At 37.2% G+C, this 260,421-nt stretch overlaps 4 protein-coding genes and 2 long non-coding RNA genes across 14 annotated transcripts; 4 read left to right on the forward strand and 2 right to left on the reverse strand.

Annotated features, from left to right (window-relative positions):
• The first annotated feature begins 12,080 nt into the window (after nucleotides 1-12,080).
• Nucleotides 12,081-108,431, forward strand: SLC39A10 (solute carrier family 39 member 10). Of its 9 annotated transcripts, none has more exons than XM_052793206.1 (12): nucleotides 63,888-64,107; nucleotides 79,726-79,894; nucleotides 82,596-83,666; nucleotides 85,155-85,356; nucleotides 90,901-91,070; nucleotides 92,102-92,320; nucleotides 93,727-93,847; nucleotides 95,749-96,117; nucleotides 97,967-98,047; nucleotides 99,655-99,845; nucleotides 105,203-105,371; nucleotides 105,538-108,431. In XM_052793206.1, the coding sequence occupies exons 3-11, from the start codon at nucleotides 82,605-82,607 to the stop codon at nucleotides 105,359-105,361; spliced, it is 2,574 nt and encodes an 857-aa protein (XP_052649166.1). In that variant the 5' UTR covers nucleotides 63,888-64,107; nucleotides 79,726-79,894; nucleotides 82,596-82,604; the 3' UTR covers nucleotides 105,362-105,371; nucleotides 105,538-108,431. The 9 variants fall into 9 exon arrangements, with proteins under 9 accessions (XP_052649161.1, XP_052649165.1, XP_052649162.1 ...); XM_052793208.1 differs by having other exon boundaries at nucleotides 106,282-108,431; XM_052793199.1 differs by having other exon boundaries at nucleotides 105,203-108,431.
• Nucleotides 108,432-108,447: 16 nt separating this feature from the next.
• Nucleotides 108,448-225,850, reverse strand: DNAH7 (dynein axonemal heavy chain 7). Its single transcript, XM_052793210.1, has 64 exons — nucleotides 225,777-225,850; nucleotides 221,172-221,237; nucleotides 220,595-220,703; nucleotides 220,343-220,496; nucleotides 219,320-219,413; nucleotides 217,887-218,067; nucleotides 216,884-216,959; nucleotides 214,732-214,857; nucleotides 213,105-213,224; nucleotides 211,423-211,606; nucleotides 209,951-210,130; nucleotides 208,669-208,944; nucleotides 206,994-207,121; nucleotides 206,737-206,815; nucleotides 201,720-201,944; nucleotides 200,187-200,333; nucleotides 198,920-199,605; nucleotides 196,375-196,561; nucleotides 190,903-191,096; nucleotides 189,572-189,770; nucleotides 187,938-188,078; nucleotides 185,169-185,381; nucleotides 184,147-184,256; nucleotides 183,507-183,675; nucleotides 181,529-181,631; nucleotides 181,300-181,427; nucleotides 179,918-180,130; nucleotides 178,737-178,835; nucleotides 175,058-175,306; nucleotides 171,908-172,057; nucleotides 170,643-170,825; nucleotides 169,636-169,812; nucleotides 169,209-169,340; nucleotides 168,332-168,556; nucleotides 166,721-166,918; nucleotides 162,575-162,730; nucleotides 160,711-160,879; nucleotides 158,017-158,143; nucleotides 156,923-157,142; nucleotides 154,815-155,687; nucleotides 153,725-153,954; nucleotides 152,307-152,637; nucleotides 150,549-150,895; nucleotides 149,084-149,264; nucleotides 147,604-147,789; nucleotides 145,159-145,322; nucleotides 138,798-138,952; nucleotides 137,682-137,872; nucleotides 134,259-134,392; nucleotides 133,217-133,552; nucleotides 130,594-130,720; nucleotides 129,209-129,403; nucleotides 126,081-126,173; nucleotides 120,580-120,756; nucleotides 119,397-119,558; nucleotides 118,430-118,630; nucleotides 117,428-117,589; nucleotides 115,802-115,987; nucleotides 114,958-115,095; nucleotides 113,979-114,209; nucleotides 112,792-112,944; nucleotides 110,785-110,962; nucleotides 109,238-109,341; nucleotides 108,448-108,836 (listed from the first exon to the last, which is right to left on the reverse strand). The coding sequence occupies exons 1-64, from the start codon at nucleotides 225,789-225,791 to the stop codon at nucleotides 108,630-108,632; spliced, it is 12,030 nt and encodes a 4,009-aa protein (XP_052649170.1). The 5' UTR covers nucleotides 225,792-225,850; the 3' UTR covers nucleotides 108,448-108,629.
• On the forward strand, nucleotides 111,555-116,345 carry LOC128144409 (uncharacterized). Its single transcript, XR_008236073.1, has 2 exons — nucleotides 111,555-112,290; nucleotides 114,435-116,345. It is a non-coding gene; the product is annotated as an uncharacterized LOC128144409 (long non-coding RNA).
• LOC128144405 (baculoviral IAP repeat-containing protein 5.1-like) lies at nucleotides 120,775-125,306 on the forward strand. The gene is made up of 4 exons (XM_052793209.1): nucleotides 120,775-121,955; nucleotides 123,042-123,151; nucleotides 123,482-123,596; nucleotides 125,055-125,306. The coding sequence occupies exons 1-4, from the start codon at nucleotides 121,818-121,820 to the stop codon at nucleotides 125,238-125,240; spliced, it is 549 nt and encodes a 182-aa protein (XP_052649169.1). The 5' UTR covers nucleotides 120,775-121,817; the 3' UTR covers nucleotides 125,241-125,306.
• On the forward strand, nucleotides 133,663-155,172 carry LOC128144407 (uncharacterized). The gene is made up of 4 exons (XR_008236071.1): nucleotides 133,663-134,470; nucleotides 146,142-146,261; nucleotides 147,162-147,272; nucleotides 154,783-155,172. It is a non-coding gene; the product is annotated as an uncharacterized LOC128144407 (long non-coding RNA).
• Nucleotides 225,851-233,197: 7,347 nt separating the features above from the next.
• On the reverse strand, nucleotides 233,198-252,856 carry STK17B (serine/threonine kinase 17b). The gene is made up of 8 exons (XM_052792686.1): nucleotides 252,709-252,856; nucleotides 249,780-249,935; nucleotides 245,792-246,004; nucleotides 241,195-241,339; nucleotides 240,822-240,948; nucleotides 239,861-239,909; nucleotides 238,283-238,462; nucleotides 233,198-236,224 (listed from the first exon to the last, which is right to left on the reverse strand). The coding sequence occupies exons 2-8, from the start codon at nucleotides 249,899-249,901 to the stop codon at nucleotides 235,942-235,944; spliced, it is 1,119 nt and encodes a 372-aa protein (XP_052648646.1). The 5' UTR covers nucleotides 249,902-249,935; nucleotides 252,709-252,856; the 3' UTR covers nucleotides 233,198-235,941.
• Nucleotides 252,857-260,421: the final 7,565 nt, after the last annotated feature.

Below are 260,421 nucleotides of genomic sequence, written 5' to 3' on the forward strand. Positions count from 1 at the left end.
AAAATGCAGGTATCCTGAGATGCTTCAGTGCTTTTAATGAATGAAATTGTACTGTGAATGAAATGCTTTCAAAGAGAGAAAGAAAACATTTTTTAAATGTTTGCAAGTTCAATTTAGTAATTAATACTTTGCATGGATATTAATAGGGGAACAACTAAGGCTGGATGAGACTGAAAATACCTGTTCTGAACTTGAATTTTTGCAGTCAATGAGAAGGATAATTTAAAAGGATAATGTGCAAATAATGAGGGAAGATAACAGCTTGAAAATTCATTAAAGTGGAGCCTCAGAATCTTTTGATTTGCAGAACCCCTTCAGTAACCCCTTTAATAACTTTTGCAGCATTCCTAGGGTTTGTAGTTGGAAATATTTAGACTCTGGGAAAGATCAGAAGTTTGTGCCTGTTTAACAGTATCACCTATGAGTCTGAATATAAGGAAGAAATATGTAAAGCTGGGAGAGGGAATTACTGCTGGGACATATGTATGCATTTTTCTGCCACTGTAGGAATGTACAGATTATCAGTCTGGGTCACTTTGTCTCTGGAAGAAATTCAAGAATTCATCCATAGGCCTTGTTTTTCCAGCTGCTTTTCTTCAAAGGTTTCTAAGTGAGCTCTGTCAGCATAAATCTTCCATGAAAGAGCAGCATCTGCATCCTGCCCCACGATACACACACCCTTTTTCAGGCTGCTTCATGGGAGATTAAGTGTCATGTCTGATGAGGGGAAGGAGCCATGGCAATTGTCTGTTGTATGGCTCCTCTAAAAAATTGTATCTGGGATGAGATATTTCACAAAGACCAAAATAACTTCTTGCTGTTGTGAGAAGTGTCTTTATGTTTCTCTGTTAGCTTAACTAGAATGTGATAGCACTAGCTGCTACGGATAAAGCCAGATCTATCACATGAAAAACTATAAAGTATTATTCCAAGTGTATACTTACATCTCTTTTGACACAGAGCAATTCCTAGGATTTAGTAGAGTAAATAAAAAGTTGAAATATACTTTTTTTTAAAACAGAGTCAAAATAAAAAAGGCATTCAGTTTCTCAAATGACCTATTTCAAGCTTGAGAGCATTTTCAGAATTGCATTTCAGACACAGAAAACCCAAATCTCAACTTTTCACACTACTTCATATCCAAAGGGGATGTAGAAACTTTGAAATGTTTCACAGGATGGAAATCCTTTTCCCCCACTAGTTATACTTTGTTATGTTGCTCCTCCCCCTGCCCCCCCCCCCAAAAAAAACCCCAACAATTAAAGTAATTCATAATATTGGCCATTGAGGTATTCATATAAAAATTAAAAAGGAACCTTAGGCTTTTATAATATAATTATGTATGCATTCCCTTTAAAGTCTGATCCAATATCCACTGACAATCTAAGAATAGACCTCTTTTGGATGAGACTAGTCACTGATGAAATTGGATGATATTAGTTACTGAAATGAAGATGCTGTGTTACCAGACTCTCTGCCCATATTATGAATCTTAGGTGATGACCCCATTATTGGTTTGTGCTTATATCAAGCTTTACAAATTACCACAGTATTATTCAGTTACAGTGGTATATTTTGTCTTTAATGTTCAGATTTCTTCAAAATTCTCTCTCTGTTATTAAAAGCTATATGTAGTAATACTGTTAGTTCATAATCAGGCTGCAAAATTTATACGTAAAAAAAGCATTTATCTTTTGAGGAAGCTTACAGTAAATTGGAAAAAACAACAAAAATCTGTTTACCCATAAAATTAACACATCAAACTTTATGGTTCAAAAGAAAATGTCGTAAATACAGAAACTTAAGACTTTTGCATAACTCAGACAAGAAATTTCATGTAACCTATTGCCAGTTTTATCAGTGTTAACTTAAATGATCCTTTCCTGCATTTGCTTCATTGAGCCCTAATAACATTTGTCTTTCTTCCTGAATTGAAATCATGTTAGCATGGCAAACACTAGAAGAGAAATCTGCTGGGAATGATTTATGAGGAACTTCATAGAGCAGCTTTTAACAATACCTAATCCTGGAACCTTAGCCATGACCTTCGTTAATGAGAGAAATATTGCCAGTTATTCAAAAAGATGAACTTCAAGTGCCAAATTTTACTAAAAAGCACTAAAACAAAACAAAACAAAAAACCCAAAGAAAAGCAGGTTTGGGAAAAGGAAAAAGGAAATCTGCTTATGGGGAAGAAAAAAAAACAAACAAATTTCCAAACCAGAGTTGAGTAATTATGGAAGGCCAAATTCTGGATGCCAAAAACAAGACAAAAACCCCAGATGTGACATGATAGGCAGTTGCCCAGAGGTCATGTCACCAACAGTGCCACTGTGCCTTGTCAGTTGGAAAGCCTTCCTCACTGAGCACTGAAGTCAGAAGGCATCAAGTGGATCAGAAGCATTCTGTCCTGCTGGGTTGCTCCAGCACCCTGTGGAGCACAGACTCAGATCTCACAGATAATATAGTCCTATTCTTTTATACCAGAGCTGTGAAAGAAGGGGGGTTGAGATAGCACCCATTCGGGAACATTTTTGAGAGCCACATCAACAAACTGGAGAATCCATGGGCAGCTAGAACTGTTCTTTTATATGGTGGGTAGGTATATTGATACAATATGACATTAAGCACAGCTGTGGTCTGCAAAGTCTTTGCAGTAAAGGATATTTCTCCTCCTGGAGAAAGGTATTGCTTGGATAGCAAGCGTGGTGACAATACTGGTTATAGTAGTTATAAGGTCTCCCTCTTACTGCAGGACAAAAACACTCCTTACCGTGCTCTGTGCTGACAGCCTGTTCTTCCTCGAGGACTTTGAACAGTAAGTATGTACATGGCTGCAAATCCAAGGCAGGCCCTCCCCCTCTGCTTTTGGAGGAGGCACAGAACAGATGAGACTATGGCTGCTTAGTCCTTCGCTGTGACAGATTTGCACACTATCATATACTTGCTGTGTTTGGTCGTTTTCCTGCTATCAAAAGAAAGATGTTTCAAAACTGTTGGGAGTAGAGTACAAATGAATCCATATCCCATATGTTGCTATTTATATTTATATACCCTTAGGACACCCAGCAGACCTGGTTATGGAGCAGGTCCTTGTGTTCAGTTACTATTCTGCTCATAAACACTTGAGTGCAAACAACCAGATATTGCCCTGCCGGCACTTAAATTGCTCATTGTAATTTCACATCAGCTTCTATTCCATATTCATTTTCTATGCAACATATTATGGTATCTGCTCATGTATTTTGTGCAGACTGTGCAGCAAGAAGCTTAATCTAAAACATCTGCAGCAAGACAAGATGATCACATAAAGGCTATTTCTTGCAGAAGTTCTGTCTATAAACTACACTGAAGTATGTTTCCACTGCATCAGCACAATCCTACCTTTGCATTTACCTTTTATCATCAAAATGGAGAAAAAAGGAAAATAAAATACGAGGGGAAAAGTCAAATTCCCAGGCACATAATTAGTGTGTTCAGACAGAAACTGACAAATCTCTGAAAATTGTGTCCGTAATCTGTAAACCTGTTCAATAAACTGCATTAAATATCACTGCTGAGTATCTGTTTAAGTGCCTAAATTCCCAGTAAGCCATATGGAATATTACTTTCTAATGTGGAATCGCCAGAGCTTTTTGATAGCGAAAACTCCACACACATGCTAAACTGTTCCAGAGTAATTCATGTAGTCAGGCATTTGCAATTTTCAGAGCCTAATGGATACAGTAGACACTTAAGGGATATCTCAGCTTCAGCAGCAGCATTGTGCTCCATTGCATTACCCTGCAATAGAAGCAATGGCACACAACAGAGTCTTGTAAAAGACGGTATAAATTATCCTTGTAGTTCAGATTTAACCTTAAAGGTTGGTATCCATACCCAAGGAATTTTTCTTCAATCATGCCCTTTAGGCATTTTCCAAAGGATAGGAAAGTTGCTTGGTATCAGACATGTTTCAACTCTAAAGGTACTTATATGCAGTCTCATCTACGTATAAAATATAATAAGGATGCAGCTTGCCATCAACACACAAATAGCTTTTGTCAGCAAACATGCTAATTACAAAAATACGTGTTCCAAGACTTTCCGTGTTAGTTCCTTAATGGGCTAAGCACATTAGCTGTTTTCTCATTACATCATTTTGGATATGAGAATGAATGCAAGTCCCAACACAGGTTTCAGGCACTGGAGAGTGCAGATTATAAAGATTCACCTAATAGTTGAAAAATTTCACAAACAAAAGAGTCATTTTTACACAGGAAAATGCTCTGAATGGAATATCTGTTAAATGCTTAATGCATGCCCCTTGGAAGTCAGTGGAGCACTTGGATCCCCTCTTACCTTGTAAGATTTTGTTAATAAAAATCTAGTTAGTTTGCAAGGCTTGTAGTCTCCTATTTGCTCTTTCTAGTTTAGAATGTTCTTCAGCATCCTTAGTGGAACATAAGCAGAAGAGTTATATTTTTGTACTTGTAGATGCCTACAAGGATTTTTCCCTTTTATTATGATCCACCAAACTGGAATAGGATTCAATTAATAAAACATACTCTTAACTCCAACTGGCCTATAATATGTTAAGTCAGAATATCAGAGCCACTGGTGTAAATGCAAATATGTCAAAACTTGAATATCTGGTGACAAGTAATTCATTGGCTTGTATAATTTTAACCAAAATAAATTAGTTTTGTAGGGGAAATTTCATAAGATTTTTCCAAGCAGACTATTAAAAAAAACCAACTACCCTGGCTTCTGCTGCTGAAGTAGCAAAAGGAGTAAAACCAACATTTACCAGACAGGAAGCAAACTCAAGGGAAGAAGGTTCATTTTCAAACCTTGAAACTTGGCTCTATGTACCAAAGTAAACTGAGGACACAGTACTGTTAGCCACTGGTGAATTCTCTTCTTTGGACTTTAAGAAGTCTGGGGATTAAAGAACGATAAAATCCATGGATGAAGGGACAGCCTTTGTTTCAGATGGTTATGCAGGAGAAGAAACACAGCCTTATGGTACTGAGTTCAATTTCAACTCACACTGTCATCAACACTCCTGTACTCAGTGCCCAGGCAGAGCCTCACTGAGAAGGAGAGGTTCCTACATGCACAGGCACCAACATGTCAGCAGATCACAGGTATAATCACTGCGTCTTCAGCAGGGGGAGGAAAGAACTGTGAGAAAAAAACTTGAGGCCAAAAACTGCCTAGAGCCTAAACACTGGCAATGACTTCACTTTTCTATTTAGGACAGAAAGGAAGGTAGGAAGTCCTATTATGTGCAGGGAAGGAAAAAAGTCCTTGAGGCTCATTGGTACAGCCTATGAATTGAAAAGTACTAATTTAACACATGGGTAGTAAATGGAATGATGGCATCTCTTCAAATGAATTCATAAATTAAAAGGTGTTTCACATTCTTAAAGGAACATTTGTGTTGGTTATAAAGAAATTAAGAAAACTGAAAACCTCTGAGTAATACATTGTAATTGGATTCACAGGCTATCACTGAGCAGTTGTGTTAAATGAGGAAAATAACATCTACAAAGGTTTTGAGCTTAAAGTGAAAACTGTAGCAAGTAATTCTCAAAGACAGTTTAGTTCTTGGCATCTCTTCTAAGAACACATTGACTGATCTCTGCCTACATAAAAGAAGAGCCTATACTTAGTGTCTTCAATAAATTAAAGGTTTAGATATTCCAAGAGGAAAATGTAGATTATTAAAATAGATTTTTAAAAAATGTCAGGTATTTCCTTCTGTATGGTTACTGTGCCCAGTACAGTGGAAGCTGGGTGAAATGCACTGCATATGGAATAGAAGTCAGACTAGGTGAGCCCTTCTGACCTTAAAATGGAGATATAACTTAACTGAGTTTTATGGGACTCACTAACATAGGCATCTGGCCAAAACAAGTTTTGTGAATGTATTCTTTTGCATTATAGTTGTGTATTTAATGAGACTTCATACTTTTACTGTAAATTAGGATCTGTATCAAATTACTTTCTTTACCACGTTGTTTTCCATCTGCTTCTTGTTCTCTTATGCTTCATATTTCTCTTCCTTCATATCCTTTTCTCCAACTGCTTGTCCTTTTCCACTTTACTGTCCCCATCTACTTACTTTCTTTCTGTTTTTGCTTGCATATCACAATTTATTTCTCTTCCTATTTCTTTCCATCATCAACATCAGAAAATAGATACTGATAATGTGGCATTTTGCTGCTTTGCCTGCATTACTAAACATATTTTACAGCTGGGAGATTGACACAGGTAATAATAATTTGCTGGTTTGCTAGTGCACCTTTAAAGTATGTATCACTGCTAAAAACAGAACAGAGATCTGCGTTACTGGACAAAGCCCTAACTTAACATTTTTCTTCTTTTTTACAAAACTGAAAGAACCTTTATTACAATTATAAATATAGCATACTCTTTCAGAGATATATGTACCATTTCAACAGTGAGAAATCTGACAAAGTTTTGGAAGGCCGCCTTCTCATTCCCTATCTCTGCTTTCAAGAGGCAGCCATGTTAGATACTCTGCCAGCATTCAAGTTAGTAAGCACATTGGCATTGCTGTCATTAAATGGAAGTTCTTTTACAAAACTACAACATTCTAAATCCACTCCCACCTTTTTCATACATCAGTCAAGTTTCATTTCTGTGGTTTTGTCCTCTGCATTAACTTGTCATGCCGTGCCCCAAATTATACATCGAACTGACTTCCAGTATATTCTCTACTGAGGATGCAGAAGACACAGAAGTGTCTCACAGAACTCACTGATCACACTGTGATTTATTATGAAATAATGAAGAAACTGATTGGCATTAGTTTCGAAGCTTTGAATCAGGCCCTTTGAGAATGGATGAAATTGGATTGTATGATATTATAAGCTAGCAGATTTAAAGAAGAATTCTTTAATTTTGGGTTGTATTACAAAAAAAACCCTGAAGATATATAGTTTTAAAAAAAATCAGCCATTCCCCTATTTGGGAAGGCAAGAAGATCAAGGCAACCATTTTACAAAGCTGAATTATTATGCTTCTAGCCAGCTTCCTCATCTGTTTTGTAGTTAATTAAATAATTGTTTATACATGTGACATTCTCACTACAGGATTAAATTCATAATTATTCATTGTACAGCAATTCAAAGTAGAAACACTCATTGAAAATATGAAGGCTCTAATCAAAACTATTTATAAATAATTGGTAGCAAAGTAATTTTTCTGTATCAAGAAATTACCAGTGGGAAAAAGGAAACTCTAAATTATTTATAACAACACAATTAACTAGTTAATCAAAAAATAATTAATTTTCTTCTTCTGTAACTTTTATTGCTGAGAATTAAAGTGCATGGATATTAAGCAGGGTCTTGTTTCATGGCAGTCACAGATTTTATAGTGCATGAGAAACTGTCTTGTCTTTAATTTAAACTTTCATGGCATTCAACTTTTGCCTGCACAGGATCAGCACTTTTTTTTTTCGTATGCCTCTATGAAATTGCAAAAAGAAAGCCATTTTATTTTGTAAATGATCATTTATTTGTCTTAAAGCAAATGATTGAGGGTACACCTTGCTCATTAGCACAATTACTGACCTAGCTAGAATTAAGTGAACTCTGCATTTAAACTAATATGCTCTAAACAGCAATGAGTAAGGGCACCTAAACAGCAATTTAAATGCATCCATTTTGGTGGAATGAGTATTATAAAAGAGAGACTTAGTTCATATTAGAAATAATTTCCTGCCCAACTCAGCATCTTTATACTATCTCCTGTGCTTATTTACTTTTCATATCATTACCACTGTTGCTTTGCCAGATCTTTTTTTTAATGATAACATCAGTTTCTCTCAGCCAAGAACCTTATTTTCCATAATTGCTTCTCATATTAGAACTTTTTGGAAATGAATGGCAATTTAGCACTAGTTGTCGAAGTGACGCTGAGGACTTCCTAGATATCCAGAACTAAAAATACACTTCCAGCAGAGATAGTGGGAAGTAGTCCCACTACCAAATGTAGGTTCCTAATTCAGCTGGTAACACTGACCAACACTAAGTCAGCAAGTCCATTCTGGGCACTTCTGAATTCAGTGGAGACAGAAAGGTTCTGTTCACTATTGTCTTCTGTGTGTAATCTAGGCATTCTTTCTCTCTGGTGAGACACTCGTGTGCTGCTCATTAGGGTTGATTCTCAATTTTTTCTTTTTATATCCATATGTTGACTCTTTAACAAATTAGATTTCTTGTAAAAAGTAAAGGACACTGTTGTTAGAATTATATAATGCAGAGAGTAAATCAGGATTTCCCAGAATGGCATTCATAAAGTTTTTGCACTAAGAACTGACTTTTCAGAAAAGAGTTCAGTTTAAGGCCAAATGAGTTAAGAAACAGTGATTTTACATTTTTGTACTCAATACTGCCTTTTTTCATACTCTGAACAGTCAGAATTCAGTGATGAATGCAATCACTTCTTTTAGAAGTTTAACTTAACCTGCCATTTACTTTGTGTAAGATGGAAAAATGATCTCTTCATAGCTGAGATGGGACAGATGAGAGTTATACAACTGCCACAAGAGTAATAGCAGATTTGGAAAGCTGAGGATGAAAAGACGTTGTAGATGTGGAAAGTAATCCTACCATCTTCTCAGAGCTGTGCAAGGCTCAGAGTAGCCCTGAAGGTGGACTGGAACACTATACTCATTGTACCTATTTAGCCATCTTCTCTCCTGGCTCTCCCCAGATCTCCTCCACCTAGAAATATCCATGAAGGCTATAGTAGGTTTCTGTGCTGGTTTTGGCTGGGATAGAGTTAATTTTCTTCATAGTAGCTAGTATGGGGCTGGTTTTTGGATTTGTGCTGAAAACAGTGTTGGTAACACAGGGGTGTTTTTGTTATTGCTGAGCAGTGCTCACACAGAGCCAAGGTCTTTTCTGCTTCTCACCCCACCCCACCAGAGAGGAGGCTGGGGGTGCACAAGAAGTTGGGAGGGGACACAGCTGGGACAGCTGACCCCAACTGACCAGAGGGATATTCCAGACCATATGGTGTCATGCTCAGCATATAAAGCTGGGAGAAGAGGAGGGAAGGGGGGACATTTGGAGTGATGGCATTTGTCTTCCCAAGTAATCTTTATGCGTGATGGAGCCCTGCTTTCCTGGAGATGGCTGAACACCTGCCTGCCCATGGGAAGTGGTGAATGTATTCCTTGTTTTGATTCACTTGCGTGCACAGCTTTTGCTTCATCTATTAAACTGTCTTTATCTCAACCCACGAGTTTTCTCACTTTTACTCTTCTGATTCTCTCCCCCATCCCACTGCGGGGGAGTGAGCTAGCAGCTGTGTGGGGCTTAGTTGCTGGCTGGGGTTAAACCATGACAGTATGTTATCTGTTCTCCTCTGAATGAGGTGCCAATGGGCAAGTTGAAGCAATTGAACTAATATGACCAAATATCATTTAATTTTGCATGGCAATGCCTTGAACTCAGTTCTGTCCTCAGTTGCATCTGTATAAACCCAGAAAAGTTCCACTTACAAGAATCTGACTGAATGCAGCATGTGATTGATTATTTTTTGTATCAAGTTAGGAGGAAATGGCACAAATGTGAAGTTTGAAATCGGTGTCTCCCAAAAATCCTTTTACCACAGTGTTTTCTTACAAGCTTACAAAATCAATATTTATATCCTATTGGGTATAAACTGGAGGCTGGGAACACTGAAGGCTTCTGAAATAAAAGATGGTGAAGAAGGTTCAGCAAATATTTAGAAGCCCTCAGAAACAACACCTACTGAATCAAAATATTATTATGTTAAAGTACTGACATGTATGGGACACCAACTGAGATATGCACCAGTTGATCCTCAGACCCAAACCTCCCTTGAACCCACATTGTGACTGTATACTCATGGTCAAATTCAGCCTGTAGGCAAGCTTGAATACCTGCTGCTAAAAATCCACCTATTGCAGCATAGTTTGATGGGTATGCTGCTCATCATATATTCCATATATTCTCTCTTACAACATCCACGGGCCAGTATCAGGAAGAGAACATACTCCCTGCTGGAGAAGAATTTAGCATCATGTGCTGCATGGCAGAGGAGAGTTCTGGACGGCTTCATTTCAGGCTGCTGTTATAGCAATGTGGAGTTGAGGTCCTGAAAAACAGCTGCTGTACATCTAGTATCAAGGATATGCAGACTCGTGTTTGGTCCCTGTAATCAATGAAAACCTAGTCAGGGTAGTTCTGAAAACAGTCAAGTATGAGTGGGAATACCAAGACATTAAAACCAACCTTCTTAAGTTAATCTGAAAATTAACTTATATTAGCATAAGATCAATCAGATCAAAATCTAACCCAGAGATTGTCTCTGGGAAGACTTTCCCTATGGTTGCACTTCATGTTTAGGTCTGCTGATCTATGCTACAGAAATTGCATAACCGTATTTTGGGACTTTATCAGGTGATCCAAATTTTCTCACAGCTCACATGTTGATTCTATAAAGTTATTCACATACTTTAGACATCTTGATGAGAAGCCCAAATGCAAAGGCTAAAGTTCTCAGGCTGTCTATAAACACTGGTGGAGGGTGGGGGCTGTTATAGGACATGGTTCAGAATAACATCTAAATTAGGTTCAAATGGAGGAGCATGAATATTCCGTCTTCCTTTGTGCCTCCCAAAATTGTCATTTAGATGGCACAGTCCAATACTTAGGGAGGACAAAGGCTGCCCTATGTTATCCCTCAACTTTCAGGAATGCTCTAGGTACTAAAATGGCACCCCAAATACAGTAGCATAGGCCTAGAGCCATTTATACCAACCTTACGCTGCTTTTGCACAGGTGGAATCCTGCCCTGGCCCCTTCAGTCCTGAAATCTTTCTGAAGTTTATGTTCCAGAGTTAGTGATCTGAAGAGTCCTGAAACAGCGCAACAGCTTCAGAGTGGTTCAAGGCAGGAACCTCCAGGAGCACAGTCTCACTGCAGAGAACCTGGTAGGGAACTTCCACAAGTTATAAATGATCCTTACTCCTGTGACAAACAGAAGTTAAGGTCCAACCAGTTCAGCCACAGAACAGCTCTGCTGTTCCTAATTCAGGGAACAGGAAAATGCTCTACTGACAGCATTTTATAACCTTTGACAAGACAGATCTCTATAGTCTCAGTCCTGCTAGTTGCTTCATGTGGTAGACTCCCTGCTAGACTGCACTGGAAGTTTGGTGCTTGGAAAGACAGGGCACTTGCCCTGAAGAACCCTTTGGAGTATGTCAGTGACAATGCTTTTGTAAGCCTGTCTCATTTTATCCAGTATTAAGAAAGGGTCTAATATATTTCATGGCACTGTGTGGCTTAATTGTTTGTGTGGTTTTTTTCCTCTGACTCTTTCAAAATGAAGAATGTTATTTCCATCCATCCTCACAAACTATACGCCCTTAATGATCATCCAGGCCACAGCTGTATATTTATTTCTGTGCATGATTTCACACTGTCTCTCTGAAGTCTTTACTTTTAAAGTCATTCAGTCTTTTCTTGAAAATGTGAATAAGAGGCCAGCTGATTTGTTCCCAAAGATAATCAAATTCTGCAACAAGTGTCTGTGCTGGTTTTTATACACTACACTTGCCTCTAAGGACAGAAGTACTTTTTAAATCTAAGTGTCAAAGCAAGTCAAAGGCAGGAAAGTGAATCAACTAGGCACTCACATTAGGATGAGATAACTCAATGCTTTCATACTGCGGGATTGCTATTTCATGATCTTTTGCTTGCAAAGGGAAACAGCAGTTCTGATTAAACACTGTTTTATCTGTGCTCTTTGTAAGCATAACTCAGTGAAGATGGTGGTATGATATGGCTGAGTTTTGAAGGCTTGTGCTTAAAAGATATATCTTTAAGGCTAGTACCTTACATGGATTCTCTCCTAATTAAGAACACCTGTAGAGGCCTGACCAGACCCTGTGGTTCAGCAGCAAAACTGCCGAAGGGCTCTGAAAAGGCAGAAACTTTGTGTTGTCTTTTAACCTAAATTATAACAGGGTTCAAGCCTGTGCCAAGCAGAGTAAAGCTATATAATTTATGAGCTATGAGGGCAGCTCTGGGCCCCTCTGAGATGATTTTTATCAGTGCAGTAGCATAAACAGTTCTTCTTTACTTGAACATTGGGAACAGGGAGCACTGGAAAGCCAGCTGTATAAAGGCAATCCAGCCTGTGCTAGTATCTATGTAGCCCACGGATATTCAGGTAAGTGTGTTTGCATTCCTCTTTTGAGCAATGGCTGAGGAAGAGGTTATGCTGAGCTCTTCTGCAGTGTGCTAGAGACTGAGCATGGGCTGTGTGCTGCATGACTATATGAGGTGCAGTTCAAAGACAACGATTTGTTTTTTGCTGTTAAAAGTTTTAAGCCTGTTAGAGAGGATCTTTTCTACTTTGATTCATTGTCTGCCTTTGTTCTGGAAGGCTGTTGCGCCAAACCTCACCAGTGGTGTAATAGGACTACCCACGGTAATAGAAACTGTACTCAGCTGTAATGATGGGTTTGGGCCCTTGCTTTGTCTGCGTTTTGAAGAAGTCTTATTCCTATGCACAAGCAGGTGTTATTTAAGGATTGGTCCTTGAGTCAAGTGGAAAGTTATTAGATCTAAGCAGAACATATAAAGAATTATTTTATTTGCTTGCTATATATTATTAATGTAGTTATATATAAACCATGAAAGATGGTTTGTAATAAACTCAAAATGACTGTATAGAACAGAACTCAACATATTAAATTTTTTTCTGTCAGGGTTTGAGGGACTTTGGGAGACTTAATAAGCTGTTACTGCAGCTGCATATTCTTTTCAGCAAATATGAGGCAAGACATGAGAAGAGCCTAAAAATATCAGCTAACTGGAAACAGAACTAAGGCAATGCCCAGTTGAGCCACCTGCAGAAACAACAGATAGGGTCCGGGGCAGCTGGCTTCTGTTTGCCTCAGAAGGTTGACTTCTTTGTGGTGCGGGGGTTGAGGGCTTTTTGTTTGTTTCTTTAAACTGTAATTTTGACCCTAATCATTATAGGAAAAGGGACACCTTGAAAATCTTAGTGCTTGTTGTTGCATTTTTTTCTAGTAGCTTTTGCTCCTTTGCATCTCCTGCAAATGAAGTTTACAGTACAGTGAAAACTTTGAAGTCTTGTGTTGCTCAAAAGTGCATCCTTAAGTACGTATAGTTAAAAGGCATGTACTTTTATCTGAACAACGGGGTAATCTTGAGAAATCTTTCTTGATACTAGCTGTTACTGGGATATTGATTTTTCTTGGGCATCCTGTTCTGAAAATTTACTCCTGGCCTACCTTCTTTATGTAGTCACATAAAATGTGTGGCACATCCACCACTATGAGGTATGAGTTCAATTTGTTTTTCCCCAGTGCTTGCTTTAGGAGAAGGGAAAATCTGTTCTGAAGTAACAGATCCTGGGCTTTACTCAGTGCTTTCCTTGTTTGAGGTATCTAATGAAGCAAAACAATGGAACCAGTTCTCAGACAGCGTAAGCACAGTGTCACAGCGTATCAATGGGCTGCTAAACCGCGTAGATGTACAGCCACACTTATAGGCTGTGTTTCTTGAAAAGAGGCTAACTTGATGTGTAATTCCTCCCTCTGTAATGAGTCTCTTTCTGTTTCTCTGTCCATTTCCCACATCACTTCCATCCTCTCCCTCTTGACACTAGAAAGTCAAGAACTTACTTTGCTCTCTCTTTGCAGATGGGTAAGAACAGTACTGCTGACAGATCAGTCTAGACCTGTAAGTGGGATTACATGCTTTACTTGAGTCCTCATACAAGATGTGAATTCTAAAATGTATGTTGAACTCCAGACTTCCTCAAGGTGTACTTATAGTCCATAACATCTTTATCTCGCAAATGTCAGAATGATCTGTTCTGTTGTTTGTAAGAGCAATACACGCAGATGTACTGGAGTCCCAGGAAAGTCAGATGAAACCCACCTTATTGAAGAAGGAAGTGGTTTCTTATTTTTGCTACAACCAATAAAGGGTGCATGTTAATTTTGGCAGAGCTTGGTTTAGGTGATTTTATAAAAGGCCACTTTGCCAGCGGCTGCTGTTCTGCATTGTGGTAGCCAACTAGTAGCAGCAGTCAGAGCTTTCCAGTCATGTCAATACTGCCCCGGAAAAGTCTGACTACGCACCTCGGTTAGGTGTAGAATTCAGGCAAATTACCAGACATTAAGTCAGCCTTGAAGATCTCCTAACAATTTTCGGATAAATCTATGGGAGGCCTGTTTAATCAGGGTATAGATCAAATATTCTTTAAGACAACACTTTGGGACATCAGCATTGCTAATGTGTATAGATGTGAAAACCTACTGAAACTTCTGAAAGTTCCACAAAAAAAATTATTTCAGTGTAGGACACCAGTTTTCAAGCAATGTAAATAAGCACAATTCCACTGATTGCAGCCTAGTGCTGGGGATCTACATTCTAGCTTCAGCGGTGCACAAGCAAGGTCAGCTAGAACAGGTTGCCCAGGACCATGTCTGGATGGCTTTTGAGTTATCTCCAAAGGTGGAAACTCCATAACCTTTCTGGGCAACCTGTTCCACTGTTTGACCACACTCATATTAAAAGGGAGAAAAAAGGAGAGAAAAAAAAAAAAAAAAAGTGTTCTCTTGTGTTCAGATTTAATTTCCTATTTTTTTATTTGTGCCCATTATCCTGTCACTGGGCACCACTGGAAAGAACCTTGTTCTGTCCTCTTTACAGCTTGTTAACAGTAACTTCACCAAGATAGACAGTTGTAAACGAGATGATTAAGGCAAGCTAGTTGTGTGCTGTTCTGTTTTGTCTGGCAATTTCCCCAAGGTCCAAAGCAGCATCTGCTTCAGTAAAGAAGACCCACTGAGTCCCTCTGCTGTAGCTCCCACCAAAGACAGAGGTTTGAAATACCTACATCTTGAAGATGCTCTCTATACTTCAGTAATTTAAAAGCTGTAAAACTTTGTTTCATGAACTGACTTAGAGTCACTGCATTCCAAGCGTGAGCTGTCTTTCAGTTTCATGTTGATTGTCTTGGTGGTTGTCAGTTTAAAACCTTAGAAAGTTTGCAGTTCTGCCTGAATTCATTAGATAAGGGAAATGGGTCATCTAAATCTCCACAAACTTTGGCTGCCACAGAGATTCCCTATTGCATACCTCCAGCAAGAATAAAATGTAAAATCACCTTAAAGCCCTTTGTTGGTATTGGTTCCTGATGGTTACTGTTAAAACAGCTTCAATAGTTGGTGTCTTAATTTAAATTTAAAAAAAAAAAAAAAAGAAACCTCTTTGAAGTTACTCCACTTTTTATTTTCTCTGTGATGTTACATGCTGAATGCTGCAGAGGGAGGGGTGGGGAGATACATTTCAGGCTCAGCTTGCCAGTTGCAGCAGAAGGGGACTTGTTAATTTAAAAGCTTTTTCTTGATGAAAAACTGGAGCCCAGCCCTCATTAAGTACTGTCAGTTGGCGTGACTCTCTTGTGCTGCCCAGTTATGCCCCATAAGTCTGGGATAAGAAGCACTTCTTGCTAAATGATTAAGAGGGAGACTCTTAGAAACGTTTTACAACATTATGTAAGAACTGAGTCAGGCTGTAGGTTTTCCTTGGACTTGAAACAACCAGGGCCACAGTTCCAGCCCAAACATGAGCTCGGTGCTCTCCTCTTGGAGTTCTTCAAAATTTTAAGCCATTATGGTCTATGACTAACTCTGCAGCTTAGATTGGCACAGTCTCAAAGGTAGATATTTCCCTGCATCCGGAAAAAAGTGGACACAGTCAATGGCCTTTTAAAGCATACTGCAAGAAAACTACACAACAGCTAGAGGCATCATGTGTAGGTCGTTTAATTTCTTCAGCCTCATTATCCTTTTAATAGGTGTGTGCAAGTACCATAATTCTCCTTTCAGAAATCCAGTAGAAAACTAAATGATTTACTAGTTCAGGCCAATGACTTTATGGGATCTGTACTTTTCTTTGTTGTATATTTAATGCAATGGGTTTGTTCTGTAAACAGAAGATCAAGGTCAGATTTCTCTTGTAGGATCTGAGCATCAAGAAAAGTTAAAGTAGCTTTTGATTAAAAGTTTTTAATACATGAAGTATCTTATCTAATGCTGATAGGGTTGTTCATAGTGTGATTGAATAATAGCATAACTTTATACAAACAACACCCTCAAAATATATGAGTGTATAAAAAACATATGAGACTAGTTTCACTGGGTGATTATGCAGGTTGTAACATCCACTATGGCTCACACTTCATTTTTATTGTACATTTCTGCTCACTGTGAGTCTGTTTATCTTTGATCCAGAACACAAAATGAGCATTTGAAATAACAAACAGAAAAGAAAAAATATTATCAAAGGCAGTTTGGAAGCTTTCCTCTCCCCTGTTCCCCAAGACTAGATCTGAGATGGATATTCTCCTTTGTTTGAAAGGAGAAACAGAAAGTTGTACCTTAGAGCAATTTTATGCTCTATCAGACATGCTTTGTCCCTAAAATAAGGTGTGCAAGTTATAATAGTGGAGGTGGTCACCTTGTTTATCACTGTTGATGACTGTGAACAAGCACAGAATGCTGGCCAGATGAACTAGGCAGCATTCTCCTTAGATATTTGAAGGTATGTTTTTAGCTGTGGTAGATTTTTTTGTAATACCTCACAGGATGTCTCCCAGAAACAGGAGAATGTGGAATCTGATTCTTCTATTTTTTCCCTACATTGTCCGTGTTTTGCGACCTGACAGATAACAGCAGTTTGTATATAGGTTTTCTGTTGCTTTGTATAGCTCTTCATTAACCAGGCAAATCTGCTGGTCAGATTCCAGGGTATGTATGGGTCAGGAATATTTCATACTCACCAGGTTGTCTAATGTCTGTCTAGCTATCGTCTGTTTCAGGATTATTATTTTTTTTATTCGTATCACTGCTCACCTGACAATTGTGGTGGTCCTAGTACCTGACCAAGAAGCACATAGATCTCACTTCTCAGCTTATTTTTTGTAATATTTGCATTTAAGACTCAGTGCTGCTAAGAGAGAATTGAGCTGGAGTTGATTGTAACTAAGATCACTATTTACTGATCTCTACCAAAATGTTCTGAGGATTTTACACTTCAACAAAGCCTCTTTAAAAAGCTATTTGTGCTTAAAGTCAGGTTACTGCGTGAAACAGTTCTTGTCATAGGACTGGACAGTGGAAGTCTGCCAAAATCCTTCACTTCCTTCAAAAGCTTCTGTTGGAGATCCTCAGTCTTGACTTGGTGCTGCAGGCACTGTGTGTACTTTGTTGGTCATTGTAATCCTGTGACTCTTCTCCAGATCAGACAGAATAAGTAGCTCACCAAACTGAGCAAGCAAGCTCAGAAACTCTATAGGAGACCTCACACCAGGACATGTACTATAGGGAATATGCATTCTGTAATGTGAATGGCCAGCACTTAAATGAGGAGGTAATATCTGTCTAAGATAAGTGCAGTGTGTTGGTGAGTACAGAGGTAAGCCCACCCTGGAACAAAGCAGTGCATGGTGGGGTACCTGCTGAAAGATTGCTGATAGCAGACATCGGGAACGTATCTTCACACAAACAAAATCCCTGCAAGTGAAAGTAGTGCCATGACCTAAAAGACCAAGAAGTCATGCTGAAAAAAATATGAATCTGGAAATCATCAACTTGAATCAGTCTACACTTTAAGACAGGAAGGGCAGCAGGCTTAGGAGATCTGAGCGTTGCATACTTTGCACTTCTTGTGCTGTAAGGCCTTCAGGGGAGGGAATAGCTTTCTGTGATGGTGGAAGATGATCTGGATGCTTCCTGTAATGAGGTTGTTCTTGGCTAGTCAAGCAGCTGGCTACAATCACAGCAATACTGCATTGGCAGGAGTCTTGAAGATCAGAAAGTAGCAGCACAGTTACCAGACAGGCACAGTGTATCTTCCATTGAGGTTCTGTGCTCTGTTTAGTCCTTAAGAAAATGAGATGAAATATAGCAGTGCTTTTTAACTAAGAGAATTTCTTAGATGTCTGAAGGAAAAAATCCTGCTGCTAAAACAGGTCTCCCAGTAGTGAGGCATCATCAGGAAGGTGCACAAAATCAGGACAGGCTGCCAGAACAGAGCAATGCCTGGTGTTGATGGTGCTGCTGACTGGGCAGCTGCCTTTGTAAGGCAAAGGGAAATCTGTAAGAAATTAGCGCATGACTGGGATTATACATGTTCCTAACATCAACACCTGAGGAAAGAGGGCAGGAAATATTTGGGGATATGGAGAAAGGCAAACCCATTTTGCATGGAAACAGCAGGTTTGAATAGCAAGCCTAAAATGGGTGTTGTCAGGCATGGACTACACAACCATGGACTACACAAGCATGGACTAAACAGCATGAAGAGGCATGGTTTCATATAGCGCTGTATAGTTTTGGGTTTTCTTCAAAAGAAAATGATAGACAGCTGTCTCCTGTGTAACTCTGACGGAGAGAGGAAAATGGTGCCACGAGGACTAAAAAGAAGCAAATCCAAAGTGTGGATTCTGGCTGTGCACATTAAACTTACGGTAAGCCAGAAATAAAATACAGCTTAGGTTGGCAACCTCATTTAGGGCACAGGGATTACTGTATTGTCATAATTGACTTCAAACGCAGCTTGATTGATTGTCATGAAAGGACTAGGAAAACTGGGAAAAACTAATTGTATTCTCTGTAAGACATCTGTCGTACTCAAGACAAATATTTCAATTTTGATTACAATCTATGGATTCCTTCCCTCCTTTACTTAGGCCCTTCTTATATAAAGCTGCTACAACCCTTTCTCTTTATCGGTGTAAAAGTCTAGCCCTGCAAACTTGCTAGAGAATTGCTTTACCCACTTTCCCTTTCAGCTAAACCATAAAATTCCATGTGCATGAAGTAGCTTGAGTGTTTTACAGGATCAGAGTCGCACCATGCTAGTAACTTTAATCTTGCAAACTTCAGTACTGCCGTGGTCTGTCTTCCTTGGACATTTCTATTGATGAGCATTGCTTATTCACAGTAAGCTTCAGCACAGTTCAGCTGGAGCTGCTCTAGTTTTGATCCATTATGCAAACAGAAATGTCAGTGTACTTCCCTAAATGTTAGCTTTGATTTATGATTTCTTTTTAATCTGTGCTAATTTTGGGGCTACTTGGCAGCAATACATAGCTTGAAAAAGAGCATCAGTGACTCAAATGCTGTTGCCAGGTTTCTGTGGTTTACTTTTGCCCATACCAAGCATTATGCAATTAATCTCAAGGTCTTAGGCATGGCAAAACAAAACAACCTCTCAGATGTGGCTTACTCTCAGTATGAGAAAAGTTTCACTGGCAATGAGGAATTTGAAAGAAGAACAGAATATTTATAAACAATAACTATAGCACAAAATGCTTCTGTAAGCAGAGACTAAACTTAGCATTTGCAAGATTTTTACCTGTTTTCCGAGTATTCTAAAGCACAGGTAAACCATTTGATAGGTCAAACTAAAGATCTTGTATGAGTTGTCTACAGTTCTTACACATAGGTTTTTATAAGATCTTCCTGAAAACTACATGATTTTTTTCCTTTAACATATTTTTCTCCATTTGAGAAGGTTTGATAGACATGCCTCGGGTAAAAAGTTGTCTTTGAAATTGGTGCCAGGTAATGTACAGATGAATTAAACTGCGTACAGCAAAAGTTGAATGAACAGTGGGTATACAGCATATGGCTATCCACACATAATCAAAATGACTTTTTGTTTAGTGGGTATAGATAGCCACACAGCACCTACAATGCTGGGAACATTTGATGAGCCATATCATGGCGCATGGCTAAAGCACTGTATTGACTGGGGTTTTGTCATGATACAAAATGGGAGAAACTCACTGGAAAACAATAGAGAAAGACCACAAGAATTTCTTGTTTTTTCTTGCTCTGCACCATCTTAATATGTTGCATATTTTTAATTACGTAAGTCAGAATAAACCGGCTACAGAACCATGTTCAAAGTGTCGGGTGACATAGAACAGTAACTACTTGCATATCTGGGCCACACGTGAACTTTCTAGCACTGCTGCATGACTTGCCTAACTTGTTTAAAACCAGGCTAAACTGTGGGACTCAATAGTTCACAGGTCCACTAACAAACTGTGCGCCATGCTGAGCTCTGATACTGAGGACACAAGTCTGCATGCATGCTGAGGAATGAGTGAAAACCTTTTTAAAATACTCCTTCTGACGAGCCTCTGAACTGCTCACTGCTGGCTAGAGTGAGCAGTTGGACTGGAGCCTGGCTGCACATGAATGCCTAGCACATGGAACACAGCACCTCTCACCTGAGACACATAAACCAAAGGCTGAGGATCACTCATGTGCAGTTAGGTTCCAGCTATGAATTGCTGCCCCCGGGGCTGCAGTGTGTGCCAGCTGCCTGTGCCCTGGTCTGGCAGCACAGCAATCAAAACAGCTCAGCTGTGACCACAGGTGAACTGGATTGGAGCACATCAAACTGTCTCCATGGCAAGCAGCAGATGCTGCAGCCTCTGCCTTTCAGCTGAAAGTTGTGCTTCTTCAGCAGTGGTTAAAGACAAGGGCAGCCACTCAGGAAACAACCTCATCTCTTCCATATTTGCTGCTGAAATACATCTTTTCAGCCTTCATTTTGGGTGCACTTAGGCTTCCTCCCCTTTGGTGAAATCCCAGAACTCTGCCTGAGACCATGCTGAAGCATGAAGTGTGAACGCTGCAAATCTTCATGAGCCAAATCACATCAGCCTCAAGTGGGTTTTTCTAATGGGTCAAGATGACCGAGAGCATGTAGAAGCCCACAGACAGACTAGCTAATGACCAGTGCAAAATGCCAAGGCTGGGTGGCCAGACAGCAGCTCTGGAAAAGCATTTCTTTCTGCTTGATATCATTCTTTGCTGAGACCCAGGATGAACTCTGTCTGTATAGGTGACAACATATAAAACAAAGGGTATTTAAACCACCAAATTACTTGAAGCAAACAAAGATTTTAATGATACAGTTTTCTTTAAAAATATAACTGTGCCTTCAACATAAGTATGAACCAGCCCTAACATTCTTCCTTCCCGTCTGTCTAGGCATATATTCTGACTTCATGAGGTATTGGAAGGGCTACTTGGGTTTTGGGGTTGGGTTTTTCTTCTGAGAAATGAGTGGGAGTTAAGGAAAAATGTTTGAACTATACACTGTTCTTACTGGAAAGTTTCTTAATAATGATAGTTCAGAGAAAGCTTAGCAGAGTGTTAGCAGAAGTGTAAAAGGAAGCCAGGTAAAAATGGCTTTTGCAGAGAAGGTAGCAAATGTTTTTGGATTTCCTGTCATGCTTTCAAGTTCTTGTATGGGGAAATCAAAGAGACAGAGGAAACTTAACCATTTGCCAAATAATTTCAGTATTTCTAACAGGTGTGCAGAATTAACATAATCTCTGCTATAGCTTTTGCACCCTGCATTAGAATGCAAAGTTAAGGATCTAAAATAACCAAGGTTTGTAGGATTATACTTTCTCATTTTCCCCTGATGGCTTTGGAGATGTTGGCCACTTTCAACCAAATTTGGCAGGACAGTTTTTACTGGCAGTGAAGTTCACCAAAGTTTTATGACAGCTGTTGTATGGGCAGGGAAGAGAGTTCCTATAGCTAGTGCTAGAGAAGTTGCACATGGATATGTTAGGTGTTACCCATGCTGATCCTGGTAAGATTTGAGAAAAGCTGCAGGGTCTTCTCCCAGTAAGCATGGTGTGGCACAAGAAACATGAGAAGTAGAGTAGGAGAAGCTAAGGGTGTGGGTCTGAGGGTAAGAGTATGTCTTCTGTTTTTTTAACAGAATTGTCCTGTGCTGCTAACAAAGTAATTTTAAACCAGCTTTTTGTAACAGCTCACTAATGTACCCTGCCAATGCTCTAAATGCCCCAATTAACATTTTGGAAGTTGTAGGGATTCGGGACTGTCACTTAAGGGGAATTTCTAGCTAGAGACGAGCCTTCTCTCCAAAAAGCAAGGAACATACTTGCTCTGCTGGGAAAAGAGGTGTTCTCTCCTCTTAACTGTTCTGCTACTATTTAACAAAGCAGAAATCCCACTTTTCTTCTCCTGTTTGCAGCAATGGACCCTGCTTTCTTACAGTCTGTCTGCACCACCACTTTCCTACTTAATATATGTAACCCACCAAAGTTCTGCTATGTTGTCCTCCAAAACCCCTTCCCCTGTCTTCATGTTACTTATTATCATCATCCCATTCATTTTAAATAGTTGGTCTCTATAGTTACATTTTATTTTTATCCCCTTAGGGATCCTATCTATCCTACACTTGTAGGCCCATTTCCTGTTCTCATGAGCCCTTGGAGTCCTTTACGCCTTTCCACGTACCTGTTTACAAGCTACTTTTGAGGGCCCAGCTGTCTCTATAAAACTAAAGACTGAATCCAAAATTAACTAAATACAGCTGTTCCACAGGGAAGCACCCTTACTGATAAGGCCATCAAATTACAGGAAAAAATAGAGATGTAGAACATAAGTCCTGTACAGCCAAGAGCAATTAATAGTATTCAAACAATGGCTAAACCAGCTGGGTAACAAAACAAGGTTCAATATAGCCAGGAAAAAAAAAAAATGCGGCAAACTACTTTAAGTAGTGCTGTTCAGGCAGCCTTGTCTTCCCTCCTACCTAGGTAACGGATATAGTCTGGACTTTTGCCTGCTGCACAAAAGGCATGATTATCATGGGGGGGAGGTCCCTCAAGGAAGACCAGCACAGTGGATGTTGTATTGGCAAACCTATGATGATGGTGGGTATCTGCTACAGGTGGGACAGGAAGGATAGCTGCTTCAGGAGTGGGCAGAAACTCGGACATTTTCCAAAAGATTAGGCTGTTCCTCTCTCTCAACTCTGACTCCGTATACCCTGATGACAAGACACCACAGAGTCATGGGCTAGAAGGAGGTGTTGAGGTAGTCAACAAATGGTAGTTTCCATATGAGGAATCTGGCTGTATAGGTAACAAGTGTATCAACACTTGAGAGCAGTACAGTCACAGTAATGTAGATTGGCAGGAACCTCTGGAGATTGTCTTGTCGTCAACACTGGGTCCAGTGAGCCATGGCTTTGTCTACACAAGTCCTTAAAATCTCCCCAGCTGTGGAGATTCTGTAGTCTCTTTGGATAACTTGTTCTCATGCTGCACAACTACCCTTCTTGTGAAGCTTTTCCTAATACCCAGTTTTAATCTCCCAATCTGCAATTTGTGACCATTGCCCTTTGTCATATCACCTGCCACTATTGAGAGTAGGTTTTTCAAGAGGGGAAAAAAAAGCTATTATTTTCCACGTGGAAGGCAAAAAATGAACTTGTATGTGTACACTGTGGATCACTATGAAGTAAGAGCTAAACTGAATAACCTGCCACATCAAATTCACCACTAGTTGTGCCCATAATGTGCATATACCTAGGAATCCCACCACTCTCCTCCACCTGAATTCTTGATTTAGAACTGGGATCCTGTGATGAAGTAAACTCCACAGATTGACCCCGTTTAATGGGGTTTGCCTGGGGGCAGGAGGAGGACAGTAAATGAAGAGCCAGCTTTATTTCTACAGCTGCCATTTTAAAGCAATATGGAAATGATAGCTGAAGTGACAGCCCTACAATGAGTTTGGTGAGTTGTAGTGGAGAAGCTGTGGAAGGCAAATCATCAGAAAATAGACTGTAATAGAGATGCTAGGTATGGACAATAAGCTGCAAGATGCTATGACATCCATGGTTAAAATACTGGCCTGGGATAAGATGGATTGAATTAGATAACCTGTGTTTAATTTTAAATGGAGGTGCTCATTTGCATATTTCTGAGGTTAGGATAAGATTTAGAAAATAAAAATCTGTACAACCCATTGTGCTGTTTTCTCTTTGTTAGCCTGCAGAGCTGGAAGGAGGGCTGGGGTTGGAAGTTATATACAGTTTGCATTCATCTTGCTGAATGTAGAGGTCACTCATATATTTTTAAGTCATTAACATCAAGGAAATGAGATTTTCTACACACACACCCCCACACCCACACACATCCAAAAAAAAAAGGAGCAGAGGAGCTTGCAGACTCATTTCCTACACAATTTTGCATGGGATCTAGCTAGTACAAGGGCTAGCTTTTTCACAATTGAATAGCTTATCTATTCTTGCAGACCCTTCCTTGACTTTCATTTCATTTGATTCCTCTTCAAAATACTTTCTGGCCTTCTGCCTTAAAACCGAAAATCTTTTTCTTCCTTTTCCTGAATGTCCATAGAAAATCTTTGAGAGTTTAGGAAAAACTGACAGGCTGCTCCTGCTTTCGATGCCTGCCCTGGTCCAATGTTAGCTTCACCAGGAATGTCCATCTTTGCCTCTTAAGTTAGGGATACACTTTCTAGTCTGAAGAACTCTAAATAGACCCAATCAGTGGTAGGAACTATAAGGAACCTGGGCATAATCAGCAAGTGTAAACCTATACCACTGTCAGATACTAAGATGCTGGAGCAGGGGGGTCCAAGTGGCATTTATGAGCTTCTATCAAAAGCTTATAGCTTGGCCAAACTTGGATGCATTTTGTTGTGGGTTTTTTTCCCTTGGAAGACCACAGGATTGCTTCCTGACATGTGTTCCTCTCGTTCTCTCATTCCCTTTTCATATGTGTAATCTGCTTCATGAGGCACAGAAAAAAATACCATAATTCTTGGTAAATTGCAAGAATTGAGAGAGCTTCCCACATGCTCATCTGAAAAAAAAAAAAAAAAAAAAAAAACAAACCACCACACCAAACTCAAACGCCACCCACCCACCCACCCACCCAAAAAAAAACCACCAAAAAAACAACCACCCAAACTCATCCATGCACTTGGTAGAATATTTAAGCCCAAATTGCTGAAATTTTGCAAAATTATAAGCAATTGTAAATACATCTTGTGAGAAAGAAGTGATGAGCAAGCATATTAATATGTAATAGTGTTGCAAGCATAATCTGAACTGGTGAATGGCAAAGCTTTATCTGTTGTGTTCACTAACCTGTTAAAAGACTGGTTAAGTGAGGAAGACAAATGAGATTTGAATCTTGGAGGGTTTAAATCTTAACATCTGAAATGCAGGATGCTTTTGAAGAGTGATTGGTACATATTGGAAATCTTATAAAACACTGTATCTGTTTCTCTGCAAGTTCACATCACATGTTATTAATCTCATAAAATAGTAATAATAAGGTTTTCTTTTAAGTGTTAAGCTTGAAGTCAGTCTCAGAGTTGAAAGCCAAGATAGGTTCCTTCATTCTGGTTCATCAATAATAAAATGTATGTAGGTCAAACTAGATTGCATAAACCTATAGAGTTGCTGCTGTCTGAAAATAAGCAGTTATCCTCCCAGCCTCCATATTTTTGGTGTTTTTTTAATGAAGAACAAGGAAAAAGCAAGTCTTCAGCATGTTCTTGGCTGGACCTGGAGAGCTGACAAGATAAAAATAGCAAACCCCTTGCATTAGTAAAGGAAGCTATTAATCTACCAGGATACAGAATTCATCAAAAGCATGAGCTGAACGTAAAGGTGAAAGAAAGTAAGAGGGAGTACCAAATACTCTGAAATGTGGTATTGCTATTGATTGCTGTTGTTAGAAATGCCTACACCAAATGGTGCAAAGGTAGTGGAGATGGTGAACAACTAGGCATTAGTAAGGTATAATCTCTTCATGTTTTAGAAGTGATAGCATAGAGGCAAAGACCAGGAACTCAACTGGAAGTAACACACCGGCTATATTTTTCTCTGTAGGTAAATCAATAAACAGCAGGATTTTCCCTAATAAACTCTCCAGAGGCAATCCTATTGGTCTGCATAATTACACTGAGCATAGTAACAGTTAAGACTCAAGAGGGTCAATGTGCCTTGTGGAGATTTTAAGCCTCCAGTTATGATTTGTGTTGTTCAAAGAACATGGCTTCTTATATAGCCTGTCTAATCAAGAGATTACAAAAACTCTAACCATTATTGTTGAGGAAGTAAACTGTCATCTGCAGAAATGCAAACAGGATGTAAACTAGCACACATTCTGCAGCACAAAATGTGTTTACAGTAAAGATCCCCTGTAGGACTGTACACAGCTTTGGACTAGAGGGAAACTTGATAGATGGAGCAGTTGGTTTCCCTTTCTCTTGCCAGTTTCTCTGCAGGGGGGAAAAGCTTTGAATGGTTATATACCATATTGGATGCAGTGGGGAGGAAAGGAGATGTGGAAGAGATGTTTATTGTAAGAACTGAGTGTAGCTACATTTGTTAATCTCTAGCAGTACACTATCTCTATGTACTGTATTCAAATATTTACTAACATTACAACTGAGCCACAGATATTTGGTTTAAAATTGGTATAAGGAAATTAGAGGCTGGAGTCAAAAAGCTTCCAATTCACAAGTTTTAGGAAAATGAATAAGAGATAGCGGAGAATGAAGACAAAATTAGGCCAGTACAAAAGAGAGTACAGAAATCTCAGCACACAAGCAACACTCCAGGAATCTCATGCAGAGCAGGAAATTACCTTAAAGCTCTTAGGGCTCTCTCTGCTCCAGTGAAGTAATGGAAATGGACATGGGAGAAGTATTGGACCTCCTTGACCTGCAGGTGGTTTGAGCCTTGCTACTACTTGAGCTAGTGGTGATCTAGTGACATGAAGCTTGCAGAAGATGTGGTAACATATTTATGGTTCAGAGTGAAAACAGACTTCTCTAACTGAAAGGTAATTAAGTTCTTAAGGGGCGGCAGTTGATCGTCAAATAAAGGCCAGAGAGCAAAACACGACAGGTAAAGGAGAGAGTACGCTTATAAATGTCCTGATGAAAGGAAGGGCAGCGCTCTAGATTGATATTAGAGAATCTAAATGAGTAAACACACCAGTGAAAGAAATCTTATCAGTGCCCCACTGAAGAAGCAAAAGCTTTAATCAGAGACTGAAACAACTACAAGAAATGGAGCAGTCAGAAGGGAAGGGTTGGCATATGTGAAAACTTGAGTCATTCCCTCATTTTCCACCCTCCTCAGTCAGATTGTGTGTCTTCTGTTTTCGCTTGCCCTCTCTCCCCTTCCCAGTGAAATTCCTTTGTGGTCACAAATGATTACTCAAGTTTCCTTAGTATCAGTTCTCTCATGATCTGATCTTTGTTTAATCTCACAGCTGAGAAATATTAATATGGTGGGGTCTCAAACATGTTTAAAACCAAAACAAACAACAATGCACATCCAGACTATCTTATCTCACATTAGCTCTGCTTGGTCCAAACCAAAATATTCAGTACTAGATAGTGTCTTGATCTGAATACTGGTGCATTCAATTTGCTTTTGATTCAGTCTTAATGTAACTGACAGTAGAACCAGCTCCCTCCTTTCCGTTGATGCATTTTTATATCATTACCAGCTAGACAAGCTAGCTGAGATCAGACCCCTGTTTTTCTAAATACTATGCCCTACACAAAGCAAGACTGTAAAACCTTTGCAATACTAAGATTAAGGATAATCAACCCTTAAATAATAGTCTGTTGGGGAATAGGCTGCTAGTTGAAAATCTGAAATAAGTGAAAGCAAGTCTTTGTTCACAGACTGGCTGAACTGTGGTTTCAGCACACAATAAAATTACAATATTTTACAAATAGCTGCCTACCAAATGAATCACAGTAATAGTCTGTGTGGACACTCTTTATCTGTCCCCGTAGTGAGGTAATGCAGCTTATACAGAGGCTGCTTGACAAAACATACTGTGTCTTTGGAAGCAATCAGTTTCAGTGTAGAAATACTGATAGTATTAAGGAAGCTGAACAGACAACAAATAATTTTGTTGCCTCTTCAATATAAAACTCAAAAGAGAGCAGAGAGTCTTAGAGCATCAGGGAAATAAATTCTGGTGGTCTTTGACTAAAACAAAAGACAAATATTGTGGCAGCACCCCCAAGAGTGAGTTCTGAAGCTTCTGGAGATACAGTATGAATTTTAGGATCAGAAGATATGTACAGTGAAAACTGAAAGTTTTCTTTTAAGATGAAAACTCTTAGCTAGGTGAAGCTCATTTCACTGGTTCTCTCTCTAGTGAACAAGGAACATGCCATTTTATACTCCATGTGACAAATTTGGGGCCTTTAAAGGAATAAAGTGTGCAAGGGACTAGGTGGTAAAAAACCAACATGCTTAGTTGGGGAACAGATGCATAAATACTTGAGTCCATAGGCTTTGATGACTTCCATGTATGCTTATTTTATGCACACAAGTCATCTTTTTTATTTCACTTGAGTACCTCACATGTAAAGCTAAGTAAGTCTGCGTGTGCAAGTAAAATGCCTTCTGCTGATCCTGCAGGGACTGACTGCCTCTGTTGTAAAGCCGAACTTCTTGCAAGCCTGTATTACTGTGTTTAATCCTCTGTGTGTATGTGCATCGTTATGTGACAGTGTTGTGTCCCTGTAAGCATTCCAAAGCATTAACCCACTTCTGGGTTATTACAGACCTAATAGTAAGCACACAGAAATGTAGAGAAATGAGCTGCTGATCTACAAGTTAAAAAGATTTAACAAACAGGAATTTTCACAGTCAAGTTGCAATAAATATTGTGGGTCTTCAGTAACAGCAGATTAATCTTACTCTGGTGTGAAGCCTAACTGTAGTGTATTTTATCAGTATCATGAGCTATTACCAGCAGTAGCTCTTGCTGGAGTTGCACTGAAAAAGGTGAATAAACTTTAGTAATTGGGCCTTTACTTGAAATATAAACATGATATAAGAGATTGCTGGAACAGATCGCTGGAACAGATCATATATTAAAATGAGACTGAATTGTGTTACTTCTTTAGAACATTAACTGAGGTTAACAAATGCTGTATGAAGAAAAAGAAATTCCACAGAACTCCACTGTCAGCAGTTTAAAATGCATTCGTCACTAACCATATGTGACAAGCGTACAAACAACTAACCCCAATTGGAACAGATCGAGAAGATGGGTTCTTGATTGTGATGGGAGTTATCTGACATTGTTTTTAAACTGATTTCTGAGCCCATCTCCCTGCTGTTGCCATGCTATTATAAAAGTAGGGGCAATTATTTTATCAAACTTACAGAGCATATGTCATCCTCTAGATGTTAAAGAATTTCAGCAAGTGATGTGTTAGTTTATGACTTCAGGATAAACAAGGTATGAACTTGGAAAAAAAAAAATTTAAAAGTACCTCCTAGCTTTTTGATTCCAAAGGACTTAAAGCAAGGAAACAACAGCAGCAACAACAACAACAAAAGATATCACATCCTATTCTGTCATTTAGTTGTGTCTAGTGCCGATAGCCATTACCATTCCTTCAGCCTTTCTGTCCATATTCCCAGCTGTGCTAATCATTAATTAAGCCAAAAACACTGGCTGTATTTAGAACCTCTGTAGGAACAAGACAACCCTTAATAGAGATACTTAATCATACCTTCATTCCTGAAACCAGTCTGACGGCTAGAAATGGCATAGGTAACCAGACCTTGCTTTTCCTTTTTGTTATTTTCTCTTTCTTTATCTATTATACATAAATAGTTCTGGTTTGGTTTTTGAGTAGTGATACTTTATGGATATGGGTTGAAAAGTAAAAATAATTTTAAATGTCAGGCAGAAAAATTTAAGTTTGCAAATTCGGTTCCTTGAATTAAATAGTGCTGGATTGGAGGGCTTGTTTGGGGTTTGTGTGCTTTTTTTGGTTGTTGCTGTTGTAAGTACTAAAATGCCCTGTAATGTTTGGTTTGTTTTTCTATTTCACGGGTAATGTTTTACTGAGAACTTAAAAGAGATCCAATAGCTTACAAAAGTATAATGCCCAACTGCATTTAGAATTGCTTGTATCTGTACAACAAAGTAGGAAACTCAAAGGGGCTAGTTTTTACATTAACTACCTGAGCCATGTGATCTAACAAAGCTTCCAAAGAATGAAAAGTATGTTTAATCTGGTAATGACTTGTTTGATCTCTTACTACCAAAGCAACATAGTTGGTGTTGATTCCTCAAGAGTTTCGCTTTCAAATCCACTTAGCTTTACTCTCAATAACTGGAAAAATTCTCCCTTACACTTCTGAAACAAAAATTTAAGAGCAAGATTTTTCAGAGTCCAGTGAATCCCAGGTGCCCAGTGCCTGCTGAATTCTAGTGGAAACAAAATGGACTTTCATAAAACTCTCAGCCCAATGTGGGTTTTTTCCAGCTGTTTCATTTGAAGACGTATTTGACTTTACTGTGGCTGTAACTGTCATGACAGAAAGCTCTGATGTTTAAAATAGATCTCAACAATCTAGTTATTCTCAGTGTTGTATCTTCCTGCCACCTTGGTGTTCCTCTTCTCCCCCGCCCCCCATCTGGTGCAACCTCTGGAAAAGAGCCAGAAGGACATATGCAAAGGACTAGCACCTCCAGCCTATGGCCCATCTCCATGCAAGTGAGCATAATTCAGCTCTTCTCAAGCTATAGTGAACTTAGCAGGGAGCAATTGTACAGGCACACATTTTTTGTGCTTTCTCATGCTATACCATACTTCTGCTTAGGCCTGCTGAGGTTTGGGGTTTTTTGGTTTGGGGTGGGGTTTTTTGCCATATAAGAAACTTGCAGCCAGTGCTCAGCTTGGCAGTCAGGGGATGAGTTATTATTGGTACTGCAGTGTGTCCTGCAAAGAATGGATAACCATGGCTAGTCAGTGTTTGAACACCTCATTCATGTCATTAATTCACTAAAGATTTGGGGAGCAGGGGGAAGTTTCTTTTGTACTCTTTATCCAGCCTCTGTTTCGGAGGTTACTGTGTATTGTAACTGGTAGTGGCTGTGGTGTTGATGCCTTCTACATCATAACTTATTCTGCCAGTGAGGGGATCTCATTCTTAGTTATTCTGTGGTGGAGTTTTGGGGGTTTGGTTTTGGGGTTTTTTTTTTTTTCCTTAGTGCTCCTGGCTTGCTCTCAGTTTCATTTATGACCTGTAATTAACTGTGTATTTTCAGTAGCTTTATATGGACCTACAGTTAGCTTGGACTCTTTAGCATCATAATTCAAAGTATTCCATCCTTTGCTCTCCTACTAGTTTCTCCCAAATTAGTTATATATAAGTCATTTGATAATTATATATAATATATTGTATTGGCTTTGTGTGGCAAGGTTTTGGTAGCGGGGGGGTTTACAGGGGTGGCTTCTGTAAGAAGCTGCTGGAAGCTTCCCCTGTGTTCAAGAGAGCCCATACCAGCCGGCTCTAAGACGGACCCGCCGCCGGCCAAGGCCGAGCCAATCAGCAATAGTGGTAAAGCCTCTGTGATAACATTTTTAAGAAGGAAAAAAAGTTGGGACAGATGGAAAACGGCAGCCGGAGAGAGGAGTGAGAACATGTAAGAGAAACAACCCTGCGGACACCAAGGTCAGTGAAGAAGGAGGGGGAGGAGATGATCCAGGCGCCAGAGCAGAGATTCCCCTGCAGCCCGTGGTGAAGACCATGGTGAGGCAGGCTGTCCCCCTGCAGTCCATGGAGGTCCACAGTGGAGCAGATATCCACCTGCAGCCCGTGGAGGACCCCATGCTGGAGCAGGTGGGTTCCCGAAGGAGGCTGTGACCCCGTGGGAACCCCATGCTGGAGCAGGCTCCTGGCAGGACCTGCGGATCTGTGGAGAGAGGAGCCCACGGAGCAGGTTTTCTGGCAGGACTTGTGACCCTGTGGGGGACCCACGCTGGAGCAGTCTGTGCCTGAAGGACTGCACACCGTGGAAAGGACCCATGCTGGAGCAGTTCGTGAAGAACTGCAGCCCGTGGGAAGGACCCACATTGGAGAAGTTCGTGGAGGACTGTCTCCCGTGGGAGGGACCCCACGCTGGAGCAGGGGAAGGGTGTGATGAGTCCTCCCCCTTAGGAGGATGAAGCGGCAGAAAATAACGTGTGATGCACTGACCGTAAACCCCATCCCCATCCCCCTGTGCCGCTGGGGGGGGTTGGTAGAGAATCCGGGAGTGAAGTTGTGCCCGGGAAGAAGGGAGGGGTGGAGGGAAGGTGTTCTGAGATTTGGTTTTATTTCTCGTTACCCTACTCCAGTTGATTTGTAATAAGTTGAGTTAATTTTCCCCAAGCTGAGTCTGTTTTGCCCGTGATGGTAATTGGTGAGTGATCTCTCCTGTCCTTATCTCAACCCACAAGCTCTTTGTTATATTTTCTCTCCCCTGTCCAGCTGAGAAGGAGGGGGAGTGATAGAACGGCTTTGGTGGGCACCTGGCGTCCAGCCAGGGTTAACCCATCACATATATATTTCGTAAAGATGGCAATATAGCCACTCACAGTTTCTTCTAGATTCTTCACTGAAAATAGATTTATTTTTGTTTTTGTGTTGTGGTTTAGAGGTTTTGAGTTGGTTTTTTGTTTGATTTGTTTTAATGATCCTGCTAATCTGTTGTTGTTAAATCCAGATGATGCTGGCACATGTGAGAACCTTTGAACATTTGTGAAGCTGTTTCTGCATTCTTATTTTACTTCCTTTCAGTTCAACACTAAAAGCCTGTTTTCCCACTTACGATCAAAAGAATGTAAAAACTTTTAAACTCTTTCCTGCTATAGATCTTGCTCAGGTGTGAAATATGATGTGCTGCCATCATAATAGTAGGGGTTGGGTTTTTTTATTTGGGGAAATGAAACGGCACTATTCCATACCACTTCAACCCTCTCCCACACACACACGCTCTTAGTTTCCATTTCATATGCCGGTAAAGGCCAATGTGAATCTAAAACATGACTTGTTGTCAAGTAATAATAAAAAAGACTCTAAGTTCCTATTCTTTCCCATCTACACTAGCATACAGCCCCATTTTAGTTCTTTGTACATGCTCCTTACATGCAGCTGTTAAAACATTTGTCATGAAGATCTTACTGTCTTCATTCTGGAGAAGCAGTGCTTAAACTCCAGCTCTCTGTAGAAATATTGGTAATGCCACAGGTTTGTCTTCACAAAAATAATATAGCAAGAGATCCCTTAGAACAGCACATTCCTGGTGGAAATAAGGTGATAGAGCAATCATTTTTTTCACATAGCTCTTTGTGAATAGTAATAACAACTCCAGCTAGGCTGCAGCAACCAACATTACGATGTGGCCCTAGACAGAGTTGGCTTCTCTTCTACAACAGATCCTTCAGTGGCTCAGAAAATGTAGCAAGGAGTGGTGGGAGCAATCATTTTCCTACCTCTTTGACTGCATGAGATAAACTTGCATTTCACTCCTTTCCTGCACAGAGTAACCTCATCTGCAAAATGATGCAGAGGAAGAAGGAGAGGATGAGAATTGTCTTTGTTATCCACATGTCCTTCATCAGTACTCTCTTAGCATGCTGTAACCTCTGTCCTCCCTCGCATCTGTTCTCAATTGACAGGTTCGTTACCATTTGTAATAAAGTTCAATAATTAATGCAGACAGTGAATATAATACCTCTGTATTATCTGTACAAGATCTGTAGCTTGATCCGCCTCACAGGTGACTTCCCACATGGTAAATGGTGTCCAGTTCTGTGTAGAGCACTTGTCTTCAACCTGTCATTTGGGGCAACTCTTTGGAATGGTAAAGCTTCCTGTATCAAAAGAAATCAAATGAATGTGTGTGCATGTTTGTGTGTGGCTATCACTTGCTTGTTTGCTGACTTGCAAAGACATATGTATGCTATATTACATCAGGTTTTATGTTTAAACATATTACATAAAATTCTCAGTTAACAATGGTCATGAGCTGCAGAGCTCCGATCCATAGCTAAGATTAACACACCACATAGCTGACGAGTTGCTTAGATTTTATTTGGGCCCATCTCAAATAAGTCCATGCTAATAGCAATTTTCTGCCTCTTTTTCTGCTGCCACTCCCCCAAAGCATTTACAATACTTGCTTACCCTGGGGCTTGGGAGGGAAGCAGTATTTCCAGCCAAACTGCTGTGTTAGCCTTTAATCAGTTGCTGGGAGGAGCCAAAGTTAAAACTCTTACTTTTTTCCTAGATCAATGACTCCCTGGCTTTCCTTTTTTCTTTGTTTCTTGCTTATAATCCCAAACCTGTGCTTTTGGATCCACTGAGCACCAAAGGTACATGGGGCTTTGGAGGTCCATGCAGCAAAGACTGCTTATCTTGCCAACTTAGGAGCTAAAGAGAAAGCAAAGGCTAATCAGGAGCCCAGCTGTTGGACTAGACTGCTTTTATCAAACTGTTTCTAGTCTATTTGTAGTGGAGAAAGTCTAAAACATAAATTGATCAATAGATTTAAAAGCCTGATGGATTCTCTTTCTTTGAAGCTTTTTCTAAAACTGTCTTTCCCAAAAGCACAGGATAAATTTGGGAACTGCAGACATGCTTCCTTCAAGCTTTCTAGAGCTCCATCTGGTCTGCAACAGAGCTAGTACTTGTGCTGTTTCTATCTCTTTTCTATTCTGGACAAGCTAGAAGGAGATAGAGAGCCTAAAGAACTGCCATCATGGTAGGACGGTCAGCAAATATTCCTGCACTCTGACAAGGCTCTTCCACTACCTCTGAAACTGCCTCTCTGTAAGCATGACAGCATTTTAGCTCCAGCTGTCTCTTAGTAGCATGATAGGCATGACCTTCCACTGACAGGCACTCAGGCTTAATATAAGAAAGGACATATTCCATAAAATAAAGATGGCAGTCATAAACTTGGGGAAACAGCTGGGGCTAAAAAAAAAAAAAAAGGTTTCTAACTGAAGGGAAGAAAATGTCTTCTCCACTGGAAGATATTTTCAATTTTACCAGGAATCACCTCTCTTTTCCTAATTATTAACCAGAGTGTTCACAACTAAAATCCATTGCCTACACCATCCTCTCTGTCCCCTACATACATTCACAACCAAAAGCAATGAGTAGCAGCTACTAATTCCAGTCTTACAGAGCCACGTTTGCCCAGCTACACTGCCTTCCATTCTGGTACTGGCCTCAGGATCTTTGCATTACATTCTGGTATATAATGTAGACAAGTCCTCAAATCCTTACATTGCCTCATCTTAAACAGGAGGCTTTTCCTGATTTAGGATCATTGATTGCTTTGTCCTGAATCTGTCTTTCATAGACTGGTCCCTTTTTTCCTAACTCAAAAGTTGGAAATGTTGTCAAGAGTACATTCCTGCAGAGAAGGACAAGATAAGGTAACATACAATGCCACTAAATCTAGTGGCCTCCGTAAACTTCTTATGAACATATGCAGTTTGCAGTGACTGCTTTTTAATTCAGCTGATTAAAGAGCCTGCAAACAAGTATGTAACACTTAAACTGTGTATATATATGGGTCTCGATTTTAAGCATGGAAGAGAGCCTAGAAAAGTCTCAAACTATACAAGCTTTTTAACTAGGCTTCACAAACTACTTTCCCTTTGGCCTCAGGTGCAGTGTAAACATATTATGATCTCTTGGCATGAAACTGTGTCTCTGATGGTTTAATTCTTCTGTGAATGACTAAGGCTTCACCAGAAACTTTATTTAAGCACAGAAGAATAGGCGACCTTTAAACAAATCGTTTTCCAATACCCAAGAACCTGGCTGGGAACTGTACCGGAAGTGTGTGGAGCTGGGCATTGTACCACGAGCACCATCGCTTCCTTTTATTTTGCACCTCATGTCGTCCTTAGGCCCTCTCTGATATATGTCACTGCAGCAAAGTATCTCTAGCTTATTCTTTGTGAGAACAAAGGGCTTCACAACCTGCTTGCAAACCAGATTACTTCTTGCAGCCTTTCAAAGTGGTTTGCCAGGTGGTAGTTTTCTTGCCAAAAGGGAGGCTAAGCTCAGCTCTTGGGTTCCTGTTGACTTCCAGACTCACCAGGAACTGGATGATGCTGAATGCCCTTTAAGGTCTGAGTAAAGCAGAAAGATGCATCCTTGGTTACCAAATGTTTATTATCTACCATTACCCTTTAGCTGTTCACTGGTAAAATAGGTAAATGACTGTAATGCTTGGGGGGAATACTGACCAGGAAAACAAACATTTCCACATTCATGTGAGCTGTTTCCTTGCTTACAGAAGCCTAAGTTCCAAATATGCTGTTAGCATGATCTTTTGATGCTAATGTTGCTGCTCTCCACATAGGAGTGAACTAGGCTTTGCATTACTGTGGGGAAATATGTGTCTGGTCTGGAAAGGGAGACAAAAGATATCAGCAGTAACACCTACACAATTCAGAAACCCCATTTCCTCCAAACCACCAATAACCTTACATGCTAGCAGCTTTCTCTGTCAAAATACTAACTTTTACAGTGACAGCTACTGACTGTCAATCAGCTCAAACCAGAGCACTGCTGGATGAGAGGAGGTGGATATGGCATCATCCTCTCCCTGAGAATCTGCTGAAGCCCCAGATTTCAGTGTGGTGCTCTTGCTGTTGCTGGGCATCACAGCTCGGCTTTGACTCCACTATATGCAATGAATTACTCTGTTCCCTTCCTTCGATGTTCGTTAGCCAAACTGAGTGAAGCAGCTCCAAGTATAGGCTCTGTGGAGATGACTTTGCTCTCATTCTTTGTGATCATACTGTGTAGGTGAGTTAAGGCCACTGTTTTCCTAATTTAGGTGATTTATATGGACCACTGCTAGTCACCTTGGTGGGAGACAGTTCTAAGAGCTTGGGATCTTACTAAACCTCAGTACTTCTGTTGGTGGATGTCCCTGTGAAAAAACAGGGAACACTTACAATTTTGGGATCCTTCAACACTGGGCTTCCTGGTTGTGAAATGCAGAGCTATTGCAAAAGATGCACTTGATAATAAGTAAGTAACTTGATAATAACTATCAAATGCATACCCTGCAGCATGATGTTCTTTCCAATAAAACAGGTGGTAACAAAACCAGATTGCACTGGATAGGGAGTGTTCAACAGCCCAAACTGGATTTTGGCAGGAAGAACACCACAAAGAGTAACACTCCCCCTCTTGCAAAAAAAAAAAAAAAAAAAAAGTCAGAAAAAGGCACTAAATTGTTACTGACCATATGTAATCAGAACTTTGATCTTGATTCCAAGAAAAGGCACCTCAAGCTGTCAGTTGATATCTCAAAAGCAGGCACAGGCATTGGTTTAATAATGGCACAGACTAAGCTTAACGATGCTGTCTGCTGCTGGTTCTCCCATTTTGCTTAGCCTATGTCTACCTACTTAATCTACAAAATCTAAGAGGCTTTTGGGGTTTTATCAATAACCAAAGACCCTTAGGGTTTTTAAATGCATTCTACAAAACAGTTGATAACTCTCTGTTCTTCAAGAAAGGATGTTCCATGGTAGTAAGAGGCAGTATGGTTAAATTAGAGTGAATACTTGTTCTCAGCCCAGTTTGATACTGTCTTTATTAAATAATGCCTGACAAACTTGAGTCCCAGAATTCCTATTGTGAGTATAAAATCAGCAAGTGATAAACAGGAGACCATTGTTTTTAGTGAGTATTTAACATTCTATAAATAAGCTTGGAAGTACTTGCGTGTACCTCGCAGAAGTCCTATCTAAAAACTGAGACCATATGTAAGAAGCTGCAGAATATGAAACCAAATAAATCTAAATACTTACTGGTATGAACATACAACTGCTGCCTGTCACCAGGGGTGAGGAGGGGGCAGGTGGCAACAAGGGTCCCTTGAAAAAATTTCCTCCAACTCCAGGGAAAAAAAAAAAAAAACCAAAAAAACCACCCAAACAACTTGTGCACAAGATAGCATTTCACTGAGGAGAACAATTCTGGTGAAGAACATAGAATGGCAGAGCAGAGGGATGGAGGGAAGGGGCAGAGAGGTCCATGGCCTTCTGAACAACGGAGATCATGATCCAGAAGAGAGCATGGGCAGACAATGCCTCCCATGTGAGCTACTAATAATAAAAGAGCTGACACAGTGGTTTTGTGTGTATGCACAGCATTTGTAATACCCCGGTCCTTTTAACTCTACTGCCTTTGAGCAGTGACCTACTGGATGCCCAGCAGTGCAGACCACTGGATCCCCATGTATCCAGAGGAAGACGAGTTTAGTGCTAGAGCAACTTTATACTGACCAGTGCAGTAAGACAGATCAGTTGTGCAGCAATGTGCTATAAATGTGCTCTGCAGCATATGTGTAGTAAATCCAGTACATGGTCTAACAGATTTCCAGCAGGTGGATGACTTGCATGTGCACAGTACACCCATCAGGCTTACTGCAACCTCAGTCATGAGGCTCAGTCATGGAGGCTCATGAGAGGTTCAGTCATGGAGGACACAGTTCAGCCAGACTGAATCAAGTACACAACCTAGTTCAGGTACCTCTAGGCAGAAGTGTTGGTGAAGGCCAAAAAGGGAGTGAATGTAAAGTGACACTCGCTTCTTTTCAAAGAAAGCTCAGAAGAGGGAAGAATGGCGGAAGTAGAAGGAACACTTTGGTTTTATAAATATGGATAGCTGTCACCAGTTAAGCCATCCCTGTACCAAGCATAGCACTCATGGGAATTGGTGGGAAAAAAAGGCAGGTATTACCATATTCAAAGATCATAATCCTGTTCAAGTTAATGAAAGCTGAATGGCTCAAACTGCATCTGAAGAGTGAAAGTTTAAATGCCATTATAGCTATATTTAAGATCTTGTCCCAGATCATATAATCACATGATTAACCAACTACTCTGGTAATCCAAAAAAGTAACTTGCATAGAAACGCCATTCAACATCTTTTATTTATTCCACACATACCAAATACATTCAATTTTCTACAGTCAAATATGCTGTGGGGTTTTGGGTGGGTTTTTTGTATGTCTATTTTCGTGTTTAGGGTTTGGGGGACTTTTAAGTCTTTCCTAATGTATTGGCTTTGTGTGGCAAGGTTTTGGTAGCGGGGGGGTTTACAGGGGTGGCTTCTGTAAGAAGCTGATGGAAGCTTCCCCTGTGTTCGAGAGAGCCCATACCAGCCGGCTCTAAGACGGACCCGCCGCCGGCCAAGGCCGAGCCAATCAGCGATAGTGGTAAAGCCTCTGTGATAACATTTTTAAGAAGGAAAAAAGTTGGGACAGATGGAAAACGGCAGCCGGAGAGAGGAGTGAGAACATGTAAGAGAAACAACCCTGCGGACACCAAGGTCAGTGAAGAAGGAGGGGGAGGAGATGCTCCAGGCGCCAGAGCAGAGATTCCCCTGCAGCCCGTGGTGAAGACCATGGTGAGGCAGGCTGTCCCCCTGCAGTCCATGGAGGTCCACAGTGGAGCAGATATCCACCTGCAGCCCGTGGAGGACCCCATGCTGGAGCAGGTGGGTTCCCGAAGGAGGCTGTGACCCCGTGGGAACCCCATGCTGGAGCAGGCTCCTGGCAGGACCTGCGGATCTGTGGAGAGAGGAGCCCACGGAGCAGGTTTTCTGGCAGGACTTGTGACCCTGTGGGGGACCCACGCTGGAGCAGTCTGTGCCTGAAGGACTGCACACCGTGGAAAGGACCCATGCTGGAGCAGTTCGTGAAGAACTGCAGCCCGTGGGAAGGACCCACATTGGAGAAGTTCGTGGAGGACTGTCTCCCGTGGGAGGGACCCCACGCTGGAGCAGGGGAAGGGTGTGATGAGTCCTCCCCCTTAGGAGGATGAAGCGGCAGAAAATAACGTGTGATGCACTGACCGTAAACCCCATCCCCATCCCCCTGTGCCACTGGGGGGGGTTGGTAGAGAATCCGGGAGTGAAGTTGTGCCCGGGAAGAAGGGAGGGGTGGAGGGAAGGTGTTCTGAGATTTGGTTTTATTTCTCGTTACCCTACTCCAGTTGATTTGTAATAAGTTGAGTTAATTTTCCCCAAGCTGAGTCTGTTTTGCCCGTGATGGTAATTGGTGAGTGATCTCTCCTGTCCTTATCTCAACCCACAAGCTCTTTGTTATATTTTCTCTCCCCTGTCCAGCTGAGAAGGAGGGGGAGTGATAGAACGGCTTTGGTGGGCACCTGGCGTCCAGCCAGGGTTAACCCATCACACCTAAGAAAAAAGTATGATCAAGCTCTTAGGTGCTCCAACCTCCTTTCACCATTCTAAAACTAAGGCAAATTGCTGGTGCTTTTATGAGTTATTTTTCTTCATCGTTCTTTGTTTTCGTCATAGGCCCTGTCCTACTGATTTTTACAAGATACATGCTGTGTTCCTGCTGATTTGTTCCCTTTGGAAAAAAAAGTAGCATGTTTCCTCCTGCTCCTTACCTATGGGATGCATCTTGAGTGATTATTTGCAGGTCTCTTTCAGCCATCACTCCCCTTGCTTCCTAAGCAAATCTGAAATTATCATACCAAAGTTTGCTTTCAAATAAGGAAGTTAATGGATAGCTCTTGTGGTGTGGGGTTTTATTCTTTTGGTGACTTGTTACATGTCAAATTCTAAGTGTTCCAAATCTGACCTTCATGAAAACAAATTAATTTTCTTATTTTGTATTGGGGGGGGGGGAAAAATAGTGAAATTGGAAATTCTCTGGCCATCCTTTGGACAGCTAAAAAATGGCTTACGTGGCTGTACTTTTACGATATATGGTTTCTTTCTTAAACAACTTCTACAGGACTGTCAGCTGGCAAATGTAAGGTGAATTATTAGGGCAACTGAATGACAAGGAAGGAAAGATTCAACAGAAGAAAACTGAGGCATTGAAATGTCTGGGATTACAGTAAAAGTCAAGTACTATGTGTCTTCAGAATTCAGGCCTTAAGTAACAGTTTTCATTTTGCTGTAAAGTGTTCCTTGCACAGCCGCTGTTTTTCTTCCTAAGCATTTTGAAATATATTTACATCTTAAGTCTGTTTTGTGGTGTTATATTTCCAAAAAAGGGCTGTATTCAAGGGAGATCTAAAAAAGTATAAGATCAGGCCACTGCTGCTGTTCATTATGTAAGAGGCAACTCAGGAGTTTCTTTGCTATAATCCACCCTAATTACATAGTGACGTTCTCCCTAATCGCTTTGGCCATTTTAGGTGTATTGAGAAAGGAAGATGTGTCTATTTTTATTTCCCCTACACTCACATCTATTTGTTTCTTTCTTATCAGTATATATCTATTCATCTATTCATTCATATCTATATACTTATCAGTATATATCTATTCCTAAAGGAGGTCCTATCTCCTCCTTTTACATTTATTTGCATTAAAATGTGTGTCACTCATTACCTCAGGGTTTGTACATAAATCAAAGTCTCCTGCATCTAGCAGTTTTATTCTTTCTGGTTATTGTGTCACCTAGAAATAAAATTATTTTTTCTTTATAGCAGATACTTTAATTTCTATAGTTTAACTATTTCTTAGTTCAATCAGTCAATTTTTGCAATTAGATTGTGTTGAAGTCCTGTGAGTTTGACAGAATAATTGTAAACAGAACATTCTTCTCTTTCCAAACTTGAGAGACCTAGAAATTGGAAAACCTGCTCTTTTTTTTTTTTGTGCAAGAAAGAAAAAGTTTCTGACACTTTTCTAAAAAGAGATTTGAGAGTTATTTAGATAGAAAACTCACATATTTACAAGCCTGAGCTGTATCAGCCTTACCCTCTAGTAAAATTCCAGCACCTAGAAGGCAGTTCATATTTAAATGTGAATTTATAGTGAGCTACTTGTTATTGTTTTCTGTCCTAGCAGTCTACTTGAGAGAAAATCTTTGAGGAGTCCTGCTAACTGCTCTGTAATCATAGTGATTTTTTTACTTCTCAGAGTACTAAAATATTCTGTATGTAGGTATGTTTGCATTAATTTTTCACATAATTTAAAAATCTTACCATACGTAATATAATTTCTTGTAATAACATAAGATGTTCACAGCAAAACATTAAATTATACAGAGAATTCATTTAGTGCAAAAATGAAAGTTAAATTTGATTATCTAAATCAGGTCTTGATAATTAATGCTGATCTGTAATCTTTGCCTAGCAGATATCTAATAAGCCTTCCCAAAACAATTGCATCAGATTTCTAGCATTTTATTCAACTAGGGGAACCAAATGCTACTATTATTTGACTCTATAATCATATGATCATACAACTCCAAAGCCCACTGATGCTCCTAGAAGGACTTGGATAGGCAAGTCTCTCACACATAGTTCTGAGACTTTCCTGGACAGAGGAACATCCTTTCCTACGTGCCTCTCTTCTGACTAACAGAACCTGTCCCCTTTTGCCAACCGCAGCTACTGTCCATCCAGACTGACACACCACCCAGTGGGTGCATCACTTTCCACCAGCTGCAGCCACTTTGACAGGTGGAGAGATGGGGGGGATTGTTTATTCGTGGTGTGAAGAAAGTGCTGCTTGGTGCTTGACTGATAACAGCTTCTGAGGATAACGGAAATTTAATGGTGAAAACAACTTAAAAGCTAGATTACGGGCATCTGAAAACAGACTTTAAGATGTGGCACAGAATAGCCTGGCTTTAGTTTCCAACCATGTCACTTTTCAAGTAAGTGTATAACTGTATCCCAGTTGACCAATTAAATGTTTAGCACTCAAACATGGTTTTGTAATGGGGAGAGTTTAATTTGTTTCAGTTACCTGTGCAAATAATTCTAATCTACAGATCAGTTGCCCTAGTTTGAATAATGTGCATGTTTAACACAGCAAAACGCATGTGTCTAAACTTAGCTTGCAATGTTGAAGCAACTTATTAAGCCAGACAGATATTTGACATATATTTGGTACCTTAGATGTGTACAGCTGATAACTAAAGCTTATCATACTAATTCTATTTAGTTAAATGTGCAGGTTTTCCAGCAGAAACACAAAGAATATTAGTATCATGTCTGAACAAACTACCTGTAATTACTTCCTGTCAAAACTGACGTAAAAACAACGGGAAATAAGTTAACTCTCTTAATTCTTTGATATTTGATGTTCTATTGTCTGATGCAAGAAAAAAAAAAGGACATGATTTACTACTACCATAATCTTATTTTTGTAGCGCAGAAATTACTTCACAATTACATAACCTTGTCCTTTGCACACTTTGGTGTCTTTTGTTTGTAAATCATCTCAAGGGAATCCACTAAGCTGCTACTGGCAGTCAGAGAGGCAGGAATTTTACGTAGTTTTCATGACAAGCTCTTTCCCAAAAGTGCTCTGTTTCATGGTCAGTTCCTGGTAGCAATCTCATTTGATAAACATCCTCCATGTGTTTTGGACCTCCTTGTCCATAAAATGTTACTCCAGTAGTCTTCTGTGGCCTTGCTGTGGATTAGAGGCTTAGGGAATGCTTTACATATATTAGAGTAAAATCTCTAGTCTCTTTTCTCCCCCTGTGAAGACAGAGTCCAGTCATCTCCAGGATAGCCAGTAAGTATAATAGGATATTTCATTTCTTTCTGTTATCCTAGCTGAGCAGACAGTATGTTACCAGACAATGAAATGGTGAAATATAATAAAATTCTACAGAATTGTTAAGAAAGTTGCAGATCCAGAGCAAGAATTTGAGTCTGCTCCAACCTCCCTAACTCTAAGTCTGTAGGTGTAAACCTGAGGGCAGAATTTGGTTACTTTATTAAACCAGGAGTTACAGGAAGTCAATTAGCTTTTCCTGTCCCACAGACTGTTTATGAAACATCAGGGGGAGCAAAGAGAGAAAAGTATTCCTTCAGCTTGTGAACAGAAGCAATAAACCTGGAAATTTAGGTTTACATTTTTAGATTAAAATTTGTTGTGGGCATAAAATACTCTCCCAGGAAGTTGGTTCACAAGTGAGAACCATGATATCAAATGTAATAATGACATATTGGACCATCTCTTGTATTAATTCAGAAGAGTTGCAAGTTTTACAACTTCTTCACATAGGACAGTTGGGTGTTAAAGCTCTAAACATGGTGGAGGCGGTATGAAAGCCTGTTGTGCACTAAATGCACTCAGCAGCTTGATAAATAGTGTGTATCTGGGCTAGCAGTATGTATAATTTACTTTGTAAAATAGGCAGTTTGATCAGTAAAGACCTGCTGGATGATCAGAAAAAAGAGTAGACATGCGTCGAATAAGTGAAGAATATAGTTGAATCGGATGTGTTAAGTGGTAATGAATGAGAGCTACATGCTGTTGGTGTGTTCATCACCACTCTTTAATGACACATCATCACTATTTTCCCACCATTCGCATGTAGAGTGTTAATGGCATACATTCAGAAGCAGCTCAAAAAGAAACAATTAAATTACATCATTTCCTCTTGTACTGTTCTTTAGAGTTGTTTTATACATTAATCAGGCAAATAGTAATGTGAAAGTGGTAAAGCAGAAGATAAGTTAGCTGTCCAAATGGATTCACCAAACACCTGTATTTAAAAAGGGTTATGGTAAATTTGTTACACTCACATCAGGCAATGAATGTTATATAGTGTGCTTAAAAGTGGTTTTTTAGATTAAGAAATGTGTTATATAATTGAAAATGTAATTCACCAGTGATGGATCATCAACAGCTAAAGCCAAGCAAGGGTTAGGGCTGCCACCTCAAGTTAGATATCAAATCTAGGGGTGGCAAGATCATGGTGTCCCCCAAAAACAACTTTTGGAGGGAGAGGGTTTGGGGAGCAGAAGGGCTAGTCTTCCCAAACCCATTTTTACAAAATGCTGCAGTGTTTGATTTCAGATAAGGTCTGATCTTGGATAAACTGCAAGTAAACTGAGTTATGCAATTATATGAAATCAGACTGACAGGTTACATATGCACATAAAATATCAGGTTGCATGATAAGCTGTGTGAAAAGAGCATCAGCCTGGGTCTTGAATTGCTTGAAAAGAAAGGGTGTTTTACATCACAGCAGGTTAAAACTTTAGGGTTCTGGAGCACCATTAGCATAATCTGTTTACTGTCTAGCCAGGTGATGGTTGCTCCTGGATAGGCCTAAGGGAAGTGAATATTTTGAAAGCATAAAGGGGCACTCAGTGGCAAGAAGGGAGGAAACCTGAAGTTACTTGGGACCAATGTTAAGAAATCCTTCTCAGCAGGGTGGAGTGAGGAGGTAGCCTTGAATCTTAATAACTCCCCAAGAAGGGTGTCAGTAGTACAAAAAGAAGGATTCCCGAAGCTAGGCTCCCTGTATCCCTTGGGATACAAGCTGTGCAAAAGGATTGAACCTCTGAACTTCTGTGTTAAGAATCTAACAGCATATTGGCTGGATAGAGGGGAAGTAGAAGAAACTTCTGGTCTTGCAATAAGTAGATTTTGTATGGTTCCCTCTCATTTCTGTCCTCTGTCTGTAAAAGCTTTGTATTTAATTCAGTTATCTGTTTTGGATTTTGTATAAACAACCTTGCTACTTGTTCTTAAATAACCTGGATTATAATGACTTCAAGACACCTAACTAATATCAAGGTATTCTACCCTTTACAGGCATGGTAAACTTTAAACTGGAGTGCTGGACTATTTTCATAATGTGCCATCCCCACTTCCCTCCAGTATCCCTCTAAGGTATCCAAAGGATAACCAAGTGTACCTCCATTAAGGTGCATGGGCTACTGTAGAGATAACAATTCAGAGCTGTGGGTCAAAGAAACATCTTTGGATTGGCAGCATTAGCCAAGAAGCTCCTTGGTATACATTAAGATAGTGGGGCCTCTGCAACCAGTAATACTTAACGTTTCCTATCACTGAATTTTGGCAGCTTTCTGCTCAGTGTGTCAGCTGCTATGAATGGTATTCCATAACATATAGGAATATGGGTTGTATTTTAGGGAAAGGATACATTGACTTATATCTGCCATCCACCTTTGCAAAAGGGGAGGTGGGAGCAGAAAGCTTTTTGACACTGCCAATTCCTTCAGGCACCTGATTCAAGTGACACTTGATTAGTTTCCATTTTGCCTCTCTTCAGGCCAAACCTTTTATTTTCTTCTATTAAAGCAATGAACATGTAATCATGTGCATTTTCCACCTCTTAAATTTTGTCTGACACTGATTCCGACCCTTTGGCTTTAATTACCCTGAGACAATCTTGAACTACATTTAAAAACACTCTGTGAAGCAAGCCCATGCTGTACATCTTAACTGTACTTTTCAAACTGAGGATTCCTGCTGTCCAGTCTTCAGATATACTTGAACTGCATCCTGAAATAGAGGTCTGTAGTTAACACCCACCCCCTCATCCTCCTCCAAAGTCTTTTTATAGAGCAGTATCTCTAGTTAATAAGAACACAATTCCAGTTCAGATGTGGAGTAGCTAGTAGACCGTTATTGCTTTAATCCTCTCAGGAAAGAAGTGAGGGCAAGGCAGTGCATCTGGTTAAGGGCATTAGTTGTTCACTTTGTGCCTTTCTTCTATTATGATTTTCAAACATGTACGCATCAGTATAACCAAATTGGGCTCACAAGCAATTAGATTAGCAGAATTTCAAAACTCGTGGCTTTTGATGACTGAATCTGTCTTGTCTCGGCCAAGAAGAATCAGTGTTATAATTCCATTTGGATAAAGGATGCTTACCACCTCCTCAACAATTTGTTCGCTGTTATCTCTATTGGTATGCATTTCCATACCCTTCTCCAATTTCTCCTCACTGGTTGCTAGCTGTGGAGGAAAACAGCAAGAGGCAGGACTAATGGGAGAGTTAAATTAACCCACTTTCACACTCCACCTTTAGTAAATCTGCACCTGAATAAAAGTCTTCAGTAGCCAGAAGGAAGAATAAAAGATAAAAATTGTAGCTCAAGAGAGGCAAACCTGTGACTGACTCCTCAGATAAAGGACATTGCAGGTGTCCCCTGCAATGATGCTCTAAGTCCATTTCCTCCCTTACTGTAGGGGAATGTCAGACCTAAAGCTGCTCTGCTCGATCCATATCTCTTTGGCGTAATTATTGGCTTAACCTTAGACCTTCCTCTCTCATACAAAAGAAGAAAGCACCCTGGCTTTGCAGAGATGGGGTGGAAATCCTCTACAGTGAAGCACTACTCCTGTTTCTGCAAGAAGAAACCTCATGCAGATAGTGGAATTAAGCTAGTCTAAAAATACAACATCCAGCATCTTTTCTTTAACAGAGAAAGACAGATCACTGCTGGAATTAAAACCCCATCTTTACTGCCTGAAGTTTTTTTTTCTTTTTCCTGTATTTCATTCTGTGTCCAAAAATTCACCTGAAAAACTCAGACCTTTAACAGCCTGCTGTGATGACCATAATAAAAGCAAATTTGGGGCTTTTTCTATGCTAAATGAATAAAATTAATATTTCTTCTCTTTATTCTTGAAGTGTTAGGTAAGTTATTGTTAACCCAACTCACTGTGTTTGAAAACATTAAATCATTGTCCCCCATAAGTAAATGGAAACCATCCCAAAGAATTCACAGGACACTGCAACAGGAGAAAAAAAAGCAATAATTATTGTTATAGTGTACATTTGTATATTCTGGGGAATGCTATAGGCAGTGTTCTTGTGTTTCCTAAAGTAATTATAAATACTTAAAGGGTATGTTGGAGGGGTTTGGTTTTTTTAATGTTGCAGTTTTAAATTTGCAAAATCTCTTTGGCGTGTGGCTTAGAGTTGAATGTACGAATAAATGTTCCAAGTAAGGAAATAGAAGAAAATGCCATCATTAATTTTAGTTAATGTGCAACTATTGAGAGGAATCCTGAAACAAACCAGTTACTCCTGCAACAGATACACCACTCTGGAAAAAGCATGGTAATTTATGCTTGACAATACAAAGTTAAATGTGGGTATTTTTCAGATTTATACCAGATAAATTGAGAGGCTATCATTTATTTTCAGGTTATTGACCAGTAATCTATCTGGTAAAACCCCAACCTTCTAATAAAAAAACTGATCATATGAGAAGTGTCAATCAATGGAGACAGAGTCTATTAACAAGCTGAATACTGTGTACCTAATTAGGTTTGGCTGAGCTAACTGCTTTCTGAACATGTCTTCCTGTGCTTCAGCTAGAAAGCCATCCTCAGGGCACAGCTAGTTTTCTATTCCTGCTGTGCTGCCTTAATCTAGTAAACTTCTACCTCTAAACTCATTAAAATATTTTATTTCCTTAATTACAAGATGCTTGCTCCATTCTTCTGCAAGATCATTTACCCTGATTCCATCTCCGCTTTCACAGTTTTTAGATTTGGGCATATTCTAAGCATTAGTGAAACAGAATCAGAATCCATTTTGACTGTAAGTGAAGAGATCTGATCTCTGGAAAAGGAGCTGTGCTAGTTTGAGCTAAAGCCAGTAAGATATTCTTGTAAGCCTTCAGACATTGCTGGAGTAGAGACGACTTAGATATGGAAAAGGTGTTTGTCCAGATTAATAGTTTTTCCTATCAGAAACTGCCTTGAAGACGTTAAGCATAGAATTACAATAGTTAGACCCAGTTCTATTTTCACCTAAATTCAAGGAAGCATCAGGTTTTGGATTTAGCTAACATGATAACATCATGCAGTCTAGCTAGGAAAATGGCACAGGGCTTTGATTCTTGGTGTCACCAGAGTCTTTGAGTATTATAATCTAGGTGTTTTGGTCTTCTGTAAATGGTCATGACTTTACTTTCTATGCTGCATAACTTGATTTAAAATACATTTTAAAGATTCCCATAAAAACTTGCAAAGGTCAAACTAAAACAGCATAGTCAGTCAAATGTGAGGCAGCTTCAAATAGTCTGCAGTCCAACTTTAAGTCTACTGTCATGGCTCAGAAGTTCTATGAAACCAGTATCAATGGTTTCTGTTTAGTGTGGTGCACTGCTAGTTCAAGCGAGAAAACTGAGTAGCTGAAAACTAAATAGTTATCTAATATTTTTAATCTTAAAAATTAGGAGGGAAAGATGACCAAAAGAACTGGCTAAACAATGTTGTATTTAGTCTTGCAAAGATGAATGAACAGAGTGCTGCTATTACTTTCCGTACATTCTCATGAAATCTCAAAGAACACATTGCTGGTTCAGGCTTTGTGTGTCTTGGGAAAAACAAAGAAAAAAGGTATTACATTTGAGTTTCTAAGTAGTGTTTTGTTTCTAAAACAAAGTGCCTTTTCTGGTAATAGGCACTACTCTAATTCCAGCACTGGAGCTGAAATTACATGTGTTACAAATACAATTTGGCATAAATTTATATGGTGCCAGTCCGCAGCTTTAAATGTAGGGTTTGCTTCCTATAAATCTAGAACAAAGATTTTGGTGGATTTGAAATTTAGCAAAATGTTTACATAAACAGAATAATGATAAGAAAATTATGTAAACCTCTGCAAAAATATAAATACCCATGCTTTTGGATATATCACAATCTCCCTCTGTATCTAGTTCATATTATTTATTCTCTTATATGTATCCTTTTACTTAGAGTGGTATCTTTTTTTGTTTATTTTACTTTGAACTTTTAGGGGAAGGGGTCTGTGCTTAATTTATTCATAGAGAATAGGCTAGTACATGCGGCTCAATGTGTTTGGAGCCTCAACCACTGCTGCCTTGACAATATGTGTGGTAGCAGCTTCATTGTCCTGCTACCCTTGCCGATTCCAGTTAGACTTTTCCTACAGCTGATCTACAGGAGTGGTCCCCAAAACAGCGATGAAAAGATTCTACAAAGTGGCAAAACAAGAACAACTGGCTTCTAAATTTTAATGTTTTAACTAAATACCCTCAGCACAGAAATAAAAAGGTTTTTCTTCACAAAGAATTGTCATTATGAGTAAACTGGACTTAATTATTATAGGCTAATAATATCAACATGAGCAAATGAAGGCAAAGCAAAGAGGCAATGTATTAAGGCAGACAGCACATAATTTCTGGAATATCTATGCTGCATACTTTTCTGCAACAGCTTCTGGCAGTTGAAAGCAATTAAACACCTTGCTGCTTACAATGAAATATACTTGGAAATTTTCTATGATGGCTTAAAGAAACTAAAAGTTAAAACAATTTTCTTGAAGGGGTGAGAGGGAAGGGAGCCTTTCTTCTTGTGCAAAGATCTCTATGGGAAAGAAAGCAAGCCATGCCATTTAATGATAGCTGTGCATTACTGTTTAATTATAGATGTTGGCTTTATCTTTTATATTTTTCTCTTCCATTGTCATTAAAAAAATCTCTATTGAAACTGAAACTTGAGAAACAAGACTAACTTTGAAGTTTAATCCAGAGTTTATTGAAGTGAGCATATTAGTTTTAGTAGATTTTGCATCAGCCATTTGGTATACTGCATTTCTCATAGAGCCACAAAATATTTGGGAGCAGTATACATATACTTCTCCACGTACTAGAGAGGCCTAAATGTTACTATCAAATAGAGAAAGAAACAATGTCATCTTGGTTCATACTGAAATCAGTGTGTATGAAGCATTTAATAAAAAAGCAGATTTGTTATGTTGTTATGGTGGTTGTGATGGTGTCACATACCTGGCAGAAATCAAGATTTTTTTTTTTTTTTGGTAATGTGTTTGCAATGTACCTAAAAAAGAAATAACAGGGCTTTCAAAATGCCTGGCTTCTAGCATCTAGGACTTTTCCACAAACAGCAGAATCTGGAAAAGATCTAAATGCTTGGTAGCTTCCACAGCAGGAAATATTCTCCCCTACCCCCCCCCCCCCCCCAAACCCCCGCCATTCACACGCACACCAACTTCATGTCTTGCCATGCTCTATAACAAATGCTCTTGTCCTAATTTGGTGTATGGTCACGACCACATTTTTCAGTAATGATTGTGACATGCAAAGGACATGATTCAGCAAGACCCTAAAGCATGTGCCTCACTCGTAGCACATTTACATTCCCATTGATTTGAAAGGAGCTACTAAGCAACTGAATTGAGGTAAATACTTGCCTGTGTAAATCCAGCAATATGTTTTAAACTCTTGAATTGGAGCCTGATAAAGGGTAAGTACCGTGTTCCTTTGTAAACTTGTTTTATCATAATTTTCAGGGAAAAAATTAAACCAAACAAGACTTCCTTTAAGTTCACTAGGTGACTACTGGAAATGATTGCTTCAGGGTAATAGAAACCAAATAATCTTTTTTCAACATTGTCTTGGAACTCCACCAGCCACAAGCACAATAGGGGGTGGAGGGAGGAAAGCCTTACATCCTATTGTCTCCACAGGACTCACTGTTCCCTACTGAACATCAGTGTCAATTTTTCCAACGGCTTACAGATTTGTCAGATGGAAAGCGTCTTTCTGCCAAAGATAATGTATGTCTTTTGAGTGTATGGGTAAAGAAGAAAATTGTGTCACTCACATATGGCTTGCTTGTTTTTTAAACACTTCAGTAATCATTCCTACCTTGCAGTTTGTGGATGCTTTGCAGTGCTTAAGACTAAATTGTATTAAATCCTAGCTTCAAACAACTCAACAAAGTAATATTGCTATAGGTATCTTAAAAAGATGCACAACATTTTTTGCATCTTTTTTTAAAAACCAGCGTTAAAATAAATTCTCTAAAAAAGCTCTAGAGGTCAGCTTTTTTTGTGGGAGGTTTCTGGTGTCTGGTTTTGCTCCTCCTAGAACGTGACAAAGTGAAACTAAAGGAAAACATTTTTTGCCTCCTGTCTGAACTTATATTAACAACATGCTTTTTTCCAAAAACAGAAGAGAGTTTCAAGACCATATAAATATTATTGCTAAATTTTAAACCCCTGAAAATAAAGTCAGGCTAAAGCAAAAAAAGTCCATTGAGGAGAAGCTGTTTTTATTAGGGCATTAACTTCAGCGGCACTGTGAAAGGCCGTTCCAGTCTGTTTGTTATGCAAGAATCAAATAGGAAAGCGTTCTCAAGCTGCCTCTTCCTGTATGATATTGAAGGAAAACTGTTTAAAAACTTAATTCTGGGAAGATTATTCCTCATCGGTATCTCAGGAACAGAATGCAGATATATTCTATGTCCTCTCCATCACCAGGGCATGGCTGTCTGAGAGAGATGCTATGTAAAATAACAGTCAGTGGTTACAGACTTCAAAGGCCTGCAGTGAGAAGAGTGACCGTGCGGCGAAGAGAGGTAGATAGCTTAAGTTTTACATTTGAGCCCTTATCAGCAACAGATTTGTTTTTCTTATTGATTCCTCTGTACTTGTCACTATTCAGTTACAATTCCAGCTTGGCAAGTGCTGCCACAGAGGAACCATCAGCATTAGTTTAAGTACTATGTTTCCTGACCTTCAAAAAAAACCTTCAAATGACAATTTGGTAACATCCTAATGCCAACATGACTTTTCTGGAGCTGCATTGGTGATAGCAGTAGGAGGAATTGGAGGAGAGAAGAAAGAGACATAGAAGGAAGACCACTTCAGAGGAGGAAATCTATTTTAGACCATCTCATCTATTTTAGAGCATCTCCCAGATTGAATATGTTTGGATTTGTAGAATTTCAAGGCAATGGTCTATTGCGAACATCACTGTCCCTATCTTGCACACACATCACCACCAGCACAGACAACAAATGCATATTTCTTCCAGCACCGTTAAAGAGAGAGACTGTTTGGGGGAAAAACAAAACAAAATGCACACGCAACCAGGAGCCTGCTGTCAATCATTTCTCCTACTCTTCTATTACACTAAGATATTTTGGTGTCATAGACCATACAAAAAAAAAAAAAAAAAATCCACCCGTAAGCCCCACCCCAGCACAACTTATTGAATACAGAAATAGTATGCTGCTCTTCTCTGCTCTACCTAAAGAGTGGACGAGTTGTTTACATTGGCAAATCTTTTCCAGCTGCCTCAACAGCTGGAAACTCAACAGATTAGGCTCTGTTGAAGTACACACTGTCAGAAAAGGACATGGCAGTGCTGTCCCCAGAAGGAACAGAATTGCTGGCCTGGTTTCCTACAAATGGAAACAAGAATGTCTGTCTCTCTGGGGCCTCTGCACAGATAAGACCATAAAATTAAGTCATGTTGGGGAAAAAGAAGGTGGGCTCCTTTTGCTAAGATTCTTGAAAATACAAACTACTGCTTTAAGAAGACTGAATCATCTCTGAAAAGGTTTCTGTGGCCAAGTAATTTTCACTACATCTGTCAGACTTTAGGAAAGCAGATTTTCTGAGGACGAGAGAGCAGAGTTGTGTGTTGTCTTTATTTAGATGTCATTATAACCCAAAATGGCTGGGTGACCTTGCTGGTGGTTCCAGCCAAAGGGCTGAACATGAGCCATAGCAAGACAGAAAGCTGTGGGATACCTGAGGAAGATAGAACAGCTCTGGGTGCAATGAATAGACAGAGATGTTTTGCGGCAATTCCATCTGCTTCTGCCAAATTCTCGAAGTCTTGTTATTTCCTCCTCACTCAGCTTTCTGAACGATCGCTGATCAGGTTATATTAGCATGAAGACTGACTCTCTGTCTTTTGCCCTCAGGAGATCATTGACTTTTGAAATGAATGCTGTTTGCAATGCAACACAAGTGGCATAAAAAAAAAAGGAAGAAGTTGCAGTAATTTTAATGCACCACATCTTCCCCTGCAAAAATCACTTTTCTGTGCGTTAGTTTTAATTGTAATACAAAACTTATCAGCAATAGCCTCTGAAAAATAGCCTACTGCTGCTTCGCTATTCGCACTAACTGGGGCTTGTACACTGCACACATCTCAGTGCTCAACAGTTAAAAGTTTTGTGCAGCAATTTGAAGTGTCTTCCTGTGACAATAGCAGCTCTGGTTTTAGAACTACTACAGCAGTACCATAATATGGTTTTACTAGCTCAAGGTTCAATTTCAATATGATAATAAATAAAACCCCCTGTTCAAACAGCCTCTTAAAAATACAGTAGTTTAAAAAAGAAACTGCATAGATAGCAATTATTCTTGCTGAGGGAAGTGACTATAGGCCATGGAGTCTCTCCCTCCTGTAAATGAGGAAGAGAAGAGAGAAATTACAAGAATCAGAAACTGATGTCCTGAATGATGAAGTTGGCACTCAACATTGTGTAAGTGGACTGATCTGTTCTGTAACGTGTGTGTGCTGCTCTTAAGGGAGTGCGTGCCGCAGTTTCAGTCGCGTCATGGTTGGCGGTTCATTTTCTGATTCACTGCCGTTTAGAAGCTGCATAACCAAGTCTATTTTTGTCTAATTAGTGACAGCTGTGATACTGACAGTATCTTCTGCGATAATGGGGCCAAAATTGGTATACTTCTCTTAGGGTAAGAAGTACAGATTACATTAAAACTGAAGCCCCCTAGAAAAAACAGCAATGAATTCTTGTCATTCTTATGCTACGAATTTGACACATCCTGTAATACAAATAATGTTATCCCAGAATTACACTGTCCAAACTAGGTACTTTTCGGTCATTTGAGATAAACTTAAGTAAAACTCTGTGAGCTGATTTGGGGGTGAGAATTTCCCATAATCTGGCCTCTGTTTCACATGGGAATTGGGCAATAAGCCAGCCCAGCCCAGGTACATGTGAGCCAGAGAGCCGCAAGCAGTCTCTTTTCAAGTAACTGGCTTGTCTAAAATATTCTTATTCCAAGCTTCCTTGCAAATTATTAGTAAGTATTGACTTTAGTTGTAGCTTCTCTTTGGTTTTAAGAAACAATGTCTTGAAGTTCCTGTTTACAATTTCCTTCTTTTCATTATATATATTGATTTGCTAAAGTATATTACGTTGTGCTTCAGAAACTTATTCTCAGAATTTTAGTGAACTGGAAATTTGATAGATTACAGGCTTTCAAACTTCAGATTTCACTTGCAATTAATCGAGTGGATTTCTCTCCCATATATTTAACATTTAATTAATAGAAAAGTAATCTTGAAAATGTGAATGAAATTACAGTGTTTACCCAGCTACAAAGACTTATACTAAACTACCTGCAAAGAATAGAGAAAGATGATTCTCTGAAGTAAATGCCATTCAAAGTAAGGCTATGATTCAAACAACTGTGTTAAGGTACTAGGTTTAGGTAACTACGTAAGTGGTCTGATAGCCAAAAGCTACTGTGAGACTGTTTTGAGTGAGAACCACTAGCCACTCACTTTAATATATGAACAGGGTGAAGCACATTCATGGGTCATTTTTTTTCTTCTAAGAAATAGCTAAGAAACCTCAGCAGTAACTTATACTGAAAAACTATTCAGAAGTTACACAGATACACTCTTCACATGTTTAGAGAAAGCCACCTGTTGGAAGCAGTTTCACAAGCAGACATTTATTGAGAGGTGGCACCATGATTAAATGAAAAAATAAATCAGTTCGCTCCCAAGACCTTGAATTTTGCCCCTACCTGTCCAAAAGGAAGTAGTATTTGTTTTCTTTTTCAATTAATTTTCAGCCTTGAATTACATCACTGCATGCTTGTGGAGCATTTTGGTATACATTCAATAATGTAAACCTGTTATAAAGAAGAGCTTTTGCTGTTCAACATTTTATTTTAAATATTCTTGGAATGCTCTGCTTTACCAACAAAAGGCATGAATTCAAACTCATATGTTTTTCTTGGAGAAGTCCACAATAATTTTATTAGAGCTACCATAGAGGCTCATCTGAGTTTATACCCTTCAAATATATGGGAATGAATTTTCAGTTATATTTAGAAAGTGAGAGGTAAGTGATAAAAGAAGATAAGGTTATCTGAGAGGGGTGGAAAGACATAAATAGTGTGAGTGAAATCAAGCATTTTCAAACATAACTTTTTTCTTTTTTTTCTTTTTTTGCCTTCCCAATTTCAGTGATGACAAAACTGGCAAACATCAAGTCTCAGACTGGTTTGCTTCCCCTGACTTTGACAGTCTGTTAGTTATCTCAGCAACGTTAGTCCAACCCAATCATTGCAGAAATGGCTGTATTTTCTCTCTGCTTGTTTACTGGCATTCCCACCCTTCAGTCTTCTCAGAGCTCTCAGTGCTCTAGTACATGCCAAATACATCACCTGACACTTCAGCAAAGATACATGACCACATGCCCTCTTCACAAGCAGTCTCACTAGTCCTGTGCTTGCTTAAGGATATGCTTCAAAACTTCTCTTCCTTTTCTAAAGTATAATGGGATTTATTCATCACTGCATTACTCTATTCTTCTGCTGCTATAGTTTGCTCTCAGTAGAGTTACTACTGGTTTACAGCAACAGGCATCAATGAGGTTGCTAAGTCATGCAGCTGAAAAATAGCAATGAAACAGGCCTCCCTGTTTCTCTGCCTCTCTTCCTGGCTTCTAGCTGTGCAACATGCACATGGCCTGTCTCTCCATGTAATTTCACTGGTATTCATCTCTGATTTTCACATTTCTTGTCATTTAGATCATATTCTATGTGTCCCTATGCTTAATCTTTTTGTATATCAGCTGAAGTTTACTCTCTTCTTTGTAGCTGTTTATGCTTAAATTCGCAATCCTACTTGTGTCATTAAAACTATAATTACCATCCAACTGTGCAAAGCATTTTGGGGCAGCAACATGGAAAATAAAGCTGCAGCACCTAGTAGTACTGTCAAATGGTTGTAGTTAAAGATTTGCAAATCGGTGTGTTTCCTAAAGTCATTCATACTCCTCCTGGTGCCTCCTTATTTATTTTCTGTAGAAATGGGTGATTTTAACATGCCTTTACATTGTGGAATACAGGTGGCACAAATACAAAAATGTAAATTATGGGGTAAAAACACAACAACTTCAGGGCATGCCAGCCTTTCAAAGCCAAGGTCATGTACTTTTAACATTTATGGCACCCTGAAGGCCACCATCCTACTGCTCCCTCCAATTCCCATTTATGTAATTATTAGGCATGGAAGGATAGACACAGCTAAGTTTAAGTTAACTCTTTCCCTAAACTGTGGGCCAGTCATCAATAATTCTGATTTTGAGAGCCTTTTTGTTGATTTTAGATTTTGCTGCTGGTACAGGTGATTTAAAGAAAAGCAAACAAAACACCCATTTCATAATTTGCTTTATTTCTGCAAACAATATCTTTGTTTTCCCTGCCAGTGCATCTTCTTGTTTCCTGTCTTCTCTGTAGGTGTCCCTTTGAGGCTTTGGATCCGTGATAAAGAAGGGATGAGGCTGTATGACATCCCTGCCCATTCATTCAAGCTTAAGTTACTGAAGCATGTCCACAGTAACTCATATTGGCTCCCCTTTCCACTGGTGAAATTTCATAGATGATTAGTCCCTCCTGAGGTGTTCAAAACAGGTAGCCAGTAACTTAAGGATGTCTTGGCTTCCTGATTCTGCCTGCTGACAATGAAGGAATTTAAGTTTAAAACTTGTCATTTCCACTTCCATGTGCAACAGAGGTGAAAGAAATGGGGAACTTCACCCCAGCTGCCTACTAAAATCCAGCTTTAGAAGAGCTAAGCTTGTATTACTCAGCTAAGTCTAGGTCATTTATAGGCTGCCAATCACCAAACTAGTGGTTAAAATTTGGCAGGGACTGACATAAAAGATACTGACCTTCATTTTTTTACTTTAATCTGCTCATTGATTCTTTCAAATAATGTTGGGGACAGTATCATTAAATTTTTCCATTCTGTTTGAGAAGAGGGCATAAAACAAATTCCTCAGCATCTAAAGGGATTACATTAAAGTCAATATTTCCTCTTTGGTCAGGTGGGTCAGTTTTGGAATCGATCCAGTTTGCTTTCATAAGTGTAAGCCTTTAGAGGAATTTTCAGTTTACCCCAGCCAGCTAGCACAGCTTTGTTTAATGTTTTGAACCCTGCTTGGCTCTAGCAGAGAATGTCCTGTATTTATTGATACAGCGCTTTTCTATGGATATGACCATAAGTTCTTTGTGCTCAGCAATGTCACCCCAGTCATGTGCTGAAGGAAGGAACGGACTGGCCTTTCCCTCCCATCATATCCTTTGGTATGAAGATGAGATCTTTTTGCAATCAGTGTGTACAGAAAAGATGTCTAATGCAAACAGGTGTTTTCAACAGGCAGGAAGGAAGGGAGAAAGATACGTAAACCTGGGTCTGCAAGAGAGGAAGAAGGCTGTGACACACTGTCCTTACTTTCTAATATCTTCCATTACGAATCTTATCCCAGCCCTGCTACCAGCAGATCCCACGTGGCTTGGATCCAATGAAAGGGCTTTTGGCTGCTTTAGACAGTAGGACTGGCAAGTTATGTTTAAAACAAATAATAACAACACAAAGGGAGAGTCATTTAATAAAGTTTGCCCAGCAAGAGCTTTCCTGTGGATAAGCTATACTAGCATTTGCTAGCTTTGCAAAATTAACCAAAGGTCTACGAGTCATATTGGCTTTTTTCCATATTGCAGAAAAAAGCTTTGTGTGGATTAAATACTTCACTTGTTGCTGCAGCATTGTGCCCTTTTTCTTATGTCCTTTGATATTTGTGTAACCTGAAGTCTAGAGCCAATGAAAAAGGTTTTAATTTTTTTCACTAGAAATGTCACCTTGTGTTTAAAAACAAAACCAAAAAGCCTAGCCCTGTCCCACAAAGAAACCAACTCAAAAGCTTCTGAAACAAAGACCTTTAAAATCTGTATCTTGTTCTGGCATGTTAAAAAAAAAAAAAAAAAAAAAAATTATGGGCTTCTGTTTAAACTAATTTCCTGCCGGTATTTACACTAGTACCACATTTAAAATTATTCAGACTGTGTCACTGACATCAATACTTTTGCTTCAAAACCTACACATAAGTACATGTTTATATACTGTCCAAACAGAGGGATATGTACATGTTGTTGTAAGAGAATAAGGGTAAGAATTGTTTTTAAAAACAAAACAAAACAAAAAAGCTCAGATGGATTTCCCTTTTTGTCCTACCTTATGAGTAAAGAAACTTCCAAATTATACATTCTAGTTGGTGCAAAACTGGTCAGATCTACTTTGAATTATCATTGGAATTTTTCCAGCTGAAACTAATTAGAACTAACTGAACAAATCTGCCAAGCAAAGGCTTAAACAAGATCACCCAGTTTAGCAGGAACGTGAAAAAAATATATATAGTCTCTACTAAAAGTACCATTTTTATACACAGCCTTGGAGTTAAATAAACTTGGGCTTTAAATTCATTGCAAAGAAGCCAGGTAGTCCTGAGGCAGTGAAATCCCCCAGAGGACATCACTGCCTATTTCCAAGCATGACCTTTAAACACAGAATAGCTTCTTGCTTGCAGTGATACTTAAGCTCACCCTGATGCTTAAATACCTTCACTTATGTCCTTGCCATAAGCAAAGTTTCTGCTGTTTCAGTGCCCAATTTCTGTGCCTTCATATAGCCTGGGAATGAGTATGTATCAAACTACTGAATAGTGGAAGTACAAGTAAATCTGTACAATACAACTAATGACATTCGGTTATATAGTAAGTACATCAGTAAATTCAAAGCAGAAGAGACAACTGTCAACAGGTTGTATTTTGAGATCCAGATTAGGAATGAATGTAATGAAAGAAAATCTATTCTATATGATTCCTTGATATTTCACTTCAGCAGCTCTTGTTAGTGCACTTCTGAGCAAAGCCCCCTGTAGTAAAGCTCTTTCACTCCTAAGGAATTTGGTAAAATCTGTCTGCTTGGCAAGTTGGCATTGACAATAGCTGTGCCCTGTTAGCCATTCTCTACCTCCTCAAGGTTAATTCTGCCACTTGCTATCTCCATGAATCTCTTTAGCAAGCTGAATAATACTTGTTGGCCATTGTCAACTAAGAAATGGCATTTCTGAGTTTTATTCAGGCTCTCAGAATGAGTAAAAGGCAAGGACAGAAGCTCGAAAAATGTTTTAAAGAACGGGAAAGAAAATATATGTGTAACATATACACCACAAACCCAGCTATGCTGGCATTCAAACTACCCTAAATGCTGATTAAATCTTTGGACAAGATGATTCAAATAAAGGAGGAAGTTGATGTTTCAAGCCATTATCTTGGCTTTTTTTGAGACAGCAATATTTCAAAAGTAAGAAAATTAAGTTCAGTTCTTCAATCAAAAAAGTTGAATTTGCCAGAGGGGTACAAAACTTAATTTTGGCAACAAATAGTGACATTTTTCTCCCATTTAAACAGCAGAAGATGTGTGCACACCTTCAACTACTAGTTTTCTAAATTAATTTCTCCCAGTTAAAATATTTTTCAGTATTATTTTTCCTAATCTCCAAAGAATACTCACAAGACTCTTGCTTCTGCTTACAGTCAGAGGTAGTATCAGGATACGACAACTAAACCCATGTGCAAAATTACTAACTGGGTGTAAGAACACAAGTGGAGCAAAACCTAAATTCTCCTTTTTTTCTTTTTTTTCTTTTTTTTTTTTTAATTAATAGCGAGGAAAAAGTTGCTTCTAAACAAACTACTTTTGTGTATGCATGTCAACCTTCTATCCCTCACGTGCAATTGGGTTGTTACAAGAGAGGACAGGAAAAGAACTCAGCGTACGAGATCTATCAATCTCTGTCCAATCTCACACATCTACTCTTTAGGCCTGCATCTCACAACTGAAGCACGACACTATATCCTGTCTCTTCTGTTACCGTTTTCTGTGCCAACACAGCTAGTTGACCTGAACTAGGGCCTGCTGACCAAATGCATCAGGTCCACAGGGTACTGGAAAGAGGTCAGAGCACTGTACTGGAGCTGGAGATGTGCCTCTAGACAGGACCCCACCTTGAGACGAGGCCTGCTGGAAGCTACAGTCTGCTTTTGCACCATTATACTCCAAGCCCTTTTATATTGGTAGGATATATTCCCTTCCCGCAGCCCAATGTATGAGCATGTACTGTGCAGTGTTACTCAGCAAGTAAGTGCCCTGTGAAAGGAGGCGGGGGGGAAAGACAGTTCTGCTCTAAAAGTATAGTAACATAGCGTTCTGTTTGAAGCTTGAAAAGTCAGTCTGGATTTGTTGCATGCATTTGTGTTATCTCAAGCTATCAGCACTCTTGCGGTGCTGGCTACCCTGCTCTGTTGTACCAGCTTCCCTGCAGCATGGAAAGTTGTTCCACATGCTTTACAGGGAAGCATACTTCCCAGCTGCATGCTTTTCATAGTAATGCCTGATTTAATAGTTTTTGTTCTGGGTTTCTGAAGCTGAGGTATAGAAACTCGTACTTTCTTTAAGTAATGATGTGTAGGCAGTTCTTGTACTAAAATACATGGTTAAAACTACGGAGAAGTAACCTAACTGCAAGATACAATGTACAACTATAGGGAAAATATTCTAGATACAAACAAGCTTTTCAATGTATCAAGAGAAAGCCATCAGCAGACTAACTGGGAAGGTTATAGCCTAACTCAAAGTACAAATGAGGCTCTCATTTACTAACAGGAAAGGATGCTCTATCTCATAGTGCTGGCAAGCCTATTAATGGTCCCTTCTGGCTTTAAAATACACAGATATGTGTAAGAGTGTGTAACAGCTGGAGAGGAGGAGGAGTTCTCCTGCACAGAGAAGTCATAATACAGAGATTTTTTTTTAATCAGTAGACCTTGTTTGGGTGAATCTCTGGAAAGTAGCTATGTAGCATGAGTACCTCCACAATAAGGCAAAGTTGCCTTCAGAAAAGCTTCCTTACCCACCTACTTGAATTTTCTAAGTATTCTAAATACAGTAAAAATAGTACAAAATCAATCAAGCCTGAAATTTTAAAGGACCTTTCTGTATTAAACATCTTAATTTCAATTCATCCATTGTTGTCCTCTTACTGGAGTTCTTGATTTTGTTTTTTTATGAGATTTTTACATTATTTGAATTTTACTCAGAAAAGCTAACAAACCCCATATGCTCTATTTTATTACTGTGTACAATTCACTCAGAATAAACTGAAGGAAGAAGATACAAAACTGTACTTTTTTTTACATTCTTTGCACTCAGTGGTTTCTTTCTAGATCGAACAGCAAAACAAATAAGTCACACCTAGTGATCAATGGTGGGTATTGTGGTAGGTATCCAATGACCAATGTCAAAATCAGATCTGTATTTTATTTGCTGTACAAAAATTTGGAAAGATGAAGGACCTGCTTTGAGTCAGAAATCATTCAAATTAACATACAAATGATCTGGTGCGACAGTTTGGTATAGAACCTCATAACCACTTTAATAGTCCCTAAAACTTGAGCTGAGCAAAGGTTGTCAAATTTTTGGACTAGTGTTGTTTGTATTCTAGATTCGGTAAGATATTTGGGGAAAAAAAATGAGTGAGGGAATGTAGGTGTTATTTTTTCCCCTCAAAATACATACTAAAGAGAGAAAAAGATGTTGGAGGAGATTGGAAATTAGAAAGTCTGTCACTGGGACATGAAAATGATGGGGAGGGGGGAGGGAGTAATTGGAAAAGTTTAGTAAAGATTCAGCATCACATACCCAAAGATCGGTGTAGCATAATGCACAAAGCTGATGCAGTCTTAGCTCTAGAACTGTTCGATAGGGCTACATGTCTTTATCAGTTTGTTACATTACCTGCATTATAATGAATATTCATCTTACCTGGAACAGTTTACTCTGGTTTTCTTTTGTACTGGGACTTCAATTTTATGTTTACATGGGTTTTGGAGTCTAACAGATAACAACTTTCTTTTGGTTTCTAAACAAACACTATTGATCCTTTAAATTTTTAGTATTTTAAACTGGTTTTGTTTTCTAGGGATATGTCACCAAGCAAAAATTCACATAATGACTTTGGGAGGCTATTGGGGTGGATAACCATGGGGTAAGGCTTGGATTGAGATAGGACGATGGATAGGATTGGATTCTGCCTCTGCCAGGCCAGACTTAGGGTAGTGCTGGTATGAATCATCTGGTTTGACAAAGGAACAAGTTTAGAAAGGATTAGGTGAATTAGTTCAGTAATATAGGAGTCTGAAAGAAAAAATGCATGCCTCCTTAACAAATAGGGGAGAGGTTGGTTTGCTTGTAGATCGAAGCCTGCTATGGAAACATCAGTTATTTTTGGAGGAAAATGTGGTGAAAGTTGTATGCAAATTTCTCAGAAAGAAAAATGAAATGGCCTAAAACTTATTTGAAATGCTCCTACAACTGCTCTTCAGCCTTTGAACATACTTTCTATAAATAATCATTACAAAATAAGCTGGTTTATTTTAAAATAGTAGTTGATGTGAAGTACTCCTATATACGGTAGCTCTTATGTTATAAACCAAGATGTCTACAGATCCTCAGTGTTGTTCCATTAAGGGTTTTAATTTACGTAAGGTATTACTTTTTTTTGGTTGTTTTTTTTTTTTTTTAGTTCTATAGCTGTTGTCTAGGAATCAAATCTGTTGTGATGAAGGGCTCCACCTCGAAGAGGGGGGATGTTTATTAATAGTCTAGATGATAAACAGATTTTATTTTATTTCATGGGGAAGCCTGACAGCATTTTCTGGAGTTAAATAAACGGGGGGTAATACGCCTCTCGTTCTCGGAAGGGCATCTCCGTACGAAAGCCAAGCTCTACCCACGAAATCCTCCTTTACGCCGAAAGACCTTCTTCCCCAGGCCAGCGGGAGCCCAGGCAGCTCCGCGGCTGCCGACGCGGCAGCGAAGGCCCGGCCCCGACTCCAGCGGCAGGCCCGGCTCTCCGCCGAGCGGCCGGCTGTGCGCCGCCGCCGGCGCAGCGGCCCAGGCCGCCCTTCGCCCGAGCGGCCAACGGCGCCGCCGCCCGCCCTCCCGCCGGGGCACGGGCGGCGGCTCCGCTTCCCGCCGCCCGCCCGCTCGCTCCCCCGGGGAGCCGGCAAGGCTCTTGGCCGGGGGCTGGCCCGGGCCCCGCGGCCGTTGTGCGGCAGGCGACGTCGCGGCAGCGCCTGGCGCGAGCTCTCGCCGGAGCAGATGGCGCGGGCGGCACGGCTACCGCCGGCGCTGCCGCAGCCCGGGGTCCGCCGCCCTCCTGCCCCGGGGCTGCGTCCCGCGTCCCGCCGCGGCCGCGCGGCCGGCTCCCATCGCTTGAGTGATGAGCGCAAGCCGCCGCAGGGAGGGGAGGGGGCGTGCGGGGGGGAGAGGGGGCAGACACCCGCTACGCCACTTTCGTAGTCCGTGGTGGAGCGGGGGAGGGGGCAGTGAGGCGGCGGGGGGGGGGGGGAGGGGAGGAAATGGCTCCGCATTGGGTAAAGCGGGCTGCGGGGACGCGTGTGTAGTCCGATCTGTGTGGTGCGTAGGGGTGAGTGCGGAGAGCGCGCTAGAGCTTGGCGTAGCCGTGGTTGGTGAATAGCGTATCGGTGGCGGCGGCAGGAGCTGCAGGAGGAGGAGGAGGAGGCGCCGCGGCGGTTTGGTACCGAGCGGAGAGGGAGATGCACACGGCACTCGAGTGAGGTAGCTATAAAACCCCATTTGTTTACATTCCCTCCCCCACAACCGGCCGGCGCTGCGGTGAGGGTGGCGGCTGGCCCCGGGCTGGCGGCGGGGGGTGGGGGGTGGGGGGGCGGACGGACGGACGGACGGACGAGGAAGAGGAGCCGGTGACGGTCGGCAGTAACGGACACCACCTTCCCCGGGATGCGGAGCGGCCGCTTCATCACGTGGCGGCGGCGAGACCCGTCGCCGGGCGTGGGGCTTCGCGGGTGGGCGAGGTTGGCCGGCGGGGGTCCGGGGGCGGCGGCTGGCGGGGGCGGGGGGGGGCGCCATGCCCGGCTCCCCCCCCCCCCCCCCCCCGCTCCCCGGCAGCGGAGCACGAGGCGCCGCCGCGGCCCCGGCGCATCCCCCCACCCCCTTTCTTCTTCCTCCTCCTGCTCGTGAGTCGACCATGCGGCAGGTAAATCCTCCCCGCCCCCCTCACCCTTCTTAACGAGGGGACTGGGACGTGGCGGCGGCTACGGGGCTGTAACTGCCCTCGCCGTTTTGGGCGGAGAGAGAAAAGGAGGGGGCGGCAGGATGCGGCGGTTGGTTGGGGGGCGGGGGGCGCCGCGGGCTCCCGCTGCGACCTGCGAGCGCGCGTGGCCGGCGCGGCGGGCGGCGCGGTGTGGCCCGGCCCGGCCCGGCCCGGCGCGGCGCAGGCTAGCCTCGGCTCGGCTCTGTCCGGGAGGCTGCTCTCCGCCTCGCGGGTCCGGTCTGCACGTAACGCTCCTTGGCGTCTGCTCTCCCATTTCCCTCTCGCACCCTTCCTGTTGGGAGTGCCCCGTCCCCGCGGAGGCGTCTCTGCGCGGCCACGTGGAGGCCCCGAGTGTCGGTGGAAGGTGCTGTCCCTTCCCGTTCCGCGCAGGGTGCTGCAAAGAAAGGCTCGCGTAGCGGGGGTGTGCGGGAGGGGGTGAACGAGCTTCGGTGCTGTGTCAGTGAGGGGCTCTTGTAGTATTTTGCCATATTTGTTCGGGGGGCGATACGGTGGTGGCGGATGATGAACAAGCCACGCGATTAAATCTTGCTTGGCTTGGCTTGAGGTTCCGAGGTAGCGTTAACAACTGCAGAAATTGCACTCAGGCTGTAACCTGCACGTAACCTTAAACAAAGGTAAGAGAGGGTCAGGAGATTTTGTCGCTGGCTGTAGGATACTGTACACAGAAATCATGAGCGAAAGGAATTGATTTTACTGTTCTCAACTATTTCTGCTGCATATGATGCATCCTTTGGAAACATATACTTAACGTTGAAACTTTGCAATAAAATTACTCTTTAAAATCTTTAGTTATCTTTGTCTTTTTTGGGGGGCTTCTGTAGGAGTGTTCATACCTGCCAGCTCTTCAACTCTTGCCTCTGAGCAAGAGTTGCCCGAGTTGGAAACATTTCTGGTTTCTAGCACTCTAAACACTGTATGTCTTCAAGTAACAATCGTCTTTTTTTTTTTAATTAAGATTGGATATGGTACGGTAATACTGAGGGAACCAGTGATCCCTGAAGCCTGATACGGTATTGAGAAATGCACGCTGGAAGGCCTGGTTAGTTTTCAGAAGTGTGGAAGCAATTGCTGTCTAGTTAACAAAAGGAATTCCTGGGGTGTTCCAGCTGGTATGTTCTAGTGTCCCTTTGGGTAGTAGTAACTGATACAATGACGTAAAAATAGAAAACTTATTTCTGTACAAAACAGGCTTCCTATTAGGTTTCAAAAATTCTGCTTTAACAGAGAATGCACTTGGATTTTCCTTCACTTGAGAATGTGCTTTCCCTTAGATATGTAGGGGAATAGGTATTCTGTGTGGACTGGTGAGGCATACTACTCAACTCCAAAGCAAGAATTGGACTTAGTAATGGTTACTTTTTAGGCTAGTACTCTGGTTTGATAATGTAAGAAAACAATGTGAAAAAGTTGTCTGGTTCCCAAAAACATTGAGACCAGCATGACTATTGACTTCCCTAACTAGATTTTTATTAAAATAACTGTTAAAATAGAATTGGTGGTATTGTCCTGCAGCGCTTCTTTTTAAGCTGCTTTCAACACTTATATACTTCTGAGGAAAAAAGGATGCAGCCATGCAATCTATTTCTAAAAGACAATAGGGCCTACATATAGACTGAATGAATTGTGTATGTTTTTTGAGATTAATGGTGGCAGTTCCATAGGGGGATGTGCCTTAGTGTCCACAGAAGGTGGATGTAGAAGGATCAAACACAACTGCCTATCTGGAATAAGCAACATGAAAGGAGATTCTAACTACATTAAAAAAAATAATCTCCAAAGTAATGAGGTTTGTTTTAATTAATATTCCTTGCTTTCATGTAGGTCTTTGTGCTTTCCAGGTTGACTTAAGTAAAAACCACGTGCTAAGTTTGGAGTAGGTAGCCAGTCATAAAACGTGTAATTACAGAAAAGTTGTTTAAAATGGCACAAATATGCTCACAGGTTTAGTGGTCTTAACGTTTGTTTATCCCATTACAAGAAAAAAAAATAATCTAGTGAAATTGGATCATCAGGGTAATTCAGGTATGTTCCAGAAAGTTTACTTTACGTGAAAAAGCACAGATCCTGGTGCTGACCTTCGTCTACTACAGTGCTTGGAAATACTCCTTTTTAATTAGTGATCTCAGAGTAAGATTGATGTGACATTGTAACGATATCCATCTTGTAGAGTTGTATTATGAAAAGTCAGTGGGAGGTGATGAGTGCATGTGGTACTTAGGCCTTATATGTTAATAAACCATTCCTTTTGAATATTCAGTAGAAAACCTTCGTAAGATACATACTTGCTGCGTAGTTTGACTTACACAAGTAAGATAAATGTATACACATGGAAAAACGAATATATCCAACCTGGCATAGATTTCCTTTGTGGTCTTCACCAAGTAAGTCAAGCAACTGTAATTTAGATACTTCGTGATACGTTTTCTGCAAAGCAATGGCTGAGTCAAGTAGGAAGAAACTTTTAAGTAGTGCCCAGATCACATGGACTTCAAGCTTAGGTGTATATAGTCCCAAAGGTATGTTTGGACTTGTTTGCTTTGGCTGTCCAGTTTTAACGTCATTTGATCATGATTGTGTCTTGTAATGACTGTTATTCCTGTCTGTGTCACAGTTTTTACAGAAATGGACGTTTATTTTGAACGTATGATGGGCACTTGGTGAATCAGTGATAAGATAAATCAGTCTGGATTTGGAAAACAGTTACATGTTTTTATCAGATGGAATTACTGAATTAAAATTACATAAGCTGCCTGAAAGCTAAGCTTCATGGAAGTTTTCCTGTAAGTTAGGATTTGGTCCTTAACTGTGGTGAAACTTAGTGGAAAGATTGTGGCATCTTTACAAACTATTCTACGGAATCAGGGATGGACAGGCGTAACTGTATGTGTCAACAATGAAAACGAATAGCAGAACAAGAAAAAATTATTCCATTTTCTTCACAGTTTGACTATCAACTGTCAGAACATTTGATATTTTATAGCATGTTTTCAGAACTGTCAAATGAATGTGCCCTGACTTTTTTCTTGACACATTTAAAAATGTTGGTAGAAGTTTCAGAGAATGAAAGCTTAATCACAGTTCTTCTGTTCCTTGTGTAGGTATGCTTTTCACAGAATTGAGCTTTAGGTGCAGGGAGAGTTTTGTGAACACCAAGAATTTATGCCTTTCAGGAAGCAATTTCTGTTGTCCTAATGTGAAGAAAATCAGTATAACTTCCTGGTTTTCTGTGGGAGTCCCAACTTAATTTAGAGAGCATTTAAAACAATTATCATATGAAGAGTATTCATCTTTGGGGGTGGGCTACTGACGTTATCTTAAATGAGAACTAGTAATTTTAGCTTGCTGATAAAGGCCTGAAGTAACACCTGATGCAGAAAGAATTTAGATTGGTTTTAGGTCATTTTGAAATGGCAACTGAGATATTATTTGAAATACACCTAATAAAGTCTGGTAAGGAAATATGTACCAATTAGGCAAAGCTAAAAAAAACCAAACTTTCTTTAAGTTTCAAAAACTGACTGAAATGTTGGAAACCATGTCCTGCCTACGTTGTAATCTAAAGGAAAGAAAGGTATGCGCTGCGTCAGTCCACCTGTTCATAATATTTTATGTGCTATTGCATCAGTCCCATTTCTCCAGGTTTTTTAAAGTGATAGGAATCTGAGGAGTAAAGAAGTTAAAAAAATAGTTGTTTGAAGTCACTTGTGCTTTGTTACCTCTCGTGATAATCCAAATCCTTTACAGGTTTTAATACCCAAAAAGCTGGAAGCCAGCATGAAAGACTGGGAAGACGATGGTTTCCTGATGTCGGTCTCAAAAGCTTATGAGAAGAAGGGATGTTGAAATTCTATGTAGGGTGTTGTAACCATGCTGGGGGACACAGTTCATTACACTGGAAATGTTCTCATCTTCTGGGTATCACATTGTGCTGCCTCATCTTCTCTCTTTCCATTTTCTGACTTTGTTAGTTGCTGCAGAGGAGGAATGACTCAGCTGTTGTCTTTTCTCTCTCAGCTTTTGATGACCTAGGAGCTTCTTTCTCATCTGACTATCACCTTTTCTATAGCTTGCTGCTTTCCAAAGCAGTAGGATGAGAGTGAAGAAAATCTGCTGGTTTTACTAATGCAGAATTAGACTGCTACTAAAACAGATGGAGCTATTACAGAATTTATACTGCATTGTCTGTTGGAGGGCCTGAATGTATGTATATTTGTCCATTACTGCTGTTCTGAACAACATGAACAGAGTAAGAAATACTCCTGAACAGATCTTGAACATCAGCAAAATGAACCTAGCAAGCTGTGGATCAGTTTGCTTGTGTTTATTAGAAATTTTTGGCAGTGAAAATTAATAAAATCAATCTCCAGGTTTGGTTTTGGGGGGTTTTCTTTGGGCTTGGTTTTGGTTTTTTTATTTGGGTGGGTTTGGGGGTTGGTTTTTTTGAAGAGCAGTCCTAAGAGAAATCTTGTTTTCACTTGTGAGGAGTACATCTGCAGTCTTATGATGAAGCTTGCTATAGAAACTTACCCCTCTTTTTCTTCTGTGTTGACAGTCACATCATCTCAGTATTAAAGTATCAAGTATGCATAAGATGTGGAACATTAACTAGAGAGGAATTAGAGCTCTATAGCTTCTGAACTGTTAATAGGTACAGAAGATTGTATTCTGTAAGCATTCAAGTTTAGTGCTTAAGTGACAAAGAGACTTACTTTTGAAGTCACTGATATTAGGTAGCTAAACCAATCTAGAATTGAGATAAAGTCTGCATAATACTGAAAGTTAATGAATAGCTATGATCATGTCTGAAACTCATTAATCAAATGAGGTCCTGTGTTTAGTCTTTTTTGTAAGATAAAATGCATATGTGAGATAGAAAGCCTTTCAGATTAAGAATGTACGAAGGAAGTTTTATGCAGGATTGCAGGATTTGCATAAAATTGTAAATATACGCAACAGAGGCTTTGTGCAGTGTTTCTGCATGTAGGTTATAAACGCTTTAGAAATAGTTTCCAATCACAGCTCCTAGTAAAGACCACTGTAATAAAATGTGAATTCCAAATAGATGCTGTCATACAGTTTATATGTAAAGATAGATATCTCAAGATTACCTACCTGACTTGTACCACATTCATAAATTGATCTTTGTGCATTTTTATTACAGCTGCATTTTTATTACTGCAGTGTGATGGTTATTAATGGACAAAAACAATACCTTGAATTCTGAAGGATAACTGTAAATGATAATTGATTTACAGCTGGTGATTGGATATCTATAAATAGTTCCTCTTCTAACCAAGCTGATTGCTGATGATAGTGTGCAGCCATACTTAGGTTGGAGTATCAAAGCAAAACAAAGGAAAAAATACATGTAATCTCCAAGGTAGTCTCCTTGAATGGGCGTTACTCAATGTGATTCTTGATGTGGATATCTGAGTAATATTTTTATCTTTGTTATATCGATTTGCATTTTAAGTAGGACTGAGTAGCACTGTATCCCAGGATGACTGGTTCTACGGTTGTTCATGGTAGTAACCATATGTCATTTGTACAGCTGTAAGTTGAGTTTAACTTGCCTTGCAAAATAACTAATAATACCACAACTGATGTTTCCTGTAAGGGGGAATAGTGAGTAGGTATGCATCTAAGTCTGACTAAGTCTGATTTTGCCACTGTAGGCACTACTTCATTCATATCATATACAGAGCAGTCCAGAAGAGATTCTTTACCATCAAGTGGAATATCATACTCTTATGTTTTAACTGATGATTATATTACTTCTCAGGGCTCTATGCAATTTCTGTAATCCATTCCTGTAAAGAAAGAGCTCTTTTCATCAGGGCTGCACTACCTTGACAAGTACTCTCACTCCATGAAATGCAAGCCATATCATTTAGGCTACATTTATTGGCTAGTTCTATCTGCAGAACATAGAAGCATTTTATTTATTGCTGACCTGAATGTCTGTCTGTAGAAGACAATATCTCAGCCTAAAATTACAATTCTAAATTGTACTAGCTTACATTAAATCTTAAGAAATATGCTACTTGGCTGCAGTCCAAATAATGTGGTAGTCTTGCATCGCTACATTTTTATACTAAAAATAAAATATTCCCATTTATTTGATGTCTCATATGATATGTAAACAGGATGGACTTTCCGTCATTCCTGTTCTGAACTGCATTTGAGGCAATTGTCTAGCAGAGACATTGTATTATATTAACAGTGCTTGAATTGTCCAGTTGCTCTCAAGACTTGTACCATATATTCAGTAAATATACAGTAGTTGCAGCAGGATGTATATACAAAATTTAGCTTTTTATTGTAATATGCCCATAGCTAATTTCTTAATGCTTGTAATATATTCTAGACTTTTATTTTGTTAGCATGTTATCAAACAGCCTAAATTTCCTCCCATGCTAAAACTTATTTTTTTACACAGTTACTGTCTCTGTACTACAGGTAAGAGATCAAGTTTTGTAAAGTGTGTAGTCTAAATTTATGCATCTGCATCCTGCAGAGTACGATACAGAGTCCCAGCAGAAGTTCATTTTTAGTGGCTCTGGGCAAAAATTCTCATGCTGGCTTTTGCTAGCTATGTATGTTTAATAGTAGCGAGAGGAATGTGAGGGGTTTATGCCGACTCTTAAAAGAATGGATTAAGATGAGATGCTTTAGTAAGAATGCAGCAATTATAGTAAATTATTATTACTTCTGTTTTCTTTGTATCAAACCTTCTGATTCAAATTAATTGCAGTAAACAGTTATGCTAGGCGATGTAAAAATAGTTTCACTGTCTTTGAAGACCATACTTTGTCTTGTATTCCCCATAGAAACTGCTGTTTTGTCAGTGCTAAGTGGCTGCATTTGTCTAATGGAAGAGTGTATTATTATGGTACTTTTTAGCCTTTGATGCATAGGAACACCTCTCATAGTTTAATTGTGGTATAGTTTAAGCCAAGAACCCCTGAAAAATATATGGATTTAATATTTTAATGGGTTTTTTGTTAATGGACTATGGACAAAATCAAAATGGTGTTTTGGAATAAGAAAACATGCTGTTGTTGAGTTCTTAAAATAGTAATAAAATTAAAAAAGGCAAATTGTCACTTCTTTAGGGAAAATTCCGAGAGTTTCTATGAATAAATTATCTTAATTGTTAACAATAAATTGAGAATGTGGACATGAAAGGCGAAGGATTAATTACATTTTATAAAAAAATATTCTCAAAGTGAAACATTGAGAGGAGTACCTTGTTCTTCAAATAAAAGGTATGTATTTTAACTATGAAAAAAATACATTTTTTGCTGAATTTTCGTCCATATCTTATCAAATATGTCGTGCAGTAGTTCCAAGCAGTGACTGAACAATGGTGAAATACTGAACCGATACCTCATGTGCTCTGATGTTTTCTATTCTGCACATGCAGTTATGGTTTACTTTCGTTTTCCTTATCTTGACAAGCAAAGCGAGATCCTTAACTTTTCTACCTCACAGTCCTATTACCATTAATATACTTTTTAAAAATTACATTTACATTATCAGAGTTAAAGCTGAATACTAGAAAGTACATGTAGTTTAATCAGAAATTTATAAATAGTGAACTTAGCTTATCAGACAGGAAAATATTTTTTAGTATTTTTGCTTCACTGTTATGCTTTGTTTTGAGGATACAGTTATGTTGGCCAAAGGTAAGATACATTGTTAGCCATGCCAAATTTTTAAAAAAAGGGTATTTCAACCTTTATTATTCAGGCATCAGGTTATAGGTTTTCCCCCTGTATTGAAAACTCTGATCAGGTACTGTGGTATAGCATTAGCTGGATATGGATGCCAAATATAGGTTTGAGTGCCAAAGAGCCAACCTATTTATTGTAGTATTTCAACTTAACCTGGCAATGAGGTGGCCTGCTAGGAGACAGCATGTTATCTAGTGACTAGATATCATAAAAACTTAAATGACTATGAAGAGGATCAGAGGACTCACAAGAAACTGTGCATCTAGGAGTAAGAAAAGTAAAGCCTCAGACTCTTTTAACAGCACACAAATGTTTGGGTTTCTTCACCTGTGGTTAACTGGAATCAAAAGTTTGTCTGTTCTCAGGATTAAACTCTCATGCTGTTTATGTTTAATGATATTTTAAACTGAGCTATTTTAGATGTTAAAAATAAGTTTGGAGGTGTAGATGGACTGTAACTGCCTTGATTATTAACTGGTTCTTCCAGTAGATTTTAATTTTGCTGATGTGTATCAGTTTGATAGATTTCTGTCAGTTTACCCTGGCGGTTTAAGCTATCTTGTACCACAAGTCCGTTTTGTAGTCTGTTAATTAGTTAAACTCATAATTTGAAATACAGTAGTTTTAATTGGCTTGATTTTGTACAAGAGATGTGCAACCCTGATCACATAATGCATTTACTTTGTATAGCTTTAATTTGATCACAGTCATGTATTTTGTAATATGACTATGATGTGCTCAGCAGACTCTGGAAGGGGGTGATGTACTGTCAATTACAGTAGCAAAAAGAGAGGGAAGGAGGGAGGATATTTTTAACAGAAAATGTTGACTCCACTATCCATGGAATAATAAAGTATTTGTTATAGAACCTGATGTTTACATTCTGTGAATCTTAAATATTTTTGAAGTTAAACCTGTGAAATAACGGTCACAACCGACTATTGACCCTCTGATTTTAGAGGTAGAGTCCAGTTCTCATTTGGTTTCAGCTGTTGGTGGCAAAAAGCATAAAACATCTTTCTCAGAGAAATTTGATAACCCATAATTTCAGTGGTAGGCTGCCAAACCATTTCTGTTCATTAAAAAGAGAAAAACTACAAATATTTCACATCGCCCTTTGCAGAACGTGCCTCTTGATTAGTCAGAATGGTCTTGTTCTTCACTGGATTTGTTTCGAGATATACTTACTGATCATTTGTGCTAACGGTTAGAGACAGCAACTAGCTCCTTTTTTTTTTTCTTTATTTTTTAAACTGTTTCTTGTACCATAGTATAACAGTAGAAACAATTTTAAAATTTAATACTGGAAAAATCACAAGAAGCTGGTTCACTTGCTTATTAACTAAAATTGACAGGTTTATCAAAGTAGTGGGTTCCTGATAAAAAGTGTTCTTTCTTTACAGAAATGGGTTATAGAAATTAGATAGAGGCTTGAGAAGTATAGAATCATGTAAAATGAAGAAAGCCATAGTAGCAAAGGGAGACAATAATCAATGAAGATGAAAGATGTCAATGATCCAAGGAGTGACATAGGAAACATTAATGTCCTAGTGATCCCCCTGAGAAGGATGGTGACCACAATAGTATTGAACCAAATCAGCAGTTAGTCCAGAAAATCCTTATAATTAAAATTACAATGAAAGGAAGAAGACATGGTGACGCTCAAGGAAAATGACAGGGGAGCATCCATATTTCAGGAGAGGTACTAGAAGAAGAATGTACTGAATTATAGTTACTGTAAAAGCCAGGAACTGTTATTAGATCAAATTATAATGCTACACAATGTAGTCTAGGTTAGATATATCTAATTGTAATGTAGTTTTAGAAAAACTGGTAATGCAGTCTCACTTTCCATAGTATGTGTCCTTGCTTGTCTGTGTTGCTATTGGAATGTACTGCACTTGTGAGGTGATGGACACAGGGAAGTGCATATACATAAAGGTATTTTTGAGATTTCAGTTTTAGCCCATCAGTATTTTTCATTTGATTGGCTAAGAAGACATCTCTGCTTGCATTTTAGATTAAGGCTCTAAGGATTGTGCTTCCTTTCCCCTTTTCTGTCTCTAATCTTGCAATAAGAGTAATATTGGGTATTAAATACTACATTTTTATTCATTTGCCTCAAAGTTGTGTCCCTTCAAAGTTGCTTTAATAGCTTGTTAAGAAAGGTTAGTAGTTCATGGTGAGTGATTTTTGAAGCCAGTCAGTATTTGTATCAGTTCAACTGATTGCCTTGATCATCACACAGACCTGTAATGGGTAGCCATGTAGATCTTTAACAATAATCTTGGCTAAAATAAATGAGAGCTAGGCAATATCATGAGTTCTGTTGAGGTCCTACTTGGAATGTGATGGAAGTTACATGTTTTGGTTCAGCTGGGCATTTTCTTGGTGGATCTGCCTGTTGAAATATGTACGACTATTTTATGTCCCATCAGACTGGTTAAGTGTTACCTCTGCATCTGCCGAGATGTCTTTATGAACACTTTTGTCTCCCACAATTATTGAACAAAGACAGCTTTGAGAGCCCACTAACTCAAGATGTGAGTGGTTCCAGTAGCTGCCTGTTGTCACCCAAATTTCCTTTAAACCCATGGGAAAAGAAGGCTGTATTGTGCCTAAGAAGAGTAATAGTTCTCTTGGTTTGTACTCTGACAGAATGAATTTGCTACGAAGAATTTGACTGGCATGTTGACAGAGGGCCTTATAAAAGTCTGCAATGGTTGTTCATTAATTAAATCTACTTAAAAATACAGATTTGAATCAATGGTATATGTAGTGAAGTAAAAAATTTGCAACCTAAATTCTAGAAATGGACTTTAATAATAATCATCCATCAGGCACTAATTTGGCATAGCGCATGTAAAAGAAACATCCCTTAGTCCCATTTTTCAATGGACTTTTATACTTGATAACTTTTGTAAATTATTACTTATTTTTTTAAAAAAGTGAGGGAAGTCATCAGCTTAATAGTAGACATACATACTTTTTGGATTGTAGCTGTGATGGAGGGTTTTTTATTGTAATAGTGTGGGAATTAAATACATATCAAAGATATGCCTTTAATGCCTTTTAACATATGGCAAGTATTTTAACATAGCATAAGAATGAAGTAGTGGTTTAAGTTAAAGGAAGAATAAAAATACTGCAACTTGTTTCAACACTTTATTGCAAACATTATTATATTCTGTGTTGAAGGGGAAGTTGGAGAAATTAGTCTCAAAAGGCTTTCAACAGGAAATTTGTCCACTGCTGTTTTTTCAATGTTACTTGAGTGTATTTTGAGGTGGCCAGTTGTTTTATTTGTGCTATAGCCAAAATACTCTTTTAGGCTGCACATCAACCAAATCTGTAAGCTGGTGGTGTCACCAAAAGCAAGGTTGCTCTCTTTGTGTGGACTGTGGTGTTTGTGCAGCTGCACAGTGAACCAGATAGGAAAAGTAATCTGTCTTGAAAATAATCTTTTTTTCTTTTTTGAGGCTATTTTTCAGCAGCATCTAGTTGTACAGCTGCACAGTGAACAGATCAGCAAACAAATGTGCTGGTATTCAAAAATGGGTTTGTGGGAATAAGAATGAATGAATGAAGCAGTGGGGGAGTGCAGGACTGCTGCTTTAAGTGCAACACCATCTTAAAATATTGTTGAACTTCAGCCTTAGTTCTAAAAAAAACATTTACTTTCAGTAGAAAAACAAAATATTAAAATGCAGGTGTAACTGGTTCATCTTTTCAAGTACTTCATTCTTACAAGCACTGGTATCTTAATAGGACCTAACTGGACAGTAGAATATTGGCACAAAATCAAACCAGCTCAGTTATAAATTTTGTGCATTAATAGTGTTTTATAGACTGCATACAGTTTATATATGAAAGACAAAATTAATTCTTGGTAAGCAGAACTACCAACTGCTTTGATACTTTTGTGTTCTTTTGAGCGCTGAGAAGGATCCTGTACTCAGCAATTTCTTACTAATAACTGTCCTTTCGAAGAAGGCTGTCCAGTCTTTTTCTGTTCAAAATAAAATAAATGCCCCTTTCTGGATAACTGAGCCAGTAGATTGCTACTGTATTAGTTTAGGATCATTTTCTAGTATGCTTGGGATTTGGCATTTCAAATACTTCACACTTCAGATTTTAAAAGTTTTCATGGTGTGTTCAGTTATGCATAAATGCTTTCTGTACTATTTAAGTCTTATCTGGTATTAACTTAGCAAATATGGCTTGGATCAATTAGTTAATGGTCTGTTCTTACAAAGTGCCCCTCCTACTGGGCTGTAGATTTTCAAATGAATGAGTTTTACTTAAATCCACAAACCCGTTTCACTGAAATTGAAGAGGGAAGAAAATACAGGAGATGGGTGAGAACTAAAGTTAGAAAATTGTAACTTTTTAGATCTGTAGCATATGTTCTTATTTGTATACCCAGAAGTTAATATCAGCTTAAGACTGATAAAACAAAAAGAGATTATTATTTAATTCAATGCTTTTATGGCTTTCTTAAAGTGTCTTTCAGTAACAGCAATATATTAATTTCGCATGAGTAATTTTTTTAAAATAATTTATCTTAAAAATGTGTGCTAGATTAATAGGACTTTATATTCTGGCATTTGTTAAAAACTTGAAATTTAGGAAATAAAGAGTAGGTTCACTTGGATTTTCAGATTCCAGCCTTTTTTTGAACTGAATATTGGTATGAAATACTGCACAGTTGCTGCAGTGGAAGTGGTGGGGGGCTGCAGGCATCTCTCCTGCATGTACATTGGAGTAAATACCTGTAATATAAGAAAGAATTTAAATTTTCAGGAACTGTAAGAAAAACTGTCTTTATGTAGCCAGTAGCTTTATTTCAAGAAATATTTCTCTTTTAAAAAAATTGCCATTTCTGGTAGAGCTGTTACTCTGAGCAGTTCTTAACAGAAATGAGTAATGTAAGTGCTTAACTTTTCAGTGCTGAACAGAGAATATTAGTTTGGTAAGAATATTGCTTTGTCTTTATTCTTAACACCTTTTGTCTTTGTCAGTTCTCTCATCTTAGCTGAAGCATGTGTTTGGTATTTTTGTTTGGTGTGAAACTTCAGGTTGCCCATGAAGTCTTGCTAAGGCATTTTACTCATTGTGACATTCAAGCTGACTAACTGCTTAGAGGAGTCAAAGGTATTTTTCAAAGATCTCTTCTGCAGATAGAAAAAAAAAAAAGGCAGAACATTCTTCAGAGAAAGCAAGGAAAGAAAGTTGAACAAAAAGGGAGAGAAACTAAAATAACTTGGGAAGGAGCATGGGAAGGTGAGAAATCCAGTGCAATTGTGTTACAAATATTTCAGGTTATTAAAATTGTTGGGAGCAGACAGGAAAAAGGGTGGGGGGGAGAAACTTGGGCAATTAAAATATTCTAATCAGCGTTGTACACTAACAAAAAATGCTGTAGTATGTGGGTTGCAAACACTAAAATGATAGATGTGACTTCCAACTAAGTTTGAATTTTGTATGACCACTTTATTTGAATCAAAGTTTGTTGGTTTTAAGTAAAGCCTAACTATCGAACTGGTTTTCTAGTTTCAACGAAGCAGTTGGTGATAAATAAACAAAAATGTCCCCCAAAATCATGTTCATATTCCAGGCTTTAAATGAAGTCTTCTCAAAAATAAAGTGCTGTAAAAGACAAACAGTTGAAATAGTAGGCGCTGTGGAGAAGTATCAGGAATCCAAGGGAAATTGAATGAAAAAGGCTGTGGGGAAAAAAAAAAAAGCCAACTCTCTTCAGAGGTGCATTTAGTTTAATAGATGAAACACCATAGGCAGGCAATGGTGTAGAATAGAGATATTGTGAGTTTTCCATATAGAAAAAGCAACTCTTTGCTAATGTACTGCTCAGGTACTTTGACCTCAAGCCTCTGATTTAAAAACGTTGTATACGGATATGCAATCAGTACTGCGTTTAGTGTGAGTGATTTGCTTGCATTGATGAATGAGGAGGGGAGGGGATGCATTTGGCAGCACTGTGTGCGATTTCTGAAACGTTGGTGTGGCAGAACTATTTATCTTAACCACTGTAAATTTACACGTTTGCTCTAACTTGGCAGCTTGACTTGGGGTGGGGTTGTCCCACTGCCTGAGTGGGTCCTGAATGACTTGTGTCGTTCTTGTTTGCAGTTCAAGGAAATGGTAGTAGGTGCTGTTATTTCCAGCTCTGGCCTACGGGTGCTGTAGTTTCTTGCCCAACACACAGCTAGGTATTTTCCCTCCTGTCTCCCCCTGTTGGGTGCCTGACCATCACCAACATATGGAGGGAAGGCAGCAGGGAATCAAGTAAGTGAATAAAATAAGGCAAAGGCTGACAGCAATAATAGGCAGAATCTTTTTCAACTTTGCTGTAGCCTTGTCCTCAGGCTGTCCTTCCATATTCTTTTTGAAGGGATTCGAGAGTCTTAATGTTCTTGTCTTGAGATCAGCTATATACAATTCTGTGCCACTGAAATGTATAGAATTTGGACCTCAGCTTTCCGGTATTTTACACATACGAATACTGCCTGACAGGTTAAAGATGACAGCTATTTATAATTGCCTGGAGAATAATGAAGCTTGTTTAAAAAGAAGCAAATAAATAATCAACTCTTAATCGTTGTTCTGTTTGAGACTTTTTATGATGGGTACGTTTGTTTTGTAAGCATCTTTGTTCTGTAACAAGAATTGCGATAGAAGATACAGAAGGTTACATAATAGAAGATTAAAAATATTGTGCTAGGGTTATTACTGTTTTAACTGAAAATAGTGAGACATCTAATTGATTTTGAAATTGGTCTGATAATGCTGAGCTCTTGTATTTCAGCAATGAATTATGATCATAGGTTACAAGCGATTTTAACTATTAGGGCATGGAGAAAAGGTACCATTCAAAGCTAAACACCACAATTAGGGATGCATGACTAAAGTTTCAAAGTAATGCATTAGTAGTATTGTATGAGACAGTCACATGAAAAAGATCATGAGGTTGTGAAAAGGATTATGATCATGCTTTAGTCATGAATTTCCTGGTAGAGATATTTTAGTCTGGATCGTGCTTGTTTAAATGAGAATAATTTGACTTTGCTTGTTCTGGTTATATTACCATTATGTGGCAAAGGGGGAGAAAAGGTGTCTTACCTACAAAAGTAGTATCCTTTGAGTAACTGAATTTTACTTAAACTTGAGATGTTTTTTTCAGTACTGAGAAACTGACATTAAAGAAATACTGAACAATTTGCTAGAGCATTCCAGTACGCTGCATGTACTTACCTGCTGCTGCCGTCTTCTGTGCAAGCATATATAAGTTCATCTTTCTCCCAGGGCTTTCATTTGTCTTGCACGTACCTTAACTGCTTATTCCAGATCCTGAACCTGCTCTTCACATTAAGTAACATTCAACATTGTAAATCCTCAGTTGATGAAAATCAGCATATTCCTATAGAAATGTGGAGCTCTGTTGATCTGTCACCAGCCATACTGCTGATCCAGTCCCTTTACTTACTGCCAGAATGTTTCTGCTTCCTGGGATGATGTAAGTCACAGAGCCCAGGTTCTCAGCCTGTGTGAGAAAGAGCATATGTTCTTTATTTAAAGGTTATGGAATAAGTTTCCAATCATACAATCTGAGGGTTGACTCAGTCCAGTGACTCTTGGATAAAGATTTGCAACCTGTTTCTTTCTATTCCACCAGTAACAACACTGTACTTACCTGTTTCCTCAGAGGAGAAGGGAAAAAGCTTCTGGAAGGTGCTTTGAGATGCTTTTAATGTTTCCGTACTAATCCCAGTGATGTATTTATAAGAACATTAAGGATGCCTTAAATAGAGTCCATGAGTGAAAAAGACTATATGAAAATAGTATCTCAGTAAATTTTGGGGATGAACCCATCATACTAAATTACTTGAAAAGGTTTGTCACAGCCCTTAAATCAGTAACTGGAATGTAGGTGATTGAACTGGAGATAATCTGCGGTCATTCCAGACTGACAATTGAACAGCTGTTTATAAAAATAAAACTGTAGTATACAATGATTACCCATTGACCTATCCAATGTTCCTGGAATCAATTTTGATGCAGATGCCTCCATTTGACAGATACTCTTCTGATCTTCTGATCTTACCCATTTGTAACTGGGTCAGTATTGCAAAAGAGATATCTGCTTTTTTTTTAATCTTGCAAGCATTTGAAGCTCCAGTGAAAAGTGAATTTTCGTGTTTTGTATTTGTAGAGGTTAACAGGAAAAACTTTTTCCCCAGTCTTCTCTGTTAACTCATTTATTTGCTATAGAAAGTCATTAAAAGGTAGCCCTTTCCTTTTTTTCCTCTGATTCTTTTTCTCTGTCAACCTGTTGCAAGTATAGGAGCTTCCAAGAGATTTTTTTTTTTTTTTTTGGGTGCAATAATGTGGTTGCAAGTGCTTAAACACAAAACATCAAGCTAATATTTTAGGAAATTAAAATGAACTTTAAATGTTTGTGGTTTGCTGCAAAGCACTTTCCTGACCGATTTCACGAAGCACAGTTTAGTTAGCAGCTGGGATGGGCTTGAGAAGGGCAACTAAATTTTCCTTTTCTTGTCTGAAAGTCAGTAGCATTTTAGGATGCATTGACTAGGTCACTTGCATCTTTGTGAATGTAGGGTCAGTTGCAGCTCAAGTTAAGGTGCGCATGAGGAACTAAAACTGCTTTCAGTGTAAAAAGAGATGAAATCATACTTGGCCTGTTTTCCTGTTACTTTACATCCTTGCATTTGCTGCAGTATTTTGGTAGCATCTGAGTATACAGAAAGCAGGGTGGATGGAGCTCTGTCCTTATCCTTGCTCCCAGCTCTCATTTCCTTCTCAGTCATATTCTAAATTTAACTATTTATGTGTAAAAAGCCCTACTTCTGTACTTGTTTCCTTTGTCTATTTTAGTCAACTCGGTTAAACTGTTCAAAATAGTCATTCAACCATTCAGATTGATTGGGAAGCTCCATGCTGCTTTCTTTTTGTTGTCTGCTCCTTTGCTGATATGAGGGCTTGATTATCTACTACATGTATCTAGCAGAACTGTTGTATATGTTACACGTTTTATTGGGCTTGGTACAAATTATTTGGCAGAACAAATTAAGTGTTGCTAGATAACCCTGGCAGTGTTTAAATGATTATTTATTTAGAGGTTATTCTCTACCCAAAATAAGTATCTAGAAAATAGAAGTCATAAAGTACAGTTCTTGGCTTATCTTTAGCTTTCTAATTTGATAATGTTTTTACATAAACTTGGATTTTTTTTCTTAAAAGTTTCTTTTATAGTAATTATTCCAGTTTTGTATATGTTTTTGCTAGCAGATGTAAACAAAATAAAGCTGTCATATTTTGTAAAATAGCGAATTGTTTTCAAGTCTGAAAACAAGGTAGACTTCTGCAGTGTCCTCTTATCTGATGTTGAATAGTAAGTTTCTTACATGTAATACTAAATTGAAAACCACATTGATGATAGTTTCTAAAAATCAGTACTAACTACTTTGAGCTAGACTATGTCAGCATTAACAGTATTTTTTGAGTTGCATAAACAGATGTTTACTGTATAACCTTTTTAAATTGACATCTATGTGGGTCTTTGAAATCAGTAAACTCATGTAAGTAAAAAGTACTAAAAATACAAACATTTAAGCAATGCACTGGAGTTGGTTAATGACAACTTACTTTTAAATCACTAATTATGAATCAAAATAGGGAATTGTGCAGTGTGTGTGTTTAGTGGAGGTGCAGCACATAAGAGAACAAATGATGTGTGGGTTTTCAACTATTATCTGCCTGTCATCCCCAGAAATAAAAAAATACAGTATTGTTGCTTTTAAATAACTTTTATTCTTTTATAACTTGTGTTTTAACAAGATTTTCAATATTATAGGTTATCATAAGCATAGATGCCTCTGAAAACATACAGAAAAAATGTTCTGTTTTGATTGACTGTAAATGCTGATCGTTTTCTTGTAACTGCCTCCTGTAAGTATGATGCATAAGACTGCATCTCTAAAATACACAGAGCCTATCTTACTGTTGGATAAGAAAAGTACATTAATACAATTTCTGCAGTAAAAATACTGCAATTGTTATTCTGTTAATGCCAATATCTGAAAAGATTTGTGAGTCATTCAGTTGGTACACATAAGTACCAGACTGATAACTCATGTAGCACAAATGTTGAGATTGCTTTTACACCTACATGCTTCCCCTTGTGTTTCTTGTAGGAAACAGAGATGAAGGTACACATGCACACAAAATTTTGCATCATTTGTTTGCTGACATTTATCTTTCATCAGTGCAATCATTGCCATGAAGATGGACATGACCATGGTCCTAAAAAGGAACATGTACACTACCATAATGACTATCAGATCTCAAATGCACCATACTTCCAGAATGGAGGAACAGAATCTATGCCGAGTAAATTTTCAACGTTGGAAGCTGAAAATGAACAAAAATACTACATTGAAAAGATTTTTGATCGTTACGGTGAAAATGGAAGATTATCTTTTTTTGGCCTGGAAAAACTGTTAATAAGCCTTGGTTTAGGAGAGGTAAAAGTAGTGATGATAAATCATGATGATATTGGCCATGATCATGTTTCTCACTTATATGCTTTAGAAGTACAGGAAGGAAAGCATTCTCACTCTCATAACCATCCTCATAGCCACTCAGATTCGGAAAACCAAACCATGACTGGTATGGCTGCAAAGAGAAATCATAAATGCGACCCTGAGAGAGACGCAGTAGTGCCATCAGTAAAAGATGATGGCAAACAAATTCATGACCAGAGTCGCCATCACCATCATCACCGCCCTCGTCTACATCATCATGACCATAATGGTACACATCATCCTCGTAATGATTCACTTAGTCATAGTGAACATGGAGAACAGAAACATGAACCTTCAACAGAGACAAACACAACTCAGGATCAGCCAGAAAGAAAACAACGGAAACAGAAGAAGAAGCAAAAGAAGGTCAGTGAGACTTCAGGAGATGCTACACGGGAGTATGCCCCAGATCATGATCCAGGTGATCAGTATGAGCACAATCGTGTTCATAAACGTGATCATGTACATGATGCAACTCACTTGCACGTACACCATCATGAACACAGTAGTGGCCGTTCTACTAGTCATGGACATCAAGATTCCAGTTTAGGTAATGAAGATGGACACCACCATACCAGCAAGCGAGAGGCACCTCATAAGCAGATTAGTGTAAGAAAACATGCCCTTTTTTCAACGCGTAGTCATAAGGATCGTAATGAAGATGAACGTGATCGTGAAGAGGTGAGTATGAAATGGAGAACCGGTAAGTTGACTTTCGCTGTTCTTACATAACAACTGAAGGTGCATACCTAAAAATAATGCAGAAGCACATTTGCGACCTTTGCATAATACAGGTAGCAGAGCGAAAATGCTAGAGGTCGCTGCCACAGTCTTGAGTTTACTTTATGGGTTTTCATTTCTGTCTGCCCATCACCCATCTTTTCTCAGAGATCTATCTTCTTGCCTATTTATCTGTGTACAGGAGATCCTTAAAGCTTTCTGAGATACCGTGCTTACAGGTGTGGGGGGGTTCCCTTCCTAATTGCTGTGGTTTAAGCCCAGCCAGCAGCAAAGCACCATGCGGCTGCTCGCTCACTCCTTCCCCCCACCCCACAGTGGGATGGGGAGGACAATTGGAAGAAAAAAAAAAAGGTAGAACCTCCTGGGTTGAGGTAAGGACAGTTTACTGGGACAACACAAGGAGAGAAGAAACATAATAATACTAATAAAAGAACATATGAAGCGAGTGATGCACTATGCAATTGCTCACCACCTGGAATCCAACGCTCAGCTTGTTCCCAAGCTTCAATTCCTCCTCCCCCCAGCCAGCTCCCCAGTTATATACTGAGCATGACGTCATATGGTATCGAACATCCCCTTGGTTAGTTTCAGTCAGCTGTCCTAGCTCTGCCCCCTCCCAGCTTCTTGTGAAAATTAACTCTTATCCTGGCTGAACCCAGGACACCAATATTCATGAATACTTGCCCCACACACACCTTTTCGGGACTTCTTTCTGAATCTAAGATCATTAACATTTTTTGAAACTGCACAGACACTCTTTCCTAAGTGACACACCTGTATCTTTTCAACAAGCTTCTAATTTCTTTGTCCTAAGAGATTGTGAAGCATTGTTGATGTAGCTTCTGTAGCACTGTGCTTGGTGTAAGTTCTTCCATTTGTCCCTTCAGCATTTGTTATTTCTGCCAGAACCATAAATATACTTTCCCTTCCCCCTTACAGTTAACTACAGAAGCAGGACATTTTGATATCATGGTTTTAAACTGGAAGTCAGAGTAGGAAAGGATGGAGTGAGTGCTGAGTTTGAGTTTTTAAACTGAAGTAAAAAGTGAAACTCCAAACACAGAAGGTTGGTAGGTAAAGAGAAGTGTTAGAAAACCTATTTTGGATTTATGTTCTTCCACTCCTTTCCTGTTGCTCTTTCTTCATTACTTGTACTGTGTAATGGTAAAGAATATGGAAATTCATTTTCATTGACATTTATCAAAAATTATATAGGTATTTGGAGACTGAGTTTGTAGTGCAGTGTTTCTTTCCCCTCATAAACCACTTAGATCAGCTTAAACATGTTTTAGCACTGGTGGAATGTTGTGGGCCAGAGTTTCTACTTTCTGTTTGTGTTCTCAAATCATATGCTAAATTTTAAATAACTGTAGTTTTTAATGAAATAGTTGCTTTCATATTTAATTTGTTTGTACAATTTGCTTGCAGTGCTTAAATGTTACCCAGCTGCTACGGTACTATGGTCTGGAAACCAGCTCTCCAATATCTCCTGAATTGTTTATATACATATGTCCTGCTTTACTATACCAGATTGAGAGAAGGCTTTGTATTGTACATTATGATGAGCTTGAAGATTTTATTAAAAGTAAAAATGCATCAATTGAGAATAAAGATAAAACAGGTGCATCAGGTAGGTGTGTAACAGCTAAAGCCTTCAAAATTATTTTGCATTGTAAATACTAACTTCAAAGTTTGAAATGTCATATGGTTAGGATTGACTGTAGAGTAAAGGAATGGTTGAGATTTAACATATTTATTAGAAGAAATTTGAGACAGCATGCTCCTTTAAGTCAGGAGACGTAGCATCCTGTTTGGTGGTATAATAGCCTCTCCTAAGTAGCCATGGCTCAGGGAGGCATACCTTTCTTTCTTGTACCTTTTTATCCTTTTTCATTATTTTCACTTTTTATGTTTGCTTATTTTTATTTCTTTTTTGTTTTTGTCTTCTATCATTGAGGCCTAATGTGCTATCATTGGGCCTATGGCCCAGGCATTTTGGCCTGGATTCTTCCCACATATCTTCAGACGTTGGACTCCTTTGTAGTAGGAACATAGGCAAGGTACAGAGTCTCTGGAGAGAGAAGGACCTCTAGGGATGAGCAAGGCCACCCACAGTTTGGATTGTTTCCATCATTTAAAATATGTCTTTTTCTTGTAGTGTGGCTGAGGTGGTCCATACGTTTATCTCAAAGTTGGAAAGTTGCAGTGTTCCTTTGGCACAAATTTTCTTAAGAAATTTGACCTGGATCTGTTCATTCAGGAATAGGGAACAGGACCTTCATCACAGTTCATTCACTGGAAGATATGATTTCAGATGTTACCGTTTTTATATGCTAGCAGTGATGCAAATTTGTAGAATTGACATCCAGAAGTTTTTGTGAACTTAAGAAATATACTCAAGCATGATACAAGTGCATTTAAATTGCCATTTCTGACAACGCTTCCCTTTTCTGACTTCCAGTGTCAATTATTCTATACTACTCCTCTCTTAAGTATTCAATCAAAATCCTCTGTTGGCAGTTTTAATTTTTTGTGTGTGTGCCTTGAGTAAAAAATCAGTAGACTTTTTTTTTTCTTCTTACCATAGTTTGAAGCTAAAAATATTTTTACTATTGTTAAAGCAGTTACTTTAAGGGCAGCATCCATTGTTGTGATTTCATAACTGAGTATACTCTTAAAATAACGTTTACTACTGCTATCTTTCATAAATTATAATGGAACTGTTGACAGATGTGTAGCTGCAGTGAAATCTAAAAAATCTTGGGTACAATGACTATGGTTTGAAAATAAAAATATTGTTAATTGTGAATATTGATTAGTACATAGGTGCTTATTAGCGTCATTAGAAATAAAGCTTGAAGTAACTACATTCTCATAGATGTTAACTGTTGGAAAGAATGCATTGCTGGTAATCTTTCTTAACAATGCTGGAGTCATTAAAATAATTAACTTGTTATACATAAATCTCCTATAGTGACACAGCTACTGTCTTGTTAACTGTTCAAAGATTGCTGTAAACCAAATATACTGTGTGTTTTATATGGCAGAAGATTGTTTTGTGGGGTAGTCTCATTGTAGTAAGAGCTGATCCCTGCCTTATTACCCAGAGGATTTCTAGAGTAGCTCTAAGCATTTTCTGCCAATTAAAATGTTGAAACCATGTACCAAACTGTCATGTTGCACAGGCTTTGAACCAGTTTAAATAGAGAGTTTCTACAGATGAGTGCTTCTTTTTAAAAGAATGCATTTTCTTTCTCTGTAATGAGTAAGGGAGTTGATGAATAACTGAGCTTGAAGACCTTAAACATTTTAAGAGACTTAATTTGCAAAATTAGTGAAGCTTATTATGAACATTTAACGTGTTTTATGGCATCTGATATCTGGAGTATAAATAACACATTTGCCAGTTAATTGTAAAAAATTGGTTTTTAACTTATTGATTTGGCTCTGAAAACAAGCAGTAACTTCTAAAATAGGTCAACTTGATTAGATAATGGTAAATCATTCTTCATAACAATTTCCTGTATACTGTTGTATTAACTACAGTGAGACTTCAGTTGATGTAATAATCATTTTCCCTTCTTAAGTAAGGACGTGAATCGCAAAGTACCAAATCTTAACCGGTATATGGGGATTGTGGGAGGTGTAGGACAAATGTCAGTCATAGAGTAGCTTAACCTGCAGGTTGTAGGATTCTACTAAAATGAAAATGTGTGCTTGCCTGAGCTAATGTAAACATTTTTAGATAGAAATATTTGCCAAAGTTAGGAGGATGCAAACATTTTTAAAAACTGGCTCTCTGTGGTTTTCTTTAGTTTTAATTAAAACTTTCAAAAAAACTTAATAGACCAGTGCTGTTTCTATTCATTGATACTAACCTGTAAGGTTTCCATTAGTTCTGATAGTGCAGTTTTCTAAAGCAAAGTGATTTAATTAACTGATGGCCAATAACTTACGAAAGCCATGTTGGGTTTTGTACCTGTAACTTACGGATAGTTCTGTAACATCTTCTAACAGAGGATTTTCAAGGGCTTATACGTACAACTGAGCTTTCGCAGCGTACCTGTTGGAAGAGGTGGCATTGTTATCATTGAGGGCTCCTAAACAACTTAAAAGGAAAGGTACACCCTACTATGAATCAAGCCAATAGAAGTGATACAAGTAAACAGTAAGCAATTTTTTTAAAGGTGGAGATCAGTTAGAGCTGTTGATTAAAAGTATTTCAGATCAGATATATCTTGTAAATCTGCCTGTGCAGATGCCAGTGTTCCCTGGAGCTTACCATTCCCTGAACCCAGGAAGGCTTTGCTTCAGTGGAGCCTTTCTGTTAGCTTGCTTTCTTGTTAAAGCTTGCAGATAGCTAACCATTCTCAGCCTTCCAAGGAGTCTACCTTACTACCCTTTTAGTCTGTTTTAATTTACAGACAGCTGTCCAAATCTGGGTCTTTTGTTTGCTACCCACTGTTTGAACAGAGGTCCCTTACTGAAGAAATTCTTCAGTCACCTCCCTCCTGTTTCTTTCCACAGAAGTATTTTACAAGCCAGTGCATAGTAACTTCACCTCATTGACCAAGCTTTATACAGTATTCCTAGGAGTGTGATACACCAAGATCTTTTATAACTTAAGAGCTCTTGCAGTGTTCATAATATTGCATGTTAGTTCCACTTCCATAATATTTTAGTGTTTTGAACATTACAGTTGAATGAAATCGTTCAATAAAATTTTGTGTCAGAATTTTGTTGTAAGTCTTCTTTAGTAGTCCTTTTTATATGAGGAGTGTTTGTACATATATGTAACTGTGGGGTCATGCACAGCTTTTGTATATATTTTTTATCTTTGACTTGACAGCAACCTTTTGCTGACAATTTTGGTTCCATAACATTTTTTAAGAGTTTAAACAGAGGCAGAAGCTGACGACCAAGATCTGAGAGGTGCACAGATTCCGTATTCTAATTCTCATGTGCCTCGTCTTAATCATGGTGCCATGTTTAGATACTGTATCATTCATAAGACTATGTAAGCCCTTCAGAGATGCATTTGCCAAATCTATGCTATGATATGTGAAACTTAAGCCAGTTTGCATTTTTCTCCATGTAAGGCTGTTGGTCATCTAACATGGCACTTAACATCATAATGTCTGCATCCAGATTGGAGATCCAATGTCCTGCCAAATGGCTGTGTAATTTTTATTAGGGCTGCTTGTGCATGCATGCATGATTCAGCATTGAATTGCAAGTCCATGTATGCTGTTTCTTTCAACAGAGCCTGTTAATCCAGAGTACGTGATTGAAGTGCTCTGGGGATGAATCAAGGCTGTGTAGTGGCAGTATTTTGGTCAGCAGGATACTGCTTCCACTCTAGACCTACTTTTGTATTCCCATTTTCCAACCTCTGTTTTTCAGTTCCTCATCTGATGGCAGTCTTTGCCTTTTCACCAACTCTCTGTTTTCCTCTTGGTGTCAATATGCGTTTCAGTGTACGCTGCATACTTCCTAAAGCTTTTTCCAATCAGTTTTTCCTGGTGGATGTGCTCTTGTACCCTTTGCATTTGAATTGGATTGTTTCCTTTTCTGCACTGTTGTGGAATGACAGCTACAGACTTCATAAGAATGAATATCCCAAAATAAAATTTAAAGCAGCAAACATTGTAAGTTTTGGTGTTGAACCAGACCAGACCTGCAGCAGCCACCGTTCTAGTGGCAAAGTCTTGTCAAATCTGATCTGTAGCATTTTTGGTACAGATAGAATTCTTGGGACATTTGACTGCTAAATTATAAAATTCATCAAGCAGCTACAACTTTAATTCCTCCTCTCTTCTCCTCTCCCTCCAACCCCCCCATTTCCCAGGATGTTTTCCCGAGCTTGATCAAAAATGAGTGGACCTTCATAGATCTAAGGAAAGCCAGATAATGCGCCAAAGTATGGAAATGCGAAAGATTCTATATCAGTTGTGAGTCTTCATTAAAGTTGGCACACTGTGTAGACATTTTTGATTAAGAATGAAGCTAGGAAAAAAACTGGAAAAAACTGAAGCATTTAGGCTAAAACTTAAAATAAAGAAAGAAAAAAAAAAGTTCAGATTGACGAAATCCTGTTCATGGAAGATCTCAGCCCAAACATTTTATGTATGTAAAATAGGAGCAGCAACTATTCCTGTCTTTGGGACTGTGAACCTTTTGAACTGTATTGTTGGAATTAAAACAGTTTTTACTTCCTGTTCTTTGAAGTTTCTGTGATGGGAAGAAACAAGACAAGTGATAGAGAAGCAGAGAGAGAGGGGAAAAAAAACCCGACAGTTTTTCATTCTTAGCCTTACTGTTGACTTGAAAAAGTAGAAGAAAAAATATTTTATTAGGGTGAGATGCTGACTGCAAGAGCCATATTCCTTTGCTTATAGGATCTGTTTCTTGTGTGATTCTTCCTTTTCCATGTCATATATAAATTTGCACATCTTCCCTAATTAACAGGATTATGTCGAGTGTACCATGTCCCATTATCACTTTTTCTTCTAATGACAACAATAGAGGTTCTCAGAAAAAATGTATACTGCTTTTTGTTGGTAGCAAGTTGGTTTTGGCTCTTCAAGCTCTTTAATATTATAGTATTTGATTTTAAAGTTCCTCTATCAAAGGTTGAGTCTTACTTACCTCTCATAAATAAAAATGTATGTTTCAAAGCACCAGGTGAAATGAATGGTGCCTAACTGAACATGTTACTCTTAACAAAGGAGGTATATTGATTCCAGTTAAATTTTGCATCAGAATCGTGTTAAAAACAAATGTTAAATATGAATTGGTGCTTGTAGAGCCCTAGTAAGTTAAGTAGTAGAGATGTTTTTGTTCCAACACGAAAGCTTTTGCTTTTTGTGTTTCATTAAGGGCTACACAGCTAAGCCTGGAACTTACAGTCAGGAAAAATTGCTGGACTCTTTTTAGCTGATTGTCTTCTGATGTCTTTCACTGTATTGTACTGTACTGTGAATAAGCCTGTGTATTTTTTGCTGTGGACTTCAGTACTGCCTTCCTATTTTTCAACACCTTTTGAATGAACATTCACACAACTTGGGTTAAAGGAAGGTCACCTTCTTAAGAGATAGTTGAAAGTCATTAATCAGTCTTAAAAGTTTTACAAGTATTGTTCTGATAACCTTTCTGTATTCATTTCTTCCCACAGCCTGGTTTTGTGGTATCATCTCTATCACCGTCATTAGCCTGCTTTCCTTGCTAGGTGTGATCTTGATTCCCATCATTAACCAATGGTGCTTCAAATTTCTTCTAACTTTCTTGGTAGCTCTGGCTGTAGGAACAATGAGTGGAGATGCACTACTCCATCTGTTGCCACATGCAAGTATTGTTTCCTTACCTTTTATTCTTAATTGTAACTGAACATAGAATTTTCAAAGAATTGTTTGACAAGCTATCAACAAACAAATGTTCACTGATGCAGATGTAGATTGGCTTGACTGTGAGGGACATCTTGAAACAGTGTTTGAGACTCTCTTAACAAAAAGAAAGGAAATGTGTGTTTCTTAAAAAAATAATTAGAAAAAAATTTTTAAAAAGTAGTTGTGTACTCATGTTTAACTTCTGTCACAGTATTTTAAAACACCTAATGAGACCAACAAGAGTATTTTAAATTTAGCAGTATTACTGTCTCTTGTCTACTGATAGTTGTGTATCAGTACCACTTAAAAATATGTCAGGGGGATTAACCTTCCTGGTTACTAGCTTTTGGGGAGAAAGTAACCTCTAACTTACTGAATCAAGAAATTGTCCAAGTTCCTGGGAAGGTAAGCAGTTTTTAATTTGTGATGGTATACTGTAATTCTTCAAAGGGGAAATGTTTTCTAGAATTTTGTTACCTTAATTCTTTTAGCAATAAGACTAATGTTTATGTGTTTTCTTTGTGTAAATTTTCATTCAAATTTTTGGTCATGTTTTTTTTTTGAAAGTTTATATTTCAGATCAGAATTAAGGCTGTAATTGACTGTAATAGTTAAAAAAAACCCATGAGGTTTGGTTGCTAATGGGAGTACAGGAATGGTAATTCCTTGTGACATTTCTGAGTGTTAGTCTCATTATCTTCAGCATTGTGACAGAAAAAGCTGAAGTTAGATTATCTCCCACTCCCCCCCTAAAAATTTCCCAGAGGAATATTTTTTTCATTATGGTAATGAATAGTCTAATGAAAAATTTCTATGGTAAAATGTGGTTTTATAAAAAAAAAAAACAAAACACCAAAACGCAGCCCAACTTCTTGAAGTCTTTTTGTTACTTTTTTGGCAATGTTACATATTTTGTCATCTGAGCTCAGAGCCATTTCAGTCTCCTGATTGCACCAGGTCATGCTGTGTTTTTATTTTCTCTCCTAATAGTCACATGGAGGCCACAACCACAGTCACCACCATGGCCAAGGTCATGTTCATGAACACAAGCGTTCTCATCGACATACCCATGGACATGGAGTACGGACTGAAGGCTTTCTAGAAGAAAATGATCCAGTGCTGAAAGGTCTTGTGGCACTTGGAGGCATTTATGTTTTGTTCATCATTGAACATTGTATAAGAATGTACAAGCATTACAATAAACAAAAGGTACACACTAAAATTGCATGCTATTTTAAAATATAGTACCTGAAGTTATCTTCTGAGTGTTGAGGAATTGGCTGTGTGATGATTCATTATTCTGTGAACATGAACAAGTGCTGCTAATCTGCATTCTGTTTGATTTTTATGTGAGGAAACCCTTTTTTCTAAAAGAGGTTGCTTTTCTTAACAAGGTAATTTGGGAAGACAGAGTAGAAATCTGATGGGGCAGGTTGCAGCTTTTTGGCCAGATATATTTGGAGGTAGATCTAAGTAAAAGAGATTACAGCTCTTTCTCTAAAGTGCTGCGATTTTTTTGCAAAAATATGAAAGGCAGTATGTAAGAAAGAACTGGTAATAGAGTCAGACAATTGTCAGACAATTTACAAGAAATTTAACTGAATACTATTAGCTAACAATGCCAGTGTAACAGAGTTACTCAGTTTTTCCACATGGGAAAATGCTAAAATTTGCAGACCTCCTGCTTTCTATAAATTGCCAGTCAAATTTTAACTTGTTTCCCTGAAAATGATTGGATTTTTAGGGCTGGGAGCATGCTGTATTCATGACGGTGGTATAAAAGGAGAGCGAGTACCTCAGGGGCAGTGTGACAGGGTGTAGAAATTCAAGCCACCAAAGAGCCATATTCTTTCAACAGTCAATATAAATACACTTTTGCCTCCATCATTCAACTTTGAGGAGAAAATTATTTTGGTGAAACTGTAACCGCTTCTTTCAAAATGAGTGTGGAAAATTTTAAAGTTCTCTGTTTTCATGTCAGACTTGCTGCCTCAGCTGGACAGGCAGCAAAAGATTTTCTGTGTTGGAGGAGGCATTTCTTAGATCTTCTGATAAAGAGATAAAAGCTGTCACATTGGGCATAAATCTTCTCTGAGATTAATTAAATAATTAAATTCCGTAGGCTGCTTTGGCAAATCTATGACCTCTGTTCTATGGGCTGCAGATAGGAAAGTAGCAAGCTTTTCTCTAAAGGGAAATACAAGGAAATTATATGAGTATAAAAAAATTAAAGTTGAACAAAAGAGAGGAGCTGTTCTTGCTGCATGCTTGCTTTCTTGAACAAAATAAGCAAATATAATAACTCTGCATACATGTGTTTCTGGGCTGTTAGAGCAATCCTTGTCATAATGTAGTCTATTACTGAAGTGAAATATTGTCTGTGTGTGTGAGTGAGTGAGTGAGTTTCTGTGGTAGGTAGCTAAGAATTTCCACTGGGATACATATCGTTGCTGAGCCTTAAAAAGATGAATATTCTGTAGTCACATACTTCCGTGAGACATATTAAGAGAGAGTAACTTAGTCTATGTTGAAGAGATTTTTGGACAACATTTCAGTTTCTTTTATTTCCATCGATGTCTTTTTACAAACCAGATGTTATCTGTTTCCTGTTGCAGAGTAAGCAGAAATGGTGCAAGAAAAAGCAGACTGAAGAATCACCAATTGGAAGGAAGCTTTCTGATCACAAATTAAATAATAGACCAGATGCTGACTGGCTTCAGCTCAAACCCCTTGCAGGTAGGCATTTATTTTCAGAATTTTCTCTGATTATGAGATTCAAAGTAATGGCATGTAACCTATGGCATGTAGCAAGTAACCTCTTGTACAGTTATGCTGCTATTATGCAAATCATTGTTAATAAGATTTAATAGGCTTTCCCTATTAAATCTTTTTTTATGTTGTTTTCCTTAGATCTGAGAGCACTCTGAACACTTCCTAATATGCCATACGAATGGTTCTCAGACTTCTGAAGCAGTCAGGTTCTGGGTGGCTGTGGTCCTTTGTTTGGTTTTGGGGTGTTTTTTGGTTAAGCTGTGCCTGACTAGCCCAGCCCTAGCAAAAATTAGATCAAAAATGAACACACGCAACCTGAAAGGGGATATCTGTTTCACTTTGAAGATTCCAGCCTCTGACCAATTATAGTTTGGCTGAGAAGGCTAAACAAAATTAAATTCTTTTCATAAATACAGCCAAGTATTCTGAATATTCCTTAGGTATCCAAAACAACTTTCACATACTGTTCCTTCATGACAGTCTGAATGCTCATGCAGTGTGTACCCAGAAGGAATGCCATATCACCCTTCTTGATCGGGTGAGGGAAGGGGAAGGGCTTTGCTTCATCACCTTCCCTTTCTGTTGTCTGCATGGCTGCTGAATTGATTTGTTGATGGAGAATACCTAGGCTATATTTATACAAATGCAATTCTGTTAATTTGAATGGTTTGTAGAAGGGAGAGTTAGGACTGTAGCCTTCTCAACTCAAACAATTTGAAATGGGATTTGGGACATTGACATAGAACATAGGAAGACTTTCAACTGTGAGGATGGTGGTACATGCATTTGAAATGTCTTCATTTTCTTTTAACGGGCAATGAGAGGAATTTTGCTTCTAATAATGTGGAGTATGTACTGGTTTTATAACACTGTTCCTCTGAAAGTGCACTGTGCTGATCAGTAAATCATTCGTGCTACAGGCACTGGAAGCCCGTGCTGAATTTGAATTTTGAACTGCAGTGCCACCTGAATGGCCATTCCATTTCTTTTTAAACAGCTTCCAAATGATGTTTAAGAGCCTGTTTATCTAGAACTCTTTGCTGTTTAAGTACTCTGTGCCTGGTTTTTTAATTCCACTTACTGTTTACTTATTTTTGACTTGGAAATATTTTTGTTGAATTATTGCTAATAACTTCATTGTCCAGAACTGCTTTTTTTCCACAATTGGTTTTGTTTCCTGGAGCATAGATTGCCAGTTTCATTTATTTATTAATACTTTAGAAATATTAGTAGACTTAAAATTCCTGCATGTATGCCTTCTGCATTGTTTTCGCTTTGTATTTCTTTGTAAAAATGGCTTTGATTGCTAGCAGGGTAATGAGCTACATTGAAGGAGCTCACTGTATGACACAAGCATCTGATGCAAAGATGCATGCAATAAACTATTTAAAGATCTGTTGTATCAGTGGCAGATCTGGGTATGCTTCAGTGAAGGCTAAGTTGTGACCTGTATGGGCATGCATAGAGAGTAGCCAGTTAAGGTTTCCTGAGCCATTCAGATTCCATCTACAGCATACAAGACATTATTATCGTTCTGGCAACTGTCCTTTTCCAATGTTGAACCATAAACTTCGTCAGTAGCAAAATTACAGATACAAGCCTAGGTCGGGCTAAAACTGACTTTGTGTGCTACGGATACAGTGCTGTTGCCTTGTAGTGGAGACTTCTACCTGTGAAAAAATGGGGCGGTGAGAGATTTATTCTTTTGGCTGAACGTTGACAACAAAGTTACTAGATTGGGATGTATTAAAATATTTTTTTGTTTTCGCAAAGAAGTTAAATTCTTAACTCAATGATGCAGTAGTTCCTGGTGATATTTTAAATGAGAATTAATGCAGTATCTCTCCCAACTGGCTTCAATCTAGGAGCAGATGACTCAGTTCTATCTGAAGATCGACTCAATGAGACTGAACTAACTGATTTAGATGGCCAGCTGGAGTCCCCTCCCAAAAACTTCTTGTCTGTAGAAGAGGACAACAATATGCACCATTCTCACAATGATGTCTCGCATGCTGCTCAAGAGCATGATCTTCATGATTCAGAGTATGACAGCCATGGCGAAGATAAAATGATAGCTAGAAAACACAGTCATCACTGGCATCACAAACATTCCCATCATTCCCATGGCCACTGTCATTCTGGAAAAGACCTGAAAGATACTGGGATAGCTAATATTGCTTGGATGGTAATTATGGGAGATGGCATTCACAACTTTAGTGATGGCTTAGCAATCGGTAAGCAAAAGCACTGAATATTTCTCAACAGTTTCTTCTTACCTTTAGTAACTTTGGTAATATTTTCCTTATCAGTGATCACAGGTAAGGCTTCCAGTTAGCTCCTATGGTTACTGGCATTGTTTAATCTCCTTCAGAGCAGAAATTAAAAGGCCATTAATTGTAATAGTCTTCCCATTGTTAATATTCTGTGGCTGTTTCCACCAAGATTACTGTATTGATAGTAGTGACAGTGCAATCTCTGCCAAATAAAAGTAGGTGCAGACAAACCTTCTTATGAGTTATGGAGCACGTGTAATGCACACTTGTTGTTTGGGTCTTTGTAATTGCCTTTGAATAATAAATAAGTGCCTTTCAGTCTTACTTACAATATTTATTTGTAACAATAGTACTATTTCAATTATTATTAATATATAGAATTATACAGTACTTGTAAATAATAAATGTACTATGAGTCAGGTTACTGAAATAATTTTTTTTAAAAGTGCTACTTAGTGTAATTTAATTTTTGTTTGAGCAAAGTGTTGTTTTGGCTTATGCTCAGTATAGATTAATTTCTAGCTAAATGTAGAAGAAATTGAAGTACCAAACAGATCTTAATAGATTTATTAAATCAACTTTGATTCACATAAGCCTCTAAGTGTGATTTGAACTGTAAAACACAGTAGTTTTTTAATAGATGTCATACAATTCAAAATGATGGTGAGAATACTGAAGTGCATACTTTTAATTTTTACTAAGGTAGCTACTAAGAGTACACAGGGTTCTGAACTACTAGCAGAAGGAACATACCCATTTTGAAGGGCGGGGGATAAGCTACTTATTAGGTTCTGGACTTAACAATGGAATCTACTACAGTTTCTCCAAACAATTTCTAAAGAAACTAAACTCCATAAAAATTAACTTTTTGCTTCATTTTCACATTAAACAGGTAAGACATTTAGACAGTGGCTTCTAAGGCCAAAAAGGATCACTACGCCATCTGTTGAGATCTTCACTGTATTGCAACTCCATTTCTAAATATTCCTGTGTCAAGCCCAAACAGCTGATTCTTTGGTAAAATGTAGATTTTAGAAAAGCATGTTCATCTTGTTAATATGTCAAGTTATGAGGAATCCAGAGGAAAGTTAAATTTTCTCTCTGTCTTCAGATTGTGTTTTCTCTTTCTACTTTATTTTGCCTGTTTTGACTGCTCACTACCAGCTCTTGTGCGTTTCTCTGCTACAGTACAGAAATTTAATACCAGTTTTCTTATCTCAGAATTATTTAAGGTATGAACTTAAAGTTGATTGAATTAAATTGGCTTACACAAAAGTTACTGAAAGAAGTTTATGCCGATGTTTTTCTCGTTGTTATTTTCCAGGTCTGGCTTATTAATGTTGCTGATATGTGCTCTACAAATAAGCATAAAGGAAATAAGAGAGGTTATGGGTTAAATATTAGTTTGGATTTCCAACCTGGAAAGAAGAGAGCTAGACTGTTGCTCATGTGCATTCTTAACTGTCATGATCTACTTGAGAGTTCCTAAAAATGTAAAAGTGGTGCTATTTATTAGCTTGTTGCCTTTTAGCTTGTTGCCTTTATGTCTCTGTTTTGCTCGGTCGTGTTCTCCTCTCCCAGGATTTGTCTTTCAGATAAACTGAGTAATAAAGTATGCGGTGGTAATGCACATCCAGGATACTTCCAATATTTTCAGTTTATATACAGACAGGACACAGACATAATGAAAAAATATTAGAGCGTGCATTCTAACAGAAGGGTGTCATCTCTTGAAAGTCTGTTGATTAAAGTTTCTGACTTGAAAATAGTAAATTATCATTTGGATTTTTTTTTTTTTCCCCCCCCCTAGGAGCAGCTTTTAGTGCTGGACTGACAGGAGGAATTAGTACATCTATAGCAGTATTTTGTCATGAGCTTCCCCATGAATTAGGTAACAATTCTATTCTTCATCTGTACAAAATATTTATCTAAAAGCTGTTGCAATACTCATCCTGATAAGCATAATGGAATGCAGATGCTGCAAGGGTGACCAGAACTTCGGAGTAATGGAAAAATATTGCTTCAAAGTACATAATGAGAACATTAATACAGGATTATATTTGTAGGTATCTAGTTACAGCAGTTTTGTGAAGCTTTTTGAACATGTTTTAAAAATGTTCTTAGGAGCATACAATTTACATTTAGGTGTTATACCTCTGCATTTTATAGAGAGTGTTTCACACTACTCTGTGTGGCATTGTCTTACACAATGTTAAGTTACATAAGTAAACACAAGTTTATGTAAGTAAAATTCTTCAGAAGATGCTTTGTACCAATTGTTGCTGAGTCCAGCAAGTGCTGATGACTATTTATGCTAAAGCCTGTAGGCATTGTTGCCAGTACCATTGATTCTTCCCCCCCTAACTGAAGCATTTCTTCTTGGTGTTAGCTAACCACGATGAAACCTGTTGTTTTCCTGTGAGCCATAAGACACATTGCATGAAATTTTAGTGCACATTTTATATAGGCAGATACTAAGTATAAGGTAGGTAATGGGCACAGATGGGAAATAACAGAGCAGATGTTCATGGTTTGACAACGGTGCTGTACAATTATTAGTTAAGTGAAGCTGCTGCAGCATATAAAGGATTGCAATATATATTGGTGTGCTTATAACTTGCTAGGTTAACATGATTAAATTAACCTTGTATGAGAAGTGAGTAGTTCACTGTACATATTTTTTATTTTGATTCTAGGTTTTGATTCTAGATTAAACAATTTCTAGCATATCTGACATGAGAATATTATATTAATTACCCTCATGACTGCATATCATCTTCCACTCCTCATATTCACAGAAGTTCAGTTTGAAGGGAGTAAAACTATCAAAGCTGATTACAAGATGAAAATTTAGATCTTTCTAGAACGTCTACCTCTATCAGCAATTGTAGCAGACCTGTCCTGAATTCAAAATAAAACGGGTTAACCTGGCATGTCTTAAACCAGAAAACTGATTCAGCATGGATGTGAAGTCATTCTTTCTGAATGTGCTAGTTTCCTAGTGCTATTTTTCTCAAATTCATTGTCACCTTTCTGTGGGGACTCAGGTCTTGTTACCCTCCTCTTGAATTTGCAGAATGAGGTGTATATAGCTAAGAGGAATTTTCACAGGTATTGATCAAAACTAAGCCTCTGCTTTATGTGCCATGAAGAACTTCTATGAAGACAAGTCTGTATGCACAGGTGTATTCTCTGTGGGAGGACCAGATCTAGACTCCTCCATTTACCTTTAACGGTTAATCACCATTACCTTTCTGACAATCAGCACGATGAATAGGCACATTTAAATCATATTTTAATCAAGGGATTGCTGTACATAAATACAGTTCTTATAAGAGTTGTCATATCCTGTTGCCTAGTCTTCCTCTGAGCCTCTGTAGCAGCATTTTTACTTTGGCAATGCCTTGGATTGGTGAGATAGTAAGTGTAGGCTAATTTGTCTACTTACTCTCCTGAGAAGCATTGACACTAAACCCCTGTGTTCTGTCTCCATTTTAGGTGACTTTGCTGTGCTTCTTAAAGCAGGTATGACAGTAAAGCAAGCTATTGTGTACAACCTCCTGTCTGCCATGATGGCTTACATAGGGATGCTGATAGGCACAGCAGTGGGACAGTATGCTAATAACATCACCCTGTGGATCTTTGCAATCACTGCAGGCATGTTCCTCTATGTGGCATTGGTTGACATGGTAAGGTTGTTATGATTCTGTGTCATTTTTGCATTCCATGCATAAAACCTAGGACTTGAAGTGGCATCTATGACAGAACTTTTTTTGTTATATGCATAAAATATCTGTAGACAGTAAATGGCTGTTTCTGTTCTACGACTTTTTAAAATGTTGCAGATACTTTGAGAGATGTGAAGTTTTATAGTTGCTTGCCTGTTTGGGTTTCTGCTACCGAAGTCTGCCACTGACTCCTGTTAAAATACAAAAACTACAGGGGGGCTGGGAAAGCCACTTACACTTCCCACTAATGAACTAGTAAAAATAATAACTTCCCACTAATAAAAATAGGATGACTGGTTTTGCGGATGGGGCATTAGATGCTGGAGTTCAATCCAGTATTTAGAATAGTTCTTCACTAAAATTTAATCTTCATATATTTCATTAGGGAAAGCTTAGTCTGAACTCTTAGCATGAGCGGCTGGTAATACATAGCTCTTGTGGTGATTAGCATTTTAAAAAATTATCTGGTGGAAAAATGCTGCTGCATCAAGAACATATAGGTACATTATATTTAGTGTGTGTACACCGTAGATCCAGATCCTTCAGGCAGTAATGCACTTGTGCATACAGTATCAGTCCATATTCAGTCCTGATTTCTCTCCTAAGCAGCTTCAGAGCTGCATTTAAATAAGCCAATTTTCTCACTTCTTGTCTTTCCCAAACCCAGCAATGATGAAATCCGTTTTCATTTTTGGTGTATTTTGTAATGCCCCTTTCTGCCTTAATGTACAGAGAAAAAGATGCATCACTTCCCTGGATTTTAAGGACAGATCTTGTATTGTGTTAAATTATTAACCAATTAGACTAGGAACTCCAACCTAGTTAAAGCTTTAATTCATAAGGGTTCAGACAGCTTTTTGTGGAGTGGCTTCCTAGATTTCAGTTGCTTCATTCACAAACTACTCTTGTTATTTTTCTCCTTAGCTAGACTAAGTAGCCTATTATCTACCTATTATCAGTAGATTGCCACTTGGATCACCTGGTGTGGCTACATACTGCTTATAGAAAAATACTTAAATGTAACTGGGGTTCTGGCTTTGGGTGGTGTTCCAGCAGAGATTTTGTTCAACCTCATGGCATCTCTGTAGAGGGTTGGGTTTACTGGAATGAGGACCAGCCTGTTTTAGTTTTCAGCTGTGGGTAAAATGGAATATTTTACTGTCCTGAAGTATTTTAAACCATGCATTTTCTTCAACTTTCCAAATTTTCTTCAGAGATTTTGTTGCTGTACCTGGTAGCTCTGTTTGTTAGCCTACACTGCTAGTTCTGCTCTCATGCATACATTTGTGCTGACTATCCTGTTTTCAAACCATGTTTTTTAGCAGCTTCCTTAAAAGTTAACTGGTATAGGAGTGAAACGTATGATGTTTGACTCTCACTGGCTGACTTGTCAAAGCAGGCAGGCATCTGTCAGTTACTTCAAGCCACTGACACAGACTTAGGTTTTCAGCAATTCTCACTGAAACAGCATGACATCTTTGTCAGATCACTGTCTATGAGGCTGTCAGATGTCTGCTCTGCTGTGGGCTGATTGTATTATTTCCCTGGTGCTAACTAAAGCAGCTGACGTTATGAAGATCCCTCTGCCCTTTGCTGCTGTGGCCAATAGTTGCCAGTTCCTAGCCATGGCTGCTCAGTCTGGTTTCTCAGCCTCAGTGGTATCATTGAAGCACCAGTGAAGACCGCTGAAAGCGAGGGTTCAGTTTCCACTGAATTTCCTGGTATCAGCAGAAGCCATCTTGGCCGTTCTGCCCTTTAGCAAATTTACCTCTGTGGTTAGTTCTGTGTTCAGCACTACTGCCACGTTGGTGCTTAAGAAACTTAGTGTCAGTGGGGCTTCCAGCTTGCTTCTAGGTGGCATCTTCCACATCTGAGCACTTTCTCTTAAACTCAGTTTTGGTTTTGAAGAGCCCATGTTAGTCCCATTAGTAGTCATCAAATGGGGCCTTGAGCACAGGTCAAAGCAGGACACAGTGGCGGAGGCTGCTCCTGTGATCTTCATCTCATTCAGTCCTGCTTGCCATTAGGTCCTTTATGACTAGGACTCATGGAAGCCAAGCATTGGCCATCACACCATGGCATATTTCACTTCATTATTGAGACTTTAATTTGTAAATACACTCTAGTGATGAAGTTGCTCTAATCTATTACAAGTAAGTCCTTTTCAGGGCTTGCTAAATAGTGTCTGCGTAGCTGAGAGTGATCCTTCATGCAACTTTAGATGTTCTGCAGTAGCCTATAATTACTGAAATACCACTTGCTTATAAGTCCTGTGGCTGATACTTATTGCCTGTACTTATTTTGACTGAAGACATCATGTATAAAGGAAAGCAGTATTTTCATTCTTTTATCCCTTGTCCTTTTCCTCAGTCATCATAGTAGCAACCAAATAGTCAAGCCCCAATGGTCTGACTAAACAAGAGCAGGAAAGGTTCTGCAAGACACGCTTGAAACTGCACCAGATTTCTGTCTTGATGTTTCCATAATCTCCCTCCCTCTCAAAGACCTTGTTATCTGACACTTAATAAGAACAGATTTTGATCCCTCCCTAGCTTGACAGAGGTTCACATAGGTGCAGTTCTCCATCCATTCCTTAGACCAGCCCATTCAGAATGGACTTTTTGGTATTTTTGCATCCAACTGTCCTGAAGTTTGTCTAATTACGTGTTTTCTAATGGTAAGCATGCTCTTCTCCAGTAGAACCAAAACTCAGGCCTTTCTTTCTAAATCCTTCAGTCTTTCCATGATCTCTTGTGACGTTTCATTTGGTGATAACTATCAGAAGAATAATCATAATATCCTCCTTCCTGACACTGCTGTTTTGGTTTGAATGAGTACATTGACTTTTCCTATATTCCTTCCCAGTCCAACCTGAATCATTTCATCTTACTGGAAAATAAATTTATCTATCATCTGCTATATTTTTCATTCCTTACATCTCTAGGGCTGAAACTAAGCTTTCACCTTCAAGAGGGTGTTATTTTTTTTTCTGCTGACAGGACCAGACTCTTTATATGGTCCCTGAAATTGGTCACATCAATAGCTAATAAAGCAAAAAGTTTAGTAATCTTTAGATGTGCTGTCAAAGTAGATAACCAGCAGTGTTAAAGCCCATTATACTAATACTAAGGTGAAGCCTTTTTTTCATCCAGGCCATGTTCCACCAGATCTCAAAAAACATCTGTGGCTTCTCTGAATAATTTCTTCTTCATGCCTACCAAGCTGCTATCTGAAGTTCTGTTTATACCTCCTTTAGCTACTGCAGCATTCCAGAGACATCAGAGTTGAAGCAGTACTGTGTAGAGCGTTGGGCAGTACCTATATTCAAATGAGGCACTTCAAGGAGATTTGCCTCCGGGTAAATGTGAATATGCAAGAGGTTCCTACAGTGCTCGTGTCTGTGTGGGCTGTATCTCAAAGATGGAGGGAGGGCTTTTGCCAGTAACAAGTTCTTGCAGTGCACAGCCTCCTTCCTCCTTCCCTCTCAAAGTCTTTCCAGGACCCTTTCTACACTGGGATTCTGCAGCTGAGGGAGAGCAAAGTGACACTGGTCTGCTCTGCCTGCCTACTCAGGCTCTGAGTACAAGAAGGAGGAGCTTGAGCGCGTCCCTTCAGATATGGCGACAGTAAAAATAAATATTTTTAAGACAGTGATGGAGAGTGCACCCATAGCACTGGTTACTGTTAAACAACCTTTTTTTCTATTTTAAAGGGGTCTTTTACTTGCTGTTCAGTTCCCCAGTTTTGGGAATATATGACAGCTGTCACTATCCGTAGCTAAGACTTCCACTTCTACTCATCATACTCTCCCTTTTCATGGCCATGACTGGAAACTTTGGAAGTTTTAGAGACGGAGCACTGTGCTCTTCCTAGGCTTTGAAACAGATGCCAGAATACTCCTTGATTATTCTTAACAGCATCTTTAGAGTTGGAACAGCAATAGTATGTCTCTGTAGAAGTTGATTACAAAATTTGAATTACGTGCAGATCTTCCATTCAAGAAACATGAAGGTGAGAATTGGCAGTAGCAATTCTAGCACAATTCTCTGATTAGGTTTTGTATTACTTGGTAAATACAACTCTGATTTATTAAAAAGAAAATAATTCTGCAACAAATCTTGCCTGACAACATGAGAGCTATGTAGCAATCTTCAGTAGTGTAAAGTCTGTGATTACTTCATTTATTCTTACTGACTTAACGGTACTTTGTAATTTGGTGTAGTGCTTGCTGTTAAGCTGCCTGGTCTATTGTATAGGTGATAAACATTTTTCACACCAGTATATTTTTTATATTTAAATGCTCAGTGGGTCAAATTAATTGTCAGCTTTATGTATCTTTTTGAAATATAGAGTAATACAAGACCAGATGGGTAATATATTTAGGTTTTTAGCAGATCTGATACTCTGACAATTTGTCATTTTCTGTTGTGCAGTATTCAGGTACTCGGAATAACTAAAACTATTCTAGCCTATCTAATGAAGAGCAATAAATAGGACTCATGCTGTGTACTACCTGAAGTTTCCATTTTGTTCTTCTGTACTAAGTATGACTTGAAGGAATTCCTTCATTTACTTCATGCTTTCTTGAAATAATTTCTTTGTAAAATATTTTATTTCTCTTCTGTTTGGGTGGCTTTGTAAGACACTTAATAAGATTTATTTTTACATCTTTCAAGACCACTATTATTGATTTGTTGCTTTTGTCAGTACTGTTTGACTTTTCTTCATAGGTGAGGAATATATAGAATATCCAGAGCTTTCAGAATTTTTTTATAGCTTCACATAGAATTTCTCTTGAATTACTTGTAGCTGTTATTCCCATATTTAAAAGGGACATGTATGTGAATATGTGTAAGCATGTAACATGACAAATGAATGGCTAAGTTAATCAGCAAAGTAATTGTAAAGGGTATATTTATAGCAATGCAATTACTGTAAAAATAGTTAAAGATTTTTATTATGTTTATTTGAGCATGACAATTTTAATTGAGTAAAAGAACTCAAAAGAGCAGAACTTGGAGAGTGCTGGGCTGGTCCTTGAGGAAGTTGAAGTTCAAGTAGATGTGTGATCCAGTAAAAGCTTAAGAAAAAAGAGTTCAAAGGAGAGGAAAGGCATTTTTAGTTTGTTTTGTAAATACATTATGTGATCATGTTTTTAATCAAATGTACTGGTTAGGTAGAGTTTAAGCTATGTCTTAGTGTATTGGTTTTATAACTGAATCCTGGAGTGTTTATTCTTGACAATATCACCTTGTAAACTTTTCTGTGTATAAGTGGAATAGAGGTGAAGTAACTTGCTAAATTGTTTTTCCTTTTAGCTTCCAGAAATGCTTCATGGAGATGGAGATAATGAAGAGCATGGTTATTGTCCCGTGGGGCAGTTCATTCTTCAGAATCTAGGCCTGCTTCTTGGATTTGCCATCATGCTGGTGATTGCCCTCTATGAAGATAAAATTGTGCTTGACATCCAGTTTTGACCTAATTCTGGTAATCACTGTGGTTACAATAATGTTACTGTATGGCTTCGAGTCTGCACTGTTTCACTGTATGCACATTGCTCAGAGGAAAAGCAGTGGCTTGCACTACTTACACAACTACAGTATATTCATTTCTGTTGTAGATTAACTTCTGCTTTTTTTCTAATTCAAATCAGATGATATCACCCAATGCATCTTCTAAACTCAAGTGATCGACAATTAGGAAATACTGAATATGAGAAATAAATGCCAAGTTCAGTGTACTATATAGGAAGCACTGCTTGCTTAAGAAAGAAAAAGTACAGTGAATGATCTACTCATTTGGGAAAATACCATTTCATTAGTACATTTGAACAGAACCCAGAAAATGTTACAGCTGAAATTCATACCTCTGCAAGGAGCCTATGTAAGCTTTTAGTGCCACATAAGTATTAAGTAAGTAGCACATGCATCTATCTCTCTCTATATACGTATAGATATATAGAGAGATAGATATATACAGATATGCATGCATATATATATGTGTGTGTGTATATTATTCATTCTGTACTGATTCTTCTGCATATGGGTGACTTGAAGTGTTAAATCTTACAACAGCACGTGATTGGAAACCACTGTGACATTTTTAAATTTTAAAAAAGAAACCCAAAACCTAAACACTGTTTAAATTCTTAGAGTATGTGTTAAGGTGCACTCCATCATTATAAACTTCATGTGTAAGAAGGCAGGCTGTTGCAATATACACTGCAAAGTGCTATGTTCTGTCAAGGACCAGTTTGACAATGTTTTTCCTGACTAAGATTTATTTGATGTTTGTTCCTTGATATTAGTAGGAAAATGCAAAATGCAGTAGAATTAGCATTAGCTTGGGGAAATCCCTGATGTTGGAATTATTGAGCTATTTCTGATTCTTTTTACAGATGCTAAACATGTATTGTGTGCCACTTGCAGCATAAACTACTGAAGAATTGTGGCTGTGAATTTGTGCAAACTCTTTTAACAGAGAATCCATATGGGAATTTCTCCACTTTTTTAAACAATTATTTTGGACTGTTTTCTCGTCTTCATGTTAAAACAATCCAAAGTGCAAGATGGTGGTTACTGAACCTGGGCACAAAGGTTAAATTATGTTCTCTGTACGTAGTACTGGTAGGTTATTTACAATACTGTAATATCAGATCAAAATCTGTTTCTACAATGCCTTGATATCAGACATTGTAGCACTGGCCATTTCTGGCAGTGGAGGGTATGTAAGAAGATTTCTACTTCCAGCATAAAGGAGTTAATTTCTATGATATTTTTTTACCATTTTGGTATTTAGAGTATTAAAAAGCAGACATGATAGATCTGTGGTATGTGTAATTGGGAAGGATAGACTACAAATTTGGGCCTTAACTTGCTGGGATCAGCTGTGCTACATCGGATTGTGCCGATATGCTTATATTGCCAGACATGAGTTAGTTCTTCTTGTACCCATCTCCTTAAAAAAATTGTGAGTTTGTGAGGAGTGCAAGTTGATTCTGTAGTACCAGTCCTAAGCATGGTAGTAGCCTTTTTTAAAACATACAGTTTGTCTTCTTTTATGTGTATGCCAGGTAAAAGCTGTATTTTGACTATGTGCTGTAAGTTTTGTTTCAGTCTGCTTGGTGCCACTGTAGCTGCTAAAAACACTGATCCTAATGCCTTTAATGAGAGCCAGTTGGTATCTTCATTCCATTTCAAGTTAATGTGTGTTTCCTGTGGCCCTTTATTTTTTGAAGTGTCATTGGTCAGTTTAGTTTTTAGTGAGAGCAGCTCATGTTTTAAAGATATCGGTTGGTTCTTGCCAGTATTTCTTCCTAATGTGCAGCATCAAGAAACAGTATTAAGGGTCCATTTCAAAGGGCGCAGTTTCTTCAGTGAAGAATCCAAAAGCCCAGAGTTCAGGCATGCAACCATTTGATGCTCTGAATTCAGGTTTTCTTTTTTCTTCTTTAAACACGTTTACTATTGGACCCTAATTAGCAAAACACACTGTTAGCTTCAGATTACTGAATTTCTGCAGTGTAAATATCCTGGGTGACATTTTTTCATAGTACCCATGTTAGGTCACTGAATACCATTTTCAGAGAGACATAACTCACTGGATACCTTCTGAGGATCTAAGTTTAAACAGCCTGTTTCTTATGTATTAAACTGACCCTTAATTTTCCTTTTCTGTTAATTCTGTCGAGTATAAGGGGGTCATTATGTGGTTGAACTGATATTTTGTCAAATCATTTTTTAAAGTTTATTTCTTTTAATTCTTTTCAAATGAAGATTTCTGTACTTCAGGTAGTATATTTACTTTTGTATTAGTTGGAATATGGTTATAGCTTAATACACTGCCTCTATAGGAAAATAGTTAACTTCCTTCCAAGACCATCTTCAGACAAGGGAAAAACATGGTCCTTGAAGGTAGGTACTGTATTTTTCATTAAATATGGGTTGTTCCCTTTAATTTTCTAGTATTTATTACAAGTTATGAAGAGCAGTGTAACAGCTGTGACTTCTATATTTTCCACCAGTATTCAATTCCAAGTGATACTAATGTACGCTTTTGAGTCATGTTACAGACAATCTGAATTCCACTACATTTCTACTTGGCTTCAACATTCCATTCTGCTTGAATCCAGAGTCTCATTTAACTTGTATTTGTTGGAGGGCATAAATGTTACTTGTATATTACAATGCTGTCACCATGTGACATCCCATATGAATTTTGATGTAGATCACATTGCACTCAATCCGCTGTGATTATGCTTAGAAAATATTGTAGTTGCTAGATGCAGTGTGATTTTTTTTTTTTTTTTTTTTAATTTTTCTTTCCCCATTAACAATTGAGTCTATGGTTTAAAATGTGATTATGGTCCTATAAGATAACTTGCTGAGCTATCAGTCTTTTTGTTATAACTAAATCATTTTTTTAAATTTTATAAAGCTGGAAATGATCAAATGCTGTTTTGTTCATTGTCAACAGTGTTGTGTTCATTTTATGTATGTTCCTTATAAATAAGGAGCCTTCAGAAAATAAAATTATTCAAGGAGCAGATATTTTTGTTGGCTTTTATAAGGTTTTATTGTGCACCTGTGTATTTTAGTATTTTTTTTCAAATCTCATGAAAGGCACAAATGCAACATTATAAACAAACTCATTTTGATTTCTCTTTTTACGTGAAATTTCAGGACTGACATACATCCCTTGTAAGTGATCTGGAAAATGCACCTACCTGCGTAAATTGTGACAGGTTTATGAGTTAAGCTGACATAGTAATGCCACACCCCGCCTGATCCAGTGTTCTTGCGGTTTGTCTGAAGGCAGAGTCATTGCAATGACAAAGTTGGTGGAATGGCCTGTAGTTGACAGGATCCCTCTTCTCTCGCTGGTCTTGTACACTGGGGCCAGGTAACTTGGTCGCTGTGGAATGTCTGCTCTCTTACACGGCTTTAGCCATATCTGCAGTAAAGAATAAAATAATCCTTTTCATCTTGGTTAGGAAAAAAAATAGGGAAAGAGTTTGGGCTTGGCCAAAGTATCTTGACATTGTTGGGTTTTTGTTTTGTTTGCTTTTTAACACATAGCCCTGAAAACCAGTTTCTTGTTTCCTCTTTCTTAGCAGATTGCTTCCCCTCCCATAATATGCAACACCAAACTTCTGTCACTGTCATTATTAGCAAAGGATTCTCAGCTCCTCTCAGACACTTAATTTCTATTTCAACACAAAACATTTCAGTTAAATCATTTTCTTTTTTAAGAATTACCCTGTTACTTCCTTCAACTAGAACTTGGGAGTGTTAGTACTACAGTATTTGTTGGTATATAATACTATAAAATGTCACCAAACAAAAGATACTGACCACAGGTACTGTATCATAGAGGATTTTTGGATGAGATTCTCCTAGCTTCTTAGTTTGCCTGTTCCAGCGTGCTCCATCCAAGAACAATCCCTGAACGTAGACCCCTGAATCAGTTGGAAGAGATACTATATTATGCAAAAACTGAAAATGTCTTCTAGCTGAGAGCAGCAGGTAGTGCAATGCACTTTGCAAAATGTCGGTTAATTGAGTGTGTGGGACTTTGTCAATTTTGTGTGTTCCAAGTGATGATCAAATAACTGAGTATAACACAAACTTTGAGTATAACATCTTATACTTCATTACAATTTATTATGATTACAATTCTATAAAGTTTTATAAAGTTACAATGTCTAGCAATATCATAGTGTATCCAGCCTTTTCTGAATGTTGAACGTTGAATGACGGAGCTGAAAAATTATTCCACAGTACAGGACACTATTTTTACAGTTGTCATTATTACAGACTTTTCTGTATGTACTACATATTGGTCAGCTTTACTGTTTCCAAAGTTGGAGATTTGATGGTATAAACAGTCTTTCACTAGTTAGTCCTCACACTGTTTCATTGCTAATGTTTCAAAGTGCCACTTGCTTATACCTTTCTCAAGCAGTTCATTAAGGCAGTAAAGAAAAAAAGTAGTCTTTAAATGTTTAAAAAACATAAATACCTGTATTTTGACATGTCATAATGACATGACAGAATGACAGCTGTCATTCCATCAGCTCTCCAGAAGAAAAAAAAAAGTGACAGCAACATCTGTTTTTCATCAAACTTGCACCTTCTTGCTACGTAGACTGAAAACTGTAACTTCTAAAACAAAAAGTAAACATGCCCCAAGAGAAAATGACTGGGTGTGGGCTCTCCCAGGCAACCTGCCAAGCCCTTCTTTTTACACAACTTCCAGTCAAACTGATCCTCAGAAAAGTATTAAAAAGAGTATTAAGAACAGTTCCGTTTAATCTGTCCTTTTTTCTAAAGAAGGACAGGCTAACAAACATATTTGCAACTGAAACCTAAGGTAAGTAATATATAATAAAGTGGTCTGATGAAAAATAGGACTTTTCCCCCTCGAGCAATCCCCTATTGCACATTGTGATCATATCCATAAGATATTTTTCTAGGCATAGTTGAAGTAGCATACCCAACTTCTCTAGTAAATGTTTGGTTTTCCTTGGCTTAGGAAAATATGCATCTTCAGACATATAAGCTAATGGAGTGAAATAAAGTGGCGGGGGGGGGGAGGCAAGCTTGATATCACTTGAAAGTTTGATCTGTTGTGGGAAGTTTGGGGTAAGGAGTGTCCTCTGTTGGTGTTATTTATCATCTGCATGCTAATCCAGGAGGTGAACTAATCTCACTAATCTTAAATTTTTAAGGACAAATAGTATTTTGCCTCTTCACTTTTTGTGTATCTCATGGGGAGCAGTGCAGTTGTGTATGTTTTCCAGCTGAATTCATTAACTTAATTGCATAACTCTGAGTCTGCAAATTAATGTTATCTTCTGAATATATCAGCAAAGGCAGATAATTGTGTCATGCATACTCACCATCTTCAGGAGCAATTTCATATTCCTTATCTTCTAGCACTTCATAGTCAAATTCTAGTAGGTCTATTGGAATGGTGTATTTTCTGGCATAGTTCTGTTGGGCACCTGTTAAGAACGCTTGAGTGAAGAAGAATCCCGAAATCCAGAAGACCGGTGGAGTTCCATTTTCATACCACAGCTGCAACAGCAAAAGAGAGAGGAGGACAAAAGAAAAAACCTGCCTTTTATTTCTTTTAGTATTTAGGAAAGCAAATATCTTCTAGAATAACAGCAGGAGTAATTTCTCCCTTTGTGAATCCAGGATTGTCTTTTTCTTTTCTGAAAGCAGTGGAACTCTGGATGGCTGCCGTGTCTTTTTAAAATGTCACTAGCTTCTGTTTTTAAAAAAAACCCAACCAACCAACTAAACACCCTCAAACAAAAAAAACCCAACACTGTTGCCTGGAAATACTTAGCTTGACTTATTTAGACTAAGTCTGTTAAACATACATGATCCTTCTAAGTTCATCAAATGAGTGTTCAATTCTCCTTCTCTCTCTCTCTCATTATTGAAGGCTGTTCAGCATTGAACTTTGTTTCTCTGTGCAAATGACGGGGTTTTTTTGCAGGCTGTTTTCTCTTTGAAAGGGTCATATCTCCCTTCCAGGGCCAGTGTCACATGTTGTAAGCGTGTACAGCAAGTTGAAGATGAGGAGGGATGATTTCCTCATGAGGAGGATATGTGGCCTAATTAAACTTCTGTTGATTTGGGGGGGGGGGGGGTTGTTTGTTTGTGGGGTTTTTTAATAGCTTACACCGTAGAGGCCTCTGTATAAAAATGATTTTTAAAAATGCCAAAATTCATTGGATTTGTTTGTAATGTATGTGAGGTCTGTTGCAGTGGTGAATATTTACTGCATGCAGGAAGAACTTTTTCTGATTGTTGCAAACATCAGTTTTGAATAACGTCTGAAAAAATTTTGCTACAACTATCTGCTGAAGAGAATTACAGTGAAGACAACTAAACTAGTTGTCTCTACTAATAAGTAGGTTTCCATTCAAGAAATAAAAAATCATCCTCATAGCTATTGGCAGTTTTCCATTTGTACAAGTTTAATTTCTGTCCTGGATTCTGTTTAAGAAATGGCACTTTTGTTCTTTACACATACTGCTGTCAGGCTTGCTACAGATGAAAGTGGAAGTTACTGAGGTGTGTTGGCTCGGTGATGTGTGTCCAAAAACATAAAATAGAGGTTCTCTGGAAATGCAGATTTGCTGAATCACCTTCTAGGCCTAAAACTGGATCCCTCTTTTGATTTTTTTAAATTTTTTTTTTAATTTACTTATGATTTTTGTTCCTAGATCTTTTGTCTGTCTTGCGACCTGCTCTTATAACAGGTATGGAGTAGGCAACCTGCGATGAGATTGGTTTTCTTCAGCTGACTGAGATTACTAAGCCACAGAATGGTGCTGAGACTCTAGATATTACTCATTTAAACTCAGTTTTGGGAGTCTGCACTCTTACAGGTGAAGGAACCCCATTGATTCTCCCAAACTCATCCAGCTTTCTTCTCCAGCACTTTTTATTGAAAGTTTGGTATTTGACTTTAACATAAGATTTTGTGTCAAAATGTTTTACTAATTTAAGTTTGCTCACTGGAAAAGGAACTCAACAGTGCTTTCCGAAGTTCTATTTTAATTAACTTCATTACCACCACCAGATCTATGTGCAGTTTAAGAAGCCCTTGGTAAATTCACTTCATAAGGCCAATTCTGTCATACAGTATTACTGACATACTGCAGCTCTCTTTGTGAGGTTTAGGGTATGTAGCAAAATGTAGTGCTTCATTAGATGCTGCAATGAGCAAACAGCTATACAAAACAGATGCACAAATGAACTGAACTTTACCTGTCAGTTATTCAGTGGAAGTAATTAATGTGTGTGTTCACTTGTGGAGATGTCACCTGACATCAATAGACAAAAATAATAAGTGGCATTGAACAATTTGCATAAATGGGCATGCTCACCTGTAAGAACTTCAGTCTATTAAGGAAGTCAGTCACATAGCTGCCCAGAGGCTTGAGGCTTGGGTAAGACTTACTCATCCATAGTCCTGGAATTTTGCCATTCAGAATGCTGCTTACCACTTCTTCCAGTTCAGCAGACATCACTACTAGCCCCTAAAAGAAATTTTGGAAAGGAAGATGTCAAAATACTTTGCCTAACAGGCTTGCTTTAAGAATTAAAAATCAACATTGCCCTCTGTCCAACAGATGCTATAAACTTCTAGCTAAGTCAGAGAAGAGCAACACTGAAAACAAGAATAATGGACATAATAGATTTCATAAAAGCTACTGCAGTCTTCTGTCTGATCTGGTAGTTAGTCACTAGATTGGTCAGGGAAAAGGTCCATAGCCTCTTTTGGAGAAAACTGCCCATACTGGAAAATTCTCCCTTCTCATCCTTCCTCAGAAACATGGTCTTCCCAGAGCACTTCTCAGTTTTACTAAGTGTAAATACTCTTTTTTTATTATTATTTAAAGTTTCCTCAAAACTCTGTGACATTGCTGCAAGTGCCTTATTCTAAAGTGGCAGACTTTTCAGCTTGTGGTTTGGCTTTAACAGGGAGCGGAGTGGCGTTTGTGGGGTTTTTGGGGAGGGTTTTTTTTCTTTGTTTTTTTTAAATGCCTCATCAGCCTTAAGCTATAACAGATAAATAAAAATTACCCAAAGTGACTTTTTCCTGCTTTTTTTCTGTATTTTGCACAGCAGTAGCTTTTGATTCCTACTGAGAAAAAATATCGACTTTAGACTGTGATATCTTAACTGGAATCCTCACTGGCAGTAATTTGCTATTTGAGGTGTTGAGGAGATCTGCTTTCATCTGTAAGAAATTGTGTGAGGTGCTTCAGTCTTTCAGGCCATTGAGGCAGAAAAACAGATGTGAACCTAGTTACTGCTTGCCTTATTTGCTAGCAAATCTGTAGTTAAAAACTTTCTGATTCAGTTTCTCTACAGTAGGCACAGTAGTACTTTTATATTCCATTGTACTCCTATCAGTTTTAAGATACAGATCAATAAATCAGTTTGGAATCTGGATGCTTTAAAGTGTTTGACTGACCGACCTGAATCAGACTTCAGGGTCAGTTCTCTAAGCTATTTGCATTGGGTCTAGGTTCTAGGTATATGCCTTAAAAGGTTATCTTCAGCTCACCTTTATTGCTTTCTGGATGTTAACACAGGAGTCCCGTATTGTCTGCAGTAACTTGTTAAAGCGTCCCATCTCTTGGACAAGCACAGTATTCATACTTTGAGTATAAGTTGTTGGATATCTTCTCATTGCTGCTTCAATGTCAAAATTTGGATGAAGTTTGCTCAGGATGTCACCTGTGACTTCATGAACAACTTCATTGGTGGATTTTGCACCACCATCAGACGCCCGAGACTAGAGAGAGCCAAACATTTGGATGTATTTTGAGAAAAAGAAAGACGACTTAGGAAAGCAAGTAGTTAAAATGCAGGAAAATAGAGCTGTTATAAAGGCATTGTTTAAAAGATCACTGCAGTTCCAACACTCTTTCCCTGTGACTGAAATTAATTTGTTTCAGAGTTTCCTATATTATTGCAATAAGTTATTAGCTTAGAACTAACAAAATCTGGTTTCCTACAGGTTTGTGTCCTTCTCTTTTTTGCTGAAATCCTGCTTCCAGAGTAAACCAATCTTTCTCCCCCCATCTTGGATGTACCCGTCAGCACCACTTGCTGGCCAGGTGCTGTGATGAAACAGCACAGAGCAGTGCCAAGTTCGGTCTTGCTGTCCTTCCATGTCCCTCTTGCTCTCTATATTCAGCTCTTCATTTTCGTCATGAAGCTTACAGGAACCATAGTATCCCCAGATTGTACCTGGCTTACAGGTGGGCCAAGAAGTTGAAAATTGTTAAAAGCTGGGGGGAGGAGAAGACAGGCAAACTGACTGTATGATCACAGAAGCTATGTTTCATTAGGAAGATGGGAAAAATACAAAGCCAAAAAAGCCTTAAAAGATTCTTAAGTAAGTGGAACAGTAATTTCACTAGAATGGAGATAAAATACAATAAGGTACAGTAAAAACAAAAAAAAGTCTGAACATACTAATGTGGAGACAGAGTAGAAAGTTACAGTAAGATGGTGTGTGACTTTTACTCTTTACATACCTGTGTAAGAAGAATGTTATCAAATAACAGTTGCGTTTCTGACTGATCCTTGGCAATATCAGCATTTGTGTTCATTCCAAACACCTCCGGGGAAGGATTCAGTGGAATTGTCTTTGTATATTCGATATAGCTTTGGTACTGAAAAAAGAAATATTCTAGACTTAAAAGGAGATGCAGAAACAGCCCATGACAGGCTGCAAGCTGTGTCTCAAAACCACTACAGACTTCCCTAGTGTAACGAATACAGTGTGTAAACTAAGATATAAAAGGAAATACAGGGGCTGACTGTGCCTCAAATTCCTTTGGTCCATCCTCTTACCCTGAAATCAGGATTGGCTTTGCGTTAATAATTTCTGACAAAATTTCTGACAGCTGTTGGAAATTCTCTTACAAAGTAAGATACCTAGTGCAAGGGGCTGCAGCCCCTTTCTGGGCGCACTGCTTGCCAAGTTTTGCTGATGGGTAACATAACTCTCCTGTGCGATAAATTAAGCTAATGACTATGTTCTTTCTACCTCCAGCAGACATGATCAACTAATTCTCTTATGCCTATTTTATAAAGCTTTTAACTTCAGCAGGCTGTGTTTCTCCCTTATTGTCCCCAAGCATGCTGACTCACACAGAGCAAGGTCAATTTAATTGGCAGTAGTTGGGGGTTTTTTTCACATCATTTCTGTTTCTTAGAAGTCACTGAAACAAGTCCTAATAGAACGTGAGATTAAGCCACAAAAGCAAGCAGTGACAGCAGTAAGCACTGAGGCACATATCGATGTCAGGAAAGATAGATAGATCTATATTTTAAAAATATAAGCTGTTGAGAATTCTGTTGTTCTGGGATACTTACATCTCCTTCAGGAGGAGCAAAATAAAGGCCACTTGGATCAAATTTGTAATCTACATTTGTAATGATTTCTGAGCAAAAGAACATGTTCAGAATACTACGGAGCGTACGCCGATCCCAGTCATCAGTGACTCTGCCACCATAATTACATTCTCCAGTCATATAGCGAAGGGCATCATGTGGCACCTCCTGAAAAAAAGCAAGACAATGATCTGAACTGCAGTCTAGCACTTCTATGGACAGCCATATTGGTATCATTGTAATTTATTTGCAAGTCATCTAGAATTCTTACTGGAAAGTTTAAAAGCTGTTATTTACTTTTGCTAGTTCATGCTTGTACCATTGATCTCCTGATCTTCAAATACTTTAATAGTCATCTATCAAGTCACCCAGCACTGCTTCTTTTGAAGAATAATAGCACCAAAAATTACCATAGTAATGCAGCTGGAACTCTCTGAGTACAAGTTCATGGAAAACTTTTCCAAAAGTATCTCTACTTGTTTGGCTATACATACTTATAAAATAAATGTATGCTGTCACAGGGGTATAGCTGTGCTCATACTTTTTTTTTTTTTTTTTTAGAAAATAAAAGCAAACATGCTTAAAGTCTTGAGGGTAGGAGAAGCTGGATTCCTCTTAGATGCATAAAAGGAACAAATTATGAGTGATGAGATAAATTGTTTACAGGAAGTCAGGGCAAGAGTGGGTGATACGCTGAGAACTGAGATAAAGCAAACCAGTTGAAAAAAGTACCAGGAAATCTGTTTACTATGTACAAGTTACTATCTTTCGGGGGCAGGGGGGGGACCTTCCCTCCCTCCTAGGCACTACATTTGCTTATAAGCTTTGGTCCTATAATGGGAGGACATTCCCTCAGACACCCTCCCCCCGCCCTTCATTCTCTGGCAGGAAAAGAAACGCACACCTTCGTGCAGTTGCTTTCTCATGCTGAATCACAAGTTACCTATTAACCATGTTGATAACCAAAAACACTGCAGGCTGACAGTGGTTTGAAAATAACACCCTGTTCCTGCCCCCAGCCATAACTTTAACAGATTCTGGCTATAGTGGGTTGCCTAGGAAGCTGGAACATAGAGAAGTGTCACGTATTGCTAGCAAATTGCAGAGAGGCTTCTATGAACCACTGCCTAGATCTGCAAACAGGGAAGGAAACACCATCTGCCAAATTTACACAAATAGATCAAGGTTGTTATTAATCTGCAACAGTCCAGCATCTAGTATTATCCCTATCATTAAGTAAATCACAGTTAGCAATTAAGTAGTTTAGTATGATATTTCACAGTTTGCAGTAACATTGCCAACAGCCGAATCCACAGCTCCTGCCTAAGGACGGGATAAGATTCCAATGAATAAGGCAACTATATGAAACAAACACTGCTCTAATTTGCATGGCAGAACTTATAAATTGTAATTTGAAAGTTTCCTACATTAGTTATATACTGATCATGGTACACTAACCATTTAAAATGAATTGCAAGTAGACCTTGGTTTCTAATCACTGCCCCTACTAAACTGTTGCTGTGGCAGCACTCAGCCTGCAGTTGGTACATGCACCAACCCTAGAAAGTGCAAGCAAGGCCCGGTGACTGCTGTGAGAGGTTGCTATACCTCGTACTGGTCGAGGAAGATGTGCAGCTGCTGCACGCTGATGCGCAGGTCGGTCTCATTGAACTCGTACGGAATGTTCCAACCCAACGGCCCAAAATTCCGCCTTTCTTGCACCAGCGCGTGGAAGAAGCAGAGGCCATACAGCAATGTCTTGAACTCAGCCTTAAAACCAAATGCAAGGCCGTTAATAATTCATAGCTGCTTTAAACCATTTCATTTTTTCTCACATCCTGCACAGCAGTGCTGTCTGAGTCACTCAAAACCCAGCATCTCCTGCTCTGGTAACATACTGTTTATGAGTCAGGGGTAGCTTTTTCTTGACATACAACGACCTTCAGCAAGAAGTCATCAAATTGTTGTGAGCATCAGTTCTAAATATTGTCTTAAACCACTGTGAACCCTCAAAGCAATTTCATTTTTAAAGCTATATATCCATGGATATGTAATTAATATACATGACACGTACAACTATGTGTATGAGACCATGTACCTATGAATTTTTTTTTTTTACACCATTGTATTATAAAACATCGTTCACACAATATTTCTGCTTTTTTTTTTTTCTCATTATCAAGATAGGATTTCAGGCCCTTAAAGAAAAACTTCAGATAGGAACTTTTGTTTCATTTTTCAATTGAGACCATTTAGTAAAGTATATGACCTCACTTAGAGGTCATACATTAGAAAAATAATGTAAAATACACTTGCAAACAGACATTTAATTATGAAAAGAGTGGTTAGGATTTTTCCCAGTCTTATTTTTTGGTTTTTAAACTAGAGAGCTGTATTATTAATGCCATAGCACAAAATCTCAATTGAAGAAGTAGGAGACAAGCAATAAAATAAAAATTAAATTTACTTCACTATTGCCAGTAATCAAAACCAGTTTCATTGCAGTGGAAGACAACTATTTAATTTGGGAGGTTTTTTCCCCGTGTGACATACACAGTCATCAGGGTCTGCTTTAACTGATTTACAAAGTTACAATACAGCATTACTAACAGGTTTTCTGCAGCTGTTGAAGAAGTCAGGATCAGATATTGGATCCATCAGGTATGAACGAATTATATTGGCCCGTAAACCTTTTGGTGCTTCATTAGTCATCTTCACTCCATTCTGAAGTACAGACACCGGGAACGTGGCAGATGGGTAACTGGTGAGCCAAATTCGGAAATCTGGATGTGTTGTATCAGGGTTTAGCTCCTACAATAAACACATATAAATACAGGCAATTGGAAGACACAACAGATTAATATACACCTCATGTGTTATAATTAAAGCTTTTTTTTTTTTAAGTGGGAAAATACACCAGTCCAAAATTTAATTTCTTAGATGCTTATATGTGATTATAGCAAAGTCACAGTCATCAATGACTCAATGACAACTTGCCTTCTACAGCTGGTGTATTTTTATTCAACACTTCAGTATTTTGAACTAAAATTTGTCCTCTCTGTGCATGTTTGTGGAATATAGGAACAAAACCAAGTGCAGGCTCTGTACTACAAGAGCAATGGAATGTATACTTTGCCCATTTACTGCACTTACTGTCACACAGCTGTTCTGGGAAGGCCTATAGCAATAATATGTATACATCAGAAATGTGTTAAGTTTATTAAGGGGGGCAAAAAAAGAAAGAAATATACACTAGTACCTCTTTGGAAACCTATAGCTGTTCAAGAGGAAAATTCCTTAGCATGCTGCTTTTCTGCAGCAATAGACATATGATGAAAGCTCTTGGCCTGAAGAAACTGTTGTAGCAGCTGGGATTTACCATTCAAGGAATGGGCCAGTCCCACCATGTTTGTGAGCACTTTCTACTCCAGCAGGCAGAAGGAAAAAGAATCAATATGTGATGATTACCCTTATATAACGGGAATCATCACAAAGTATGCGAAGCTGGCTTTTCACTCGCCTGTATGGATCAGACACAGGTTCAAAAGTATTTATAAGAAGATAATACTTTTTTTACCTCACAGACTCTTTCCAGTATTGGCATCCATGAACTTGCTAGATGGCAATTTTGCAGAACTATCCATGTTCCTTCCTTCACTGCCTTCTCTATCATTTTCATGGCTATTGGACCTTGGCCTTGACCAAGTGACAGAGAACTAAGCTTTGTACCACCATATCCCTGCATATAGAAAGCATATTATAAGTAAGAACAATATGGCATAAATACACTAAACCTTCTAGTATGACAGTTCACATCTATATGTATTCTTGAAACAGTTAATGTACAGTATCTTTCAAAAACCAGTCTAAATCTTTTTTTCATGTCATTCCAGTTGACTAAAACCTTTTATCTATCTACCAGTGAAAAGCTCCAGCTACACATCCATTTAATCAGGAACTGTAAAATTCTGACAGTTTCAAAATACTCCTGAAAACAGTATGCTCTTTAAGGAGGTAGACCACCTACTATAAAACGCAGGATACTTTAGCAGCTTGGTGGCTGGAGACTTGAAGTATGTCTGTCATTCTCAACAGCACAGAATTCTGACAGAATAATAATCAGGAAATGCAAGAAATACATCTTACCAGAAAACAGCAACTTTCTAGTATTATAACAGTACTCTTCTACATAAGAACTAGTTTAGGCTGTTGGGAATTTTTTGTTTTAAATACCATAATAATGACAGTGAAAGCCAACAAAAATCCATATTTGAATTCTGAGGTGCAAATGCCACCCAAGACCCTAAGGTCCTATATTACTACAGCGTTTTTTATTAAGTAATACATTACACATAATGCTTATTAGAAAAACAATACCATTTTCAGATAAGATTCCTTAAAATGAATATTGAAACCATTATGGTTTTTTTCCATTTGAGAGTACACAAACTAATTAGTTAAATAGATCATGACATCCCAACATTATAAAATATGCCAAAAATATTTAACATACAATTACTTATAAACAATAGACAAATTATTCATTCCTAAAAACAATTCATCTACATTAATCAGTGCTTTGTGTTAAAGAGAATAATGAGATCAATTTTAACATGTTTTGGGGCAGTTAAAAACAGGTTTTTTAGCTTACTTTGCCACTTCAACTTTTACTTAAATAAAGGTCCTTCATAAAAACATATGCGTGTACACACACACACAAGCATCAACTATATTAAAAAAGTCTGGAGATATTAAAATACCTGATCATCAGCAAACTTAAGAAGGGCTGCCATGGGGTCGGCACCAGGAGAAAGTATAAATATCAGTGGTGCACAAGAATGACTATCAGAAAATGCTTTTGACAAATCAAATGGAGGTGGCTCAATAAATGGACGGCCCAGGTTGTGAATGATAAATTCCTGCACCATTGGTATTAGCTAAAAAAAACAAAAAAGGAAAAATAGAATTAAAGTGTCCTATTTTTTGTGTAAGCATTAACATATATTACTCTAAACATTTTAATATAAATTTCAAGGACAGTATTCCTGCATATAAAATTAGATACAAGTACAGTCCCAGAGAAATCAGTTATTTAGCATGTGTAAATCTAAGCAAAAAAGATGCTCTAAGAGGCTTGAAATTGGAAGTCCTATGCAAATGATCCTTAATCTCATTTCTGTCACCACATCTGGACAGACTAATGTGCTGGTATAGGAAGCCGGATTTTTTTCGGCACTTGCTCCATCTGTATTTTGGAGGGGATTTCAATTTTCAAGTCTCATAATGCAACACCTTTCAAATGTGTCAAGATCTTGGCTTAGAAAACTGCTGTGAACAGCAGTCTTGTACACACCAGAGTTTAAACTTCATACTGAAGTTAATTGGGCTCTGTACCAAAATGACAAACAATTTATAAAATGACAGCTTAATGCTTTGATCCTGTAAACCCTTACAGATATAATTCTTTCACCATTCATTCTATCTCTGGACACACTCTAGAATATTTTACAATAACGACCTCCCCTTTAAAGAAATGCAACAGTATTTGCAAACGTGATACTAGGATTTAATCTCTGAACATGAAATTCAAGAAATGCTAAAGGTTTCAAATAGCAATGTTAATTCAACTGTTTTGGTCACAATCAGTATAATATTTTTTAAAATTTTATGTGTAAAATTGCTGTATTCATAACTAGAGTTTTTAACGTGCATTTTTGACATTTCAGTTATAAAATGTGTAATTTTCATGCTGCATTAGCATAGGTGCTTTCAGTTAATGAATATATAGTGTGACCACGTACACAGAATGTGACACAGGGGAAAAAAAATTCCAGTAGCTTCATTTCTCTTGATTGTCCTGCTCATAAACTCACCTGTGTTTTTACTTACTTTAAAACTTACTCTGCTTTACAGGTGCAATGTGTCACCAATTAGTATAATGCCTTAAATTTGAGAGCAGGAGAGAGGCTCTGGGCTATGCTAATTGCAGGCTTTACAGATGGAGATGCTCTTGAAAGAGCTTTGTTTGGCTTCCAAGCTCTTGAGTGATTTTAAGGATATGTATGAATATGAGAACCGTTTAAAAACCTTCACAAACTGGCCTTTTATAGAGAACTGCAAGTGCACTCCAGAGAACGTAAGTCTGAAAATGGATATTTTAACTATGCCTTATTTTTTATGTACTGTGCCTGAATGTGAAGTCATTGTTAAGTATATTCATGCTCAAGAAGAGTTGTGAACTTCTGCTAAGCCTGAAGATGAAAAGTTGAATACTCCAACTTTGCTCTGTGCCCTGCTCAGAAATACTGTAGTAGGATGACTAGCTTCTGCATGATCAGTTCACTAGTCTAGTTACAGAATTTAACATAGTTACTTTTCTTGGTTTCATTTTTTTTGTTCTTGTCACTTAAAAGTTAATTTCTTGTATTATGTAGTCTCCCTGATTGCAAATTTTCATTCATAAAAAAGAAGCCTGCATTAGAAGAAACAAGTACACATCCAGCAAGAAGGATGAAGTAGCAGAATGATCACTACTTAAAATTCAGAAATTAAAATTATTTACATTTTAGAAAACTTAATGTTTATGTCCCTGCAGGCTTTGACTTGAGCATTAAAAAAAGTCCACGTGACTTCTACATTGGCATACACATGAAATGTCCAGGCTGGATCTCAGACGAGTCATACTGCAAGAGTTATCTGAGAAGGTGTGAAGTTTGATAACTGAAACAAACTTAATTTTTAGTGTTCTGACCAGACGTGATTCTAAAACGACAGGAAAACATAGAAGTTAAAGCTGTAGCATTTTACTCACATAAGTTATATTTAAAAGTTCTTTATGTCCATGGTTGTATGCTATGTTCTTTCCCTGAAAATATTCTTTAAAGTCCTGGCTATGGCAGGTCTCATGCACTGCTACTGAAATAGCTGTGTAGCATGGCATCTGCTAAGAGTTATCTGGTAGAACAAAGCTACTCCAGTAGCCTGCAGATACCACAGCTATGCAGAAATCTGTTTACTACTTGTAGCCTATTCCTTGTTCCTCTACTAGTTGCTTATTTACCTGCTTGCAGTCCTCACCCTTAAAATTTATTTTTCAGCCCGATCTGTGCTGACAGACATTGTGGGGAAAGGCATTATTTGCAAGCTCTCAGAAACAGTTTGCTTATGTGAACATGAGCAGTGTGTTGGATGAGGCTCTAAACTTCTAAACTGTCACCTGCAGATGGCAAAGGCGGGCTTTGTCCACTGTCCAAATGCAAATGAACCAGACGTGGCAAAATGTTTCTTTTGCTTGATAGAACTGGAGGGCTGGGAACCAAATGATGACCCATGGTAAGCACAGATGTAACAATGTTCTTGAAGTATTCCTCCAAACTGCTTTGACAACATCCCCTTACTCATTATAAAATTACCAATTTCTCTGTAACAGTTCACAAAACTGAAGCCTACTGGAAGTTTATCTTACCCAGTAACCCTGAAATAGTTCACCTAGCTTTCATCTGAGATCCACTAAAATCTATTTCATATGTTTTCTGTATGACACTTCTTCTACTGATAGACAGGTGAAGTACTGAAGAGACCCGTCTGTTCACATTTCTTCATCTCTTGAAATGTAGCTTTCATGCGTTTAGTATCTGTTCTTATTGTGGGTTTATGTTGCAGGGAGGAACACACCAAACGTCACAGCTGTGACTTTTTATCCCTTACTAAGCACTTTGATGACCTGACAATGGAGGAGTACTACATGCTGGAGATGACACGGCTGAGAACCTTCCTTGTAAGTATTAACCAAATAATCTTAGTATAAGATTCAAAGCTAGAATGTAGACAAGAACTTCCGTCTCTAAGATTTCCAAGCATCAGCAAGGAGTGATTATATAAGGCTAGAACATGACTTATGCTGAAGTAATGACTGACTTGCATTATTGGCTAAGAAATCTGCACCTAAACACTTCTCAGTGTAGCCTATTGCCTAGCTTTTGAAGGAAAACCCATTTCCTTTAGAAATGTTTTTCCAACAACTCATTCCAGCAGAAAAAATATCTTGGGTGTAATAATCAATCCAGAAAGCTCTACAATGAGTAGCTCTATCTTTCTCAGGAGGGATGAACAACACATGTAAAAAGACAAAATTTGACCAGACCATTGCTTCATGTGTCCAGTTTTATGTGTAAATCAGTCTAATTAAGCTTTCTAACTTTAAAGCCCATTTCAAATGTTTTACAGTTATCCAGTTTTACTCCTTCCCACTTCTGGGATTTCATGCATGCCATTGTGTTGACATATACAAAAGCACACAAAACTGAGCTGCTTCAACTAGTTAATCAAGAACAGCTGACCTCTGATAGATGACCCCTAATCCTATGGGTAGTAAGAATCAAGTGAACCAGATTCCCTGATGAGGCACACTAAAGGTTCTGCACCTTACTATTTGGTGGGTTTGCACAAGTAAGGTCTTTGCCTTCCTGATAATGTTGCATATCGAAAATATACCTGGTGACTGTCAAGGTTAAGTTCCCTATACAACAGAATCAAAAACATAAAAATAGGATCACATGCCACAGTAGGAGCAGTCTGATATCTTAAAAGGTGGACTAAGAGTGAAAAGATGATGTTGTTATCTAACCTGAACAGTGAATGATTTAGAGCAGTGTTCCACGGTACAAAAGGGGTCTTGGCCATAACATTACTTTATTTCCAAGTACAGCATATAGAAAACTTGAAGCAGCAGCTTCAAGTGGGGACACTTTGCCCCCAGGAATACTGTCACCAATAGTGTGGAGGGCTATGCACTAGGGCCGATCCAGAGCATGCTGCCATCTTGAAGCACTAATACCCTAATGCATCCTGAGAAGTGAGGTCATACCTCTTCACACAGAAGAAAAATCAAACTGAACTCTCCCTCCCTGATGTAATGTAAAATACAGCTAAACAGTAGGTTTGCAATTTACTTTAAACGTATACTAGACATACCGAAAAGTGGTTACTGAACTGAGCCCTACTGGCAAGGCTGGTGGATGAGTTTCTGAATCAAATAGGGGTATGCATATGAAATATCTGCCAAACTGCTCTGCATCAATCAGACAGAAGTATTACTGACCATAGCCACAAGTAGACTTCTAAGCTAGAATTAGTGGCAGACCAGTGGGTTTTTGAGGATCTAAGTTTTTAATGTAGTTGAACTAAACAGTTAAATTGCACAACTGAAAGTCTCGATCTTTTGCTTTGCTTTAAGTGCAAAACTGGCAGAAGCGTAATAAACTCTTTTGAAGAAGAAGTCACCGCAACTAGGCAGCGTCTTGTGGATAACTTTGTGTCCAAACATCAGTATACACCGCCGCTGCCAGTGCCTCTCCATCCTGATCCAACTGCCCAACATTCTGAAAGCTCATACTGTCAGTCAAAAAAAATCCAGAAATGAAGTGTGAAGTTTGACTCTAAAAGTTTCTCTTCTTTATACAGTTCAAACATTCACATTTTTATCTGAGTACTAATATAAAGCTAAACAGCTGTGCAAGGAAATGTAGAGAATTCCTTTCATAGGCTCTCTGGAACAGAGGTCCTAACTGTTTATACTAACTCCTATCTTTCACAATGTGCTTATCATTATGGCCAGGTGTGGACTAATAGTGCCACTAACCTGTGAATATATGAAAAATGTCTAAGCGAATACTTGTGTTCTGGTTTTTAGTAGGTTGACTCTTTTGGAATAAAGATTCACAACTGTGAGCACCTATTGTGATCTGTGCCACATTCAAGCCTTACAGCTAGACAAACTCAAATCAGAACAGTTCTGCTTCAAAAAACTTCCCATAGAAAAAAATGGATCTGTGTGTCTGCAATAATTGCTACCTTTAAGCATCTACATTATCTACACTCCTGCTTACCATTAAATTATCTTCCTAGATCAGACAAAATTTACCATAGTGACATCCATCAAAAAATTTACATAAGCAAAAATAGCAGGTGTACTGAAAAAAAAGTCACAAGGTTTGTAAGTCTCAAGGAGGAAGAGCTCTGGGGATTTTTGGTGTGTACACAAACTTAAAAAAAAGCTAAAGGCCTACCCTTCTGTTTTAAAAAGTTTTTTCATTATAATTTCAAACTTTTTTTTTTTTTGAAATCTCATTAATCCCTATTTTCCTTTATGATAGACTGTTGTAGAATGGTTATAGTCAACCATTCAAATGCATACTTGCAAATACTTTTGGTTTCTAAGATGGACAGACCTTTTTGAATAAGATGAAAGTTTTGTACATACTTTGTCAGGCCTCAGGCAGCGAATGATAAGCATCCTTTGGAACTGCCCCAACTTGTCTTGCCACTCTGCAGGAAAATCCTCATGCTGGGGATCCTAAAAACATATGTATTTCAACATTCTTTAAAGCATTTGTGAATTACCTATAGCAAGAGTAAATTATCTTTTAACTTGACACATCAATCCATGATGTATTTTTTCTTAATCTACAGAAACGGCATTGACATGCTTAAAGCTTTAAAAATAAATAAATAAATACATTTTTATCTAAGAAGCTTCTCTTATAGCAGAGAAGTTATAGTAATTTTTAAGTGTTTAACAGACAATAACCCAAAGTTTTTCTCTAGAAAGTGGAGAAGGAATGAGGTGGAAGAAAACTGAAAATGTACTTTACCTCCCTCTTTCTGTTAGAACTCAATTATGGTGTCAGTCTTTAGTATTACAATGATAACCATATAATCAATGACAATCACATTACAGTATTACATGATAACTGAGTTAGGTTGCATCTGAATGCAGAAAATGAGTGCAGGAAAACAAGAATCAGAAAATTAAGTCAAACAATACACCAGAGAACTTAGTTTGTAAATGGCCTATGAATAATCCAGCTGTTATTTTGTTATTGCAGTTATCAGATTGGGAACAGCAGTCTGTGTGGCAGGTTAACTTCTTATTAGACTGAAGTACAGCACCAGCTGGGTATGCCTTTTTGGAAACTGGTATTACAGCTCTGCTTGTAAGCCTCTTAGGCTTGCCTGTAGAGGGTTGGGCAAAGAGGTATGCAGACAGACCTGCACAAACTGCATTCTGAGCAAATTTGATTTAGCAAATCAAATCATAATGGAGCTCATGTTCTGCTAAGGATCTGGAGCCTGGGTCCCTCCTTCCCCAACTTCTAGGCACTTAGTTTCAAGTCAGAACCCAGAATGCTGCATTATATTAATATATGGGAAAAATGGGTACCTCAATGACATCTATAACAGCTGTTGAAGAGTTCAGCTAAAAATTTGCAAGTGTTGTAGAAAACTGAGTGAATTAGGAAACAGAGTGAAGGTTGCACTAAAGACTCCACCGAGTTGTGCCACTGTGCCGAAATCTCTTTACTTCTCTATGAGAAGAGATGCATCAGTAGCTTTGAAATTAAGTCAGCAAGCTAGAGGAGAACTGAGTTTCAGTCCCTACTCCAAGATGTGCAATACAACTTTAGATAAAATACAATGAATCCTTGAATTGGGGAGTTGAAGTCAGGTCTCCCCTACTTTTGGAAGCAACCTGATCAACAGTATGAGGAGAAAAGTGCATCTCAAACTCCGTTGAAAAACATTCATACTCCGTGTATGGTTGCTGATGACAAAGTGGCTCAAGCAACACTGATTTTGTGCCCTCTCTAACACACATGCATACATGCATGAAACTGCCCTTCATTTAAATTTGTGTATCACTGACAAGACAGAAAAAAGAGCTGGTTGCATGTTACTGGGGATAAACTATACTGATAAAAAAAAATACAGCTATTAAAAAGGAATATTCCCTAAGACCCATTAACTAGCATTTTTGAAATTCTAGTGCATTCACATGAAAGTACTAGTATTAAAGCTAGATAGGTAACTAAAATGTTTTCACAAAAGTAAAAGGCATAGCAACTCTTCTATATCAGGACAGAGATAGATAATGCTATTCCTTTTGATCTAGCACTCCAGGTTCAGTAACTGAATGTTCCTGGCTTCAGTGTTACTGTTTATTAGATTCTTTATCAGTTAACTGATGACCTGATACTATAGACCTCATTTTATTGAATACCACTTAAATGAAGGAATTTCTGTTTATTTCAGTTTGACTGCGTGAATTCTCACATAACTATCACACACATCTTGAATCTTTACTCTGAAGGTCAGCACCTTTCATTTATATTAGGCATTGCTTTAAAAAGCTGTAATTCCAAAGTACGTAATGAAATAGTCCCCTCTCTCAATCTCTTTTTCAAATGTCATCATTTCTCTGTTAATTTTCCAAGCGACTATCTCCCAAAGAAGAACTAAAGCCTTCAACTTGCTGTATCTTTCTGTAAATGCCCAATAAAAGCTTTATCTCTGCTATTTGCCTGTTTCCTGCAATCTGGACAACTGAAGGAGCTGCAGCTGCTTAGTTTCTTTAATGTCTCTCATCATACACTTATGAGCATTTCCAACCAAAAATCCATTCTTTTCCTCTCTGCATACTTTCAGCCCATTTTTTAAATAGAAAGGATTTCTAAATCCTTGACATTTACAATGAATAAAACATATAATTAATCTTTTTGAAACATGTGTAAGAAGTCCTGAGTCATTTGACTGAATATTGGCAATAAATTTTCATCATTTAAGTTAACAGTGAGAAAAGTGGTTAATGGACTAGCACAAATGGACAGTATTATCTGAACATGGAAGTGGTTATGGTCAGATGGTGCAAGTAGGAAAGAAGGATAACTTTTTTAATCACTTGTTCAGGAGGTATGTGTATGATGAGCACTTTGCATATCAAGAAGCAGAACGGGGGAGTATGATCAAATAAAACAAGGTGTTAACAGTAAGATTAAAGATGAAGCAAGTGCCCAAATGTGGAGTGAAAATCATCTGAAGAGCTTAGATTTTAAGGAAACAGTGATGAAGGCAGATAAAGACAAAGTCAGTCATTAATGCATATACCAGGTCACTGTGAAAATATGGAATCACAGGTCTCCCAAATCCCATTCTAGTTTCTCTGCATGGCAATAATTGGGGTTTTTTACACTTATCCAGGAAAGCAGCATGCTACATGATAGCATGAAAAGGCATCCTCAAAGCACGGTAAACAATGTATAGACGGGCAAGGGACAGTGGTTGCCTTAAGTTTAACCAATTTCACTATTACCTTACCACTCCAAGTTTTCTTGCCTTTTTTCTGTCCAAATTCAATTCAAATCATGACTTGCTATTCAGAAGCCACCTGACAAATTGGCAATAATCTACTACAACACACCATTTGCTTAAATGTTTACATTCATATATGTAAGAACATACTATGTAAAATGACAGCACTTTCTTTTCCCTGAGTAAATATTTTCAATGTGTTAATTAGCTTATGAATGCAAGCAATCAGGAATGTTAACATACCAAGCTGTCATATACCAATTTCCATCCATCCTTCAGTCGCATAAAATCCTTACGAATGTTTGTGAAGCATGGCAGATCTTCTAGTCGACAAATTTCATCCCATGATTTTGGAGGAAGCCAGGTACATGGATTAGAAAAAGGATTGTCCAAACCTATGCCTCCAGTCAACAGAAATTTCCACTCATTCTCATTAATCTACAATTAAAAACACTGCTCTCAGGACTAAATAAATAAAATATAATGGTTTCAGTACATTATGTAGGAAATCAATACATTTATCTGAATTCTTGCATTAGTTGAAAAAGCTTCTATACAACTACTAAAAGCTTATTTCCAGAGTATTCAGTGTCTGGTTTTCAGTTAAACATGAATTTAAGGAATCAAAAAGCCTAAGATATGAGCCAATATAAAGATTCATCTGCATTCCTAACCTGGGGAATGAATCAGTGTTAACTGATTAGATTTTTAGACCCATTCTTCAAATCCCAAAATGTGGAAGGAAAAAAAATACTGGACATATTTCAGGGAACCATGCATTTTGCAACCTTTTCCTATAATGCAAGTCTAAATATGAAAAAGAAGTATCAGCCTATTACATATCTCATTCCTTTCTCAATACTCCTTTATCACAAAATTTCTTTGATGACTTAAATTTGTAAATTGAAGTCCCTGTAAATGAGAACAGCGTCCCATGATTATTACTGTCAGCTCTTGAAAGAATTCACTTCTATGTATTCCCCAACATAAAAATTTCAAAAGTTTCTAAAATTTTAAATGTTTCCTTATTACACTGAAACAAACAACTCCAAGCAACCATAAGTACTGTTTTGCAGATAATATGGTTAAAATGCGTGTATTTCATTATGAATTTAAAAATCCTGTAAAGAAATATTTTGTAAAGAATTACTAGAAATTAATAGAATTCAGCTGGTACAAGTGTTTGATTTTGAGGAATTCTATGCAAAAATAAACAGATTTAGCACCTTAAGTGAAAAAGATGAGTAGTTTCTTAAATCAGTGGTTACAATTCATTTTTATATGCTCTTAGAACTCGGAATACATTACAGTAAAATTTTATAAAGTGTTCACTAAGAATAACATAGGCTGGGTTTTGGTTTAAGTAATGTTTAGAAAAACTGTTATCATCTAGCTCAGTTTTGCCATACCTTTTTGTTATATATTTATTTTCTTCTGGAGAATCTTTTTCAATGCTTATAATTGCTTATTAAAATGAAAATAAAACACCACAAAATTGAGGCTTAAGTAATATAATTATATATAAACTTATTTTTCTATTCTTATCCTATATGTTCCTATTACTGATAGTTTGTATATGGAGTTTAATATTTATAATATCAAACTGCAAATTATTTTTAATTACTGACCAATCTTTCATGTTTCAGGAGATTCACAGTTAGACAAAAAGAGAAGAGCAGCTTGTCCTTTTCAAAGAGGGAGCGACAGACATTGACATAAAGTGAGTAAGTAAAATGATCCTTAAGAATCTTCAACCTACAGGTGTTGGAAAAAGAACAACCTTCTATTAATAGCACTCTAAGGAGTGTGGACTCTGGAAATGTATTACAAACCACTTAGATCTCCTTTGTTTTCTGGTCAGTTACCCCAAAGCAATCATTAAATGCATGTACCATTTTGTGAGCAAAATAACATAAAAAACATTTAAGTACAATTACATCTTAGTAATACATGATTTTCAGAGGAAGTGAGAGGTCCCTTTTGGGAGGGGCAGAAAAGAGCAGCAATTTTAAAATTCATTATGAATATAAATACCAGGGCCAAAATCAAAACAGTCCATCTTTAAAGGTTATCTGAAATATGTTTCCCATACTACAGAGTATTTTCCTTAATACACTACAATACAAATATATTTAAAACACTGTGATTTATTATTAATAATTTCCTTCACATAGAAAGCAAGGAGGCCATCTATTGTTTTACAAAGGTTTAAGTTTGAATACCTAGTCAAAATAAGGAAAAGTCCATTTGGGTGGTTAGAAATGCAGTGTCTGAATTTGCACAACTACTTCAAATACTTCTTTCAAGATAGTAACAAAGATGTGGAGAGGTGCTATAGCTTTTTTTCCAACTACCTAGGTCACCAGTCCCTTGGCAGGGAGCTACTTGAAGGGTATTCCTGCAGTTCAGACACAGTGATCATTCAGAAACCTAAGTGTGATCTATTATAATTGAAAAGCAGAAAGCTTTTGACAGAAGATCAAGATTGAGAGCAAGCTGTGTTGTTTGATCTGTGTCTGCTTTTCAGTCTTGTGTTTCAATCTGTTTTTGTGTTCTTCCATTCAGCTAACAAGAAATAGACCATTTTTAATAATATTACTGTAATATATAAATGCTGCTCTTTTTTTTTTTTAGCATTTTAAGTCCTTTCAAAATTACTGATTCCTCATCAGTTAAACGGATATACAAACAATTTATACACAAAATACTGACACAAAGATGGCCATGGGACAAAAAGTAAACTCTTTTCAAGTTACAGAAGTAACATAGTTTGCATGAGAAAAGAATGATTAAAAAAAAAAAAATCTCAGCACAGACCCTGTAGTAAAAAATGGCTGACTAGTGAAGACAGACTAACACAGTCCCATGTGAATTATAAATTCACAGAGAATTTTCTGTGAGTCTGTCTTCCTCTGCCTTCACTGGGCAAAATTATCAAAATGGGCTTACACCAATCATTCCCTGGGAATGCATACTGTCAGCTGGGATTCAGGTCCTGTATCTTTATATTTCTGCTGTCAGAAAGGTTCTGAATCAAAATGAGATTATGTTATTTATTGCTTACTTTAATTTAGGCACACAGGCATACAGGGTATTTTTGAGATATAAAAGAGTAAGATTTAAAGTCAAAGAGCTAGGTTTATAGAACACACATCGCATTATTGCTAAAAGGCTACCTTGAATGTAGTTTCAAATATACCAAAATATTAAACCCTGACTTAAATGATTAGTAGCGATATCTTTGATAAAACAGTTATGCTAGACTTAGATTGCCCAGACCTTGACTAAATTCTAATGAAAAAATAACCTTCATGACCAGTATGCCACTAAACTGAACACTACACATTAAACACTACCTTAGCAGGCACTACAACTTACTTGTATAATAATATGGACAGTAACGGATAATTCAGAAATTCCCATTTGCAATATTAATTAGAAAAATTTTCTGTATACAAACTGGGAGAGTAGTTTCCCTCTCCCATTCTTTGTTCATCTGAGGAACAGGCAAGTAGCTAAGTAACAGAAGAAATGCTCTGTGATTTGAAGATCAAATAAAGCCACTGAAGTAGAATTTAGTAACTGATGTGATAGAACACTGAAAAACTTTCTTTAAACAATCTCTGTGTAGATAATTCGCTTTAAAGGGTGTATTTTGAATAAGCCTAATGTGAGCATAATAGTGAGGTCCATCACATGCAAAATAAATTCAAGTCATTAAAGATTGCATAGTTTCTCCTGTTCTCATGAACAATCTGGAAGAGGGAGAAACATCTTAAGCATAAAACAAGAATCAAACTGAATTAAAAAAAAATAGTTGGGTTAATAATTACTGCCTTGCACCCTCTACAGCCAAGAGCCCCAGTCACAAGACTTCATTCTCTCTCACCAGTTGTGTGAAAAAGTTTCTTGTCTGTTTCTTGAAGACATACAAAGTCACTACATGAAACGAAATATAAAAACAAAGCAAGTGGACCATTTTTATCTGATACTTTTAACTGATACTTTCCCACACAACGTGAGGTAGCAATTACTAAATAGAAATAGTGGAATATGTTGCACTTGTAATATATTGTACCATTTTGTTTCTATGAATAAATTATTTTCCAGAAAAATATCTGACATATATACGTACAAAAAATATTTCAAAATACAATGCCTGAGACAATACACTTTGGAGAAATGACAGTAACGTTTCTGGAGTAACTATGAATATATCACCAATTACAAATGGTGAATTATCGCTCTTACCTTGTTTGTAAAACTTCGGATTGCTCCGAATTATCTATGGACATCATGAAAAGGTTAATAAACCACGTGAGTGAATACTGGTACATTGGTTCAATGTTGGCTAGATCAGCAATAGAAAAAAACAAGATTGACGAATAGATAGCAATAGCACGATAGCACATACGAGTAGCATCAATCTTCTTTTCTGTCTCTTCAGCTACAGCTTGCTTTTCAGAAATCTCATTGGCCAGAACTTTGGAAGAAGACAATATCTTGATAGCAGTTTCATCCTCCAAAATATTTCCTTCTGATGCTGAAAGAACTTCTAAAATTTTGTCTTCTATTTCTTTTAGTTGCCTAAAATAATATAGAAGATTTTTAACATACAAAAATTACAGCTGTTTTCTCTTAGTTTTAATAAAATAAGATAATGTGTAGATTCTATTCATGGTATGCAACTTACATAACCAAACCTTTTTTTCTTATTAAACATGCCCTTAAATTATTGAAAAATTATCCACTTTCTGGCTAAAAATGGATGGCAAAGGGAAGAAGTGACAAACCACTTTGAATACTGCACATTTCATGCTTTGACTCATGCAGAAAGATGCCCTTTGCCATGTACAATCAGTGCAAATCTAGCACACAATGAAAACATTTCCAAAACACAACCATTAAGATCTAATCAAAATTTCTGAGGACAGCAAATCATATGCCAACATCATGGAAGGGATGTGCAAAAACAGAGGACAGGATCAAGAGTTACATTTTGCAATTACACAACCTGCAATTCAGCTCTTTAACATTTCCTAATAATCCCAGAAATAGGAAGAATATCAGAAGAAGAAAGGCACAACCAGTAGGAATACGAGTAAGAGCATGCATCCAAATCAGCCTAAAAAACAAACAGAAGCCTAAGTTTGGGCTCTCAAAAATAGCAGTCTTGAATTTCCTGGTAAAGCAAACAAAAAAAAAAAAAGGTCTCTGAAATGTGTTTCCCATGATTATATTTCCGTAAACTGCAACTTGCTTCTATCCATAGCACAGGAAGTTGTCTTGATACCTTTTATTCTCAGCCCCTTGAACGATGAGGGCTTGTTTTTCTTCTTCAAGATCTGGCCTTTCTTTTGCAACTACGATTCCAAGAAGCTGATCCTGCATTCCTTCTGAAGTTATCATGAAGTTCAATAATGTTACCTGTTAGAAGATATTTTTTGAAAGATAGCACAGTTATGGTCAGATGCAATTAAAATGCTTCTTCCTTTACAAGATGAGGTATGTATAATATCATGTAATATGCTCAGCCAAACTTTGATAGTAAATGAATTGCAGCTGAGGGTTTCAGATTGTGTTGGAAAGCTAACTCCAGGATTAACCCAGAAAGTTAACCATAAAAGGGATGTGACAAGAACGTATAGAATTTCATTCTGTTCCTCAAAATTACACTGAAACTCTGAGTATCAGTTCTTCAAGTGATTAGTCCATATAACAAGAATGAACGCTTTTACATGCAAGAGGGATCTACCCATTTGATACCTGTATGCATCAAGCAGCCTTCACAGAGAAAGGAGCAAAACATTTCTACGAATGGAAGATTAAACTTAATGTACAGATTTTGTAAATAAATTTGGTATTGTTTGTTTTCCAGAATTGTTCCATCTAAACATCCCAGTGCAAATGGGATGCTGGCACAGTATTTTGCAAAAATATAAATAAAGACCAAGTAGATCACATTTTATGGTGTTCAGACACTTTTCACCTGTAAATTTTTTGCTGTTTTCATAAAGTAAGTGGTAACATACATGCTGGAGTTGTACTTCAAACTATTATTGCCTCTGCCACATATGTTTTCTCTCTTTAATGGCCTTGTTCACATGCAATTTGTGGTGGTATTATTATGGGGACATCTGTATCCTAGAATTAGGATAGCATCATGTTCTCTTTTTCATGAGAAAATAAGTGACTGGAAAAAATTATTGTTTAAAAGAATTCCAATCCCATGATATATTTATAATGGATTCACACAAAAACCCATACTCTTGCTGAAGAAGTGACAAAAATGTACAATATTTTACACGAGAAAGGGAAGAAATACATTACCAGCAGAAGGCTAGAAAAGAGTTTGATGCATGTAGTTCAAAACCAAGAAAATAATCTACTTATCAATCACCAAGACTGATGAAAGTATTGCTTTTAATTAATGGACTAGGTAATAGTGACTACAGATACTCTTTGGGCTTTTTTGGTGGGTACAGATGCCACTGAGTTGTGTTTCAAAAGAACATTCTCCTTGAACATAGTGATCAGTTAGAATATGGAATACCTGTGAAGTTAATTTGTCTTGATTGGCTTCTGCCACTAATAATATCTGAAAGTTGTGCAAATATTTGAGGCTTTTTTCCATGAGTTTTGCTTGTAAACTTAGGAGGGGTAGTATTTTAACTTTCTTAAAATACATCACTAATCATTTTTTGTTATAGTAAGCCTCAACTGAAAAAAATTTTCAGAGCACAGATAGCTTATCACGCTGTTCTTTCACACAGGAATTTTGAGAGGAGGTTCAGTTCTATTTGACACTAAGAATCAGTAAGATCTTCACAAGCATCATGGCCTGTTTCTTCCTCACCTTATTTAACAATTTTAGTCACGGGAAATATAAGAGGGACCTAATGTTTCTAAACTTCAAGAATCTTCTATAGGCTCCATTTCCCTTCTTCAAAGTAAAAGGCTAGCTATAAACAGCATTATGAGTTAGCTTTCAATCACAGCTGCCATGCTCTGAAAGGTTGGCTGGTTCAGACCTCTGAAGTCTAAGTGCAAACTGCTATCTACCTTCTACATTTCTCCTTGGTCCCTGAGGGACAGAATGATTTTTTTTTATGGACATGAATAAGTCACCTTTCCCTCAGGAGTGCTGAAAATTATCTGATTTTTTTAGTGGCTTTTAATACATTTAATCAATAATGTTAGAAAAAAGCTACCCCAAATGGCTAATAACTGCAAATACATATCTGTGTAGTGTAAATACATGTAAATCCATGACCTATGTCTCTTTGCAGGCTTCACTATGTAAGTCACGTCAGAATTCAGTACAATCGTTTTCTGTGAAATATGATAACCACATCAATAACCATTTTCCCTGGACTCATTTCATTAGCTAGCTCCTGAATAATCCTCAGGACAAATTCACCAATGTATGTTGCAATTAGCTTCAGAGCAAGATACTTAGATATTACTTTTCTGCCTCCTGCTCCCTGTACAAGAGCCACCATAGCTAGCTCAGCAGCGTGTGGTGTAGCTAGGAGTATACCTAACCATGTCATGAAGCAACTGCTCCTTGCTACAACAATTAACAACTTATGTCTGACTGCAGGGAACCCAACTAGAGAAGATTCATCTTTAGAAACTTTGTATTCTGGGGAAAAAACCAACCAACCAACCAACAAAAATATTACTGTATTGACTATTGATTGGCAGCTAGGAGATTTTAATTGTCTGTTAAATAAAAAACTGTTCCTAGGAAATAACCTTCATATAGCTTTTAAATGTATATGTACTCTGAGAGTAAATCTTTTGGATGTTCTTTTTCTTTCATATTTCATCTTTTTTTCTGAACATGCAGCTAATTACCTTCTTTGATAAAAGATCATCGTCTAGGTGATTTGATGTGCATTGAAGTGAACAGAAGTTATTCCCTTTCATTAATTTTTGTCAATTTTTCCTGCATCAGTACTCCTTCATTGTTGAAACAACTTACTGTTCCATTTTACTGAATATCACAATAGTTTAAAAAGTTTTGATTTCAAGGTTTTGTGTTTCAGTATAGTCTATGTTTAACCAAGGCGTAAATTTGCAATACTTTTCTATAAACAGTTCTTCAAAAATAATAATAAATAAAAGGAGGAATACATCTCCTAAGCAACTTCTAAAAGCCTAAACCACCAATTTTATTCTTTAAAACAGGAAACCACATTTTTTGTCCTAACATAAAAAAATAAGAATAGGTATAGTTATCAAATATATCAAATCTGTAAATATATTTTCTGTTATAAACAAGGCACAATGCCAGGAATTGCTCAGACTCCTGTCCCTAACTATACTACAGATAAAAATCATGAATATGAAAGCCTAATGTAGAGTTTGCATGTGAGGTGACTATTATATTAACTCCTTGTAAATATTTTTATAATAAAAGGTGACTAAATAGCATCAGGAGATACAAGACTGGGAAAGGTGATAAAATTAATTAATTAAATAAGTAAATTCCTGACTGTATGAAAGAATGACAGTATTGCAAGGTGAAGTATTAGATATGAGAAATGTCAACACTTCTAAGATGATACCAGTCTTCCAACAGTGTAAGAAAAACCCACTATGTTGGCAGGGGAGGAGGAATAAGCAAATGCCAGAAATTCTTCCCTGGTTTTAGCCAAGGACTCATTTTAAAATTAAAACAGAGTTGCACATTCATTTTCAAAATTCTCACCTTAACAGATGTTTCAGGAAGATAATGTGGATTTCTCAGCTTAGTTGTAATATAAAAGCGGAATTCAGGAGCATACTCAATAGTGGAGTCTCCAAGGCAAATGCATATACTCCCTGACTGCTTAAATGTCTGTTTGAGCAAAAGTGGCTCTAGGATAGGATCAAGTTCTTCTCCAATATTCTCCAGCAGCACTTCAAAATAACATAAGAATTAGTAGGACTTTCCTGGCATTTATATTACTGTTTGACTGTTCTTTACAATACATATGTATAATGTGTATTTACAGTGTGCAAACAATAAAAATATTAATCGAGTAATATCTAGAGATAAGGTTTATGCTTCCTAAGAGTATTCAGCTGATTGAAAAATGAATCAAAGAAATGTATCTTTAATTTCTTTTTCTAATATTATATCAATTTGCAAAAAAGCAACTAAAATGCTATCACTATTACTGCTGTCAATGGCTTAGAACAGCAGTTTAAGGCTACCATTTTTAAAAAGGGAAATAACAACAAATTAAATGGCACATGCCACAGAAATAATTTTGGGTATCTAAATTTGCTTCAATTTTCACTGTAAGCATATGACATTGTCAAAATCAAGAAAGAAATAATGAAGAATAAACAATCCATTTCTTTACTTGTAGTCCAGTTAGGCATTGAAAAATAGCTGGAGTTGTAACCATGTTTCACTAATTTATTTCTGTTTGAGGGTAATAAGACTACTTGCAATAAAGATACTACGGAGAATACAAGAATCATTAATGATCACAGCCTAGCAATCTGGTATTTATACTCTTGAAAAGCCAAATAAAAACAGCATTACTTTTTAGAAATAAAATTATTGTAACATGAAAACAAAGAAATGGCAAATCTCTTACAGCAATTAAAGGATACAAATTAAACTGAGTATTATAATTATATTGTGCTAAGAAGTATCTTATAACCTGGGGCGAGGACTTTAATTACTATAGTACTAATTTGATTCAAAACAAGAAAAAAATTTGTTTTCCTTAACTATGATAACATTTGATACTCACTTGAGTTTCATTTTTTAGCTAATTGTGCCCCCTCCAGGTTCTTCTGTAATTTACACTTTTATTAGTCATTAACCTACCAGGACTGCCAAACTGAATGCAATTTTCCAGTGTTGTAACAAATTGAGGGTCACTGAGTTTGATTATATGCAAACTATTGGCTTTTTCCATGTTCTTTATCCATTTATTGGCTTGACCCTGAGGATCTATCATCAGAGGCCATCTTCTTGCATTACTGAAAGGAAAAATACAAACTTTCAAAATTGAAATATGAGCTCTTCAAATATTTACCTCAAAGTACTTCTTAAGGCAATTTATTCCCTTTTGTCATTAAAACAAAAGCACATCAGTATGAAATTGTAGCAGGCACATACTCAGGTATAATCCTTGAGGAATTTAAGAGAAGATAGATGAATCTTAAAGTTCTTTGTTTAAAAAAAATAATTTTCTTCTTTCAAAGAAAGTATTTAGAATAAGACTTCTTACTTCCTAGAAAGTTTAATTGCATTTAATTTTATAACACTTTCAAAATAAAAAGGTTTAAGTTTTGAAATTTCAAACAGCTGTGATACTCATGCATAAGTGAGCATTTTCAAGTGAAAATTAATGGGATTTTCCACTAAAGGGACATTTTAGAGTCAGTATAAAGGGAAATATATAAGCAGATTCAAGGTATCTACCTTTTAATCCCTAATTTTTAAGCAGCAATGGACATGAAGAGCTTCTGGATTTTATTTTTGGCAGACTTAGTAACTACTTCACAGATCTTTTACAGTTTTCTCTACCACATATAGTTACATTACCAACATATCTAAGACTAGTAACACATGCTAATGGTTAATTACAATTACAGCAATAATCACCTAAATTAGAAACCATCTAAGCAGGCTAAAGTGAGAATTCCAAAATAAATGTAGTCCTAAAAATTTGGATCAAGGGGGCCAGTTGGATCCCAGTTGGTTAGGAGATATAATATAGTCTACTACTGGAAGGAAAACAACAGCAATACCTTTTTTTCCAAATTCAGCTTGAAAAGAAATCTGTGGCCTTTATCATTATTACAAGTTAGCTTATGCGCAATGACACTAGCAAATTATTTATCATTAACAATTTTTTTTAAATTGAGCCTCTCGCTCTTGAGGAATTCTGATTCACAAATAAAACTTGCAATGTAAACAGGTCTGCATCTGTGTTCTTATTTTCCTTAAAAATACTAAGATGAAAGGTATGCAATTAAGTAAAACACAATTTCATTTTTGTCTGATCTTCAAATACACCTTTTCTTAGAAAGAGTGATGTTTTACGAAAGGTTTCCATAAATTGTCAACAGAAAGTGATAAGCCTTGAATTAGAAAAAGGTACAGAGCAAGTATTTGTAGATACAATGCAAGTTCTAAAAGACAATGCTCAGACAAACTTCGTTCAATGTAATCTAAGTTCTTGCAGGCTTATTTGTTTCAAAATTACTGGCAGGCAAAACTGTGTAATACATTAGAAACCTTGATCTTCTTTCAAGAGAGTAATTTTAAAACAGGTAAAGCCCAGTTTAAGAGAGAAAAATTCTTTATATTCTCTGTTACAATCTCTATTCCACAAACTTCTTATTAAGAACTAGGTGTAGTTGTAAGGCCTATTTATACATGTATAAGTATAACAACACACAATAATATGCATGTAACCCTTAATCCAAGGGTTCAGCTATCTGTGATTCAGGCACAGTTCTGTGAAGCACAGCAGTGTGACTCCAGATTATCATTACTGATAAAATTTTTTTTTTAAGCTGTGACAGACTGCATAAGCAAAACTATGTAAGATATAAAAAGTGAAAACAAAGCTGAAAGGGAAGTTGGTTGCTTGGGAATAGTAACTCATAAGAAGTTATGGAACTTTGGAAAAAAGCAAAAAGCAGAGACTGTTTTTTATTTTTTTGGCAACTGATGTCAGATGTGGCAGCTCAGCAAGATCAAGAACCAGTCCTTCACAAGAACCAGTCTTTTACAAGGAGGCCAACATTTCCCCACCTCAGTGTCAGCCTTCTGGCTAGCACAAGCTTATAAAGCATTCTTGATGCAGTTATGAGCAAGCTGATGTTTAGTTTAGTAGTGTTAGTCCTAACTATCGTGTATGTTTATTACTGAAAAAATAATTCTGTACTCAGAAATCGTGACTGATCCTGCTTGCAGAATCTCTGCACAGTAAAATGTGCCCAAATAAATGTGATCCTTTAGAAGAAGGAATATATATGGAGGTAGGAAGCACAAGCACCTTAGGTTCTTTGGACTCAAAATGGAGATTGTGGAAGCAAGATAGAAGTTCAGGAGCAAAAGGTTTGAAAGATAAATGTACCGTGTGTAGCAGTAGCCTGAGATTGTACATGGGATGCTACAGAGGATCCTTCTGTGTTATGGATCACAAATTGGACTTGGGAGTGACCATTCACCAGCTGAAACAGGATGGCTTTCTTCCCCCTTGTAAAATGATTTAGGAAAATGGGTCATCTGGAAGGGACCCTTTTCTGGCCTACCCATGAAGAAGAAAGCTTTCACAGGTAAAATGCATTGAGAGATTTAGGAAACGCATTTGTAATCCACCAGGACAGCATGATATCTAAGCAGACATTTAGAAAGTTAAAGCATGGGCTTTGTAAAGTTACAAGTATTTTGAATAATTTGATAAACACAGATAAGGGCAAATTTGGTAACACAGTAGGTCTGGAGAAGCAAACAGGATTTGAAATCTGAACATATGTCAGATGAGGCAGTAGCATCAACAGTATTGGAAGACAGTCTCACAGTAGGTAACAGTGTTCACCAATAGATCCAAAGTGTACTGAAAGAATTGCTGAGCTCACAAATTGCTAGGTGGTTCATTTGCTTATGAGAACCGAAAGGGAGACCCACGGGATATATAGCCAGGTGATTTTAAGAGTAAGATGATACAAGGCGATACAGCAATTGCAAACTGTAAACTGAACACAGTAAACATACGTTAAGTGCATTCTGAAACAGACAATATTTACGTAGTTTGCTCATAATAATTTAGCCTGTTCTTGTTTTAAAACAGAAATTTAAGATTTGAGAAAACCTCAGCCAAAACATACAGTATGTATTTCTTTCCCTAATTACTTCAAAGTTTCATTCACTTATTATTTTCAGCATATCCCATTTCAGACTCACTGTGTAATAGACATGAAATACTTAAGACTGAATAACTGAAGAGTGGTTCTCTAATAACAACCAAACACACATAGGTTTCATCGACCATAAAATCCTTCTTCATTGATGGGAATGCATAAGCAGTCACTGCGTATGTTTGCAAATTATCCTTGAATAGGTCTCTAATTCTGCTTTTTAAAAAATTTGTTGTTATAAAAAGCTTGAGTTGCATTTTATATGGTTCCTGGGGTCCTAATATAAAATTCATCTAGCCATAAACTCATAACTACAGGCATAATACATATCATCAATTTGAGGTAGATTCTATCTCACATTTCAGAATTAAACTCTATCATTATTTAGTTTTAAAATGCTAATCGTCTTTCCATTAGTTCAAAGAGAATTTTGATCAAAGCTTTATAAAAAATGAAGTGTTGGGATGTACTGTAGAAGTGTTGAATTCATTAACATTTGTCAACTGTTTAGCCTGAGTGATTGAATTATTAATACAGTAATTACTTTTAAAAAGTTACATATATAATGATAACCCCAGCATATCTCCTCTAACTTCAATAAGTAGTTTTGCTTCCAAAAGTACAACCAATGCCAATTTTTAAAGTCAAATGAAAGTACGTTGAGGTTCTTTAGCTAGTGCATTATTTTTGTCTTAGCTGTTTCATTTTGCACTTTGTCACCTATCCAGTTGCCAAAGCTGAAGTATTATCCACACATTTATGCTTCCAAAGGTTAACCCTATAACAGACAATTTCACTTATGTGTGACAACCTAACATTCACTCTACAGTAAAAGACGTATTCATTCACCAGGGCTATAAAACATTAGACTCCTCAAACAGTGAGAAGAATTTTCATGTAAACAGTAGCAAAAATTAAAGATTTATATTTGTAAGTTTCTGCAGTATCATACTGTAAAAAAGATGCATAAACGTTAGGTACATGTTGACAACCATTAACCTGGCTATGGAAAAGAATTATAAGAATTATTTATTCATTATCCAGAAAAGAGAACCAATAAACATGAAGTAAATGGGTAACAATCACAAACAGAAAAGCAGTTAAAGCAACATTGTTCCACGGTCAATTCAGATTCAGCTGTGCCAAGAACAAAACCTAAAAATGAAGTCAGTAGCAATGCATTAGCAAACATACTGGACAGAACTGAGAGGTTCTTTGTTTACTGTCATAACAAATGCAAGTCCAAATGAAAATCATAACTGCTTATGCAAAGTCACAAAGCTCAGCCTATTGCAAGCACCCAGCTCTCTATTTAACAAAACTGTCAGTGCCATACATATCTCAGTCATCAGCAGGCACATTAATCTAAAGCTAATCACTAGTGAGCTGTAGATATTTCTATGTTAAAACATTAACATGGTCAGTTCCCGTGCTATATGTTGTCATACAAATCACTGATGTTTGCACTGATTGTTACATTGATATATACCAGATGAACTCTGCCCAGACAAACGTAATTCTGGTGACTGATGTGAGACACAGATGTGCGTGTATTAGAACACGACATAAGAATGTAGAATCACCTTAAAAGTGAAATGCAAGAACATTAGATTTAGAGTTTATGGGATCCATATTTTCTTTCTATGAGGAATTTTGAGATTTCAGAATTTGTTTCACTTTCTAAAAAGAATGAGAATATCTTGAAATATGCAGAACTTTAAAAAGTTTTCGATCAAACAATGTATTGTTAGATAAAGTCAAAGTATTTTATTTGGATGTAGCTTAAGATAATTACAAAAGGGAATGCTTAAAAACAAAAAGGGAATTTCAAAATGAAAAATAAATCCTTCTTTCCTTATCAGAAATTTCTTCAACTTGTGATATAAGACTATTGCCATACTAACTACACACAATAGGAAACTACAATTGCAACTGCCAAGCTTTTAATTATAAATGGTATTTAGTAAATTCCAGCACTCCAAAGATGCAATCAGGTTTCTGCTATGAATTCACATTTTAATAATTTTTTTTTAAAGTTCTTTGAGGACTGGACTTGGTGCAAAGACTTTGTGGCGCCCCATTCATAATGCCTACTAAAGAGGTCCCTACGCTAACCCAAAACCCAAATCTCTCAGCTTTTGTGTAGGAATATGCCAGGTTTCTCCGCTCCAGAAGGGATCCTAGAAACGACTAGTCTGTATGAAGTATTGATAGGGGAATGAGGCCCTAAAGAAAACAGACTCCAAATTGTCGGTACAGATACAGGTTTTCACCTTTCATCAAATATCTAAACCTAACACATAGATGAGGAAGACCCATATCTAACTCCCAACTGCCTGAAGTGATGTGAAAGCGCACCTTTCTGAAATCAGGGGTTATTGCAGGAAAGGCCTATCTCACCTTTACTTGTTGAAGCAGTTTAGAAGTACATAGAATAAAAGGCAAGAAACAGAAGAAGAAACTGGCAAGAGCGTATGGTTGGGATCATCCTCTGTAAGAAAGGAGACTAGAAATTCTCTCCATTCTAGCTTTTTGCACCTCCCTTACTGCCTTCAGTAGAAGACATACATGGGCCTTTTTTTGTTGTTTTGTTACTATGCCCTAGCAAAATAAAGATTCGGCTCATCAGTGTAAAACCCAACATTTCCAAAATGTCAGGGCTTTGCACACTAAATACATTACAAGCCTGGATGTTAAAATCTCCTACCAGTTGGCAACATAAACTGGAAAACTGTTTACAGAGAAGCAATCAAGACATTATCTGTAGTATTTCCAGTGCCATCTTAGGGAAAAAGTGTGTGACGCTCATAGAAAGATTAGCAAAATAATATTCAGTACTTCTGCAGAAATACCTCTTGGCAGCAAATGATGCCAGCATATTTCTTTAAAATTAAAGAGCTTTAGCTTTTTAAAGGAGAATTACTTCCATATCTACTGATTATACTACAAGAATAGTATTCAAAATTCTATTCCTGAAGTGTTTTATGATGTCTTAAACTGAATCCAGTGTGCAGCATGTTTGTAAAAACAAAAAAAGGGGGGGGAAGCAGGGGAAGGTATCATTATAGCAATCCATAGGAGTTACAAATGAGGGCAGTGAATTCACAGATTTAAAAATTTTACATTGTAAAGTTAAAAAGTATAATTAGTATTTCTTACAAATTTAAACACTACAGTCATTGTATAATGCTGGTTGTTAAACCAGATATACAGTAGAAAACTGTCTATAAAAATAATAACTGAAAACTATGTTGTAAGAAGCTATTTAATGAAAATTATTCATTGTCATTTTCCTTTTTTTTTTTACTTACGAGATAATGATGCCATTATCAATAGAAAACGTGTCAGAAGGTAGTCCAGCAATATTCCAAGCTCTGATCTCCACTGGTTCTCCCAGGGTATTTGTTAAGGAAAAATCATCAGAACAAGGAACGTCTTTTGTTTTACATAGCAATGCCCACTCTTTAGTTTGCATCTAGGTAAGACGAAAACAAATATTAACTGAAGTTCTGACTATTCATAAAATTTTCAAACTACTAAAACCCATATTTTTCAACCCATTTCCCGTAACAGTTGCTACATACAAGATCACTATATCTACAAATAGAAACTCATCCTTCTGTATAAAATGTCTAAAAATGTCTCTAAAAATGCCTTTGTATGTGATTTCTATATATGAAATACAAGTTTATTTGGTCAGAGCCTTGGTATGATTTTGTTTACCATTTCAGCAGTAGTCTTCTATACTATAAAATGAGTGTAGAACAAATGCACATATTCTAACTAAAAAAAAATTAAAATCTTCATTATTTAACTCTCAGGACACATATAATGAGCACTTCTCAGGACTTAACCAAACTTAAGAACAATCATTCAGAATTGCTTTTCACTCTCTATATCATCTAACTCACTACAGTTGTGTAAACTATACATGTTTGCATGGTGCGTAATAATAATGAAGACATACACCTTCAAATATGTAAACCAAAAAGCATATTCCACTAGGAAGAATGCTTCTAAAGAAAGAAAATGTATAGAAATAGCATGTTCCTGTGAAAGGTACAATCTTGTATGAAAGCTATGTACAAGGTCAAAGAAATGTGCTGTAGTATTCTAAACTAAAAACTAGCTGGCAAAGCCTCAAGCAACAAAACTCAGAAATACAGTGTTAAAGGAAATGGTCTAAGGGCTAGAGACATGCACAGAGATGGTGAATGAAGGATTCGTCAATTTGCATAAAACAAAGTTGATATTCCAAAAGATATCTTAACTTTTTCTCTTATGAAAACTGCAGGGGAGAAAAAAACCCAAAACATAGCAGCAGATGAAATGACGAGCTGCACAAAAGTGATTATGCTATCCAACAATTTCTGAAAGAGATACCTAACTAACATGTGTCTGCACAATCACGAGAGTAAGAATAAGTAAGCAGGAATCCATACCTGCTGTTGCACAAAGAAAGAAACTGTGCAGCCAGAGAGAATGAAATTACACTAAACTCTTCAGATGAAACCACTATGTATTCAATTTTAGTGAATAATCATGCAGATGTCTCTGCCTTTTATGCATATCATCTGCACCTGTATCTACACTTGCCTGGAATACAGTTCAGCACCTCTTAAGATGTTTCACCAAAGGTACTCCTACCTACCCAGAGACAACGTTATACACAATGCAGGTTATAAGCATAAAAGAGAACACTCGCTCAAAATTATGTAATTTGGAATTGTAAAAACTGCTGACTATTTATTCACACTATAAAAACTCACACCATAAACTCTCATTCTATAAAGTTTTAAAATAGTAACATCACAACATGGACATTGTGAAGAAAATAATTGTAAGAACAGTACAAAATTTTCTAAAGAAAAATGGACAAAGGAAGCACATTGAGGGAAAAGTAGAAATAAGGATTATATCCAAATTCTATGTTCAAATGAGGTGCATGGATTTTTTTTTTTTCCCCTCACTTAATTTTTAGCAATTTTTGATACCCTGGATCTGATTTTCAAAAGAAATGGACATTAATTTCTTTGGCTGAATTCACTTGCAGGTTTTGGTGTTCAAGAACTTTCAAAGTCAGGGTAATTCTGACATCCAAAATTTGCTATATCTAAAATCAGCTTCCATGTCAAAATCTTTTTGTATTCAGAATTTCTGTTTATTTCACTAAGAGTTACAGGCACAAATCTGCTATGTCATTGAGCTACTGTATCTTTTGTCTCTTTTCATACAGAATTACTCCACTTTCAGAACTTGCTTAATTGTGCTGCTGCTGAAATAGAAGCCAATTCTGTTTTCCTTGAAGTTACAGAGAATTTAGCCATTGAATGGAATAGGAATAACCAGAGCCATGAGGTATAAAGTTACTGGCAATTGCTTTAGAGAAGAAAAGGAACCAAAGGACTCCATGCTTTACACAGCAGTAAGTACTATACAGTAGAACAGAGGAAGAATTTCCCCAGAGTGTCCTATAAACAAAACTCAAAATCCTACAATACAGTTTCAGTTCCAGTTTCACTTATGAATTCTATTAAAACATTACTTAGCAACAACTGAAAACATCAGTGTTATCAACATTCTTCTCATACCTAACTCAAAAACATAGCATTGTACCAGCTACTAGGAAGACAATTAACTCTATCCCAGCTGAAACCAGGACAATAATTTAAAAATATAAACTTTATTTTAGAAGAAAAAATAATAAAATTTAGATTATTATAAAGCATGGGGACAAAAATCACTGTATGTATTACTTGTCTGTAGCTGGATGTAAAGGCTCCTAGGTAAGCTACGATTCCCGATGAAATAAGTATATCTCCAGTCAAATTGATGTACTGCCTTCCCAGCTCCAAAGCAGTCTCATGCCAGCGAGTTTTCTCACCCCCAAGGCCACCAATCAATTGTTCTGCTCGCTGTAGTTTTTTGCTGCATGAGTCAACCTCAGAATAAAAAAGAATGCTGATTATATTACATGATCACTTTAAAGACATTTTACAAATAATAAAAGAAATTCAAGGATTATTTTCCTGTGCAGATATTTTCTTAAGTAATTTCATCAAATAGAAAGAAAACACCTTCTCATTATAATGGAAATGTTTAAAGAACAAAAACAATCTCGGTACCAGCACAGTAAAGTCTATTCAGTTACATTGTTATCTAAATAAAGGAAGACCACCAGTATAAAACATGCCATTCAAAATAGCTCTGTATGCGATATGGAAAATATTAATAGTCAAGGAAATTATCTACATGTCATAAGAGAAGCAAAAACACCTTAAAGAGATCACTGTCTCGTGAAAGTAGGTACGTCCTTTTCCGCAAAAACACATCCTTATGAATACATAATCTGCATTTCTGGTGTCAGTTTTTAACTATGCCATATTTCCAGGCATGTTTATAATCTAACAAAAAAAATATGATTTAACAGGAATTTAATCCAGCTGTTAGAATTCTTTACTATCTAGTAGAGACACATTTCGGCCATGGGATATAGGAGGAAAATGATGCCAACTCTTGCTGCTGTTACAATCCTCTCTCTCTTCTGGTAACCATAGCAGCCAATTTACAGGACAGTAACAAACCGCTTGTGTAGTTTATCCATCCCTTTTTTACTTCCAAACCATATCAGGAAGCAGAAGAAACACGCAAAGAGCTGACTTCAACTACAGACAAGAATTAAGACTCCATTTCAAATTCCAATACTGTTTTGGTAAAAAAAAGCTCAAGATGAGGTACTCCAAATCTTAAAAAAAAATTCCATCTTCTAAACGTTGCCTATTTCTGCACACATACCAGCTATTTAACAGTCAGGAACATAGTTTACCAAAAACATTCTCAAAACTGCATTAGCACCGAATGCATAAGTAAACTTTCAAAACTTTAAATGTACTGACTTACAAGTTAATAGATGAATCAAACTCTTAGAACAAATCATTGAAAATTTATTTCCTCACAAGAAAGCAGATATGAATGAGAATGTAGGAGAGGGATATCAATTAGTAAATTCATAACATCTGCATTTTCTATTACTTTAAAGCATTTATTCCCCAAGTTTTGCCCATTTATAACTTCAAAACCATTACACCTAAATAAAAAGATGGTTATCTAAAAGTATGACTTGTTCAACATATTGGCAGTTAAAAGGAAAAATACCATTTGACAAAGAAGCAAATTTTAAATAACTTTCCTGGATATCAGTAGAACAATAGTTCATCTTTTGTTTGCATTCTATACCTGATTTTCCAAGTCCGCCTTCTCCTGTTTCTTGGATTCCAGAGCCTGCTGGAGTACAGCCAATTTATCTTGAACCTCCCTCAGGTCTGCTTGTTTCTTTCTTAGACCATCCATAGCAATCTTTAATTTTCCTTCAGCTTGATTCAACTTTAGCTTTTTGGGTGCAACATTTTTTGTCACTCTAAATAAAGTCAAAGAATAAATTAAACATCCGAAAGATACACCCTTACTCCAGGGTTACTATTAAAAAATGAACATAGGAAAGATGAAGGGAAACCTCAGCAACTCAGTAGCTCATGCAATATTCCATTTCATAATTTGATGATATCTGAAGACAATTGGTTTTTACTTAATCACTTGTTTTTCTGCTGATACTGACTGATTTATGCAGTTTCTGCAATTTTTTCTGTAATAACAGGTAACAATTAAAAGCAAAAGGGTTATGCTTCCAAACTGTGTCCCTTTTGATCACAATTTAGAATCCATTATGGATTTGTGCCATTAGAAACACACAAATAATCATATATAAAGTAACACTCACAGACACTGTACACATGCATACAGCCAACTATGTACACAAAATAAAAGAAAAAAATTAACAGCTTTTCACATCCAAGGATCTATTTTCCAGTTTTGAGCATTTCAATCTTTTACACAGATATTTTTGTGAGGAGACTCTTGGAAATAACATATAACTGAAAACATATTGTTCATCTTTCCAAAAACAACAAGCAAGAAAATACGCTAGAACGTCCCTATGCTCAACTGAAATAATATTTCACGATTATTAGCCTCATAATTAATGAATCCCCTCTCATACTGGTGTAAGTTGCAGATCTCCTTTAAAGTCTACCTTTTTAGTTAATTTTCTCTCTAACTGATACTTGTTAATAGTTATTCTCAAACTGAGAACTCTACCAAGTATGCATTTACTAATCTTTTAGTCAAGTAACAAAATATCCTCTCAAATGAAGGCATGCACTACCTACCATGACTCAACTTTCAAAATGCAAGTTGACCTTAGTCACCCAGTGCTGATTTACTGTTAAATGTGAGTGCCAGATGTTTCAAATTAGGAAATATCATTAAAAATACGCACACTTTTTCAGTGCATCAAATACAACGTGTAACAAAAAATATCCTTTGGGCTTGATATGACTACCAGAAACTTCCAAAGACATTTCAATAATGCCTCTATTTTGTGCAACATGCTATAAGGAAGTTACCTTTATTCGCTAACAGAACAGATTGCTGCTCCCATGCCACCTTAGAAAAATTCAGAACTGAAAATCAGGCTCTACACCTTAACATCAGGTACCTTACATGAATGAATCTTTATGACTGCTTGTTTGCACAAGTTTCCCACTAGTAAGAAGTAATTTCACATCTCTTTTGGTATTAAAATAAACTGACCTCTTTAATCAAATTTATTTTAACCTTTTTTTTTATTTTTATACATACTTACGTATCATAAAATTCCATGGCTATGACCCATTTGCACAGACCCTCTGCTGCCGTGGAAGCATTTCGAATCTTGTCTGGTACAAACTCAGGATTTGTAAGATACTGTTTTCTTATGATAGCCATGTAAGCTGGGGGAATGTTATCCTTGTCATATACATGAAGAGACTGAAGAAATCTTATGTCACCCAGAAGTCTCTTAGCAGGACCCCAGAAATCCTCAATTTTTTTTCCAGAACCTGTTGGATCTGGAATCCTATCGGCTTTGATGCCTTTAAGGATGCATATAGCTTCCATTACAAGCTTGACACCAGCAGGAGGACTCTTCATGGACTTAACCACTGTAATATCCTTAAAATAATAATTAAAAAAACACCCTTAGAGCTCTGAACATAAGTGGATTAATCCTTCTTTTACAATAAAAATAATAACCCTTTTTATGTCAAGATAATATTTTTCCATATACCTTTGCTATTCTCATACTTGATAATTTTAAATACTCTATGATCTCAAGTTTATAGCGCAAGCCTGGATAGCCCGTACATATACATCTCATTTTCTTTTTGCAAATTTTTATTTCTTTTTTCTCCATTTTTTCTAGTCCTTTCTTTAAGGTACTATGCAGGTTAAGCTAACGCTGACATCTAAACAAAAATATCTGAAATCTAGTCAACAATCAGTTTAGAGGAGACAAGAAATTCCTATCTGTAATTCATTTTTAGTTGTACTTTTTCTGCTCCTAATTTAGTACTGGGCATTGCACCTCTGTTAAGAGTTCCGATATTCTAGTATTATTATGCTCTACCCTTCAGTTCAGGCTCTAACACAATAATTCCAAGCTTACAGGATCACATCAGCAGTGAATTAGTAGATTTAAGATAACAAGGTAAAAGCTGCCTTCAACCCATAACTAAAGTTCTATGCTCTTCAAGTACAGAAAATAAATCAGGTAGTGTTCTGGTCAGTTATTAAACTCCAAGAGTGAGCTGAATGAGGGAAGAGGCAGCTAAAAGGAAGAAAACTATTGGGTAAGAAGCACTGACATTATAAGAAATAGCAGGAAATGAATAAGCAAAGTTTTAACTGCAAATATAGAATAATAATATAAAAGAATGAAACACTTCTACATATATGTATGTATACAACTAATTAAGCAAGAGGTTTGTAAACTAAAGATTTATGGAGAATAATCCCTCTTACTCCTCCCAAAGAATAACTCTGCATGGAAATTCAAATATTCTTTCTAGGAGCTTTTCTCAGAGAATACATACTCCAATAAATTAAAAGATTTCTAGATTCTCATGTTTATTTTACCAATTAGTGTTAGATTTTGAGAGCTTGCCCATGGTTTCTTTGAGGTCTAAACCAATTTGGGTAGAAACAGGTATGTTTTGAGTTCTGGGAATGTTCACTTGTGCCACAAAAACCAGAGAAATGTTAAGACTGGATTAAAAAAAAGACAATTATTTCCTTGAAACTCTGAACTACTGTTCCTGGAGCTACAAGCTGCTTTTTTTTAAAAAAAAAAAAACCAACAACAACAAAAAGCACCAACCAACCAACTGCAACCACATAAGTGAAAAGGAGAGGGAAACAAGAGCAGGTAAATAAAGCCAGGAAATGTCAATAAGGCGGTCATTTCAAGAAGTTTCTAAATTATAAAACTGTGTAAGTGTAATGTAAAATCTGAAAAGGCAGACATTCCATGCTTTTGTATATCTGAATACCTCTCCAGTCTGTAAATATACATTGTTAGCCATACCTGTGCAGTGAGAGTGTCAAGGGCAGCCAGAGCACTTTCTAAACAAGGCATGGCTTGTGCTAAGTCAGCATCACATTCATCTTTGATGGCTTTTGCAGCCATAGCCTGCTCATTTGCCACTGCTTCATCAGCTTTCACAACTTTTTCAGTTTTGGCTACTTCCAAAGATTCTTTTTGAATAACGACCATCATCTCATCAACCTGCTTGCTAGCTTCCCGTAACTGAGGTTGCAGAGCTTCCAGCTCAGACTGCATCAAGGCTACTTGGGATGCAGCAGAGTTCAGCTTCTCCAAGCCAACTTCATATCTTCTTTTCATTTTCGTCACCTTACTGAAAATAAATAGTACTTTATTACAAAGATATTTTATCAGTACTTGATCACTTCATTCATTGGGATCCATTCCCCAAATTTCTCATTACTCTGAATAATCAAATGCTCTGCCAATCTTGTTTGATCTGTTTAACAAATAGTAAACATAGCAGGAATTACTTGAGCCATAGTCTTGAACTATTCTATCATACATACTCAGAGACTAGGATATAGGTAAATAAGTGATCACTTATAGGTAAATAAGCAATTGTTAAGCTTCTGCCTCTTTGCTGACAGAAGCTACAAAATCAAGATGATGCAGTAGTAACAGACAAGAAAAGGAGAAGGAGGAGATGTGGATACACTCATGAAGATTGTTACTTGAAGTGAGGTTGAAATAGGATTAATATAATGGGGAAAATCATTTTAGCAGAAGAATATGAATGGCTCTGGGGACAGCCAACAGTGTCAGAATCAAGAAATTCCAAAGGCATTGAATCACTACGTTCAAAACTGTATTCCTTTATTCCTCAAATTTCTTACTGCAGGTAGTGTTTCACACAGCCTGTTGATCAAATTAAGCGCTTGTCTTTAGTGTTATGGTAGTGTCGCATCAATGAGAAGGAGAGGAAAGAAAAAGGAACTTTCCCTCACCAGCCATGAGAATAGAACAGATATGCACATGCATACAGATGTCCTTTCTGCATAGGCACAGCACAGCTGAACCCTACTAGCTAGCCAATGACACCTAGCAACTTGGAAGCTGGTTTCCGAAATGTCATCTTCCCTAGATCCCCAGAGAACCACAGAGTAAGCAGGCTGCATTAATTACTCTGGTAGCATAATATACATAATCAACATACAGCAACATCACCAGGGATGTTAGAAGTGGTCTAATGCAAGTATATTTTGAAACCATCGAGTCAGACCTTTTGTCCAATAAGGAAGCATGTGTCCTAAGAGTACATTTTATCCATCTACCATTCTGTCAATTTAAATTAATTAAAAACAATTCACTTGTTTTGTTCAGATTAGCTATAAAAGATAGAAAATAATATTTTGGTGAACTTGAGTTCCTTTAGAAAAGGTCACATTGTAAATCCTTACCTGCGTTTCTTTTCAAGTAGACTTTTAAAAGTGGAGATCAATTCCAAGTATGAAGTAGGTGTAACATAGTTGCGTCTTTGAAGCTCCGCGTGGTAGAAGTCAGATAAAACAATGGTAGATGTATGAAAGCTTTTACACATATCAATACACCCACTTCGAGTTTCTTCTGACATTTCAACATCTTCCAAGAAGCGAGAAGCAACAGCTTCTAATGCATCTTCAGGCCATGTCTAAAACAAATGAATACTTTCTCTTATTCGGTACTTCACACTCATAAATCTCAAAACATTTTTCAAAAAAGTACCTTTACCCCATTTCATAGATAAAGTTACTTAGTGTCCTAGGCACAGAGAAGTAACTTCATGATGAAAAGATCATCAAATAGTACAATAACAGAACTGGAAAGAACCAAACTACTTAGGGATTCAGTTCAAGCCCACTGTCTCATTTCACCCAATGGAAATACTGTTACTGAAAGGAAAACTGCATTTTCAGTACGTCCATACGTGTGTGTAACTGTCTCTGCTCTTCCTCTTCAAAATAACCTTTAAAGATAGAGTACTACATTTTAAAACTTGATGAAATTTAAGTTCCTCAAATTCTTTATATGATTAAATTCTACATCTTAAAAATTCTAAGGTCTTTTGCACATAACAGTCAGATAGAATACATTTCCATCACAGAAATGGGGAAAGATCTGGTGTTCTGCAACAAAAGATGTCTATTTTTGACAAGTGTTTCAGTTTCAAATGTTTTTGGCACCCTAGATTCTGGTAGTCGGGGTAATAGAAGAAAACACTACATATTTAAATCTGTAGTGTCTACAGTACCATGTTCATTCAGTTCTACTCTTATACCACAATCACACAGTTATTTTCTTGATGATTTTGCATTCAGCCTATACTGGCCTTTATTACAGTCAGAACGGTTCTAATGGCATAAACAATTTAAAACATGACACTAAGAAAATTCAAGGTATTTTTCGTTGCTAACTTGACCAAAGAGAATTACTTGCTACAAAAAGGGTTGAAGTCATGTTTCTATTGCATTTCCATTAGAATAACAAGGCCAGCAAAAGTTTTGGTTTTACCTGAAACCAGTCTAGCGTGCAGCAGTTGACAAGAGCTGGAAATTTACGAAGACGATTACGGAAAGCATCTCCAATGGGACTCATTGCCAGTACTATATGAAGCTGATTTCGACAGCGATCAACAAACATGTTAAAAAGAGCTATAGGACTGCCATCTGTCTGTTTGGTCCTGTCCCGTTGGCGATCTACTCGACACATTTGTTCACAAATTTCTTGTTTTTCATCCACTGCAAAGAGGTTTGGCACTTCACCTGCATTTAATAAGTTGTTAATGTCTTCTAAGAATGATTCCTTTTTTATCTGTGTATCTGTGAACAAGAAAACTCCCTGCATTTCCCCTTCAGTAGATTTTCTTAGTATGACTTTTAAGTCTCTATGCCACTCATTGATACCATAACTTTTAGTTATTTCAACCTGAAAAAGGTTGTATTCAGCCATGTGGGCTGCTAATCGAGTAAGAGATTGTCGACCACTACCTCCAACACCAACAAGGAGGGCATGGCTGCGAGGCTGTTTCAGAATACGGGAAATTCTACAAATATGTTCTAGAGCAAATCGGAACAAGACAAGCTGCATTGGCTTTTTGCTCATGTTATTAAACTCTTCAAGGTGACTCTCTACAACTATTCTCAATTGATCCACATCACTAATCTCCCTGTATTTAGTGTCCTCTCTCTTAGGGTCATGAAAATCACAAAACATTAAGCTACGTAAGTCATCTTCTTCCACTCTGCCATCATTGTTGAAGTCCAGATTCTGGAAAAGTTCATGGAAGTCTTCATGTAAGTCATTTTTCACTACTTCTTGGATAAAACCAACAAGCCAAGCCCGGTCAGGATTATCCACCACGCGATCATAATACACTCTAAGAACCTGTATAATAAAAATGTAATTCTTTTAATAGTTGCTTCTGCTCTTGAATGTATACTTCTTTTAAGCAAGATAAAACAATTGCAATTCTGAAAAAGGCTTCAAAATATAAACTTAAACTCACTGCATAGAAAAAAAACAAAATAGATATTTAGAATTAATTTGAACAGCTGAGCCCAGTAATATTACTTCTGAAATAAAGTGAAAATTCATATGGAAATACATATACACACACGTATACATATATATATTTATAAACATTATTACATAAGTGCATAAAAGGCTGCTGCAAAGAGGAAGGGAACACGTTGGTCTTTCCACTACAGCTAGATAGGACAAATTATGGGTTTCTATTTCAAGAAAGATGACTGCAGCTGGATATTAGAAAATGTTTTAAATGAAAAAGATAGTGAAGAACATGAATAGATTGCCTGGAAGTCTGAACATCCTTCTTCTTCAGAGAATTGTAAGAAATTTTCAGAAAAAACACTTCAAAAGTTACTGTTCCTTTCTTTATGTGGTCCTGCTTTGGGGAATGACGATGGACTAGATGATCATGAAAGATCTCTTCCATGGTCACTTTATGCTGATTTGATTCTATGAGCTAAAGCTAAATATTTAAAAAGCAACAACTATCAATGACCTTACTTTCTTTTAAACCAGGAAAAAACAAAGAGCAGATATCACCTATATGGTGCTTTTTCCTCTTGTTTTTAAAAGGGATGTTTCACTTGAGCTCTTTCAGTGTGTCTATCCTATTATGACTGAAAGACAGGAAGCATTTGCTGAAGTCAGTAAGCTCAAGAATTTCTTCTAAAGGCAGTCCAGAAGTTAAAAAAAAAAAAAAAAAAAAAGTAGGGACTAAATATTAAATCACTCAAAATTTCCAGTGACCCAGGACTACTTGCTGTTCTTCTCACTGTTGATTTGGGTTATTTGGAGGAAGGAGAGAAGAAATGGAAAGGACTGTGCAGGCATTCAAAGCAGCAAATAGAGATTACATAATCACATGAAAGTGAAGGTATCAACAATCAACTTGTCTACTAAGATATGATTCATACTTTGAAAAAAGTCTGATTTCCCCTGCCCACACAGTATACAAAATCCTTTCTCCTGAGTGTGATACCAATTCACAGCTATTAGCCAATAGGACATGGCATTACAAAAAGATTAATACACAAATCCACATCTTTTTCTTATTTATAATAAATACCATTTCTTCGTATTGAGTGATTTACCTCATGAACCCAGAGACGTTTTAACATTCCTGCAGATTCTGTTGTTTCAGGCCTTGACAGGCAAACACCTTGAATTACACGTGAAAAGTCACGGAGATTGAACAAATAGTGAGATTTGGCTGGGGTAGGAAGCAGATTCCTCATAGCTTCTTTATACATACGCATGGTTCCATTAATAATTTGTGGAGTAAGTTCTACATATTGTGATGGAAAGCTATAACTGACAAGTTATAAAAGGTGGTAAGAACAGATGGATTCTCATAATTCCATCATACTAGCATGTGAATTAATAAATAATATTGTATACGCACACTGATTTACTTGTAAGTTCGTACCAATTTTTAAGTTCTATGATTATACTTCCTCACAGGCAGTTTTACAAATCTTAGTTCTCTCACTCGATTAACAGATTAACTCTGCAAATCAAATCTAGTAACTGTGGAACATGCTGACAAATTTGGCTATGCTAGATAGCTAATTATACCCTTTCCCCCCTCATTTTTATGACTAACAGCAGCAACAGGGAAGTCAGTTCAAATAGCCCTTGCTGTCTTCTGGGACCTCTCTCCCTCAAAGGGTCGGAAGCCATCAAATAACAAACTTGGTCTGGAAACAGGATATGAGCATCTTTTGGGGCTTAGCTGTCAGAATAGATAGACAATGAAAGTTGAAGTCCATTCCTAATAATGGAATTAAAAATTATGCAGTGGTGAAAGGCCAAAGAAAGACTAAGCCTTCTCAAACCACAAAAAATTTAAGAGCTGTTTCCAGTTCTACTCTTTGAATAATAACTACCCAAATTCTATTCTTATTTATTATACATCAAAAAATACTGTATGACAGAAATATCTCAACTAACTGAATTAGCCTCAGCTAATCTAAACCTCTGTTAGAGACTTCACAAGAACTTTACCATTGGAGTATTTTAAGATGAGCCCTACTTCTGTGGAGTAATGAATAACTCAAAAGGCACAGGATACAAAAGATTATGATTCTTTTCAAGAGCAGTGTCCTACAAACATACATTGGACTCTTCCTAGTACCATAATTTAAACACTGACTTTGATTTTTCACAATACATAGAGATCACTTACCATACCGTTAGATGCCAGTCTAAGATTCTAGAAAAAATTGTGTACATGGATTCATCATCAAACTCATTAATAGTAACTGTATTGAAGTGTCGCAAGAATCGTGGTGTTACTGGGTTTCGACCGCCACCTAAATATTAGAAAGCATTAATACTATAACTAATAGAAAAATTTAAAATAAGCCAGTAAAAGCCTAGCAATTTTTTTCTAATATTCATCTTTGATTCAGCTAGCAGACTCACATAGAAAAGTACCACACCTTGTCATAAACCTAACGAAAGCAACATGCAGTTCAGTGTCAATCTGTTCTCCTGTAACCAATAGTCTGTAAAATACAGATTGAATAATCAAGTATAGATAGATAGATTTGACACTGTTTTAACTAGGCTTCTGTTATAAAAGAAAACTTTTATTATAAACTCCAAACCCATGTTCTTGATTTTCAAAGCATCCCAATGAAAGAAGCCTCTACAAGTAATGCTGTATACTTTATTCAATTCAAATTTTATCTCAGTTCTAGAGTTAGCATTTTTTATGACTAGAATGTGATTTGGACAATGAAGCTATGTATGGAAATAAGGGGATGTAAACCAGAAATTTATTGGATACTTGCTCCTTCTGTTTGGAATTCAGGGTTAAGCTGCTGCACAGTGTGTTCAACCTTCCTAAAGCAGCAAATCAGAAAAAAGTAGCTGAAAATGGGCAATCTACCATCCCTAACATCAGGAACATAGCTAAGGGCAACCAAATTAGCATACGTGACTTTGTAGCTCAGGCATGACCCTGCACTAATGAAACTAAAAGACTCCTGGCCTGGAGCTGTCTCACTTTCAGCCACCTGAGACTGCAAGAAGAACTAGTGATTGTCTATATTTAGCTGTGTATGCATTACTAGTATCTGCTGACGAATTTCAGTATTTTATGCTAAATAGACCAGTTATTCATCCTACTTCCTTCTACCCCAATGAAGGTCATCTCTCAGACACAGCAGTTTACAATACTTCTTGAAGTTTACGTGTGCATTGATGGCAAAATTACACAAGCCAATGGGATATAAATATGAATTTTACCCAAAAGATAATCCTTTCCTAATATAAATTTTAAACCTAGATTTAACAAAATACCTTTAAATGTTCTTTAAATAGCTTTTTATTTGCTTCAATAGCACTATATACATGTACGGATTTCAGATTTTCATTTCTTATTAGAAGAAAAAAAATAAACACAGGCTGGAAAGGAGAATATAATTTTATGAGTTCTGGAAGTAGTTCCCTGTACGAGGATACTAAAATAAATTCTTCAGCCTGAAGCTGAATTGTGATATTTGACACAAATAGTTAGGACCATAACTTGTACATTTGATCAGTCCATTTTTCACCATTCAACCAGAAGAGTGCTGGAACAAAATTAGCTATAAAGTTCTCCTGGGAAAGGGAAATTTGACCCAATTTCAGAGCAGTTGAAAGTCGCTTCTACACTATCACCCTGGAACAGGAGTGTAGCATGAAGGGATGCTTTACAGAAAAAGCACCCCCAAGATTTGGTTATTTCTGATGTAAAAAAAAAAAAACAAACAAACAAAAACACCAAAAAAAAAACCCCAAACAAAAAAACACCACCAAAAAAAAAAAAAAAAGGACCTGTACAATTAAGTTATGCCAGAACATAGTACAAGTCATGACTTCACTTAAGCTTTAGGAAAAATGAAGATGTAAAATTTTAAAATTCACGGTTTCCTTCTGCTCAGTTATTCCACTGACTGGTACTTAGATCAAGTGCTTTGAACTGTGGATGAACACTGCCTCTAATTTAAAATGATTGCAAGATGCAGTTTTGCTTCTTTAGGAAACCAGATAGGTGAAACAGCAGTGGACCCCTATCCCATGGGCAATCATCACTTTCCCAAACACAAAAGTTGTATCAGCAAAGAACTGGTGTGTTTGTGTGTGTAAACAACTCTACAACTCTACAAAAGAAAGGAGGAAAGTCCAGGGCGACTGAAGCAGAAAAGTGAAGGAAAGTACCAATCATATCCTGATTAAACACTGTAAATGTGCCCAGCTATGACAAACTTTTTAGGTGGTATGTTACAGACAGGGCTGTGAAGAATTCTGTGAAAAGAAATTCTGTTACATGATTCCTGCTGTAGTGAAGGAAATAGATCGTATAGATTCCTTAAAAGCAAACACAACAGCATCAAAGAAACATTAATTCCTCATTTTAACTGATAAAATATGCCAAACTCAATTTTTTAAACTAAATAGCTCATATAGTCAACGTGTATGCAGGCTATCAGAAATATAATGACGTCTTTGCATCATATGCCTTTTTTTTTTTTTTTTGGCCAAATAAAGTCAGGTTTATCTGCCTAAGAACATCACTTAGTGCTATTTAGAAAAGTTTTGAAGAAGAATAAAATTGTAGGCCAATGGAGGCTGTCGTTAGACCAAAGGGATTTCATAAATACTTTGTAGATACATTCTGGTCTTCCTGAAAAGCAATATTTCTTCCTGGCAGGCTTGTGTAGTCTCTCTGCTGCTCCTCAACCACTCTACTATGACTGCTGTTCATGTTTCCTGCAAGGAAAGGGTTCCTTGAGTCCTATCCCTAAAAGACCCAAACTGTAAAACTATGCATCAATAAGCATTCAGCCTTTGGAAATCAAAGAGGAAAAAGAATGTAAGACACATCTCTTACCTGGTGGTCCCATTGCACACACAATCTGAACATCTATAAGTTTAATCATTGAGCAGTCTTTAAGGTCATACCAATTCCAGTGATCTAACCACTGCCGTAGTAATTCAACAGGTGGTTGAGCACCATAGACCTCTCGTGCTGGCATATTAACATCATCTACAAATACAACCTGAAAAGAAAAACATAAAGGATTTTGCATTTATTTCTTTTACTGAATATACGCCATCGTTTCACTTGATTCTGGAAACACTGCACATCAATTCACTCCCATTAAAATTGATGGGAGCGATACACATTAAATACATGTTTTTGAAAAGCAGCCCTAAGCTCTTAATGGAGTTGCTGCTGAGTTAAAAAAAAAAAAAAAAACTGTGCCACTCTAAAGCCACTACAAAACATACCTATAGAGGGGAGAAAAACTGTGCTTCTCTTCTTATTTCTGATTGTGTTTAATGAAAGATGGTAAACTAATAGTTGCTATTTAAACCTTACTGTGCTTCTTACATGGCTTTTCTTGGGAAAAAAGATGGAGTCAAGAAGATCCACAAAAATCTCAAACTTTAGCGAGACTATGGTTCTGGTTTTAAATCTATTAAACATTACAACTTTCTTGGCACTGCTGTTCCTAAAGTATAGGCCACTGATGATTGGGAAACTTCTTCACACAACTAACCTAATGCAACTGATGCAAGTTCTAGAAACACATTTATGCATTTTATCCCCCTTTCTTCTCATTCTCTAACTGATACAGAGTAGAAATTTGGTCAAAAGAAAAACAGATTAAATCATGGGCCTTGTATCTTTTTTAGCACTGCAGTTTGGGCAACATACTGAAATGGTTTGAAGTGTTCTTGACTAATTCAGATCAAGACAAAATTTATCCCTTCAAAGTATCTTTACATTTTTAAGACTGGGCTAAAATACATCTTAAAAGAATATCTTGGAGGGGGAGGCAGGGGAAGACCTTAAAACACCGTAACTTTTAAATAGTAATTCCTTAAGGAACTTCCAACATTAACACATTTTGCTCTTGATAATAAGCATTTATTAAATAATAGCTAGGAAATACTGAAAATAAGAAAAAAACAAGGCTGCAAATACAAAAAGTCTACAGGCATCCTAAAAGTACCAGTATTAAATCATACACATCTATCACTGCAGTTTAAACATAATAATTTTAAAATTTTCCTTAAAAGCTAAATTTTTCCTTAATCTGGGTTGAAAAAAAAAAGATAATGGAAACTCCTTAGATTTCAATTTTCAGTCTCATTGCAACTCTTCTAGACAGAGGAGAAAAGGATTTTCCCACTGCAGAAAAAAAAAGGGGGGGGTGTCTACTCTAATATCCTTCTTGAGCTTCTGAGTATTCGGAGTTCCATTGATCTTGAAGGGTTTAGCAGGCATCAGTGATAACAACAAAAAAGATTCAAATCTCCTTTAACGCTTCCAAAATCATTGAACTATCCAGGTTGGAAGGAACCTTGGAGTTCATCTAGTCCAACCTCATGCTCAGTGCTGAGTTCTCAACAATGATTTCATACCAGCAACAAGCTTATCCATACAGAACTCTTATCTCAAGGATAATATCACAAAATATGGAGGGGGAAGTATGACAATGTTGTTCACAGTTATTCATATCATATATCATATTTTCTTCTGTTGATTAAAACAGTATGCATATTACTGGGAGAAGGGAGAAAGAAGAGAAACACGAGGCACTAAATTAGAAGAATTAGAACTCTGACAGGTTATTTCAAATTGAGCATCCTTTCATGACATCACCTATGATCAGTTGAGAAAATAATGCATTTACATATTTGTTTGTATTTAAACACTTATTTACATACAGAAATATATCAGTTACCATTCTTTTCCCAAGAGGAGGTCCAAAAATTCCTCTTCTCCTTTTATCCAGCTTGGACATTATAATATTCTGAGTCTGAGCTGCTGTAGTTTGTGCTGAAAAGTTAATGAGCAGTGGCTTGTAGACTTCTTTATTCAAATTATTTAAAAGAAAATTCTGGAAGGATTGTGGAGAAAGTTAAACTATATACATAGATAAACAAATTTTATAGCACTTTAGCAAAGAGCAATCAGACATTTTCGTACTATTTTTATTTCACTTAAAATGATAAAGTAGTAATTCATCTCCAAGAGAACTCTAATCATCATGTTTCATCAGATAAACCAATATTCTTGAATAATTCAAAACATAATAAACTTAATTTGTCAGAGAAAAATTTCTACCCCCTGTATAGACATTTCCACATTTTCTCAAAAAAGAAACCCCAAAACCTACCTACTGTATTATATAAATTCAGTATGTTAATATTTTGCACACACAATACTTCATAGTACTAATTAGAGTTGATACATACTGCCTGTACTAATCCACACTCAAATTTGCAAAAGTATCCACAGGTCCAAATATTTATGCCTAGTTTTGAAGAGTTTCCAGGAATATTTCCTTCAAAGGGCATAGCAAGAATATCTAAAGATAAGCTTTACCATCAAGATTGGTAATATTTTATAATGCTAACTACTTTCCAAAGTCCCTTACGTTAGCTGCAATTTAACCACTGGGAGAAATCTGGATCAAAGACAGTATTTCAGGTAAGAGTGAATGGGATTCATTTCTTACCCACATGGGAATAAAACCACAGGGGGAAGATACCCTGCCATCCTTCCAGCAGTTGCTACAGAGCATTATTGCATATAAAGCAATGTCTCTAATGACTAGTCTAATCTCTGTCAACAGCTGTTGAGACCGTTCATACCATATAGTTTTTTCAGCAGAAAGAATGTTTAATCTCTATCCTTGAAGGAAAAATCTGAGCTGCTGCACAAAAATACAGCAACGACAATTTACGGAAACCAGAGCAATGTGACTCAAGGGCCATATTTCTTTTCCTCTTTTAATCAGTTCTGAACTCCCAAGAAATATCACATTCTTAACTGTCAGCCCAAAAATGAACTAGGCAGTAGAAACTAGTCATATTCTTCATTATAAACAAATGTTTTACTCATGCTTTATTATATTTCTGACATCAATATTCCAGGAATGGTCTTTTATGAACAGTTCTCCTTCCAGTCTTAACACTTATTTTCTTCAAAATTATTTCATAAAAGTACCTTAAAAACAAAACTAAGTTAAATAATCCTGAGTAACTTCACAGTTAATTTTTAAGGAAGTTTGAAGGAAGGAAAGATAACAGATTCAAGACCATGAAGCCAAATTTATTTCATCTGCTTACATAACTTTCAAGTTTTGCTCCCTCTACAAAACAATTGAATGTACACAGGCTTCATGCTGATTGCACTGGAACAATCAACAGAAGCAAAATCCTCTACAAAAAGACGTACTGGAGAAAAAAAGAACAAAAAAAAATCAATTTTGTGCTGCTCAGAGGAATGGGTTCTTCCTCCTCTCTTATGATTTACTTAGAGAATCTGATTAGCTACAAATGCAATAATGGCTTTGCCATACCTCCACTCACATATCCCCTTTTTACCTCAAAAGTATACTTTTCCATGGATCTAGATGGAACCCAGTGAAAAAGTGCTGAATTTGGAAATTTTTGTAAGTGAACCTCAACAGCATGAACATTCTATTGGCACAGTTCCATTGCCTGTCAGACTTTAATGGTCTCCTAGAAAGATTGATGGTATCAGGATGTAAGTCATAGCATCTGTCAGATCTGTCTGAAGAATTAAAATTTACCTAAAATTTTTAATCTAGATCATTAGAATAATTTTCTATATTACCCATACTGTTATTTGAAAAACCACATGAAAAATTAAAATGAACAAAGCATCACTTGGTGACTGAAGATGAAAAAATAATCTATCCCAAAATAATGACGACTCAATTATTTCAAAAAGATATTAAAATCTGCTTTCAATTATACAGTCTGACTTATCCCTGTAGACAAAAAAGGTAATATTGTAGACATGGAAAAAATAAAATAAAAAAAAACTATCTTGATTTCTTATTCTAATACCTGAAGTTACAATGCTTTTTACAAGATTGTTATTCCCTTTGATTAGAATTTCACAAGCTCTGAGAAAGAGATTGCATTTGGCTGTACCAAGTAACTACTTACATTAAATGTTTTTATTACTTACTACCATGTATTTTGATTATACTTAGTCCTGAGCGTGCCTAATAATATCTTGCCTCTTTCAATATAAAACTGCACACTGGTAACTTAAAAAACAGCTGTCAATGATTTTTTTCTCTTCAGTGCTCAGTGCTCATCTTATTTATTAAACAGAATTCAAATCATATTCAAAGACAAAATTAATAATTTTCTTACAAGCTTTTCTATGGTACACACCAGTACAAAGATATGGAAAGGTAATGGGCAAAATATTATCCAGGTAGATATCTAACTTCAAATAAGAACAACCTGTTTTTTTAAGAACAGCACTTCTGCTAATCAGAACCTATGGATTCAAATCAGCCCTCCAGAAAACGAGGAACACAATAATTGCCTGTGAAAAGTTGGACTTAGCTGACTTGTCTGCTGTTACAGAGGGCTTCCATCACTGACAGGGACAGAATCCGTCCCCCAAAGCTGCTGTTTTCCTGAATTTACTGCAAGTTTTTGAAGGTCTGCAAGTGAAGCAGAGGTTCTACATAAAACAGCCTTTCTTCTTTTTTAAAAAAATGGAAAAAGACTAATACCCATAACGGTAAGACTGGAAACCTATTGGGGGGGGGGGAGTGTATGGTCATGCAATTCAAGAGTTTATAATAATGAATGCACAAGAGATGTCAGATTATTGTATAAGGTAGAATTCATTAGCTTCTGAACTCTCTATTTTACTACCTTAGTAGTCTTTTTAATGTATTGCATGTGTCATATATAGAAATATGCAATATATTAGTCTTTGTAAGATGGCTGATATGAGATACCAATGTATAACATAACTTCTTTAAACAATTGTTGACATTGCTACTTCCTAGAAAATTAGACTCACGTTGAAACAATTAACTGTTTATATACTGAAAAAAACTGTCCTTTTTTTTCCTTTCTACAGGAAGATCGTATCAAGCTTAAAAATCCTAAAACTAGATCAAGTATTAGTATTTTGACAAGAAGATTTTGTTTCAGAAATAACAGAAACTGTGTACTGCTAGAAGCTAAAGTCAAATTAGATTGTCATTATTATTTGTGTTTCTTTTTCATTTTCTCTCAAAGACAAGGATAAGACAGGTAAAGAATATTTGGCATTCTATAAAACAGGACACACAGTTGTTTTGACTTAAAATTTTTCTGTTAAAATGGGCAGCTGCTTTTCATTGTAATGACCAGATATAGCTAACTGGTTATCTGAAGAAAACTGCCTGGGAAGACCTTGACTAGCCAATTCCCCTTCCCACTATAGTCTTTTTCTATAAAGAATTCTTTTGTAATATTGCTATAATTTTTTGCCTTCATATTTCTTTAAGTGACGAAATTCTTGTTCTTCCCTGTTTTCCAGTGCATGGAATTGTCATAGTAGCATCTGACTAGGAAAGGTTATCTACTAAACTTTTCCACAATAATAGCAGTACACATTTTTGCTGCTTCTAACTCTAGGACGTATGCATTTCTTTTCTTTTTGTTTTGAGCAATCCTGACTGCATGTCTTATTAAATGTTTAGTCTTTTGTGCGTCAGTATGTGTCTGGACTCTTCCAACTATATCTACAATCATAATGCAAAGTAAATCAATACAGGACCCAAACTGAATAGTCCTGTTTGGGTTCTATTAGCAGCTTATTCCTGTGGATATCTGGGTGCTTCTTAAGAATTTAGGCTGGAAGTGCAGAGAAGAAAAAAAAACAAAAATCCAAAACCACGAGCCACAACCTTCTGCTACGCAGCTGCATTTTTAGTTGCGCATAATTTCATTTCATGTTATCCAACAATTCATGTCTCTTTCCTTTTTAAAAAAATTATCGAATTATTACTCACTTTACCCCTTTTATAACTATGTCTAATGTCAGTATTAAAAGTACTTACAGTAATATAGGTACTTTTTCCGGTTCCTGTTGGCCCCACAAATATAGAAGGTTTTTGATGTACTGTCAACAATTCCATCAATACCGTATATCGAACAGTATCCAGAGATGGTACAATTATTTCATTAAACATCATATCTTGAGGTATAGGAGGAGCTGATTTGAGTGTTTCCACCCAGGGTTCCCAAATTCCTGCTCCCTATTTTAATTTATATGAAAGTCATACATTTATAATAAACCAGAAAAAACAACATAGAACCAATGGAAATAGAAAAATCAAAGTTCTATGACTTAACAGATGGGGTTATCTACCAATATTTGAAAGGATTAAAAAATAATTTCATAGATTTGTTTCAGAATGCAGCGCTTTCAATTTGACAGTACTTAAAAAGAAACATAACGCCTGTGCCTGAAGCATGCAACTACTGAAAGACAAGGACTTTATCTTACCTTTTATATCTGTACATATATCATATAATGGAAAAATGCATATATTTATATATACATTATATATAGTATATAAATATCTAACAAAATAGAAAATTACGGTATAAATTTAATCACTAAAACTAAAAAAGCATAGTCAGCCTTTTCACAGACTCTCATTCATAATAAATACCTCCAAACTATGGAATTTGAGGGCAGATTAATTTTAGTGCTGAAGCTCCACAGCAAAGCTTTCTTTTCTAGATCAGCCTGCTAGAGGAGTCTTAAAAGATGTCAAAACTTTCCAGCTGTAAATCAATATAAGGAGATTTTTAAAAAATTGTAAAAAGCCCTGAAACAACTTTATGTTCTATCCTATCCGCAACAATTTTCATCTTGAGATAAAAGTCTTGTGAAATTCCTAGAGATTGCTTTCTCCTAAAGTCTTTCTTAGAAGGGGCATATTCCCACCTCTGAACATAAAAACCCCTTTACTGGAAGAACATGTTTTTATGGATTATGATCAGAAGACATAAAGCCTTTACTGCTGATTGAAATCTTAGCCACTTTCCTTGGCAAGACACAGGAATCATGCATGAGCTGAAATCTAGACAAAAGTAATTCTCATTGTACTGCAACAGGACTTCACAGGAATGACAAACTAAAAAAAGGTACATTTATTTTATCTTGGAGTCTCTGAAGCATACTAGATCCAGTGTGAGAAGTTTTCTTCTCCACTGGGAGAGATGCATCATGGATTCACATCTTAATCCCAAGAAAAAGGGGCAAAGAAGAAGAGGCAGAGAAGTAGCCTACTACAGCAATGAGAGTTATGGCCTAAAGTATATCAAATGCTTCCTCAAGCTAAGGGCTGAAACCCAACATAAAATAATCTTGCAAGAAATCAAGAATTAAAAAATAATAGAAAAAAATAATTCATTGAGATTTGCTGCTAACTGGTTCTGCCACAACAGGCAATTATTCTGGTAGCCAAAAAACCAGGCTTTGGTACTGCAAGTCCCAGCCAGAACACTAGACCACTAGCTTGCAAGGACAGACATCTGGCCTATTCAGTGATAAAAGATGCAGGCAGCAGAAACAAATTTACAATAACAATACACATCTTGTAGCATTCATAAAAGATTCCTTCAGAATGGAAGTCCATATCTTACTTTGCAATCCTCACCTTTTTGACAAACCGATAATCATAAATTGTTCCTTCTGTTGGAAATGGGATTGTGAAAGCTTTTGAAGGCTGTTGATCAATACTGCTCAACAATTTGTACCGTTTTCTTGTCTCCTGACTAATTGGTCCATTAAGCATTCCTCGCACAACTTTGTCAAATTTCAGTCGATCATCTTCCTTACAGCTAGCTCCTACAGACCATATCAGTGAAAACAAAAAAATACCCTAGAGTTGGAAAAAAACAAAATGTAACTTCAGTACCTGCATTTACAAAGTTCTTGTTCATTGAAGTCAAAGAAATCTTTGCCACAAATCACAGTAGAATTACTGGACCAACTTGATTTTATGTATGTGGTATGGAACCATGCTGCTGGTAAAATAGAACACCATTATGTTAACTATCAGCATCTGATCACCTTTGCTGTGCAGCAAAATGCCTGACCTGTTCATCTCAGAGCTGTTATTTTGAGAAAGTTCAAGCATAAACTGCTTTTTATTGCAGAACAATTTAGATTATCTTTCTCTTATTCAAATGCCTATCTCATACAGTGACGTCTATGTCTGTTAACAGGGCTTTCCTTGAATTGTAATCCTTAAATAGCATTAGTCTAACTAGTAATAAACTGAGATACCAGAAACTGGAGAATCATATACAATTTTGCCTGGTTTGTATAAAATTCATTAAATTTATGTCAAGATATCAAACATGTCAGACTCAACTATGTATCAATTATAAAGAAGGTAATAGTATTTTCTTAAATGGACATTACAAAATACGTATTCTAATTACACAATATAGGTTTTATTGCTTGTGAAGTCCATTTCACTAAAGCCTGGTTTGGACATGCCTATTCTGTATGTTAAGCAAACTGCATACCTCAAGACAAGAAAAAATGTCATGGTCATTCATAGCTTTAACTTTGGCATCATCAGCAAATTCATCCATCATGCAGTCCATCAGATTCATTAGTGATCGAATTAAGTTTGTATCTGAAGTAGGAGACAGTTCCTGAAAAGAAAGAAGAAATACCCTCAGCTGCAGGTGTGTTTTACTCAGTGAAAAGAGACTGCTAGACAGTGGGGGCTTTTCCCTCACTGTGAAGATAAAAAAACCTCTAGGACAAATGTGTCTAAAATACATTCAGAAGCAAGTTAAACACCACACAGAAACCTTGCTCACTCACAGCCTTCATCTTAACAGCTATAAACTAATATGGTCCAAATAAAATGATTTGTTCCTTTGGCACTTGGAAGTGAAAACAATTCATATGCTCTTAGTTTCTCAGAAAAGTTCTTTATCCTACCTTTGTGTATTTCCTAATAAACTCAAGACAGAGCGGAACCATTCTGTCAAACAGGCCTATTATAAATTCTTTATGCACAGAGCTGATTCCTGAATGCATTTTATTTAGCCAGGACATCATTAATGGTCTCCAGCCTAACATATGCGGCTCCATATAGACCATACCACACCTTGAAACCTAAAAATAAAGAAACAAACAGTTGCATGTTATTTTATGCAATCTCCAAAGATTTTTTCCTATCTACAAGAAAATAAAATAACATTCAGTGTTATAACATACAGCTTCTAGGATTATTAGAAGCTGGTATAAAGTGTACAGTGGGGTTCTGTGAGCCCTGAGACAGACAAGTTTCAAAACTAGCTTTATTTCTTCAGCCAACAGGAGACCTAATGTCTAAGACAAATTTTCCTCTTAAATAGAATTAGTTCCCAACATTAAGGTCACGAAAGATAATATACTAGAGTGCCTACCACTTAATTTTTAATTAAGTTTTATATAATTTTTAAGTAAAAATGCCTTCCCAGTATGACTACGCAGATATTTTGTTCTGTTTATATTATTATCTGAACCTCTATTCATATTCAAAAGAAAATTTTTGCATTCCCCAGTGTGCCATCAGAAAAACTAGGTGTGATATAGACAGGTGCCAGAAATGCAGTGACTGTTGGTTTTACAAGAATTTCTCTGAGAGATTAAATATTTGCACATGAATGATTTTATATTTCTTGTCAGGCACTTGCAAGAGTTGGACTCTGAACAGTTACAGGGTCTTCTCTATATGTAATTTACATTACATATGTAAATATGCAAATTTTCACATCATATTGTGCAATTATGAAAAATTTAAACAAGAAAACCAAGCTACAATGTTCTTTATTTTAAACATACATCAAAGAAATACAAACTTCTCATTACTAGTCTCAGTTAAGTATATTTTTTAAAAATTACAATATATATCACAATAATCAAAGACATTTGTAATCACTCTTTCAAAGACAGGTACTTACAGTAGCAGGAGAAGCAACTTCTAAATCCATTGGTTCAAAAATAAGGCTCATTTGCTGTGACATTTTGATGATCTCTCCACTCATAAGGCACAACTTTTTGTTATCATCAAGCACAGTATTCATATTCTCAATCCATACTGCATCCACTGGTCCATCAAAAACCAACCATTTTCTATCTGGAGTCTGGTTTGCAGAAAATATTTTTAATCGAATACTTGCAATTTATTTTATTACATTTACTGTAAAATAAATACTTCAGATCTAAAGTTATTTTCCACAAAAAATAATTGAAGATGCTCAGAGAGTTGTATTCACAAGTAGTTTCTGAAATCACAATCTATATTCACAGTTTCATTTTATAACTTTAAAGCATACACTGTAGTTAACTGTAGAAGGTTAATATCTTTGACTGGTTTCTTTCAGTTATACTTGCAATGTAGTACATTGTTTCTGTCAAACTACAACGTATTCAAATACTTTGACTTACGACACAGTGAGACTGTTAATACAAGTTGCTACTCATCCATAATACCTACTGCACACTTACCATTGAGGTCAATAGGACTAATTTAAGGAATATGGTAATATCTAAACATAGTGTGTCTGGTTTTTTACAACATAAGCAAATAGTCATAGGTATTCATCATATTTCTTACAGGAAATTACAAAGCAGTTGTGCAGTTCTGCAAATGTTATTAGAGATGGTGAACTTCACACTGATCGACTTCAATATACTGTTAGTTTATTTAAGTTTACAGGGGCAAAGAGTCGGATACTGCAATCGCTAGCAAAAAGTAAAGTATTTGTCTGGTAGATACATCTTTTATTATACTCAGTGAAAATATTTCAATGGACTTTAACAGAAGGTCAGCCATAAGCCACACTTAGACAGCAGTTTCTTCCAAATTAATCATCAGAATGCCCATATACATAAACAGCACAGATTTGGGCCATAATCAGACAAAATAAGGAATGACAATATGGTAGGAAGATTAAATATTCATTTATTTATAACATATGCAAACAAACAAAAAAACCCCTTTATCTTCACATAAGGACTTCTGAACCACAAATCTGAGTTCACTAGCATCCAAAAAGGACTTTGCGTGGAGCATACTATAATCAAGCCAAACTGCAGTCTCTGCATTCAAATGATTAAGCATATGAATCCTACAATGGTTGTGCAAACAACATGGAATTTAAATCTAAAATGTATAAATTGAAAAGTCATTTCCCAAAATTCTCTAAGCCTCTTAAGCACTTACTGGGGAAGAAGCAAATGCTCTGAAGCTCACTGCTAGGATGCCATCTGACCATTCATGTGACACTGGATCAAATTGTCCATATAGCTGACCCATTGTTATGGATTTGGGATTTAAAACAGTGATCTGAACTTTATTTTCTTCCATCAGCCCCTGAAGACACAAAAGTAATAAAATCCGTTAACACCAAACACAGAAGTTATTATGCCATTTGTTTTATTTTGAATTTTACAGTTATATATTATTAAATCTTCATAAAAGTTTGATCAGTTTACAGCAGGAAAGACATCACACATATTGTGTGTGAAAGATGGTTTACAAGTGTCTAAAGACAATTATCCCAACTTTATCATGTGCAGTTGGAAGTCTAATTTTATTATTGAACATTGGCTTGATAAATGAAAAGAGAATTCAAGTTCTATTCTTACACTTACAGGGATTACAACAGGCCAAGCCCTTTTATCTCTCTATCCCATTTTTCCCATGTTTAGGGAATAAATATGACTGCCTTGGAAAATTTCTGAGATTGATGTCACAACGAGGTTACAAAGTTTGTAGGTTTGGGGTTTTGGTTGTGGGGTTTTTTTTACTTAAACCATGTAAAAATACCAATTTTACTTTTTGATTAAACTTCAACTAATTATTTTCTTCTCTCCTTGTGCCTAAATGTGACATTTAATACTGCACACATCAGAGATCAGGTGGCTGAAAAACCACTGTTCTACAGGAATTGATTACAAACAAAAGTGACAAACTGCAAACACTCATTTGAACACCTACTTACTATAGCCTCAAAATATAAGAAACATCTACCCCTGATTTAAGAAAAAAACCTCTTTCCTTCCAAAAGCAGCCCTAGTGTTTATGAACTTGAATGGAGAAATCTGGAGTTCGGCCCCATTTCCTGTCTGTTCTGACTGCCTTCCTCCCATAGATACACACAACCTTTCTTTGTTTCCCTTCATGAAATATAAAATGCAGGAATTTTTATTATACTATTTCAAAGGAGAAACAAGTATGTTTATAAAAAAGTATGATTACAACTTCTGTTTCTGACAGTTTGTATTGAATTACAATTCATTCTAACATACTTTTTTATTTCACCAAAATCAATATTCAGAGGGAAATTTGATATTTAAAGAAAGGGGAAAATGGATAACATCTTGGAAAGACTTATAAGCTATGTGAACCGCAAACACACAAGCATGACAAGAATACAATTTAAAAAAGCAAGCAAGTACAGCAACTTTGTCAGAGTTGCCCAGCTAAAAAGTTAAAACGCTGTTGCAATGACAAAAATTTAGATTTATAATCTTCAAGGTTTGCAAGTACATTACAATTTTCTTTTGTATTATTTCTGTTAGCAGCTTCTTACCTCATTCATCACAAATCTCTCCTTCTCATCTTACTCATCACAATGCTCCCTAATTATAAAATTCAGATATAGTCCCAATAGAGCTGCTAGAGTTCCCAGAACTAAACACTAATCAGTTCAGATCAATGAGAAGATTTTCTTCAAGATGGTAAAAATCCTCCAAAAAACCAATTGTTATCCTAATCAAAATGAAATTTTGTTGATTAGTTGGATACCAGTTCTTTTGGGGGGGGGGGGGGGGGAAGAAAAGGGGGAAAAAAAGGGGGGGGGGGGGAGAAAAAAAGGGGAAAAAAGAAAAAAGAAAAAAAAAGAAAAAAAAAAAAAAAAGAAGCTCCAATAGGTGTAATGGCCATGAAATTAATCATTAGAGTTGATTGGGAAGATGAGCTAACAGGAAGAAAATCATCAGATAAAAATTTCTTACTCTACTACATAACTTTTTTCTTTACCAAACAGAAATGGGAAGGAGTGGGCAACGATTCACTGAATTAAAAAGAAAAGCAGAAAGTTAAATACTGTTTTATTGGAGTGACAGGCAGGAACAGAATTTCACCTACATACCTAAAGCAAAAGCTTCACAATTTAATTTATAATATAGGAAGCAACTATGTAACAGCTTTTAATAAATGAGCATAAGAACAGAGTTCTGTTTGATAGCAATACCAATGTGAAAGTCTAGCCAGTCTAGTCTTGCTGATACCTGCAAAAAAATACAAGGTGCCTGCCTGAAGATCACCATTAAGGAAATGAAATAATTTTGCTAAGTTCATTGGTTGCAGGTTTCCAGTCAGCCAGTCAGAAGAAATTCAGCATCCTGAAATCAGTTATGCTTCATGGCTATTACTATTTTTCTCTGGCGGTACCTGGAGTTCACTGAGTCAGCCAGTCACCTCTCAAGTCTCAAATCCTAAACACTTCATTTCAGAAACAGCTACAAAAGCTCCTTGTACGGGGTTCACATTCCATCCTAGCAGATCAGACTAGACTAAATCTAGGGGTCCTTAGAGCACTTAAGAAAATAACTATGATTAGATCATTCTGCAAAAGCCTCCACAGCCCATGTGACAGGATTCCAGAGATCCCATATGAAACATAAATATTTTGATGGCTTGAATTTGAGCAAGATTTGGTATAGCTATACTACTGGACCACTTAAATGTTCCACAGATAACAATTATTACCCACTTCTCCTATGTCAGGTGAGAAGGTACTTAGCAGAACAGATCTTGGATTTGTTTCATATCCAAAATTTGTCTGAAAAACTAAAATACTCTGGTTTCAAAAATAATCAAAATTTGAGACTAGTTTCTGGGTTTACATGGGTTTATTACATTCTTATCAGAAAATATTCCAAAATCTGTATAAATTTATGAATCAGATTCATTACTTGGTGTAGTTCTACACTGAATAATCTCTGTTGAAAGAGAGTTCAGCAGCTTTCATGAGTAAGTTGGAAATCTGGTATAAAGCTTTCACAAGGAACAGTTTATCATAAAATTTCAAGTAGCTAATTCATTCCTTGTCCAATCCAATGAAAGAATTTAGAGAAAACACCATGTGTAGAAACACATGAAATGTATGAAATGTGTTTATATTTAAAATTGGGTCATCCAAAGTAAGTTTGGAAGTACAGCTTCTCGATCAAATTCTTTAGCTTTTCCTTGTACTTTTAAGTTCCTTAAAGTAAATTCTGTATTCAGTATAAACACTAAAATATGTTTATAAAATTTGTTCGAAAACAGTTTTCATCAGAAACATTTATAAAAATGTTTAGATACCTTCTCACATATGTCTCCCAATGCTCCTGCCAGAACTCGATATGCACATGTTTTTCCTCCAAAAGGCTCTCCAACTATCATAAAGCCATGACGCACAATCATCATCTCATATATCTGCAGGATCTTCATAGTAAATACATCAGTCATTTGCAAATTCATAGCATCACAGTTTGTTCTGATGGCTTCCAATAGGTCATTGTAGTCTGGTTTTGGTAGCTTCACACCAGGAAACAAGTCAGAAGTAATACCCTATCCAAACAATTAATTGGAAAGTACACTTACTCTCACAGTAATTTGGTTTGAAATTTATGCAATCAACCCTTTGTTGACACTAGGCAGACTAATACCTATTTTGATTAAAATAAAATAATTATGAATTTCATGTCACTCTTGTCTGAGCCAAAATTCTGCCTTTGTAATTTATTATTGGTATTTCATGTATCTTTTTCATGTTTACCTGGGCACATAGAGAAGTGATTAACTAAGCATATGCTTTCCTGATAAACATTAGCTGTTATTAAACTAGTTTATAAAACTTGCAGTTAGAAATTGGAGAAAGCATTTACCTTTTTTTCCTCAATAACTGAAAAACAATTAACTGAAATCTAAATTTAAAAGCAAAGATCCTGCAGTTTTGCTTACAACAAAAGAAAGATAGAGAATAAACTGAACATATAACAAATGAGACAAAGAATCTCTGGGCTATCATTTCGACTAGACACACCTGCAGTATCAACTTGGAAAGCAAAGATTACTGAAAAAAATTCAAAATAAAACATATTCTTTAGAAATGAAGACAGCAATTATTGGTGAACTTAGAATAGCATTATTTTGACATTTTTCCTGTTACTATGTATGTTGGTTTCCTTCTACTGTGTGCCTTGGTTTTCTTTTAGCACTGTTAGTTTCCACTGTTAACAACTTTATGAGCATACCACATCCTGACCTTAAAGTGTTTTATTAAAGTGTATTAAAATACATGTTTAACATTCTGTGCTACCAGGGGCATGTTTTACAATTGACTATGACAAAACCAGGGCTTTTCCAATGAAAATAATCATATTTCCCAAGTAGAAATATCAAGCCATGTTTAAGGTGAGCAGCTTTTCTTGTCTGAAACACATTTGATGTAAAATTTCCATTGGTTGTTCACCTCCTGCACTTTTTCTCCACACGCTCTGTTAAAGAATTAAAGATTTATACACTTGTGCTAGAGTATGGTCTTTCTGTGCCTACTAGATTTTATAACTAAGATAAGGAGAGAAAAAAAAGTTATTAATCATTTCCTTCTTACAAAATGGATGACATAATTATGGGGAAATGTAGGTATACCATATTAAAAGAAAACACTTACTATCACAGCATAAGTTGTACTGCCACTTTGTACTGGCAAAAGTGTCATCTTAACAACAGAGCGGGATCAATATTATAAACAAACCCATTAAAAGGGCCCAAAGACTTTATGATAGGCCCAATGCAATATACTACAGGATAGTAGTAAAGGAAAAATCTTTTTTTTAAGTGTTAAAAATCAACATTCAAAAATCTGGACAGACCATAAATAATTGAAAATAAAGTGAAGCAGAGTTTTGAGCAAAACAAGATAGAGAAAGCATGTATCATTTGTATGCTCCTACATAAACACAGAAGAGTTACTGTGTATCTCAAGCCAGATGTACCTGACTACACTGGAGATCTGAACAAGGGCAAAACCAGCAAAATGAAAATGAATGAGGGAGGACATGGGTGTTTCCAATTTCCTTCAAGTGTGATATATAAATAGAGGAAAGAAATTAATATCTCTCATAATAAAAGTGGTAATCATTCTTAAAGGTATATTTAAAATTTTAACTTACATTACTGCTGCTGAACCTAAATGTTTTTAAAATTCTTTCTGTATCTGATAAGAATTTCAAAGCTACTTTATTCCAGAAGTAACACAATTCGGCTATTACAATTCCCACATACTCTAGGCCTAACTTACTGTTGACCCTTAAATCTGTCCCCCAATGGATAACTAATTACAGTGACATTGTGGCATCATGCTCATTTGTTGGTGTTTTTCCTTGTAACGTGCATGTGTTCTGTACTGACATAATCATCTAGTTTAATTCCATTTATTAGCCGTACATTCTTTAGCCTTCTTTTGCTGTTTACAAGTTGATAATGTGATACTTCCTAGTTTCAATTTATAAAATTTTTCCTATTTGGGGGATATGCCAACAAGAAAAATATTAGTACGTGCAAGGCTATTTCATCTCTAAATCAGCATCCATTTCTTATTCTACAAAAGTGAAAAATGTATAGTATTACTTCACAAATGTACTTAGAATTAATTTCTGTACACTAAATTCTTAACATTGCTATTCTTACAGACTGAAAAACTTCAGAGAAACAACTAGTGAAGATGCTTCAATTTTCCCAGACAACTTCTCTAAATTTATCTCCACTATTTCAAAACTTATGGAAATATGAAATCTCCCTTCATGATCATGACTTGTTTTCAGGAACAAGTGTGTAGTTTAAGCAGACTTTCAATTAGATTAGAGTAACAATGTCCAGAGACATATGTTCAGTTTCTAATTCATTACATTTTCATATAACTTTGGGCAAGGCATTTACCTTTTCTGTGCTTCAGATTTCTAAGGTTTTTTCTTAAAATTCCTGAAGGAAAGAGCTTCCATATTACTTTCATGCCCTCATGGTTGTTTTCTTATAGAAATTACCTCATTTTATTCCATTATAAAATTACACAAAAATAAGTATTATTCACTGAAAATATAATTGCAACTAAAATGACTGCTAAAATATACCTATTACTCTCCAAAACAACTCATGAGAGTTTTTGATGTTGTAAGTGTATAATTGCACACAAATTCCCATGGCTGTATATGAAGAAACTTTTTTTTTTTTTCCAAATAAAATCTTTCCACTAATGTTTAAAAAGGTACACATGAAGGACAATGTTTTCACAGTTTCCAAACATCTATATAAACCAGCCCAGATCCTTTCTTCCGTTTCTAACAAGACACAGAAAGCTCACAGCTACCAAAGATGATTGCAAACTGTTCCTAATGAAGTTCACAGCTCATATTTGTGTTGGGCATGTCTGGTTCAATCACAGGTATATTAAACATGCCTATCCTGCAGTAACGTTAGAAGTCCAATCCAAATGGCACATATTAGGACACAGACTCACTGTGTTAGTGCATCCTGTAAATCAGGGAGAGTAAGTTACGGTTCATTTTCTCCAGCTCAGTTCCATACTGAGATCAGCTCAGGACAAGAATGAATGTGGGCCACTTAGTCTATTTACTGTTTTGCACATGTTTTAAAAGAAAATCCAAATTTTCTCTTATAAAGAGGACACTATTAGTACCTACCAATTTCCTAAGAATATAAGGTACTCTGAAATCTTGAATACACGATATATAAAAAAAGTATGTTACCATTTCAAGCAGTAGACTTGGCAGAAACTTTCATTGGTCTAAACTATCAAAACCCAAATGCTTGCTATATTTGCTAAGAAGGAACAGTTAAGACTAAGTTTTAAACTGATTACAGGTTAGATTTTAAAAGTCTTTGGTCCATCTCTCTGACAAACCTGTTACATAACATTTTTATCAACTAGTATTTTTAGCGAGCTCTTGACATTACTAAAAATCTGTATGTTTTCTACCTCAAAAAGTGGTAAATCATGAGACAAGAATTTAGGCAGGTTGACATCTGTAATGGATCTAAGGAGCAAAATTTCTTCATCTTCCGATGGATATTTCAACTAAAAAAATATAAAAAATAGAGTTAGTTAATTTTTATAGTTTCAAAAACCAGATGTTAAGCTTGCCCGTTTTACTGAACATTTCCTGTTGTGCCTCTATGCAATTATTCTGGCAGGTTCAAGTCCACTGATAACAACTTATGTTCTGGATGTATGTTTATACATTCATATCTAGGTGTTTGCAGTAGGTTTCTAGTCAGGCCAATTTCACTTTAGTTTATGCCCAGTGATAGGTATTACTATAAATTTGATATGACATTTTTTCCTAAACCATTGATTTTTTTCTAAGATTATTCCTTTTCTTCCTAAGAAGGATAATTTTCCCTACTTTGATGTAAAACTTCTGCCTTCAGCAAAGTGGAAATTCTAAAAGCTTGCATGTAGATCTCTCTCACAGGTTATTTTAAAAAAAAAAAAAAAGAAAAAGTGCCTCTTCTGCCACAATACATAGCTTAGTTACTGATTTTGAGTTTTGGGGGGGGGGGGTTGTAATAGTAGGATATAGGTTGAAAAAAATTTGGAATGGAAGAGAATTATAAATTATACTAGTCTACCTAAATAAAAATAACTGAATTAATAAAACAACAGCTTCGTTTCTTAGTAAAATGTATGCATTCATCCACAATGCAAGCCAAAACAAAATACTACATCCTACACCACTTTTCTTAAAGATAAAAGAGTGATCAAAGTCACACGTGGCAGATATTAGCCAGTGTGTTTCTGGAAAGTGTTCACATACTATGGCAAAGATGTCTGAACCTGATAAGAAAAGCAGAGCAAAGCAGTGGCCAACATGCAAACAACTCAGTAAACCTGCATTTAACTAGAATTCTTGAAAGATAATCAGCACACTTAATAGGCACGTCATTCAGTGACAAGTCACGTGGTGAATGGCCCAGTAGCTTTATCTTTTCTTGACTTTCCCCAGCTTATACCCTAATACATAACCTTTTCATTTTCATAGATATCACAGGATGACATTTTGAACAGCTACTTGCCATTATGTAGAATAGTGTACCTTCTGTTACAAAAGAGACACGTTACTAAGTTATTGGATGACAAAGAAAATTCAAAAAATTTACCTTCAGGTTGCCAGCAGCAGTGAGTACTGACTTCACAGCTCTCATTCCATAATCATAATGGTGCTGAGAAGACAACTGCTCTGAACACAGATGATACGTAGCTACAATTTTTATAGATAGAGGTCGAGCAGTAACAAAACCACAAGAATACAGAACAATCTCTGCAATCATGGCATAATCAGGAACCATCATAGCTACTGTTCTAAAGAGAGCCTATTAAACATACATATGGAAAATCACATCAGAAAAAATTATACCACATTATTATACACAACTTTCTTCTACAATTACATAAAACACTATTTTTTTCATTATTTCATTAATATAGTGACAGCCAATTAAGTTTATCACGATTATGACTACAATATATTTAATGGCTTTCCATAAATGCTTACAAATACTTTATTTTCGATTGTGACAATTCATGGTTGTAGATCGTCTTCATTCAAGATTAACAACAAAAACACATAAAACACCACAAGCTCTAGAAGAAATAGGGGAGTGCAATACAACTACCACAAATAAGTTGATGCTGTCAGACTCCTACTAGCGTTGTTTAGCTGCAACCTATGCTTCAATTTTACCATTGTTCTACCAAACAAGCATCAGAATACTTTCAGACAAAACTTTTGCTACGTTTCATATTCTACCTGAACATTTTTTAAATTATCCTTTCATCTCTACAAGCAGTATTTTTGAATCTTGTACTCATACGATGTGTTAGTGAGTAAATTTCCCAGACAGATCTGAGATATATTTACGAAGACTGTACGTGTCCATGTTTTTATTAATTTATCAAGATATTTGCTCAGATTTCCTTTTCTTTCCATGGACAAAGGACAAATATATTTAAAGGGTAAGAGAGGATGTAGCACTCTTGTAACAGTCACTCAATAATAAACTTAAACAGAATATATATCTCTTACATTAAAAACACCGCAATTCCCTTCAGATCAACCCAAAAGATCAGAAAAAGCAGAAATTAATAAAAACCCATGGTTTTATTCAATATTAAGATATTATTCACTGCTTGTACACTATAAAGTGTTCCTTTTAGTTTTTGAACTTTCAGGTGCTTTGCCAGGAAACACATGCAGTTGGTGTTTTTTAACTTTCTTTTTCTTATCCTGACAGTCAGACCTTGAATCAAGCAACCACTTCCTGACATTTTAAAATTTAGTTTATTCCTATTTTTCAGTCTAATTATCCTTTTCACTTTCTTTTTCTTCTCAGAGAAGATGAATTTTACACTAGTGTAATCAAAAACTGAAGGTAACCGATACTAAATATTCTTAAAAATGTCTATATTTGACAAAAAGTGATTTCTTTTTTACTTTCTGTATTAGCTATTAAAAGTAATAAAATTATAAGTGTTATAATACCTTAAGATTATCGGGAAGCTCTGAACGCCCAGCATAACCAGGATTCATGGTAATGAAGACAGCACATGTAGGGTTCAGTTTCAGTTCAGTTCCTTCAAATACTATTAAATTAGATCCTGAATTAATGCCTATGGAGAAATAAAAACTAATGTCATTGCTGGGCAGGTTTTGTTGCATATTTATTCATTGTCATATGTAAATGAAAGACATGATTAAAATAACAGGTTACCTCTTTGGATAGTAAAAATCTGCTGAGCAACCACAGAGAGTACTTCCAAATCAATCCTGTTGAATTCATCAAAGCAAGCCCATGCCCCACAAGACAATAAACCCTAGAAGAGACAGACATATGACTAATTAATAGGCAACTACTTATTTTGGACATGCTTATCAAAACAATACTGCAATAAGAAAAAGTTTTTAATGTGCAAAGAAAGGACTTTGTCGTGGTTTAACCCCAGCCAGCAACTAAGCACCACGCAGCCACTCACTCACTCCCCACCCACCCAGTGGGATGGGGGAGAATATCGGGAAAAGAAGCAAAACCCGTGGGTTGAGATAAGAACGGTTTAATAGAACAGAAAAGAAGAAACTAATAATGATAACACTAATAAAATGACAACAGTAATAATGAAAGGATTGGAATGTACAAATGATGGGCAGTGCAATTGCTCACCACCCGCCGAGCGACGCCCAGCCAGTCCCCCGAGCGGCGATTCCCCCTCCCACCTCCCAGTTCCTATACTAGATGGGACATCACATGGTATGGAATACCCCGTTGGCCAGTTGGGGTCAGCTGCCCTGGCTGTGTCCTGTGCCAACTTCTTGTGCCCCTCCAGCTTTCTTGCTGGCTGGGCATGAGAAGCTGAAAAATCCTTGACTTTAGTCTAAACACTACTGAGCAACAACTGAAGACATCAGTGTTATCAACATTCTTCTCATACTGAACTCAAAACATAGCACTGTACCAGCTACTAGGAAGACAGTTAACTCTATCCCAGCTGAAACCAGGACAGACTTTTATACATGATCCAGAGCACTAACTTCTAAACAAAATCACTCCAGATAGAATTTGTTTCAAAAAGAATTACAGACATTTAAAAACTAGGTTTGTTTGTTAAAAAAACCCAAACAATTAAGAAAAAAAACCTATACAAACTACTCCAAAATCCTAATTCTTCTGTCACATGCAAAGTGCCTATCAAATACACACAGTTTGCATGTTTTACCTTTATAGTCAGTATTTTGCAACTGGACAAAGGGGAAGCGCTAAATAAGCCTCCAAAAAACTTACTCTTCTTTTGCATCTATTCTAACAGAGTTCACAGTGACAAAAGGCAACATAAGGACTTCTGCACAACTAAAATTCACCATTTGGTTATGGCATTTTATGGCATACTATGTTACTTAAAGTGCAACTAAAGAATAATTCTCTTTTCCTACAGTTCTGGTTAATTCATGGGTCTTTTCTGAGATATGCTCCCCAAATGCTACTCTACTGTCTCTGCAGCACTGTTAGTCTTTCAATGGCATCTCATGCTTTGTAAACAGTAATTCTAAAATTCCCATTTAAGACACAGAATTTTGCTTTCATCATTCTAAATAAAAACTTTAATTTAGCTTATTTTGGTGAACTTCCATCATGTTGAATTTTGAAGACAAATCACTTCATTCCAATGCCACCTCTGACTCAGAAGGTAAGAATAATGCCAGGGAGGAAAGCATACTTGCTTTATTTTTGTATCATTCCAGTGCAAACCAGGACACCGGGCTATAAGACACAGATGTCCATTCAGGATAGATTTTCATAATAGAGCTGTCTACTCAGGCTAATATTGAAATGAATATATGCTTCATTTGTATCATATAATGACTTTTACCAGCTTATTTAGAGTTTAGATTAAACCTCAAGTCCCCTAAAATTTGCAATTAGCTATTTAAAATGCACTTATTAAAATGGCATCTATGTTGCCTATTTAAAGCAAATAAAATCATTATGGTATATTTAGTTTTCAAAGCACATAAAAAACATTTTGATATCTCAATTGGATTCTTACGGTAAGACCTATCTGCACAATACTAGCATTATATAGTGGCCTGGAAGTGGAGAAAGATACATTTACAATACCTTAAGACCACTTCAAGTGCCAAAATAATTAAAGGGCTTTAATATGATTGAGAATATGACCCTCAAGATTTATCCAAACCTTAAAAAATTTTCCTAATGCAAGGTAATCCAATCCATCAGAACAATTGAAAACCACACACTGTTTAGCTACAGCCTTTGCTAAATCTTTTGTAGTTTCTGTTTTTCCAGTTCCAGCAGGACCTTCAGGGGCACCTCCAAGATGTAGGTGCAGTGCACCAAATAGGGTTCTGGAAATAAAATAATAGGAAAAAAAAATTATATTAATTTCTATGCTATTTTTCCAGCTGCTGTAACTTTTACCAGAAACTTTAAACATTTTGTTTCATGTCTGCATTTTCCTATGATGGTACAGTTTATTTCCTTCTAGCCAGCTGTAGTTTACAAATGTGTAGTGATGTATGAAGTTTACTAGAAGTTCACAATAGAGAATAGCTTACTCTCCACTTTCTAAATCTAAATCCTCTTGAAATTTATCACTAAATATAGTGCCACAAAAGATTAAGTTTATCACAAATTTAAATTAAAATATTCATACAGGATGAATTCTATTCCACCAAAAGAAACATATCCTGTTCTAATTACACCTATTAGAACATAAAAAATACAATTCTGCAGTCATCTGTTCTCGGGACTAATTAAAATAGCTCAACTAAATAAATTCTTGCTAATACAGTACATTTAGTAACTTGCAGTTTTACCTGTAGCATCTGTCTGTAAGTGGAGTAATAACCAGCCTAGGGGTATTGCCAAGATATTCGTATCCATACCTCAGTCCAGCATTGATCATCTTTGTTTGTAGATGCCCTTCCTAAGAAACAAGGTAGTAATTTTATAGATTAAATAAATAATTTTTAAAAAACCCACAGCCACAACTCAACACTATTCCTCAAGCTCCTTAACAGGCCCCATGCTGTTAGAAAAAACTACATGGCAGACTACTGATTGCTCCGAGATACTAGTTTCAATGTGGCTCAAATAAAAAAAAACTTGCCAATTAATAGATACTAAAGTATTGAACAAATAGACCATTTTTTTTACATTAACTGTTATCTAAAAAAAGGTCCTACTAACCATATTGCAGAGTAAAACTGTCTTGTGTAGCTACTTAGAAAGCTAACGGACTTCTAAAAGGTAAACAGAAGTAATCATGACCGATACCTGTAGTTATGGTCAATCTGATTACTCTGATACAGCAATGTATGATCCCTACATATACAATTTTTTTAATTTCACATGCAATGTGTTCTGTATTATGGGAAATCTTGTCCTGATGAACGTAAAAAGTATCCTACCACTCTCCAGTACAAACATTGTTATTTTTCCAATAAATGTAATGCACAAATAAATTAATATTGACAATAATTCAGATTAAAACCTCTAACTGAAAATTGTCATCCCTATAGCATTCTCTATCCTGCAGAATCAGAAAACCAAAATACAGTCTCTGAGTGAACAAATTCTGTCTGTAACTCCCCCTGCAAATTCAGCAAATGTACTGAGACTCAGCAGTGATGAAAAAAAGTTATTTTAAATTAAAATTGTTTGCAGCTGGCTACTGGCCATTCTAGCTAGCAATCCATAAAATGATTGGTTATAGGTATGTTTCTATCAGCAGAAATTCTCATAGTAGTGTAACCATTCTCTGTGTAAGCAAGCAAGCAGAAATTGAAAAACTGTGAACAGAAATTACCTTCTAATAGGATTGAGAGGTCTCACTTACCTCCCAGTAGTACCTAAGCTGACTTAACCATTCAAAGTCACTCTCATCTTTGACTTTCTTGCTTACTAGAGATGCAAGAACATCCCTAGCATGAACATCAAGCACAACAAGTGCTCCTAGAGTCACTCGATTCTGCTTAGACAGCTTTCCTCGCACCAAGGTGACAATGTCCTCAATCTGTCTATTATTCTGCTCCAGAAAATCCTCTAGTGCCTGCAAAAAATTTTAAAAGTTAAGAAGTCGCATGTCTAGTCTAAGGCATGATTATTTTTTCTTATATTACTTTTATATCTCTGTATTAAAGAAATCCCTTCTCACTATAATAGTAGAACAGTGTCCTTCATTCACTGGTAGTTCAACAGGGTTTTGTGTTTGGGGGTGGGGGTTCTACTTTTACAGAACCTTGTCCCACAACAGTTAGAAAAAATAACAGATCTATAATTCAAAAAAGTTAACAAGAAAATGCATTGTTCTACAATTTTTCATTTTATCGGCTTCTGGTTATAGTCTGTGTTCAGTTAGCTTAATAATTTCTTTAAAACAGTAATTGATAGTTTCTTTCATGCTAATAAGTTGCTGGTAAACAAGAAAGGCCCAATTAAGAAAAGCACTTGTATCATGACAGTACTTAGATATGAAGAAGTACCTTACTGAATTGAAATAAAAAAGTGGGAATTAACCTTAGTAATACATTCACACCAAAGCATGTTTCTATAGAGAAATGGCTTCTATTTGTCTGGAGAAAACCTTACCTAGGCCTGTTATAGATTCTTCTTCCTGCTAGCCTGCTGTTCCACTCCAAACACAGTGGCACTTGTAACACTCAATAGATAATGATGATTTTGAGATCTCTCATCTCAGCTAGTTATTTTCCAAACATTAAGTTTGGATAATCATCTGCTTAGTATGACTAAGCACTTTTTATTTATGAGAATATAAAGCAGTAAACAGAGTTCAAAAGCAGTTCAATTTCTAGAGTGTTGCATTAGAAGTTCTGACCAGGATAAAATCTGAAATGCCTCACTCAAGTCAGGGAAAATAACCCACTTGCTTACCACTAAGCTTTCTTCAGCAAACATGAGATATCAGTTGAGGCACAGAATATGTCCTTAACTTCCATATCAGCAGCATTCCTTGGTGCTATCCTTCTGACCATATGACTGTATATCACTGAGAATGCACACAGTCCACAAGACAATGCTCTCAAAATCTATAAAACCCCTCTATACAGCATCTTAGTTCATTAATAATAAGAAGAAATTTACACCTTTGATTTATGTACAACAATTACTTGTTGGAAACAACTCAAAAATGTTTGAAAGGGAGCATGTGTGTGTGAACACATATTTAATATTAATGAGTGACTTAAACGATATTGGCATCCTATCCCAGAAAACACTAAAGTGCTTCAGGCAGAATACAGTAGTTTTGGCCTCTCGTGTGGTCACTGATTGTCTGTCATGTTTCTTATGCTTTAGTATACAACATAGGAATGGAAAAGAGAAAGAATATTGAAGGCTGTAAGACTGAGAGTTCTCCCTGCCACAGATTTGTGACAGATTGTCAGGAGATGCAAATGATTCTCTACCGCTTCACTACATACAAGCCCCTTTCCACAGCAGAACGAAGATTCTTGGGCTGAAGCCAGATGAGCAGAATTCCCACTAAAACAGAATTTGAGTGAAAGCTACAGGAAGGACAGGTTTCCCTGCATGCCCACATACAGAAAAGGCTTGATACAGACCAGCACAAGAGCTTTTGTCTACACTCAGAATTCTGTAACAAACATTCCCAAAAGCAAATTAATTTCAGCCGTGCTTAACTTCCTCTTTTATTCACTAACAACATTAACTACAGACTCACTAACGTGAGACTGGCTTTAATTTTTTTTTTTTTAATCTAAAATCTCTAAAATTAGAATTCCTGTCTCTCCTTCCTGAAAGTCTTTCACCAACTGAGGATAAACGGTGCAGTATGTAGAAGCCTTATTTCTTTCCCCAGGAAACTGAGGTTCTCCTGTATTACTGGGAAAAGAAAATATTTTCAAATCTTTTTCAAATCTTCAGGTATGTTGCAAGATTTAGTCCTTGTATTAGCAGATAATGTCCTCTTCTTCCTTTAATTCCCTCTTCCAAGACACTCAGAAGCGTCTTTTCCTTGCATGTCAGAATGCAGCTGCTCAAAAAAGCCACTATTACCAGGAGCCATTGCTTCAGCTTGTGAATAAGCAGAAAATGTTATATAGCCTTTAAAATACTACTCCATATATGGATTAAAGATCAGATTTAACTTTATGTTTGTGGTACAGCTCAGCTATATATGAACAGGGAGAATCCGAATATACATGTCATTGCAAAAAAAAAGGAATTAAAAGAAGAGAGTATCATGAAGTTATAACTTTATGTATAACTGTGAAAACTTGATGTTTCTTTCTGTCCAAACACCAGAGGATGAAAATCTAGTTGCCTCATCTGATGGTGGCAATTCTGGAACACTTCCAAATACAACAGGTGAGAGCATTAAGCCTTAGTGATAAACAGAAGAAAGGTTCTACAGAACACATATCCTGAATCTTAATTCTGTTCCTTAAGTACCTTTATTCCCACTAGCATTAGCTAATAGATTATAAATTTTTTGTACCAGTCAGGCATACATATTCACTATTTGACAAGGGTGAGGATAGTATATATCTTCTAATGCTAGTCCTAGCCCATCTTCATAAAAAGCACTAAACATTTATGAATAATTTTAAATTTAAAATATTCTTACCGTTTGGCCATTTCTAATAGACATCTGTACTTGCATTGTCCAGAAAGTTTGGGATACACAAAGAACCGTTTGTCCAGGCCACTCTCTTACCCAATTAACACGTGGAGTTTTTGGATAAGCTTCAAGTGCATCCCCAATGACCTGGGCAGAGAAAAGCACAATGTAACTACATGAGAAAACAGGTAATGTTCAGCTTTAGAATTGATTTAGGTTAGATTGTTTTACTGAGAATAAAAAATAAATCAGGGTCTAGATTCAGCCTCAAATTCAACTCTATAATACTGACATCTTGCAAGCCAATCTCTCAACAAAGCTCAAAAAAACCCAAAATCTCATAATATGAACGAAGTGATCACACAAAATTTCTGAGAACTGATTTCACAACGCATTCTGAAATTATTCTTGCTATCAGATACTTAAAATTTTCTAGCTCCATCTACAATGAAACCAGAAAACAAGTACAAATACAATTTAGTTAGAAGTAATATCCCAGACTGAAAGTTATTTCACCTATTCATTCTAGTAAAAACCCAGAGCTTTTAATTTTGTAGATCATATTATTTAAATTTATATCTAACTTTAAGTGTATTTTCTAATAATAGAATGATTAACTAGTGCCACTCAAGGATAATCCCAATGAAACCAAAACTTGCACTACAAAAAAACTTCAAGTCTACAACAACAGGTTATTTTCCTGCCATTAACAAAACCTAAGCAAGAATAAAGTCTTATATCAACAAACTCCTCAGACAAGCAGTGTAAACCACCTGAGTGAAAATCTGCCATTTGTTTTGCAGTTCCAAGCATTTTTGCTTTTAACAATCTCTATACACAATAGCATCAATTAAAAAAAAAAAAAAACAACCTATGAGGGGAAAATGTGTCTGTACTGACATTGAAACTATGTAAATGTTATCTGTTTTAGATCATTATAAAAGTTCTGTGTTCAAGGCTAAATGCAGACAAATGGTGCTTAACCATTTCTTAGTCATGCAGCTCAGTTTCTCTCTGTCTGATATGCACTAGATAGATCAGGTTATTCACCTTCTTCTGTACTGCTATGCCACTACAATAATTAAACTGTTATACTGTAAGACAGTGTCAGGGAAATTGTGTGCATATTTAATTACCTTAATTGACATTGAAAAGGACCACAAAAAAGAAGACAGAGATTATTAAATATACAACACAATGATGAGACACTGTAAAGACTAGAATGATACAATCTGAAAAGAGTTAAGGGTCTTGATTAAAGTAGTCATAATTAAGAGGAACACAAAAAAAAAAAGGCAAAAAAAACCAAACCCACGGACAATCTTTCAGTTTAATCTTGTCCCTTAATACCACATCAAGTGTAGAACAATCTCTGGCAAAAGAATCCTTGGCACAACCGGTTTTGACTCTACTATTTAATTTTAAAGAATTTTAGAAAATTTTACAACCAGAAATCAACACCAGAACTAAAAAAAAAAAAAAAAAAAAAAAAAGTATAACCTTTAAAGACTGAATTCATTGTTTTAATGTTCATACTAGGTGCAAAGAATAAAAAGTGATTCCAGTAAATGTTAATGTTTACTGAAGAAATCAATGCTGAATGACGTTAGGCTGGAAAATAAGAGGTTAGGACTTGTTACCTTGTGGACAGACTTCAGCATAGCTGCCTCCAGTTCAACCAGCCATTTTTCAACTTGACCTCTAGCTTCTGATGTTGAGATTGTCTCTATGAGTTGCACAGTCTCTCCTTCACTACTTTTAATGTGTGTAATATCTAATACATCAGTAAATTCCACTCTTGCAATTCCTTCAAAACACTTTTTCAAGTGAGGTTGTACTCTAGAAAACAAAACTAGTATTAAACAGCTTCTGATATTTTTTCTTGCAAATACTACCAAAGAAGATCCAATTAAAAAAAAATAAAATCTGAACAATTTACTTAAAAGATCATTTAAAGTTTGTTAAAAAAAAGGTTATCCTCAACAATAATTCTTGTGTACCACCCCTTGCAAGATACGTACCACAATATTTTTTGAAGATCAGTTTAAAGATGTAAAATATTACTTATAGTCTCTGTAACACATAAACTAGTAAGGATAAACAAGTATTCTTTTTTTAACTGCTAATCCACCTACAGGACATAAAATTCCATTATTTATATCTTCCCAGCAAACTATAGTAAATATTAAGGAATTTGAGTAAAGCAATCAAGTACAACCTTAACACTTGTAATAAAAAAAAATAAAAATAACCTTTAAGATTTTTTTTCTCACAATATCTCTTGCCCTGTTCATTGCACTGTATGAATATTTCTCTGTGACTGAGCTGGCATTTTATTTTTCATTTTCATTCTTATTTTGCATGACCTTGCACTGCACTCACTGCACGGTGTCAAGTCTGCCTGTTGGGAATCAAACCCCAGTTCCTCTGCTTATAGCAAAGGCTATATTGCTTAACAAGATAGCTTCTGCAGGAATCTTTGTAGAGTTAATTCCACTCAGTATAAGGACTTATACTGAGTTATACTTTTTGCAGTTTAATCCTGAATGAGGTTGGGGAGTAGAAACCCAGAGAGTGTTAAAACATGGCAAAAAACTTCTGAAATACTTTAATTAGGACTGCCCCTAAAAAGATAAAACTCAAGTCAGCAATATACAGGTTCCATCTGATAATCAATTTCCTACTGGGAAAAATCAGGCATGTTAATTTCACCATGAATTACTATATGGACTTCTGATTCTTCTGAAAACCAGTGTATGAAAGGGTTACTAGTTTAGAAAACAGAACTGAATTTAATCACTCATATTAAAAATTACTCTGCATTCACCTGTCATAAAATCTAACCAAGTAGATACTTAATACCATAACTGTCAGTGAGAAAAAAAGAGAGTTCTGGGCTCAGAGAAACAATATGGCAAGACTATCTGCATGCACTATGAGTCACAAATTCATCTATTAAATATTACCATACCGAGTAGGATCTTTAGTCTCTGAAAGAATCTCAAGGAGTTCATCATTAGATAAAAAAAAGAATCTGGGGAAAAACAGGCGCTTCTTCTCTAGGTATTCATTAAGTCCTTTGAGAATTAGCTCCAGAAATTCATTGCACTTCCTCAGTTTTTCCAACATCTTGTCTATTATTACTACTGTCAGCACATGTTTGTCCTGGAAAAGAAATTATTCCAGATAAAAATGTTAATGCCTTCTCAAGTAAATCACCACACAGCACTGCAGGAAGTCTTAAGCAAAATGAATCTTTATTTCAAATTGTGCTTTACTCAAACCATTGTCAGGTTTACAATTTATTAAACTTCTTCATTGCCAGGGTTCACTGGAAAAGTAGTTAGACAGTTGGTATTAAAGTAAATTTTTCAAAACAGAATCAATTCATCAAACAGCACAACTCCCATCATTCTGTTGGAGCAACATCAATTTACACTGGCTATTCAATTGGATTATGTAAGTAAGCAACATGAACAATAAAAACATTTTGATGGATTTTTAACAGCGTACTTTTATGACAACAATGCAGTCACATATTTTAAGTGGTAATCATCTATCAGACTTCAATGCAAAAAAAGGATTTTTCCTTCCATATAAAATATATAAATATATACACAGGATTATAAGTATTGAGGTGGCAAAGTTGTACGTAGGCAACACTGACACTTCAGCACTAACACTAACTAGTAATGTGATCTAAAAAAAGCTATTCTCTGGTCCTAATATGTTTACCAGCTAAATACATGCTTAAAGATTTTTGCTAGCAAAATCTGAAGAGTTATACTTGCTTTAAGAATATAAAAAATAATATTTTTATTTATTTTTACAATAGCACCTGAATAACACCTGTCAAGATACACTATTGGATAAACACTGTGTTTCTTATATTTATACGTTGTGTAGATGACAAAATATATGACATATAGTGCTTTCCAAATTCTTTCTAGTGTTTTCCAAATTAACCTCTCAAATTAAATGAATGTAAATGCTTAGAAAAGCTACTGCATAAGTTGAAAGTTGTCTCAATTAATACCAATACAAAAAAGATTTTTCAAAAGACCTAAAAGGTTGCCAAGCTAAGAAGCTTTAAAGAAATACAGTTGTCAGAACATCAGGTTCTAGCATTTAATATACCTTATGGCCAATTTATAGCCTAATCATCATTACATTTATTCAATTGTGCTCACCAAGTATGGGGTTTGGGGAGCAAAACAAGACACACGTTGAAAAGTAGGAAATTATGCAGATTTATGACTGAGGAAGTCAAACCAAGCAAATGCTTCTACTCAGTTCCTATATGGGCTTGCGTTCATCTGTGACTGAATTTATTCTAGTTCAGTTCTAGTTCAGGCCCATGCCAGTACATTAACTGACTTGCTAACTGTGAACGGATTCAAACCCACTCATGTTGCAATACATAATGTTCTATAATGACAAAGTCCTGGCAATGAAATGGAGAGTAATTAATCCCAAGACCCTGCTCCACTTCCCAAAGTCTGGGAATGCAGCTTCTGCCATAGCTTCTCCTTTACCACCTAAATCAGACTGAATTTCCCTGGAATTTGAATGGGGCCAAAATGACCACAGATAAGACGGAAACAGAGCTAACTAGAAATGCTAGTCAGCCCTTAGGTCCCCTCTGCCCAGTGAGTCTGCACCTATAAGTACACAGCATAGAACACATAACCAGGATCAAAATTAAAAAAAGACACAGGCACATCCAACTATAAGAAACACCAAACAGATAGGTAGGAAGAATTTCAGACTAGTCAGTCTACTGAGGGCTTGTTAGAACTGCTGACAGCAACAACAAAAAATACTCCAATGGACAGCAGAAATCAAAGATGTACCCAGACTATTTCCACTAGGAACGGTTTTGTCAGAGCCATTACAAATACAGAATGTCCCACTCAGAGAAGTCCCTGATAGGGCTTGCAGAACAACACAGTCTCGCAGAGCAGAAGCATGGGTGACTCATGTTGCAAGGGACAGATGAGGAAAGAGAGGCTAGACTGCTGTGCAAACCCCAGAATGTGCAAAAAGTATCTGTAAGAAACAAACTCCTTACAGGGTGACAATGCAGATTTGACCCAGTAACTTGACTGCTGTTCAGCTTCAGTTTGGAGAATTTAATAATAAAATCCAAGTTCAGTTTCAGTTCAAAAACTTATAACATTTTGAAAGTATTTGCAATGTGCATTCAGCTTTGGTTCAATTCCCCGCTCATGTTACACACATACTTGCAATCTACTGAAAAAAACCCCAGAATTGTATGTTTATCTAATTGATCTTCAGGGGGGTGCACCTCCCTAATACAATAATCATAGTGTTCCTTTGTACATGAAATACATTTACTTTCTGTCACTTGCCTCTTGCATAATACCAAACTCGGTAACTACATATATTTTTCATCTATACATTGACAATTAAGCTGTCAGCATACAAACATAGTTCATAATTGGTTTTATAAAACAGTTTTTAATGCACAAACAACCGTATAACTACACGTTGTCAACAGAAAGAGGTTTTGTTCCCTTTCTTAGCATATTTATCATCAGCGAACAGAGTAAGTGCAACTGGTAAAGCAAATCAAAGCTGTGTTACCAGTGTTGTAAATGGGATTCTTCCTGCTTGTTTTTTCTTTCATATGAGAAAAAGTCAGGAAAAAAGATGATTTATGCTTCAACATAGATTTCCTATTTACAGTTCTGCTAAGGCATGAAGAAAAAAGGCAATGCCATCATTCTCAGTCATTCAAAACATCAGCGTAACTTATTTTGTCAGCGACACTGTCACTGTCAATTAGGGGAAAAAACTGTATCAAGAAAATAGTATAAATCAAGTACCTAAAAATAGCTTGAGTACCCTGTTAAAAGACCATCACTAACTCTAGTTTCTAAATATAATTTTTAACATATCACAAGTTGCAGACTAGGGGTTTTTTTCTTGCCTTTTTTTTTTTTTCTTTCTTCCCCATAAAGACAGAAAAGCTTCCATATCCTAGATTATTTTTAAATTCATGGGAAGTGGAAATTAACCCACTAAGTAATTTAACCCTCATTAATGTGCATTGCTTAAATTAGATATTTAAAATGAAGGAATAATATATGATTATTCAAATTTGTGATTAAAATCTAAGCAAATAAATGAATTTTATAATACAAAACAATTTTATAACACAATGGCATATAAAATGCAAAAGAGCACAAACAGACTCAAGTTAGCTTTATGCTTTAAAAAAGACCATTGTATAGATCGGAGAAGAGCATTCTTTTAAGCCATAAAACTCAAACACTGCATTTGTGGAAACAGAGTGCCATCTTCTGGAAAATAATGCCTACTTGTTTAGCCAAAACTAACTTGAGATTGTTAAATTTCTATTCTGACGTTTACACTCTCCTCGACAAATAAAAGATGATTCTTTTTTCTGCCAGTGATAACACATATCACATTCAAAAAATACTTTGTATTTGATCAGCACTGAATATCTGAATTAGAAGATTTTATCAAAACAGATCATTCAGCACACAATGTTCAGAAATACAATACTCAACAAAATTCTGAAATTCTTCCCCTTTTTTATTTTTACCCAATTTATTCCCCCAAATGAATACTATGGATTTCACAGCTCTATGGGATAAAGTCCTGATTTTCTTCTACATCCGAAGAAAGAAAAAACAGAGAACAAGGGGGGGGGGCGTTAAGACAGAAGGAGGAAAAGAGAGAGAGAGGACGAAATGGAGCGAGAGAAAGGGAAGGAGAAAGACTAGAAAGAGAACAAAAAATAACTTTATTTTTAAGTGATCAAGCTGAATTGCTGGGAAACGAAGCAAACGCTTCTTTTTGTATACACTTTGTGTATTCCTACATTAAGACCATATCTACAATCTGAAAAGAGCCCAGACCAAAAACTTTTAGACTGAGTGAAGATTTTAGCATTTGTCCTAATAACATAATGGATCTCTGAAAGTTCTGCAAAGGCATGAGACGGATGAAAACAAAGCTTCTAATTTTTTTCCTTTAAATGGCAACCTTATGTCCCTACCCTGGAAAACAGTGGACCTCATAAATCTTCTCAAGCCTGTTGAATAGTTTAGTAAGCCCAGTTAAAAAAATACTAAAAATGCAACATCCTACTAGGAATGTCATTGATATTAGGGAACTTTTTCAGTTTTAGAAAATACTGAAAAATACTTTTTCAGTATTTTTATTAGAATCATTAGGATTATGTAATAGGATTACAAGAATTACTAGGTAACTGGTTATTCCCAAAGGAACAGAATTTATAGAGCGTGCATTCAGACCATTGATCATGTAACTGCTGAAGAATCAGCTGTGCCAGTTTCAGGTGTTACCTCTTCCATTACTAGTACCACCTCTTTGCTAGAAGCTATTGCCCTCTCAGCAGAGTCAGCAGAAGAGATTGCAGGAGTGTTCTTCATCCAGTTAGGCTGGCAAATATAGCCAATCTAACCTAATCCAAGGCTGAAAATATCTAACTACTGACACAAAGAGCATTCATATAATCTCATTAATTGATCCTAATAACAGTGCTAACTTCCAGAAAGTGTCAAATAAGCAGCAGATTGGCAAGACAGTAACATTTGGACCAGACGTGCAGTGGTGGTGTCTGACAACTGCCTTATGTACTGATTCATAGTAGATCAGAATACTACTTTTGAAGCAAGTTAAATATCTAAACAGTTTAAAGTCACAGAGGCATCTCTACCATTCAATATGCAAATAAGCACCATTTTTCAAAAGGAACAATCAGTGTAAAATTTCATTGATTCGTGTCAATTGACCTACAGTGCCAGGATCATCGTTGCTATGTTACCTTGCTTTGTATGCCGCTTAATTTTACTTACCCGAACAGCACATGGCCTGTGAGAAGAGATTGGGAGAGCTGGACTTGTTCAGCTTGGTGAAGTGGAAATTAAGGTAGAATTTAACTGTAGCCAGCAACTACATGAAGGGCAATTGAAAAAAACAAAGCCAACTTCTCAGCAATGATAATTGGGCAACAGGGAGCAACAGGTACAAACCTTTGCTTGGGAGGTTCAGGGTGGACATTAGGGAAAAAATATTCACTAGGAAGGTACTGCAGCACCAAAGTTTCTGGAGGTGATCTGCAAGAAATCTCTGTCCTTGGAGATTTTTGAAATTTGGCTACACAAAACTGTGGCTGACCTGATGTAGTGTTGGCAAAAGTTCTGCTTTTAGGAGGAAGTTAGACTAACTGAACTCCAGTGGCCCCTCCCAATCAATGCTTCTATGATTCTACGTGAAACAGTTCTGCAAAATAATTTTTTAAAGGATCTGAGAAAGGGGGCTAAGATGAAACAGAAAACAGATTACTGTGTTATCAGAAGCAATTTTTTTTTTTTTTTTGGTACATACTACAAAATTCACTCCGTATTCTTAAGACAGCAGTACTTACCTGAAAAACTGATTTCATTAAGTCTTTCCATGTCTTAACCACAGTACTGAATCGTCTGCTTTCCTCAGGCATCTGAGCCATGATGTCAGGAGAACTAAAAATTGGCTCCAAATAAAGCCAAGTAGCCTGAACCTTCAGCCACTCATCCAGAATCTCCTGTACTAACAACAGCTTGCTTTCCCATTCCCTATAAAATAGCATTAGTTCAAATGCATTAATTGATGCTTCCAATAAAACATTTCCAGCAGACTGCTAAGATCTTTTTGGCAATTTGCATATTCAGCAGCAAGTACAACAGGAATAAGTTTTAAGATTTCAGCAGAATATCATATTCACCTAGCCTGATTTCCTGCATAACAAAGTCCACATTAATTTCTGCAACTGTATCATCTGTAAGGTTGACTGTAGGGTTTCATGAACTAGGTTAATTCAATAAATAGACTAATAGTATCAGTGAATAAATGTAGCACACACTATAGCATGTAATAGTATCTGTGGACAAATTCACTTCAATTGAGTATGTAATCTGGTTTCTGGCACACACCAAAGCCCAGACTGCTACTTCTAACTGTTTGCTAAGATAGACAAGCTGAGATGGCAAAAGACAGACGTGAAAGTAACCTAAACTACTAAACCAAAAATATGCAGACGTTATCCTGAAAAGACATGTGGTCTTAATTAAAAGATTTCAAGTAGTAAATAGCCCAATGGTTAAATCACATTTTGTTTCTGACCTCAAATTCCAAATATGAATGTTCAACACATTTGTTTGATAGATTAAAGAGTCCTTCATTATTACAACATACCACTATGGGTACACAATAATTCAATAGCTATTCAGTCTTCCCTTTTGATAGCCAAAAATTCAAGATTTAAAATTATTAACACCACCATTTGACACTTCTTACTATCTCACCAATATCAGACAGATGTGATAATTATCAGTTTTCTAATGTCATTAGTATTCCTAATTCACTGACATAAGCAATTTGAAAAAAAAAGTATAAAAATAAAATGCTATTTATAATCTTATAACAAGTATATATAGTCTTCTCTCCTGTATAAAAACAGTGAGTATTATTTTTTTTACAACTTTCATACCACTAGACAGTACAGATAGAATTATTATATTATTATAAAAAGTGCATGGTGTTAAAATATATTGTATAAATGAACCATGGCAGTAATTTTCTCAACAGGACACTCGTATATGGGCTGCACTGAGTTCTGTAAAATGATACATGAGAAAACATACTTTACTTCTTCCTTCACTCATTTACTTGCCACAAATTCTAAACAGACAGCTTTGCTTGCATGTACCTTCTCCTCTACCCAAAGTCCCTCTTTCATCTCTCAGGTATTGGTACCTCATCTCTGGTGATTTTGCTTCTACCAAGAGGTAGAGAAAAATGCAGCTTTCCAAGAGGAAAGTTAGGCAGGTCAGTTAATTTTCTTACACCAAAAATACACAAAAATGAAGATGAAGAATTTGGAATCACCTCTGGCAGCAATCCAGAATTCTACATGCTTTGCTGGTTATTGAGAAAGCAAAAGTTGTGTAATCACCTAGATCTCAAAGACTGAAGTAATAGTAATACCCTGTATTATTACAAATGCTGTCAGTCACCAAAAAACTGATGAAATTACCATGGTGTGCTTACTCTTTTTAAATAGGCAAAACCTACTGGTTTACATTAATGAGGAATGAACTCTTATACTACAGTACAGTAGTAATTAGACAATTAATACTTATTGGAATGTACATGTATGTATATGTACATATGTATTTGTATTTATTGAATATGTGCTGAAATCTGAAATAGCATTTTTGCAAGTTAATGGGAGTTTGGAGGTACCTATATAGCTAGATAATTATAGCCAAACTTTAGATGAAAGATTTTTGGTTTTCCACAATATGGCTATGTTTGGGGGACTTAAGAAGCAAGTATTTATTGAGGAAAAAGACAAAAACAGATTAAAATCTATGCTCAAAGACGGAAGTATAGAATTTTTAACATGCAATGCTACGTTTTAGAATTTAATTTTCTGCATTAGAAAAAAAAAAACTTTCATCAATTCCCTGAAATTTGTCTTGTTTTCATTTTCTTCATCTCCCTTACATAAGCCCTAATATTTTTAGTTGTTGAAGAGCTAAAAGATTCAGTAGCTCTATAATTTAGGTAGAAAATTTAGACTATATTCTCTAGTCTACAACCTTTCCATCTATCTCTCAGGTGTTTCATCTGGTAAAACAAAGGTAATGTTATGATGCATCTGGTACATTAAGTACCAGAGCTTGTTAAAAATGTTTAGCAACCTCTCCAATGCATTAGTACTGTGTTAATTAAAGGTAAAAATCAGCTTTATGGGATTAAATAGCTTGTAGCTAACATGGGACAAAAGCTTTAGCCCTTTAAAATGAGATTAATTCACTGCTTAAGGAGGATAAACAAAAGCATTTGAAGTCCCTATGTTTTAAATTAAGCAGAAAAGATTTCTTATTTGGTAATGTTACTGGTGACTTTCTATTAGAAAAAAAAATTACCTTATTCTCATTTCATAATGCTTAATGAACGGAGATCCTCTCATAGTCTGAGTTTTAACAATGTGGTCATCCAGTAACATCTGAATATCATCTACAGATGACAAAATATAGGTTCCTGATTCTCTATAGGCAAGAAGAGTGAACTCCATTTGATCCCATTCAGAAATCATTTTCGTTAAAGCTTTCTCAAGTGAATGTTCTTTGCTGGCTATTTCACTGATGGTCTCAAACTTTTCTAGGAATGGTTCAAGATGCAAGTTAATGTATGACAAGACATTTGAGTCTTCAGAAGGAGACAGTGGTAAACCTGCAATTTTTGACATCTCTTCCCAGTGCCTTTCTTTCAAACCAGGATTACAAATCACCTGGATTAGAGGAATGTGGCATCTGAATTCCTCTACTTTTGATTTAACCTGTCTTGTTATTGCTAATGCATTTGGAGAACTGTGGAAGGCTTTTTCTAGTTTATACAGTCCATGCCAGTAGTTTCCTACATCTATCTCTACTTTGTCTGGATTAACTTCTGGAAATGATCCCTCTGTCCAGTCTTTGTGTTTTCTATTGAATTCAACAGTCATATCATAGAGACGAAGATACGGAGCAAGAGTATTCCGGATGTTTTTATGCTGAGGGTACTGAGATACTGGCCATCCAAAGGACTCTTCTTCTGAATTTAACTGATCAATCTGTTGAGACATAAATGAGGTCTGAAATACAAACAAAGCTGTCCATGATACCAGGTCCTTACCACAAGGATTAGGGAGGTTTTCTGGTGTCTTAAACAAGCTTCAAATTAAATTTTGAGTTACTAAACCAGTCTATTACTTAATTGCTGCCATTGACTGCAGTTAAAGCCATCTTTAACAGTAACAGCTCAGCATTCATGCTAGTCAATAGAGGAATATAGTTAGAGGTTTAAAATGGTACCTGGGCATTCCTCTATAATTTGCATTACCATGGAGCCTTTAACAGACGGGAGATAATAATAAGCATCAGAAATTGCACTTCCAAGAACATAAAAGTATAATTTCTATGCAAAACTACATAAACTTAATCCACTAACTCAAGACCACATAGTAACAAATTACTGTGCTCAGTAAATTTGCAGTTTAAATCACAAATCACATAAAAACATTTCATAGCTGAATTAAGAATTATTTTGTCACATCTCAGTAACTGCATTACTAAGCAAACTGTTGATTCTGATAACACAAATACTAAGATTTACAGTTTATAGTACTGGACTAGTTTAGACTATAATCTGTACCTTATTAGCAGCAAGATCCAATTTTGTATTTAATGCTTGAGCTTTCTTCAAATACCTGTTGACTTCCTGAATATCTCCAAATGTGCTAAGTTCTTCAACCTGCTTAGAGTAGCTTTTCAGTTCCTCAACAAATTGTTCATAGCGTATCTAATTAAACATCAAGCATGCATATACTCATTTAAAAAAATCACAATAAATTTCTGTAAAAAGGAATAACAATTCTGATTTGCTATAGTAGGATACTTTACACTTGCAGAAAATCCAAGACATGCAACATATTTGCACATGAGTATTTATTCCACACAAATTACAGAATTTGCCCTGAATCCTACTGTTACCTGCAATGACTTATTGGGCTGACAGACATGACTTTGGGTTCTATGTCATAAGATATAGGTGGACATAAAAATTTCTTCTTTCTGTGATGGACATAGTCAACAGGCTAATAATAGAAAGCTAAATTCAAGTGCCTAGCATCTCTCAAATTAAAATAGAATAATAGGATTAATCCAATGACAAAGCTAAACAGTTTCACAAGACAGAGGTGTCTCATCTTAAAGCCATACAGTTCAAGGATAGCTTTTTCCTCATATATACAACTCCACGAAACATATTTCACATTGAGTATCAGCAGTGGTCAAAGTCTGAAACCAAGCATCAAACCATACAAAGCAATAACATGTTTCAAGGTAACAGTGTATGCTGCACATTTATTTATAACACAATAACACTTACCAGCTACTTCTTTGAATGTACTGCATAAACATAGAAGCTCACTATCTCAAAATATGCATGATCTAAGACAAAATTACGATGAGACTAAGGAGCCCAAGAAAACAAAAGCAGGCATCTATACAGGCAGTAACTGTAATGGATCGACAGCCTAGTAATTAGCAATGCTTGTGGAGAGACCCCATCTCTGAGATAATATAACAAACTGTACTGTAAAAGCCTAGTAAATATAATGAAAAAAATTAACAGCGATAAAATACATGTAAAGTATAAATTATTAAAAAATAGAAACAAATAAAACAAACATGAATCAAGATGCACTTATGTTATAAAACTACCTTATTTGACATTACCCAAGCAGCAAAATCACACTTACAAATTAATGCAGATTTTTTTTTGAGCTATCATAGAAATTTCATATACTGCCATTGACTCCAAAGGGACTGCTCATGTGCATAAATCAAGCCATGTACATATCTTTAAAGGATCTAGCTGAATTTTAATTTTTCACATAAAGACAACTTTCATCAACATCGCTGGAAGTTCTGTAACCAAAGAGCTTTCAGAGTGCAAAATGTGAGATGTGGCTTGTCTTGCAGTACTCATGGATACGTGAAAAACAGGTGAGTGGAAAGCAGGCAAAAATTAGTTAATACCAAGAATAATATAAAAACATCTACTTCAAATGTCTTTTTAAAATATATGGGAAAATAAAAGAGGTTATATCATCCGTTATTTCATGTTCTATATGCCATTCAAAATTAGTAGCTCAAGGATTTTAAAAATATTGTCATTACAAACCTTAAGAGCATCTTGAAATTGATCTGTTTTTTCTTTAATTATCTTTTTGTGCTCTTCAAAGATATCTGGCATTCGTGCATACCATTGAAAAACATTACTGTTCAGTCGAATGTCTGCTGGTGAAAAGTTGACACATTCTATTAGGAAAGCAACACAATTTACAGCATCCACTATCTTCTGCTCCAATTCAAGCATGTCACATGTTTCCACTTTCTGCATACAGGCCTGGGGAATAGAAATGAAAAGGCAAGACATTTTTTATATAATTTAGTGCCAAAATAATGCCTGAAGTAGTTAATACTTAACTCTAAAAGCTTTTTTTAATAAGGAAAATTAAATAAAATTAGAAATACATGATCTGAAAAGGTGTTTATTTGGAATGGTATGGTATTAGCCATTTTTGCAGCATATAGCTTGTTAATACAACTGCCTTACTAGCTATTTTATTGAATAAAATTCAAAAGAATGGGTGAAGCTGCATGCACAAAGGTTTGGACTAATGGAAGCCAATCCAGACAGCCTGTTGTAAGTGTTGCACGTTTGGGAAAGAAAGCATGGTTCTACCGAGGGAAAATAAGTAAAATAACTACAAGAGAAAAGAAAGACACACTTCAGAAAGGGAAGCACTGGATGGATCAATGTAAGATTAGGTCTTCTCTAGCAGTAAGAATATAAGAAACATAGACAGCCACTGTACCGCTCATTATGATTAAAATAAAAATTATGCTGTTCTTTCAGATCTCAAGAGCTGGCAGTAAATGGCATTGATACATGTAGCATTCTGTATGGTAATCTTAACAGAACAGCAACACAGCCCAGTTTGAACGATAATCCATAACGAAGCACTCAGAAAGCATCTTAAGAAAAGAGCTATATTAGTAAAAATGTTGACCAATTAGACAGATCAATAGTATACCAGTATATGTAAATATTGCTTAATATCCATCAATTGAAGATTTAGAAAAATTTAATATGATAACACAAGTGGTATCACTGGAAACATTTTTAGGTAGAGATAAATTATCCAGTAAACCTATGCTTCTGCTCTTTTAACAGCGGTTTCTATGCTTCAGAATATGCTCAATGCTATGGGTCTAGAGAATATTTGGCTATTAAAAGAATAGCCCAAACAAAGACTGATACATCTTTCAGCAACGAGATGGAAGAACTATTAGGAGGAGTTTGATGCTGGTATAATACTACATGCTACCTATGATTACTTGCCATTTGTTTATTCTCCAACACAAAATTATACCATAACATGTATGCATTTTAAAAGGCACCATATTCTCAGATAGCACATAGTTCAACTTCTAAACATTTTACTTTTTACTTGAAAAAAATTACTCCAGTTATGTCCTATGTTAAACTTCACCATAGCAAAAGTTCAAATCACGCAGACCCAAATTCAGCCAACTACTCAGGCACCCAATTTATTTTAAGCATACATCTATATGCCACACATTTAATGTTGGGCACATACATCAGATCTTTGCTGAACAGCAAGAGACTAAGACATGTTACCTTTCAAGTGTGAATACAAGTGCTTTGCTGAGCTGAAGCCTGAATATATCAAAGAAACAGCAGGGGTTTGATTACAGAAGTAGTATTTGTAAGAGAGGAGATGGGATTTTACAGTTACCAAACTGCAAACCCTACATCTGCTAAATTTTAAATGATCATTCAATAAAGGATGCAAAGGCAAAATTACTTCATACAACTTGCCAATGAGTGCTCTTTAAAGTTTTTTGTGAAGAATTAAATACATATTAAAGTTCCCTACACCTCAGGTTTCAGCTCTTTGATTAGTTTAAGATATTAGGAATGGATATTGAGTCTTCCACATCTAATTAGATTGCTTGAATTTAATTCAGGAGAACCAAGAGATATTCACTGTTTGACTACACTATCTGTTCAGAAGCCTGAAGAACATGCAGTCTAAATTTAATTCTACTGGCATGTTGCCCACACTACAGAAATTACTTGTTATCTGCTTACACTAGTTAGATGGGGATAGAAATAAAACCATGCACTTATTCCAAGCCATCATTATATGAACGCATTGCTTCCTGAAAATCAGTGAAAAAACTTCCAGGCAATACCTATATTACCAACAGGCTCAATCAGCATTCCAGCCAGCCACACTGCTTGCTAGCATACTCCCATACAGCAGTGGACTCCAAACTTTCTTGATCACACATCCTTATCAGCAAGAAATTTTCGAGCATGCACCCACCCCCAATATATGTATATTTATTTATAGATTACACACACATATTACTGTACTAACATATTATGTACACAATAAAACATGCACAAAAATAGAAATTAAAGATTAAATGAAGATTAAATAAACGATATTTTAAATAATTTTATTAATTTTACAGAACCCTTTTTGCTTTCACTAATATTATTATTAGTAATATCTTTAGTGACAGTAATGTGATTGAATACGCTTCATTAACCTCGGTTTAATACTTTGAGATTCAGAGATTCAAAGGTCTTGTTCTATACTTCTACTACTTATTTCAGTACTTCTTTTTAATGGCTGTCAGCTGAAAAAAACCTCTCAAAAATACATAGATCCAAATGGAAGAATTGCATCATTGGCTGCGCTTTATAAATCATGATCCCATCCACCAATTATGCAAAGGGTTTTGTTGAAATTCATCTAGTAAATTTCCATTTTCCCTGACTGTCATTCAGTTGTGCTTGCAAACTAACCGGAGGGTCTTGCATTTTTAACAAATGCGTTCAAAACCCACTGAAACATTTTGTAAGATTTTTTTAAACAGGTTGGAAAATTCTGTTTCCAAGTTTTTGAAGTGTACAGATATCAGAGTTTTCAGGGGGACACACATAGTTTTCAGCAACAAAATCACATAACAATGGAAACATTTCCAAACATCCATTTTCAAAATGCTCTCTCCATATCATGATTTTCCTGTGAAAAGCAGTTAATTTTTCATTCATTCCTAAAGATGTCACCTTTACCTTGAAGGACAGACTAAGCGTCATTATTTTACAAAAAATATCTGCTAGGTAGCATACTACTGACAGCCACCTGTCATCACAGAAAAGGTCAGCAAAATTAGGAACACTTGTCTTTTTGTAAAAGAAAAATGCGTAACTCATCTTTAAGTTCGACAACTCTTTTAAAGGAATTTGCCACAAGATAACCAGCAAAACTCTGTATAGCACAAAAGATTTTCATGGTTACACCCCATCTCAATACAAACTATTATGAAGATTCTACTCTTTAAAGTTCTTGTTTTATAAAATTAACCACATTGATGACATCCTGTAGAACTTTGTGCACTTCTAGCTCCAACATCTTTGCTGTCACCACATGCTTATGAATGATGCAGTGAATGACTTTCACGTGGGGTGCTACCTCTGTAACCTTACCCCGGAATCCTTTTTTATTCTGGTCAAAGAAGCCACTCCATCAATGATTACACTTGAACAGTTTTTCCATAAGGCATTGTTTTTATTAAATTAGTCATTTAATCTTTTCTCCAATACACCTTTCCTTCAGTGACTCAGAAAAAGGTAGTTCTTCATGTATTTCTTATTGAAACAGAATCTAACAAATACCATGAACTGTTAAACATGTACTTTCATCCACCTGTGTAGCAAATCTCCCACACTGCATAATTTGTTCTAATATTTGTTTCTACAAACCTTCAGCAATGTTTTCCATGCTCCTTCCAACAGTATTTGCTGACAAAGAAATGCATTTTCGTTTGTCAACATATTGTTTCTCGTGTAGTATTTCAGCCATTTTTACCACAGCAGGAAGAACAAGTGTTTCCCCAATGGTATGTGGCTTTTTCTCTTTCACTATTAAATAAGAAGAGGCTTCCGAGTCTTCTAAGCATGTATCGTTACATTTTGTAGAGTACTGGATTAAGCATCACATGACTTGAAACTCGACTGAAAAAATCGTAGAGGTTTCTCTTCATGATCTGGATGCTTAGTTTTTTATATGTCTCGCTAAGTGTGATGGTTTCATACTATCATTAACTAATATCTCAAGGCACAATAGACATCGAGGTTCATCATAAACAATAGGGGATGCAAATTCATATTTCAAATACTCTTCCTGATAATTTCGAACTTTTTTGGCCAACTTGTCAAATCTGATTAGGCCATCATTATTTTTACCTTGTAATGTGGATGATGAAGAGCTTATACTAGGGGTAGAAGTGTCAACTCTGCCGTTTTCTTGTTGATCACTTGGGCTTACATATTAATATTATCTTCAATTTGCAATTTCTTTGAGGGAATCTTTTTAAGCCATTTGCCCATTTTGTGAGGGTTAGGTTAGTTAAAACTAGATAACATAATCCATAAATCTACTTAACTGAGCACACAAACTGCAATAAATAATAATATGCTGAGATCAAGTGAACAATCAAGGGTGCCACTGTGAATCCCTCCACATTGTGGAACACCTACCCTTTCCTCAGAACACCTCACATACATAATGTGACGCTGGACCCTCTAACATAGAGACTGAGTGAGGGCACCAGTATCAATCTGTATATTAAATATTGGTAAAGCTTAATTTCTTTCTCACTTTCTTTAGATAAAAAATAAATACCATTTCCTTCACGTACTCCAATAGATCATCCTGTGCACCCCCTGGGTGCACACCCCCCACTTTGGAGACAGCTGTCCATGACAGCCAGCATTCATGCCAATAAGGTCACTACATAGGGCAAGTGACAGCAGAGACAAAGGACTGTTCCAAATGGGCAGACTGGTTGCAGCCATGACATTTTGGTGGGGAAAAGAGTTTAGCTGCAGGTATAAGAGCCAGGCTGTGACATTTAGCCTCATGGCCAAAGACCTGTCCTTTTCGATTTTGTAATACAGATATAGCACCAGTGACTTTAACAAGGCCAGAATCATACCTGTAAAGGGGGCAACTTGCATATGCTACTGCTTAAGGCCAGAGCAATAATATTGGTAGCTACTTATTGCTTGGACTCATAAAAAAAGAAAAGAGTACCTTAAGTTCCATTAGTTCCTGTGTATTAGATGGAGTAGTAAGGGCTTTTTCTGATATTCTCTCAAACTCATCACATAGTCTGAAAAATACATAAAATAACCTGTTTGCATGTGTGTTTTGTTTTAATCATCCTTGGACAAATCAGATACATTTATAACAGCAAAATGAGATCAACATATCCTGTAAGGCTTAAAAAAATTCAACCGCGGAAACAAAATTAAGTACATTTCAACATACATTTTCAGTTTGAGAGTTACCTCGCATTTATGTCTTGATGATCTTTGAACATTTTGGAAATAACTTTTTCACAAATATTATCTGCTTGCTTTACCAAAGCACTTATTAATTCATCACAATGCAATTCAAACATTCCTAGACGGAGATACTGCAATACAAATACAACAGTTGTCAGAACATTGAATAGCTTTTACCTATTTTCTCTCACTGTCTTAAGCAGAATGTCAGGGATCTCACCTAGGAATTTAGTTAAACCATAAAACACTTTTAAAACTTTCAAGTGAAGAAGGGAAAGAAAAAGCTACAGTTGCAAATAACTGTTCTGCATCTGCGCATCCAACTTCATGTAAATCTTACTTCTATTGCTTTTTACCTTGCAAATAATCTACTTCCTCAAAAAAAGAAGGTCATCTACTGTCTGTAGCAGTGAAAGCTGTCTGGTGAAATTACAGAGTTTGAGATACATCTAAAATATGGTAATCTTGCTTCACTGTTAGACACACGTGACATTTCTTAGGATTAAAAAGGGACTCTGCCTCCCAGCGAGTCTCCGAATCCAGTGCTTTCAACTAGTGGGCAAGTCAGCTTGACTTCAACACACAGAGGCCCTCATGACAGGCCTGTAAGTACTAGTTTCTCCAGAACTGAGGTTTGCACTGAATACTAGGAGAGAAACAATTTAAGGAAAACCACTTTAGCCTTCCAAGTTCTTTTTCAGAATGGACAGACAAAGGATTCTTACCACAGAATATCCTTACAGGGACAAAAAAAGTGGTTCATGTTTGTCGTGGTTTAACCCCATCAGCAACTAAGCACCACGCAGCAGCCCACTCACTTCCCCCCCACCCAGTGGGATGGGGGAGAAAATCAGAAGAAGTAAAACTTGTGGGTTGAGATAAGAACGGTTTAATAGAACAGAAAAGAAGAAACTAATAATGATAATAGTAACACTAATAAAATGACAATAGTAATAATAAAAGGATTGGAATATACAAACAATGCACAATGCAATTGCTCACCACCCGCCGATCGACGCCCTGTTAGTCCCCGAGTGGCAATCCCCCCCCCCTCCCCCAGTTTATATACTGGACATGATGTCCCATGGTATGGAATACCCCGTTGGCCAGTTTGGGTCAGCTGCCCTGGCTGTGTCCCCTCCCAACTTCTTGTGCCCCTCCAGCCTTCTTGCTGGCTGGGCATGAGAAGCTGAAAAATCCTTGACTTTAGTCTAAACACTACTTAGCAACAACTGAAAACATTAGTGTGTTATCCACATTATTCTCATACCTAACTCAAAAATATAGCACTATACCAGCTACTAGGAAGACAATTAACTCTATCCCAGCTGAAACCAGGACAATGTTAAGGATCCCCTCTCTGCCTTAGATGCTTGGAAGGAATTTGGAGGTGGCTGGACCCACACTTTCTCTTACTCCTTCACAACTAAGACGAGCATACTCTTCAGAAGCCCCAAAACAATTTCTAGCAAAAATAACTAAGTCTCACTTAAGTACTGCAAATATACCCCAGAAATGCTAACTCTTGAAAAACTCTCTTTTTCTGAAAAAAATTAATTTTATTTCACATAAATTATCTCACAGCTAATTATCATCACCTTTGACTGACAACATTCTTAGTACAAAATCAACACTAAAATGATATCCATATCTGTTTATGAATATTATTATAATTTACCTTCCTAGAAGTATATTTTATTTCCTTAGCAAGTTTCTGGTACTTTATAATTTCCCTTTTCATTTCTTCAAAGGTATGTTCCTCTGTCAGGAATTGATCAATATCTTGTTCAGCTTGTTTGTTTATCAGGAAGCTGTACTTATCATACAGCTTGAGGTGTTCCACAGGTGCAGCACTTTCTTTGATAATTTCTTCTCTGATCCTTTTCTTATGTTCATCCAAGATCTCATCTAGGATAACAGGCTTCAAGACAGTTGATGAGGACTCACCTTTTGGCTTTGAAAAAAACCACACAAAAAACCAAACACATTTTCAAATTACACTTATGTCTGTAGCTCAGTTATGCCATGGAAGATAAACTAGATAGAAAAATCAATTAAATGTTACTTTAAAATCTTTCTAATTAAAGTCTGATTACAAACCTAATTTTGTAGATACAGCTATTTACATTCTACTCCCAAATTTTTTTGAATCCTAGCTTATGGGTGTTTGCCTCCAACAAGTAAGAAATCAGAGCTGCTTCATTCAGAAACTCAGAAGTCCACATATTTATCCCACCCAAAACAATTCTATCAAAAATTTTAAATTTAATCTACATTGATTTTATTTTTTCCTGAACCACAGGCACAACTTCAATTTTGCTATCAACTGATGAATCTGTAACATTAGAAATATGGAAAATGCTTTCCTGCAACCCCCAGAAGATCTAAAGCCTTGCTCTTGTGCATTTAGACATGCCTGAGATGCTTCTTCTCATTTGTCTTTTCACAGGTTATTGATTAGTGCTCTTATAAAGCATAGCATACTAGTCAGGTTTCTGCTTGGTCATGTGTTCAAGCATATTAACAAAAATGTTGAGGGTCGGTATCTTTATTTAAAATTCACGTTGGTGCTAAACAAAAAGGGCAAATTATATTCCTCCAGGAAAAAAGAAATCTTCACCTCCCACAGCTCTCTGGGAAACAATCAAGAGGCACTACAGAGCGTTACTTTCACTCTCTCCATATTAAAAACTAAGACTGCTATACTGAAAGTAACATGCAATTCTAAACCAATACAATAAACTAGTAGATTCTTGGCTTTTTATTTGCTTAGAGAACAGTGATTGGGCCTTTTATGAATAAAATCAAGATTATTCCAAATTGTTCCAAACATCCTGAAAGAGTATTATAATACTACTATGTGAGTTCTGACAATAGGGCTATTCATTTAACTACCTAGGAACTAAATGTAGCAACAATATAATGATAAAACAAAACCCATGAGTATTGTAATTTCTTACCCACTTAGAAAATAATTTGGTCTCAGCTCTTGGTATATCACTGACAGCTTGAATCATAACAGTATAAACATTCAGTAATATATCCTCATAGTCATTAAAGTCAGGTTCAAATTTAATACCATCATTCTCAAGGATTACCCTCAGGATTAAACCTGGCTGTTTGTAGGCTTGGACTGAATTCTAACACGCACACACACACACACACACAAAAAGAAAAAAAAAGAAAGTAAAATATTAGTTAACCTAATTCATGCAGGAATAGTCAAAGGATCATTAAGAATTACTCCAGCATGTGCATTTTAAATTGTAGGACTTTAATTGCAAGTGACATGCCATAATCCTAACAAAAATACTTGTGCAAGTAGGAAGTATGTCTCTGATAAAATTCACATAAACTGATGCTCACTAAGATGAAATACAATGTTATTTTTAGTAGGCACAAGAGGCATCCTCTATACACCAGCCAACAACTTTTATAAAAGTTGTTTGCATAGACTGAGGCAGAGTAGCTTTACAGTAGTAGCCCTCACAAATGTAGCAATATATAAATTATGTGTACAGTAGTACATGTATTAATCATCTGGAGCAGTCACTATGAATCTATTAAACTTAAAAAAAACCCACCATTACTTCCAATTTTATTTGCTGGAAAAGAAACATGAGGAAGCATTTTATCGCTACTAGGTAGCATAGGATCACCACTAGGAAAGATAAGATTAGAAAATATGTACCTATTACTAATAATAACAGAAAATAGTACTGTAGACATCAAAGCTCACTTAACTCAGAAGCATACATGCAATTACAGGGGAGTAGAAATGAAAAATATACACTCTGCTTCCACAACACGATTCCTTACTTCCTTACATTCTCTGCACGTTTTTTCATCAATATTATCTGCAGCCAGAGTTCTGTGGCTATTTGATGGCAAGGCTGTGTTAACAAAAAGCTGAACAAAGATCCAGTTGCACTCCAAGACATCAAATATCAATGAGAAATATTTACCTCTACAATAGACATTATGTGAGTGCAAAAGAGAAACTCCTCCTTACTTCCCCCCCCCCCCCCCCCCCCAGGAACTATTCTGCCAAAGCATGTAGTAGACACCTACTAATAGCAGAGAGAAAATAAGGCATTTTCACAGATGGGTATTACAGAGACAGACCACTACTGCAAGATGCAAACATTTCTACTGTATGTCTAACTGACTGCAGTGTGTTCTTGAGGATACCAGATTTAAAATATGTTGATACTTCCCTTCTTACAGGACCAAAAGAAAAAAGTTATTTTAACTCTACTTAATAAATAATGCCTTCCTAAAATATTATTCCTTTTTTTCCAGAAAGCACATGCCACCAGAGTTCATACTTTCTTTTCTATTATTTTTTTCAAAAGAAGCAAAATCAACAGGAAGCAAATTGTATGTACATGGATAATCAATGCTGCTAGCATGCATATGAAAGACTACTTACTGCAGGTTGAGCAATTAAATCTGTAAAGTCTTCAACTGAATGTAGAAGTAACTGTTGTAGTTGATGAGTCATTAAAGTGGCAGCACAACCGAAGAAAGACTCTAATTTAGTGATGCTGGCATTGCTGGGTACTTGTTTTCGTTTATTACCTTGGTAAAAGATTTTCTGCACTTCTGGAAGCCACCTTAAAAGAATACAATATTTTTAAGTTTTTCAAGTGATTAGCATTAATAAACCTGTGGTTTTAACCTAACTGCTATAAATGCTTATATTACACACAGTCAAAAGCTGCTGCAGTGTACTTGGGAAACTATAGTTTAACTTAAGTAGGTCATATGGTAGTATCTTTAAATTCTAAGGAATCATGTCTCTGAAAATGTTATCTATTATTATGGAACCATATTTAAAATATAAGATGACAGACAAATTTGCTATCTTGCTTTGGTCTCCTATTTATCAGGCCAGAAAGCAGCACACTTAAGTCCCAGGGGTTGTGCACTTCATTATGCAACCTTGTAACCTCAGTAGTTGTTAACATGTGAAAGCAATCCAAAGGGAATTCTGCCCAGCGGTCCTTAACCAAAATGAAATTGGCTCTGGCATTGCTGGGAAATAGGAAGAAAGCCCAGAAGTGTGCAGCCTTCAATTAAGAGCAGAAAGGTATCTTCAAGGTCGGGAAGAAATACATCTGAAAACAGTAAAGGCAATACATAACAATCATAGACAAGTACGGAAATAAAATCCTTCAAGGTTAATAGCAGGAAAAAACAAGTATTTGAGACTATAGTTTTATTTCATTAAAACCTGAAATAGTAAAAATGCAGTAATATGTAACTGCAGGAATCAAGCATTATTGCTTAAAGGAAGATCAGATGCATACAGACAAAACAGTTTGGCCACAAATATCTAAAAAAGACCTAGCAATTTTGATGTTTTATTTGAAAACTTAACTGCAGCACACTGAGTGCACTACCAAGAAAACTGCTTTTCTTCTTTTAAAATATCTCAGACTGAATATACAAACATTATGATAACCAAACACTTTACTTTTGAAAATGTTAGTGATAAATTCTAAAGTCAACGGATCTCATTAATGCATTTTTCAAGTGACTCTGCTCTCAGAAGCACCTGTAAAACTGAGAATATACAAACTGAAATTCCAAAGTCATCAATAGATGTTCTACAGAGATACTGTTACTGAAGTGATACTAGGTTAATCTTCCTATCAATGAGACATTTCCCTTGTGTGAAGTAGGGATGGAGCAAGTCTTATTATTTAAGTTACATCACAGTTTATGTTCTAAAATGTCATAAATTGTTGACAGTAGCAACACTGTATTTTCTCATTTATCCAGTACGAATGAGTCCACAAAATAAAAGCTTTTGTCACAACAGACTAAAACACATATACAGTTAATGTCCCTCTAAGTGAGCAAAATATGTCACACCAAAATTCAGAATAAGAAAACTGCACATATCATGATAACGTGCTCAATATTTACACAGCAGTTTTCATTCATAGGCCTCAAAGAATTTCACACCACCACATCTCTTTCTTTAATATGTATTATTAAAATGGGTCCTTCCTTCTCTCTCCAGAAAGTTCAGAGTTTCAAAAACTTCTGAAGAAAAAGTTAAAGATTTCCCTGTAACTGAAAAAATATGGATACACTGGATCATACTTCTTAGATAGAATCACTTTGGATTTTCCAATTTCTTTCATGACTTTATTCTGGAAAAATGAGAGGTCCTCAGCTTCGTGATTATTTTGAAATATTTCTGTATCAAGAAGGCGTAAATTTCTGAAACAGAACATAATATAAACATTTTAGGAACATATTCACTGTATCTTGTTTTTTATTCTTTTGTTTCTATAAAACTTTTTTCATATTTCACATTTCAAACATAAAGGGTTTTTAAACATATTTTAAACACTTAAAAATAATGTTATTTTCAGAAATTAGCTTCTATGGTTTCAGAACAACCAAATATAAGCACTGCAGTACTGTCTGTATGCATGGTCTTAAATTGAAGTAGTAATTACTACATTTGAGCACATTAATAACTATTTTCAGAATCAGAGTTTGTGTATATGTTACTCATTGTATGTAGGATCAAACATTAAAAATTCCAAATATGTTAAATTGCATTCTTTTCTAGGACTGGATGGGTTTTTACAAATATTATAAAACAATGTAAAAAAATAACTAACCATTTAAACCTAGCTTCAAAATAATTTTCAGGTTTTATATTTTTAAGACATTGGCTGAATTTTGTCTCCTACTGAACAGATATGACAAAAATTGGGGGAAAAAAACCCCAAACAAACAAAAAACCCTACCCAAACAAAAAAAACCACTCCCTGCAACTTGTTATAGCACCTGGCCTGGACAGATCAGTTCATTCTCTTTTGTATCACCAGTCAAGAAATAAGCAAGCAGTTTGGTCTACTCTGGGAAGCAGAAAATAATAGCCCTTCCAATGCCTTTTTCCCTTGTTAATCAGATAAGAGGAAAAAACGTAAGTGCCCTGCTAGGCAAGACAGTAACCATTCTCTTCTAGGGAGAGAGACTGTTTTGAATATTCCTGACCTGAGAAAGATGGAAAAAAAGCGTCAAATTTAAATAGAGATTAAGTGACTATATTAAAAGCAAGAAAGACTATTTAAGAAATGGAAGTCATATCCAAAAATAAATTATTTTTCAAACATGTCAGAAGCAGGCAGCTTGCCAGAGTCTGTAAGATAACAAAGAGAAAATTTTTAAAAAAATTTTAAAAAGGGAGAGCTTAGAGAAGATAAGATCATAGCAGCTCCATTCTGGAGCCTTTCTGTACAAGGAACATGGTGTCTCAAATCGAAGTGTCAGTGGAACATGCTGTAGAAAAAAAAACAAACCAAAAAACAAAATCACAAATTGCCAGGTGCAGATGGCGCTTCACCGAAGCTCTAAAGAAAATCAAGTACAGAACAGCTAAACTATTCAACTTTCATGTGTAGCTTCTTACTTAAAACTGCCTAGATACCAAAGGAAATGAAGATGGCAAAGCATTCTGTATGATTTCTGGGGAAGTACAGATAAGAAAGCTTGGCCTCTACAGAGGAACAGGTGGCAAAAACTCTTCAAAGGATAAAGTTAGAAGGAACACAGGCAAATATATTTGGGATAATGGCTTTTGAACAAAGCCATCATATCCATGATCAGTGTTCAGACCCATATATTGTAGCAGTCTCAAATTCAATAGGGCAGCTTGGAAATCTTAAGATGTCACCATCCATTATTTCCCTACATAGATTCTGATCATACTTACTTAAATGAGGTCTCCCATAAGTTCAAAAGAGCAAGCATTGAAGGATTTATTGCGTGCAAATTTTCTTTCATGTAACTGCAAGCCGACAAGAAAGACTTGTTCCAAGGTTTTGGCACCACTTTTATTCTAAAAAAAACCAACCACAAAACGAACAAGAAACAGTAGGATGAATGTAGCTGTGCTAAGAACCAAAATATTTATACATTTGCTTTAAGATACTTGTTTCGCATCCCAGAAAGCACAGAATTCAGGAGACACATCTAGCTTTCTGCTCATTATTCGGATTCCAAAAAAAGTCTTCAAATATTGACCATGGTATAAAAAGAAATAATGTGAGAGAAATATTGGCCAAATCCTAAGAGATCTGTAACCTATTCATAGTCCCTTATATTTAGCATGTAATAAAATCATTATACATATATAACGTATTTAGTCAATTAATATGCAATTTTCTACAATAAGTAGTATCTATGTTTATGGTCATCACATCAAATCTGTAAAAACTCATAAATTTAGAGCATTTTCATAAACTCGGTCTGCTTTCAAATTTTTAAAAACATTAAGCTATTTTGGTGGGGGGTTTATATACTCATAGCCTTTTTTTGCTTTACAAATTGTCTTTTTCTACAGGCACAGTCTGATTTTACTAATAAAATATTAAGCATTGCAACTTAAGGAGTATACATTGCAACCTTTAGATTGCAAACGAAAAGCAAAACCACTTCTGACAAATTTGTCACGTATTTGTAATTCTTTTGTTCTCATTTTCATAATGAACTCCTTTAAAAAAAAATCTGATATAAAATAAAATTTTTATCCATTGCTTAGTGAATCTGCATTCTATAGGAGACAGAAAAAGTAGCTACAGGAAGTTAAAAAACTTGAAGTTTTTCCACATTTATCTTACATAGTTCTTTAGAAGAAAGTTTCATATTTCAAATACTGTTAATGGAGTAAAACTGTTTTACCAATTATTATTCTACTAGGAGAACTTTGTACTTTTGGTTTGCGTGTAAGCATGTGACATAAGCTTATATACAAACTACTGTGATGTCCTACACAGTTCCTAGAAGACATAGAAGATCTACAAAGAATCAGATGTAGGATGGCCTCTTACCCAGGGGATACAACAACAACAATAAATTCAACATATGTTCCTTCTCTTTTTAAGATGCAAGTTTCTTAAGTAACATCTGTCACAGCCACCCCTTCTATTATATTCTAATGCCTACCATTTGACATCTAAAAGCATCTACCTCAGGCCACAGGCCAGAAATTATTTATAACAAAAACTTTTCTGTTTTTAAAATCACTCAGTAATGCTACCCCCAATATAGAGCCTGTTTGATATTGGTGGAAATGTTCTGTTTCTGCAGCATTTTTAAGATTTCATTCCTCTACAAGGAAAATTTATTGTACCAGTTTTTGGCTGTACCTCTTCACTTTCATATCTCAGGAAGAATTAAAGTATGTCCTAGGAAAGCTGATACTAGGTATGCTGATCCACACTGGACAGATGTACAATCTTGGGAGTGCCACTATACTCGCTTTCAGTACACTGCAGACTTTTTAAGTCAAGTGTGAATGGAATGGAGATAGTCCATTACTCTGAACAAAGGCCACATCCATCCACTCCAGTATGGAGGTTGCTACATACTGGAAAACCCAGCCAGAAAAGCTAGGCATCTACCACTGTTTATACTACATATTGCTGAATTGTTCTGAGGAACAAAACAGTCTGTATTTACTGCATTCTTAAACCTGTATGTATTGAGCCAAACTGTCACAATCTGTAAATAAGACAGAGCTTCAGTGAAATCTATGCAGAACGTGACATTGTTCCATTGATTACAATGCAGTTTATACATAAGCATTTGGCCTGCTATATCAAATGCTGTGGCATTAATTGCGAGACTTCTTACCAGTTAAGCACTGCTAAACAAAACTAATTCCAAGCAACCTTTCAAGGTAGACGCATATTTTTCAGGATTTTTCCAAAGATGCTGTATAATCATTACTTGAATTTACATAACTAATAACTAAGTCTTATTCACAGCTGACACTGACTACCACTATTAAGACTGGTCCTTATACTTGTTATTCTACCCCACTGTTCTCTAGTCAGTGTTTTTAAATAAATATATTTTCTTACTCTGCACGATGAGGTAGAAGAAAATCTTCCTTCTTGTCTTCATCTGTTTCCCTGGTGTCTCTTAAAACAAAGTCAACTGAAAAAAGCATTTAAAAAAAAAAAAAAAAAAGAAAAAGAAAAGCCAAAATAGGCTTAGCGAAGGAATAGAATCATTTATGTTGGAAAAGACCCTTAAGAACATCAAGTCCAACTGTTAACCTAACACTGCCAAGTCCACCACCAAACCATGTCCCTAAGCGCTGCATCTACACGTCTTTTAAATACCTCCAGGGATGGTGACTCCACTAGTTCCCTGAGCAGCCTGTTCCAATGCTTGACAACTCTTTCGGTGAAGAACTTTTTTCTAATATCCAATCTAAACCTCCCCTGGTGCAATTTGAGGCTGTTTCCTCTTGCCCCATCACTTGTTATTTGGGAGAAGAGACTGACACCCACCTCGCTACAACCTCCTTTCAGGTAGTTGTAGAGAGCAGTAAGGTTTCCCCTGAGCCTCCTTTTCTCCAGACTAAACAACCCCAGTTCCCTCAGCTGCTTCTCATAGGACTTGTTCTCTAGACCCTTCACTAGCTTCATTGCTCTTTTTTGGACATGCTCCAGCACCTTAAAGTCTCAACAAAAACGTCCGAACGCACAACTCATTGAGATGAACAGTTTTATCTAGATACACATGAAAATTGATTTAGGAGAAAGCTATACTATTAAATAGGGATTTATAAAATAAAACAATGTTTTTAAAAAGTGTTGAAAGATCAAAAATAATGACTATCATCTTTGGTCATTACAAGGATAAGAAAATGTGAGTATTCTTTTTATTAAAATGTGCCTTAAACATCCAGGAGAGCACTTTATTCTTTTTATTAAAATGTGCCTTAAACATCCAGGATAGCACTTTCATATCACTCTTCCACAATGGTAGCCCTCAGCAGTGAACAGCACTCAACAATGAACACTTCTGAATATTAGCAACTTAGGAGAAAATGCAAGTAAACTCCTAGAAATCTACCTATAGCCTTTTTTACACTCAGAAGATAGCCTTCTTTCATTTCATCAATCAGTGAATGCATACGTTCATCAAGTACTTTCAGATGTTGTGGAATTAAAGCTAAGATGTGGTCTAGCCATGATTCATCCATTGCGGCCACATTTGCTATATCAATTCCATGGTGAATGTAATAGTAGTATTTCTGCAGAATAAAAGAATAAGATGCATCAGTTAAGTCCAGTACTAGATAGTCATTGCTACTACAGGTTTAGCTAGAGATATGGGCTTATTTAGTAAAAATAAATGTAATTAGTACTAAGTACTGACTTATGTTGTAAATTACATACACATCACTACATCTGATGTAAATACCTTCATCAGCCTGCTGAACACTAGTGGGTAGAATAACGATAAAAAGCTGTTGAGAGAGAAAAATGGGATATAGTAGCATAAGCCTCATTCCATTTCTCTGATAAGAGCTAAATAACAAAAATTTCATTGAAGAATGGACATATCTCATAGAAATCTGGCTTTTGCTTTGGTTTTGCTTTTACAGTTCTGGTGAGATACCTCTCCTTTGCACTGTCCAGTACCAACCTTTTCCTTAAATAAATTTTCAATATATATTCATCTATCTCATCATTCCAGTGCCACCATTATTATCAATTAGCTCTTGGACTGGACCATATATTCAAAAAGAAAGCCATGCATTCTGCAGAGTTTTGTGTTGATATGCAACATAGAGCTAAACATAGAGCTAACGCATTGCTCAGAATATGAATGTATAACCACAAATAAGTACATTTGCTTGTATATCAGCATTTAAACAGGTATGTGAAATCTGATAAACAAAACTTCAGAGCATTAAGGGAAACAGATGAAGAAACATATCAGCCCACATTCAAAGACATGCAAAATGGAATATCAACTGGAAGATTACCAATGTCAGGAAGCAACACATTAACTTATCTCAATCAATTTATCCCCAAATGAACTTAATCTATTTTAAATATATATAAATCACAAAATTGTGTATACAGTTGTGTCATACAACGTATCTTAAGCCAGAATGAGAATGAAGAACATCCTAGCCATTAGATGAGAGTAACCCGAAGAGAATTGTCTTATGGATTCTATCTGCTCAGACTAAGCAGTGCACTGTCCCTTGCAAGTTACTCTCACCTTCAGCAAGTGTAGAAAAGATTCATTTACTGCTTCCTGGCATTGGTTATCCTCCAGTTACTATTCCATTCTGCAATTCTTTGAATCATTCATACATTCCTAATGCTCCATTCTCAACAGTATCACTATAAATAATATATTGTGTGAAACTAATAGTGGAAGAATATGTCACTGTCAGTCATGTCTCATTGTGTCAATCATCTTGTCAATATTTACAATAAATTACTGGCACTGTATTTCCTTTAATACTGTAGAAAACAGTCTTTAGCTACCAAAATATCTTTCTCTATTGGTGTAGATGAATCTGCTCTTGGAGGCTGGGTTCCATCAAGGGATGGAAGCTGTTCTTCAGTAAGGTCTTGCTGCCTGAGACAAAAAAAACAAAGAGTATGCATCACATTCTTCAGATACATTTTACTGGCATAAGTAATTGTCGTGGTTTAACCCCAGCCAGCAACTAAGCACCACGCAGCCGCCCACTCAGTTCCCCCCCACCCAGTGGGATGGGGGAGAATATCGGGAAAAGAAGCAAAACCCGTGGGTTGAGATAAGAACGGTTTAATAGAACAGAAAAGAAGAAACTAATAATGATAATGATAACACTAATAAAATGACAACAGTAATAACGAAAGGATTGGAATGTACAAATGATGTGCAGTGCAATTGCTCACCACCCGGCGACTGACACCCAGCCAGTCCCCGAGCGGCGATTCCCCCACCCCCCCTTCCCAGTTCATATACTAGATGGGACATCACATGGTATGGAATACCCCGTTGGCCAGTTGGGGTCAGCTGCCCTGGCTGTGTCCTGTGCCAACTTCTTGTGCCCCTCCAGCTTTCTTGCTGGCTGGGCATGAGAAGCTGAAAAATCCTTGACTTTAGTCTAAACACTACTGAGCAACAACTGAAGACATCAGTGTTATCAACATTCTTCTCATACTGAACTCAAAACATAGCACTGTACCAGCTACTAGGAAGACAGTTAACTCTATCCCAGCTGAAACCAGGACAGTAATATATAGCCATTCTACATGTCAGTTGTGAACAAACAAAACAAAAAAAGGGAACTGGCAAAACTTTACAATGAGCACAAGACATTCTGATTCAAAAAGAACACTGAAGCATGTGACCAAGTTTGTGCTTTACCTGCTAAAGTTCAGCTTTTAAAATTGGTGATATAGTTCATGCTCATATACATACTTTCAATTTGCAATCATCAAAATTTTGAAATAATTTAAAATTTGGTACATCTATCAAAAAGGAAAGCCACATTATTCAAAGATAAGGAAACTCACAGTATAATGTCAACAAGAGTGCTTCTGAAACTTTCATGGGTTTTTTTCAGATGACTGCTGCTCTGCAATGTGGAAGTTGATGGCCCAGCACCTGCTTCATTATCTCTAGAATCCTGTATCTTGTGTGTCTTGCACCTCACCTTCAAATATTCTCCTGGCAGAAAATACATGAAATTAAGTTTAAAAAATGTTAAACATATGTTCATGTTTCTGAGAAGTTTTCTTCAGTAGTACTAAAAATGTTAACTTTACCAGGTGAATACTCATTTTTTACAGTAAACTCATCTGACTCATCATCTTTCTGTTCTTTGCTCAGATGGAATGAAGGACAAGTCTGCTGCCACAGTGGTTTAGTCCTTGCCTGGAATAAATATTTTATATTTTAGTTTTACGCTTGTTGTAGGTGCTACTAACACACTTCAAGACTTCTTAAATATAGTAAATCAAAGAAACTGTAGCCTAATATACAGCAGGAATAAGGCAGCATAAAAATCATACAATAAACTACTACTATTACATTGCCCTCAAATTCTAAATATCCAGACCATTAGAGATAAGCATGTTAAACTTATATGTGATATTTGCAAACTCTCTAGTTTTATACCTTACTTAAATATTTTCAAACTTGTTCAGATATTCCACTTACAATGTTTTCCAAATACTGAAATATAAACAATGCTCCACATACAGACATAATATACATACATAGTGCAGAGAGAGAGAATATACACCTCAGCATATATTTGAATGAGAGCCATGGTCTTTACATAACCATGCTGTCACACATACTTGAAAATGAAAGCTTACAAAAAAAAGCCAACACAACTACCTGAGACAACTTAGGTAATAAGTTCACTGTTCTCTTTGCCAACTCCCCTTGGCCACTTGGACTGGGCTTGAGAAAAAAAGGAAAGGAAAATCACAACTAGACATTCAAATTACTACTAATATTAGACTTCCAGAAGTACTTAAACATGTAATCTAGCTATAATTCCATTTTTATCTCGTATATAATAATTTTTACACCTACAATTTCATGTCACTTCCCTTATTCTTCCTAGAGTGTTTCCATGTAGAATTCAACTTTCTCAAATGCCTTCAAAAAAATCACAGCTCTGAAAAATTAAGTTTAGGCTGGGAAGCATTTATGTTACCTTTTTGCCAAGATATACATTAAAGCATTACAAGATACCATGAAATAATACAAATAAAAAATTAAATTTTTTATTCCCATTCTTCGGTCAACATTTCTTAAAACACAAAATGGTCCTTTTTTTCTAACCCACTTTCATTTAAAAGCGCCCAGTATTCTCCGCTTTTCCACAACACTGATCCCTTAGCATCAGACATCAAAGCTGTCTGTCCAAAAGCACCCTCTGACCATGCCCGGGACTCTGGCTAGCACATTTTAGCAAGGTACAGCACCTTCCTATAAACAAACAAGACAATCTAGTTGTAAAATTATTTAAAATTGGCTCTAACACAACTGCCTTTCACTATTCTTCTATTTCTCCTCTGTTTCACACCAGTGCAAATACCCCTGGCACTGCCCACACCACCTCTTTCCATGCAGCTGCACTTGCAGTAATACTGCATGTCTATGCTACAGCCATCCTCTTTCTGCTTTGTGTCTTCTGCAAAGGCTGTAACAGAGGAAAGACACAAAGCACAGAAAGTTTGTGTAGACATACCCAAGCTAACTTTAAACAAGTCAGGTTGGCTATCATTTGCAATACAGCTGCTGTGGTGTAGAACTCACACAAGTTTTTGGCATTTAAATATTTACATGAATTTTGCAGTCAAGGATAAACTCTGGCAATTCCCAAGCCAAAAATCAAATCAGGCTCTGAAGAAAACCTCCTTCAAAATACAGGAATTTGTCAGTGATAAAATATCTATAGACATACATTAGCAGTTGTTACCAATCTCTTCATAAACTAATTTGTGGTCCAACTTGTGAAAGGGGAGCAAACTCATTCCAGCTCTAGGGAGTTCCTCCCCTAAACATGGTGGGGATAAACAACGTGACTACCAGTAGCTGCAAAAGTGAGCCATACAACAAAACGTTTTAAGTATCTTGTTTCAAAATCAACAGCACTACTCTTCTAATGAACATGAGATTTATCCCCCTTTCTCTCCCCAAATGAGATTAAACACATGCCTGGTGAATTAGAGTACTCTAAACACCAAACAGGCCAATTTTGATATTTTTAATCTAGCTTTTTGGCAATCACAGAAAAGGTGACTGAAGACTTTGCCACAAGAACCACATAACTCTTTCAGTCCCTTATTTAATGCTCTCACCAGTCTGTCTTTCAGTTAGGCATGGTCCATGTGCAAGATTTTTCACACCTCGAAATTTTAATGCCCATACCAACCTCATGGTCTGCAGTGACACAGATGAAGAACTTATTTCAGCATAAATGAGGGAAAAACAGTATTATAACCAATACAGAAAGATTTACCTGACAAACCTGCTTTTTGTCTGGTAATTGTAACTCTACTGGGAAAATACGAAGCCATTTATTTCTCTGTAGTCTAACATACTCAACTGCAAAAAGATTCTTAACACAGACCTTGTTAACAGCTACCAGTCTTTTCTAATACTAGCATGAATACATCTCCTAATAGTGTATCTGCACTGCATCATAAAACCACTGCTTACCAAGCCAATAAGCCTATAGGATGTAGCGTAGCCTATGGACAGAGTTTAGACTGGTTTGGACACAGCTCTATACAAACATGCTATGATAGAATCACAGAAAAAAATAGGCTGAAAAGGGCCTCTGATTATCCGCTCTCCTTCTCAAAGCAGTACTAACTACAAAAAATTAGGTCAGATTGCACAGGGCCTTGTCCAGTTGAGATCTGAAGTTCTCTAAAGCCGCTGCCTCTCTGGGCAACCTTCTCCCCTGCTCAATCATCTCACTGTAAAGAATGTCATCCTTATGCTTAGTCAGAATTTCCCTCCCTGCAGCTTGAGAGCATTGCCTCTCTTCCTGCTGCTGCACAGCACCAAGAGGAATCCAGCACCATTTTCTCTCTCGTTCAGGCACTGGAAGACAGTAACTACATTCCTCCACCCCCTTCTCTTCTCCAAGCTGAACACATACATTTTCCTCAGGCTCTCTTCATACACCAAGTGCTCCAGTCCCCTAACCATCCCAGTAGTGATCTGATGGACTCTGGTTTGTCAACAGCTTTACAGCTGCTGGACTGGAGCTGGCTCAGGCAAAGTCACCTTAGGTGGTTCTGAACTTTGAGTATAGACAGGCTCTTTCTTCTCCATATCTTGCATAATGAGACTGAAATATAAAGCTCATTGTTTCTCTAGTCCAGATTCTAAGCTATTGGTGAATGCTATCTACTACCCTCTGAAGGGAATGGATGGGGGGGGGAAAAAAAAAAAAAAAAATCTTTTCTATAGGAGAAAATGGGTTTGAATTCCTAGAAGAGTATTATTTATTTCCCTTAGTGACAAGGTCCACAGCCTTAATTCTTAGATTCCTGGTTAGGAACAAATAACAGAAACCTGGGTATTTTTACAAATAATAGGGCTACAAAAAAAGACTGAGACTATGTTGCGGACACATATTTAGCTAACAGTCGCAAAAGCATTCCAGACACCTTTAGAAGGCCTTGAACAGAATAAACAAGAAGACAAAAAAAGAAAGATGCCAATTAGAAGAACACAGGTGCACATTCCAAGATAAAGGGAACTTGGCACGAAGAACCTCAATTCGGCAGTTTATCTTGACCAATTAGGCTGAGAAAAGTTTCGCATGTTTTACTTAGTATAACCAATTGTGTCCTATGTTTATGCGCGTGGACAGAGTTAGTATAACCAATTATATTTTAGCTTATGGCGCGTGGACAGCTGATGTTTAGCTTGACAAGGTATATAAGCACGCTATTTGGGCAATAAAGGGAGAACAACTTTAACCGTATCGGTGTCCGGTTGTTACTCGGCTCACGTCTCCAGATGGTTCCCTGCAACAAGACTATACCTTGTCTTCATATACAATATTACACTGTTTTGTTTAGACTTTGTTTTGTTGAAAAACATAGAATTCAGCACCACAACTTATACCTCTGAGCTGCTGGTACTCAGTGTTGAAATTAGTTCCACTGAAGACAGTGCCAATATTTTAAAATATTATACTGCAAACTTACTACTGGCAATAAGATGTACTAAAAAGAGAGCCCTGGACAGTGAGATAGTTACGATAGTTAGGAGCAGCCAATTCACACCCTCTAATGTGCACCTCAAGAAGAAACACACCCAAGAAAAAATTGGTGAACTTTTAATTCACTGAAGGAAGTTACTGAATTACTTCACTTTAAATCTCTCACACGTTTCATTAGAGAAAAACAAATCTGAATGAAGACATCAAAATCAAAAGAGACTAAATGAACAGGATTGACTTACTAACAGGAGAACAGCTTGATTTAAGAGGGCAGACTCTGCCTTATAATTACATTAACCAACTACAACCCAATCAGGCCACTAGAGAAATAATACAAATTAGTATTGGTTAATGTCCAGTGATTTAAAACCACATTCATAGCTAAAAGCTTCTATTGGCATTTGTCTTCAGCATTTAAGCTTCCTGCAATTCTGGAAATAAACTGAATTAATTCAAATCTCTTCATGCTTGAAGTTTAAAAAAAACAAAAAAAATAACCCCAAACAACCAAACGGGGAGAGGGCTTATGACGTAACGTTTTGCACCAAGCTAAAGACTGAAATTCATTTCTGTGGTTTATAATGGGATACCTTTAGGAGAGAGTTACTCTCTCTGAAAACACTGCAGAAACAGCAGCCCACATCAAAAAGGTCTGTTTAAATTTGCACTGCTAAAGTAATTAAAGGAAAACTAGGCCGCTGCAAGAACTACATTGCTTCTAAAAACCTGATTTAAGGAGTTCACAGCACAGTTTAATTTTTCTGGAGAGTATCAGTCACGACCAGCCTGCAACTAATGGGACAGTGTACTCAAGCCTTTCTCTGCAAACACGGCTGCCTCACCAGGTCTCCGCTTACAGAGCGCAAGCATTTAAGTGTCAAGGACAAAAAACGTGACCTCAGGAGCTTAATTTAAGCTTGTTATTTAAGGTTTAAAAGAAAAACAACACTTTTCAGATCAGAAGCAGCCCCCTCCGGTAGCCTGGTGCACCCGAGCGTTCTGCTCTCTGCCCCGCGAACAGCCAGCGCTGCCCAGGCACCTCTCCTCAGCCAGCCCGCTGCTCGCCGGCACCCAGTCCTGCCCCACAGCCCCCCCCCCCCCCAAAACAAGGCGGGGGCCGCCACGGACCGCCCAGCCCCCGCCTGCCAGAGCCGGGCAGACACTGTCGGTTCCGGGCTGAAGGAGGCGGAACGGGCGGGCAGAGCTCGGCCTCGGGGCTCCCGCCGTTCCCCCTCAGACCCCAGTACCTGCTCGCTGCCCATGTCTGCGCGGGCGAGGCGGCGTTGCCGCCTTGGGACGACGCCGTTACCTAGCAGCACCGAGCGCGAGCGCAGCCGTTGGCCGCCGCCGCCCCTGGCCGCGCGCGCAGCGAATCCCAACGGGCGGGGGCGGGCGCGAGGCGCGGCTCGGCCCGGGGGTGAGGTGTCGCTGCCGGCCGGCTGCAGCCGAACGCAGCACGGCGAGGGGCAGCTGCTCCGCCGTTCTCCCAGCTCGTAACGCGCTCTCTGAGCGGCAGAAAACTTGCGGTCTTGCGGAGGCCTCCCCCAGACTCTGCTGCAGGGCAGGACGAGGGAGAAACGTCCGGAACTTGAGGCCAAGGAACAGCTGGCTTCCTGCCATCCAGTTAGCTAACAAAGCGACAGCTGCACCTGGTGAAGGACCCTGAAGTTTCAGCAAGGCTACCTGCTCAGGTGTTACTGACTGAAAACATGCAATTTACTAGCTGATAAACGACAACCTGTGATGTTTGTATTTAAGCTGTTGCAATACATTTGCAGCTACAGCAAGCTGAATTTCAGCTTTGCTGTTATTGCACTGAGATTGTCTTCCAGTAGGAAACGCTTGATATCATTTTGAGGCCTCCCAATTTCAGGAAAATAAGGATAGTTAAAATTGCTTTGAGGAGCATGTACCATTTGCCACTGTTTAGGCAGGTATTTCTTCTTACCTTTTAAATTAACTGATGTGTCTCAATAAGTGAATGCAGGTGCTTGTCTTCAGGCAAAGCAGCCAGACATGTGCTCCAACTGAACATGCAAAAGAACTCAGCTGTGCTTGCAAAAATCATTAATAAGCTCTAATGACTGAACTGGAGTGCCCAAAGCACAACAGCAACCAAAGATTTTTCAGGTGCCACATCATGCATCAGCCCATCTTGTGCACAACAGACATAGGATTTAAACAACCTGCCCCACCCACCCCATCAGCAAATTAAAGAACACAAGAAAATATAAATAGAATTCTCTTTTAGTTTCAATGGTAGTCAATGGGTGTTCCCTGCATTATGAATCTGATGCTTTGACCAATCTAAATAAACTACTGGTATGGTTGGTGTGACTTCTAACACTTTGCTGTGACCAGATTTGGATTTCAGTGGGATCTGAAACAGCTGTTGCCATGTTAGGTAGTTTGTGGATTTTAAATGAGAGGGTTTGTTATGTTTTCACAGCAACACATAAAAGCACAACAGTTTACAGTGGAGTTAGCCTGCTGGAAAATCCCTATAAATGAGCGCTGATTCAGGCCTGTAACCAACCTTGTGAACTGTACAAAAAGTGTTATAAGAGTCTATATATCGAGTTTTAAATGTAAAAGCCCCTTTGTTAAAATACCACAGGCAAAGAAGCAGTAGGGTATTTTTGCTTTGTCCAGCTGTAGAAAATTCAACATCACTTGGAATTCCCAGTGCATTTTCTAAAACAGTACCAAAGCCTGGGTTTGATTTTGAAATGAGAAATACACTCATACTCAACATACCTTAGGGAGATTCAAACAAGCTGTACGCTGTACTGGCTATAATATATAACAGTCTAGCTGGAAAACATGCAAAGGGAAATCCTTGCTATTTCTCTTTAATACTGAATCATTCAACTATTAGAAACTATATCTACAGAAGGCAGTAGTATGTTCAGCGCACATCGCCATATACTGTTGGGGGTTGCATTCCCTTTGCTACAAAGTGACATTTTGTTTTTTCATTATCTGATTAGGAAACTAGAAATAGCTAGCACACCTGCTTGTACTCTTCAGAGGAGGAAAGACACAGGTTGCTAAACAGGAGGAACATTATAGAGAAAATCAATTCTTGTGTATATAGTATTTTTAGTATTTTATTTTAGCATTTTATATATTTTTATTTAGTATTTTATTTTTTTAGTATTTATAGTATTTTATCATACAAACTTTCTTCTTACAGAGAACTAAGAACTTCTATGTTGCTGTTTATTCTTTTTCCCTTTTTTCCCCACATTTCATTCTTTTCCTGCAGTGACCAGTTAAACACAATTTTTTTACATAAATGCAATATCAGCTGATTTTAATCAGCATTTCCAAGGCCACAGGAGGACACAACAGAAAAAATGGTTTAAAACTCAGTTTTTTGCCTGCCTTTGTTTCGTTAACATCTCACTTCATCTGAAATCCCCTACCTAACAAAACAATCTAAATCTAACTTCAGAGATAAAAATAAGATCAAAAGAATAAAATGGTGAAAGGATGAAGAGAAGAAGGGAGTACACACAAATACTGAGTACTCCTCAGCTCTGTTTTAGAACTGTACTAAAAGCAATTAAAAAAATAGAGCAGACAAAAAAAATCCATTACCAGCCAAGTCAACAGAACATAGACATTCAGTATCATGCAGTTCATAACTGTTATTTCAGAAAAGGTTTAGCAAAGATTGGAGCATCAGTGCAACAAAAAAGGATCAGTGATGCAGTAAAACTAAATACAGGAAGGAAAAAAGACCATAGGTATCATTTTTATCACGAAGTATTCATCTTCTGCAAGATTCAGTGACATGGGGCTTTTATTCCACCTTGATGACTCAGTTAAATTCTGGAGTGCCAGTCATCAAGAATACATTTCTTTCTCCCTTCAGACAGATGCAAAAGTATCAAACAGTAGATAACAATGTGGTTTACTCCATGGAATTAACAAAACTTAAGCCAAAATACTATGTACAGTGAAGTATTTTACTGACCAGATGTTCTGTTTTTAATGTGAAAAAAGTGATCCTTTGATTTTTAACCAAAGTACTTACTGGCATGCTTTGTATGTTTTGATTAGAGCAAATAAATAACTTTTGAAAGTACAATAAATTTTGTGTACAAAAATTAAAATTCTCAGATTTGGGTATTGCTTTAAAAATAATTTCAGGAAGGGGTTTTTTCTTCCCCAGAGGTTTCAGATGACAGACTGAAAAACATTAACTAGCATGAAAATGGAACAAGATGTTTGAATGCAATGGAACCACAGCTTCTGAAATGCCCACAGCTTGTCTCTCAAAGTTTTATTCCTAAATCACTCCAGTGGTTACGGCAATCTCAACCGAACACTAAGTGTATATACTGGACCTTATTCCCACATAATGCTTTTTCTTGTGCTCCATCTAAAATCTCTTTTGTCTCTATTTTTTTTAATTAAAAATATATGCGTATATATATTTTTAAGTTCTCCCACATTTGCCCTTTGTGGACTCACTATAGTTGTACATAAAACAAGTAATCGATCTCACATTGTAAAGACCTTTAATGAAGCAAACAAAGCTTTCTCATAGAGGCTTCTAATAGTGGGGAAATCGATAACAATTGATAATTCATAATGATTTTTGTAACGGGAAAGTTTTAGTCATCAAAATTCAAGTTTAAGGGTTTTAAGTCAAGAGCTGGTACTTACCTGTTATGTTCATAGGCAGGACTCGAATTATGGACAGCACTTAAAATGCAATTAGACACAATAATAATTTCAAAGAGATGATGCATTTAACACTTCAACTCACCATGATGGTGAGACATTACACTTTAGGCAAGTTTTCAGTGGGGAAAAAAAGCATGCATTTTTCAGTTCAAAATTTTTTTAAAAAACAGGTCTATATGTTTTCCTTGTATACCTTATTTTTGCCATACCTAGACTAATAATATGGAAGCACAAATATAAGTAGTGGTTTTGTAAGAAAGAAGTAATTCCTATGAAATACTAGAAAATTTCCCCCTATTTGAAAAAGATTTTTTTTTTTTTAAACTTTATGAGCTTTATTAAGTCAGGTCTTGTTATGCATATCTCTTGAGTATGGAATAATTAATGCATGAAAATCAAACTAAAGACAGGAGTAAAATAGTATTTTCTTCCCTAAAAGAAGAGTGATAACTATTTAAATAGTTTGTAAAAATCATTCTCAGAAACATGCTGCACTATAAGAAGCATGTGTTTAGTCAGATAAGTCTTCTGCTCATATCACAACAGAACTACTGACCATCAAGGAAAGATCACTTTACAAATTGTTTTAGAATAGCCACCATAGTAATAGCACAGATATACAACACAGTCCTACAGTTACTGGAACACAGAAAAGATTTTTAAAGATAGAGAAGAAATCTGGGTTCATCCGTGTCAACAGAAACAAAGCAAGTTACAGGCCAGAACTTGTATGCCTATTTCATCTTCACAGCCACTCCGGAAGAACACTAGAATGAGCTTGAGTACCTACCAGTGCCCATTTAAAAAACAAAAAGGAGTCCTTATTTACTATCAAGACTATCACAACACTAAAGGAAACATGAATACTTTGTGATCAGTGTAGGTATGCTGACTCTGGATGCAAATGTGCCTGTCATAGGAAGCCTCTGTTCACACTCTTCTCAAAGGTGAAGTCTTCATTTCACTGGAAGGCAACAGTTTTGTCACAGGTGTTACTGGGTCAAAAACCAACCTTTATCTTCCTGTTGTGTTGTGAAAGCAACAAAAACTAGCACTGTCACATGAAATGATTGATTCTTTGAATACTTTATGTAATAGTCTAGCCTTTATTTATTAGGGCTAACACTACACAGGCTAAACAGATAAGAATTTTTATGTCATAATTCATGTACGTTCTTTTAATTAAGAAATTTCCTTATACTCTCATGCACTGGTAGGTGACTCATCAACTCAGCTTTGTAATGTTACCGTTAATTTGGTAGACTTCCTGATTCATTCTGTATCTTGCTCATTTCTACAATGCTGAGTGGGCCAAGCAGTATTTTCAAGTCTGTCAGCTGCCAGATTCTTAAGGCACAAGATGATTGGTTTCTGAAACAAACACACATTAATTGCATGCTTTTATCTTGCCCCAATTTTACAATATATTTTTCCAAGCATAACTTACCTTACTTGGCAAGAGTACAAGCACAGCTGTCCTGGTAAGAAGATGGTCAGCTGTTATCTAGACAATGCATTTTTCTAACATGTCTCCATCCTTAGAAGGCCTTTTGAAAAGACAGAAATTTCAAGCTGTCTCAAATCACTACTAGTGTTAAACCAAATAGTGAGTTATCTAATGTCTTTAAAAGAATTTAAAAAAAGAAAAAACAGGCAGCATTCCTCCTGATAAGAACCTTCAGTGCAGGAAATGTAAATATTCAGATAATTTCTGAACTTAATGCTGCAAGCAACACCAAACCAAGCACATGAATACACTATTTCTTTCACTAAAAATAAAGCCCATTTGTGCATTTCTAACAATGAGAAAGCTTTCATTTTGTCAATGAAACGTGCCTTTGTAGGAAACATTATCCAGGCCACAAGGGGTTACCATCTCTTTTGAGTGTAATTCCTTTTCTAAAGGAAAATTGTTTGGTTGTGGGGGTTTTTTTGTTTTGTTTTGTTTTTTAAATTCAGCCATCTACTTGAAAATGAAACAAATGTACAGTTAGTGCCCTAGGAGGCTAATATGTGTAACAAACATTCCATTTAAGTTCCCTTACACAGTCATTCAGCAAAGGCCATTAGAACTTAACATAAAAGGTAGCACCTCAGTAAATAACGCAAGACATAACTAGACCATTACATATAGGAACATAAACTTTTTATGTATAAAAAACCCCAGGCACATAAAGAGTTCAAGGAAGTCAGCTGGTAAGTTCATGATTCATCAGGAGTAGTCAGCATGGATTCACCAAGGGGAAGTCATGCTTGAGCAACTTGATAAAGTTCTGTGGTGAAATCACTGGCCAGTAAATGAGGGCAGAGCAGCAGACACTGCCTACCTGGACTTTGACACTGTCGCCCGTAAGATCCTCACAGACAAACTCTTGATGTATGGGCTGGATGAGCAGACAGTGAGGTGGACTGAAAACTGGTTGAATGGCCAGGCCCAGGGAGCGGTGATCAGTGGAACGAAGTCTAGATAGAGGCCAGTAACAAGCAGTGTACCCCAGGGGTCAACACTGGACCCAGTCCTGTTTAACATCCTCATTAACGACCTGGTTGAGGGGGCAGAGCATACCCTCAGCAAGGCTGCAGATGACAAAACTGGGAGGAGTGGCTGATACACCAGAGGGTCATGCTGCCATCCAGAGAGACCTCTGCAGGCTGGAGAAACAGGCTGACAGGAACCTCATGAAGTTCAACAAGAAGTGCAAAGCTCTGCACCTGTGGAGGAACAATCCCATACACTGATGCATGCTGGGGCCACCCAGCTGGAAAACACCTTTTGCAGAAAAGGACCTGGGGTCCTGGTGGACACAGAGTTGAACATGACCCAGCAGCATGCCCTTGCCACAAAGAAGGCTATTGGTATCATGGGCTGCATTAGGCAAAGTATCACCATCAGGCTGGTGGAGGTGATCCTTCCCTTCTACTAAGCACAGGAGTACTGTGTCCAGTTCTGGGCTTCTCAGCACATGAGAGACATAGACATACCTGAGAGTCCAACAAAAGGCCACAAAGATGATTAAGGGATTGGAGCATCTCTCCTATGAGGAAAGGCTGAGATAGCTGGGATTGTTTAGCTTAGAGAAGAAGGCTCAGGGGGATCTTACCAACATACATAAATATCTGAAGGGAAGGTGCGAAGAAGATGGAGCCAGGCTCTTGCCAGTGGTGCCCAGTGACAGGTCAAGAGGGAATGGGCACAAACTGAAACACAGGAGGTTCCATCTGGACATAAGTGTTGTGGTTTAACCCCAGCTGGCAACTAAGCCCCACACAGCCGCTCGCTCACTCCCCCCACAGCAGGAGAGGGGAGAGAATTGGAAGAGTAAAAGTGAGAAAATTCATGGGTTGAGATAAAGACAGTTTAATAGGTAAAGCAAAAGTCACACATGCAAGCAAAGCAAAACAAGGAATTCCTTCACCACTTCCCATGGGCAGGCAGGCGTTCAGGATCTCCAGGAAAGCAGGCCTCCATCACGCATAACAGTTACTTGGGAAGACGAACACCATCACTCCAAACATCCCTCCCTGCCACATGGGGTCAGCTGTCCCTCCTCCCAGTTTCTTGTGCACCCCCAGCCTCCTCACTGGTGGGGTGGGGTGAGAAGCAGAAAAGGCCTTGGCTCTGTGTGAGCACTGCTCAGCAGTAACTAAAACATCCCTGTGGTACCAACACTGTTTTCAGCACAAATCCAAAACACAGCCCCATACTAGCTACTATGAAGAATATTAACTCTATCCCAGCCAAAACCAGCACAATAAGGAAATACGTTTTTCACACTGAGTGTGACTGAGCACTGGAACAGGTTGCCCAGAGAGGTGGAGTCTCCTTCCTTGGAGATACTCAAAAGCCATCTGGACATGGTCCTGGCCAACAAGGTCTAGGTGGCCCTGCTTGAGCAGGGGCATTGCACAACATGACTTCCAGAGGTCCCTTCCAATCTCAACCATTCTCTGTTTCTGTGAAAAAATGAAAACACAGTAGTTTTGAAAAAAGGCAAAGTTTTATTTTTTTTAATATAAAAAGGTCATGAACTGCATAGAAATATGACTTCAGTCATCTTAAAATGTTACTCATCACTCATTTACACTTGGTAATTCCCAGTAACATGGCAGGAAGCAAGACGGGCTAACAATTGTCTACAATGTATGTATTTCCATTCAACTGAAGTTATGCATGCACAATAGTATTTTTAAATAAATCAAACACACTGATCCAAATAAAATCTGATTCAAGGTATATTTTAAGTTTATATAAAGTACAAATAAAGTCTTCAAAACTTAACTTCCTTGGATAAGACAAATTTTCATTCATTTAAATTTAAAGATAAGTTAGCTCCAAAAGTAGTAAGAAATGTAAACATCAGATACCATGATAAAAACCTTAAGGAATAACAACTTTGTCATAAAGTGCTGGCATATGCTTTCACCTTTATTTTCCAGATGTTAAAAATAGAATACTAATATACAAAGACTTTCACAAGCTTCCCAGTTGTAATTTCAGTTCAGTAATATTTTTGCAGAATTTTAAAATGTAATGATTTTATAAACATTCTTTTCTACCTTTATCTGTTACAGCTTTTTGACATTTTCTTCTTTATCTTAAGTGAACTTTAACTTCTAAGTATGTATAAAATAGTTTCTATTTTCAATTTACCCAGTTCAAATTGACCTCCATGCTGGTGGAAAAAAACCAAAAGGTTAGATAAGACTCCAACTGGGAAAAGCCAAGGACTTTGAAAAGTAAAGGTATAAGGTACCTGAACACAACCCAACAACTGCCTCCAGCAGAGTAATTTTGTAATTATATGTATTATCAGTATCACTGAAAAAAGTTACATGAGAATTAATACATAGAGGAGACTCAGTGTGGTTCATTTATACCTAGGCATCTGAGCTTCATACATGCTGAATATATCCATTACTTCATTTCAATGAGATTAAGTCTTGGAAAACTTTGACTTCTTCTGACAAACATAAGCTGAAAGATAATCTTACATGCCTTACACCTCAGTTGACTTTTCACTTGTCAACATCAGAGTCACCCAAAATAAAGACAACAGTCCTGAATTCCCCCATCCATTTTGGTGATACATTATATTGAAATCCATTTGTAAAAAAACCTGTTTCTTCTTTGTGTGAAGATAGATAAAATACAACCTTTCACCACTCATTATGTTCACCTCTCAATCTTATGTTGTTCCAAAACCTCAATCTCCCTAACTATTGACAAGTCCACAGGCACACTTGAAAAAGATTATCAGATTGTGGTATTTTATTATACAAAACAAAACAAATCCAAATCAAAGACAATTAAGTCTAAGCTCTGAAGAGTGGAAAATCCCAAAAGTATTTTAAAGTGCCATTCACTTTCAAAATATTTATAAGAGTTTTAATACATTCCCTACACAAAAAGACTTCCAGCCTCAGTGTTACGATTAGGATTTTATCTTGTCAGTATTAGTTTCAGGCTGTTAAGGCATGATTGGTATTTGCTCTAGGTCAAAACTTGACATAAACATTATTTCCTCAGAGCCTAGAAACAGGAAGTGCAAGGGATATAACTTCAAAAAAATAACAAACCCACTAAAACCAAATTTAAAGGCTTGAAACAACTATTAAGTAGCTTGTCTTTAAATACTAACACACTGCAGTCCATTTCTCAGAGCGGGCATGAAGCAAAATTACTATGGATAACAATAATTGACAGAAAGACGCACTGCACTTCTACATTAGAGGGGCACAATGAAAAGCTTTTAATTGCAGCTTCACTGGCAAAAAATGGTTATTTCCATTTTTTTCAGTTACTACTTTTAACTCTAAAGAGGCTTTCTGTTTTGGGGGGGGGGGGGGGGGGGTTTGTTGGTTTGTTTTTGCTTTGTTTTTCTGGGTTTTTGTTTGGTTGGGTTTTTTTAAGATGAGGAATAGGTCCATACAGGTAGACGATACTATTTCAGAGGTTTTATGAAAACAAACTAACAAGTTTATCAAATATTCACATCAGCATGGGACCCTCATCCTCTTCAAATGTAACTTACTGATAAGAAGCAAAGGACCACTAGCACAAGGACTCACAATCTACCAGTTTTCTATTCAAGCATCGCAGAGATGATTTCCAACACAGGAAAACCAGAGTATGCATTGTAATTCCTAAGTGGACCAGATCTGTAAGGCAGAAACATTTCCTTAACTACTAACGATCCTACAGAGAAAGCAGTTTTCCAAATGGCCCCAACAGATGTATCATATTCCCAAAACATACCAACTTCAGCTTCCATTTAAAGCTATGAGAATGGTCACAAGTAAGCTCAGTAAGTCAGCTAGATTCAGTTTCCCTGCTTAGACCAATTTCTTATTAAGGCTAGTCATAAAAGTGTGCATGTATTCAACCACTGTTTGGCAAAGCCTGAGTTTAAACAAACTCATTTTCGGGTTTTAGTTTGTTCACTCTGGCATAATTTTTAGACTAAAACTTGAAAAGTGCAAAAATATTTAATTACATCTTCTTAAAAAAAATAATTCATTTTATTGGTGCAACCACCCCAATTTCTCAGGAGTTAAATCCATTGCCAGCAATGGATAGAAAAGGAAGCACCAGCATAAAAGAATCAAAGTGCATTTCCAGTATGCCAATGCTGCTTGAATTGGCAAGCCATAATCTTATATTCACTACTGGAATAGATTATGCTAAACTCATTTTATAAAAGTCTATATTACACATTAACATACGAAGTCTGTCATGAAGTCTTGGGGATACTGCAATGAATCATCAAAACGGAAACGTTTGGAGACTGTACTGCTGTCCTCTGGAATGTTTTCTTTGTCTTCCTTATTGCTACAGGTACTGTTACAATTGGATTTTACATTCCGCTCTTCTGTGCATTTTGTTGTGTGTCCTGGCATCAGAGAAGAGCAACAGGTTTCTTCAGGGCTACACAGGAGTATGAACTCCCCTTGCTGCAACCACAAATGAGAAAGACAGGCCTCTGCTGTGGGTCTTTCCCTTTGAAAGAGAAAAGGGTAAAGTTACTTAAGTTAATTTCAGAAATACTAAAAACGTAAAACAAGAAATCTTAAGCAGAATTGATGCTAAAGAGTTAGTATCACTGTTTTTCCACCACTACCATGGCTGCTACAAAACAAACCTGACCCTACCACAGTTAAGGTGAAGTATTTAGCAACTACATTTTAGTTGAGCTTCCCCTACTGCTGAATGTCAGAACTGCTAAGCTTTTCATCAGAACAAGGAACAGGTATTTCTCAGCCAGTATTCATAGTCCCTTGGAATGTTTTCAACATTGTGTGTGTGTGTGTGTGTGTGTGTACGTGCTTATGCTTTTGAAGTCCTATGTTTTATACATACCATTGTAAATAGGGAGGCTAATGAATATTCAGTCATTAGGTTTTCAAGGAGAGCCAAATAACATGATGTCATCAACTCTATCTGACATTTTGCAGTGTTTTACTCTTCCAATTCATCTGGTGTAAAACCTTCTAAAATGTAGTTACTACCAAACAAACCACAGACTTACAAAATTGTTCCTTTGGATAACCTAGTATAGTAGCGTCGCGGGGGGAAATGCACCACCACAAATGCTACTAGTTTTCATCATGTTCTGCATTGTTAAATTCCACAGAACTTGCTGGAAATGCAATAGAGCCCACTACTTGTCCTTAATTCTACCAGAACATGTGATTATTTTTTGGTTAGAGAATGGTAACTTTACACAGTTGACTATCTGAGGACAGATTTTTCTTCTTAAGATTCAAAAAGGTATAGTCACCAAGAATTAGAATGGGGAAAAAAAAGTTATTGAGGATATAACAAAGACTTTGAGATGCCCAGAAGCAAGAAAGCAAGTAGAGTAGTAACTGTGACAGAATGTGAAACATCCTGCAGCTCCACTCTAACATTAATCAAAGCAGGCTCTTGATAATTGCTTTCCTCATGATACTATGGTTTTTGTGAATTATTCCAGAGATTGACAAACCCTCTGTGTGAGATGCTAAAATAGAAAAGACTGTTCAGACACAAGTTTATATGGAGTCCTTATTTCATCCAAGTAGGCACTTCACGGATATCATCTCCCATCGTCCCCTCTGATCAAAAAAAACTCTCTCAACCAAACAAGAGGGTCACTCTTGCTTACTGCAGGGACTACTGTCTCACCACAAATGACAATACCTAGCACTATAACTGATAATACCTGATCATGCCTACTAGAACATGACAAACTGACTTTATTAAATATTATTTACCCATATATACCTTTCAGGGTGGTGGGTTTGGGGTTTTGTTTTTTGTTGTTCTTTTTTTTTTACTGCATTTGCTGGTGCAACAGTTAAAAAATATCCAGATTTAACACTATACAGGAAGTGCAGGCACAGTTAATGTCTGTAACTTTCAAAGACTATCTTCTCAAAGTTCAGCTACTTTGAAAGGCCTTGATTAGTCTGAACTCCCAAAGAATGCAAAGTTATGGAAGTGTGCCTTACAAACAAGTAGTTTGTACTTTTGATTGAGAACATTTTTTTTTTAAAGACTGAACATGGCAAACCACTATATATTTCTGAAGAATATATGCTCAGTCAGAAGACTGCCAAGTCTTTATATAAAAATGTTTTAAAGTAGAAAGATACATTAAAGATAAGTCAGGAAACAAGAAAGCACTGCATCAAAAAGATTGCATTTTGTCTCTCCAAACCGTGCAATAAAAGGTTAAGTTATAGACAAGAATGTGACCTTTCTACAATATATTTCATCAGATTTGTTAATAATCTGTCGTCTGAATGAAAACATAAAGAAGTTCAAATTACAAAGTACAAAACTCAGAGCACAAGCCTGACTACAGTAATAGCCAGTGAACCAAAGATCCTTTTCATACGTGATGGAAAAGCATAAACCTACACTTTTAAATATCCAGCTGATAATAGCAATGCATTGTGAAATGTCTGACTGATCATATCAGTGGTATTAAGCTCCCAAATTAACATTTAGTTTTTCTAGGTGCTCCACAAACATAAAGTATAAGATTCTTGCCTGAAGGGGTTTGTTACTTACTCCGGATTTTTTGTGAGAAGTTTTTGAATGAAGTCTTTGGCAGGCTGTGAAACCGACGAAAACGTTTCTTCTGAGTAATCCACATTAACTTGAGATATATTAAGGTAAGTTTCTTGATTATCAGCTCCCACAAATGGAGATTCTTGCGTCAGCAGCATGTATGAAATTACACCTATGTTCCTGAGATAAGAACACAACGTATAATCCTACTAGCACACCTAAACAATACACCCCCCATATTTATTGTGCTGCAGATCACACTTCCTGATGTCTGCCACACTCAGAGAATTAGAAACATCATGTGACATCTCAGTTTTATGTGATTCAAGCATGTATGCACAGGCACACACAAGGAAAGCTATGCATATATCTCAAAGAAGAGATTTTTAAAAATTGCTTACTTTCAATATACCCTTTTCTTCCCATTGAGATCGTTAGGAAAAGCAAATATATCACTTTTACATTCTTGGATACATGGCAATTCTGGACGATATAACTGCAAAAAGATAGACTTTCTAATATGCATGTAAATAAAAACCCATCTTTCACTACAATTCTGGATGAAGTTTCAAAGACTGAAATCTAGTTAACCTTCCTGTACAATTGACATCTGAGTTGTGTTACAATATCCTCTTGCTGAGATGTTTTTCCCTAAGAACATGAGTACCACACACCATGTGATTTATTATAAATCTTAGATGGTTTCTTGATGCATAATAAAAATGGTTTTGTGATCTGATATATCAAACTTTAGTACTCATTACAGTGGGGAAACATGCAGCTGCTCTGTTTGTCATTCTGAGTAGAGCACCAATAGTTTGGTTTTATGTCTTCCCACAAAAGCAGGCAAATAATAAGTGGTTAAAAACCATTCACGAACAGATTTAATTACTATTATGAGTTGAGAATTTCAAAGGAGTAATTAGATCACAGCAACTTTTAAAACTGAATTTTAATTATTTAGATGCTCAAGAAAAGCATAGAAGTATTTTATGTTTTTAAGGAAACATCTCAAAGCTAGCCTTTACACTAACATAGCTCATGAAATTAACAGGCTACAAAGGTATACTTAATAAAGTTGTGGATCAGTTTTAAGATACCTGTCTCATTTTTAATGGCTCATTCTGTAGATAATACTCTAAAGATAAGAAGTACAAAGTTAGAATACTTCTTATCATTTGTATAATAAAATTATTTAAGGATATGAAAGTGGAGAGGGAGGAGTGTCCAAGAGTAGTTAATAACTGAAGCATGTCATCCAACAGTAACTAATACCTAAAGATTGCTATCCAATCATTGTTATCATTCCCTTAGAACAAATACCTATACTCTGCATGCTCAGAAGCCACCTGCATTCCCTTCTAGGTGTGCAATAGACCCATATACAGTAATTCCTGTAAGCCCCAAGTTATATCCTGAGGGGTCCTTCCCCTCCCAACTCTCCCTCTTTTGGTCAGCCTACCAACAGAAGGGTATTCTTGGAAGCCAGATAAAACTGCATCAGAGTCTGGATCTGGCCCCTAGATTGTTAAGTGGTCATGACTACCTCAATAAAATGAATTAATCTATACAACCTACCACATATCTGTAGCTGTGGTAATAGGATCGTAGTTTAAGATTTCTGGAGCTAGAGAAAGAGATGGGGAGAAGAAAAACACTTTAATAGATACATTATTCAAGTGGCCTTGCATCATACGCAACATTTCTGGCAGATTTTTTTGCCAATCATTATTATGAGACTAAACATGCAGTTTCAATAACCAAGTTTATTATTTTCAAGGCACAAGGGTGGAAAAAAATTATTTCCATTTGATTAGACACACCGATGCTTAATTGGTTCACGCTAAAATGGCACTATATGGCCTAAAGTCTATTCTATCCAAGTCCCAAGATATTTTCTAATCAGATGCACAAACATGAAAGATTCTTCTAAGAGGTTTTCAAGTATATAGCTTTTTAAGGGGAATGCATAAAGTCTTCAGCATGTTAGCACTGCAAAGCCAGATGACCAAGCCAATTTTAGGATCAGTGGCTGTTAGCATATGCTAGATAGCAAATTATTTACTACAGAATGAAGCGCTCTTAAAATTTAGTGTAGGCAAATCATTAAGGAATCCTGCTCCTCAGAGAGGGCCAAGTGTTAATGGCAATCTTTCCCTTTCCAAGGAATATTTTAATCTCATTAAATTATCATACTAAAAGGCATTCCTAATTCAAAGAACATTTCTTTTTGCATGCTAATGTTAAATTCTTGTGATTAGAGTAGAAATACAACAGCCAAAATTTCTTGTTGATTTAACAAGCTGCATCACAGCAAATATTATAGCATGAAATTAAAGGTGCACCTGTTGGTATAATTTGGGATTTTTTTGGGTGCAAATATTTGTTGACTACGCTAAAAAAAGAGCAGCTCAAAACACGTTGCCTTGTCCAGACGTTCTTTCTCCAGTAATGACTGATAAGTTGATGTGCATTACATGAACTGTTTCTGTTTTCTCAAAACCACACGTCAGAAATTGTGCAAGCAACTCTTCCATACCTAGATACTCTGTTGTTCCCATGATCTGGCGCAGTTCACTACAATTCTCAAGCTTCCGAGACATACCAAAATCTACAATTTTTACATCACCAAGAGGATTGACACTGCTGAGCAAAATATTTTGCGGCTAGAATAGAAAAGATTTAATTCTCAATTAATAAAATACAAGCCACAAAAAATCCCAATGTACTAAATGACATTTCAGCTTCTATTATGCAATGCTTATTGCTAAATTTTATTTTTAAAAATTATTTAATCTCTAATACCTAATCTCCTTTTTCTCCTCATTTTTGTTATGTATTTAACAAATGACTTTATCATAATACTAAATTGAAGATAAGATACTAAAACAAAAAGTCTGCTGCAGCCTCACCTTTAAATCAAGATGAACAATATTGTTTTCATGCAAGCAGCAAAGTCCTTCAAGTATTTGTCTTATAAGTCTTACAATATCCCTTTCACCAATTCTGTCATCCAGATCTGGGACACACAAGTCAAATATTTCTCCTCCAGCAGCACTGAAACACATTCGAGAACACTTATGTATTAAGTTTGAATTTTCAAGCTTAAGTGAGGAAAAAAATTTATACATAGTACCTATTTACATAATATCTATTCATATTCTCAGAGAGGCTGTGAATATTGTTATTACTATTTCCCCCCCCCCTTTTTTTTTTAAACACACACTTATGCCAAGACACATCATATAAGCACTTAGAAAAGAAAAAAAAAAGTCTGATGATGCTTTTTCTTTCCTCACAGCTGGCAACAGCAGTTGAGACAGTGAAACAGAACTTTGTGGCTGACAACCTCATAATGCTTTGGTACCCTCAAGCATGCTTTCCTGTAAGCGAGTGTGAAGATGCCTTCAGGAAGATGAGTTCTATCATCCTTCTCTTCAAGTCAAATCTAAGATTTCTTCCATTAGACCAGTTCCATAAATAATTCAAATGAAGAAAGCCCAGCAGTATTCCTATTCTCTGAATTTGGGAGTTAAAATTACCGTTTTTTAAATGATGTGCCTGTGGTATAAACGTAAGAACAGCTAGAGCTACTGAAGAGTATTTCTAGAGTAGGAGGAAACTGCATACTTGCCACCCTAGGTCCTGCCATTCTGATGGAAGACTAAAAATCAGAGAGGTACCAGGAAGAAAATCTAGCATTCTGCTGCTGATTAAATATACAGTTGCCTAGTCAGTTAGTGAGCAGTATCTTTCAGAACTCTAGTAGACACAGAATATTCAGAAATACAAGGACTCGGCTCTGTCGCTTTCACATCGACCATTTCCACAGTAACAACAAAGATGAGATTGACAAGCTTCATGTTTTCACACAGCATCTCAAATATATTTTCCTCAGAAAAAGGCTGTTGTTTATTTACAGAAAACCCTACTATTAGTACAGCATAAAGGAAGCATGGAAATAACCATGTTGCATGTGGTTTATTAGTTACACTTCTACACTTTGCCACAGTGTCAGCTGTTTCCTTTCGTGCTGGGTTTGAAATCATTATTCAGCCTGCTCTAACTGCCTGAATTTTCTCTCTCTCAAGGATAAACAGCTACCTCAAAACTACAGATCAGTAAGCCTGAATTTCATCATTAGCAAAATGACAGCACCTAAAAAAAGTTAGATAATGGACAACATGGATAAACACAGTCACTAACCTGCTGGAGCTATGTGAGGTGCCAGTAATACCTCCCCTAGTTGCCTTTATGACAAAACGTAGATGAGGGGAAGAGCAGTGGATGTCATTTACTTAAACTAGGTTTTCAACACTGTCTTCCACAGTATTCTTGTATCCAAGTTACTACATTATGGTCTGGATGGGTGGACACCTGGATGGGTAAAGAGCTGAACAGCTCTGCTGAAAAGGATTTGGGAGTCCTCACAGACAGCGAGCTGAATGCAGCAAAGAAGGTGAGCAGCACTTTGGGCTGTAACAACAGAAGCACAGCCAGCAGGCTGAGCAAGTGACTCTACCCAGCACCCTAGACCACAGCTAGAACACAGCATCCTGTTTTTGGCTCCCCAGTTCAAGGAAGACATTAACAAGCAAGTTCAGCACCAACTGAGAAAGCAAGTAAAAGAGCACCAGATGACCTGTACCATACATAAATGTAAGATATCTTCAGAAAAATAACCTAATAGAATCCTACACAAGGCCAAACTTTGAACTGGCAGGTACAGCTCAGGAAATTTTGATTGACAGCTCTTTGAAATAAATGGACTGATGTGCAGAGCAGTCAAAACAAAAGCCAACATACATGGCTATCATCAGGAGGGCTACTGGGCATAAAATGCAGCAAAATGATGCTCAGTATAAAACCATAGCATGTAGTTCTGGTTTCTGTATCTTCAAGAAGCATGTAAGATCAGTGAAGATACAGAGAAGGGCAAGTAAGAGGAGAGACAGCTGCTTTACAAGAAACCAAAGAGAAACCATTCAGTTTGGATAGAAGATTGTGGGGGAGTCTATGAATGAGGCTTACAAAAACACTCAAGCTGGTTTACGGATGAACAAAGAACTGCTATTCACCAAACCCCACAGTATGAGAACTAGGAGGCACCTGATGAAACTAGCTGATTAGTTTAAAACAGGTAAAACAAAGTATTTCTTCACACAGCAGGTAATGAACATCTGGAATTTACTACCACCGAAGTAGACTGTATCAAACAGATTCACAGACTACAGGTCCATAAACAGACACTAAAAGGAACAGGCGGAGAGGTATCCTTGGTACAATACCTCTGGTTGCTGGGACAGTGCAAAGAGAGTGGACAGCAAAAAGTGGACAGGCTCGTACACTCCTTAGCTCTTCCTAAATAGCATCTCCCTATAGCCATTGCTGGAAACAGCAACAGATTAGACAGACCCTTGATCTGACCCTGTAGAGCTTAGTTCTTCAAGGAGCAAAACTAGCTAGATTTGAAAATTAGTACAGCTGCCTGGTACAGCTGTAAAATGAGTTAGTACAGCTGCCAGGTTTCTCTCTGAATAACTGGATTCCTCCAATTACCTTTGACCCTCAGATTAGAAGAGTAACAACCTCCATTGTGGGGCTTTTGAAAAAGTATTCACATCTTTAGTAATTCCCTCTACAAAGATGGCCTTATTAAGAACTAGCAACCATTTCTCTCCTTTATTTACAAAAGGTGCGCTTACACAAACTGATTCTTACTACTACATCTTCCAAAGAACCCCACCAATACAATCCAACAACAGTGAGGACCATGTGTAGGAAGAAAAATACAGCTAAATGGGAAATGTCTATCAACTATTTTATGATTAAGAGACTCAGTTCTTGCAATTCTTTTGAAGTACTGCTTCAGAGTTCTGATAATGAGAAACAAACAAACAAAGAATTATCTGTGTATTCTGCTACAGAAGGACACAATTTAAAAGCGCGTTCAGCCCTCTGCTTATCCCAAAAGAACTAGGAACACTTACTGCAAGACTTCTGAACACTACTACAAGGTAGACCATTAACACCAATGTAGTATGAGGAAGTTGTTTCATTACTGAGCTTTAATAAGCAAGACAGAGTTAGCTGAGCCGAAACAGAAGCCGGAAAATCAGTATGGCTTTTATGTGAGCTTGCACTTGTTCTTGATAAGAAGTTCAAAACTTGTCATCTGGACTTTGTCTTTACTTCTACATTATTTAATATTTTAGCCTTCTCAGAACAACAAATAATATGTTACAGATCATCTAGTTCCAGGAAAAAAGCTTTTTTTTTTTTTTTTTTTTTTTTAAAGATTATCTAGCTACATTCTTTGGAAAATTTGAAGGAATTTATCATGGTGCATGCAGACCACCATTAACAGCTCTTCAAATACTTTGTACATGAAACTTCAATCCTAGAGATTCTGAATTAATTTCACAAACTGCATTTTTGTTCCTTATATTCCAAACAAAACTTCACACATACAGATAATTCAAATTAAAATTGAATTCCCAAATTAGAGTCGTTTTCAGAGCTAATGAGAAGCCACAGGGACATCTAAAAAGATATGGGAATTTTGGAGGAAACAGTTTCAAAAGCCAAACAGTTTTAAAACAAAACTACTAAATTTAGAAGCTCAGAAACCGCAAAGGAATTGCGAGTTTTCAGTCACCAGAAAGGATCAAGCGGTGACTGAAGCTCACAGAACATGGATGAGCTCATCTCCTCTGAAATCTGTGTACTTGGTATCAGTGGCTACTATTATTTTTTTTTTATTTTGTATGATTTAAGATGCATCCAAGCACTATGCACTTTCTATGGGATTCAAGAACATCGTCTCTGATCAGCTTGCATGAAAGATTCTTTAAGGGGGGGAAAAAAACCCAAAACAAACACCCTAAAGTTTGTATTCAGGTTTTATATTAGGTTAGCCTGACCTGAAAATTGATCAGAGCTTTTCTTACAAAAATCCAACTAGCAGAAGAAATAACCTGCTCAAATTAAACAGGCAAGTTTTAACCAAAATTACCCTCCAGAGATAAAGGCACAAAAAATATTTCAATTTGAAATTGAGTGAAGTTGTCTATGAAACTGAATTATGCAGTGAGAAGAAAGAAGAATCTCTTTTTATTTTTTGATAGCTTTTTGTAAAAAAAATATTAAAATCTTGCAATCTGTTTTTTAAAATTGAGTACAGAACTACCATAAGTTTTAGTGTATTTTGGTTTATGTCTTATTCCATATTGTTTGACATAACTCATTAGCTGTGGACGTAACAAAACACATGTACAAAACCAAAGATTCAAATTAACACCAACTGATTCAACTCTTGTATTTACATGAGAATAAATCATACCAAAAAAGTCCCTAAGAGCTTATTTAGTATATCATAATGAAATATTAGCATAATGCATACAGTGTACTGTTGTAATTCTTCTGGGTGTTCAGGCAACTCATGCAAAAACTAGCATATAGACAGATTTGTAACTACAAATGTGGAACATCTGATGAAGGCATACTTACTATTCCAACACTAAAATGATTTCATTTGCTGTTTCATAGACTTCATGGAGATTAACTATGCGAGGATTAGCTTTCATTAATTCAAGCACAGCAATTTCGTGAAGAATCTCTGCTTTGCAGTCTTGGCCTCTTCTTCTTTTCTTCAAAAATTTAGCTGCATACTCTTGGCCTGTGGATTTAGCTATACATTTTCTAACCACAGCACATCTTCCTCTACAAAATAAAAGGGAAAACATTAAGACCTAAGACATAAGAAGTATGTAAATTGCCATTAGAAATAAAAAGGCACGGCAAATAATTGGAAACTAAAAAAAAAAATTACCAGGGGAATGCCACGTTTGGCCTGTTCTTACACTATTCCCTGAACATTCACTTTCAGCCACTGTAGGAGAAAGGATACTAAGCTAGATGAACCTTTGGCAAGACCCAATACAATTCCCTTTATACAGACTAGCTAAACATTAAATCAGAGTATCAGGTTACATGGACATTCTCACTGTAAGATAACAGAGTCATAGAATAAATCGGGTTGGAAGGGACTTCTGGAGGTCTCTAGCAAAACCTCCTGGTTAAAACAGGGCCAGCTACGAGATGCTACCAAGCTGCTCAGGGCTTTGTTCAGGTTGGCAATTTTGTATTAAAAAAAACCTCAACCACATTATAGCACCTACAGGATAAAGTAATAAACAAAGCAAAACCCTGTGAAATGTAGAGAATGAACACAGAAAATAAAGCATATTTGTATGCTGGGGTAGGGGGGAAGGTCTTCAGTGCAGAAAATTTTAGATTCATAAAGAGAATTTCCCTCCACAAATCATGTAGTACTGCTAAAAAAAAAACCCCAGGTATCTGCAAAATGTTTAAAAACATCTTAACAGAAAAACACCAACTACTCAGCATTCTCTTTCTCAAGTACAGTTAGACAAAGTGTGTTGCTTTATTTCCTAGCCAACTGTTTAGGTATGGAAACAAAAATGTATTTTGGCAAAGAAATGTTTTTAAAAGAAAACCACATACTGTAGTTAAAACACCAAGCTGACCTTTTAAAAAATTAGGGGAAAAAATGCAGTTTTTTAAGCCAAGTTATAAACTCCTGAAAAAACAGTTTTATAATCACAAGTTTTGCATTCCCAGAAATGGCTAGTTGCATATTTGCAAAGTGTTTTCAAATGATACAAGAAACATTATTTAAAAAAAAAAAAAAAACAAACCAACTGGAAGGGCTAAAATAGTGTAAAGTTCTAAAAACAGTTATAAAACCATGTTCAAAGAATGAGATCTACACTTACGTCTTCGAAAAAAACCAACGCCTTTCCATGCATGTTTTTTGTTACCACAGCATACTAAGAACAAACTTATTGAAGAAGCCCAGTATGAGCTATCTGAGCTGTGCTTTTTGAACTAAATTAGCTTCTTTTGTAGAAAAGACTTATGTTGCCCTGCAGGCTTTGCCTTTCTTCTGGTGCAAAAAACTCTATGCCTAAAAGGAACATCTCAAAAAAACCAACAAAACAAAACAAGGAATGTCTGAGGCTTTTTGAAAAAATTTAGACTTCAGTATTTCATCAAAAAATGTACAAGCATCCCATGAAAAATCAGGTTTCCATTTGCAAATAACCATGTTAAGTACAGTTTGTACAAATCTGGCTGAATTATTAAACATGTAAAGTTGACCATTAATCATACTGCTATCACTTATTTAGAAATCAACAAAACAGCTTCTCTGCATCATTTATTTCAACATCAATTAGTTGTAGGATTTCTTCATCCTTTTTTTAAAGCACTACATTTAGAAAAGTAATAGTACAAAACTCAAAAGAAAAATTAAAGAGGCAAAAGTTATTTACAGTTTGATACTTGCACACTCTTCATTTTAGCAACTATTTGTAAGCCTGAAATGGCCAAGTCCTTCCCCAATTGTTAAACCAGCTTATTACTGCAGAGCATTTTAAGTTATTGAGCTAAATTTTGTAATATACCAAAGTTTAAGATACTCCCCCCCACAGTTTACGTTCTCATTTTAACATCACATCACCTTGCCAACCACAAAAGTTTCTCTGAAATCGAAAAGGGGAACTGTTTCGGTTTCATGAGAACAGCAAGATCTTCCCCGATAGTTTTTGCACATCTTCCTTCTAGTTGCTGCAGGTGTAACAGCTTTGAAGGGTCAGTGGTATCTCCAGATTGATGATGTAAGAATTTCCACTTGTTTATACTGTATTTGTAGTATGCCAATTATTAAGACAAAATTATTAAGACAAAAATTGTTTTAGAGCAGTGGAATTTCTCTGGAAATGCAAAAAAAGTCACATCTGAAGTTCTGCACCAAAGCAAGCAAAGTGGTTCCCACTCCTTGCTGCCTGCAAAGCAACTGCTTAACCATCACATTTTACAGCCCAGTTTTACAAGATAAAAACTGATTTCGAGTTGTTTTCATATCCCAAGTTATAAACCACAGAAATTCAGCTACTTCAAAAGACGCCAAGCCATCCACACACTGGGGACAAAACTACTTAACCCACTAAACAGAACCTGCCTGCTTCATGACTCAGTGTCTTAAATACCAAAGGACTAAAAGATAAAGGTGTGGGAGGAAGAAATGGGACTTGGGAAGCTTAAGAAGAGAAGAACAAAAGTAACCTGAACAGGAAGAAGAAAACTGCAAGTGAAAAGAAAAGCATATTAAATCTTTTAGAGAAGCTACAAAGAAAGGTGGATTTTACATCACTTACACTTCCTACGTTTAAAAAAAATAAAAATGCACACAATGTTAGGCCAGGAAAAGTCAAAAGTATGTTTGTATGTTTGGAAAACATACTACTATGCTTCTGTTTCTTTGCATTTTAGCACTTGTTTTGTTATGCCTGGTTTTGCATGTACGGAAAGTATTAAAGACTGTGTTTTGGAATCCACACAAAATCTATACTTCTGTTTGCTTTAGCCATCATCTCACAGGTATGTACAATTTGAAAATCCAACATGTTAAGAATACTGGAGTTCTAGAGGACGGTGCATATAAATTACTTCTGTCAAGCCTAGAATTCAAAACTAGAGCTGACAAAGGGGTAAGAAAAGAGGAATGTTATGGGCTGCAAGGTGCACTTTCATAAAAGTGTACCAGATAAAGCACATGCTAGGAAAAAAAACAAACCAAAACAAAACAAGAGAACAATGAAAGCCAAAGAGCTTACAAAATCACATGTAGAAGAGCATCTTTGCTGACAAAACAAGTTGCAGGTGCAAAAGATCGCTATGTAGCACAGCAAGGCACAACAACTGTAAAACTGGAGCTTGGAAACATGACCATAGCATTACGTTTGCATGGCTTTATACCCAGTTCACTGAATATTTTCAAGGTATGAATTAACGCAGTGATTTCAAAAAAGCATTAATTCAGATATCTGAAACAGTATCATAAGTGCCAAGGGTTTTTTTAAGTTTTATTTCCTATTTTACTGCTGCAAACATGAGCAAGGGAAGCAGGCCGCAAAACTACCCTGAAACAGCAGGTTGTTAGAAACTTAGGCTAACTGCTTGAGGGTGGGAGGGGGAGAGAAAAAGGTCTTTGTTTTCTGGACTTCAAAAAACTCAACCAAACAACGGGAACAACCAACTCAAAAATCCCCATTCTTTGTCTTGCAGTATTACCCTATGTCATCTCTTCTTTAGTTTATGTACCTGGAATGTGATGTGTGACTAGACAGGGGAAATGGAAGAAAAGGAACATAATCCCAGATCTACATGACTATGAAAACAGGCTAAATCCCTCTGACATGGAAAAGGCTGGCAACTTATGTCTCACTGTACCTTCTCCTGGCCCCTAGAGAACCCGTTGGATACTGCAAAGAAGGGGATGGCAAAGGAGTGAGGCATACTTCATTCCTCATCTACTACCATAAAAGTTTGCCAGAAAAGGTCTATCATTGCACAAATTCTCCTGCAGCAGAAATTCCTCTTACTAAAATAAAATAAATAGGAATAATCTTACCTTCCTAGCTCTTTTGATTCAAGCATATAAAAATTGTGGAAATTGTCTGTCTTGATTTGTGTCTGCAGAGATGTGGCTAACAAGCCAGAAAGGCTTTTATTCTCCAACTTTCTCCTCGACATAGTCAGGAACAGGTCTCTCTCTTCTAACAGTCACCTGTTAAAGCAAACCAATTATGAGTTTTGGAAGTTCCAGAATTACAGCACAGGAAAGTATACAAATACTAGAGTTCAGGTCTATCAGACTAGAATAGCCTTAAGTTTGTTCAGTAGTGACCTGCAAACAACATATTTAATCACCATAAAAATAAAAGCTGAAAGGAATACTAATCAAGACATGCTAAGAAAATTAATTGAAAGAGGGTTTGGTTTTTTTTATTTAAAAATTTTAACATTTGAGATAAGTTGGGCTTTTCCCTCCTGGAGCACATCCGTAACATATTAGGGATAAGCTTCAGTTCCAGTAAAAATGCTGATAACTACTTAACTATTAATCACATGTACTTTTTTTTTTTTTTTTAAGCCTTCTGAAAATAAGCTTTAACTCTTCTTTGGATTCTGGGTAAATTCCAGCAATTCCCTTAAGTTTACACTTTTAACTGGTATCCCTGGGGGACTTAACCAAAACTCCTTCCTGTCTGTTGTCTGCAACACAGCAGGAATAACTAACCACGTTTTTTTTCCAGTGGGAAGATTCACATTTCTTATTAAACTCACTCATAGCTCATCCAAGTTTCATTTTAATGCTTGACTAATTGTCAGAATGCAGCATGAATGGACAACATCCTCTTTGCAAGTTCAGATCATTTAGAACCAAATGATGCAGTAAACCTGATTAAATTGCCTTAATAAACTAGTAGAACAGCACATTATGAAGGTACACATGCCCACATTATTTCTACTACTGTTTTTTAAAAAAAAAAAAAAAAAGCCAAACAGTAAAAATATTGGGTTTTGGCATTTACATTTATAGGCCTGAAGCGTCTCTTCAGGTGAAATGCAAAAGCAAGGCAGAAAAAGGTTACTGAAGGTTAACAGAAGTCTTAATTGATGGTTTATTTTAAGTTAAAGAGTAGGTTTACCTTTAGTAGTGAAGGAAAAAAAAATAATCAAAAGGCAAATTATGGTTCAGATATAGTTAAATTTACAAATACACTTTCAGTTTTCAAATGACAGAAGTGTACTATCAGAGACTTCTGGAGGAGCACTTGAACTAGTTACAATTCAAATATAATCCAGGATCCGTCAACCATTGTTCAAATTACCAGTTTTTGGAACATGGATACTCCTATTGGAACTATTTGAATTTAAATCGTGATTCACGCTTTCGCAGGAAAAAAAGTTCTATACGGTTTAAGAGTATCTTCAAAGCTTCACTTGATAAGCATAAAAGAGCTTCTTAAAAAATTATCAAGGGGTCACAGTACAATCTAACATACAAGTCTTTCAATCACCTTGTTTCTAACAAACATGCATTGCTTTCTTCCCCGATTATATCACAGCTGATAATTTAAGAGACTGATTCAGATGGCTGAAATTTTACATGACTCTCCTTAGAGCTGTATTCACTAAATACAGTTTAACAGTTAAAGTTATCTTGTTACTGTAGTACTCCAGCACAAAAAGATTTATTTATATCAGACAATTGACCTAACTGCCTAAGAGCTTACTATTATCAAATTTATTATGTAAGCTTTCATTCCCTATCATTATTCTTAAAGAGTCATTATTAAGGAGAACGTTTGTCTTATGTTGAATTAACTTTGTTCTCTGGTAAGACATCACATCTCCTCTTTTTAGTTTAGTATCATCAAGAATACAGAAAAAAATATATTCATAGCAGGCAACAACTCACAAACAGGCGCATAATCTATTCAGGAGAATGAGATCCAATTTCAAATCCAATTAGCTATGAAAAAAGGCACAACTTCTAATACATTATTTCCAAAATTAAAAGGGATACCTGCATTGTTACACATTACACCAAAAGCCCTACGTAGCAGACATTAGAAGTATGGATCTCAAATCTGCGAGCTTCCCATTAGAGAGAAAACTTCCCACTAAACTACCTTTAACTGGGTAAAAAAAGGTCACTTCGTTTAACTACTTCCAAAAAAGTCAAGTCCCTGCTCCGGGCTAGGAAGACGTTCAGCACAGAAGGACCACTGACGAGCAGCACCAGGACACTAGGCGACACTGCAGGGCCCGCACCTCCCTCGCCGGCGACGGCTGGCGGGCACCCGGCGCCCCGCCGGGGCCAGCGGAGCGGCGAGCCCCGCGGCGACCTGCGCGGCCGGCCGCGTCTCCCTCCGCTCACCGCCAGCCGCGGGAGAGGGCCGCCCCCGCACGCCTCCTCACCTCGGCCGCGGTTTAGCCTTTCGGCGGTGACCTGCCCCACGCCGCAGCCAACGCTAAGGCAGCGTTAGACTGCGAGGCGGAGAACAGTACTCGCGGTCACCCCAGGCTCCCCTGCAGGAGGGGCAGCGGCGGAGCCATATCCCGCACTCTCGTCCCCTCGCCGCACACCCGGGCCGACCACCCCCCTCCGGAGAGGTCTGAAGGACACGAAGCGCTCCCTTCGCCTCCGCCCTGCCCTGCTCCCGGTTGCTACCGCAAAGAGAGCTCCGCGGGCGCTGCCCGCTCCCGAGTGTGCCGAAAGCCGGTGGGGACGGGCCGCCGGCGTCAGGGCGGGACCCGGCCCAGGGTATCCGCGGTACACCCCAACAAGCCTCACGGGCATCCCCGCGCCCCGGGGTGCCGCCGCTAGCGCTCCCCGAGGTGGGGAGACGCGCACCGGCGAGATTCGACACCGGGTGGGGGAGGCGATACACGCTCCCACCGCCCACCTACCGCCCCACCGGATCCGCCCGCCCGCTCTCATCCGCGGCAGCTGAAGCCCGGAGCTGCGACCCCAGCTCAGGCACCCTCACCTCTCTCCGCCGGACTCCCAAGAAACCCCTCACGGGCCAACGGTCGCCACAACGGCCCGCGCACCCGCCAACCGCCGCGCCCGCACCGTCGGCGTTTGAAAAGCGCAGCCCGGTAGATGTGGCTGCCCCGGCTGCGCCCGCCCGGCCCGCCCACCTCGGCCGCAGAGAGCCAATCCGCACTCAGCGGGGCCAGCCATCCGCCCGGCGATTGGTGGGTCGCCCTCCGCCCGGGGAGCGCCCCCGCCCGGCTGCCCTCGCCCCTCGAAGGCACCCGGGGTGGGGGTGGGGGGTGGCGGCGCGGGGCCCCTGCCGGTGACGGCTGAGGCTGAGGCGGCCGGAGCGGCAGGTGCCGCCTGCCCGACCCGCCGCCTCCTCGCCCCGCTCTTTCCTGCGAGCCGAGGGGGCGCCGCCAAGGCGGCGAGGACGCGCTCCTGCTCTTCCTCCTCCTTCTCCCGCGGTGCTGGGAGACGCGGCCTTGCCCGGCCCCGCTGAGGCGGACCGGCCGCCTTCCCGCCCCCCTCCCCCCCAGCGCCCCGGGGTGGTGTTGGACAGGGCCGGCCGGTTGTTTGGGCGCCAGCGGGGGACCGGAGCGGGGCCGTGTGCCGCCGGCTGACGGCCGGCCCGCGTCCGGGACAGCTGCAGGAGAGCCATTTTGTTTCACCGCCTGACGGAGCGCAGTGTGGGGAGAGCCGCCGGTTCGGGCGAGATGCAGCGATCACATCTCCTAGGCAAAGGGCTGCATTTCATCTAGACGCTGTACTGAGGCTTTTCGGTGTGTACGCTGCCTCCAGCACCAGAACAAAGGGGAAAGGTTGAGGCACGGGGGTAGCGCAAGGTGCATGAGGTGCGGCGGGGCAGAGGTCAGCGGCATGGCCGCTGCCCGGGCGCGGCGCCGGTGCCGGGGAGGCCGCCCGGGTCAGCAGCGTTCCCTTTCTTTTCTGGCCTAGTGTAGCTGGGGATCTGACACAGAAACCCACAACCACAGTAACAAAACTCGCGTGCACTTACCAGCAGCGACTGCACGCGGTTAGGCTTTTCATGTTATGACGCAGCCTGCAAAGTCTCGGGCGACTGTAGTACTGGCTCGGTCCAGTTGAAAACAGAAACTGGTATACCAGTTCTCACACAGCACATGCATGTTTAAATGGGAGCAGAACCTACTTTTTATTGCTTTTATACAAGTACACATCTCTCTCAGAGCCTGTTTGACAATCTCTTTTTCATCCACGTAAGTGGCACCTCGGTCTTCAGAATCTCTTCCTTTAAGGAGCCCAGAGGAAAAAAAAAAAGTTAAAAGACTTTAACTTGTAGTTTCAAAAAGACCCTTTTTGAGGATATAAAATAGCCTAAAGCATGCTTTAGAAATAAGTTGAAATGAGAAAGAGTTCTAAAATAGCTGCCATTTGTTGGTCAAATTGATTTCCTCTCTGAAGCAATCCAACCAGCTGCCCTAGAAATTTGCAAACATCCGTTTTATAATAGATTTGTCATAAAGGCAGTAATAGTAACGTAGCATAAGAGCTTAAGAGTTACAAATTTAATTTCAGCGGTGCACCATTAGAGTTACTGGATTAATTTTGTTTATGCCGCGGCACTGCCAGTGAAACGGGCAATTGCTATATGCATGGTGAGTAAGTACCCAAGTCATGCTGTCACAGCAATGCTTACATTAAGATTAGTTCAAGTAGTACAAATGGAGATGAGATACACAGTTTGAGAAAACGGAAAGTATTCTTGAAGACTTTGGAGTATGTTACACCATGCAGCTGGCACAGTAAGATACACCTACTAAGAACAAGAGCTGCTTTTCAAGTGTAACAACTCCTCGCTTAACCTTCCATCTAAGTTTTTAGCATTTTTGAGCTGTGGATATTTTTTGACAAAGTCCAAAATCTTTACTCTCTCCCACAGAGTTCCACTATCTCTGCAGAGTTCCAGACTGTACCCTTTCTTCATTATAACATGATTTCAAATACATCTGCCAAATAAAAAGACAACATGTAGAAAAGATTGGTTTTGAGGAGAAGCGTTCTTTGTGCAGTATGAAAAGCAAGCAGCATTCCAAACATACCGAATGATCCACAGGAGTAAAATTAAATGATAACTACAATTAAGATGTTTTAGGTTATTATAGCACGTGGTGCCAAGAAGTAAATGACAGTGCTTATGTTTGTCTCCTTAGCTGCTTGTGTATCTTCACCGATGCTTTCCAAGGCCAGGATTTGCTCTGCTCTCCTTTTGAGTTCTGAAAACCAAATAAATACTAAAAATGCTTCATGACATGCATGCTATTGTAGCCTTGGTTATCTGTTTATATAATGCCATAGAAACATGTATGGCACTTAGAGAAGGGTATAATTGGCAGGACTCCACCCTTAGGACTTTGGAATTTTACTTAGATACACCACCACAGAGAATGACAAACAAAGGGCGGAGAAGGGGGAGTGGTAGGCTGAAGGTCACAACAGTACAGGATCATGAACTATGCTTATTACTAATGCGTACATCTGGTCATTAATTGCTATTTTTAAATTATCCCAAAGGTGTTAGCTTCATAATTCCCATTCTTCTCTTGCTTTCCTTAATTATCTATCCATTACAAAGCTGGCTTTTTGCAGTCTTCAGAGGCTTTCATGAAAAGAACTATTTCTTCTTGATCAGTTATCCATTTGGCAAAGCTGTGATGTACCACTCATGTTGATCAGAGCCGTAAGTGGTTTAGGACGCTAACCTTGTGGAAAAAGCTCAGTTCCCTCAAGAAGTGCCGATTTCAACTGACACCTGCCATGGGGTTGATGTCGTTTGGACTGAACAGACAGCAACCTACCCTTATCAGCAGATAACTGTGTCGCTGGAGTGGGGGACAAGTGCACAACATTGAGCCACATAGATGGAAGCTGAGAATGCCTGAGCCACCTTCTCCAGCTTGTTTGTGGTAACTTCTTTGAGCAGTCATTGACAAGGCAAGACCCTGATCTGTAGCACCAAAAAGGCCTCAAAAAACTTGAGTCAAAAGAGTATCTCCACCAAGCTGTTAAGCCTCTTTGTGGCATAGCTGTTCCACTGGGCAGTACATGCCCAAGTAATGCAACAACACATGCAAAACAAAGCCTTACCTGAGCATCTTCAGTGTACTGCAGTTCAAAAGTCATGGGGAAAGATCCACATCTTCTATACGTTGCCTCTACTACTGCAGCCTTCAAGAAGCAAATCTGCCTGCAAAGTGGATGATCGTTGTTGTGCAAAGTACCCACAGTTGTTTGCCTGGCGAAAGAGCATGGAGTTGGCACACCAGACCACCACACAGAGTAGTAGGCTAGCTGAAAAATATGCTGATTCAGTGCATCTCAGATCATAGCATAAACCCCCTCTGTCTTAGGGGATACTCCTGTACTTACACTGAATGTTGTTTCTCTCACTCTGTGGGGATAAAATATGCAACACCACCTCCCTGCAAACCACCGCCCTATAGACATGACCCGTGCCCCAAACATCTACAAGAGCACTGTTAGCTGAAGCAACCTGTCTGATACCAAATCAACCTGAAGCATGAACTATTCACAACACAGAATGACGTTTTGCCACAGGCCCCTCAGAATCAGCATGCCACCTCCTGCCTCATCTGCAATAGACAGTTCTGGGCGTGACCTAATCATTGAATACAGATCCCCCCCTCATCCAAAAAGAATTATGTTTTTATTTAATACATATCGTTTAAAAAAATCTGACTTTTTTTTTTTTGCCCATGCCAAAATCTCTGCAGGAGTCCCACCACCTTCGCACACAGGAAATAAGCAACAAAGGGCGATCCTCAATGAAATGGGCAAAGTCTCTGTATTTCACCCAGTCACCGCTTACCACAATTGCCCCCGTGTCACCCATCATGAGCTTCATACAAACTCCAGTCTTTATAAGGAGGGAAAAATGAGCAATTGGTCAATACATGGTGTCAGTTATCAGTGATCTGGATGAAAATGTCTTACGAGTCTTAACACTGAGAACAACGACAGAGAAGAGAGTCTGAAAGGGCTCAGGTCTCAAAGCCTCTTCTCTGCCCACAGCAGCTCCCTTTTAATGATTTAGGTTAGCTTGCATTGCATTTCTGGTAGCAGCAAGATAACGCAAAATTACTTTCTAGAAAAAGTTTTAAAATAATAGAAACATCACTTCAATATTAGATTCTACAAAGAGTTTATGTAACACACAGGAGAAGTGACAACTTGCCATTTAACCATTCTAGAGCAAAGGTTTCCTTGGACTGTGTCTTGGTGGGGAGAACCCTTGCCTAAGTGCTGAATAAAGACCAGTATCTCTCACTGGAACTAGCAGTATCTCTTACAGAAGTAAAAGGAAATATTTGGTGGGGGCTACTGACTTCTATGAAAGACAGAAAAATGTATTTTTCCCTGAAGATATTTCCCTGTGAAAATACACTGCTTTTCTGTATTACAGCCAGTGTTGTAAATTATGTCACTGGCAGTTCTGATGCTCCATTCAAAAGCAGAGACTCTTAGCGAAGCCTGGGCCTCTCCACTGTGTTGGCTGTAGTATCTGGTGCTTTGTTTAATTTGTCACAGTTTTTGTTTCATGTGTAGTTCTTGTTCAAATTATGTTGCCTATGGCTGCAGAATCCTTACTTTCTCTGCTTCCAAAATTGCGATTTGTAACATGCCAGACTCCATAGGCCACCATAAGTCACTTAGAAAAGGTGATGTAAGAAAGAGTATCTTGTAGTTTCTCTAACGGTTTTAAAATGCTGAAAAGGACATAGAATGATCTAGATATAAGAGGTACTCATTTAAAAAATGATGTTACGATATACTCAGAGGCACAATAAAAGAGTTGATTTCCAAAGTGGATTTTGTAAGAAGATTTATTTTAATTAAGTGATTTCATGATGAAACATGGTCTTAAACAAAATAGAGATCAGTATGAAAATAAAATTATACACAGAAAAATCTTTTCCCCAAATGTTTTTGAGTAACAAGAAATACAACAGTCCTGTATTCAACTGAGTAGATAATTATGTAAATCTGTGAGCAGTCAAACATTATAGTACATTCCTTGAAGCCAGGCACAATGAAACACATTGTGTGCCCCTGTAACACAACACATTTTGTATCTGCTCTCTCTGCCTCAAAGAAAAAAAAGTGAAATATAATGCAATGTAAATGGAGAAAAGGACATACACCATCTTAATGCTTGAAGCACATATTCCCCATTTAGTGTTTTGTGAAAGACATATACCAAAGTCAGATGAAACTTAAATTGGCTTGTAGAAAGATAGAAAAACTTGGTATTGTATTTGATATACAGTCTTGTGAACACTTAACTGAAAAGTATGGAAAGGATTAAAAAATACACCACATGTTCTACTTAAAGCTTAGAAATAAATATGCACTCTGTATTCTCAGTGCCTGAAATTCTTTAAAAACAAAGAACTTGGTATAAAATTATATCAAGTAATTGTCAAAAATGAGGGAGATGCACCTATATACCTGTTAGATTCTGGATGCCTGCATCCCCACTACAAAAAATTGTAAAACTGTATGCGCTTTCAAACATGCTGAATGACCCAAACTGTAACCTAGCAAGGTCAAGAATATCGACTGACTTGGAGGTACCAGTATTCCACACCACATCCCTCATGACCTTCTTTTTCTCTAAAGTTTTCCCCTTCCATACTGTACCAGCCCTTACGAGTACAAATGTTCAGTCACTTATACAAAAAGCAGCCTTGCTGATCAGGATTCACGGACGCCCTCAAGGCTATGTCATTCCAAGGAAAAACAAAGTACAAAGAAAAAGCATCCTCCTAAGATGATTTATGTACTTAATATAATTCTTCTTCCTCCCTGCAATGCTGATAATAAACAGCAGTCTCCTGAGTGTTGCAGACTCATTGCAGAAAAATGTCCTGCTATATAGAGCTATTGAACCATTATGGTCCAATGTACTAGTTGTCTTCTTGTTTAGGACTTAAAGTTTATACAAAACTCTTACTACCTCAGTTACCTTGTTGAAGAATAAAACTGGCAAGGAATTCTTCCTTTGACTCTTGTACTGACTTATCCAATACTCTTGGCTTTTAAGTAAAGAACCAGGTCAGCTTTTAGGTACAGAACCAGATCCTGAGATCTTCCTACCCTCTTACACAGTATTTTTTCTGATAATGTCATTAGAGAGTGAATGGAGTCAAGACTCGCATCAGCTTGGCCAACTAGATAATTGAGAATATTTTAATTACCTCAAATAAGCTTTAAAAATGTCATATCAATCCCTCTCTTTGTGGAAATTTATGGTTCTTACACAACCATAACACAAACCCCAACCACCCAAAAAAAAGAAAAAAAAATCTACATTTTCACATACCTAAATGTTAGGGATTTGGCCCATCATATTTAAAATGAAAGTCACCTTCGGTAGTGATGATTTAACTTCTTATCAGATGCTACTTCTCTTGCCAAATGCAGCTAGTAATAAACACAATAATTATTTGTCCAAACAATAAGAGTAAAGAGGTCTTCCAGACACCACCCTTATTTTATTTAGAAGCCTTCATTTTCCTGAGTAGTCCAAATAAAAAAACCTAACCCAAACCCAATAAAACAAGAAACACCAACATAGAAGTAAGTTTTCTGACTGTGTATTTTAGATTTTTCAAAACCTAATAATTAGGTAAAATGTGTCTTGCAGTTGCAGTAACACTAATGTATTTCAGGATGAATAGTAATTCTTCCTGGGTACATTCTCGTAGCCTAATTTTCAAGCAAAAAGCATCTCCTTTGGTATACCCAGTGGTCAGCACAGCTTGCTGTCCTGCTCCCTGTTTGCAAAGTGTAGTCCTTTTTCTGCTCCTACTCTTTCAGTCTTGTTTTCACTCTAGCACTATTCCATGGTTGCATTTTGTATGCTCTGTCTGCTGTGTAGAACTGCCATATCTTATCATTACAGCACCTACAATTACATTCCTTCCTTAGCATTATTTATGAGGCTTCAGAGATTTATTTGCTTATTCATACAGTAATCTATTTTAAAATCGCTCAGCTCCAATGTCTGACTGCAGTCAGCATGGCAATCAAATATGATGTCTCAGCAGAATCTTCTTTTAGTGGCGCGATTTATACTGCTAGATGAGTATTTCTAACTATAAAAATTGTAATTCTCTCTTAAAATAAGAGATGCCGAATAGTCAATGGAGTATGTCAGGAGCTGCTTGTATTGCAATTAGCAGGCAATGCAGATATGAACAAGCTTTTGGAAGAAACCAGTTCAAGGGCTGCATGACAAAGCCTCCATCTGTGGAAGGCAAAGTCCTCGCCAAGGTAATAAATCACCTGCTGCCGTGGTTTCTGGATCAGCACTCACCTGCCTCACTGCAAGAGCTACTCACCCTTTCAAGCCAACAGCCTGCAGCAGCCCAGGGGGGCTCAGAAATTCTAGTGATAGAAAACATCGCAAGAAAAATCCCCTACCTCATTATTAATTTTGCAAAACCAAAATCAAAAGACATTTTACCCTTCGATACCTAATCAACTGTTTTCCAAGAAACTTTTATGACTATTTTTCTTAAACCACTCACAATCCAGATGTCAGAGTAACGGTGATCCTATCAACTCTCTGGACTGAAGGGAGCTGCTTTTGTTGCAAAGGAGACCAGTTTAATTCTTGATGAAAAAATAAACCCACAATCTTACTCTGATACTATAGCTA

The sequence above is a fragment of the Harpia harpyja genome, chromosome 7 (assembly GCF_026419915.1).
Source record: "Harpia harpyja isolate bHarHar1 chromosome 7, bHarHar1 primary haplotype, whole genome shotgun sequence".
Lineage (NCBI taxonomy): Eukaryota > Metazoa > Chordata > Aves > Accipitriformes > Accipitridae > Harpia > Harpia harpyja.

Excerpts from the sequence above, each read along its gene's own strand:
- SLC39A10 (XM_052793201.1), top strand. The coding sequence starts at position 82,605 with ATGAAGGTACACATGCACACAAAATTTTGCATCATTTGTTTGCTGACA. Across the intron at positions 91,071-92,101 it reads TACTCCATCTGTTGCCACAT|TCACATGGAGGCCACAACCA; the intron begins GCAAGTATTGTT and ends CTCTCCTAATAG. Across the intron at positions 99,846-105,202 it reads ATGTGGCATTGGTTGACATG|CTTCCAGAAATGCTTCATGG; the intron begins GTAAGGTTGTTA and ends TTTTCCTTTTAG.
- LOC128144405 (XM_052793209.1), top strand. The coding sequence starts at position 121,818 with ATGGAGATGCTCTTGAAAGAGCTTTGTTTGGCTTCCAAGCTCTTGAGT. Across the intron at positions 123,152-123,481 it reads GAACCAAATGATGACCCATG|GGAGGAACACACCAAACGTC; the intron begins GTAAGCACAGAT and ends TTTATGTTGCAG. Across the intron at positions 123,597-125,054 it reads CACGGCTGAGAACCTTCCTT|TGCAAAACTGGCAGAAGCGT; the intron begins GTAAGTATTAAC and ends CTTTGCTTTAAG.
- DNAH7 (XM_052793210.1), bottom strand. Across the intron at positions 120,757-126,080 it reads GCTGCCTGAGGCCTGACAAA|CTAATACCAATGGTGCAGGA; the intron begins GTATGTACAAAA and ends TGTTTTTTTTAG. Across the intron at positions 110,963-112,791 it reads ATAGACTGAAGTTCTTACAG|CTGTGGTATGAAAATGGAAC; the intron begins GTGAGCATGCCC and ends TTGCTGTTGCAG.
- STK17B (XM_052792686.1), bottom strand. The coding sequence starts at position 249,901 with ATGTCGAGGAGAAAGTTGGAGAATAAAAGCCTTTCTGGCTTGTTAGCC. Across the intron at positions 246,005-249,779 it reads GAATCAAAAGAGCTAGGAAG|AGGAAGATGTGCTGTGGTTA; the intron begins GTAAGATTATTC and ends TTTATTTTGTAG. Across the intron at positions 239,910-240,821 it reads GGGAACAACAGAGTATCTAG|CTCCAGAAATCTTAAACTAC; the intron begins GTATGGAAGAGT and ends CTCTTTCTCTAG.